Source organism: Eubalaena glacialis, chromosome 3, assembly GCF_028564815.1.
Source record: "Eubalaena glacialis isolate mEubGla1 chromosome 3, mEubGla1.1.hap2.+ XY, whole genome shotgun sequence".
Lineage (NCBI taxonomy): Eukaryota > Metazoa > Chordata > Mammalia > Artiodactyla > Balaenidae > Eubalaena > Eubalaena glacialis.
The window spans coordinates 21576520-21864877 of NC_083718.1; the positions used below are offsets into that span (position 1 = coordinate 21576520).

The following is a 288358-nucleotide window of genomic DNA, read 5'->3' on the forward strand; positions in this document are numbered from 1 at the left end:
AATCTCTATCACCTATATTGCATTTTCAATGTGCTAGGCATTGTCTTTTTCGATTCATTAACTTATTTAGAACTTATCCCAATCCTATGAGGTAGGTACTGTTATTATCCCCATTTTAAGCTGAGGAAACCAAGAACAGAGAGGTTAATCAAGTTACCTAAGGCCACACAGCTAGGATGTGACAAAGCTGAAATTCGAACTAAGTAAGGGAGCTTTGGAAAAATAACTGAGAGCAACGTGGACCGTGGTCCAGGGTTAGTGGCAAGAAGTCCAGTCTGGAGGCTATTATAATAATTCAAAAAAGAGAGTTTATACTGAGACAGTGGCTGGGATGGAAAAGTACATCAAAAGAATTCTGTGCCAAATACTGTCTCTCACATGCTAGTTATGGGATCTAAAGCACTCTGAGTTCTCTAGGATGATTTCATCGTAGATTACAACCTTGATGAAGAGTCTCATTAGAAGAATTTAACAACTATGTATTACATGCTTGCTATGTGCAAGGCCCCTGGCAACTTTGCTTTACTTTCAGGTATCATTTGCTTCATTTTTCTTACAACTAAATTTCCTTGCAGGAATATAGTCTAGCATTTAAAACGTGGCATGGTATTTCCTCAGTGCACAAGTATTCCTAGAGAGATGTTCTTTTATATTTTCGGACCAAATTAAAATAAGCTGTTCAGTGTCTTGCTATGAATTCCTGTCAGAAAGTGGCTAGGGTTTTGGCAGGGTTTTGGTGGGCAGTGGACCAAACACTAATGCTTTTGGTAAATAATTTTAACCCAAACACTCTCTTCTTGTTTCAAAATCTCCCTGGGCTAGTGGTCGCCTGCCTAAGGACTGATTGTTCCTGATTGCATTCTCCACCCATGCCCTCTTCATTCTGCACAAACTCCCTCTGTGTAGGGGATGGGAGTGGGAGGTGGGTGTTGCTGCTCGCATTACCACCCTGCAGATGGTCCACTCCGGCAAGACAGACCAAGGCAATTTTCTGAATACTTAAGGGGATAGCTGGGTTTGGGTGTCACGTGTCCAGGCATTGGTCTCAATTTACTTTGCCAGTGAGTGGATATGATATTTGTTCGTTATTCATTCAACAAACTTTGATTGAGCACTATTATATGCTAGGTTTTGTGCTAAGTGCTTGGAGTCAGAGATGAATAAAACATGGTTTGTGACTTCCGAAAAGTTACATTCCAGCTCCCTTATCAGTCAAGTTCCAGTCAGGAAAAAAAAACCACGCAAGTTATCTTAACAGAGAGAATTTAGTATTGGGAATTCATTAAATGGGTGATGGACTGCTGGAAAGGGAAAAGGGAGCATTGAAGTTATAGGGAGACAGGAGCTGCAGGAAGCAGCTCATGACTTTAGGGCTGTGGAAACAAAGGGAGAAGCAGAGTCTGCAGAAGTGAAGGCTGCACTCAGAGGTGAGGCTGCATTTCTGTAGCAGATACTCTGAGGGGCCTGATGAGGCTGGCTTTGGGAGTCGGGTTAAAGGGGGTAACTTGTCGTAACAGCCATTTCCAAGGTGAAGGGCCATCATAAATGATGCTGACAGGAAACAGGAAGTAGGAAGGAATAAGTCCCTTTCCTGCCTCCAGGCTTCCAATCTCCCTTTAATGCCCCCTACTGGCAAAACCTAACAGAGAGCAACTGCCAAAGGAGAAATGTCTGTGGGGCTGCCCTGTGGAGACAGAAATGCAAACAGATCAGTCATTCTAGCAGGGAGTCCAGGGTGAGCCTAAGCCGGAATTGAGCACGTTGGAGCATGTTGCAGGCTTGAGAGTTGGATTTCCAGAATTCGATTTGCATTCTCTGGCCTCAGGGACTTTGCCCTGGCTATTCTTTCTGTCTCGGTATACTTTTCCCCAGACATGGCTTTTTTTCGCTTTTTTCAAGCCTCTGCCCCAATGTCACTTCTTAATGATTGTAATTGCAATCCCCACCCTTTTATTGGGCCCTGTTTTTTTCCTAAAGTATTTATCACCATGTTAAATAAGCATATTAGATTACAATAAACATTTATCATCGTGTTTAATATGTTAAATTGTAACAAATTTAACATTTATTTATTGCTTTATTGTTTATTTCCTTCTCCCCGCCCCGCCAACCCCGCCACCTTCCCATGAGAATGCAAGCGCCACAAGGGTAGGAATTGGTGTCTCTTTTGTTTACCAGTGGATCTCTGGATATTTGTTGAATGAACAAATGAATGGATGTGTGCTTAGTTGAGGAAGAATAAGAAAATTGTGTGGGGCCAAAGGCTAATAAGACTGATTTAAAAAGACTAATAAGGACAGTATGGTGAATTAGATATGTTGATTTCTCTTCCATGTGGAAAGAGGAGTTGCAGGAAGAAGATGAAGATGGTGTTTGACAATCTGTATTTGCAAGATGGGTTTCAGCAGTGCTCTTTTGTGTTCAGGGGATAGAGCGAGACCTGGGTGGGGAGAGGACGTGGGCAAGTACCTCCACATTGAAGCCTCAAGGCCTGGCATCTTAGATGACACATGTGGGCAGGTTCCTTGGGCCAGGGCAGCAGCAATGTCTCAGAAACTATATGCAGTTTGTCTCTGTTGGAGTGAACGTGGAGGCAGAGAGGTCAGCAGAGTCCATATCTATTTGTTAATGGAGTCTCACTGTTCCATTTTCCAAAAGTGCTGCATCAATTTCTCCAGCGTTCTTTGGGCTATACTCCTCTAATACCAAATTTCTACTTGATTGCCAAAAGAAAAAAAAGAATAAAAATTATAGAACATGACTCAAAAACCAAACAAATAAACAACCAACCCACCCTAAAGAAAAGTACTTTAAAAGTAACTACAGTGAAAAGACTAGTCTGGTTCAATAGCACGTGTCCACTCTGTGCTCAGGTAAACTCCTAGACTCACATACTGAATAACAACCCATCCATGAGTTATTGCCTTGTAACCACATGGAGATCAGATCAGTTTCTCTGATTCAGTCTTACATACTTTCCATTTAATTTTTAACAATATCCATCACAGATCTTTGGTCTTGCTTCTCTTTTTTTATTGTAAAATATTAAGAAGGATACAAAGGTGGATAGTTGTCATGTAGTACATCAACAGTCCAATGTTCTATTCACACTTTGGTGGGAGAAAAGTAGCCTTGATGTATTTAAGAAATCTTTCCTTTAGAAATATTTAACGAATCTTGCTTGTGTGCCATAGGGTTACCAGCTTTAGCAAATAAAAATACAGAATACTCAGTTAAATTTGAATTTCAGATAAGCAATAAATAATTTCTTATTAGAAGTATGCAATATTTGGGGACATACTTATATGAAAAAATCTGAAACTCAAATTTAAGTGGGTGTCCTGTATTTTGTCTGACAACACTATGTTCAGTGTAGTTTCTTGGGCAGTAAGTATTTGCAGTGGAGAAGGTCTATCTCAGGATGAAAGACCAGAGGACTCAGAAATGACCCTCTATGATTCTGTCATGTCTACTCAAGGCAGATATATCCAACCTGTACAGTATTGTTTGATTTTTAAAGTTTTTAAGAGAATGTTAAAAATAAAGGAAGTGACTTCTTACTAATTAATCAAGATTCTTTTGTAGAGAAGGCATATTCCTCTTTAAGATATAACATCAATTGTTTTCACAGGGAAAGTTTTGCCTCAATCTTCCCAGCCTGTAGCTAATTTCTTCTTTGGAAATAGTTTGTATCATTGAAGCTCAGAGCTGAAAATTCAGTCTACCTAGTGGTGAGATTTTCAAGTTAGGAGTGGAAATGTGTGTCTATTTCAGTTACCAAACCGGGGAGTGAAATCATTATTGAAGAAGAAAGGCTTGTTTTCCTAGTCCTGTTGGAATTTAGCAGGTGAAGCTTTCTCTGGCAGGAGCATTCCTGCTTAGTTTTGATTTTGTTGGGAAGAAAACAAAGTGTGGTTTGTGCCCCAGTCAGATCCGCGGAATGCCCATTGTTTTTGCAGAAAGAAAAACAAGGATTGGAGTTTAAAATCATTAACTGTATAAAAGTCCTTCCAAACACACCCACCCAAGCTTTCTGTTAATGAGTATCATGTCAAGTTTCCCTGGTGTGTTTCTCTTTTACACATGGAATTCCCATTGGTGTGGGTTTTAAAGAGGTAGAAATATCTGATCATTATACAATGTGTCCCTGTGGAAATCACGTTTCATTTAAATTCCACAAGGGAAAAGAGGTGAATAAGATACTATTTTATTTCTGTTTATAAATATGTTTACCTCAAAAGGGTATGAATCAGTGTTGAAAATATTTTAATGGGATTATACAAACCTATAAAATTGACCAAAATTAGACTTAAGAAGGAATGGGGAGTTATTGTTTAATGGGTACAGAGTTTCATTTTGGGAAGAGGCAAAAGTTCTGGAGATGAATGGGGGTGACGGTTATTCAACATTTTGAACGCACTTAATGACGCAGAAGTGTGCACTTAAAAGTGGCTAAAATGGGACATTTTATGTTTCATATATTTTACCACAATAAAAAATTTAGACCAAAATATCAGAAGTCATGTTTTTAAATATTTCAATTGAATTGAAACATTCCTGGGGCAGCTCCCTCTTTAGGAAGAAAACACCACCCTCAATGTAATGAGTCATCTTTCACTTTAGCCTAAGCGATGTTACTGGATCACAGAAGATTGAGATCTTCATAGAAAATACCTTGCGTTTGGTACCCTGCAGTAGAGTTGGGAATTATTAACTGGAGAGCCCTGTATGACCTTAATTCTCACTGATTCATAATCTTTTACTAATATAATTTTATGCCAGACTATTTATACCCCCAGGGAACATGCTGTTGTGATTACCTCCACTTATAGACTAGTTTATTTTTCCACAAATGACTAAACTACTGCATGTGTAAAGGGAAGAGGATGTAGTTTTAGATGTAACGGCTACTGATGTTGTTGTTTATGTTGGTGGTGAAAAGAATAAATAAAGATAAGAAAAGCACTCATGTATGAAATAAAGCAAATGTAGAATGTGTAAGTAAACTTTTTAAACATCTAATCTTATTAGCTCTGTTAATTAACCCATCTATCTGTCTGAACAAGTCAGTGAGTACTGAAAAAAAAAAAGTAGGAAATTTTTCCTTAAAAATGTTCTCTCCTGGTTCAGAGGAACATGTCTGTTACCCACTGTCACTCACAAGTGTCTCCTGAATAGTTGTCATGGTTCTGCAGTCAGGCTGATATCATTATACAGATATGGGTAAACTCCAAAGACCAGGAGAGAGGTGGGGAGGATGCTGGGTAGTAGTACAATTTTAAGGATTTCACAATAGCCTCTTGGGGGTATTGGACTCTTTCCAGGTAACTGGACTGGGAGAGAGAAGATTTTGAACTAGTCCTGTCTCTGGGACCATTGAACTATTAGACCTTAGAGAAACCACTATGTCTAGCTGGACTTTAGCTCCTGCCTCTGTATGATGAATTTGAAATACTGGTTTCTAAAATCTCCCACCATATTTGTATATTGATGGTATGATTTGCCTCACCCATCAACCCCATGGTAACTCTGACAGTTTTCCTGTAGGGACCAGGTAGCAGTGGAGGTGTGAAAATCTTCCTCCTGCCATTGGCCTGGGGAGAGAAGCTGACTCCAAAGTTCTGGTGAGAAGAGAGTGATGCAGAAAAGAGTGAGCAGGCAACCTTGTGTCTTGTGAATTGATGTCTTGGTGTTTCATTGCTAGGAATAGAAGCCTACTAACACTAACCCAAGTCAAATGGGAAATTTACTGGAAGGACATAGAATTTTCATAGAATTTAAGGACAGAAAGTTTAGCTGGACCACATGAGGGATTGGAATAAAAAACTGGAAAGATGGGAACTAAGGTGACCCTCTCTGAGATAATTCTGTCTTCTCTTTCTGCTTCTTTCTCTCTTCCTTATCCTTTCTCTCTCCTCTTCCTTCTAGTTCCCCTAGCTGTTTTTTCTCTACCTGCGTGGGACACCTTGCTCATGCCTAACCCAATCCTAGGTTTACGTGACATTTCTATTTCAACATGAAAGAGAGACCAATTGGAGCGCTGTATGTCAACTCTAAAATCCATGCATGAGAGACCCACTTAGCCTATTTGGGTTGTGTCTACATCCACTTCAGTTTGCTGTGGCAATGAGTATGGATTATTTGGCTCAGGGGCTCTGGGAGCAGATTATCTTAAGCAAGATTACTTTGGTTGCAAGTAGCAGAAATCTTCTTTGGCTAGTCAGGCAAAAAAAAAAAAAAAGTTTTGGAAGTACACAGGGATATCTCCTGTAATCAAAGAAAACAGGGCAGGTCCTGGGTCCTTCATAATGGGTGTTAATAGGTCTTTTCTTTAGGGCACTGCCATTTATGTGACTCAGCTCTAATGGCCATCTTCTCTCTGTGTTTCCCTATGCAGTGTTTAAAATTCCCTGAGGGAAGAGTCTAAATGCCCTAGTTTAGGAGGTGTTCGTATCTGGATTAATCTGTTTACAGGGGACATGATAGTGTGACCAGTTTTCCCAGGACTATTCCAGTTTAAGCACCAAAAGTTCAGTGTCCTGGGATGCCCCTCAATCCTGGGCAAACCCTAGAACATGATCACTTGTGCATAAATATATGGCCCTTTAAGGGATTGGCCTATGTATTGGGGCCATTCCTACAAAAAGAGGAATTGTGGTGAGCTACAGGGAAACATCTCATGGAGTGTCTATTATATTTTATTTCTTGGTGGCCCAGCACACACACACACACACACACACACACACACACCCTCACCCACACAAACCCCACATACATCACACCACACATACATACTCTCTTCTTCCCTTTCTTTCAGAGACACACCTCTCTACTATATGATTCGGTTATTTCACGTACCATCACAAATGGACTGCTAACCTTCCCAAAGGGAGAACACTCAAAGCTGTGTCTTTCTACTCCATCCAGAGGTGATACTGTGCCCTCTAAGTACAGACTTTCTACATGATGTCCAGTCTTCCTTTTATTTTACCATAATCCTATCTCCATATATGGCAATATAGTTTGTTGCTGGCAAAAGGAAAAGAATTGGAAAAAAACTGATATGCCATTTCTTTTTAAAGAGGAAAAATGGGCTCAGTGTGCAAGAGGGTATTTATTAAACAGTAGTGGCAAGCAAGGAAATAGAGGCAACGGCTCTCATTACTGTAGCTGGTAATGAACTTTCTTCCTCCTTGGCCCATTGATTCCATGGTTCCCTAAGGCTTCAGCTGGCAACTCGGTTGGGGTGATTTGCCCAATGGGCAACCCCAGGGGTCTGAGCCCTGGTGGTCCTGCCTTTATAGAGTTGTAATCATCCATTGTTTTTAACATCTGGGTATGACAGTTTGAGAAGGCACCCTCACTGGTAAAATGTTCTCTCTGCAATTTTTCAAGTTCTTATTTTTCTTTGATGATTAGGTCAATCATCCTAGTCAACCCCATAACTCAGTATTTTGTCTATTCCCCTAGAGATATGCACTGATTCCCTGTTGCATGGAGTCTAAAGTCCAAATTTCTTAGCATAATACACAACAGTCTTCCTGATCTGGGCTTGCCTCCTCTCATTATGCTTCCTCCTGACTCTCTGATCGCAGATCTTGCTAAATTAACTGTACCCTCCTCCAGCTCCCTGATTAAACCAAGCTCTCTCTGGCATCCTTCTCCTCTGCATGCCCTTCCCCACCTTGTCTGACCTTTAACTCTTATTCATCATTCATTTCGGTGTCAACGGAGGAGCCATTATCTTTAGAGTCTTGGGTCTGTCCAGCTCCCTACACCACACGACTGCCTTCAGCACGGCCATAGTTCCTCTGATGCTCGATGGTTTCATTGCACTTGTTTGCCCATATATCTGTCCCTGTACTACCCTAAGCTTCCCGAGGAACAGGTCGCTGTTTGATTTATTCTCTGCCTAGTTCATTGCCGTTAGTGCCTCCCTCGCTCCCTAAGATAGGGGCTTTCGTCTGTTTACAGCCTACTTGTTTAATGAGTGATATATAGCAGGTGATAAAAATTTGGATTAAGGAATGAAGCAATACTGCCTTGCGGTGTGATTAACCTCTGTTTATATTTTTGTCAACTTTCAACTAGATTGTGAGGGCAGGGGTCAGTGTCTGAGTCATCTTGCTCCTCCCGGTGCGTGAACAGAGGAGACCCTTGATCAACCGACTGCAGGTCGGTCGGCTGATCCGCTGGAAAGAGAAGCAGCAGGGAGAAAGATTTTTGGCGCCTCGGCCCTTCAGGGTAAGCCCTTCTGCTCCCGGCCGAGTGCCGGCGACCCCCTCTCTCCTCCCCGAGTCCTCTCTGCGAGATAGTGAGACCCCGCTGCCGCGGCAGGCAGAAAGCTCGCGGGGCGGGACTTCCGGTCCCGCTCGCGAATGCCTTCCGGCGCGAGGCGGAAGCCCGGCTCCGGGTCCGGATCGGAGCCGGAGAGTCCCAGGCACTTGTCTCCTCAGTGGATGCCTCTCCGCCCCGCTGCCGCCCCGCGCCGCGGGACGGGGGAGACCGGGTAGGGACGGGAGAGTCGGGACACCTCGCGCGGGCAGAGGGAGAACCGGGACCCCAGGTTTGAGGGAGGGGACCAGGATTGGGGGTCGGGGGACGGGGGCAGCCCTGAGGGCAGCCGTGAGGGGCTGAGGAGGGAGGCACCGGGGACCCTGAGGCCGAAGAGGCCCTGAGAAGGGGAGGAGGGTGGCGGGTGACACTGGGCAGGAGGATTCTCGGAGGAGAGCAGTCCCACTTGGGGGAGTGTCCCGGCACTTGGCAGATTGTGAGGGTGGCACGAGTTGGCAGAGGTTGGAGAGGAGGGAGGCAGTCCTTCTCTGAGGGTCGTAGATGAGAAAGACGTCTTGACCTAACGGGTCAGAAAGATGACCAGCCACCTACTGGATGCTGAACTCGTATTGCCTCCTTTGCAATTAATGCTGGCTTTCTGGTGTGCCTTTTTTTTTTTTTTTAACCTGTGTGGATTTCGGGGAAGAATTTACATTCCCAGGGAAAACTTGAACTCTTCCTCACCAAGGTTCAACTTATGCTGCATTTCTTTGTCAAACAGATAGTGCTTTAAAGTTGTCTTCATACCAGCAAGCCAACCAAAGTTTTCCTTTTGGAATCTTCTCTACCTTGCGGAGTTTAGGTTATTTCCTTTGTCATGGAATGAACTTGTAAATGCGTTTGGAATTACAGTGATAATTACATGGAAAGCCAGTGCCGTCACGTTTGCAGTTACTATTCACTGTTTTTCTGCCTAACTTTCTAATATATTTTTACTAAAAGTTATCCTATTGTATTTAGTTTTTGAGTTTAACCGGTAAAGGCAATTTTAGATTAGGGTGCAGCCAATTACTAGCAATTCCTGTGGATTTACTGTTACTTTTTATTTCTGCTACAAAGAAAACATATATATTTGCCATTGGTAGATTGTTAAAAAATATTGATAACCCAAGTTCTGTTGTTATATACACATTAACATATTTAGTTTTCCTTATTGGCCATCGTGTACTATGTGGGCTTGCTTTTATCATTACCAGAGGTTATTATTAATTTTAGTTATTGTCTACATTTTATTCATGTTTTATTGACTTGCAGTTAATATGTACTTCCTAATCTACGTCATATAGTATCTCACTTCTGCATAATTACAAAGACTGTTTTAGCTTTAGATAGATGGCAAATTTGTATTTTTGTCACAAATGGGGTGAGGCACCTAGGGAGAGCCCTAACATTGTCATTGGTTGACGGTGATATCTGATGGTTGAATCTTTTGCTTGTTTCAAGTGTTTCATATTTCAAGTGTTAACATTTTTTACTTTTAAAACTACTGTATTGGTACCTGTACCAATACAGTAGTTTTAAATACTACTTTGGATCTGATTTGGTGGTCTGTCTTGCTCTAATTCAAGTAAACTAGAACAGTTTATGTTTCTTGATGGCTTGGTGTCTTGCTAGCTTGTAAACTCTTTTTTCCCCCAGCTTTAATGAGACATCATTGACAAATCAAAATTGCATATATTTAAGGTGTACAACGTGATGATTTGATATACACATATATTGTGAAATGATTACCACAATCAAGCTAATTAACAAACCATCACTTCACATAGTTACTAATTTCTCTCTTTTTGTGGTGAGAACACTTAAGATCTACTGTCTTAACAAATTTAAAATATACAACATAGTATTATTAACTATAGCTTATAAACTCTTGATGGCCTTGAAAATTTATGCTTGAGTAAGATAGATAATTTCCTTATGTTTAGGGGCACAGCTGATACTTAAAAGTGGAAAGCATCGCCTAAACATAAACAATGCTGTAACAGGGAAGTGAGCAAATTGAATAGTTTTTCAAATTAGAAAGTGAAAAGATGACACTGACCTTTAAAGTTATTGAATTAACTGCTATGTAGATTTCTATATGTCTTAATCTTATTTCTTTAAAGTAGACAATACTGTTTTTCTGAAAGGTTGATCTGATTTTTCTATATAATCTTGATTTAAAAATGTGTTCTTCCCCCTTTTCCCTTGGTTTTGGGAGAAAGCTTGTAGGCCATTAGATGTTAGTTCATAGGAGAGGTTGTGATCATTGTTGAAACACAAGAGCCCTGCCTTCTGTGTCAAGTTTCTAATTATATATCTGAGTAGTATGTTTGAAATTTGATTGCCTTGTGTTCTGGATAATCTTTGGAATTTTTGTTATTTGTTCTAATTGTTGAGTACATTTCTTAGCCTTCTCTAGATAAATTCTGTTTATTCTGTAGGATTACTCTGTGTTATTCTGTAGGATTTAGATGTATTTAACAGTTTAACCAATAGTGGCATTTTTTTTAATCAGGGTGCAGCAAATTACTAGTTATTCTTATGGACTTACTATTTCTTTTTATTTCTGCTGCAGTGGAATGTGTATCTGTGTATTGGAAGAACGATTAAAACAGCTGTAGTCAAAAGTGTCTTCATATACACATACTAGCACATTTTGTTTTCTTTAATAACCCATTTGTAATATGTGAAGTAACTTGCTATATTGAGTTTTTTGGTTCTGTACTCTCTGATTATCAATTTTATTGTTATCTAGTCCATTTTCAGTTATCTGCATACCCTAGTGAGAAAGGCATTCCCTGCCTTTTGATAGAATCGGGAGGATTTGTTACAGCTGAGGAATACAGCTGGACAGAGAGATACCAAGCAGAGTGTTGTTGATCTGCTGATTTACCATCCAGCTGCTGCATTGCCTTTGATGCAAGATGGCCCTCAACAAGATTGGCTGAGACATAGTCGATCCCTTCTTTTAGTATCTCTTTTTGTCCTTTTTCTTTCGCCGAGTTAGACCTTTTTTCTCATAGTGTCTAGGATGACCTGGCCCTCAAAGTGTGACGCAGGGCGATCAGAGCAGCCATAAAGGACTGCAGTTATGTTAGTAGAGCCTTGTCTATTCTGCTGAGTCTGATCCCATAAATCTTGGCAAATTTTCCAGCCTCCAGGCATTAAGTTATGACTGTGAACCATTTGTTTACATTATTGTCGTTTGAAAAATAGTTTTAATACTAAATCATAATTGATCTGGATTATATAAATGGACTCTACTTAGTTTTGGTTTGAGTGAGGCATCACATTAAATTATATATGAGCTTTTCTATTAAAGTGATAATGATATACCTCACAATTACAAATACTGTAGAAAATACACTGATTGCCTTTAGTCTGTGTTGTTATTATTAGTTTTTGTTTTGTTTTTAATTTGAGATCCTGAGGAAAAGAAAAACTATTGGAAAGAAGATTCTGGCAGAGGTTGGGAAGGCTGACCATTACTGGTGACATATGAAGGGGTGATGTTTGGAGCTGTCTGCAGTGGTTGGAAGGAGTGTCTCAACACTAAGGTTGTTTCTAATTGCCAGTGCCTGGTGGTGATAAAAGGCAGAAAGACTTTTAGTTGCTTTTGTTATTGTTTTAAAATACCCTACAGACAATGTGCTCCCTCTTTGCCTGCAGCTGGCAGGGAAAGAAATCCTTCCCACCTCTCCCACCTCCTTGAGAATGACCTGGCAGAGGCTGGGAAGTCAAAGTTTATACGGTTATTAGGAGTCTTGGCGAGGTTTGAGGGAAGGGTTGAAATGTGAATAAAAAACAAATACTGAAGTTTATTTTCGAAATTGAGAGGATGAAGGCATGGAGATTGATGAGAACATTGTAGATGTGAGAAAACCAACCACTGTATATGAGTGAACGTGTCTTAATTACAGCAGAGGAGGGAGGGCAGGCCCTAGGAAGTGATACATAATCAAGTTCTAGACTTTCCCACAAGAACTAGTAAGATGAGAAGTATCATTCAACTCCTAATATTTTAAACCTAAATGATGACTATTTCACAGTAATTGAATAAAGTTGCAAAAATCAAAATAGTACAGGGAACCACCTGTATACCCTTTATTCAGATTCACCTGTTTTTAACATTTTATCTCATTTGCTTTATCAGTTAAGAATAAGAGCACTTCTTTTTTTTTTAACATCTTTATTGGAGTATAATTGCTTTACAATGGTGTGTTAGTTTCTACTTTATAACAAAGTGAATCAGCTATACATATACATATACATATATCCCCATATCTCCTCCCTTTTGCGTCTCCCTCCCATCCTCCCTATCCCACCTCTCTAGGTGGTCACAAAGCACTGAGCTGATCTCCCTGTGCTATGCAGCTGCTTCCCACTAGCTGTCTGTTTTACATTTGGTAGTGTACATATGTCCATGCCACTCTCTCACTTCGTCCCAGCTTACCCTTCCCCCTCCCTGTGTCCTCAAGTTCATTCTCTACATCTGTGTCTTTATTCCTGTCCTGCCCCTAGGTTCTTCAGAACCTTTTTTTTTTTTTTAGATTCCGTATATATGTTAGCATATGATATTTGTTTTTCTCTTTCTGACTTACTTCACTCTGTATGACAGACTCTAGGTCCATCCACCTCACTACAAATAACTCAATTTTGTTTCTTTTTATGGCTGAGTAATATTCCATTGTATATATGTGCCACATCTTCTTTATCCATTCATCTGTCGATGGACACTTAGGTAGGTTGCTTCCATGTCCTGGCTATTATAAATAGAGCTGCAATGAACATTGTGGTACATGACTAATAAGAGCACTTTTGATTAAAGTAGAAAGCTCATATAAAATATATTCCCAAGTTCAACTGCTAACTTTATTTCTTTTCCTAATAAACAGTTATTTATTGGTTCTAATTCTCTGAGTTCTAGTGCTAGAAAGGACCTTGGGAGATAATCTGATTTGACTCCCTTAAGGCTAGTAAATGTTGACCAATCCAGGACAGGTAGGTTTTGAATTCTAAACGTCCATAGCCTCTTCCAGGGTCTTATCATCTTGACAGGTAGGATTCCTTTGTCTTTTTGTTGCTTTGTGGCTTATACATTTTCATTTGATGAAAACAAGCATGTAAAATGTTATTCCCTGGACCTAACTGAAATCTCCCTTGCATTCATTTAAATCCACCTCTTCTCGTTCTGAATCTTGTTTCTTCTTCCTGTAGAAAACAACTGAACAACATCCTTTTTAGGAACACACAACCTATTCTATAATAAATACCTTTTACCTTTCCTTGGGTAAGACTTTTTTCCTTGAGGGTTTCTACCTAAAACATGCTTTCTATCTCTTTAGTCAAGTTACAAGGCTTTATCTTGGTTGATCTATTAGGATTCTAGGTTTTTCATATCCTTTTTTTATTTTTAATTTAATTTTATTATTACTTTTTAATACAGCAGGTTCTTATTAGTTATCTGTTTTATACAAATTAGTGTGTATATGTCAATCCCAATCTCCCAATTCATACCCCCCACCACCACTTTCCCCCCTTGGTGTCCATACGTTTGTTCTCTACAGCTGTGTCTCTATTTTTGCCTTGCAAACTGCTTCATCTGTACCATTTTTCTAGATTCCACATATATGCGTTAATATATGATATTTGTTTTTCTCTTCTGACTTACTTCCCTCTGTATGACAGTCTCTAGGTCCATCCACATCTCTGCAAATGACTCAATTTAGTTCCTTTTTGTGGTGGAGTAATATTCCATTGTATATATGTACCACATCATCTTTATCCATTCATCTGTCTGTGGACATTTAGGTTGCTTCCATGACCTGGCTATTGTCAGTAGTGCCACAATGAACATTGGGGTGCATGTGTCTTTTTGAATTATGGTTTTCTCTGGGTATATGCCCAGTAGTGGGATTGTTGGGTCATATGGTAGCTCTATTTTTAGTTTTTTAAGGAAACTCTGTATTGTTCTCCATAGTGGCTGTATCAATTTACATTCCCACCAACAGTGCAAGAGGGTTCCCTTTTCTCCACATCCTCTCCAGCATTTGTTGTTTGTAGATTTTCTGATGATGCCCATTCTAACTGGTGTGAGGTGATGCCTCGTTGTAGTTTTGATTTGCATTTCTGTAATAATTAGTGATGTTGAGCAACTTTTCGTGTGCCTCTTGGCCATCTGTATGTCTTCTTTGGAGAAGTGTCTATTTAGGTCTTCTGCCCATTTTTTGATTGGGTTTTTTTTTTTATATTGAGCTGCATGAGCTGTTTATATATTTTGGAGATTAATCTTTTGTCCGTTGATTCATTTGCAAATATTTTCTCCCATTCTTAGAGTTGTCTTTTTGTCTTGTTTATAGTTTATAGAAAGTTGTTAAACTTTCTTTTAAGTTTCATGAGGCCACATTAGTTTATTTTTGTTTTTATTTCCATTACTCTAGAAGGTGGGTCAAGAAAGATCTTGCTGTGATTTATGTCAAAGAGTGTTCTTCCTATGTTTTCCTCTAAGAGTTTTATAGTGTCCAGTCTTACATTTAGGTCTTCTATTTTGGTGTATGGTGTTAGGGAGTGTTCTAATTTCATTCTTTTACATGTAGCTGTCCAGTTTTCCCAGCACCACTTATTGAAGAGGCTGTCTTTTCTCCATTATATATCTTGCCTCCTTTGTCATAGATTAGTTGACCATAGGTGCGTGGGTTTATCTCTGGGCTTTCTATCCTGTACCATTGATCTATATTTCTGTTTTTGTGCCAGAACCATGTTGTCTTGATTACTGTAGCTTTGTAGTATAGTCTGAAGTCAGGGAGTCTGATTCCTCCAGCTCCATTTTTTTCCCTCAAGATTGCTTTGGCTATTCGGGGTCTTTTGTGTCTCCATACAAATTTTAAGATTTTTTTGTTCTAGTTCTGTAAAAAATGCCATTGGTAATTTGATAGGGATTGCATTGAATCTGTAGATTGCTTTAGGTAGTATAGTCATTTTCACAAGATTGAGTCTTCCAATCCAAGAACATGGTATATCTCTCCATCCGTTTGTTTCATCTTTGATTTCTTTCATCAGTGTCTTATAGTTTTCTGAGTACAGGTCTTTTACCTCCTTAGGTAGGTTTATTCCTAGGTATTTTATTCTTTTTGTTGCAATGGTGAATGGGATTGTTTCTTTAATTTCTCTTTCTGATCTTTCGTTGTTAGTGTATAGGAATGCTAGAGATTTCTGTGCATTAATTTTGTATCCTGCAACTTTACCAAATTCATTGATTAGCTCTAGTAGTTTTCTGGTGGCGTCTTTAGGATTATCTATGTATAGTATCCTGTCATCTGCGAACAGTGAGAGTTTTACTTCTTCTTTTTCAATTTGTATTCCTTTTATTTCTTTTTCTTCTCTGATTGCCATGGCTAGGACTTTCAAAACTATGTAGAATACTAGTGGCGAGAGTGGACATCCTTGTCTTGTTCCTGATCTTAGAGGAAATGCTTTCAGTTTTTCACCATTGAGAATGATGTTTGCTGTGGGTTTGTCATATATGGCCTTTATTATGTTGAGGTAGGTTCCCTCTCTGCCCGCTTTCTGGAGAGTTTTTATCATAAATGGGTGTTGAATTTTGTCAAAAGCTGTTTCTGCATCTATTGAGATGATCATATGGTTTTTATTTTTCAATTTGTTAATATGGTGTATCACATTGATTGATTTGCGTATATTGAAGAATCCTTGCATCCCTGGGATTAATCCCACTTGATCATGGTGTATGATCCTTTTAATGTGTTGTTGGATTCTGTTTGCTAGTATTTTGTTTCATATCCTTTTTAAAGTGTGGTGAACAGAGCTTAGAAGACTCTGATCAATGTAGAAGAATAACAATGATAATTTATGTATAAATTATTTAGTCAGGGCTTTTCTTATACAGTCATCTGATCCTTAGGGCAGGACAGGTGGTATCCCTATTTCTGAGGTGGAAAAACCTGAACTACAGAAGGGTTCAGTGACTTGCCCTACATTCTACAGAGCTAGGCTGGGTTGGAACTGGGATGCAACCTCAGTCTTCTAACCCTAAATCCAGTGCCCTTTTCCACTGCATCTCACTTTGAGTTCCTTAGGTACCATGTATTTTTAAAGGTACCTTAGAATCACTTTGGCCCTCTCAATTCTTCTCCCCTTTTACCAGCATAACTTGCTATTAGGGAAATAAAGTGTTTGTTGGCTCAACTTGTACTTTTTCTTCTGCCCTTAAAATGATATCATTGCAGAATTGGAGTGAACCTGTAGCAGTTTCTTAATCCAATCTTCTACCTGATTTGGGTACCCTCATAACACTTCTTATCCCAGAGGACTTTAGGCCCTTGCCTGAATACATAGAGAAACAAGGTGTTCACTTCCTTTTTATACAACCTTGGTTTGTTGTTGGGTGGCTCAAGTTATAAGGTTATTCTTTTATTTATAACAGATCCAAATTACCTGTTGTGTTTTTTTAATCCATTGGTTTTAGTTATATCAGCCAGAGAAACATAGAAGATCTATTTTTTCTTTTCTATTTAAAATTTTGTCACGTATTTAAAAAACTGTCTCATATTATCTCTTCTTCAGGTTAAATAATGCCAATACCTATATCTCTCACTATCCTGATTGTCTTATTCTGGATGCTCTAGGTTGTCAGTATTGTGAAAATATGGCTTCTATAATTGTCTGCACTATTTTAGATGTCTGATCAAGGCAGCAAATAGTGGGACTATTACTTCCTGTAAGGTGGACACCATATCTTTCTATTACTGCATATTCAATATTATTGAAGTCCAAAATTGCATTAATATTTAAGCAGACATATCTTGCTCTTACAGTAAGCATTTGGTAAGCCAAAGCTCCCCAGATTTTTGCAGGAACTCTCTGTTAGTCTGGTCCCTGTACTTGTATGGCTGATTTTTAAATTGAAATATATGACCTTACACCTACTCTCTATTAAATTTTTCCTGCCTGTGTTTCAGCAGTCCAGCATTTTAGCCTGTAGAGATGTATTTTGGTCTTAATATTCTTATTTGCTTCTTAGCCATCCTTTTCAGCTGTGTCTTCTTCATTTATAATACTTATCCCTTAAAGCTTGTGTTGAGTTGGGGCTGGCTTTGGGCTGATTATAGCTAAATAGCTAATGTGCCTTGTAGGTTTAGAAGCAGATCATGTGTGGATAATTTTATACAAAGTTTTCTGCAGAGAATTGTGACAAGTGCTAGTTCTCTGGACCTGGTTGCCTTATTCCCGGGGAGACCCAAGAGTTACTTATAGGCCATTTCAAAGCCTTTATTTAATTTATTTATTTTTTTTGCTCCCTACCACTCACTTTTACATGCATGTCTCTGAAGAATAGAAAAAATAAATCATTAGAATTATGTTCCAATATACCTGTCTCTCTTAGCTCTTAAAACTAAATGTCACCACTTAACCTAGAATAGTTGAAAACTTGATTTAAAGAAAGTTTCTGGGACCTGACCTTGCTTATGTTTATGGTTTTGCTTTGGAGTTTAGTCTTTGAACTATATATGGACTCTTATTGACACTCTAAAGACTTAAAACTGCCATGAAGTATGAAAAGGTTTTAAAAAAAGACTTATAGAGGGAAACAATAATTAATATTCTTGGAAGCTAGGTTTACCAATGACTTTAGTCTATTATATATGTGTATGTATATATATATAACATATATATATATATATAAAATAGATAGACTTATGTGGAGATTATTTCCACTTTTAGTCAATGTCAAACCTTTAAATTTTAAACTAGTAGTCTCTTATATAGACAGTGCAGATATTGAACATTTCTGCCCTCTTGGAAAATGGACTCTCTCAGGGTAGGAGCTTTGTGTCTGTTGCTCAAGGGCAGTTGCCTCAGTGATGACTGGGTTCTTTCATTGACTCTATTAATCACTGCCAGTTCTCTTCACAATTGGGTAGAAGTAATCACAGTGACAGCTCCAGTGTGCTGGAGGACTTAGAGGTCCTAAGCACTTGGCTTTCACAGTCATTTCTTGTATATTTTATACAGAAGGGAAAAGGAGATATGGAAGCTGCACCTATATTGAGAGATCTAGTGTTTTTCTGTAAAAATGGCTTCAGATAGCCAGTTAAAGTTGTGTTTGAACCCTTGAAGCACATTAGATTTGTTTCCAAATTTTGGGCAAGATTTGTGTCTGTGTTAGCGAAATTTGGTCAAAAAGGCTTCATTAGTTTAGATCAGTGGTTCTTAACCTGTCAGAGCCAACACTCTGTTTTTATAACAAATGTTTTATAGTCCCTCCTTTACTATCCTGAAATGAATTCATAGATATACTGTAACTACTTGCAAACCTGACTGCAAAGAAATGAATATAATGTTCTAACTGTAATATAAAGGAGAAATAAAAATAAAGTCATTAAATATACTTTTTAATATGTATATGCTCTACACATACCAAGTGGTTAACTTTTCGTACCTGTGTCTGGAATTACTGTGATGGAAATCATTACAAATGCAGGCTTATTCAGATAAATTGTACTTACATACACTGAATTATATGGCTGTCATTGAGATGATTTTCCAAAATGGTGAATAACTCTTGGCAAAATTCAGAGAAAAGTTAAGTACAGTCTTACTTTGACTTTCAGAGCAGTTACATTTTGGGAGAACTTAGTGATTATTAAAAATGTGAAAAAGAGAATTCCTGTTTATGTGTTAAATGGAGTTACAGTCTAGGCTTAGATAATTTAAACAGGTTTTTCATCCACATCTATTTCTAGTGGGATATTAAAACATCATGGGGGATGCAGGATAATCCTCTGTTGTGCAGTACTGTCCCTAGTGTTGCAGGACATGTGGCATTCCTCAGTACACCAAGTGCCTTCAGTGTCCTCAGTCATTGTCACAACCAAGAAATATTTTCACAAACTTTCAAAACATGCCTTAGGGTTTAAAAGTAAACCATATTATTTTTCAGCTTTGTAAACTTAAAGGAAGCCAGTTTCTTTTCAGAGTGTGTGTGTAGAACTATCCTTTTCGATTAGGGATAACAAATATGTTTTAACATCACAATTCTGATTCATTGGAGATGGTTGTCTTGAGCGTTGTGTTAAAAATTCTGAGGCAAAGGCCAGCCTCACTAGGAAAGAGTATTGTGATTGATTAGTCATGTCTACCATAGGTAGAAGGGGGAATGGCTGCATGGGACGGTTGCCACATATCCCACCTCAGTATAGCTCAATATATCTTAACCCATTGAGTACCAGTACCCCTACCCCATGGGATTTGGGAATATGTGGGGAAAGTTTTGGTTGTCATAGTGATAGGTGTATATTTGTGTAGGTAGCATTTACTCTTCAGGAACCAGGAATGCTAAATGACCCACAGTGCTCTGGTTAGTTCCACACTGTGGGAAAATATCCCATCCTTGAAGTCCCTCATTGAGGAATAACCAATCTAGCTTGGAAAACAGTCTGTTTATGGAAACTGTTCTGAGCCAGATGGTCACTGGCACTGGATATAGAGGTGTTTTGGCATTGAATGGGAGTGTACCATATGACCTCCAGGGTCTTTTCCTGCTCCATGATTTCATGAGTCAGAGGTCAGCGAACTATGGCCCAGAGGCCAAAGCTGGTCTGTTTTAGTAAATAAAGTTTTATTGGAATATAGCCATACTCATTCATTTATGCACTGTCATTGGCTGCTTTGGGGCTACAATGGCAGAGTTGAGTAGTTGCCAAAGAGACCTTATGGCCTGCAAGGCCTAAATACTACTGACCCTTTACAGAAAAAGTTTGTAGGTACCTGGTATCAGTAATACTTTTTGAATGGAACCAGCATGTGAACTGATACTATTGAATACTAAATACGTCATTCTTATGTCCTTAATAGTTTCTGTGTATGTTGTGATTCTAGAATATTTTTCTATGTCAGTGTAGCATGGAGGACTAACTAATTGATGGGTCACCAATAAAACTTAGAGTTGGAGAATTTCCAGCTTGATTTTGCAGATGTCACTCGATAAAGTAGAGCAAAGTCTACTACTTCTCTTTGTCTGGTTCCTTAATCTTTAAAATTGGGCTGATAAGTGACTTTCTTCACAGTCATGTTATACTAACAGCTAGTTATGAAACACTTTGAAAGCCATGAAAATGAGAAAAAAAATGAATCTCAGAATCTTCTGAAATCAGTTTTGGAGTTTAAAAATTCAGTGTAGAAAACATCACTTTTCTTTTTCTCCCTACGTATTTTAATAAAGCACAGTGAGATAATAGCGTCGCTAATTTGTTGGCATTGTGTAGGAAATACTAACTTAAAAAATAACATTCCGGTTACATATTTAAAATGCTTTAATATTTTAAAGAGGTTACAAGAAACAGACATCTGTTAATCCTCACTTAAAAAAGAACAAAATACCAGGATTCTCCAGAGAAACAAAACCAATATCATTTGTATATGTGTGTGTTTTTTAAAACAGATTTGCTTTCATGAATTGGCTCACGACATTGTGAGGGGCAATTCCAAAATTTGTAGGGCAGGCTGGCAGGCTTAAGGTCAGGTTGATGCTTCAGTCTTGAGGCAGGATTCCTTCTTCTCTGGGAAACCTCAGTTTTTGCTCTTAAGCCCTTCAACTGATTAGGTGTGTCCCACCCACATTATCAAGGGTAATCTCCTTTACTTAAAGTCAGCTTACTGTAGATATTAACTATATCTACAAAATAGCTTTACAGCAACACCTAGATTAATGTTTGATTAAGTAACTGGGTACTATAACCTAGCCAAGTTGACAGGTAAAACTAATCATCACAGGTAGTATTTAGAATGCTTTTGGTATATTAAACAAATATGTGGTATTTGAAATATTGCATAGTGATTAGTTAATAGGAGAGTGTGTATATTCATAGCCTAGTAGTCTTTTAAGGGATTACCTGGGTTTTCAGTCATGTGTCAAATAAAGAATGGAAAATGGACAATTTAATCAACCTTGTCACCCTTTGAAATTTAAAAGTTTTTCTCTGTTTTTGTGGTTTTAATATGTTGTGTATTAATTTTTAAAAATCTAAGGTGCCTTAAGTAATTTTAAAAATTTATAACAATTTTTCCATTTTTATAAGTTAATGCTTTTGGTAATCTTTTTGCATAAAAAAATTTGTAGATCTGGGAATTAGTCTTGAGCTTATTTAGTCTAATTCCCCTTTTTTATGGTTGAGAAACTAGTCCTAGAAAGGTGGAGTGATTTGCCCAGCTATCATATCAAGTAAAAGAACCAAGATTAGAAGCCAGATCTGGTTTCCAATCCAGGGCCTTTCTGCTACAAGAAAGATTACAGTTAAATGATGCTAATCACGGGCAGGTTTTCTGAAGAGAGAGGGATTTTGAGTCTCTATTTAAGGGAGTGAATATGAATTAATAGTTAAGAGAATAGAGGTGAAATTCATGCCATTCAGTGACACTGTGGGGAGGGAGAGGGCAGAGAGAAGTGTGTATATAGTAAGATATATCCAAATGGACAACATATACACTTGGGCACATAGTGACATGGGATACCCCTGGGGCTTGAAGAGATTTTGCTGGTAAATACAAGTGAGCCATTGGATGATTCACAGGGGATATTCCAAAGGACCTTAAGAGTAGGGGACACATGTATCAAGAGAAGTTACTGAGAGAGCTTTCTTTGTTGAGAGGTTATGAATAGAGAAATGCGTAGCTGTTGAAACTCAGGTTCTCTCTGTAAGCAGCATAGGGCAAGAGTTTGGAAATCCTCTAGGAGGGGATTTTAAGGACATAAGGCCTAGAGAAAATGTTATCGGGTGTAAATGGATCCTTTTTAGAAGGTTGCCAGGTTTCAGGTGTAATCTGAGCTTCCTTACCTGTAAAATAAGTGTAATAATACCCAATGTACAGAGCTGTTATAGGGAGTAAAGGCGATAGTTTGTATAATGTGCTTAGCATAATGCCTGGCACACAGTACTCAATAAGCAATAGCATTTATTTTATTATTATTACATCATGGCAGCTGGCTGAGGGTCTTATAGAAGCTATCACTAGAATAAGATCCATTTTTTCCCACTTCCCTTTTCCTTATTCTTTACGTCACCTCCACAACTCTTTATCATGCTTTTTTCCCCTCTCAACTATTTTTTATTATCTCCCCAGCAAAGGAGAAAATTATATTAAAAGACAGAAATGAGACACTAGGGAACTTTTCAGCATGCTTGTTGCTTCAGGTTTCTTACTTCCAGGCAGGTGCATATCTCTGACTCTGTATAGTACTTCTCTACCTCTGTGATCCTCAAGCCAGCTCTTTTTTGAATAAACTGTGCACCTTTTGGGGGGCCATATTTCAACTGCAAAATTCCATTGCATCAAACTGAAAGGATGTACTTTACTACAGCACTATCTCCAATTAACCTTATTGCTCCTGTCCTCCCCCCCTACACACACTTTGGAATTTAACTATGAAGATATGGTTGGAAAGGAAAATGGAAAGTACAAGATTTTGAAGTAACTTCTCCCTTTCCTCTTCAGAGGTTATTCCCTTTAGGTTTAAGGAAAAAAAAAAAATTTGATGGATGTCAACTCCGAAGATAACTGGTTAAACAAAATGATGTTTTCTTTGATAATTGTATCTTAAGATACGAAAACACTTAAAAATGGAGACTCAGTGGTAATCAAGTGACAAATCTTTTTCGGTGTATGGACTCAGGGTTGTTTTTTTTTTTTTTTTTTGGCCACGCTGCGTGGCATGAGGGATCTTATTTCCCTGACCAGGGATCGAACCCATGTCCCCTGCAGTGGAAGCACAGAGTCTTAACCACTGGACCTCCAGGGAAGTCCCATGGGCTCAGGATCCAATAGTGAGATTACTAGATATGAGGCATAGAGTAGCTGTCTCAACTTCAGTGTGACTATTTCTGAACCAGACCTGGAAACCATTTCACTTGTGTTCAGAAGGCTGGTAGAGTTTGCAATTGACTCAGACTGACTTAGTGTGTTTAGTTATCATTCTAAGGAGCCTTTGCAGTGCTTGAAGATCTGTTAAAGAAGGTTCTTTCTTGAAACCTTAAAGCTGAAAGAGGGCTTCTGTGCACAATTTTGTATGCTAGGTTTTTTTTTTTTTTCAATTTTATTTATTTAGTTTTGGTTGCATTGGCTCTTCGTTGCTGTGCGCAGGCTTTCTCTAGTTGTGGCGAGCGGGGCTACTCTTCATTTCGGTGCACGGGCTTCTCATTGCGGTGGCTTCTCTTGTTGTGGAACATCGGCTCTAGGCATGCGGGCTTCAGTAGTTGTGGCTCGCGGGCTCTAGAGCGCAGGTTCAGTAGTTGTGGCACATGGGCTTAGTTGCTCTGTGACATGTGGGATCTTCCTGGATCAGGGCTTGAACCCATGTCCCCTGCATTGGCAGGCTGATTCTTAACCACTGTGCCACCAGGGAAGCCCCTGTATGCTAGGTTTTAAATTTAAATTGAGAAATTTGTGTATGTCTACATTCATAAGCAAAGGAGTTCAGAAAAGCTTGAAAGAGGCCTGTAAGGAGAAGTGAATTTGAATGTTTCTTTCTGGTGATCCTTATTTTTTTCCGAAGATGCAATTAAATAAACATTACTTTTTGAGTGATAATGATTTTTCTATAGTTTGATCAGAAGAACTTGATATTTTCAGACCCCAGTGTTTCAAAGTATGTGGTATTCTGTTTCACAGTCCTACAGTTGATGAGTATCGGTAGTCTGTAGTAGCATTTGGTCTTCAGTAAGACACGCTGGCAGTTACTGTCTTTAAGAAAAAACAAGGGACTTCCCTTGTGACTCAGTGGTTAAGAATCCGCCTGCCGATGCAGGGGACACGAGTTCGAGCCCTGCTCTGGGAAGATCCCACATGCTGCGGAGCAGCTAAGCCCGTGCATCACAACTACTGAGCCTGCGCTCTAGAGCCCACAAGCCACAACTACTGAGCTCGTGTGCCACAACTACTGAAGTCCGCGCGCCTAGAGCCCGTGCTCTGCAACAAGAGAAGCCACAGCAATGAGAAGCCCGTGCACCACAATGAAGAGTAGCCCCCTCTCACTGCAACTAGAGAAAGCCCTGTGCACAGCAATAAAGACCCAACACAGCCAAAAATAAATAAATAAATAAATAAATAAATAATTAAAAAACAAAACAAAACAAAAAAACAGGTAAGTGGTGTGTTGATCGTTAGTGTTTGTTCTCTGGTGCTTGGTGCACACTCTCCTGCAAGCTCTTCCTTTCCCGGCTGTTATTTCCTCCATTGGATAATGATGCTTTCTCATCTCACAAGTGCCCCGTGCATTAAAATCACTCATTTCTCTCTTTTGTCCCTTAATCTCTCCTCCAGATGAAGTCCATTTCTCTCATAACTGATAGCTAATCCATAATTATTTGATTAAGTTAATTCAGAGTAAGGGTGGAATGACTGATAGACCTAATCCCAAGGTACATTATGTAAGTTATATGTATTTTAAAGTGAAAAAAATTGTAAAACTAAACAAAAAAACCTGTTGACTCAAAGAATTAGCAGGTGGTTTAATATATAGAGATTGCTTGTTTGCCTTGTTACTTCAGACTTCCTTTTTTTTTTTTGGACTCCCAGTGTCTAAGAGAACATATTTCTTCCTTAGAGGAGTTGAGAAGAGGAGAAAGAATAAGGGGAAGAGACAGGACCTTTTCAATTTGACAAATAGGTATAGCTACTTCTTGACTTTTTTCCTTCTCCAGGTCTTCCCTCCATAATCTCACTATATATTTTTTGTTTGTTTGTTTAAATACTCTTCTTTTGAAATGTAACTCATCTCTTAGTTGCAGGTTCCTATCTCCCAACCTGCCAAAAGAAATTCTCCTAATTTATATGTTGTCAAATTACATGTTTTTTTATGAAACTTATGATTTTACTTTGTTTTTCAGAATGGTTATTAGTTCGACACGATGGATTTTTTCCATCAAGGAGTAAGAGTCACTACTAAATGTGTCCTGTTGTTGAAAATGTCTCTAATAATACTAGTCTATCTATTGATAATATACTATATGCCAGGCACTGTACTGGGCATTTAATATACATTATATTCAGTTCTCACAACAACCCTTATATAAGGTAAATATTTATATTTCCCTTTTAGAGATGAGGACCGTTCAGAGAGAGTAAATAATTTGTCTAGGTGTATACTACTTATAAATGGTGGAACTAATTTTAAAGCCCATCTGCTTTTGATTATACACTGTGTTCCTCTGCATTTCAAAAGCACCTTAAATATTTTGGTGCCTGTACCTACAGTGCTTTTTAGAGAGTGCGAGCAGCATGTTGAGTCTAGAATTTTTTTGTTTTGTATACGTGCGTACTCCTAAAAGTGTTTTATGATTCATTTATTCCACTTCAAACTTTTATTAATGCAGTCAGTTTATTATTCATGAATGTTTTTCTTCAAGGATGGTGCTATGTAGCATCTAGCATAAAGTAGTAGATGCCTAATATTGGCCGCATGGATAGAAACAACAACAAAAAAAGAGGTGACAGATAATGTAGGGGGTATTCACATAAAAATTCATTTCTTTGGGAATGTGAGGCAGGAATGTTCCTCATATTACAGCATGCTGCAGGGCAGGGTTAGAGTGCAAACTTTGATTAAAATCACCCAAAATCTTTTATTTCTTTGCTTTACAACCACAAGTTTTTGCCAGCTGAAAAGAATAATGGAGACTAATGATGAACGCATTTCCATCTGCTGCAAAAAAAAACCCAAAACAACATTTAGACAGTTTCATTCTTTTTAAACCTGGATAAAAAGGCTGCTTTGAAATGAAGCGTAAATTAGTGGCTACCTAGTAAGTAGTTATTAGATTCCTGGGCTAGAGGCCTGTTCAGGTGATACTGACAGCGGTAGCTGCCAGTTAACAGCTCAGTCTCAAATAGTTTCTCCCTGGGGGATAGTATAAGCATTCAGGCATTCTTGGGAGTCTTTCCTTTTCACCCCCAACTGAGAGGTTTTAGATAAAGGTGTTACTTTCCCTGAACTGCTTAGGTTTTCTTAGGCTGTCAAGGTCAAAAGCAAACCAAACTTTAGAATTATCTGCAGTAGATCCTTTTACTCATTGGGACATGAGAGAACTAAGGTGTTTTGAATAGCTAATATCTCAAGTATATTGCCCTCCCTGCCAGCTGCTAAAGCTGGAGGATGGGGGGGCAGATTGAATTGCTGTGTTTACGGAATAGTTGATGGTTTTTGATTCTTTTTGACATTGTTATGGTTTTTCATGGTTGCCCCTCAAGATTGATTTCGGGTGGCCTTGGCCTGCAGCGGCTTGAAGCAGGGTTTCGGTTCCTGGCCAGAGAATGAAGTCAGGCTGCAGCAGTGAGAGTGCTGAATCCTAGCCACTAGACCAGTGGTCAGTGACAAGGCCCTGGTCCTTCTTCGGCTTTGTAGAAATGAATTCCCACAAAGACAGAAAGAAGTGAAACAAGTAAAGTGTTTATTAGGAGGAAAAAGAGTATGTGTGAATAGGCACACACGGGCAGGCTCAGAGAGAGTCCCACCCTCATGGTAGTTTGAATCACTTGTATGGGGCATTTCTTCTAGGTTTCCTCTGGCCAGTCATCTTGCTTTGTCTGGTTCTGAGTCCATATTTGGTTTATCTCAGGGTCCTCCCACATGTGTGCACGCATCTCTTAGCCAAGATAGATTCTAGCGAAGAGGCCTATGGGTAGGTTGACATCACTCCCTTTTTGACCCAAGGAGCCTTTCTGCGCATGTATAGTCAGGAAGTTCTTCTTGACTTCGAGAATGAGAAATATGTGGTCTCTATCTGTTATCTGGGCAGGGCTCAGCTCTTCTCTCGCTCCTGCTGTTTTGGAGTATCTGTCCACAGGGGACAAACTCCAGCTGCCCAGCCTGGGGTCCATTTATCCCCTGCCTCAAGATCACTTCAGCAGCAATATAGTATAGAAGAATTTCATTAGTCCCTTAATACTGTAATCTAATTATTAGTAATTAGATCTCTGGGCTCAAGTGAGTAGATTAGTAGTAACCTATATGCCTTACTAATTTTTTTTTTTTTTTCACACACACTGTATTTTATTTTTACAAGAGATAAATAGACTGACACCAAGCATTGTACATGGATGACCACAACAAAAGCAACAATGATTGCAATTACCAAACATGAAACACACTCATACTATGTCATAATATTGACATTCAGTCCAGTAATCCTCCACTGTAACAGCTCCTTTACTTTGCAGTGAAAATTGATTTGTATATTCTTTGCCTCTGAGTCCTTGTGGGATTTTTTCTTTTTTTAAATTCAACCAGAAAGTCACAAAAATTATACTCATCCTCATCAGTTCACTCAGTCCCATGTAATTAATTTTTTTTTTTTCATCTTGATCTTTTGTTAGCACTTTTATGAGCTCATCAGTTTTTCATTAGAGTTCTGAAAATGCTTATTCATTCAGTTCAGCAGTACAGTCAGGTACCAGAAACCTGTACTTGTCAGAGTCTTTTCCATGAATTTCCTGAAGATGAAACCCTTTTATAGGAACATATTTACAAAAGCATCAGAGAACACCCAGAACTGTCTGTAAATGACAAAAGACTTAAAAATGACCACGGTTAAAGATTTGATGAAAGTTCATAATAATGCAGTTGACAAGAAAATTAGTTATTTCTGAGATATACATTTTAAAGTAATAACTAGGATTATGACTTTTAACATTATACCAGAACATATAAGATTTTTAGAAATTTCATGTAATGTCTGAAACATTTATATTAACATATTTCCATACAAATAACCCAATGAAAGTTTAGTATTAGTTGTTTTGTTTGTTTGTTTATACTGCAGGTTCTTATTAGTCATCAATTTTATACACATCAGTGTATACATGTCAATCCCAATCGCCCAATTCAGCACACCACTATCCCCACCCCACCGCTGTTTTCCCCCCTCGGTGTCCATATGTCTGTTCTTTACATCTGTGTCTCAACTTCTGCCCTGCAAACCGGCTCATCTGTACCATTTTTCTAGGTTCCACATACATGCGTTAATATACGATATTTGTTTTTCTCTTTCTGACTTACTTCACTCTGTATGACAGTCTCTAGATCCATCCACGTCTCAACAAATGACTCAATTTCGTTCCTTTTTATGGCTGAGTAATATTCCATTGTATATATGTACCACAACTTCTTTATCCATTCGTCTGTTGATGGGCATTTAGGTTGCTTCCATGACCTGGCTATTGTAAATAGTGCTGCAATGAACATTCGGGTGCATGTGTCTTTTTGAATTACGGTTTTCTCTGGGTATATGCCCAGTAGTGGGATTGCTGGGTCATATGGTAATTCTATTTTTAGTTTTTTAAGGAACCTCCATATTGTTCTCCATAGTGGCTGTATCAATTTACATTCCCACCAACAGTGCAAGAGGGTTCCCTTTTCTCCAAACCCTCTCCAGCATTTGTTGTTTGTAGCTTTTCTGATGATGCCCATTCTAACTGGTGTGAGGTGATACCTCATTGTAGTTTTGATTTGCATTTCTCTAATAATTAGTGATGTTGAGCATCTTTTCATGTGCTTCGTGGCCGTCTGTATGTCTTCTTTGGAGAAATGTCTATTTAGGTCTTCTGCCCATTTTTGGATTGGAGTGTTTGTTTCATTAATATTGAGCTGCATGAGCTGTTTATATATTTTGGAGATTAATCTTTTGTCCGTTGATTCGTTTGCAAATATTTTCTCCCATTCTGAGGGTTGTCTTTTCGTCTTGTTTATGGTTTCCTTTGCTGTGCAAAAGCTTTGAAGTTTCATTAGGTCCCATTTGTTTATTTTTGTTTTTATTTCCATTACTCTAGGAGGTGGATCAAAAAAGATCTTGCTGTGATTTATGTCAAAGAGTGTTCTTCCTATGTTTTCCTCTAAGAGTTTTATAGTGTCCAGTCTTACATTTAGGTCTGTAATCCATTTTGAGTTTATTTTTGTGTATGGTGTTAGGGAATATTCTAATTTCATTCTTTTACATGTAGCTGTCCAGTTTTCCCAGCACCACTTATTGAAGAGACTGTCTTTTCTCCATCGTATATCTTTGCCTCCTTTGTCATAGATTAGTTGCCCATAGGTGCATGGGTTTATCTCTGGTCTTTCTATCTTGTTCCATTGATCTGTGTTTCTGTTTTTGTGCCAGTACCATATTGTCTTGATTACTGTAGCTTTGTAGTATAGTCTGAAGTCAGGGAGTCTGATTCCTCCAGCTCCGTTTTTTTCCCTCAAGACTGCTTTGGCTATTCGGGGTCTTTTCTGTCTCCATACAAATTTTAAGATGATTTTTTCTAGCTCCGTAAAAAATGCCATTGGTAATTTGATAGGGATTGCATTGAATCTGTAGATTGCTTTGGGTAGTATAGTCATTTTCACAATGTTGATTCTTCCAATCCAAGAACATGGTATATCTCTCCATCTGTTGGTATCATCTTTAATTTCTTTCATCAGTGTCTTATAGTTTTCTGCATACAGGTCTTTTGTCTCCGTAGGTAGGTTTATTCCTAGGTATTTTATTCTTTTTGTTGCAATGGTAAATGGGAGTGTTTCCATAATTTCTCTTGCAGATTTTTCATCATTAGTGTATAGGAATGCAAGAGATTTCTGTGCATTAATTTTGTATCCTGCAACTTTACCATATTCATTAATTAGCTCTAGCAGTTTTCTGGTGGCAGTTTTAGGATTCTCTATGTATAGTATCATGTCATCTGCAAACAGTGACAGTTTTATTTCTTCTTTTCCAATTTGTATTCCTTTTATTTCTTTTTCTTCTCTGATTGCCGTGGCTAGGACTTCCAGAACTATGTTGAATAATAGTGGTGAGAGTGGACATCCTTGTCTCGTTCCTGATCTTAGAGGAAATGCTTTCAGTTTTTCACCGTTGAGAATGATGTTTGCTGTGGGTTTGTCATATATGGCCTTTATTATGTTGAGGTAGGTTCCCTCTATGCCCACTTTCTGGAGAGTTTTTATCATAAATGGGTGTTGAATTTTGTCAAAAGCTTTTTCTGCATCTATTGAGATGATCATATGGTTTTTATTCTTCAATTTGTTAATATGGTGTATCACATTGATTGATTTGCGTATATTGAAGAATCCTTGCATCCCTGGGATAAATCCCACTTGATCGTGGTGTATGATCCTTTTAATGTGTTGTTGGATTCTGTTTGCTAGTATTTTGTTGAGGATTTTTGCATCTATATTCATCAGTGATATTGGTCTGTAATTTTCTTTTTTTGTAGTGTCTTTGTCTGGTTTTGGTATCAGGGTGATGGTGGCCTCATAGAATGAGTTTGGGAGTGTTCCTTCCTCTGCAATTTTTTGGAAGAGTTTGAGAAGGATAGGTGTTAGCTCTTCTCTAAATGTTTGATAGAATTCACCTGTGAAGCCATCTGGTCCTGCACTTTTGTTTGTTGGAAGATTTTTAATCACAGTTTCAATTTCATTCCTTGTGATTGGTCTGTTCATATTTTCTGCTTCTTCCTGGTTCAGTCTTGGAAGGTTATACCTTTCTAAGAATTTGTCCATTTCTTCCAGGTTGTCCATTTTATTGGCATAAAGTTGCTTGTAGTAGTCTCTTAGGATGCTTTGTATTTCTGCGGTGTCTGTTGTAACTTCTCCTTTTTCATTTCTAATTTTATTGATTTGAGTCCTCTCCCTCTTTTTCTTGATGAGTCTGGCTAATGGCTTATCAATTTTGTTTATCTTCTCAAAGAACCAGCTTTTAGTTTTATTGATCTTTGCTATTGTTTTCTTTGTTTCTATTTCATTTATTTCTGCTCTGATCTTTATGATTTCTTTCCTTCTGCTAACTTTGGGTTTTGTTTGTTCTTCTTTCTCTAGTTTCTTTAGGTGTAAGGTTAGACTGTTTACTTGAGATTTTTCTTGTTTCTTTAGGTAGGCTTGTATAGCTATAAACCTCCCTCTTAGAACTGCTTTTGCAGCATCCCATAGGTTTTGGGTTGTCGTGTTTTCATTGTCATTTGTCTCTAGGTATTTTTTGATTTCCTCTTTGATTTCTTCAGTAATCTCTTGGTTATTTAGTAACGTATTGTTTAGCCTCCATGTGTTTGTGTTTTTTACGTTTTTTCCCCTGTAATTCATTTCTAATCTCATAGCGTTGTGGTCAGAAAAGATGCTTGATATGATTTCAATTTTCTTAAATTTACTGAGGCTTGATTTGTGACCCAAGATGTGATCTATCCTGGGGAATGTTCTGTGCGCACTTGAGAAGAACGTGTAATCTGCTGTTTTTGGATGGAATTTCCTATAAATATCAATTAAATCTATCTGGTCTATTGTGTCATTTAAAGCTTCTGTTTCCTTATTTATTTTCATTTTGGATGATCTGTCCATTGGTGTAAGTGAGGTGTTAAAGTCCCCCACTATTATTGTGTTACTATCAATTTCCTCTTTTATAGCTGTTAGCAATTGCCTTATGTAATGAGGTGCTCCTATGTTGGGTGCATATATATGTATAATTGTTATGTCTTCTTCTTGGATTGATCCCTTGATCATTATGTAGTGTCCTTCCTTGTCTCTTGTAACATTCTTTATTTTAAAGTCTATTTTATCTGATATGAGTATAGCTACTCCAGCTTTCTTTTGATTTCCATTTGCATGGAATATCTTTTTCCATCCCCTCACTTTCAGTCTGTATGTGTCCCTAGGTCTAAAGTGGGTCTCTTGTAGACAGCATATATATGGGTCTTGTTTTTGTATCCATTCAGCAAGCCTGTGTCTTTTGGCTGGAGCATTTAATCCATTCACATTTAAGGTAATTATCAATATGTATGTTCCTATGACCATTTTCTTAATTGTTTTGGGTTTGTTTGTTTTTTTTAATTTTTATTTATTTATGGCTCTGTTGGGTCCTCGTTTCTGTGCGAGGGCTTTCTCTAGTTGTGGCAAGTGGGGGCCACTCTTCATCACGGTGCGCGGGCCTCTCATTATCGCGGCCTCTCTTGTTGCGGAGCACAGGCTACAGACGCGCAGGCTCAGTAATTGTGGCTCACGGGCCTAGTTGCTCCGCGGCATGTGGGATCTTCCCAGACCAGGGCTCGAACCCGTGTCCCCTGCATTGGCAGGCAGACTCCCAACCACTGCGCCACCAGGGAAGCCCCTGGGTTTGTTTTTGTAGGTCCTTTTCTTCTCTTGTGTTTCCCACTTACAGAAGTTCCTTTAACATTTGTTGTAGAGCTGGTTTGGTGGTGCTGAATTCTCTTAGCTTTTGCTTGTCTGTAAAGCTTTTGATTTCTCCATCAAATCTAAATGAGATCCTTGCCGGGTAGAGTAATCTTGGTTGTAGGTTCTTCCCTTTCATCAGTTGAAGTATATCATGCTACTCCCTTCTGGCTTGTAGAGTTTCTGCTGAGAAATCAGCTGTTAACCTTATGGGAGTTCCCTTGTATGTTATTTGTCGTTTTTCCCTTGCTGCTTTCAATAATTTTTCTTTGTCTTTAATTTTTGCCACTTTGATTACTATGTGTCTCGGCGTGCTTCTCCTTGGGTTTATCATGTATGGGACTCTCTGCGCTTCCTGGACTTGGGTGGCTATTTCCTTTCCCATGTTAGGGAAGTTTTCGACTATAATCTCTTCAAATATTTTCTCTGGTCCTTTCTCTCTCTCTTCTCCTTCTGGGACCCCTATAATGCGAATGTTGTTGCGTTTAATGTTGTCCCAGAGGTCTCTTAGGCTGTCTTCATTTCTTTTCATTCTTTTTTCTTTAGTCTGTTCCGCAGCAGTGAATTCTACCATTCTGTCTTCCAGGTCACTTATCCGTTCTTCTGCCTCAGTTATTCTACTATTGATTCCTTCTAGTGTATTTTTCATTTCAGTTATTGTATTGGTCATCTCTGTTTGTTTGTTCTTTAATTCTTCTAGGTCTTTGTTAATCATTTCTTGCATCTTCTCAATCTTTGCCTCCATTCTTATTCCAAGGTCCTGGATCATCTTCACTATCATTATTCGGAATTCTTTTTCTGGAAGGTTGCCTATCTCCACTTCATTTAGTTGTTTTTCTGGGGTTTTTTCTTGTTCCTTCATCTGGTATATAGCCCTCTGCCTTTTCATCTTGTCTATCTTTCTGTAAATGTGGTTTCTGTTCCACAGGCTGCAGGACTGTAGTTTTTCTTGCTTCTGCTGTCTGCCCTCTGGTGGTTGAGGCTATCTAAGAGGCTTGATGGGAGGCTCTGGAGGTGGGTAGAGCCGACTGTTGCTGTGGCGGTCAGAGCTCTGTAAAACTTTAATCCACTTGACTGTTGCTGGGTGGGGCTGGGTTCCCTCCCTGTTCGTTGTTTTGCCTGAGGCAACCCAACACTGGAGCCTACCCCGGCTCTTTGGTGGGGCTAATGGCAGACTCTGGGAGGGCTCACGCCAAGGAGTACTTCCCAGAACCTCCGCTGCCAGTGTCCTTGTCCCCACGGTGAAACAGAGCCAGCCCCCGCCTCTGCAGGAGACCCCCCAACACCAGCAGTTATGTCTGGTCCAGTCTCCCCCAGGGTCACTGCTCCTTCCCCTGGGTCCCGATGCACACACTATTTTGTGTGCACCCTCCAAGAGTGGGTTCTCTGTTTCCCCCAGTCCTGTCGAAGTCCTGCAATCAATTCCCACTAGGCTGCAAAGTCTGATTCTCTATGAATTCCTCCTCCCGTTGCCGGACCCCCAGGTTGGGAAGCCTGACGTGGGGCTCAGAACGTTCACTCCAGTGGGTGGACTTCTGTGGTATAAGTGCTTGCCAGTCTGCGAGTCACCCACCCAGCAGTTATGGGATTTGATTTTACTCTGATTGCGCCCCTCCTACCGTCTCACTGTGGCTTCTCCTCTGTCCTTGGACGTGGGGTATCCTCCTTGGTGAAGTCCAGTGTCTTCCTGTCGATGATTGTCCAGCAGCCAGTTGTGATTCTGGTGCTCTCGCAAGAGGGAGTGAGAGCACGTCCTTCTACTCCGCCATCTTGGTTAATCCTCCTTACTAATTTTTAATGATTTAGTTTGTGGTTCTTTGGTGTTGGTGTCCAGGTTATTACATTTGTGGAATGTTGTATGATGGGCATTAGGATTATCTACTTTCATCAGGGAATGAGAACATAATTTCTTTCTTTAACTACTTAAGGTGATTTTGGACACTTCTGCTAGTGTGGTGTTATAAGACAATTTTAGAAAGAGAATAATAATTATACGAGTAGCTAATAAATACTAAGTATTTACTGTGTGCCAGTCATTGTGCTAAGTGCTTTACATCTGTTATCTAATTTAATCCTCATTGCAATCTTATTAAGGGCCATTGTTATGCCAACTTCATAGATACAGAAACCGAGATATATGGAGGCTAAATAGCTTGCCTAAGTTACACAGTAAGTAGAGCTGGGATTTGAATGGGAGCAACCTGACTTCAGGGCTATAGCCCTTAACTGCTCTGCTGTACATCAAGCTGATGCCTTCTGTTTTATACATAATATAGCTCTATTATTAAGATTTCCACTCAAAATTCTCCCATGTTGTTTCCTGTTAGAGTCTGTGTGTACAGATTTTCCATTTCTATTCTCATAAAACTTTCATCTTTAGTTTTAGTTTCTTGCCAGTTGGTTTGTTGAAAAACTTTTAAAGCTTTTACAATTTTTATTCCAGCTAAGAGGATCGTGTCACCTTGCTGACCATTTAACATATGTGCTTTAAAGTTGAGGGTAGTCAATCCTTCGTATCGGTAGACATAAGCAGTTAAAAGCATTTATACTTTATTTTGGATTATATTATAAGTTTGTGGGCAGATTTTCCACTTGAAGTTTATCTTAGACACATATAGAAATTAATTTTTATTCTGTAAATGTGCAGATGGGGAAATTCTGGAAGCATCCTGTGCAGAAGAGAAAAAAATCCACTCAGAGTTTAAGATTGGTCATGCAGAATTTACAAGGTGGGTGGGGGTATGGATAATCCATATATAGGCTGTTGAATTAAAAGTTTTTTTACATTTGTTTGTCCCTAGAGTCAACCTTTATAACACTGTTATTGGGAAATATCTGACTAACTAAGCTTTTACTGAACACTTTAATTCTGGGAGCACAATATCTAAATCCATGAAATAATCTTCATACAACAAGATGTTATTTTATTGTATTTGGGGATTACATGCTCATTCTGAATTTCGACAGATTGTGATTAACTAAAGTGAGTTACACATCTCTGAGGTGACATAATTAATAGTCATTTTTTTCCCCTAGCAAGTAGTGGATAGGAAGAGTAGATAACTATTTAATAAAGCAGCCACTGGGTTTTCTTTATCGTATATGAAGTGTTAACCTTTGTATTTTGCTATGGAAGGGACATTTGCTTCAGATCGAACTTAATCTTTCTTCTGAAAACCTAAATATGTTTAAGCATAGTTTTGGAGCAATAATAAGCTGGAGGTGCTACACATAATATAATTTTATTTGGAAGCTTTTTAGTCCTGAATAAGGAAGGAATATAATACAAAGCCAAGGAGGCAAGTATGACTGAATTCTATGTAATAGTTGTGGAACTCATGATTAAATGTCTCATTCAGCCTAAAACAATGACCTGCTTATTAGTGAATGTGCTTCAGTGTCATGAAAAGAAGGGAAAGGAGAAAGGTATTTGTGCATCTTTGTGGCAGGCACTGTGCTACTATTGTGTGTTTGCACGTTAACTCAAGTCCTAGGTTAAAAACTTTGTGTTATTATTTCTTTTTTTAAAGATGAGGAAACTGAATTTTAAAAAGCATATGACTTGTCTGTGGTTTGAACTAATACTTGCAGAGCTGGGATTTGAACCGAGGAATATCTTACTCTAAGGCCTGAATTCATATCCTATGCTTTCTGTCTTCTTTTGGATTTTCTTCTTATTCCATTTTTACCCTTTAACTTTGTTGGAAGTTTTCAGTTTTATTTCTTTTCTCTTAGTGGTTACCCTAAGAAATATTAATATGTATACTTAACAAAGTCTAAACGTAAATAGTATCTTTACCCTCTTCCTGAACAATAAGATCAACCTCCTTCTGATATAAACTATTTTTATTAGATGTTATAGTTCCAGGACTTGATCTTTTAACCCCAGAAATAAGAGAATAACAGTGTTTAGATTTACCTATATGCATTTATCGTTTCTTTTTTCCTTCTGATCATTTGCCCATTCCTTCATGCGTATCACCTGTAAAATGAATTGGTTTTTAGCCATCCCCCCTCCCTGCCTCCCCCCTTCCCCACCCCATGGGGCTTTGTGTGGGAGGGCCTCTGCTCTGGCTCTTTACCTTGCATAGGCCCTTAGTTTTGCCTCCTGTTACTGTATTTCATATGGCTTCCCTTCTCACCCCAATCAAGTTCTTACCACCAGGATTATGCAGATGCCCCTAGGGCATGCTGGCTTCAGAACTAACTCACCTCTCTAGATTTGTGCTTTCTTATCATTCCTGCCCTGGGAGCATTCCTTTTACTTTATTTATAGCTAGCGCTGCCATACATTTTAAAAAGAATTTTAAAATATTTAATGTAGCATTTTTAGGTGATCTCCACCCATCGGGTTGCCAGAAATAGAAGTTCATATTGTCACTGTGCTTGATTGGAGTGTTTTGCATTGGCCCTGGGAGGTAGGGAGAGGATTTTTGATTTATTTTAGTCTACTGTGCCCATTCCTAGTAACTGGCAAAATTCTTTCATTGCGAGCATAAGAAATAAACTGTTTGAAGGAGAATGATGGAGTTCAGGACATGTTACCCCAAAATATGGCACCTTGACCTATTGAATATTTTAAGCTGAAGGAATTTGAGAAATGGCAGGTACAGGTCCTGACCTTCCCCTAAGCAGGTCATAAGACACCTCAATGTATGAGGTGTCCTCCCAGTACACTGAGGAAAAGAGCATCTTTATTTCCTAAGACAGAGGAATGCCAGAGGAATCTGAATGAACAGTCCTTGCTAAATTTCCCCCAGTTCACTACTCTTAGCTCATACACATTTTTGTCCTATCATATTTTTCCATGACTCTACTCTTCATCAAACTTGGTATGAAAAGACTCAGGTTTAACCATTTCTTTGGTCTTTATTTCCTTATGAAGGGTCCTGTGTCACATAAAACTTATATTAAATCAATTTGTATGCTTTTCTTTTGTTAATCTGTCTTTTGTTACAGAGACCCAGCTGAGAACTTAGAAGGGTGGAGGGAAAAGGTATTTTTCCTCCCCTACAGTTTCTGGTGACCATGAAGGGATGGCTGGGACTCCCCACTCGCTCCGGAAGCTGCATTTGGGATCTTGGGAAAACTGACAAAAGTCAATGAAATATAAGAATTCTTACCAAAGTCAGCTCTCCCAGGTCTCTGTCTATAGTGCTCAGTCAAGAGAGGAAGGTAAAAATTCTTTTGTCCATTCTTTTCCAAATTCAGATTAGCAGGAGAAAAACAGTTGTAAAAATTAGCTCTTTGAAGTTTGACTCTTGTGAATTTGGTTTCTGGTAGCTATTGATTATTAATCCTTTCCCTCCCAGGGACAGCTGTTGTTCTCTTCCTTGTCCCCTTGTGTGTCCTGAGAACTTGACTTGGCTTTCCGCCTGCTGGGGCATTCAAGTTATTAAACCTGTATGTGTGGGTGGTCAGCTGTCAGATTGGAGGCACCTAGAATATGGCTGGACAGAAATGTGGGTTGCACCCCATTTGTGGCTAACGTCCCACCCACCACTGCCAGGTCTCTGGTTGGGTAGGGGGTTGTCTTAAGTCTTTCTTTCTTTCTGCTATCTTTGGGAGTGGCTCTGGATCTTGGGAGGGCTGTATCTTCTGTACCCTCTTTGGGGAAGCCTCTTGTGTCCATGATTGAGCCATAAAAGGCTCATTGGTTTTAAGTCCTAAAAGGCTTAATAGTTTTGAGTCACTTGAAATAAGCATACCTTTGGTTTAAAAAAAAAAACAACAAACTTGCGAATATTTACTGTTTGCCTTGTGTTGAAACCTGATGATAAGATATTTGAAAGGATGTATTTTTTCCAAGAGCTCTATGGTCAGAAGTTGGCATAATTGGAAGCTGATATTCAGCACTTTATAGGAGTTTTTTTGGTTAGTTTGTTTTTTAAAGTCCTCTCTGTTCTTCTTCTTTGGTCCTGCTCCTCCCATGGGAACTTCTAAATTGACTAAAACTCCCTTCTGGAACTCTTGCTGACTATATGTTCCAGCAACTCTGTCTCCTTCACTTCTATTTGGCATAATTTTGCTGAGGATAATTTGGAACTTCATTGGCTTCTTTGGGAGACTTAAGATCTCAAACTGGCTCCTCTAAGACCTCTTTCTTCCATTGCTTATGCTCCTATTTCCTCCTTTTGCCACCCTTGACCTTCCATTCAATTTCCTTGACTCCTTTGATAGGTCCCTCTTCAAGCCCCTGTCTCTTCCACCCTCTTCATCTCTGCCACACCTTTTCCACTCCAGCACCTCAGTTACTTGAACTCTAGGCTCCTGCTCTCAGGGGACCCAGGGTCCCCCCAAAATAGCTATCTGAGGTTGAAAAGGAAGAAGGCTAATTGGATGGAGTATTTTATGTACTCAGAAGAGCTTTAGAGACATCCAGGCAGCTGCTAGAGGTCTCCTCAGTCACTTGCCTAAAATGTAGTTCACAGCCTCCATAAGAGTATATATATCAAGGAAAGTGAAAATTTGAAAAGTCTTCTCCACAAATATTGGTAAAAAGCATTAGCCTCATATTGAGTAAGTTACCTCAACTGGTCCCATTTGCCAGAAACACAATTCAGATAAAGATATAAATAAAGTGGATAAAATCCAGTGATTTTGTAATACTGTGTTTTACTGACACATGGCTAAAATTTTAGAATGAAAGCTATAAAATCTTTGTTTGCATTTATCTGTATGTATGTGTATGTCTGTGTATGCATGTTACGTATATGTGCTGTTTTTCTATCTCTGGAAGGTATTACCAAATTAATTTATAAAATCCCTTAAAGAAGTTCTGTTCAAATTGGCTTGGAGATAAATGAGCATTTATATAAATTAAGTATTCCTAAAATTCTCTGGAATATAGAAATTAACCGAAACTTTTTTTAAGTTCACATTATCTGGGCTAAACTTTGGTAAATAAAGCTAGTTTTAATATTCTTGGTAAAATAAAAACAGGTGTGCCTTCAGAGTTGTCATCATTAAATATAATGCAGATGCGCCATTTTTTTTTCTACCTAGGCTTACTAGTCAAACAAGCTTATATTATCTCTAATAGATATTTAAGATTATGCAACTATAAGTCCAACCTAAGAACAAAATGTGTAATAAAAATAAATTGCTTGATGTATGTCAAGCACAACAGTAAAAAAGAAAAAACAAAAACAAACAAACAAACAAACTAACCAGGTGGGGAGAATCATGTTTAACTTTTTAGATTCTTTGCATTTGTGATATTTTTTATACTTGCCTGATTTGTCAACAAGAAAAATAACCTAAAATGATGGCTAGCTTTGTTTAATGTCTCATGAAATTTTCATGAGTAAGTCAGGCATAATTGTTAAGAATAAGTGAATTAATGTAAGTAGGATAAAAGTTTATAAGTGAACTTTTCAACAATAATTATATTTTATAATATGTCTACTTAAAAATAATTTCCAAAATCTTTCTGGTAACTTGAAATATACCAAGTTATGTTAGAATGATAGATATTCATTGACTATCTAGATCATTTCCAAATAAGATAAAATACTGAAACATTAATTTGCTGAACAAAACTTATCTTCTTTTGGCTTCCTAAATTTTGTAGAGACCAAAGATATTTGGTTCTGTTAGCAAACATGTTCTGTGCCACACCAAAAAGCTATACTAAGAGGAATCATATGCCTCTAGAAATTGTGAAATGGTGTATTTATAAATTTGCGAAGGTACGACAGAATGTTAGTATGTAGTAGGCATTCACAATTGCATGCTTTCTAGTTTTCACTGAAAATTAGGGTTACTAAGGATTAAGAATTCTTATCAATTATGTCAGTGAAACTACTAGGAATAATGAGGACAAAGGAAAAAAAAACCTCTGTATCCAAAGTATACAAGGAAAATAGGATGTGTTTCTGATAAGGAAAAGTATACACAGTATGAAGAATGTGTTTTTGTTAAGGGAAAAAGAAAGTAATTTTATCCTAGAATAGAACGACTGGCTGTTCCACAATGAGAAAGGAAAAGCGTGGGACAAAAACAGTGTATATAGAAAAAAGGGGGGGATGTAAAAGGTTTGAGGAAAAGGAATTTTATGTGTGGTCAAGCTTCTAAGATTGAATAGATTTATTTATAAGTTAAAAAAAAAAAGATGAGCCTTGATATCAAAAGTATACTGTGTGTAACTAGAATGCCAAAGTTTTCTTGGATTATTGGTTTCTCTTATTAAGAAATTGTAAAAAGGTTTTTCTTTATCTTTCAAGTAGTCTGTTTGCAGAACCAAATTTTGTGTCTTATCAGAATGATTTCCTGTACTTCACAGTTGTCTTTATCAGATCTTTGATTACTTAAGATTAAACAAGCTAAGGGTTTGTAAACACCTGTATAATCTTCTGTATCTGCTTTTAAGATTTTTTGTCACTTTGGTTAAGTAGGTAATTAAGTATTATTTTATAATCATCTGTGATCCTGTTTAATCAACTGCTCAAACCTTTTGACATTTTTGACAAACTTCCCTAAATCAAATTCTAAATAAAGTCTTTTTTTACTTAAACTAACTTCGGGGTTTCCCAAAGTGTCCTCAGAAAATCTCAAAAGATTTGTCTCCCACCTTGTAAAAGAGAAATGTTAAACTAATTAGGTTTATTTGACATATTAAACTGCATGGGAAGCATTGTCAAAGTGATGATAAATCTTCTTTAGGTTTTATTTGTATGGGGACATGTTATTAATATAAGTATTTCAGAAATGGTATGAAGTACGTAGAAATTGGTCAGTACTTGATATTCATATGTTCAGCATTATGTTATCAGTAAAAATTCTGGTTATTGTGTTAAAACATTGTATGTCACTGAAATAAACAAATTTCCTTGTCAATTACATTATAATGACCTCTCATCAGATCTTTAACCATAGCCATTTCAAAGTCTTTTGTCATTCACAGACAGGTGTGTTTTACTCCTGATTCTTCCCTGAAAGTGTTTACAGTCAGCTACAAGTGAGACAACTCCATGATGCCATCACTTGAATAACTTTGAGACCAGGCCAATGGACTGAGTAAGAATTTTCTGAAGTAATGAAGAACTTCATGGATTCATAAAACTGCTAACTCAGGATCAAACAGAACAAGTATTAATTACATCAGATTGAATGAATTGATGGGAATAATTGTAATTTTTTAAATGACTTTTGTTTGAAACATTGCTGGTTCTTTAATGTTTTGTTTTTCTCTTTTCTCTTAAGCTATCTATAAGTTACAGCAATTTGGTACAGTATACCTTTGTGAACAAAGATGAAATGATTACTTTTCTCCCTACCTGATCCTTCCAGAATTCAGAAACTCTTATTGAATACTTTTATTTTCATGGCATTATAGTTATATGTGTAAGTCCAATAAGAATATGTTTTCCTTTTAATAGGACATAATAAAAACACTGGTTGTATTACCGAGGCTTTAACTGGAATGTTATATTGGAGAATGATATATAAAATTATATATGACCAGACAGATATAAGGAACTAAGGTGGTCTTTATGGAGCTAATGCTTATAAACCCTCTTGGAAAAAAAACCAAAAACCAAAAAAAAACCTGGCCTGGTACCTGGTTTACAGGGTACTCAGCATTATAGGTAAGTGAGGAAGGTCACTTCCAGGGAGACTCAAGTACCTTAAAATATTTTGGGAACTCAGGAAGAGAGACATTCAGCCAAGTCTATATGTATTGAAGGCAAAGTCTGGTGGCAAGTTTCTGGCTTGGGTACCCGGCCTTGAGAGGCTTTTAAAAGTCTAATTTGAGTTTCCTTATTTAAAGATCCAGCCAAGCAAACTTAAAAAAGGTCTATATGGTCAATCACTATTCTTGCTGCACTTATGTAAATATCAGGCCAAATTGAACAAGACTAGGCTTCTTTTGCAAACAAATTAGTCATTTATTATCTTTGCTAGAAATGGGGGTGACTATAGAGAGAAAAATAATGTTTCAATAGGAAGCTATAGCACACCCTTATGGGTCTTAAGTTCTAGTCCTGTTCATTGTCTTTAAGGTTTTATCTACCTGTTAATGTGACTGGATCCTGAATTCTTCTACTTTCTTCCAGTATTTGGCTACAACTCTCTAAATTAACATTTCCAGTTTTTCTCCCACCCTTCTGACTTGGAATCATTGAGAACTAAAACTGTCCTTTCCTGAAGCCCGGAAGCTGAGGCTGGCTGACTTGATTTAAACTTCAGAGAAATCACTACAACAGATCATATATGGGCAGCCTTCATGCCTGTTGCTGTGTGGGCCACTCAGAAAGTTCATGGAACACCTGATGACCTCACCAGAGACATTTTAAACTGCAAGCCAGGAAAATCCATCAGATTGCTACTGCCTGTCCTCACTGTATCACCTAAAGATGCTTTAAGCCCAACATCTAGAAGTCTTAACTGACTGCCCTCTGGACTCAAAAACTGAGTTTATGTTTGTTCTAACCATCAACCTTTGTGTTTTTTTTTTGTTTCCATAGAAATGCCCCTTATTAAATGTTTGATTACTCACACCATATACTCCTACCTATACCACCACCTCCTGAAATGAGACACAACTGTTTGAATGGACTGACCAATTTCCAGGACTGAGGTTGATTCAGTGGGTTATGGGACATTCTGCCAACTCAGTTACTGGACTATGAAACTTCTTGGGGAAGTTTCATATGGAGAATGACAGGGTTTAGGACATGCTACCCCAAAATATGGCACCTTGGCATGTTGACTAATTTCAGGTGAAGGAATTTGAGAAATGGCAGGTGCAGGACTTTCTGACCCTGAAGCATGCCATAAGACCTTCATGTGAGCGATGCCTTACCTATGCCCAAAGGAAAAGGAGCATCCTTATATCTAAAGATGGATGGACATTGAGAAGAATTTGAACAAACTGGCCTTGCTAAGTTTCCCCCTGTTTACTACTCTTAGCTCATACTCCTCTTTGTCCTATCATATTTTTCCATGACTCTCTACTCTTCATCAAACCTAGTATAAAAACGCTCAGACTTAACCATTTCTTTGGTCTTTATTTCCTTATGAAGTTTGCTGTGTCACATAAAATTTATATTAAGTAAATTTGTATGCTTTTTTCTTGTTAATCTATCTTTTGTTATGGCGACCTAGCTGAGAACTTGTAGGGGTTCCTCTCCTACAAGACCAAATAGTTTCCACCAAATCACTTTCCAAAAAACTTTAAAAAACTCCCTTTACTGGAGGCTTATATTGATTGTCCTCTGGAGGAAGAAAAAAAAAATCTGAAAACAAATCTTTTAATGGGACATTAAGTATTGTTTTCTTTTGCATCTTATTCTGAGATAAACATGAACTAAGGATTACTTGATACGAGCATGGATTGCCACTTGTAAAGCTCAGGTAGGAGCAAATACTCTAAGAAGATTTATAACATTAGTCTGAAATTACAATGAACATGTAAAAACTTTTTTGTATTGGAATTTTGCAGAGTTTGTTCTGTGGACTTCTTCAAGGGCCTCAGTAATCTTCAAAGAGATGATAACCATACTTTATCAGTTCTCTTTATACATTTTAGGCTCAAAAATAGTTTTTCCTTTTTTATAAAATATTTATACAAGAGAAGTTTTTCTCATGTGTATTTTAATTGATTTTCAAGTGAGAAAATCATGCATTGTGAAAAATAGTGCCTGTACTATTTTTTACTTGTTCTCCTTATTTAGCAATAAATATTAGGAGGACATCTAGAAGTAGAAAATAACTTTAGAGCAGTGTTTTCTATATTCTTGTCTTTCGTATAAACTTGTGATATGATTATCTATTTAAGGTGTATGTGTTTTCCTTTGCTCACTAGATAAACACTGTAAAAATAATATTTTAATTGAAAAGATGCTTAACCCATTTTTTTTTAATGGGTTAAGGTTAATGTTTAAGTTATTATTTCTGTAGTGGGCGGTGTTAATTTAGTGTTTTTGGCAGTGACTTTGTTAGTGCTAATAGAAAAGATGAGCATTCAAAGGGAAACAGTTGCTTGCTTTGTGAGTGGTGATGTTGAGTAATGACTAAGTACATTCATTTGCACAGCCAGTATAAACTCCAGACATATTTCTGTGCCTTTTCCTCAAGTGGGCCATGTGATTTGGTGTTTATCACTGACTTGACTATCTTCAAGTCTTACAGATCACATAACTTGAGCATGAAGTCAAGCAGCTGTTTCAAAGGACTCTTTGCAAGTAGATTTAATTTTTTATTTTTTGGGCCATTGCCATGAAAGGAAGATTGTGCAATTTGTGTATGCATATTGGAACTTATTTCCCTCCCTCCTTTCCTTTCTTCCTTTCTTCCGCTTTCTTTAAAGCAAGTTTCAATGGAAAGATTTCTATAGTACTTTTTGGTTGGTCTTCCCCTCATGGTCCCTGCCATTAGCAGATTTAGCTTTGTTCTATGCCTATTAGGCCATTACATTTTTATAAATCTAATAGCATATATGGTAATTGGCGGCTGTCTTTTAGAGATGACAGTAAGTCAGCATCTGTGAGACTGCAACCTCTGCATTTTATTTGGATCTGCTCCCTGTCCTTTTGTTTTAGGGTTGATGGAGAAGGAACCTAATCCCTAAAGAATGGTATCTAAGTTTGTGAAGAACCTGCCAAGGTTGTTGCGGTGACATGTGACTGATGAACCTCTTGGATTTAGATACCTGCAGTGTTTTCAACATATGTTTAGTATTAAAATTGTTCGTGGGTCCTTTCCCTTGCAGGATATGTATACATACTAGTTGTATAGAATCTTTAATACGCTGACCTTTGATTGTACTAAAGTGAAATGCTTCTCTGATGATTATTCCCTTAAAAACTAGGTCATTTCTTTCTTTCTTTTTTTTTTTTTTTGTCCAAGTTGCTCAGCTTGCGGGATCTTTGTTCCCAGACCAGGGATCGAACCCATTCCCCCTGCAGTGGAAGCGCAGAATCCTAACCACTGGACTGCCAGGGAATTCCCTAGGTTATTTCAACATTGAGAATTTCAGCATTATTATCTGGTAAAAGCTACTACTCTATTTTAAGTATTACACAGTTTGTCATTTATATACACACATACATATATGGAATTGTGAATTAAAGTTAGGTAAAAAAATGGGAAGATTATATCAGAGGCAGTGGTTTTTTTTTTGATAATAAATGTATCTTAAATTTAACAGATGTATGCTAAATGCCCATATAGACTGTTTGTTGCTGGATAGAATTTATAAACAGCCATAACTTCTTCTCCCTTAGCCTTAAAGACCCCACAGCTGTACTTGATGAATGTAAGTGTTGTAGTACAGATGAGAGGGGGATTATCACAGGACAAAGAGATTAGAGAAAACTTTATGGACATAATGACCTGGGCTGGGATTTGAAGATAGGATTTGGAGAGACGTAGGTGTAGAGGAGGAAATACCCAGTAGAGGGAGCTGGGGTGAAGGTGGGACACTGCAGGTATGTTTAGTGTATGGGACACAGGGAGTAGGGAAGATAAGATTGGAGCTGGGACATGTAGGACACCGAATACCATCCTGAGGAAACTCTAAATCTTGTGAAACTGTGAGATGATTGATCATCCATTCATTAACCAACCAACAGAATAGGGTAATGGGTAAGAGCCCAGACCCTGGAGGGCCTAAACTTCCAGGTTTGAGTCCTGATTTACTCCTCGATGGCTTATTAATCTTGCACAGGTGTCTGGACCCGCTCTGACAGGGCTTGGTTGGTTTGTGATGACAAATTTGCTAAATCACTGTGTCACTGATTTTATCAAATCTTCTAATGTTTAAGGTCTTAATAGTTCTTATAAGAAAGAACCTGCATTTTGGTTACTGATCATAAAATATATAGAAAACTATCTTCTCATCACTAACAAAAATTTTATTATTTTACTTAGCAGTTTTTCAGTTAAGGATTTTTTAAATGAAGGATTGTTTTATATAATTTTGCTTTCTTTTGGATACTGTTGAATTAATTTTAAGTTAAACTTAAAGTGAAAATAAATACAAGATAAATTAGATTAAAATTTTAAGTTTAAATTTAAATAAGTTAAAGATAAAATTGAAAAGCACCCCAGAGGAATCACAGTTAATCCAAACAGTCTTGTACCCATCCAAGGAATGGAATGGAAACATCGAGGGCTCTGTGTTTGACAACCCTACCCGTACCACATGTAGTGGGGAATAATTTTCACAAAGACAAGGTGGATTGATGTCTATTTGTTTTGTCATTGCTGTTGTTTTCTTATTCATAAAAGTGAGTTTGGAAAGCGTGCTGGACAGCCAGAATCATAGCTTCCACAGCCCAATACAGACTGAGAGTGGAATAGATCCCTGTCTTTGAGAATAGACCTTTAATGAAGTGGTATGGATAGCTGAGATAAGTCACAAGTACAATCTCACAGCAGCAGATATTAGAGTGGCAAAAGTGTGGGTATTAGGTAGGTCCTTCCAGACTATCTCCTTTTTTGTTCAGGGACACTTCATGGGCTCTGATCTTGGGTTCACAGTATTTAACGTTTGGATAGCCGACAACTACCCGCTTGTACCTTGCTTATTATGACCATAATAATGGTCATACTTTTTGATCTCTAACACTGTTGTTGGACAGTTTAGTTACGTATTCAAACTGCGCGGCGAGACTTGTAACGGAGAGTGGTAACCGGGGTTTGGCCTGAGGAGAAGGGAGTAGGAAAGGCTCAGGCCTGCTGCTGTGCCTCAGTCTTTAGAATTTGTGTCCCTTTGGTTTCTGACCGCTTTCCTCATAAGACCACTGCTTTGCCATGACCGTGTGAAACTATGATATGATGTTGGGGTATGAGACATTCATTTCATGTTATGAATTGGGGTCTAAATTCACGTGACAGAAACCAGACTTCTCCTCAGAGACACTTAGTGAAGTAGAATTGGAGCCAGAGGACTTGGGCTTGATTCTTGGCTCCTCCTCTTACTATTTGTGTCACTCTGTGCAAAACATGTTGTTTTTCTTAATCTATTTTCTCTTTAATAAAGGGAAGGATAGTTATTTCTATTTCAGGTTGTTGCAATGAAACTTAAGATGCTAAGAGAGGATTTTATAAAGTTCTAAAGAGCTATTGAAATGTGAAATGTCATTGGTAGATTGGGAGTCTTTGGAGGCAGGCAGTGTGTCACACGTACCCACAATGCTAAGGCACAGGTCTTGAAGTTGTGAGCTCTGTGAGGGCAGGACCTTGTTTGTTGCAGCACTGTGTACCCAGCATTTTTATACAGTTTTGCTTATCTCATGTTCTCTATTTCTAAGTGTAAGAACTTTTACCATTTTTTTTTCTGTTTCCCTATTTCCTCAGAAGTTTGATTATTCCTTCTCCATCTTAGGAAAAAATGATAACAGAGCATAGCACCCTATTCTATGGCTGGATAGATAAGCTAACTCTTTGTGGGCTAATCCCTAAAGTAAAGAGGTTGGAAGTTAACAACAGGTTCTCTGTCTGCCTCAGATAAAAAGGAGCAAGATAGTAGATGGGAATCTGGAGGACACACATATTGAAAAGAAAAATATTAGGGTAAAAGCTAGGCAGACACAGACAGGCTTAGCACTTCAGTGGAGAATCCAGGAAAGGAGTTTGGTCTGGGTCCAGGAAAGATAATCTAGATTATAATGGGGTACACAAGGCCTTACTGTGGAGACATTCTGTGACAGCCACGTAGTGCAGACTTTGCTTACACATCTGATATGTCATCCAGGCTGCATGCTTTCAGAATGCTACCCTCTTTGTATTTTTATGTATGTATACAGTGTTTGTATACTGATAGTTAAGACTTTATATTTTTAAAAACATGCTGCTATGACTCTTTTTAGTAAGCTAAATATATCCTTCAGGTTAGTTTTCCTAAAAGTGAACTATTGACTCATATCCTGGCTCTGTTACATGTGAGCTATGTGATATTTGGCAAGTTAGTCAATTTCTTTTGAATCTTTTATCAGCTATAAAATAGAAAAATACCTTGCAAAATTGTTGGGGTGGAGAAATATTTAAAGTGCCAAATACAGTGCCAGGTGCACAGCAGGGATTCAGTTAGTGACGGGTAGTATTTTTTGATAATGTCTAACTATTTGTATATCATTTGGCAGTACATTCCATTAATATAATATGAGCGCTAACTCATATGAGTGTCACTCTTGGGAGTTTCAGTATTTATTTTTTGATTAAATATATACTGTGTTCTTTCCTAGATTTCTGAGAGAGCAAGACACCATATTAGTTGTGTTGAATTATTTTCAGTAACTCAAAAGGTATATATTAGCTGTCATAAGCAGCTTCATTGAAAAAAAGATAATTTCAAATTTTGAAAGGGTCATTTATTCTTTAATTTTACTTGGGTTATATTTGTATCCCTGACAAAGATAACTAATAGTCCTCTCCAACTAAATTGGAGTCAGGCTATAAGATATACCAGTTATATCACCTTCTCTCTGTACTGGAGTTGTCATCTACTCCCCCCACCCCCTGCCCATCTTTGGTAATACAGTTGATTTTCCAACCCTAATGATCACTACTGTGCTAGATGATATGGACAAAGTAAGTAAGTTGTTGCCTTGCAAATATTAAAAATTTTTTTTTCCCAAACTATTTAAAATATATTTTGTTTAAAAACAAAACGTCAGGTACATTTGGAAACATCTCAGCGCAGACTTTGTTACTGGGGAGAGAAGAAGATAAACTTGAAAGAAATGGTGTGCAGTGGTAAATTTTATACTTCTTTTAGGTAACTTTGGCATCTATTTAGAAATTTAGCTTAATTCAGCAGGCATTATGGATTTCTATTTTGTATTTAGGATAGTAGCAAAAAGTATCAAATACAGCAAATAGAGCTTGTAGTTAAGTATGAATAATTTTGACTCTTCAGATAGAAGGAATATGGTGTTTCATTCTCTGAGCACAAACTTGGTACTGGGAACTTTTAGTGACCATGAAGGTAAACACAACTGGGAAAAAAAAATCAGGCTTAAATTCTTCTATTCTAATGACGTAAGTGAGCACACTAGAGTTTAGAAATATTCGTACAGAGAAACTACTGTGACTGTGAAGGTTTCCTTCTTTAGCTTTATGTTGGTAAGATAACATTGCTTGATGAATTCTCAGTAAATGTAGAGAAGTAGTAATGTGTGACCAAACTTTAGGATTTACTTGGGACTAGAGCTTTATTATCACTTGAAAGAAAAAATTATCGTTTAAACCGTTTAACGTCTGGGAATGATTGTAATTGTGACAGGACAAACCTTACTTTCACTGGAGGATAGAATAAGATAGTGAAAAGAGCACTGGAATGGAAGTCAGAAGTCTAGAATCTCTACTTACCTTGTGTATCTCTACTTACCTTGACAATGGTGTGTTGCTGTGCACGCCCAACTTTAGGGCTTGATGGGTCAGATAACACTCAGTTCATGATGGGCAGCTGAGGTCTCTTGGTAACTTGGTAGCCCATGGTCAAGCATTTGGTTTCTACTAAGGCCCAGTAGCGGCCAAAAATTGTCTTGTAAAGGGAGAATGGTTATCTGAAGATGATGTAGGGTCTTGCTTCAGAATCCTAAAGGCCTGTTCCGTGATTCACTGTGGGGACCTGCAAAGGCTCACACAGCATCCCTACCTGCCAATGACCCTTCAGGCACCATGGGATCTGCTGGATCATTTTGGCCCAAGTGGCAGAGCAGTTTGCACAGCAGCCTAAACCTGTTGTAAACCTTCTCTTGTTCTGGGCGCCCCCTCAAACCAGCAGCTGTTCCAGCCGCTTGGTAAATGGGCAGGAGTAACACACGCCAGTGAGGACTGTGGTGCCTCCAGAATCCACACTGGCCCCCTAAACGTTGTGCCTCTTTCTTGGTTGTGGGAGGGGCCAGATGTTGTAACCTATCTTTCACCTCAGGAGGAATATCTTGACATGCCTCACACCACTGGCCCCTAGAAATTTCACTGAGGTAGAAGGCGCCCCCTGTATTTTAGTCGGATTTATTTCTTGCCTTCTGATATGCAAATGTCTGACCAATTAGTCTAGAGTAGTTGCTGCTTCTCTCTCACTAGTCCAGCCAGTGTCAGGTCATCAGTGTAATGGACCAGTGTAATATACTGTGGAAGGGAAAGACAGTTAAGATCCCTGTGATGTAAACTATGACCTGGAGAGTTGATATACCCTTGAGGTAAGACAGTGGAGATGTATCACTGGTCTTACCAGCTGAAAGCAAACTGCTTCTGGTGGGCCTTACGGACAGTCTGGAGAAAAAGGCATTTGCCGGATCAATAGCTGCATATCATGTACCAGGGGATGTATTAACTTACTCAAGCAATGAAACCACATCTAGTACAGCCACTGCAATTGGAGTCACCGCTTGGTTAAACTTACCATAATCCATCATTCTCCAAGATCCATCTGTCTTCTGCACAGGCCAGATAGGAGAGTTGAATAGGGAGTGGTGGGAATCCACAACCCCTGCATCTTTCAGGTCCTTGATGTTGGCCTGATCTCTGCAGTCCCACCAGGGATGTGGTATTGCTTTTGATCCACTATTTTCCTAGGTAGAGGCAGCTTTAATGGCTTCCACTCAGCCTTTCCCAACAAGATAACCTTCACTCCACAGGTCACGGAGGAGCCAATGTGGGAATTCTGCCATCTGCTAAGTATGTGTATTGCAATTACGCATTCTAGAACTGGGGAACCCACAGGATGGGTTTGGGGACCCACTAGGCCCACTGTGAGATGGACCTGAGCTAAAACTCCATTGGTAACCTGTCCTCCATAAGCCTTTACTGTTGCTGGAGGGCCGTAGTTTTGGGTCTTCCGGAATCAGTGTCAGTTCAGTGTCCATTAGTCCCTGAAAGGTCTCATTGTTTTCTTTTCCCCCGTCCATAGTTACCCTGGTAAAAGGCTGTAGGTCCCTTTGGGAGGGCTGGGAGAACGATTAACAGTATACATTTTTGTAGTGTACTGGGGTCCTTTCTCAAGGGAACCAGACTCCCTTTCATTTAAGGGGTTCTGGGTCTGTAAACTGGCTCAAGTCTAGGAATTGATTGAGGGGCCATGACTCTCTGTTTTTATGATTTGAGTTAGAATTTTGTTCTTTTGACCTAGACTTTTTTGCTTATTCAGATCAAGTAAGAAGTTGGTAAGCTTTCTGTCTATTTCACTTCTAGCAATACCATGATTAGCCAACACCGTAGGTCTGTATGAATCATACTGTTCTAATCGCTGCTTTGACTCTTGTCATTACGGTAACTATGCCCACCTTGCCTTTGGCAGCTGAGTGCTGCCACTTGGCCCCTGCCACCCTGGGACCCAATTACTCCCATTACATTTAGGTTTTCTGGTTGAATGGTTGCAGTTCCCAGTGTAAGGTCTGGCTTACAGAGAAGAGTAATCAGAAAGCTCTTCAAGGATGCTGGGGCTCCTCTCACAAATTTATTTCTCAGAGTATTGGTGAAAGGTGTGTCTTCTGGACCCTCCCATGGTGGGTGAGTAGGTCTTATTTGACAATTCACTCTAACATTCCAGTTTCCTAAGCCTTTGAATCCCTTGTGCATTAAATCAAAGGGGACCCAGGGGTCAGGTATTTTAAATTTGCTCATGGTGGGCCATCTTTTGACGTTTCAGCCAACCAACCAAACTATTAGAGCCCTTTCTAATGCCCCCAGCTGCAACATTAGATGCAGAATCTTTGCTTAGTGAGCCCATATCAAGAAATTCAGCCTGATTCAACTTTATGTTCCTTGTACTGTTCTCCCACACCCTTAAATATCCATTCCCAGACATGTTCCGTGGGTTTCTGCTTGCATACATTAGAAAACCCAAATAGTTATTTCGGAGTGCATGTAGCACACCTCCTCATGGGTCACACTTCGTACCTCACCTTTAGGGACCTGCTGGGACTTGAGTCTAGTTATAAATCTAGAAGAAAAGAGGGGTGGTGGAGGTGAGTCAGCATTGTCTTACATGGCAGCTCCCTCTGGGGAGACCATTACTGTTTCATTATGCAGAGTGGGGTTAACCCCCTCAGAGGTGGAAAGGCTGATACCAGTGTGGGTGGAGAGGCTGCTACTGCTGGACACCCAGGACTATTTGGTTAGAGCCAATCCAGTTCTGTCACATTTAGCGAGAAATTTTACAATATATATGCATTCCTTTTGTTATTTAACATGATTTAGTGGAAATAGTATAGGATCAAGATGGAGTTGAATCCTGGCTTAATTATTTTTAGCTATGTGGCCTTAGGCAAATAGTTCTGATTTTCAGTTTCTACGTTTATAAAGTAGAGATTATAATACATACCTGTGACAAAGACTGCCAACTATGCCCTAAGAGCCATTCTTTTTTTTTTTTTTTCTTATTTTGAGAAATGGAATCCCCAGTTCCACCCCAAGTTTTAGCCAGCCATGACCACCCAACTACAGCTGCATTTCTCAGCTAGATGCACCTAAAAGGGGCCCTGTGACTAAGTTTGGGACATTAGGATGTTAAAGGAAGAGATGTGGACAACTTTTTGGGTCATCTTCTTAAAGAGAAGGTCATTTGCCCTGGATGTCCTCTTTGGGAAATGACAAGAATTGAAGCAGAAGCCTTGGATCCAGGGATGGACGCCAGTTGTTGAAGATGGCACAACCGACTAGCTAGTCTGGGTTCCCTGGAGCAGAGCTGTTTACCTGCCCTAGATTGCTCACTTACCTTCGAACTGTTATGTGAGAGAGAAATAAACTTCTATCTTATTTAAAACCTTGTATTTTTGTTTTCCTTTGTTACAGCTGTTAACAGTTTGTTACAGTCTGCCTAAACACTACCTTAAAGAGCTGTGAAGACTAGAGATTATATTCCTAGTTTAGTGTGTGACACATAGTAAGTGCTCTATCAGTGTTTTCTATTGTTTGTTAAATATTTATGTTCTACCTGTTGTGGTGAGGCACAATGCTAAATATAAAGATCATGAAAATGATTTCTATTATCAGTGGGTTTAAGAAAATTAAAAACAAGGGTTCTTTCAATTAAAAAGATATAAAATAACTAGCAACAACCAGTTAGAGAACAAAATTTTTATGGTGTCATTCATAATAGTAACCAAAAATATACTTTATCTAGAATGAAATAATAAGAAATGGGCAAGAGGACCTGTATGAGAAAAATTTACAATTTAATTAAGATATAAAAGAATGTAAAAATGAATGGAGAGATTAAAATATTTAATATTAAAATATTGCCATTCTTTTATGTTACTTAATGTTATAAAATGTTGTCTCTTACGAAGGTTAGTTTGTAAGTTTAATTAATGTTAAAGACTCAAGTAATGAGGTAAAATGTGTAATGAAAAACATTGATCCTTGGCTAACTCCTTCTCAACCTTGGGTTGTTATCCCCAGAGGCAACTATTTTTAATTCTCTTTTAGCAGTTTCTTCTGGTATTTACTTCCATATTTTTCAATGTTACTTATGATCTCATTTCTTAATTTTTCAATTTTAGTCACTCTATTTTGGCTTTTTAATAAGGCAAATGAAGATTTAGCTCTTTTATACCCACCCCCCCATCAGTTCTTTCCCTCTCCCCCTCAACTTTCTTCTCCCATAATAGTTAGTACAATTTTTGGTTAGTCACTGTCTTCATTATTATAATTATGTATCATTCATAGCTGAGCCACAAAGTGATTATTATGATTACATTCACTTTTCCCCATAACTTATTTTTCTTGGAATTTATGGGAAATTTTCTTTTATTATATCTTTGATAATATCTTCTGCTCCTTTTTCTGTCTTCTAGAATTTCTATAGTCTAATATTGGATCTCCTGGATTTTGATCTAATTTTCTAGTGTCTGGGAGATTTCCTCAGCTTTATTTTCAGTCTTACTATTATATATATATTTTAAGTTTCTGCTCTCATTTAAAATTTTCAAAAGCTTTTTCTTGTTTTCTGAGTTTTTCTTTAGGTAATCCCCTGTTCTTGTTTTATGGATACAATTTCATCTCATCTCACTGAATTTTAGATTTTAAAAAACGGTTTCTTTGTGTACTGTATAATTTTCTTTGTTTTTCTATCTGATTTGGTTTCTTTTTTTTCATGATAGAATCATTTCTCAGTTGTTCCTCAAATGTTTAATTAATGCTGAAAATCTTAGTGGAAACTCTGTGTGCGTGGGTTTCACTCTAGGGCTGTTAGTTGAAGACCAGATTCATTTTATTGAGACATCTCTGACTCTTAAAACTAACAATCTTTTCTCTTGGACTGATTTTTCTTCCCAAGGAGGAATCCTTGTCTTCTCCGTAGGCAGTAAAAGGCTGGCCATCAGTTTATGGCAGTTGAGTAGGAGAAGAGAGCTGGGGAGTAGGGGTTGATCTCACTGCTTAGTATGTAAACTTGTATTTACTCTCCTTGTTTTCAGTACAGTATCTTATCCTCACACTCAGTGCCTTTAGTCCCTAAGTCAAGTCTGTCAGATTCAGTTTTTACCAGAGAGTAAGTGCTTTTCTCTTGCCAGAGTGAGAGTTAGTTGGAGAATTGGAAAGGAGTGTCTAGCTGTTCCTTATGCGAACTTTCTGTCATCCTCCTGATTTTAGCCCCACTCATAACTGCTCCATTCTATGCCTTTCTAGATTCTTTATTGTGAATTATTTTCTTGTTGACATCCTTCTCTTAACTACAGATAGTTAGGTTTCAACTTTATCTGTTCTGCTAATAAGTCAGAAAATATTCACCCCTTTGCTTTCCATCTTCCAAAATTTTATTAATTTCTTTTGTCTTTAATTTCCTCCTGTTTTTATCCTTAGTATTTAATACTTAAACGTTTTTTCCTTTACTGTCTTTTTAGTGGAGTTTTGGGAGCGAATGGAGATAAATGTATGTATTATCTTTTAACCAGAAATCTTTCAGTTTTTTTAAATAGTAAACAAAGTTTAAATAAAATAGCATGAAAACAAAAAGACTGGTAAGAGGAAGTAGTTTGATGCTCTCTGGATTTCTTCAGAGGCAAACCTCATTTAAGAATGTCTTGTTTTCTCTCTGTCTCCAGCATCTTTACCCTTTTCTACACAATTGTGTTAGCACATGCAGGGCCTCTGGTGTTTGGAATGCTCAGTTTTTCTGGCTCCTGCAAATTACATTCTTGCGACTACTAAAAATCTCCCATGTCAAGCATATTCTTATTTTTTTTTCTAAGCCATTTCTGTATGACATCTTAAATTTCTAGTCTAAAACTTGTATTGAGTCTAAATCAGTGGAAATTTTAGTGATAAATCAAATAGTGCTTTAACCCTATATCCTATATATCAGATAATGTTTCTAGTTGCAAATAACAGAAAACCTAACTAGCTAAAACAAAGGGGATTTATTTCATTTACTTAACCGGAGAGTTTAGAGATAGGTCAGTCTTCAGGTGCTATTTGATCAAGACTCTGGCTCTGTTTCTTTGTAGTTCTCTCAGCTCTGCTCTAATCTTCATGCTGATTTTGTTTTTAGGTTGGCTTTCGTCATGGTTGCAAAATGGCTGCAGCAGTTCTAGGCATCATATTTCATACCACATCATACAGAGGAGGAGAGGTGTTCTTTCCCAGAAGTTCCCAGAAAACATCTCCAGACATCGGGGTGAAGTGGGGGATATTACACTGAACACCTTGCACCTGAGTCTTATGCCTTATTGCTAGAGTGAGGGTGGTTGTATTCCCTCCAAACATACAGGTTGTGTGAGGCAGGAGTAGTACTACCAAAGCAAAGTAGGGGCCATGGTCATTGGGAAGGCAACCACAATATCCATTACTGTGTTTAGTCTTAATCTCTCTGCTTTGATCACTATATAATCATTTTTATATTTTATATCATTATGCTTTTTATAAATTAATTTCCCATAATTTTTCAAATTTCACTAGTCTTACCCATGAATAAACCATTTTGTCTTCATCCTAGAGGCTTTTCTTGAGAATTTGTTTCATACAAATTCTTCTCCCAATAATTCTTCTGTCTTTAGAGACTTTTTTATTCTACCTTTTGATAGTCTCTTCTAAAGAAAGGAAACTTTTCATCTCCCTCCCTCCCTCCTTCTTTCAGTTTTCTTTACCTCCCTTCTCTCATCTTAATGAAGCCTGAGAAGAAAAAGAATTGTATTTTTACTGCTTGACAAGCTGTCTGTCTTCCTGAGGGGAAGAAGTGTTCTGTGGTTCCTTCTTTCACATGCTGTGTCATCCTATCTCCCTTTCTTTTTTCCAGATGTGCTTATTGAATGACAGTAATATCAGCATAGAGCCTTCTTAATGTCTTACTGTGTTTAATTTTAGTTTGCAGTATACCATTTAGTTTCTTCATCTTGAGACAGTGTTTTTTGATTGCTTTTGAGATATTCTCTTTGTCTTTGGTTTTTTTATAGTTTCTTCATAATGTGTCTTAGTGGGATATGTTATGTTGGAGGTTCCTAAATCTGATGATTAATGCCTTCCATCATTTCTGGAAAATCCTCACCTATTATTTCTTCAAATATTGCTTTTCATTCTATGCTCTTCTTGATTTGCTGTAAGATGTTACTGGATCTTCTATCCTATGCTCTGTATTTCTTAATGCCATTTTTTCATTTTCCATCTGCACTCAGAGTAATTTTCTAAGCTTTTTCTTTTTTAAATTAATGATTTCTTAAGCTGTGTCTAATCTGCAGTTTAACCCAATGTATATTTTCTTTTTATTTCAGTGCTTATAAAACTCTGTGTTCCCCCCAAAATCTGTCTGGCCTTTTTGATATGTTTTATAATGTCTTTTATGTTTTTAAATAATTTTAAGCATACTTTATAAGTGCTATCTATACTATTAACTGAAGCTTTTATTGTCTAATTCTGTTGTTTTTTGTGTCTTCTGTTTCCCTCATGGTGGGTTATTTCTTCATGAGCTTTGGATTATAAGCTCATCTTTAGTGAGGCTTTATTTTTGGGAATTCTGTAGGTCCAGAGTAGTTTTATATTTGTTTTTGCTAGGTATCCAGGGGTATTACTGGCCTGCAGTCAGTCTTTTTATAAGTTTCTAAGCCTCGGATTTCTTGAACTATGCAGGTAGTATGAATTTGAACTTCAAACCTCTGTAAAGGCTGGCCCACAGTTCAAGTTCTCAGTGTAGACTTATTTTTTGTCTGTCTAGAACCCTGGCCAAGATAGTTAAACTTCTTTGCTGGGGATCTTGGTTTTATGAGGGGTTTTATTTTAACTCTCTGTCTCTCAAGGTTAAGGCCTCATCTCCAGCTGCTTGTTAGGTGTTAAAATTCAAGCCTCTTGGTTATAGAAACGAACATAACCGCAATCAATTCATGCTTACTGCTCCGGTTTTCAGTTCCTGTCTAAGTTTTGGCCTCTCAGTACTTAATTTCCTTCTATGTATTTAAGGGAATGTTTGTTCTATTTCATCCAGCATTGGGAGATGTTTAAGGTTGTTTTAGGTCTGGTTCTCCAGGGAATAGAGATTTGAGGCAGAGTTTTGCATGCCGGAGGTTTTTGAGGTGATTCTCTTGGCAGCAACACCAGTAGGGAAGTGAAGGGTTGTGAAGCAGGACTGGGCAGAGGGAGAAGCTGACTCGTAGTGCAGTTGCAGCTAAGACTTCAGTTCTGTGCGGAGCTCTGGACCTGGATCAACCTTCAGAGATATCCCCAATCCAGGCATGGGGCCAGGTCTTTGTACCTCAGGGAACCCTGCTCTCTAACAGTATTTCCTCTGGTCAGACTGGCCTAACGAGGACAGCTACCACTGAGCTGAGCAGTACTGGTGCCCTTCTCAGCAGTGCATTCCTTACCGCTTTGGGGAATGTAATGACCTCTGGACCCTCCTGTGGAGTATGGTTGGCAGGCAGCTTTTTCAGCCATACCTGGTATATGCTCTCTGGGGTCCCGGCTTCTCTGAACCTTTCATTGCTTCACTTTACTGTCTGCCGCAGTAGTTCTGGCATTTTTCCGTCACTTACTGTAGACCTTCACTTATTCCAAGCTTTTAAGAGCCATCTTAGCTGTGGGGTGGTATCATTTCCAGGGTCATTGTCAAGGTGTTAAATCCTGTATCATGGGAGGATACCTAGATAGCTCTCCTTTATCCAGCTTTATATTCCATCTCCCTTGATCCAGCGTCTTCAGGATCCAGCCCTACATGTGCTTTTCCAGCTGCTGAGGGTACATGTTGGCCAAGTCAGTCCTGCAGCTCCTTCCGCACGTAGTCCCTTTCTTCCTCAGCACATTCAGCCCTTCCCAAGCATGGTTATGTGTGATTGGTCTAGAGGCCCGGAGGGGAAGTGGAGGTTGATCCTGGAGGACATAGGTTGTCTTGTAAGGTAGAAACCTCTGCATCATCTTCAGGCAAGGGGAAGTGCTAATTCCTCAGGATCAGATAGTTCCTGGAAATCTGGAGATTCAAGATTTTCAAGCGCATCACCCGGGTGTCCTCATGCTAAGTCTTAGGGTTCCATGCCTTCCTAATCAGAACCCTGACCTTGGTGTAGCTGATTTGAGGGGATTGAAAATTCACCCTGGAGCTCAGCTACCCTTGTGTTCAGTCCTGGGCCCAAGCTTTCAGTTTTTGTTTTTGTTTTGTTTTGTTGTTGTTGTTGGAGATGAGAGGCTCTTTATATGCTGCCAAGGAGGTCCTTTGACTTTTGTACTGTATCTTCCATTGGTGATTAATCAGTCAATTGCCCATTGCACCAGTAGCCCCCAACAAGAGCCTGATCTGATTGCATAGTTCTTATAATTACTGCTTTCCCCTAACTTCTCAAAGCCTGAGATGTGATATCCATCAGTGCATTCCCCTTTTACTGGTGTCTCACCCCAGATCGCTAGTTGTGAAAGTTTTAACAACTGTACTACCACCTGCCAGGGGCTAATAGTACTCTACCTCCCCCTAGTGATGGGGGCTTTGGGTGAGGGCAATTCCTGGCGTGACTCTCGGCTGTGAGCCAACAGTAGCTAACATTCTTGGCAACTGGGGGATGGAGTCTTTAGGCACAAGACCTGAGCAGTGAACCATAGTGTCCACTGCAGAAGGGTCTCCATTATCTTAGTGTGCAGTACAGCCACAAGTAAAAGCTATCCCAAGCGTGTAGAACATACATTCTTATGTGGACTCTTTTTTTCTTAGTAGGTAATAAGTTTGGATATGATTTCTTTGAGTCATTCAGTCCTCATCTTAGCAGAAATTTCATTTTCAAAGTGTGTAACTCATTAATCATATCACTGAAATGAGAGATCATGATTTTGAGATAAACCTAGGCATTATTGATTTATTACTTTAAGGGGTAGATACTACTTTTTGGTGATGGTGATACAATTTCTTTTTTTAGGAAGTTTTGTAATAGTGTGTCATATTGCCAGCTTATTTTTTTAAAAAAAACTTTTTACAGAACCAAGTCCTGCAGCTTTAACTACTGACATTCCTGAAAAAGAAAAGTCAGAAAACATGATCATACAGTTCAGTGGTTTTTTGTTTATTCACATTTGGTTGTGCAACCATCACACCTAATTTTGGAAAAAATGTAACACTCCCAGAAGAAACCCCATATACACTAGCAGTCATACCTCATCCTGCTCCTTGCCCTTCCTTCCCCACCTCACCACCAGACAAGCACTAGTCTACTTTCTGTCTTTATGGGTTTGCCTGTTCTGGACATTTCATATAAATGGAATCATACAATATGAGACCTTTTGTGACTGGCTTTTTTCACTTAAAGCTAATATCTTTTTATTCCACTGTATATTATATATAAATCCTAGTAATAATTCTCTTTCTTATAATAAGAGAGAGTTAGAACATTGCAGAACAAAGCTGAAACTCTTCTAATACCGTCTCTACTTTATGCCACTACTGCTCCATCAGCTGTGGCTTGGTGAGGAGTTTCTAGTTATGGGTAGCAACCATAGTATGTCACCGAAGTGGCTATATTTCAGCAGTCTCAGTATTAATTAATGAATTAATCAGTATGAATTAATCAGTAATCGATGAAGTCATTTCAGTGATTTATTTATTTACTTAATTTATTCATTGATTCATTCATTCACTTATCCATTCAAATTGACTTTGTGGAAGGATAAGAATGAGATATTGTATATATTTCAGCCTGCTCTCAGAAAGAACTGCATTCCAAGTAATAATGGGTAGTGGTTCTGACTTTTTTTTTTTTAAAAAAGAAACAGTCCAGGTATTTTTTTTTTAAAGAAATAGAACAGTCTCATTCCATTTCTTCTCTTGTTATCTGATTATAAGAGAAGAAAAGTGCCTGTCATCATCATAGTTGTTATCTTAGTATCATTTATTGGTTGCTTATAATGTGCTGGACACTGTGCTAAGCATGTCACATGAATGATTCTCTATTATTCTAGCAACTTTGTCAGATAAGTGGTATTATCTTCATTTTAAGATAAGAAAAATGAAACTCAGAGGTTGAATAACATTCAGATTCACATCTGTGCCAGCTTCAGTGTTCATGCATTTCTAGATGGCTGTTGCCTGATGATTCCTTTATAGTCTGTAATATTAATGTTAACCCTTACAAAGCTTCTGTGTAATGCATTGGTCATGATTGAAATGATATCTTCATGAAAGCCAATGGGACTCCATAGTTTTGTGCCCTACAGCTCAGTAGGAGTGTCCCTACTTAACAGTGTGCTCGAAGAGCTGTATTTTCAAATTTATCGCCACCTATTAATAGTGTCTTTTTTTTAGGGTAACATTTATTGAGTGTTTATAATGTGCCAATCTCTATGCTAAAGGCATTGTATCATTTGAACTTTAAAACAACTTATGTGATAGTGACTTCTAGTATCCTCATTTTCCAGATAAAGCAGCTAAAGCTTTGAGAAGTTAAGATACCTCCCTTAGGTACCCTAAGTTTATAACTATGAAGATCCAGCACTGGGATTTGAACCCATACATTCTAGTACCAGAATTCTAGAGCTCACACCCTTAACACACTATGCTATGCTGGTTCTCTCATTGGACATTGGTAACAGTCATTTTTAGTTGTCTTTGGTGAACTTGGTCTTTCTTTCCATTCCTGTGCTGTTTCTACTTAGTGATTATCTTCTTTCAAGACCACTGGTCTTGTCTTTTCAATTTTGATAGACTGGTGAATTGATATGACTTATTTACAATTGTAGATTAATTGTGTTTTAGTAAGAAAATTTGAAAGATAATGCTTAAGCCAATTAAAAAAATTTTATTCTAAATTTTTTTCCATAGCAGAAATAACACTTTCACTATAAACAAAGGGGAAAACATTGTTAAACCTATTGATATATTTCTTCCTTTTCTTCTTTAAATTTTTAATTTTCATTTTAAATGCTTTTTTATCCATAATTATCATAGGAAAGTAATTATCTTCTTAAAGAAATTTTAAACATCAGCAGGTAAGTGGAAAGAAGTTATTTTTAAGCGGCTGTGCATTAAAAATTGCACTGTGTATATGTGAAATCCCAAAGGTAAAGCCTGATTTATTGATACCTTTAAGGATGAAGGCAGGGAAGGGCATGCTCTAATCTAGTTTCTTTCCCTTAATTCAGATAGCCTTTGGCTCCTTTGAGGAAGATTAGCCCAGAGGTGGAGGTCTGTATCTATTAGAAGCATACTTTTCAGAGGTGCTGGGTGCAGGAGAACATGGTCCTGTTTTTACTGGCTCCTCTCAGAATCTGTACCTTGCAGCCCCTTAGCGTGCATTTGCCAAGAAGGCCCTCTCCCCTTCCTCCCTTCCCTGCCGAGTACAAGTTACACAATCTCAACTTTTCCTCAATACTCCTGGATATAATCAGTCAGTTTCCTGGCACACTTGTACATGTTCTAATATTTAATAATATTTTCTTAAGGAAACCCCTTCTCTGGAATGTTGGAATGCATTCCTGTGCCTCTCCTTTTTTACTGCCTATAAAAATTTTTTGATAAGGAAGTATTTCATTAGAAAACATAAAGGCTGGTAGGGTCTTTACTTATGCTTTCTTTTAGCCTAATTTTCTAGGCTAAATGATCCCTAAATGTGCTAAAACATCAAAAAGTTGTAATGATTGACATGTTCTCCTTTTTTCCTCTCCTGGGATAATTCATACATGTTTTAGATACATTAGGTTTTAGAATAGAATCATTGATGAGTGATTTGAGAGTATTTATCCAAACTTTTAGTACCTGTTCTCTGAACCTTATTATGTGCAATTTGGAGTACCACAGTTAAAATTTTAAAGGGGCTGATTAGAGTTGAGTACATCTTTTTTGCCTGTAAGATACAGAAACAGGAAATTAATGATACAGTCTATGTGTGTGGGGAGTGATATTCATAATAATGTAAAAGAATGGTGAGTATTTTGGTGGCATTAAAATTTCATGGGTAAGCATGGTTTGGGGGAAAATGTCTAAAAAGGCATCATAGGGTGATGATAGTGAAAAAAGTGGTGAGAAACAATGGTCCAGAGTATAGATACTTCTCGTATAGTATATAGTGTATAGATAGTACTATAAAGCAGGACCCACCTGTACAGGGTAATTATTATCTCTTAGTTCATATATACTGTACATTTTTATATTCTGGATGCTAACCTACTTCAAATAGCAAAATATCTAATACTGAATAGAAAACCATGTGATTAAAATATTTAGTTCTTAGCAGTTTTAAAATTTGTTTTTCTTAGCATGCATGAACTTGTCATTTAAAACTAAACAGTATAGATTTCTTTTTTATTTAGTATACTTATTTTTTAGAGCAGTTTTTAGGTTTACAGAAAAATTGAGTGAAAGTACAGAGAATTCCCATATTCTATTCCCACCTCCACCAGTTTCTCCTATTGCTAACATGTTGTATTAGTGTATATGTTAGTTACAGTTGATGAACTAATGTTGTTACATTATTATTAACTAAAGTCCATAGTTCACATTAAGATTCATTTTTTGTGTTGTACAAGTCTATGAGTTTTGACAAATGCATAATGTCATGTATACACCATTACAGTTTCATACAGAACAGTTTTACTGCCTTAAAAATCCCCTGTGGTATGTTAAATGAAAATAAGTCCTTTTTTCTACCCACTTTCCCAGTCTGACTCCAAGAAACTACTGTTAATATTTTCTTGTGTCTTTTCAGAATTGTCTTGCAATTTGACTTTTTAATGAAACAATGAATTTTGGACCTCTTTCCATATAGTACATGTAGTTACCGCGTACTTTCCAGTGGCAGCAGAGTAAACGATCTGGAAACCTTTTAAAGGAAGGGATTTTTAGTGGCTGTGAGGACCAAGCCCACAATGTATTTGCTTTGGAGCAGTGCTCTTAGAATGAGACTGTAAGGTAGCATAGCTAATGCTACACAATAATGCCACTTTGGTATGAAAATTGAATGTTGTAACATATAATTCAAGGTTTTAGGATTATTGAACACATAATAACATATTATTAACAGGAGATGAAGAAAGTACTCTGACATATGTGCATATATGTATTATGTTCACTTCATGAGTACCTTTGTCTAAATAGAAAAGCTTTTACTTAATATTATTCAAAAGAATAATAGTTCCTCATTCTTGATATTTTAAACCTTTAGATAGCTTTCATCGATTATGTGATTAAATGCTTGTCAAAAAAAAGTGTATTATGTTTTCTCTTTGAAATATAGAGCTTGAAAAAAAAAATGTCAGTCAGTCAATGAGCTTGTAAGGATGTTTCAGGAAAAAAAATCAGGCATCATCTTAAGCTTTTCCATAAAATTATAAGAGTATTTGCCATGGAAAAATATTTCTGGAGATTCCTGCATGATAAGTTCTTGATATGTATTACTTTTAGATATCAAAATTAAGTATTGTTCAGTTGACCTAGTAGACGTTTAAAACTAGTTATGAAAGAAAGAGAACTTAGTGACAATTCAAATAAGTAAATGGACTTTTTGCTATTTTCTGTTTACCATTTCACTGAATGGAAATTAGCACCCTTTATTAGAAAACCAAGTGTTGAATTTATTTTCCTTGACTTTCTGTATTTTTCTTACCTTTCATATGCATCATTGAATAATTTGGTAATATGAACTTTTGATGAATCATTTAATTTACACTCATGTTCATAGCAACACTATTCATGATAGCAAAAAGAAGCAACCCAAGTGTCCATCAGTGGATGACTGGTTAAACAAAATGTGGTATATACATACAATGGAATATTATTCAGCCTTAAGAAGGAAGGAAATTGTGACACATGTTACAACGCAGATAAACCTTGAAGACATTATGCTAAGTGAAATAAGCCAGTCACAAAAAGGCAAATAGTATATGATTCCACTCATATGAGGTAGCTAGAATAGTCAAATTCATGGAGATAGAAAGTAGAATGGTGGTTTCAGGGGGCTGGAGGAAGGAGAAAATGGAGAGTTATTGTTTAATGAGTGTAGAGTTTCAGTTTTACAGGATGGAAAGTTCTGGACATTGTACACAGTGTGAATGTACTTAACAATACTGAACAATACACTTAAAAATGGTTAAGATGATAAATTTTATATGTATATTTTACCACAATTTAAAAAAATTTAAAAAGCAATTTAAAGATAAACACATACAACTAATTTTGTCCAATGGAATAGTCTAGCAAGAAGTAGAGAAGTCTAGAAGTTTGAGAGACTTTTCCTAAGAATGTACTGTCACATTTCCTAAATATTTGGGAATATGTTACTGATTCAAACTGCTAAGGCAGTGCAGAGGGAGAGAATTATTTTGGAAATTATTGTCTCCTCTTAAAAGGATTATAGACTTAAAGCTTTAAAAAATTTCTGTATAAAAGTTTTCTTTTAAATGCCATTTGACCATTTATTTGTATCCATTAGTTTTGTGTTCATGGTGTCTCCGATTTAAATAATCTAATCTAGAGATTATAAGGCTAAGTAGATATAAGGCCAGGTTAGAAAGAAGATACCTATATCAAAATGCTAAGATGCAGGTTGAAAAGTATAGCCTACCCACAACAAAAATTTGAAGATGTAAGAGCAACCATAAGTCCGCTTCAGAGAAAAGAGGCAAATCGCGTGCTTCAAATTACTCCTGTTCGTTTTTCTCAGAGCGATCAAAATTATTTGATAACAGAAAACAGTATTAGTTTCTTTTAAGTTTAGCCACCAGAGCTAGGCTTTCATTTCCAACATTCTTTAATCAGCTGCTGGGTTCTGAGAGAAGAGTGAGGAGAAAAATGTGTTTGGATATGCTTGTCAGTCCATATCACCAGCCTTCAGCTTTTATTTGCAGTATGTTTAGAAGGGTTCTTTAAAAAATGATGACAGCCACAAAACCACATTACTGTGCAACAAAACCACATTACTGTGCATAGTTGTACCATTTAGTTAAATACTATATGCTATATCACATTTTCTTTAAATTCTTAATAAATGCAAGAGTGAGCAGAGTACCTGATTAATCTTGGGTCACAGATTTTATCTTATTTATCTTTGTAACTCTAACACCTAGCCCAGTGCTAGGCAAATAAGAAGCTATTAATAAATGTTGGAATGAATGAATGACTAAATTAATGAATATGTACTCCTTTGTGAATTGGGATAAATATCATTTTCATCTGTAAATCTTTCTTTTATGAATATGTTTCATTTGTTTTGCCGAGATGTTTGACTCCTTCCTTTTGAGTTCTATAAATGTCAATCAAGTAAAGTTGGCGACAGTGTTGTCAGATCTTCAACATCCTTATTGATTCTATGTCTGCTTATCCTATCAATTATTGTAAAAGAAATATTGAAGTCACCAAGTAGAAATGTGAATTTGTCTATTTCTTTTTTCAGTTCTATCCAATTTTGCTTCATATATTTTGAATCTCTTTTTTTATGTGCGTACATATTTAGGATTGTTACCTCTTTTTGATGAATCAACCCCTTTATCGTTATGTAGTGTTCCACTTTACCCCTGGCAATATTCCTTATTCTGAAGTCTACTTTGTCTCATTTTAATAAAGCCATTCTAGCTTTCAATAAGGAAATAAATAAAAATGAAAGCTTACTTAGCTGTATTTAAAGTAATTTTCTTTTGTAGTAGGATTCCAACAACTAAATAAAAGTGTATTTAACAAAAATGTATATATATAGTGTTTACTTTGTGCCTTGTACGGTTCTCCATAAGTCATGTAAAATTCATAAAAACCTATGAGGTGGTTATTATTATTATTATTATTATCATCATTCCCTTTACATGGGAAAACTGAGGCACAGACAAGATAGGTAACTTGCTCAAAGTTTTCCAGCTAGTAAGTGTCTCAGCTGGGATTTGAACCCATGTCTGGATTTCAGAGTCTGTTTTTAACCACCACACTAAGCAGACTCCTATTTTTAACAGATAGCAGCTCTAAAAATTATTTCCATCTCCCCGGAAGACTGCCCATACTAGTGAGCTTATCTTATTATTTATAGTAAATTTTGTTAAAATAGAAATTTTCTAACAGTAATATTCACTGTACTTATCATCAAGCTTATTTAATGAGTATGCTGTGTTATTTTTAAAGTTATGTTTATTATAAACATTTAAAATATGCCTAGTAATATTTATATTAATAAAATATTGATAGTGGTAAATGGGCATTATTTCAAAATGTAATGGTGTGTTTATGTGTGACTGCTGGGGTGCTTTAACTTTCTGTTGTATTGGTAAAGTGTTCTTTCTGCCTGAAACATCTTTTGAAGTGTCAGAGAAGAAATGGGAGGCATGGGATCAGAAGTATTGGATTTTTAGACATCTAGCTATTATTTTTGACATCTGTGCTAGGTACCAAACAAATTTTGTACCTTGTAACGCCCTTGGTCTGCTAGTTGTCTTGGTAACTGCGGAACTGGAGTGCTTCTGTTCCTTGCCCAGTTCTATGATCTAGGAAGGAGTTCTGAAGATTCAAGCTCTAGATGAGTTTGAGTTTGATATTTCACAAATCAAGATACTAAATTCACATTTTATTTATGGTTATTGCAACCCATCTTTAAAGCCTTTTGGGATATTTCTTAGTATTTTGGTTGTTTAAAGTCCCCAAATAGCCTGCATTAAAAAAAAAAAAAAGTCTGAATTCACTGTGGTATCTATTAAACAAAACCTGTCATTTTTTTAAAAAGGAATTATCTGTTATATTCAAATATAGCTACAGCAGAAGGCTTAAATATGGACAGAGCACTATTTGTCTTTTCAGGTGTAACTGTTTTAGAGAAGAATAATAACTACATTTCTTTTTTTTAACCTTTATGCCTTCTCTCTTTCCCCAAATAACTAGTACTCTTACAAATGTAGTATCTGGCAGAAATTGCTTTATGTTAAAGATTAAAAACAACAACTAATAGTGACCATTTTCTGTATAGTATTTTCCAAAGTATGTTCTGTGGGATCTAGTCTTGGGAGATGATCTGCTAGAATATGGTTTTGTAATCATAAACTGAGGAACAATTGCATAAATACTGCTCCCAACATACACAGATCCATGTGTCACCACACAGGCGTGGAGGAGTTCCAGGATACATTAACATATTAATGATACAACGAAGTCCTATAGTAATAAAAACTTTGTTAGCTTTGTTTGTTTAGCTCAACATTTCCTGCATTTATTTTAACTCAGAACCTTTTTTCCCCTTAATATCAGTTAGATGTCTGATGCCCTTTGTGCTCCACAGACTTCTCTTTGGAAAATAATGCTATCCAGTATAAAAGTATAACAGTATATTATTTTAATGAGGTTTCAAAGTACTGACCCATCAAAAATCTACCATTATTATTTCATTTATAGTTAATAAATTGATTTATTTATAGTTAATAAATGTTAGAAATTGTTAGAAACTTAAGGTGCAGTGTGCCTTCCCTGAATTTATTACACTGTAGTAGCTTGTATTTATTGACATGTTACTTTCAAAGACTTTTAATCTCTCTACTTGATAGAATGATAAACTTCATTAATTTCAACTAATTGGGGAATCTATGTGAATCCAAAATAGTGTAAAAAAATACAGAGTGATTTTTAAAGAAATGCAATTTTATCACTGTAAACACTTCATCTAAAATTATACTAACAAAGTATTCCCAAGTGAAGATTCTGGGTGGAAGTTCTTTAAAGAATAAATGACAGTAACTTGTACTTAGTTCAGGTGCAGATATATAGGTACTTCTGAAATACTGAGATTATTTTAAAATGTTTCTTTCAAAAGTTTGAGCTTTTATTACATGAATCTTATTTGTGCTATTTGCTTGCCAAACCATTTCTTTATAGATTAATCTATTGCAAATTCTTAATATGGTATATCTTGTAAAACCTTATTTAGTGATCCATATCCCAACTGAGATTAGAATAAAACATGGAAATAAGGCAGAGGAGAGATCTTCTCTAATGATTGCAGAAGGAAAGAAAAAAATCTCTTTTGAGCACTGGTAAAAAAAAACAAGAACCAAAGACTCAACCATTACAGCTAAAAGGAGTGATTAATAATTAATAAACCAAAAGGGAAGGCATCTGCTTGTTGAGTTTTATAAAAGTCCAGACTGAAGGTCAAGAAGTGTTAAATCGGAAATAGCAATCAAAAAATGACAAAGAGAAAAATGAAAAGGTGCTGGAAAAGAAGGATGAGATTAATAGTGGTGGCTGTAGCAACTAAGATAATTAGATGTTGGGGAGGTCCAAAGCAGGTGCCACTTCACAGAAGAGCCGTCATCAAAAGGAGCCAAACCAGCAGCAAAAGCAGATAAATGGTGTCACTGTCATGGTTTCTGCTGAAACCTCTAGGTTCTTCTAGGAAAGAAGCACAGGGAATTGCAGTAGCTCTTAAAGTGCTATCTTTTTACATGCTAAGCATTCATTTCAAGAATATATCTAGAATAGCCCATTCTCTACTCTTTATTTTTGTATTTTTAAAGTAGCATTTACACATTTGTTCCCTAAAATCTTGTCAAACCAGTGTTCTTACCAGGCTTTAATAGACGTGATGTGTTGAGATTTCCTCCAAATCCTTTTTACTTCCTTTGATACTTTATATTCCTTTGTGGTATAAGAAAGTATAGTAAAGCATAGTGTAGTATCACCCATTTTGTAGAAATGGGGAAATCAAAGCTAAGGTTAACTGGCTTTTCAAGGAATGGAGGGAAGGAGGCTTTCAAATGCAGCTTAGAAACCAGGAGTTTGGTAAATGTGCTGCCGAAGGGAGCACAGGAGTTTGGTATTTTTATAGGGAAAAAATATTATGGCTAATTGAGCAGACTTTCTGAATTTAACTTTTTAATGCTTGATTCTACACTTAAGTATTAAATCTTTCAAGTATTATCTATATCAGTACTAACTAATCTGCCTTTCATTATATAATGGATAGCTGATCCAGCCTTTCCTTTTAAGAAAAGCCTTGATATATTAGATCGTTAAAACAAATTCTAACATTTGGTGTTCATTAGTGTTGTAACCGAAACAAAAACATTTTAATGGTTGATCCCAGAGTATTTTGAAGTTAGTATAACTTTGTTGGAAAGGTATTTAAGCTATATAGTATCAGTTGCAAATAGGCCATGAGCCAATTTTCAAAGCTGTTTCTAAGTAAGACATTGAGTATGTCAGAATGCAAAAAATACATAATGTGGCACCGTGCCACGTGGCAAGGAAACAGTGAAACAATTACAGTGGGATTTGTATTGATAATTGTGTTTCTAAGTGAGTAGTTTAAGATATTGTGAAGCAGAGTTTAGAATAACTACCCAGTGTGTTCAACGATCACTTTATTTTAGTTGTTTGAAAGAGGTGTTTTGAATATAAAGAAGAATGAGAATTGCTGGACAAACTTCAAGCTCAACATTTAGGGTTTATAGCTAATTGACCTGGCTAAAAGTGGGATGCTTCAACTTTCTGACTGTACATTTCAAGAAAACTGCTAATTATCATTTATCTATCAAGGTAAAATAATGACTTTCTGTAATCTAGTGATTAAAAAGGTAAAATTTTCACTGAAGATACCTTACTGCTTGTTTTTGGCTGGCCAAAGAGTTTGGCAAAAGAATACTCAAATAATTTACTTTGCTTGTGGTAAATGCCGAAGAAAGGCACAGTTAATGTTACATGGACATTCAAAATTGACTTTGTACTTCGTTTGCCATTCTAAGGCAAAGAAAAGAAATGGAAGACAGAATGATTAGATTGATACAATCTAATAGTTTATATGTGTGTTTTGACATTTAACCATAGACATTATTGCTTGCAAGAACTCTTTTTTTAAAAAAAAATATCAGGGTATTTTTTATTCAAAGTTGTTTTCATTAGTGTAATTTTTCAATGTAAGATAAAAGACTTAAAAATGACATAACTATTAGATCTGTTTCAACAAGTGTTTCTGAAACGTGTAGATTTTCAGTGTTATTCACATTACTACAATAAACATTACCTAACACAGTCCATTATGAGTTTCTGGTTATTTGAACAACATGTTTAGGTTGTTTTGAATTATTTTCATTATGACTGTGAACTGATTTGTTTTTGTGTGTGTATTTGTGTATTTTGGCTTTATCTGGACCTCAATTAGAGAGTTTAATTGCCAATTCTATCATAAGATAATTTTGAAGCCTTACTCTTTACTTTTTTTTCCCTTCTCCGATATACTTTTTGGTTGGAAATATGTTTTGGGATGTAGTATTTGGAATGTATGAATCACTTGGCATGCTTCAATATTTAGAATAATTTATGGTGAAGCTGAATTTTCAGTGACTAGTCAGTATCCTTTGATATTTTTACTTAAGTAAGCTGTAAATTTGTCAGGTTGAATTTATAGGATACTTTGAAAAAATGTTGGTTTTCTACCAGTTTAATTTTTAATTTTGAAAAAAATTCAACTCATTTAAAATAAAGTTTTAATTTTTAGTTTATTAACTTGTTTTTTGTGTTGGTTTATTATTTATTTTGTTCTCAATCCACACGGTAGACTCTTGCTCTTAGAATAAAATGTCATTAGATCCAAATAGGCTTGAGTGATTTTTAAAATCATCCTAGTGATACTTTTGTAATTTTCTGTTCTTTCTTGAGCCTGTTGTTTTGAGTGAATGTTGCCTTCTGATTGTTTCCGTCTATGCTAGCCAGTATGATTTGTATGTAGAGTAAGAGCAGTGGGTGTTCATTAGGAAGAAAAAAGATAGAAGGTGGGTCGATTTTTTTGGAAAGCATTTTCAATGATGTAAACATTGACATACTGACTAATAAAATCAGAATGTCATTTTTATGATGATGAATAAGTATAGGTAACAAATATGGGAGAGTTTAAGAACTATTATCAGAAAAAAAAAGAACAACTGTCAGTTTCTGACACTCGTCTAGTCAAAGGTTCAGCAAAGCTGGAAATCTGTAAAGCTGTAAGAGGATATGATCTCTCATTTTCTGATTATGATAAATATCACTGTGTTTTATGGGTAATGGCTTATATATATTTTATTTTTTATTTTTATTTTTAATCTTTTTTTAAAAAATTTTAATTTATTTTTGGCAGCGTTGGGTCTTTGTTGCTGCGTGCAGGCTTTCTCTAGTTTCGGCAAGCGGGGGCTACTCTTTGTTGCGGTGCGCAGGCTTCTCATTGTGGTGGCTTCTCTTGTTGTGGAGCACGGGCTCTAGGCGCGTGGGCTTCAGCAGTTGCAGCACGCAGGCTCAGTAGTTGCGGCACATTAGCTCAGTAGTTGTGGCTCGTGGGCGCTAGAGCGCAGGCACAGTAGTTGTGGCGTACGGGCTTAGCTGCTCCACGGCACATGGGATCTTCCCGGACCAGGGTTCGAACCCACGTCCCCTGCATTGGCAGGCAGATTCTTAACCACTGCGCCACCAGGGAAGTCCCTTGTATATATTTTAGATTACTTTTAAAAATAGATACCATAAGCATATGGTACAAAATTCAAAAGAAATAAAGGTAGAGTATCAGTCTCTCTAACCTTGCACTTCAGCCAACCAGTTCCTCTCCTTGGAGGCAGCAGATAATACCAGTTTCTTAAATAGCTTTCCAGAGACTTTATGCAAGTACAAGCATATATGTAATGTGTGCTTGTATTTTATTTTACAATTTATTATCCAAATTGTAGTACACTAAAAACAGTATAATATCCCCTTTTCCCCTGTTCCCTATTTAACAACATATCTTGGAGATCATTTATTTGAGAGGTGTTAATTGAGTGAGCATGAATTGGATGGAGAGTAAAGATGAGGCTAAAGCTTATGGTTCCAGGAAATAGTATGGCCTGTGACCAGGACTGGACTACAGGATAAGGAAAAGATTTATGATGAATGGACATTCATCCTGTGATAGCAGGACATTTAGTCCTTGTCCACATGCACACAAGTTGGGGCACAGCCAGATTCTTAGAACATTTCTTTCTTTAACCCACTGTAACCAGTTTTCTATGTTGTTACATAGTCTCCATTATGTTAATTTTTATGGCTTCACAGTTTTAAAGTTTTGTAGTGAAGCTACTGTATCTGCTGTATAAAAGAATGATTTGGACTTCCTGGTGGTCCAGTGGTTAGGACTCTGCACTTCCACTGCAGAGGGCGTGAGTTCGATTCCTGGTCGGGGGAGTTCCGCATGCAGCGCAGTGCGGCCAGAAATAAATAAATAAATAAATAAAATAAAACAAATAAATAAAATGCTGAGAGAAGAGGCTTAAAAAAACAAAAGAAAGCACGATTTAAAAATTGTTTCCATGTATTTCTCTCCTGTTTCCATCACAACATAGCCACTAATAAAGATATCTTTCAGTTTTTGTCTAGATAGGCAGACATATCATACTTTTCACGTAAGTAAGATTGTGTTATTTTTATTTATTTTGATGCCCAAATTATACTAGGAATGGCCAATGAAAACAGGCTACTTCAAAGCTGACTCTTGTGTCCTTTTGACATGTCCCTGTGATTGAGCCCTTTCTTATATTCTTTCATAACAAAATATTCTAGGCTCATTTTGTACTTTCCCTGCCTAAGCCCTGTACTCAGTCATTTCTCCAAGTAGCTCTGGCTCTTTTTAGTGGAGAATGGTATTTAGAAACAAAGATCTGGATACTAACATTGCTTTTAGGTCCTGTTAGCGGACAGAGGCCTCATTGCTTTTAGGTCCTGTCAGCAGACAGAACTTGGAAATTATATATAAATGTGTGTGTATATACACACAGGTATATATATAGAACATATGTATCTATACGTATTTTTATATCAATCCATCTATATAAATAACCATGAGTTTATACCTATACCTTTAATTGTAATCCAATATCATGGGTTTTTCCCCCTAGGCTTTCCTCTTTCCATGTTAGGAAACCTCTCTTCCATTGACTGCAATATATTTACTTATTTGCTCATTTCCCTTATATATCGCAAATCTTCTGGCTACAACTGGCCAAATTTTTGCTCCAGGACATGCTGACTCTTCTCTCCCCAGCAGCTGTGCCCAGCCCAGGGGAAGGGAAAAAGGATGAAAGAGAAGGGAGAGGGAGGAAGGTCCTCCTAGTGAATTTTGGCTCAATTATTCCATTGGATGAAAAGAACTAAAGGAAGAAAGGAGCCATATCGAATTTTAAACTTGAGAATAGTAAATCTCTCTTTAAAAAAAAAATTGTTTCTGGCTTTCATATCACTTTTTTTGCCTTTTATTTTAAACATTTTAATCTTTAACCTACCTAAGATTTGGGGGGGGTTATTCTAGGATCTAATTATATTTTGTTTTTCCAAATGGATAGCTAGTTATTCCAACATTAATATTGACTAATTTATCTTTTCCCCAGTGAGTTGAAATGCTGTCTCCATTGGATTCTGTTTTACGTTGTTCTTTTTCTGTACTTTTATGTTCTATTTATATGTTTGTTTCTTCCATTGCATGCCTGATAGTGGGGTAGTGTAATAGTACTTCATAGGGTGATTGTGAGCCTTAAATGAGAATTGCATATAAAATGATTAGATGCCAGCCATATAGTAGAAAGTAGCAAATACATATTAGCCATTATTATTATTATCATCTCAATGTAAAAGGAATCAATTTTTAAAATAGTAGGGGAGTCAATTGCAAAAAAAGGGAAAAAGTATAGTAAGGAATACTGGCATCTCTTTTTTTCCATAAAAACTTAGAGCTCCTCATTTTTTATACTATGCTTATAGAAATGTCAAGAGCTCATTCTTTTTATACAGATAAATTATATTAAAAAATGCAACCAAGATTACATGACGTTTATTCAGGATTATAGGTGTTCTAGATTACAAGCTCTTTGAGGGAAGAGACTATGTCTTATTTCATTTAACAAATGTTTATTGAGCACCTCAGTATGCCAGGCCCTGAGCATAAACAAGACACAACAGCAGCCTGGAGCAACTCACAGTCTAGTTGCAGAAACAGTCATATAAACAAACAAACACAAATAATGTGAAAAGTGTACACACACACACACACCCCCCCCCCGATGTTTTTAGCTACCTTCCACTGATGTGGAAATACTTATATCAGAACTGCACACATTCACTGAGACATTTTCCTACACATAGGGATGGGATGATGAGAATATTTAAATAGTGTTTTTATGCTACCTTCCCATGAACTGTTACTCAAAGTACTTATTTGTCCCCAACCCCCTACCCGCTAATCCTTGTACAGTAACAATGACAAAGAAGGTGAAAAGCCACATTTTTGGAATGCTTCTTTTGTATATTTTCTCCTTTTAAAGATATTAACTCTATGTACTCCATGTTTTATCCTGAGTAGTGAATGCATATACTATACTACATATTAACAAAATGATGGTGATTTCAGTACCTCATTCTAATATTATTTTCTCTGAATGCTTCCTCTAGTTCTGTGACTAAAATCATGTAATTAATTTATATTTTTGTAGGATCAAATTGATGCATTTTAAAATCTAAGCATCTGTTCTATATATGTTCCACACCTGTGACAAGATGATTTTCACCATTCACTTATAAAAGAGAAACACATTTTTAGGAAAGGGTACCCCAGCTTTGAAGCATACGTTCTATTTTGTGCTTGGTAATCATGTGAAAAATACCAATTACTGAAACTCTGAGATGAATGTAGTTACTTGGAATCCTAGGATTCATACCAAAAAAGCCCTCTAAATCAAAACCATACTGCGATGCAATGGACCAAATCTGTATAACATAAACCTTTCAAGACCAATGTAGCTAAAAAATATATCCGTGATTTGGGAAGGCAGCTTTAACAAAACAGTATTGTTAAAAATAACTAAAGTGAAACAGCTGGCAACCAATCTGACAAACACGGGCCATGCCAGGAAGCTGTGGAACTCAAACCCCCATAGTGAGTATTCAGAGTAAATATTAGTGGACGATTAACAGGCTGTATTTCTTTACAGTTTTGATAATCTTTTAATGCATTTGAAGTATTTTGACAAGTGGAATTATGGAATTTCCAAAGATTAAAAACCTAAATAAAAGTACCATTTCAGTTGAAATGAAAATCATGACACACATGTTATATGGCGATCGTCTCTCAATAAAGTTGGGATAAAAGAGAAACTCATGACAATTTCAGATCTTGATGAGAGTGTAATTTAGGTTTTGGTATAGTGTCTATTAAGAAAGATAACGTATCCTGGTGTCACCTTCATTATTAGAAAATTGTCTTCAGGAGGAATACAAATAGGAGAGGTCTAGGCATGCCTTTCAAGTGTCAGAAAGACAGGCTGTATAGTGGGCGTTGCTATAAAAATGTAGAGGCTGGCTTTGGGAGCAAACAACAGATCTGTTTAAATCCTAGCTGCTGTTAGTCCATTGAACGGTATAGTTAACCTTTCTGTGCCTCAGTTTCCTGAGCTGTGAAATGTATAAAATAGATCCCCTATGGTAGTTGTGAGATTTAAGTGAGTAAATACATGAAAAATGCTTACTGTGTTATTTGCACTCCAGCAAGACTTGGTAAATACTGGCCATAAAATTCAATGTAAGCAGACATCCTCCCCTCGTGCAGTTTTGCTCCAACTTTCTTCTCTCCTCTGCTTACTCTCATTTTTCCCCTTTCTCTTTAGTTTTCTAATTTTCCCACTTCTCTTTCTACTCTACTCGCTCCTATGTTGTTCACTCTTTCTCTCTCTCTTTTAACTCTCTGTTTTCTCCCATTTTACCCCAAGTTTCTATTATCTTTAGAAATTTCCCAATTCCTATTACTTTGTCTGACAGGCCCAGTGGGCTACACTTTCTACCCTTCATAGGCCTTCCTGTGTCTCTGCCTCAGGGGCTCTTAACCTTTGAATGCCCTTCAGAGATCTTTGAATGCCCTTCAGAGGGCCTAAAGAACCCCTGAAATTGTATACAAAATTTTATGAAGACTCATTCTTTAAGGGAAAGTTTCCATAGTTCTTTACCAGGGTTTCACAAATTCTCCAAGGTTGAAAACCATTGCTCCATGGGAGATAACCCTCCCTCCCAGATGATTTGTTGGGCCTTTTTGCCGTTTGCCTCACTGGTATTAGGGTACCTCTCTACGTATGGAAAGGTGCTCACTACTTTGTTCTCTATACTCAAAGAGTACATGAGATTTGTACCATAGTATTTATTATAAAGGAACTTAATTCCCAGGTCATTCATTAATTGTTGCATACTGTGTTGTGATTTCATATTTGTATGCATCCGCTTTGTTTTTAAAAATGTTAGTGGTTTTAGAAATACAACATTATGTATTCCATAAAATTATTTTCACTGTTTCAAATATTCATGGCAAAAATGGCCAGCTTAATTTAAAACAAAGTAGATATTTCTCAATTTAATTTTTTTTTTCCATTTCTGGAAACAAAGCACTCAATATTTTAGAAGCTAATTGTATATTGAAAAAACAGTTGGAATCAGTTATAAATTCACTAGGAAAAAATCCCAAATTGACAGCATTTTGGGTTTCTTTTAAGCCTTTGAAGGAAGGCATGTCAACTATGACAAAACAGTAATGTAGACTTTTAGTATTTTTTTTCTAGTTGGTCAAAGAGCCAAAGTTGTTTTCTTAACTAAAATTGTCATTCACGTGAATCATCGTGACAGCTTGAAAAATTTAGAACTCCTCTAGGAAAAGGAGATACCCAAGTATCACATTCTTCATATGTCTTATCATGTGTAAAAGTCTAGAGAAGAAAAATATTCCTTTGAAAATAGTGCTTCTTTCATCTCTGTGCTGATAATTCTGACCTCAAAAATAAAATGCCCATTTTCAAAGGCTTTGATTCTACTGGGGAGTAATCAAACCAAATTAACAAACACAAACCCCGTGACCCCATCTTTTAAAAAAAATACTGGTAATCAATCCTGGCTTAGCTAAGTGCCGTAACTGGGGGGAGTTTAGCTAACACAGTGCTATATACGTACATGACAAAAATAAATTGAGTGCCTAGGTAGGTGCTAGGATCTGGGTGTACAATACTAAACATGGCACCTAAGGTTCTTGCCCTTAAGAAGAACAAATATATATATATGTATGTGTGTGTGTATATATATATATATATATATACACACACACATATATATTTGCATATGCATATATATGCATATGCATGTATATATGTATACATACTGTATATATTCATATACAAATAGTGCAAAGTGCAGTGAAGAAATGAATAGGGCCTGAGGAGGGAGTAAATTTTGCTTTATAATGCCACCTGCCAATAGTTATTTGATAGAAAAAGTAGAGCCCTTCACTTAGTGTTGATTAATCTGTTTTCTGTGTTTTAATAATAAAGTTGATGGCAGGCCATGATTTTTGGCTGTTCCACAAAGAAGGAGCTCTAGTCATCTAAAAATTTTTTGTACCTTGAAACATAAAATTTGCTCTGGAAATGAAAACATGTAGATATATATGCAAGAGATGTTGACCACAGCCTATATGGGGCAGTAAAACTGGAAGAGCTTTATTATTTTTCATCACTGTGTTTCCCTTACTAGTAGATCCTTTAACAAGGCTGAATCATAGAAACTGATGTCCTAGAGTGCCTGTTTTTGGAGATAGCTCTGAACACTGGGCTCTAAGGAATAATTGTAATATTGCCAAAACTAATCTGACCCTTTCACTTTTCAGGTGATAAAGTGGAGTGCTTTAGTTCCCTCCTTTTAGTTGATTAGAGGAGGATCTTATTGTGGAACCTAAATATTCTGATCCAGTGTTTGTTTGTTTTTTTCATTGTAAACGGCTTCCCAGAAGACTGTGCTTTGAAACCTGAGTGTTAAGGAGATGAGTGGGGGTACCCAACTTCTTGAGATGCTCAAGATTTGGGGGACTAGGAGAGTGGCTTCTCTAGAGTGCTAGCAATTCTGTTTGTTTCCTGGGGAACTGAGGCAGTTCAGTCTAAATCATTTTCAAACTTGTCTTGGGAGCTTAAGGGTCCCTTAGAGAACCCTCAGGGTTCTCAATGGGAGTAGGTTTATCAAGAAGGGAGAGGTCTCTGCTGGTCTCCCCTTCTCCTCTCACTTCCCTTAACTAGGGGACTCCTACTAGATACAAAGCAAAACAAAGAACTTGAAAACAAAAGCAAATTCTTTGTCATAGAACCCTCCTGAGTTAGAGGGTTTGTATAGCAACTCTTGAAGATTCCATATGAAAAGGAACCTCATCAGGACCTTTCACCTGGACTCCGCTGTTCTTTTATCCTTCTGCCATTCCTCCTCTGCCCCTCTCCTCACACAGCCATTTTGTACCAAGGGAAGTAAGGAAAAGATATACAACACTTGAACTTTCCACACTGTGGAGCTGTGTAATACCGTTTAGAAATGATAGATTTAAACAATTAATATTTGAAAGCCCTGAAAGTTATGTTTTTAATTATCTAATTAAACGGGAAAATATATTATCTTCATTAAGAAGAATATATGTGGAAGTAACCAACACACTGAACTATTTAGAAAGCAACATATTTTAGCCAGTAATGAGTCTTAACCTTCACAGGATTAGCACATGGAAATCGTTATTATGTACTGGTAGATAGATCCACGTCACCATACTTCTTAAGTCAAGGACGAAGTCCTCATTATAGCAGGGCATTCTGCTTTTCACAATTAATCTTAGTTGGTTGCTAAGTGCTTTCCATGCTTAATGAAACAAAATGTAGAGAGATGACTTGCTTAATTTTGCAGTGTAAAATGCTTCCTCCTTTTTATTTCAAAACGTGTTTTTCTCCCTACCTTTTGAGGACATCTTGACTTATTCAAATTTTGCATAATATTAAGAGTACCATAATTTATAAGCTAGAATAATAGTATATGATTTGAATGCTTCCTGTCTAATGTGCCTGGAATTTTTCTCCAATTATAGGAGAGGCGAGACCATCACTCTCCAGTTTCAAAAAAAAGAATGCAGCTGCTTGCAAGGGGAAAGCTAAACTAACAGAACATTTAATATTTTGAAAAATATGTCCTGGGGGAAAAGGCTTTTCTGTTCAAAAAGATATTAAATTATTTAGCTTGGCGGCTCCAGGGTGTGAATATTTTGAGCCCCATCACTGTCATTTATTTTTTGTTGAGTTCAGTTGGAAAAATTGAAAACTATTCTGACATGCAGTCCTTTATTAGATCTCATATAAACTTTTGGCTGCAACTGCCTACACGTTACTGTGATCTGCATAGGCACATTCCATTTTTAGTGGATCAGTGTTTAATTTTCAAAATTCTCAGCAAATAGCAGAGCTGCAGCCAAAAATTCCTCCACTGAGATTCCTTCCGGCCCAGATGAAACTAATAGTTCCAGGCTGTGTTGCTGTCATTCATTACTAATCCAGGTATGGCTGCTTACTGTGTTTAATTTTCTTTTTCTGAACTTAAAGGCAGCATTTGACTTTTTCCCATGAGAAGCCAGTGATAATGTGCCTGAAATTCCAGCAACTGGAGATAGTGGGCCTTTTTCACACTGACATAACTAGGCTTTGTTTTAGGGCTAGTATAGTTATGACCTTGATGATAGACATAATACAATGGAAGACAGGCTTACAGTAGGGTATTAAGGAAAAATAAGGATGTATTAGGGATTTGCCCCAAGTTTTTGAAGTTGGTGTCATAGATAGCAGCTGTTTCCTACCACAAAATATCCTTTGATGCTGCTTGCCATTTTGGGACAGAATGTTGAATTGGATAGACAGTATGTTTCCATTTTTCTTAGAATTCTTGTTATAAAATTAGTAGAACTTTCAGAAACATTCAAAATGTTATCACCAATTATCATTTTGTTAAAGTCAGAATCATGTTGCGTTTTAACCTGTTTTAATTGATACTTAAAAACAGTGTGTATAATATAAAGATCATAGAATTTGGAATTAGATAAAGTTCTGGCTTTATCTCTGCTGGATCTGTGACCTTAGGTCAGTGATATAAGATCTCTGAGTCTCAGTTTTTTCATTTATAAAATGGGATAATAGATTATAGAGTTGGTGTGAGGATTAACAATATGGTAGATATAAAGTATCTATATAAGGCCCAGGGCATATCTGGTACTCAGCAAATGGTACATTATATATTTATTATAAAGTATCTCTGTCCAGTCTGTCCACCTGCCCACCCACGTGCCTATCTACTTATATTTATCTTCTAGTTCTTTTTTAGGCCTCCCCATTTTTTGTTAATCCAGCTCTATTCTGTTGAAATTTAAAATATGAAAATATTCATATTTTCATAAATGAAAATGAATAAATATGGAAAATGGATAAATGAATCCATTTATCCATTGAATAAAAAACAAAAGGTTTGCTGGCTATCCCCCAAAAGGCTTGTAAGGTTGTACTATTTTAGTGTGACTTTGGTCTGGTGGTGTGTCAGCATCCTAAGTGTAGATATGTCTCCTGAGGAGACTTTACCAAGGTCATAGCCCAATGTATATGGAGTTACTACCTGCTAAAAGGAATAAATAAGATGAGTTTTCTAGCTATCACTGGAGTATACCTGTGTAAGAAGCCATCATTATCAGGAGATTTCCTGAAGAGCAAGGGGATGTAAAGAAGGGGAATTGGTTGTAGGATTCAGATATTTAGCAGTAAAGGTAAATATGGTAGATTGACCACATGCTCTATTTTCTGCTCCCCACTGAAATGACTGTAGTCTAATGGAGAGGTGAAAACAGTAGACAAAAGTTGAACAGAATTTTGGAAGATAGAAATTGGATGGACTAGTACTTCCTGATTCAGTAGAGCGGAGAATACAGAATCCTAAACATTTGAAGGTTGGAAGCAAATAAGAAGCAAAGTAATTGAAGAGCGGAGCCCTGGAAAACGACAGAAATTGAGGGTACCAGATATTTCTGAAAGCAGGCATGCTGGTGGAGTTGAAAACAGGAGAATTGTTTGAAAATTATATGAGGAAAAGTAAGATTCCTGGGCTCCTGTTTCTGCCGCATGCTGCCAGGTGACTGCCCTTTCCCACTCTGATGGAAGACTAGAGGTATATTTTCTAGAACCGTTGAATTGGGCACAGTTAAGGACAGGGGCATATACCTGTTATGTGCTTGGCACTGTTATAGGTATTGGGGATATATTAGTGATAAAAAACAGACCAAACTCTGTTTTTGTGAGAGGAGATAAACAAATAGTAGACACAATAGTGATTTGTATGGTGTGTTAGAAGGTGATAAATACTTATGGAAAAAGGAAATAGAGTAGGGTAAGGGAGGTGAGTGCAGGGTGGGAGGGGTTGTAGTTTAAAACGAGGTGGCATAGTAGGAGTTATTTGAGCAATGACTTGGAAGACAGGGAATGAGCCATGGGGATCATGGGGGAGAGTGCTGCAGGCAAAAGAACGGCCAGTGCAAAGGCCCTAATGTAGAGGCAGGCCTGAAGCAACAAGGAAGTTAGTTGGTTGGAGGGAAGTGAGAGATGAGGAGCATGGGGTGGGTGGTAGAGATCATGTGGGGCCTTTCTGGCCATTGTAAGGACTTGATGTTCTCAGAATCAGTTGGGGTAACATAGTCTGATTTAGGTTTTAATGGGATCAAAACCAGAGTCTGCCTACTAGTTGTAATACTCTCTACCCACTTCTGGCTAGCACACAGAGGGCTGCCAGGCTTATTACCACCTCTCTCCCTCTACCCCACCAAACACACACAGGAGAATGGAGGATATCTCTCCAGGGAAAAAGAACAGCTAAAGAAAGAAGAGCTACATGTAAGGACATTGGGGTCCCCAGTGAAAAAACTGGTTTGTTATGGTGAAATCTACTAGTCAGTAAGTTCTACCTTCTACGTACAGCTATTGCTCATCTTTTTATTGTCTCCCGCTTAACTTGAACAGACATGTTAGAGGAAAAGTCTTTAACGTGAAAGAAACCAAAACAAATAGGAAAATTTTAAAAAAGAATGTGAAAGGAACAGAAACAATGTATGAGCAAAAGACATTTCAAAAACCTGTAATTAAAATCTCAGAGGTAAGAGAAGATATTGTATCTATAAAAAAATAGGATACTCTAGAAAGGATCCTTTAAAGAATAAACTCTTTTGAATATTTAAACGATTATTAATTCAGTAGGAGGTTTGAGAGAGAAAATTGAGACTGTCTTCCAAAAAAGTAGATTAAAAAGATGATGAGATAGAAAATAAAATGGAGGTGGAAGAAAAAAGAAAATACAGTTAGAGGAAAACCAGGCTGTCTAATTATTTGACTAATTTAGAGGAATTCCAGGAAGAGTTTGGGGTAAATTAATATTGTCCCAGTTGGTTATACATTCTAGACTCTAAATTCTGTGAGGTCAGGAATTGTATAGCATCTTGTTCATTATCACAGTATGTGTGCATAAATGATCCTCAGATACTTTGACTGAAATTACCCTCATATCATTGAGGTGTATAGAAAACTGAGCAAATTAACAAAAGCAGGGGCAGCTAATTAGAAGGAAACATTTTTTCAAGAAACAAAATCCAGTCATCATTCTTTTAGTGCTTCACTTGGGAATAATATTTAGTCATAATAATGTAAAACACCCAATGTTGATTTAACCAACAGTCGTGATAGAACTATATTGAGAAAGGGGGGAGGGGAATACTATAGACAGCTAAATCCACATCCGTCTATAGTAGGAAGTCAGTGTGTAATGCTTGAAATGTAAAATTGTAAAAAGCAGTTATGAACGTGTTATCTAGAAATACTAGTGGAAAGACTACAAAGTGATAGCTGGAGAAAGACGGGGCAGGGGACCACTTTTTCACTCCCATTATCTGCCTTGTAGAACTACTTTTAACTCTGTAAATGGATTGTTTTGATAAAAATAAAAATTTAAGATATTTAATGGCACTGGGCTACATCCTTCTCCACATTAAGGCAGTGCTTGTCACCAGAATGTGGCTGTCCTTAGGCAAAGGAACCCTCTCTCTGGACAGCCCTTCTGTTTTCTCTCCACTTCCATTGCTGATGCACCTCTCTTCTGAATTAATGTATTTCTTTAGACATGTTAGTACAGTCAATCAAATCATAGCCAAGTGGCTAGGAATATTCTCCCTATAGGTTCTCTTTATTTTGTGGTGACTCTACATTTAATTCTGAGGATACTTTTCCCCAAGACTTTTAAGTCATTGATGGTTACGTTATTGTAACTTCTAAGTACTGATAATACATTTCACTATAAAGAAAGCTACTAATTTTTTTTAATATCTTTATTGGAGTATAATTGCTTTACATTGTTGTGTTACTTTCTGCTGTATAACAGTGAATCAGCTATATGTATACGTATATCCCCATATCCCCTCCCTCTTGCGTCTCCCTCCCACCCTCCCTATCCCACCCCTCTAGGTGGTCACAAAGCACCGAGCTGATGTCCCTGTGCTATGCAGCTGCTTCCCACTAGCTATCTGTTTTACATTTGGTAGTGTATATATGTCCATGCCACTCTCCTCACTTCATCCCAGCTTAGCCTTCCCCCTCCCCGTGTCCTCAAGTCCATTTTCTACGTCTGCGTCTTCATTCCTGTCCTGCCCCTAGGTTCTTCAGAACCATTTTTTTTTTGATTCCATATATATGTGTTAGCATATGGTACTTGTTTTTCTCTTTCTGACTTCACTCTGTATGACAGTCTCTAGGTCCATCCACCTCACTACAAATAACTCAATTTTGTTTCTTTTTATGGCTGAGTAATATTCCATTGTATATATGTGCCACATCTTTATCCATTCATCTGTTGATGGACACTTAGGTTGCTTCCACATCCTGGCTATTGTAAATAGTGCTGCAATGAACATTGTGGTACTTGACTCTTTTTGAGTTATAGTTTTCTCAGGGTATATGCCCAGTAGTGGGATTGCTGGGTCATATGGTAGTTCTAATTTTAGTTTTTTAAGGAACCTCCATACTGTTCTCCATAGTGGCTGTATCAATTTACATTCCCACCAACAGTGCAAGAGGGTTCCCTTTTCTCCACACCCTCTCTAGCATTTATTGTTTGTAGATTTTTTGATGATGGCCATTCTGACTGGTGTGAGGTGATACCTCATTGTAGTTTTGATTTGCATTTTTCTAATGATTAGTGATGTTGAGCATCCTTTCATGTGTTTGTTGGCAATCTGTATATCTTCTTTGGAGAAATGTCTGTTTAAGTCTTCTGCCCATTTTTAGATTGGGTTGTTTGTTTTTTTGATACTGAGCTGCATGAGCTGCTTGTATATTTTGGAGATTAATCCTTTGTCAGTTGCTTCATTTGCAAATATTTTCTCCTATTCTGAGGGTTGTCTTTTCATCTTGTTTATGGTTTCCTTTGCTGTGCCATTTGTCCCATTTGTTTATTTTTGTTAGGTCCCATTTGTTTATTTTTATTTACATTTCTCTAGGAAGTGGATCAAAAAGGATCTTGATGTGATTTATGTCATAGAGTGTTCTGCCTATGTTTTCCTCTAAGAGTTTTATAGTGTCTGGCCTTACATTTAGGTCTTTAATCCATTTTGAGTTTATTTTTGTGTATGGTGTTAGGGAGTGTTCTAATTTCATTCTCTTACATGTAGCTGTCCAGTTTTCCCAGCACCGCTTACTGAAGAGGCTGTCTTTTCTCCATTGTATATTCTTGCCTCCTTTGTCAAAGATAAGGTGACCAGATGTGTGTGGGTTTATCTCTGGGCTTTCTATCCTGTTCTATTGATCTATATTTCTGTTTTTGTACCAGTACCATACTGTCTTGATTACTGTAGCTTTGTAGTATAGTCTGGAGTCAGGGAGCCTGATTCTTCCAGCTCTGTTTTTCTTTCTCAAGGTTGCTTTGTCTATTCGGGGTCTTTTGTGTTTCCATACAAATTGTGAACTTTTTTGTTCTAGTTCTGTGAAAAATGCCATTGGTAGTTTGATAGGGGTTGCATTCAATCTGTAGATTGCTTTAGGTAGTATAGTCATTTTCACAATGTTGATTCTTCCAATCCAAGAACATGGTATATCTCTCCATCTGTTTGTATCATCTTTAATTTGTTTCATCAGTGTCTTATAGTTTTCTGCATACAGGTGTTTTCTCTCCTTAGGTAGGTTTATTCTTAGGTATTTTATTAAAGAAGGCTACTAATTTTTCACTTTTGTTCCAGTGAGTTACGTATAGTAGACTGTAAATTCTCTGAAATCAGGGATTATGTTGTTACTTTTGTTCACTGTCTATCCAGTGTCTATCATAGTATGTGCATATAGAAGATCTTCAGATATTTTGACTGAAATCATCCTCATATCTCATTGAAAAGCAGATTATATAGTGTTTAAGTGCATGGCTTTTGAGTTAAACAAACCTGGAGTTTTGAATCCCATGTCTATCACTTACTAGCCATGTCTCTCAACTTCTCTTCCCAAACATAGTCTCCTCATCTGTATAAGGGGGGAATTGTTCCTATCTAATGGAGGTTGTTGTGAGGATTAGGTAAAATAAAGCAGATAAAGTACCCAGCACATAGTAAGTGCCCAGTAAATGTTCACTGCTGTTCTTTCTACCTTATTTTTGAGTGATGTCACTACCATTTGCTCAGTCTTTGAAAAATCCAATCTGATTGTGAAGTAAGGGTTTTTCCTATTTATAAGCGTTCAACAAGTGTCAATGACTCGAGTATATTTCTTCAGTTCTGTCCTTTTATTCTATGTCTGCACCCATGTCTTTCTTAAGTACTATCACTTTTTGTTTCCAATTAACACCTTAAGGCCTCTACTTCACAAATATGTTTTCACCTTTTCATCATTTGTTGTTTCTGATCATTGTGTTATTGTTCTTTCAAATCACAATGAATGATTAATTTGGCATTTAAACATAATGTTTGGCATTAATAAAGCAAATTATACCCCCCAATTCTTTAGTAATGTTACTGCAATGTAGATTATATCATAACTCAAATATTTTTTAAAACAAAAATTCTGTCTCGCAGGAGATAGATTTACTTATTTTTAGGAATGTTTATTATATAACTTCTAGTATAGTGGGGAAAATGTTCTAGTCCTTCACAATACATTTTCCTCATGAGGTGTTTTGGCTGCATTAAAAGAGAGTGGTAGTAAGATAATTCTACAACTTGTTTTTTTGAAAGGCTGAGCAACCCTTTTAAGACTGGGATGTCCTCCATGGTAGGAATCTTGTTTTCTACTTATTTTTGTTCACTATCTAACATATAGTAAAATCTTAACTGTTAACTGAATGACTACATTCATTAATGAATTAACTATAGTGTTTCATTTGTTTATAACTTTTTATTTTGATATCAATTCAAACTTAAAGAAGAGTTACAAAGTTAGCACAAGGATATCCCATATACTGTTTACTCAGATTTACTAATTTTTTTTTTAATAAATTTATTTATTTAGTTTTGGCTGCATTGGGTCTTCGTTGGTGCGCACAGGCTTTTCTCTGGTTGTGGCGAGTGGGGGCTACTCTTCGTTGCGGTGCGTGGGCTTCTCATTGCGGTGGCTTCCCTTGTTGTGGAGCTTGGGCTCTAGGCACGTGGGCTTCAGTAGTTGTGGCTCGTGGACTCTAGAGTGCAGGCTCAGTAGTTGTGGCGCACGGGCTTAGTTGCTCCACAACATGTGGGATCTTCCCAGACCAGGGCTCAAACCCGTGTCCCCTGCATTGACAGGCGGATTCTCAACCACTGCGCCACCAAGGAAGCCCACCAATTGTTTCCTAACTGTGAAATTTTTTATATACGCGTAATGTTTTTCTGAACCATTTGAGAAAAAGTTGCCAACATGGTGCCCTTTTACCCCTAAATACTTCAGTATGTAGTTCTTAAGAAGAACATTCCCTTATATAAAATACAGTATACTTATCAAAATGAGGAAATTTAACCTTGATATAATACTATTTTCTACTATTTTTTTGAATCTGTAGTCCATAGTCAAATTTGTCCATTGTCTCAATGGTATCTTTTATAGCTATTTTTTTCCCTCAGTCTAGTATTTAATCCAGGAACAAACATTCCATTTACAGTTGACCCTTGAATAATGTGGATTTGAACTATGCAGGTCCACTTGTACACAGATATTTTTCAATAGTAAATACTATTGGGCTGGCCAAAAAGTTGGTTTGGGATTTTCCTTAAGGTGTTATGGAAAAACCCAATGAACTTTGTGGCCAAACCCAAACTGAGCTTTCAAATGGCAAAAGTACTGGTTTTCTCATCAGTCTCCAATTACAGACTTGAATACATGGCAAAATTACCTGGAGTTTCTGACTAGCCACAAGAGACACATTGGGCACCCTGGGCCCTACATGAATAAATTTTGGATGCATGGAGTTGTGCTTTTGGTGAATTGGATACCGAGTTAATATCTGAGTTTGGTCTAGGCGACTTTGGATCTGCCAAATGCCTAGCAATGTTGAGGGAAAAACTATACTTTTTTTTCTGGCTGGACCCAAAGTCTAGTTTTCCCAGGAGGTGAGAGTCGTCTTGTATGAGATCCCAGAGGAAACTGTAGGCACAGTGTTTTGTTCAGTGCAAAGGTGTCAATGCACACCTGCATTGAAGATAAGACCAGTTAGAACTGTGTTCCTGAGGCGGTTTTGAAGCTGTGGACATCTAGCTATCCAACGAAGAAAGTAGTTTGTTCCCTCTAATTCTACATAGAAATACTTGATCCCAACGGCCTTTTACCCTTGATGTTGCTCAGAAGACACAGGAGAGACTTTTGGAGCAGTGTGTTCTTCCACGAAAAGTAATGCGGACGCCAGAGTCCTTCGGGTCCTGAATGGCATACTAGAGTTAATGCACTATATTGTCTAAGGCTTCATGAAATCTCCTGCATGCCTAACTTCGTTGTTAGGAAAAACAGGATCTTACTTTGAGGCTATCAGTCAAGTTCAGTTTGCCTCTTAGCTAAAGAGTGCTGTGGGATCAGCTCCTATCAAGGAATTGCAGGCACCCTGTTTTTTTTGGGAATACTCTTTTTCTCATGTGGCATGCCTGCAGTGAATGGAAGACGGGCAAAAACAGTGTTTTTCAGGCAGTTTTGAGGTCGCAACTATTGGCCTGGCCAAAAACTTAGTTCAGGTTTTTCTGTAAGATGTTACAGAAAAACCAAACGAACTTTGTGGCCAACCCAATACAGTACTACACAGTCTATGATCGATGCAGAGGAACTGCAGCTATGGGGTGCTGACTGTAAGTCATATGCAGAATAACACCTGCATTGTTCAAGGGTCAACTGTAATTTTCAGTCTCATTAACCTCCGTTAATCTGGAACAGTTCTTTAGCCTTTGTTTTCCTTTTTTGACCTTAACATATTCTAAAGAGTAGAGGCCAATCATGTTGTACAATATCCCTCAATTTGGATTTGTCTAATATGTCCTCATGATTAGATTGAGGTTTTGTAGTTTTGGCAGAAAAGCAATAGAAGGGAGGTTGCGCCATTCTCAGTATCAGTAAGCACATGATATCAGTTTGTACAAATATTACTGATTTTTCACTTGTTTAAATTCTGTCTACCAGGTTTCTCCACTGTAAAATTACTGTTTTTCCTTTGTAATTAATATGTAATTTGTGGGGAGGTACTTTGAAACTGTAAATATCTTGTTCTTCATCAAACTTTCACCCAATAGCTGTAAGCATCCATCATTCTATCTTTCCATATTTATTAGTTGGCATTTTGCTCTAAGGAAGAACTTCCTTTTTCCTCTTTATTTTTAATTTATATTATTCAAACTCATAGATTCTTATTTTATTCAAGGAGTTATATTGCATTACTGTCATTAATTATTTTGATGCTTGAATTATTCTGGATTTGGCCAGTGAGACACACTGCTCCTCTGTCCTTTTCATATGTCTTCATGGTTCTTTGAGAATTTCTTACTTTGGTATAACAAGATGTCCTAGGTTCTTTGTGTACTTTCCTTGCCCCAGCCCTGGACTCAGCCTTTTTCTAAGGTGCCCTGGTTCCTTTTAGTGTAGAATGGTATTTAAAAACTAAAATCTGGGTTATTGGCTCATTGCTACTAATGTGTCATCGGTTCTAGACCCTCTCAAGTCTCAGATCTCACAGACTGAGCTAGAAAATATGCGTGTGTGTGTATGTATCTATGTCTATGTCTAAATTAAAGTTCTGTATCTAATTAAGAGTTCATATTAATTTTTCCACTAAAATCCAACACCCCAGGATTTATTCTGATCTCCCCCTATATTTATACCTCCCATCTCCAACAGTGAGAAACTTAGCTCTGTGGTACTGTTTTGTATCTTGAATGTCTTGTCCAGCCTTGACATTAAGTGATGAATACTTTAAGTATTTGAGTAAATGAATGAGTACATGAAATAGTTGTGGTATTATCTCTGTACATCCTCACAGCTGTGACCAGTGCTTGGCATGAGGTAGATATTGATTAAAGCTTTGTTGAACAAATGGCTCTCTTCTTTCCAATATCTTCATTTTCCACTTTCATACAAGATGAGATATGACTCCATAAGAATATTTTTGTTTTCTACCATTTATAGCATGAAATTAGATAAATTATTCAATGAATATGAAGTCAATCCTTTTTTCATAAGAAAAAGTCATAAATAAAAATAAAATTGCTCTGTAAGAAAAATAGTTCCTTTGTTTTGTATAAAAACCCTCAAATGTGGGCAGCGCCATTGAAAAGGTTTCAGCATTTCTAGTTACAAAAATTGTAGCTTGCGGAGGCTGTCTGGCACATTTTTCACTTTTGTCAGCTCTGGCGATGTGAAATATGTTCTTCATCTGAATTCTCTTCCTATACACCCTGCCGTCAGGCAAAAAGAATTTCCATTTCACTGCTGCTTGTCATTAAGCTGCTATAAACAAGAATGCTTGAAGATAACTTATGAGCAAGGGACTAGAAATTTCTGATAACCGTAAGAATCATTGCCAAATTATATTACTAACTCTGTGAGTGATCTGGGGAAAAACAGTAGGGTTTCATTCACCTATGCCCTCAAAGGTTATAGATTTACAATTTAGGACAACCATTAATGATGGTACCTCTTGAAGTAGATTTTTTCCCCCTTAAACCTCAGGAAATGAGGTCTATTTTTCTCTCTGATGTAATTAAAACTAACAACTACTGGCACACAAACTCTTCGTTTATCCCTAGAAACTTGCTTAAGAACTATTCTATTTTTACTTTTTCTGTTTAACTAAAGTATGTTAAATATAGCATACGCATTGTAACTTCTAGTGTAGAATTCACAATGTATAATTTCTCATGTCACAGTACCAGAAAAGTAGGAAAGAAACAAGGGGGTTAGTTTTATGTTCAGTATGACGTTTCCATCAGATTGGCCGGGAATTGATTATTTTCGTTTTAAAGAAGTTTTTCTCCAACATAGCTTCTTTAACCCTTTATAGAAACATTTATTTTTAAAAATTTCCCCCATGTATACAAGGGGGAGTGTCAAGAATCTGTGTCTTTTAAAATGAATAGAAAAATCAAGATATTTAAAGCACTTCAGTCTGGAAAGCCTTCTGTAAAGAAAAACTTTATAGCAGTTTACCTAAGCAGTCTTCTTTCCCAAGATTGAATTGTTGAGGGCAAGGTTTTAAAGAATTTTAAAGGTTCTATGCATTCCTCTCTTCCTTTTTTTTTTTTTTTTAACTCATGATTATGTTTTTGTTGCAGTCTAAAGGTTATCTTATTTATTGTTGTTGTTTCAGGCTTTTTATTTTCCCCATCCAGTTTTATTGAGGTATAATTGACATACAGCACTGTATAAGTTTAAGGTGTAGAGCATAATGATTTGATGTACATACATCATGAAATGATTGCCACAGTAAGTTTAGTAAACATCCATTATCTCATATGGATACAAAAAAAGAGAAAGAAAATGAAGAAACATTTTTTCCTTCTGATGAGAACTCTTAGGATTTGCTCTCTTAACTTTCATATATAACATACAGCAATGCTAATTGTATTTATCATGTTGTGCTTTACATCCCTAGTACTTATTTGTCTTATAACTGGAAGTTTGTACCTTTTGACCATCATCACGCAATTCTCCCTCCCCCTCCTTACCTCCTGCCACTGGTAACCACAAATCTCATCTCTTTTTCTATGAGTGTCTTCATTTGTTTTGGAAGTATAATTGACCTACATCATTATGTTAGTTCCTGGTACACAACATAGTGATTCGATATTTCTGTAGATTACAGCAGGATCATCGCTAGTCTAGTTATCATTTGTCACCATACAAAGATATTACATTATTATTGACTTATATTCCCTACATTGTGCATTTCATACCCATGACTCATTTATTTTGTAACTGGAAGTTTTTACCTCTTAATCTCCCTCACCTATCTCTCTCACCCTCAGTCCCCTCTTCTCTGGCAAACATCTGTTTGTCTTCTGTATCTAGGACTGTTTCTGTTTAGTTATTTTGTTCATTTGTTTTGTTTTTTAGATTCCACATGTAAGTGAAATTATGTGGTATTTGTCTTTCTCTGACTTATTTCACGTAGTATAATCTCTAGGCTCGTCTAAGTTGTCACAAAAGGCAAGATTTCATTCTTTTTTATGGTTGAGTAATACTCCATGGTTCATGTATATACCATTTCTTCTTTATCCATTCATCTATCAATGGATACTTAGGTTGCTTCCATATCTTGGCTGTTGTAAATACTGTTGTTATGAACACAGGGGTGCGTATGTCTTTTCAAATGAGTGTTTTCATTTTCTTTAGATAAGTACCCAAGAGTGGAATTGCTGGATTGTATGGTAGTTCTATTTTTAATTTTTGAGGAATCTCCATACTGTTTTCTATAGTGACCACACAAATTTACATTCCCACCAATAGTGCATGAGGGTTTCCTTTTCTCCGCATCCTCATCAACACTGGTTATTTATTGTCTCTTTGATAATAGCCATTCTAACAGGTGTGAGGTGATTTCTCATTGTGGTTTTAATTTGCATTTCCCTGAGGACTAGTGGTGATGAACATCTTTTCATGCACCTGTTGGCCATGTTTATGTCGGATTTGAAGAAATTTCCATTAAGGTCTTCTGCACATTTTTAAATTGGATTGTTTGTGTTTTGGATGTTGAGTTGTATGAGTTCTTTGTATGTTTTGGATACTAGTCCCTTGTCAGATATATCACTTGCAAATATCTTCTCCCATTTAGTAGGTGGCCTTTTCGTTTTGTTGATAGTTTCCTTCACTTTGCAAAAGCTTTTTAGTTTGATGTAGTCCCATTTGTTTATTTTTGCTTTTGTTTCCCTTGCCTGGGGAGACATATCCAAAAAAAATTACTAAGACTTGTGTCAGAGAGCATACTGCCTATATTTTCTTCTAGAAGTTTTATGGTTTCAGGTCTTACATTTAAGTCTTTAATCCATTTTGGGTTTATTTTTGTATATGGTGTGAGAAAGTAGTCCAGTTTGATTCTTTTGCATGTAGCTGTCCAGTTTTAGTAACACCATTTATTTAAGGGGATTATCCTTTCTCCATTGTATGTTCTTGTCTCCTGTGTCACAGATTAATTGACCGTATAAGTTGGGTTCGTTTCTGGACACTCTGTTCCATTGATCTATGTGTCTGTTTTTGTATCAGTGCCATACTGTTTTGAGTACTGTAGCTTTGTAATATAGTTTGAAACCAGGGAGCCTAATACCTCCAGCTTTGTTCTTCTTTCTCACAATTGTTTTGTCTAGTCAGTATCTTCTGTAATTCCGTAAAAATTTTAGAATTATTTGTTTTGTAGTGTGAAATATGCCATTGGCATTTTCATAGGGATTGCATTGAATCTGTAGATTGCCTTGGGTGGTATGGTCATTTTAACAATGTTAATGCTTCCAATCCATGAACACAGTATATCTTTACATTTGTTAATGTCGTCTTTCATTTCTTTCATCAGTGTCTTATGGTTTTCCGAGTACAGGTCTTTTACCTTCTTAGTTAGATTTATTCCTAGGTATTTTATTCTTTTCAGTGCAATTGTAAATGGGATTGTTTTCTTAATTTCTCTTTCTGATAGTTTGTTGTTAGTGTATAGAAATGCAACAGATTTCTTTCTTTCTTTTTCTTGGGCTGTGTTGTGCGGCTTGCAGGAGTTCCCTGACTGGGGATTGAACCTGGGCCATGGCAGTGAAAGTGCCGAATCCTAACCACTAGACCACCAGGAGACTCCCTGCAACAGATTTCTGTATATTAATTTTGAATCCTGCAGCATTACTGAATTCATTGATGAGTTCTAGTAGTTTTTGATGGTGTCTTTAGGATTTTCTATGTTTAGTATCATGTTATCTGCAAACAGTGACCGTTTTACTTCTTTTCCAATTTGGATTCCTTTTATTTCTTTTTCTTGTCTGATTACTGTGGCTAGGACTTCCAATATTATGTTGAATAAAAGTGGTGAGAGTGGGTATCCTTGTTTTATTCTTGATCTTAGAGGAAATGCTTTCAGCTTTTCACCATTGAGTATGATGTTAGCTGTGGGCTTATCATATATGGTCTTTATAATGTTGAGGTGCATTCTCTCTGTACCTACTTTGTGGACTTTTTACCATAAATGGATGTTGAATTTTGTCAAAAGCTTTTTTTTTGCATCTCTTGAGATGATCATGTGATTTTTATTTTTCAATTTGTTAATGTCATGTATCACATTGATTTGCAGATATTGCACCATCTTTGCATCCCTCCTACCCATCTCGTGGTTGTTCCTTCTTTATATCTTTAGTTGTAGAAGAACTTTTCTGCTAGTCTTCTGGTTTTTCTCATCAATAGTTACTCTGTAAATAGTGGTAAATTTGGTGTGCCCATGGGAGATGGTGAGCTCACTGCTTCCTATTCTGCCATCTTGGCCACTCCTCTGGATTTATATCTTTTAAGTATAGGCATATAAAGCTAAAATCCTAAAATTGTTGTTGAAAAAGTATTTTGGGGTGGGTGGTGTTGTCATGTCATAGATTCCTTGTTGCCTGTTCTGGTTATCTCTGTAAATAGAAATAGCCACTTGATCATGGTGTATGATCCTTTTAACATAATATTGAATTCAGTTTGCATGCCACGGATGCAATGATGGTTCAGTATCTGCAAATCAATCAATATGATACATCACATTAACAAATTGAAGAATAAAAATCATATGAACATCTCAAGAGATGCAGAAAAAATTCTTGACAAAATTCAACATCCATTTATGGTCAAAACTCCACAGAGTGGGTATAGAGAGAACGTACCTCAACATTATAAACACTGTTCTTCAACAGTGCAGCAGAATGTTTACAAAAATGATACATGAATATTTTAAAATATGTATATTAAAATTTAACTAAATGAAGTTGAAGACGAGGGCCAGTTTGAATTAGAAAACAGTCTGAGGTGCAGAACCATAAACTGATACTGTCTTAGCGATGAGAATAGCCTAGGGTGGCCATGTTTCTTCTTCACAACTGTATCCCTAGTACAAAAGCACAGTGTCTGCCTGGAACATTGTAGATACTTGGTAAAGATCTGTTGAATGAAAGAGTGAATCCTAAAAGCTTTGGAGTTACTTTTTAATTTTACAGATAAAAAAACTTAATCTAGAAACTGAATGGTTGAGGCAGAAGTGGAGCTCAATCTCCTGATGGCCATTCAGCACTTGCTACATTTTTAAAAGAAATTAATTTTATTTTTAAGATCTGTAGTAATGGGAACCAAGCCAAGCATATATAATAATATAAGATTTCTAGGCATACTGTTGAATGAATTGGCCATTATAATTGTGATTAACATATTATTTGTCTGTAAATATGTGATTATGTTCTTGTGAAGGTACTTAAACTTTGCTTTCTTGTTTAGTTACAATATTTTTTCTTTTAATATAGTTTGTACTGTTAATTTGTTAGTAAACCCTTTTTTGAGGTTATACAGAGGTTCTTTCAGTAAACTTCTCTCTCTGGGCTATCATAAAGTCTGTATTCGTTGAACAATATAGTTATCATTGACTTTAGTGTGAAGAGACTTTGGAAATTACGTAGTTCAAGCAATTCATTATTTAGAGAAGCAGATGGACCTCCAAGTAGTTAAATGACTTGTCAGTGTCACATTACTCACTCACAGCAAAGCTAGAAATAGAGCTTGGTTTTATGGTTCCCTTTCCAGTATATCTTTATTGTAAATAATAGATTTCTAACTACCGTATAATATAGAATTCAATGTCTTTTGGTACAGATTTGTCTAGGCAGTGATATATGTTAAAATATAGGACACCGAGGGGTAGCCTTACATGTAAAATTGATTTTGCAAAAGAAGCTTTTCTCTCCTCCATGGTGCTCAGGCTGGTGTGTTGATTGCAGGGGGAGTTAATGAGAGGGAGATCTAAAGGGAAAGGAGACTCGTTTGATATTAAGTTTGGGACAGACACGTGAAAAGAGTCTGTACATTTATTATATCTATCAAGAGGAGGGAGAATGAGAGGGCAGACAGCAGAAGCAAAAAGCACTACAGTTCTGAAGCCTGTGGAAGGAAAACCCCATTCCCATAAAGATTGACAAAATGAAAAGGCAGAGGACTTCCTACCAGATGAAGGAACAAGATAAAACCCCAGAAAAACAACTAAATGAAGTGGAGACAGGCAACCTTCCAGAAAAAGAATTCAGAATAATGATAGTGAAGATGATCCAGGACCTGGAAAAAGAATGGAGGCAAAGATCAAGAAGATGCAAGAAATGTTTAACAAAGACCTAGAAGAATTAAAGAACAAATACCTAGAAGAATTAAAGAACAAACAAACAGAGACGAACAATACAGTAACTGAAATGAAAAATACACTGGAAGGAATCAATAGCAGAATAACTGAGGCAGAGTAACAGAAAAGTGACCTGGAAGACAGAATGGTGGAATTCACTGCCGCAGAACAGAATAAAGAAAAAAGAATGAAAAGAAATGAAGACAGCCTATGAGACCTCTGGGACAACATTAAATGCAACAACGTTCACATTATAGGGGTCCCAGAAGGAGAAGAGAGAGAGAAAGGACCTGAGAAAATATTTGAAGAGATTATAGTCAAAAACTTCCCTAACATGAGAAAGGAAATAGCCACCCAAGACCAGGAAGCACAGAGAGTCCCAGGCACGATGAACCCAAGGAGAAACACACCGAGACACATAGTAATCAAATTGACAAAAATTAAAGACAAAGAAAAATTATTGAAAGCAACAAGGGAAAAACGACAAATAACGTACAAGGGAATGCCCATAAGGTTAACAGCTGATTTCTCAGGAGAAACTCTACAAGCCAGAAGGGAGTGGCACGATATATTTAAAGTGATGAAAGGGTTGTAGGTACACCAAGATTTCTCTATCGGGCAAGGAACTCATTCAGATTTGATGGAGAAATCAAAAGCTTTACAGACAAGCAAAAGCTAAGAGAATTCAGCACCACTAAACCAGCTCTACAACAAATGCTAAAGGAACTTCTGTAAGTGGGAAACACAAGAGAAGAAAAGGACCTACAAAAGCAAACCCATAACAATTAAGAAAATGGTCATAGGAAAATACATATTGATAATTACCTTAAACGTGAACGGATTAAATGCTCCAACCAAAAGACACAGGCTCGCTAAATGGATACAGAAACAAGACCCATATATATGCTGTCTACAAGAGACCCACTTCAGACCTAGGGACACATACAGACTGAAAGTGAGGGGATGACAAAAGATATTCCATGCAAATGGAAATCAAAAGAGCTGGACTAGCAATACTCATATCAGTTAAAATACACTTTAAAATAAAGAATGTTACAAGAGACAAGGAAGGACACTACATAACGATCAAGGGATCAATCCAAGAAGAAGATGTAACAATTATAAATATACACCCAACATAGGAGCACCTCAGTACATAAGGCAACTGCTAACAGCTCTAAAAGAGGAAATCGACAGTAACACAATAATAGTGGGGGACTTGAACACCTCACTTACACCAATGGACAGATCATCCAGACAGAAAATTAATAAGGAAACACAAGCTTTAATGACACAATATACCAGATAGATTTAATTGATATTTATAGGACATTCCATCCAAAAACAGCAGATTACACTTTCAAGTGCACACGGAACATTCTCCAGGATAGATCACATCTTGGGTCACAAATAAAGCGTCAGTAAATTTAAGAAAATTGAAATTATATCAGGGGGTGGTGGTGGTGGTGTGATGAATTGGGAGATTAGGATTGACATGTATACACTGATGTGCGTAAAATGGATGACTAATAAGAACCTGCTGTATAAATAAATAAGTAAAACAAAATTCAAAAATTAAAAAAAAAAAGAAATCAGACATCTTTTCTGACCACAAAGCTATGAGATTAGAAATCAATTACAGGGGAAAAAAATGTAAATAACACAAACACATGGACGCTAAACAGTATGTTACTGAATAACCAAGAGATCACTGAAGAAATCAAAGAGAAAATCAAAAAATACCTAAAGACAAATTACAATGGAAACATGACGATCCAAAACCTATGGGATGCAGCAAAACCAGTTCTAAGAGGGAAGTATATAGCAATAAAAGCCTACCTCAAGAAACAAGAAAAATCTAAAATAGGCAATCTAACCTTATACCTAAAGGAACTAGAGAAAGAAGAACAAACAAAACCCAAAGTTCATAGAAGGAAAGAAATCATAGAGATCAGAGCAGAAATAAATGAAATAGAAATAGAGAAAACAATAGCAAAGATCAATAAAACTAAAAGCTGGTTCTTTGAGAAGATAAACAAAATTGAAAAACCTTTAGCCAGACTCATCAAGAAGAAGAGGGAGAGGACTCAAATCAGTAAAATTAGAAATGAAAAAGGAGAAGTTACAGCGGACACTGCAGAAATACAAAACATCATAAGAGACTACTATAAGCAACTCTATGCCAATAAAATGGACAACCTGGAAGAAATGGACAAATTTTAGAAAGGTATAACCTTCCAAGACTGAACCAGGAAGAAATAGAGAATATGAACAGACCAATCACAAGTAATGAAATTGAAACTGTGATGAAAAATCTTCCAAGAAACAAAAGTCCAGGACCAGATGGCTTCACAGGTGAATTCTATCAAACATTTAGAGAACAGCTAACACCCATCCTTCTCAAACTCTTCCAAAAAATGGCAGAGGAAGGAACACTCCCAAACTCATTCTATGAGGCCACCATCACCATGATACCAAAACCAGACAAAGATATTACAATAAAAGAAAATTACAGACCAGTATCACTGATGAATATACATGCAAAAATCCTCAACAAAATACTAGCAAACAGAATCCAACAACACATTAAAAGGATCATACACCCTGATCAAGTGGGATTTTTCCCAGTTATGCAAGGATTCTTCAGTATATGCAAATCAATCAATGTGATACACCATATTAACAAGTTGAAGAATAAAAACCATATGATCATCTCAATAGATGCAGACAAAGCTTTTGACAAATTCAACACCCATTTCTGATTAAAAAACTCCAGAAAGTGGGCATACAGGGAAACTACTTCAACATAATAAAGGCCATATACGGGAAACCCACAGCAAACATCATTCTCAATGGTGAAAAACTGAAAACATTTCCTCTAAGATCAGGAACAAGACAAGGATGTCCACTCTAGCCACCATTATTCAACATAGTTTTGGAAGTCCTAGCCATGGCAATCAGAGAAGAAAAAGAAATAAAAGGAATACAAATTGGAAAAAAAGAAGTAAAAGTGTCACTGTTTGCAGATGACATGATACTATACATAGAGAATCCTAAAGATGCCACCAGAAAAGTACTAGAGCTAATCAATGAATTTGGTAAAGTTTCAGGATACAAAATCAATGCACAGAAATCTCTTGCATTCCTATACACTAACAATGAAAATCAGAAAGAGAAATTAAGGAAACAATCTCATTTATCATTGCAACAAAAAGAATAAAATACCTAGGTATAAACCTACGTAGGGAGGTAAAAGACCTGTACTCAGAAAACTATGAGACACTGATGAAATAAATCAAAGATGACACAAACAGATTGGAAGAATCTTGGATTGGAAGAATCAACATTGTGAAAATGACTATACTACCCAAAGCAATCTACAGATTCAATGCAATCCCTATCAAACTACCAGTGGCATTTCTCACAGAACTAGAACAAAAAATTGCACAATTTGTATGGAAACACAAAAGACCCCGAATAGCCAAAGCAATCTTGAGAAAGAAAAACGGAGCTGGAGGAATCAGGCTCCCTGACTTCAGACTATACTACAAAGCTACAGTAATGAAGACAATATGGTACTGGCACAAAAACAGAAATATAGATCAATGGAACAGGATAGAAAGCTCAGAGATAAACCCATACACCTATGGTCAACTAATCTATGACAAAGGAGGGAAGGATATACAGTGGAGAAAAGACAGTCTCTTCCATAAGTGGTGCTGGGAAAACTGGACAGCTACATGTAAAAGAATGAAATTAGAAAACTCCCTAACACCATACACAAAAATAAACTCAAAATGGATTAGAGCCCTAAATGTAAGACTGGACACTATAAAATGGTTAGAAGAAAGCATAGGAAGAACACTGTTTGGCATAAATCACAGCAAGATCTTTTTTGATCCACCTCCTAGAGTAATGGAAATAAAAACAAAAATAAACAAATGGGACCTAATGAAACTTAAAAGCTTTTGCAAAGCAAAGGAAACTACAATCAAGATGAAAAGACAACCCTCAGAATGGGAGAAAATATTTGCAAATGAATCAATGGACAAAGGATTAATCTCCAGAGTATATAAACAGCTTATGCAGCTCAATATTAAAAAAACAAACAACCCAATTCAAAAATGGGCAGAAGACCTAAATAGACATTTCTCTGAAGAAGACATACAGGTGGCTAAGAAGCACATGAAAAGCTTCTCAACATCACTAATTATTAGAGAAATGCAAATCAAAACTACAGTGAGGTATCACCTCACACCAGTTAGAATGGGCATCATCAGAAAATCTACAAACAACAAATGCTGGAGAAGGTGTGGAGAAAAGGGAACCCTCTTGCACTGTTGGTGGGAATGTAAATTGATACAGCCACTATGAAGAACAGTATGGAGGTTCCTTAAAAAACTAAAAATAGAACTATCATATGATGCAGCAATCCTACTACTGGGCATATACCCAGAGAAAACCGTAATTCAAAAAGAGTCATGCACCTCAGTGTTCATTGCAACACTATTTACAATAGCCAGGTCATGGAAGCAACCTAAATGCCCATCGATAGATGAATGGATAAAGAAGATGTGGTACATATATACAATGGAATATTACTCAGCCATAAAAAGGAATGAAATTGGGTCATTTGTAGAGACATGGATGGATCTAGAGACTGTCATACAGAGTGAAGTAAGTCAGAAAGAGAAAAACAAATATCGTATATTAAGGTATATATGTGGAACCTAGAAAAATGGTACAGGTGAACCGGTTTTCAGGGCAGAGATAGAGACACAGATGTAGGGAACAAACATATGGACACCAAGGGGGGGGAAAGTGGTGGGGGGGGGTGGTGGTGGGATGAACTGGGAGATTGGGATTGACATATATATACTAATATGTATAAAATAGGTAACTAATAAGAACCTGCTGTATAAAAAATAAAATAAAATTCAAAAATTCAAAAGAAAAAAATAATAAAATAAAATGCATATATTGTGGGAAAAAAAGGGGAGGGAGAATGATTATGAGGAGCATAAATTATGGTACGTCCGTAGTGTGCAGTGTTTTTATAGGTATTAAAAGGACTGGGTTAACTGTGTGTCTTCTGATGGAAGACAAAGCCATGATAGCAGTGCAAAAGGCAAGTTGCAGTGTAATACATTTCATTAAAACTAAAGCAAAACCATATATATATGTGTGTGTGTATATATATATATACATATATACATATATGAGATGTTTATATATTATTGCGTTGACCAAAAAGTTTGTTTGGGTTTTTCCGTACAATGTATAACAGAAAAACCCGAACGAACTTTTTGGCCACCCCAATTATTTGAATGAACATGGAAGAATAACCAGGCTATTAGCATTTCTTCATTTATTGTTATACTGTTTAACTTGCTACAGGAAGCATCTATTACTTTTGCTATTAAAGAGATCTAACAAACAAAATTTAAAATCAATCTATAGCTTTTTGTATTTATGATTTTTTAAATGAACTTGTAGTTGTGAAGTTAGTTAAGAGAATTTCCCACAGAAGAAAACAGATTATCTGGCCACTAAATTGCTGAACTCTGGTAGTTTCTAGTTCACTGAAATTCTTCAGTAATAACATATATACAGAAAGAAATATCTTGAAGATAATTTTTAGATGTGCTTTCCCTAAGATCAAACGTTTTTAATGCTCATATTCTTGATTTACATAATGTTAAGTATTTTTTCTTATTTTATTTTAGAAATCTTTTGTATTTAGCAGTGAACTGATTAGATTAGTATATTCACCAATGAAAGGTGAATATTGTTTCCATGTGAAAGAAACCAATGCTAAAAAATAAAGCCCTTCCTACTAGAGAATGGACTTGAGGATATGGGGAGGGGGAGGGGTGAGATGTGACAGGGTGAGAGAGTGGCATGGACATATATACACTACCAAATGTAAAATAGATAGCTAGTGGGAAGCAGCCGCATAGCACAGGGAGATCAGCTCGGTGCTTTGTGACCACCTAGAGGGGTGGGATAGGGAGGGTGGGAGGGAGGGAGATGCAAGAGGGAAGAGATATGCGAACATATGTATATGTATAACTGATTCACTTTGTTATAAAGCAGAAACTAACACACCATTGTAAAGCAATTATACTTCAATAAAGATGTTTAAAAAAAAATAAGATAAAATCATCATTAACAAAAAAAAAAAAAAATAAAGCCCTTGATTCAGTTAAGACTCAAACCTTCCTTTTGCCAAGAAATGTATATGTAGTTTAATTAAAGTTTTTATTTAAAAAGGGACAAAATAAACTCTTTGCATCTTGTGAATTTTCATAAGTTCTAAGGCTCTGAGCCTTCAATAACTCTAAATAAGTGTAAAAGCCCTTGTACTTTTCCAGCATTAGAGATGCTTCAGGTCCTAAGAGGTTGTTTGTTTGTTTTAAATCAGAGGTACTAATAAAAGAAAAATATTTTTGAATGTAAATATTTACCAGGAGTCTGTTAGTCATAGGTTTCATTTAACATTAACAAAGCTGTTCTTCACATAAAATTTAAAAACTAGTCAATTTAAAAACTATGAAGAAAAATACCAGTAACAATTTGAGTGTATTTGGGCTGGAGAAAACAAAATACTAACCCTTTTCTTGAGTAAGGTGTGTTATGAGTTGATCTTGTAGAAAGCTTTTATTTTTTCACCAGAATAGCTCCAAATTAATATCTTTAAGAGACCATAAGATTGCAACCTAGACCTGATTCAAGCACTACATTTTAACAAGCGAATTCTTTCTCTCTGAGGAGCCAGTAAAGCTTGCAGAAACCATGGGCATCTGATCGAAAAGCTCATGATAACTTTAAGGATTAGTTGATTCAGGCTACAAAGGAACAAAATAAATTACACATGATGAAACAATTATAAAGAAAAATAGAGGGATCTTATCTTCTCCTTGATTTTTTCCACATTTTGAGATGTAACTTATAGGCATCTAAATTTGCATAGTTTAGTTTTATAAATTATAAGTTTGCGTAGTTTCCTTTTCAAGTGAAACATTAAAGTTAACCCTTCATGAATTCTGACCATCTCTTATACCTACTATTATTATAACTCCAAGTGAAAATTAGATATTTATCAGGTCAAAGGAAACCATTACTTTAGTTTACTAATTTTGTGGAGGGGTTAAGGTGAAGATAGAAAATGAGAGAGAATTCTAGGCTTGTAATGGGGTTGGACTGGTGGGTCATTGAGGTTGGGCCTTACATTCTTGGAGGGCCTTAGATTTAAATTTTTAATATTATCCTCAAATAAGGTCATGATATATGATTGTATGTGTTTTGTCTTTGTGTTAAAGACATTAAACTATAAAATATACTATAAATTATTTAAACTCTATTTTGGCTTTATTTTCCTTTTCTGTGTACTAGGAGCCTAAAAAGAGGGGAAATGGCCAGAGCCTCTCTTGATCTCTTAGAGGGGCAAAGAGTATTTTGGATAGGGAATAACATCAGAAAACATTTATTAGATGTTTTTATTATGAATTTAAATTTAAACATTCTTGATCTTACTATTGCATTTTAAGATACGTACATGATTCTAAAGCTAACCTGGAAGAAAAAAATATGAAAATAGCCAGGAAAATTTTGAAAAGGAGAGTTATGAAGGGAAGTTTGATCTGTCAGATAACAAAATGCGATAATAGCAATATTTACCTCTTAGGGTTTTCATGAAGATTAGATGGTATTATTTATTTAAAATTCTCAAAATAGCATCTGACACAGAACAAATGTTTAATAAATTTTTAACTGCTATTCTTACTTCCCTGATTTGGATATTCATTTTATTTCATAAGCATTCATTGCTTGCTATGTGTGTATGGGGAGAGGTATGACTGATTAGTCATGGTGGGGGAAGAAAATAATAAGATTAAACTTCTGGAGTATATAATGTGATATGTCTTTATTTTTTAATAAATTTATTTATTCTATTTATTTCTGGCTGTGTTGGGTCTTTGTTGCTGCACATGGGCTTTCTCTAGTTGTGGTGACAGGGGGCTACTCTTTGTTGCAGTGCATGGGCTTCTTGTTGTGGTGGCTTCTCTTGTTTTGGAGCTCGGGCTCTAGGCGCGCAGACTTCAGTAGTTGTGGCATGCGGGCTCAGTAGTTGTGGCTCACGGGCTCTAGAGCGCAGGCTCAGTAGTTGTGGCGCACGGGCTTAGTTGCTCCGCGGCATGTGGGATCTTCCCGGACCAGGGCTCGAACCTGTGTCCCCTGCATTGGCAGGCGGATTCTTAAACACTGCGCCACCAGGGAAGTCCCTGTGATATGTCTTTAATCTTTAGTAAGTAGATTAAAAATGAAAGTAGAGTACCAACACTTTGGTGAGCAGTTTTGCATTTTCTATTCACAAATCCTTCTTACTAGCAATTTCATTTCTTAAATACACTGGAGTAATTCCTACATATATACAGGAGACATACATAAATAGGTTCTTTACATCACTGTCTATAATTGTAACATATCAGAACTACCTACGTGTTCATCAGAAAAGAATAGGTTAATAAATTTTGATGTCTTTATACTGTTAAGCAGTTAAAAAGAATGAAGTAGAGCTGTGTATGAACATAAATCTCAAAACCAGCATTGAGAAATAAAGTTGCAGAATGATAGGTACGGTATGATAGTATTTGTATAAAGTTTGAAAACATGCAAAGCAGTACATATATTATTTATAGATACATATGTAGTAGTATAAGATAGGCATGGAATGAAAACTCCGAATTTAGGAGAGTGGTTACCTCTTTGGAGGGAAGAAAGGGAATAGGATTCCAGAATGATCCACAGGGCCTCCATTTTGCTTGTAATGTTTTATTTAAACCAAAAAAAAGGCAAATAAGTCAAAATTTTAAGATTTTTATAAACCTTGGAAACAAGTACATGGATATTCATTATATTAGTCTTTATATTTCTCTTATGTTTGAATTATTTCACATGCATGCAAATTAAGATAGATATGTGAAGATGTTCTAAAAGCAGCAAGAAGAGAGAGAAAGAACATGGCCACTGGAGTAAGAGAGGCATGGGTTTGTCCTCTCTCTGCTTCTTCTTGCCTCTGTAGCCTTGGGCAAGTTGCTGTATCTCTCTGAGATTGTTACCTCATCTGTAAAATGAGGATAATAATATCTCCTTCCCAGTTTATTGTGAGGAATAGATAACATACCTAAAGTACTTTTAGTTCTTGAGATGCAGAAGTGCCAAGCACCGGGAATAAAATATGAACAACAACAGGCACTGTCCCCACCCTTACATAACGTCAGTGTAGTTGGGGAAATAAATGATCAATTAATCACCCAAACAAAAGTAAACAGTACCTGTGATCTGTGTCTTAAAGGACAGGTGCAAGGCACTATGAGTCCTTCTAATAGGGAGTATTATGGACCATGTGTATTTGTGCCCGCCCATCCCCTCCAAATTCATGTGTTGAAACTCTTAATTCCCAATGTGATGGTATTTGGAGATGGGGCCTTTGGGAAATACTTAGGTCTGAGAGTGGAGCCAACATGATGGGATTAACGCTCTTAGAAGAGACCTGAGAGACCTCGCTTCCTGTCTCCTAGCTGCCATGCAAGGAAACCAGGAAGGGGGCTCTCAGCTGAGCCCAGCCATGCTGGCCCCCTCATCTCAGACTTCAGCCTCCAGATCTGTGAGGAAGCAATGTGTGTTGTTTAAGGCACCCAGTCCACAGTACTCTTGTTATAGCAGCTCAAACTGACTAGGACAAGGGGAAGTCATGAACGGCTTCCCTGAGAAGTGCCTTAGAGCTGGGCTTTGAAGAAAAAGAGCAGGAACTTCAGTGAAGAGGGGAGGGTAGAGTGGTCCAACCTGAGGGAGCAGCCTGAAATGTTGTAGGAGGGAGCGCAGCCATTAGAAGGAGCTGAAAGGAGGCTGGCCGGTGGGATGGAGTGGAGAGTTCCAGGGGGAGAGTCGAGGTGCCGCATAGTGCTGAAGAAGTAGGAAGGCCAGGTCTGCAGAACTCTGTAGGCCCTGTTGGGTAATTTGGGGTGTGAGAAGAGCAATTGGAAGATGCTGACCACTAAGCTAGAATTTCATAAATCAGGGTGGACAGAAGAAATGCTTGAAGGACAGTTTGGAAACAACTTTAAACAATGTGGCATTGTTAGGGAGTCCTAGAAAATGGTCTGCCTAACTGGCCCAGAACAATCAGAGCTAGTGGTGATGGCCTTTTAGAAGACAAGAATTAAGAAGCTGAAGTTGCATCCACAAACCAATGGGTAGTTTGTTTTAACTTTTATGCAATCGGAAGAGAGTGTTGGTCACCCAATAATCCTTTTTTACCAATAATTGCTCACCTTAATGGTCATCTTCTTTAAATATCAATATAATAGAGTCCTTAGTTGTACAGATTCTAAGTTTATGCTGTATTATACAAAGTTAGAGCCTAAAATAAATAGTGAACCAATACCAAGGAATTTAACAGTATTCTAAATAGATTCCATTGTGTGTAAGCACTGTTACCAAAATGACCACTGATATGCTTACCCCTCCTTCAACTGAAGTGCTTAACACATTAATGTTTAAAATGTTTTCCGTACCTTAATGAATTAAACAAATACTTGTTGAGGGTTTACTATGTTCAAGGCACCATGCTCTGTGTCACATGGCAGGTGATCGTTAAATGAGTTTGTTGGTGTCTTGCTTCTCACGCTGAAAGATCACTCCCTTCCCTTCCCCTGCTATGGAGCTGCTCCCCTTGGTTTCTGAAGCATTTCTATGTTGCCTCCAGCAACAAAGAGGTGACCAGAAATTGGATGAGAGGCGAGAAGGTGTGGGCTGGTTTTTAAAAATAGGTTGAAAAAAGAAAAACATCTCTTTCCTTATTGGTCACATTTAGAGGATGCTAAGGAACCAATTTGTTATTCTGCAAACTGGTAAGTAAAGGGAAAGAAAGAATCAAGGACTGAAAGTGTAAGTTTAAAAGTAGAGAATTATGAAGGTAAACATTTTTTTAATGGCTGCATACAATTCTGTTACAGGAAAGACCTTTATTTAACTAGTTCCCCATTGATGGATAATTTGTTTCTTTTCCCTTCTCTCTCCTCTTCCTTTTTTTTTTCTTCTTTTTCCCCTTCACTAAATAAAGAATGGTACAACAAACATGCTTGTATATGTTATTTTCATGAACTTTTAGGTTAGTCATAGGGAAAACTCCTGTGGTAATTAGGGATTTCTGGGTTAAAGGTATTTTTTTTTTTTTTTATGGCTGTGTTGGGTCTTCGTTTCTGTGCGAGGGCTTTCTCTAGTTGTGGCAAGCGGGGGCCACTCTTCATCGCGGTGCGCGGGCCTCTCACCGTCGCGGCCTCTCTTGTTGCGGAGCACAGGCTCCAGACGCGCAGGCTCAGTAATTGTGGCTCACGGGCCCAGCTGCTCCGCGGCATGTGGGATCTTCCCAGACCAGGGCTCGAACCCGTGTGCCCTGCATTGGCAGGCAGATTCTCAACCACTGCGCCACCAGGGAAGCCCTAAAGGCATTTTTAAAGATGTATTTTTAAACTATTAATAATAATTACTGTGTTGTCCTCTAGAAAGGTTGCACTAGTTTACATTACCTCCCACAGGTATAACAGTGTACATTTCCCCGCACCTTTGCCAGCATGAGGTATCAGCAAACTTAAATTTAGCCTATGTGATAAGTTAAAATAGCATCTGAATGTTTTGAGTGTAATTTAGTTATGAGTAAGTTAATTTTAATTTATTATTATTATTAATTTCTGGCCAATTGTTCACATTTTTTAGGTAGTGCTTTTTATTACTCATTTCTAACCAGGAGTCCTTAGGTTTAATGCTTAGGTTGGCTCCAAGGTGCTCAGTGACTTTCATTATGCTCACAGACATTTGACTTTATAAGGAGGCACAGTGGGTGTTACAGAAAGGTCTTGAGGGAAGGAGGTCTGCTCTGTGATTCGCTTTATGGGGAATCATGTCCTATTGTCAGCATAGATGCCCTATGTGAAAGATAGGGGTTATAATGATCAGCTACAACACTTTATGGATAACGCATTTTTGTAAACCCTAAAGTAGCGTGGAAGTATAACATGTTATATTTTTTCTAAGTTTATTTACTTTGAAAGCAAAATCTTCAAATGTTCTGTTTAATTCTTAAAAGATCTTTAAGGGAACTTCTGTAATCTTAAAAAATTAATTACAGGAAAGCTGAGATCTGCCCTTTGATACACTAGCAGTACGATTTTATGTGTAAGGAGATGAAATGTAAATACCTGCTTTGGGGGATATAAATAAAAGCAGCATTTTAATTAGCGTTTGTTTATGTGGCGGCTTGTTTTTTTGTTTTTTCTTCTCTTCTTTTGAGCAGTTAAAGACTGCCCTATAAGAGAGGAGGGGCTCTAGTAGTTTTACTTTATCCTGAAATTGACTCTCTCAAGGAAGGACTCTTGAAGACTTAGTTTTTTAATTGCACTTGTTAGTGTAACATTTGTTTTAAAAACAGAATTATTTAATATCTTAAGGGACTGTCTACCCTCTGGTGATAAGACACCAGGCTTTGTTGTTTAAGACCTCAGTGAAATATTTTTACTTTTCCATTTCCTTTGCCATATAAAATATGTTGAAGTGCTTTAGACCCAAACAAGCAAGTTTGATGCCTATTTATCACACGTGAGTATGTTTAGCAATAGTTGTTTAAAAATGTGGAGTAACAGTGTTGGTGAAGGAGGTGGTAATGATGAAATGAGTGAACTATGTCCTGTTTATTTATTTTTTAGTAACCTCATGTGATATCATGTGATGAGTTGAAGGACTGAAGAAATTTTTGAAATTATATAAGGAATATCCATATATTATAGAATTTGCAGTTTCTGTAAAATGCAGCTGTCTACATTTTTACCTATAGATTATGAAGAATGTATTTTAAACTTAAAGTCACTTTTTTAGGACATAAAAGTTATAAACAAAAGGAGAAGACAGAAAACAAGCTAGTCATGCTGTGGTTGCATCAAAAGTGACAAGATTGATATCTATGAAATATAAATTGTTAAAAATACAGATTGATAAGAAGACTAAAATCTTAATAGACAAAAAGGCAATTCACGAAAGAGAACATATATATTACTACTATATAACAGAAAAGATTTAGTTTCCCTAGTGATCAAAGAAGTGTACATTTAAAATAAGATACTGTTTTCACCTATTAGATTAACAAAATAAATACTCCATGTTGTTGAAGATCTGTTGAAATGAACATTCATGCGTTACTTATGGAATATAAATGGGCAGAACATTCAAGAGAGCAACTTTATAATATGTATCAAGACTCTACTTCTAGGAGTTTCAGGGAAATAATAATAAATTTACAAAACGGTCATGTATAAAGGTATTCATTGAGGTATTTTTTTAATTGTAACAAAAATCAGAAGCGATCTAAATGTTCAATCATGGGGGAATGTTTGAATAAATTATAAGGTATCTATATGTGAAATATGCAACTGGTACAGTTTATATTTATAAAATTTAAATTAACTTGAGAAAGTGATTGTTGTGATATTAAGTGGGGAGAAAGCAGAGAGCACAATCTGAGTTATATTTCAAAAAGAGAAACAGACATAGGCCTATAAAAAAGAAAAGGCTAAAAATACCTGTGCCAAGATGTTCAGAGGGTATTCAGGCATGGGATCATGGGCGATTATTTCACTGTTCATGCTTTTCTGTGTGGTCCAGTTTTTCTTCAGTTTGCACGTACTACTTTTGTAATCATAGAGAGAATGAACATTATTTACTCAAAATCATTTATTTGCATGATGACATTCCATGCCAGGGAATGCAGTCTTCCCAGGCTTTTGTAGCAGATTCCTTTTCCATGGTGTAGGCTATTCATCACAAGGGAGAACTTAGTTCTTTTAAAAAGAGGGCAACATTATCCTCATTGATTGAACCACTCAAGAATAAAGATGGTTCTGTGGAAAGTGTGACTTTCCTGAGTGTGGAGAGAGAAGACCACATGTAACTTGGTGGATAGTCATCCTAAAATGTAATGTCTAGAAGAGTTCTAGAAAAGTGTTACATATAGGAAAATTGGTTTTAACTTGTTTGAGAAAACCGAGAGGTCTCCTATATCTTACTAAAGCAGAACTTGTCAATGTCCTTTAGCGTTGTTGATAAAGAAACATTTCAGTTCACATTAATGGATTTTAATAAAGGAAAAAGATGTTCACACAAGGGCTTTTATTTTTTTCTTCCTTCTTGCAGTTCTCTTTACAATGTTGAAGAGCTGTGTTTGCAACTCCGTAATGGATTTATTGACAAAAGCCTGCTGGCATTAGGGATAGTTCAAACTTGTAAAATTAGCAACATCATATTTTCAGTTGTTTTGCTTGAAGGTTTTTACAGGTCATTTATACCTTTGGTTTAAAGGAAAAATACTACTTTGACCATCTTTAATTCTAGATTTTGGAAGATATTCCTATTTTAAAAAGAGTGGACTGGAATAATTTTTTGAGTATTATGTGTCTTTGTGTATCCAACATGTACGCATAAACTAAGACTATTGTACCAAATTAAAACATTTATGAAGGCAGTTAACAAGAATGGACCAACAAAAGGGAAATTTTAAGGTGGGGAAGGTTCTGGATTTTATTTTAACAATTAACATTTAATTAATGTTAATTAATTAATTATTGATTAAAAGCAGATATTTTCATTTCTATAGAATTGGAATTTTGACAGATCTTTAAAGGAAATGCTGTATGAACATACAAGGAATTATCTAATTTCTATCTGAAATTGACATGAAGAAGTTTCAGATTTTCTTAATTTTTTTCATTATGGTTTATTTACCATATGTATTCATGTTGTGAGGTAATCAAGAATAAAATACTGTACATTGCAAATAATTTTAAATAAAATGTACATTGCAAATAAAAATAATAATTTAATTTTTGATGATTTTGTCTCATCTTTTAAGATTTAACCTTTAAATTTAATTCCTCACTTGAAGGCATGTGAGTTTTTCTTTACTTCTAGAGGGCTGTTCTGTCATCTGCACTACAAAGGAGCGGTTTCTCATTCTATTTTAGTAATCTGGGAATGGCAAATATTTAGAAGAACTCCAGTACAATGGCAGAAAGAGAGGGAAATTGAAGTTTGGTGGGATCTTCTCTTGTCTGCACTATATTTAAAAGTATCTTTGTCTAGGGAGGGAAGAAGAAATATTGCAAATTTGCAGGTTAATGTGAAAGAACTAAGTTTTTGTCTTTGTAATTTATGAATGAATGGAGAAAAATATTTTATGTATGTTTCCTTTGTTCCAGTTTTAAAACTTCCTGTATTGTATGTTTTACTTTTAGGCCATTTGTCATTTCTCTGACTTGGTTTTCTATGGAATTTGACAGAACAGAGAAAAGAATTTTATGATGGAATTATATGAATTCCTTGTCTTCTTATGACATGCTAAACCTACTGGAAATAAATGATGATGATGACAATATATTAAATATTGGAATAGCATATCTGTGTAAATATTTAGAAATTAATATAGGGAAAAAATTTTAAATATCGTATAAGCTAAAAAGATAAATTTTTGCAAAGAAAGTTTTCGGAAAGAATGCTGGTCTGTCACATGTAAAACTTTAGTGAAATGTGTAAGATTATGATTGGACCAGGCTTTAGAACATGTATATATAAATATAGAAAAATATATATAGAATATATATAAATATAGAAAAAGTGTATATCTCCATATACCAAAAAAACTTATGGGATAGTACCATTACTTAAAGAAATGCCAGTTCAAATAAGGTAGGAGAATAATTTCATGTCTTTTAAACTAAAATTTTTTTGTTTTTTAAAGAAGATGATAACGCCCGGTATTTGTCAGGTTGTAGGGTGTAGAGTGCAATTTGACAGTGCAATTTAAACTCTATAAATATGTTCATATCCTCTGACCCAGTGATTCCAAGCATGAAAATTTATGCTAAGAAAATAATTTAAAAGATGACAAAGAGGAAAGCAGCAACAACAACCAAGGATGTACATATGTACAAAGTTCTTTACAGAAACATTACTTTTTTCGGTTTCCACATTTTCCGTGATAAAGATCATACATTGTTTAGAGACAGACTATGCAAGAGTTACAAGAAATAGTTGCATAGGCATAAGCATACATGGGTTTGTAATTATACACATATGATTATAAATGTGCTTGCAAAAGGTTTATTGGATATATACATAAGACTCTGGAAATATACAATGTTTAGTGTTACAATTATATACTTAAACAAGGAAACTTGACAGTATGCTAAATTTGCTTACAAGTAGACAAAATGCAAAATACATCTTCTGTACTAAAATGGAGGGCAATCATACTATAATCTGAGTGAGACTCTGACTCTAAGAAAAACTACCAGACTGACAGCTCTTTGATGACAAGAACCCATCTTGTCTTATTCATCTGCCAACTGGAGAGTAGTTGGCTCTCACCAAATGATTACTGATTGGATCTGTCATTTTTTTTTTCTCAAAATCCTGGTTGCTAATTAGGTTCCCAGACTCCTGCCAGGTGACTACATCACAATCACTTGGGCTATTTAAAGATGCAAATTCCTAGGTCACTTTCCTCTGGAATTCTTACTCATTCACCTAGGCTCAGGGACTTTCTCTTTTTTTTTTACTTTTAATTTTGAAATAATTTAAAACCTTCAGAAAATTTACAGAGAGTTCCCACTTAACCTTCACTTAGGATCATTTGTTACTGTTTGTATTCAGTTTAGGGTTTTATTTATTTGTTTATTTGTATTGTGATTATGTGAAACATCATGATTCTAAGAGTCAGAGCAGTACAAAAAGGTGTCCTCAGAGAAGTGTGAATCTATTTTTTAAAAGTCCCCCAGTTGATTCTGATATTCAGCTGTTTCAGAACCACTGGTCTAGCCTATCGGGTTTGAAGTCAGACCTGAATTTAAATCCATTTTCTCTCAAGTATGTAATGGGGGTAAGTTACTTTCCCTCTCTGAGCTTCCAGTTCCTACTTCTAAGGATTGTTGTAAGGATATAAAAATATATATAAAATGTTTATGACAACGCCTGCAAAGAGTGAGAGCCCACGTAATAGCTGTATTTATTCTCTCATACATCCATTTAGCAAATATTAATTACATTGCTACTAAGTACTGAGGCACTATACTGTTTCTCAGTGATACAAAATACCTAATACTTGGTTCATGCCCTTGAGTAGTGCACATTTTATGAGGCTCATAGCAGTTTTTCAGAAAATATAATGATCGTTTCTTAAACTGGTGTGCCATCTATAAGGCTAAGATAATAATTAAGTCATGATTTTATGGAAGCTTTTCTCTAGAAAGGCTAACTATCATGGTTAAAAAAAGTCTAGAGAAGCACATAGTTATGTATCTCTGACTCAAATATAAGTCATTTCAGGGTTTTTAAAATGTATAGATATCAGACCATTTGAAGTTGAATTTTCTAGTGAGTGCCTGTAGACAGGTGATGTGTTCTTAGGTACTAGACATTCAAGTGATATATATGTCACATGTTTTAGAACAGTGTTTTTTATTTTGGCCTTTATAATGTTTAGGTATGTTCCCTGTATACCCACTTTGTGAAGTTTTTACCATAAATGGATGTTGAATTTGTCAGGAACTTTTTCTGCATCTCTTGAGATGTTCATATGATTTTTTATTCTTCAGTTTGTTAATGTGATGTATGATTTGCAGATATTGAACCATCCTTGCATCCCTGGGCTAAATCCTACTTGATCATAGTGTATGATTCTTTTAACATAGTGTTGAATTCAGTTTGCTAATATTTTGTTGAGAATTTTTGCATCTGTGTTCATCAGTGATATTGGCCTGTAATTTTCTTTTTGTATGATATCTTTGTCTGGTTTTGGTATCAGGGTGATGCTGGCCTTGGGGAATGAGTTCAGAAGCGTTCCTTGAACCTATGAAGCCATCTGGTCCTGTACTTTTGTTTGTTGAGAGTTTTTTTATATTACTGATTCAATTTCATTACTGGTAATTGGTCTGTTCATATTTTCTATTTCTTCCTGATTCAGTCTTGAGAGATTGTACACTTCTCAGAATTTGTTCAGTTCTTGTAGGTTATCCATTATTGGTGTATAATTGTTTGTAGTCATCTCTTGTGATCTTTTGTATTTCTGTGGTATCAGTTGTAACTTCTCCATTTTCATTTCTGATTTTATTCATTTGAATCCTTTCTCTTTTTTTCTTGTTGAGTATGGCTAAAGGTTTGTCAATTTGTTTATCTTTTTAAAGAACCAGCTCTTAGGTTCATCGATCTTTTCTATTGTTTTAGTCTCTATTTTATTTATTTTCACTCTGATCTTTATTACTTCTTTCCTTTTCCTAACTTTTGGTTTTGTTTGTTCTTCTTTTACTAGTTCCTCTAGGTGTAAAGTTAGGTAGTTTATTTGGGAATTTTCTTGTTTCCTGAGGTAAGCTTGTATCTCTATGAACTTCTCTCTTAGAATTGCTTTTGCTGTGTCCCATAGATTTTGGATCATTGTGTTTATGTTTTCATTTGTCTCCTGGTATTTTTAAATTTTCTCTTTGATTTCTTTAGTGAACCATTGGTTGTTCAATGGTATATAGGTTAGCTTCCACGAGTTTGTGTTTGTGGTTTTTTTTCATTTATTTGATTTCTAATCTCATTTCATTGTGGTTGGAAAAGATGCTTGATATGATTTCAGTTTTCTTAAATTTACCAAAGCTTGCTTTGCGGCCTAGGATGTGATCTATCCTGGAAAATGTTTCGTGTGCCCTTGAAAACAATGTGTATTCTGCTGCTATATGTCTTGGTGTGGACCTCTTTGGATTGATCTTGTGTATCACTCTCTTTGCTTCCTGGACTTGGATATCTGTTTTCTTTCCCAGGTTAGGGAAGTTTTCAGCTATTATGTCAGCTATTATGTCTTCTCTGTCCTTCTCTCTCTCTCTCTCTCTCTCTCTCTCTCTCCCCCCCCCTCCTTCTGGGACCCCTGTAATGCGAATGTTAGTATGCTTTATGTTGTCCCAGAGGTCTCTTAAACTGTCCTCATGTTTTTTCATTCTTTTTTCTTTTCTCTGTTCAGCTTGCGTGATTTTCACTGCTATATCTTCCAGTTTACTGATCTGTTCCTCTGTATCATCTAATCTGTTGATTTCTTTTACTGTATTTTAAATTTCAGTTAATGTATTCTTTAGTTCTGTTAGGTTATTCTTTGTATTTTCTAACTCTTTGTTAAAGTTCTCACTGTATTCTTCCATTCTTCTCCCAAGTTCATTGAACATCTTTATGATCATTACCTTGAACTCTTTATCAGGTAGATTGCTTATCTCAACTTTCCTCAGTTTTTCTTCTGAGGTTTTATCTTGTTCCTTCATTTCAAAAATATTCCTCTGTTGCCTCATTTTTTCTGATTCTCTATTTTTATTTGTATATCGAGAAGGTTGGTTATGTTTCCCCATCCTGGAGAAGTGGCCTTATGTAGGTGATATCCTATGGCATCTAACAGCACACTCCCTTCTGTTCACCAGAGCTATATTCTCTAGGGGGGGCCCCCAATGTGGCTGTATTGGCCCTTCTGTCATGGTAGGGTTGACTACTGTGGGCATGCTGGTAGGTGTGACTGGCTCCCAGCCCATTTGTTTGCCAGGCCCTGCCTAGTGCAGAGGCTGCTGGCTGCTGGTGGGCAGAGCTGGGCCCTGGGGCTGGCCTGCTTGTGGGTGGAGCCAGTCCCAGGGTGGCTGGCTGTGGGTTCTGGGGTCCCAGTGCTGGTGTTGGCCAGCTGGTGGGTGGGTCTGGAGTTGGGGTTGTCCCAGGGCTGGTGCCACCCACTGGTGGACAGGGCTGGGGTCTGGGGAGTACTGATCCTGGTGCATGCTGTTGGTAGGCGGAGCCTTGTCCCAGTGTGCCTGGCTGCACAGCCTGGGGAGTTCTGGTCCTGGTACCAACCCACTAGTAGACAGAGCTGTGTCCCAGGGTCTCTGGCTGCAGGCCCGGGGGTCCCAGAGATGGTGTCAGCCTGTAAGTGGGCAAGGCTAGATCCCAACTGCTAGGGGACTCAGGAGTGCCTACTCATCCTGCTGGCCTGCTAGTGGTTAAAGCTGTGTCCCTGTGCAGGCAGCTGCTTGGCCTAGGGGGCTCCAGGACTGGCGCTGACCAGCTGGTGGGTGAGTTTGGGTCTTGGCACTAATAAGCTAGAGGGCATACTCCAAAATGGCTCTTGCCAGCACCAGTGTCCTCCTGGTAGACTGAGCTCCCCAAAATGGCTGCTGCCAGCATCTGTGTCATTAGGGTGAGTCCTAGTTGCCTGCTGCTTCTCTGAGAGGCTCTCCAAGATCAGAAAGTAGGTCTGATCCAGGCTTCTTTCAAATTATTGCTTCTGCCCTGGGTGTCAGAGCATGTGAGATTTTGTGTGCGCTCTTTAAGAGTGGAGTCCCTGTTTCCCACACCCTCTGCCTTTCCTGAAAGCGAGCCCTTCTGCCTTCAAAGCCAAATAGTCTGCGGGCTCATCTTCCAGGTTCAGGACCCCAGGGCTGGGTAGCCTGAACTTGATGTGAGGCATGGGCTCCTTGCTTCATGGGGAAAACCTCTGCAGTTGTGATTATCTGCCCACTTGGGGTCACCTCCCTGGGGGTGTGGGTCTTGACTGTATGTCTCTGCCCCTCTTACCTCTCTTGTTGTGTTCCTTCCTTTATATCTTTAGTTGCAGAAGATCTTTTCTGCTGGTCTTCAGGTTCTCATTGCTAGTTTCTCTGTAAATAGTTGTAAGTTTGATGTGCCCGTGGGAGGAGGTGTGTTCAGGGTCTTTCTACTCTACCATCTTGGCCACACACCCAGTGCTTCTCAATTTTAATATGATTCTCAGATCATATGAGGATCTAATTAAAAAGATTTGAAGTCAGTAGATCTGGCATAGGGCCTGAGAATCTGCATTTATAACAAGCTGCAGCTGCAATGGTGTGAATTACACTTTGAGTAACAAGAGTGTACACTTATGTATAGCTGATTCACTTTGTTATAAACCAGAAACTAACACACCATTGTAAAGCAATTATACTCCAATAAAGATGTTTTAAAAAAAAAGTTTATTGCACTGACTTTGAAACTCAGTTCTTCAACTTCTTAGATACGTGCATGCTATTAATGATTAATTTCACTCTATGTGCCTGTTGTACCTTGAGGTATTAGCTATTGAAGTCACCACTTACGGCATTTTAAGTTTTTAAATTAACACTCAGTACATGAAGACAAACCTCTAACAACTAATGGGTAGAATTGAAAAATAAATGTCATGATTTGATAATGCAGCTAAAGATATGCTTCTTCCATTTGGATCTGTATATAATTTGTGAGATTTTACCCCCACTGTGACAGCCACTATACATACCTAAATAAACTGAAATTGGAACCTGACTTGCAAATACCTTTATCACAAAGGGTTAAATCAAGATTTTCTTTAAAAAAGTGTATATAACACTGTTCTCACTGTATCAATATAGAAACAATAAAACAATGTTTCATGAAACAGTTTTGGAACCATTAATAAATAAAATAGAAGGCTTACTTTATTATTTCCTTCATCTGTCCTTTTAAAATTTCTAATTTGTATGTGTTTGAATTTACCTAATTTCTTGGTACAGAAGTACATTTCTATAATTTATATTCTAAATTAGGGATATGTGCTCAAGAATACTTTTCTAATGGGGGGTAGAAGAAAAAAGTTTAGATTCTACTGCTACGTAGCACAGAAAAGATGGCTTTCTTTTGAAAAAAATAAACTGAGGGCAGATGTTTATAATTTGCCATCTCTACTGAATAAAAATCTCCTCAGGGCGTTTCCAGGGTATCTGATATTCAGAAGCTCTTTATGACCACCCCATGTGGTTTAGGTTGACTTTGGCACTCTTCATTCAGAACTAAATATTTATGGCAATACAAGATCCCTTCTTTCCCCCCCACAGCAGAGGATAATGGATCTTTAAGTGACTAATTAGTGTATTACATTAATTAAATTAAGTTGCTCTAGTCCCAATTAATGAGAGTTCTGGGATCTTCAAAACACAAAATAATTAATACAGGGACAGGGCTATAAATATAAATATAAATGAATTAACTCACCCAGGCCCTGTGAAAATGCAGGTTGCTTCGGTTTTATTTATTCTGAGCCCACATCTAAGTTTCTTTTCCTTAGCACTGTCCTTTCGATCTTTGCCTAGTCATTTCCTACTCTCTAAACCAGAGGCTGTCAAACTTTTTGATCTGTAGAACCCTTTATACTCTTAAAATTGGTTGAGGACCTCAAGGAGCTTTGTTTATGTGAGTCATGTCTATCAATCTTTACCATGGTAGAAATTAAAACAATTTTAAAACATTCATTGTCATTAAAAAAAAAAAAACCTATTGCATGTTAACATAAATAACATATTTCATGTAAAATAACTGTATTTCCCAAAATAAAAAATTAGAGTAGTGGCATCATTTTACATTGTTTACAAATATCTTTAAGGTCTGGCTTAATAGAAGACCGCTGGGTTTTCCTGGCTACTTTTACACACCATCTGTTGCAATATTGCACATCATGTAGCCTCTAGAAAACTCCATTGGACACTTGTGAGAGAATGAGTGAAAAAGGCACCTAATGACTTAATATTGTTTCATGGAAATAGTTTTGATCTCGTAGATCCCCTGAAAGTGTCTCTGGGCCCCCAGGTGCTACCCTTCTTCCTAAGCTAAGGAGGGAGTTGCCATGGCTGTCTAGGACCTCCGAAAGGCTCAGTCTACTTCTCTGAAGAGGTTTGGCAGGGGCATAATTAGGGGCTGCTTCGGAGGTGCAGTCATCCCCTCTATTTTACTCTCCCTGATTATGTCATAGTTTCATTCTCAAGCATTCATATCTCACAAGCTCCTAGCTTGTGTCTTTGCTAGGTATAGTAAAGGTGGTCTTTTCCAAGTTGGCTGAAAATGACAAATGGATAGAATTTGCTCAGTTTCGAATTTTTCTCTTATAAGTTTTCATATGTTATTACTTTCTGTTAGTAAACATTAGATGGGAAGACAAAAGAACAATTAAATCATATTATCACTGATGATCATATAAAATTCATAAACTTGTTTTGTATTGTGATATATGGACCCTTGGTTGAGTTTTGTTAAAAAATATATACACAGTAATACTGTCTGCTATGAAATTATTCCTAGTTCGTATGACAGAATTAAACATATCCCGTTTTATAGCATCTCACCAAGAGTCAGCATGGTGTTTCCTAAAGAGCATCACGATTTTCTGGTGCTCTGCCATATGAGTAAGTTTGAAAACCCTTGTAGAGGGCAACTTGGAAGGAAATGTATAGGCTTAAACCAATCTATTTAATATAGCATATAGAGTCCCGCCATCTCTGGTATGAGGAGATAACGGGCTGAAGGAAAAGATTTTTCAGTGATGCCTCTCCAAATTGGGTAATGGCGCTGATCCACAAATTCCTTTTACGTTTCTCCTCTACGTTTTTCTGATTCAGACGACAAAGAGAGCTAGCTAGGCAGTGGCAGATCTGAATAGTGAGTGCTGAGAGATCATCTGAGGCAGGAAGCAGAGAACATCCTGAGGTTTATTAGGTAACACTCCAGATGATGGGAGCGGCTGCCACACCCGTTAGTTTGCCCTTGTTTTGTATGCTATCAGATTCCGGCATTCATGCATTCACAAAATGTTTATTGAGTACTTACTATGTGCTTTAAATTACATTGAAAAAGTCAACAAAGCTCCCAAACTTATTTTCAGACAAAGCTCCGCTGACTCTAAGAAGACACAGTTTAGATCTCTCTGGTAAATAATACCTGCATGTCTTACTTAAGGAGGATTAACTTAGTATCAGAGGCAACTGAGCACAAATGTGGTTGGCTGGGGGCCAGCTCTTTGAAGTTCCTTAACTTGCATAGACTAACCTTGTCAATTCCAAAGGTATAGGAAGCTGGAGTGTACTTTGATGTCAGAACTGTTTTGAGAGACCATCTTCTGTTGCGTTTCGTTTGAAGCAGAGTGACTCAAGGCAATCTTTGCTTACACAGGGCCAATCATTTGACCTAGAAAGCTTAGAAAGAAAAATCCTTTGCCAAAAGGGAGTTGAAGATAGCTACAAGTGATTTGAAACATCATGTTTACTTAAAGAGTTTCCAGAGAGATCATTTGGAATTAATCTGGTTTACCTGAAGGCAGAGGATTAGTGTTCAAAATTATTCCTTATGGGAACTTACAGTTCGGTGTAATGCATCTCTCAGAATTCTCAGGCACCAGCATGTTTTAACTGCAGACATTTCTGAGAAGGACCAGTTTATTGATAAATGCACAACTATCCATAAACACAAAGTGTGTAGTTGAAATATTTTTAAAAACCAGCTAAAAAGGACTTTTGAGTGGGAAAAAAAAATCACAGAAGCTGAAGGTCCAGTTTCAGAGATACCAAGTTATCAGGTTTCTCCCCTGATGTCAGGTTAATGGGAAATTGGAAACTGAAAGCTGGTGTGTGTTACCCTCTTACACCTTAAAATGTTGCTTGTTAAGACAGGCACATTTTTAAAATACTTGTTTGAATACCTGAAGTACAAGCCCTTATTTTCCTGCCTGCTTGTCATCCTTCTGATTGGCTGTTCTTCTGATCATAACCAGAGCATCTGGATATTTTTCAGGCAGTTGAGATTAAAAGAAACTTGTCAAAGTATTTTCTTCTATATTACGCTGAAATTCATGGTTTAAAATACTTGTTAGTTTCAGGCATAATAGTTTCCTGAACTATTGAATAGATAATTATTTATAAATATCACATTGGTTTTGTTTTTAATATTTTCATTTTCAAAATATTGATGTCTTTGAGAATGGAAACAGAGCATTCGTCCTAATTTAGCAGGTTGGAATGGGGTTTGGAGGTCATAATAGCAGAGAAGTGACATTGCTGACCCGTTATCATTTGATTGTTTCAGTCACTAATCTGAGTTACTGATCTTGGGTTCAGATTGGGACCCTTCTGTGTCCTTGGCTACAAATCCCTAAAATATTGACTATGGGACTTTTAGGAGTTCACAGTTTTGGGTGGGTTTGCAAAGTGGATCTGCCTGAATGTTAGGAACAAGTTGGCATTTCATACCACTTGTTTCATTTAAGATCATTTCTAGATGGTTTGGCTTTATAGAGTTACTGAAAATAGTCACACCATGGCCCTACTTCAGTTTCCCCCATTCACTTCTAAGTGATGGGTATGCAATGGAGAGAAAGGCCCACTAGTAATTTTTAATTTTATACTAGCCAATGAGACTAGCCAATCATGATAAGCATCACATGTGAAATACAGGCTGACTACTACATGGATGTGAATGAGATGAAGCAAATCTCTACATGCAAATATATAAAATACATATTGAACAAACCATCTTTTACAAAGTAAACATTTCAAGCTATTACATGTGTTGGACACGCCAATCTTAAAAAGGAAAGAATTTTTAAAGCAAAATTTTCATTTTTTTATTGAATGAAAAGAATTGAAAGTTCTACTTTTAGTCAATTTTTTCTGGAGCAAGGGAATGCTGAGGGTGGGGCAGTATAAAAATGATGAAATTAGAATGTACACAATAATGGGAGAGTCTATTTTATTTTTATTTTTTTTAAAGAATTAATTTTATTTATTTATTTATTTTTGGTTGCGTTGGTTCTTTGTTGCTGCGCGCGGGCTTTCTCTAGTTGCGGTGAGCCGGGTCTACTCTTCGTTGCGGTGCGCGGGCTTCTCATTGCTGTAGCTTCTCTTGTTGCCGAGCACGGGCTCTAGGCTCACGGACTTCAGTAGTTGCGGCGCATGGGCTTAATTGCTCCGCGGCATGTGGGATCTTCTCGGACCAGGGATCGAACCCCTATCCCCTGCATTGGTAGGTGGATTCTTAACCACTGTGCCACCAGGGAAGTCCTGGAGGGTCTATTTTAAATTTTGAGTTTTTCAGTGTTTTTATCAGAATGTATTCTGATAACAAATTCTGCTGCACATTGAAGATAGCAGATAAACCAGAAAGTGTTCAAATAGTCCGTATTTTCTCTCACAAACTGGGTGAGAGTAACTAAATCTTTCTAAACCTCAACAATGTTAACTTTTTTCAGAACTATGAAAATCTTAAGATTTCTTTTTATGTCATTTTATTAACTACCTTATCTTGAGTGACTGGTTATGTTCAGTTTTTTGTGGGTTTTTTTCTATTTGAAAGACTTTTAAGAAATTTCTTAGTTTATTTGGTTGTTTACTTCTTTTTAATCTTGAAACATTTAAGATAAATATTTTTTTCTAAGATTCTAATTATTTTAAAAATACATTTTATACTTTGAGTAGCATATGTATTATATTTCTGATTATGGTGATTTTGGCAAAGGGTGTTGAGATCCTTTGTGAGGTCAAGAATTTTTCAGGTTAAGAGTGAGAGAAGGAAAAACCCTCAAAATCTAAGGAAGCTAGTATTAAATAAATTGATGTTTAATCCCTTGAAAGCCAGGGTTTTGTTTGGTGTCCAGTTACCTTGTGTGCCTTGTCTGTTGAACTGATTGATGATAGGTGAATCTGTTTTCCCCCTAATAAGTGCTTTTCTGCAATTCCTAAAGATTCCTGTTTAAAAGGCACTCTTTCAAGAGATTTTCAGATTAGAGGTGACAGAAAACAAACAGTAGCACTTGGGATACTATCTCTTGGCTTTTGTATACTGTTTTTGTTCCAAAATGTAGTTTTTAGTTGGTTTATCATTTTCCCCATGTGACTATTTTTCTTATAGTCATAGCCGCATGTTATTCAGCTACATAAAATATATATGCTTTGGATCAAAGGCTACAAGAAACGTAGAAAAAGCAAAATACCTATTATATTAGAGACGTGGGATAACGGGTGAAAGTAATTTTTTAAAATGTCTTAATGGGGGCTTCCCTGGTAGTGCAGTGGTAAAGAATCCACCTGCCAATGCAGGGGACACGGGTTCAAACCATGGTCTGGGAAGATCCCACATGCCACGGAGCAACTAAGCCCGTGTGCCGCAACTACTGAGCCCGCGCTCCTAGAGCCCATGCGCCGCAACAAGAGAAGCCACCGCAATGAGAAGCCCGCGCACCGCAACAAAGAGTAGCCTCTGCTTGCTGCAGCTAGAGAAAGCCCACGCACAGCAACGAAGACACAACCCAGCCAAAAATAAATAAATAAATTTATTTTTAAAAATGTCTTAATGTTGCTGGCATTACTTCAGCAATACATAGCATTCAAAGGAAGACAATTTTCATTTTTGACAATCTTGAAAAAACTTTTTAAAAGCCTTTTCCATTTTGCTGTTTTAGAAAAGAAACCTTAATGAAGAAAGTGATAAAAAGTTTTGTATCTTCAATCCATGAATTTAAAACATTTTGAGATCAGTCATAGCTGAGCCTTTTGAGAGCTTAGCCTTTTGAGTTCTTTTGTTGGCATATTCTTAAATATCAAATATCAACTGAAAAGCAGAGGTAGATTGATGAATAACATATCCTTACTGAAAAAGATTTCCTTTAGTATATGGAAGATTACAATCTCCAAACTTTTAATATTTTTAAGCTTCCTGATAATAAAATGCCTATTGTTAATAAATAGGCTCATTCATTCATTCAACATACTATGTAATTATTGAGTGCTTTCTATATGACCAACTTTCTATATGTTGAACACTGGAGATACAATCAATAGTGAGCAAAACCGTCATGGGTTCTCCTCTGGAGTTTATTTATGCCTTAGTTCATTTAATAGATAGTTACTGAGCACCAGCCATGTACCCAGCACTGTTCTACAAACTGGGGTTTTGCTCTGCAGAGGGAGAAACAAGCCATAAATAAGAACATAAATAGATGATTATGATCATTTCAGGTGGGGATCAGTGCTTCCAATACAGTAATGCAGGGAGAACTAATCATGTACCTGTGCTGATCTATCTTATAGACTAGAAGAGGAGATAAATATTAGTACAATTAACCACGCAGACAAATCTGATAAGTGCCATAAAGGAAAAGTAAAGAGTGCTGTGAGACCATGTAAGTGAGGGAGGGGGGACTAGTCCATTTTGAGGGAGTCAGGGAAGACTTCCTGGAGGAAGTGACATTTGAGCTAAGACCTGAACAATGACTAGGTGTGTTAGTTTCCAAGGGCTGTCATAACAAGTGCCACAGACTAGGTGGCTTAAACAACAGAAACTTATTGTTTCACAGTTATGGAGACTAGAAGTCTGAGATCAAGGTGTCCATGGTTGGTTGCATCTGAGGGCTTTGAGGGCGAATCTGTCCCATGCCTCTGTCCTAGCTTCTGGTGATTTGCTGGCAGTCTTTAGTGTTCCTTGCTTCGTAGACACATCACCCTGATCTTTGCCTTCATCTTCACATGGCATTCTCCCTGTGTGCATGTCTGTGTCCTTTTTCTATAAGGACACCAGTCATATTGGAGGGTCCCACCCTACTCCAGTATGCCCTCATCTTAACAAATTACTCTGCATCATTTAGCAATGAGGTCCCATGCTGAGGTACTGGGGGTTAGGACCTCAACATATGAATTCTGGGGGGACACAATTCAACCCTTAACACTAGGAATTAGCAAAGTGAGGAAGAGAGGAGGGGAAAACAATTTTTTTTCAGGAAGAGAGAACAGCATCTGTGAAGGTCTTGTGTTAGAAAGAAGCATGGCTCATTCAAGGAATGAAGTGTAGCTGAGGCATAGAAACTTGAGAGCGAGAGTGGAGTGAGATGATTCCAGAAACATTTTGAAGGTAGAATAGATAGACAGGACCTCACGGCCAGCCAATTGTGGTGTGAAGGAAAGAATAATCAAAGATATCTTCCTACATCTCTAGTCGTGTTGTTGAGTTAAAGTGCTTTTGCCATTTCCAGGTAAAGATACCAAGTAGACAGAAATTTGTATCTGCAGGTCAAGAGAGAGGCTGAGGCTGCAGATAAGCATTTGGGAGTCAACTGCATTTAGGTCAAAGCTGGCTAAAATGACTCAGGAAGACTGTTTCTAGATGAGGGGGCTGGGACTTAGAACCTTGAAGAGCACCTATATTTAAAGAGGAGGCCAGAACAAAAAGCCAACAAAAAGGCAAAAAGCAATATACAATAATATTAATTAAAAAAACCTGGATCGAATACTACTTAGGAAACCAAGATAGGAGAGAGTTTTGAGAAAGAGGGACTAGTTATTAACATCAAATACTACACAGAGGTCAATTAGAGTGAGGCCTGAAAAGAGATCTCATTTGTCAATTTGAGGTCATTAGCAACCTGGTAAGACCAGACTCTGCAGACTGGTGAAAGTAGAAACCAGGTTTTCATGTGTTGAGGGGTGAAAAGCAAATGAGAAAGCGGAAGGAGTAAATATAGAAAATGTATTTATACACTATATATTTATATACTTATAAATAGTCAAATATGTTAAGAATTGGCAATGAAGGGAATGGGATAAGTAGGGGGGCACAAAGTTATAGACGATGATATGATCAAAAGCCAAGAGCAGAAAATCAAAGGGGGGTGGGAGGGGCTGGGGGGATAGGTAGGGAGATAAAGATACCTAAGAGAAATATTTCCATGTGGGATTTGCTTCCTTTTCCCAGATTCCAAATGGTGGAGAAATCAGGAAAATGGGGAAAGTATAATGATGCTCCTGTAAGAATTAAAGTTTAGCTATCAAGGCAGAGATAGTGGATTCAAAGGAATCCATTGATATCAAGTCCAAAGCAAGAGCGGAAAAGACTGACACAGAGAGTCACGGGTTAAGATGAACATTTCTGAGACCCTGGATAGGAGCACGTAGGAGAAGAGGATTCACAATCAGTCTTGCCTGTGGCCATTTCCATGTATCAGTGTGCATTCCTTGCCCTGTCTACTGCTAATTGTTAGTCATTCTTGCAGACAAAATAAGTTTTAATAAGTATTAATTAATTAATTATTTATTTAAGTATTAATTAAGTATTTAATAAGTATTAATAAGTTTTCTCACATAGTCCACTTTGTATGATTCCAGTGAGTGACGTCCCAAGAAGTAACAAGTTTTGACAGCAAATAAGTTCTTAAATTGGTAATTTGGACATGTGCTTCTGTGTTATATTATTAACCTGCTAGGAGACCCAAACCTTATGTAATTCCCATACTACCTAATACTGTTCAGAGGTTTCCAGTGTTTGGTGTTTGCCACAGGCTATGATTATTTGTAAATACTTTAATAGAACAAATGCAAAGAGATGTGAATGTGGCCACGTAATACTCCAATGTGAAATCAGAAACTGATCTATCATCTGAACTAGCAAAGCAATATTGACTTTAATGGCAAAACCAAAAACAGGGCAAGCAGACAAAATAATTTCATTGTTCAAAAAAGAAATGAGCTTAAATGAAGCAAAATGTACCTGAATGCCCAACTTGGAGATCACACCATCTATGTAAAATGAAAGAAAAATTTCTATGCCTGGAGTGTTTGTCATGAAACAAAGATCAAGACTCTGTTTTGTGCGTTTTAAAATTTTCATTTAAAAAATGGTGACTTTTATATATCAAATATTTGTGGTATTACCTTTGTGGTATTTCAATTTTCAAGTGATTTCTATTGGCCATTTGTGTTACTGTTCACTTCATTTAATGTTTTCTATTATTAGATGTCTATATCAGGTACAGATCATTTTTATATGTTGTTGAAATATATAATCTTGTCACAATATATTTTGGTTGATAATAATAATAAACCGCACCTTTATTATTAAATCTCTTGTGTTATATAGAAAACCTCTGAAACTTGTAGTATAACCCTATCATAGAAAAATTATTCACTGTATATATAATTACTGTCACTTGTTATTTACAAACATAAATAAGGGTTTGAAAAGCACAGAATAACTTATGATATTGAAAATTCCTGGGGATTTCAATTTCTTGTTTTCTGAATCTCAGGAATGCCACCTAAGACGCCGATTTGACCCAAAGGATAAAATTAAGGATATAGGTAGAAAAATAAGCATCTGAGTAGGACCTTTTCTTTTTTCTTCTCCTTCCTTCTTGGGGTGGAACTAAGGATGTGTGGAAATATAGATGAATTTCAAAATCTAAAGGGTGGTCAGTTTTCTCTCTTAAGAAGGAGTGAACTCACACCTCTTGATTGTGATGGGCAAATAGGCCGACCTAGGATGCCAGGGCTGGGTGATTATGGTTAGGAACAGCTGACCAGGGATGAGGCTAACGAAGCATGATCCAGTTGAAGGCCAACTGAAGCATAATGGGGAAATCCTGAAAGGCCTATTGGTGACCTTTTCTATAGCAACCCCTCACCCCCTGCTGTATTAAATCCAAGTAGTTAACTGAATAACAATCAACTCAAAACTAATTCAACACATTTTAGTATTACCTTGGCTTATACTTATTGTCTTAAGAATAACCGATCATTTTAAAGAATACTGAAAATCAAACTTTTGCCATTTTTTTCCATTTGTGAGTTACTATTTCTTTATGAAGCGTTGCTGGGAATGCATCAGCAGTTACCCTGGTTCTAGACTCCTTATTTCAAGGTAGAGGATATAATGTACAATTTACTTCTTTAAAAGAACATTATTGATAGACAAATGGATCAGTGGGACAGAAAGGAGTCTAGGTATAGACCCACGCATATTTGGCCAATTGATTCTTCAGCAAAGGTGCTAAGGTAATTCAGTGGAGGAAAATCAGGCTTTTCAATATAAGATGCTTGGTTATCAAAAAATTACCAAAAAATAAATCATAGACCTAAATGTTGTAAAACCTAAAACCAAAAATTTTACAAGAAAACAGAAAATCTTTGTGGCCTTAGGGTAGGCAAAGATTTGTCTTAGTTCATTCAGGCTGCTGTAAAGAAACAAAACAAAACAAACAAAAAAACCCATAGATTGGGTAGCTTATAAACAACAGAAATGTAGTTCTCACAGTTCTGGTGGCTATAAGTCTGAGATGAGTGTGCCAGCATGGTCACGTGAGGGCCCTCTTCCAGGTTATAGCCTTCTCCTGTATCCTCATATGGTGGGAAGGGCTTGGAATATCTCTGGAGCCCCTTTTATAAGGGCACTAATCCCATTCATGAGAGCTCTGGCCATATGACCTAATCACCTCCTAAGGGTCCCACCTCCTAATACCCTTACATTGGGCATTAGGATTTAACATACAAATTTTGGGGGGATACATTCAGACCACAGCAATTTCTTAGGACCAAAAAAAGGCACTTTTCATAAGATTAAAAAAATTTTTGATAAATTGGATTTCAAGATAATTACAAATGTTTGCTCTTCAAAAGAAACCATTTTAAAAATGAATAAGCAAGATACAAAGTAGGACAAAACATTTGTAACACAGTGCCTGAAAAAGGATGTGTATCTAGAATACTTTAAAGAACTCTTACAACACAATAATAAGGCAGACAATTTTTTAAATGGACAAAGATTGGAAAAAACACTTAAATTATTTAAAACCCACAGTGAGATACTACTTACAACCACCAGAGTGGCTTAAATTAAAAAGACTTAGAATAACAAGTATTGGCGAGAAAGCAGAACAAATAGAACATTTCTCATGGGAGTGTAAAATGGCCTAACCACTTGCAAAACAGTTAGGCAGTTTTTTAGTAAACATACATGTACCTTACGACCCAGCAATTCCATACCTTCATATTTACCCTAAAGAAATGATGAACACATATGCCCACAAAAAGACTTATTTGTGAATGTTCATATCAGCTTTATTCATGATAGACAAAAACTGGAAACAACGTAGATGTCTATCAGTAAGGGAATGGATAAATAAATTGCAGTATAGTTATTCAGTGGAATACTCCTCGCCAATAAAAATGAACAGAAGACTGATTCATGCAACATTATGGATGAATCTCACAGACATATGTTGAGTAAAAGAGACTTGGCAGAAAAGAGTACATAACATATGGTTCCATTTACAACGTTCTAGAACAGGCAAAAGTAATGTATGAGTACAGAAATTAGGTCATTGGTAGCCTAGTGTGGGACACGCTGGGGAGATGGGCTATAATATGGTACAAGAAAACTTTCTGTGGTGGTGGAAATATGCTGTAGCTTGACTGGGTTTGTTGTTACATGGATGTATCTGTCCATTTGTCAAAACTCGTTGAACTGTATACTTAAAATCTGTACATTTTGTTGTGTGTAAATTATATTTCAATAAAGTTTAAAAATAACAAAATTGTTTTTAAAATAATTAAAATATTGTTAGCATCTAGTTTTGTGTATTTTTGAAAAAGCATTTGTCACTTAAATTTATGGGGAGTTGGTCTGTATTTCTAGGATGCTTTATTAAACTTTCTAGGAGGCAATTCAGTGATCCTGTCATGAATAATTTAACTTTGCACCTAGTAGTTTTAGTTAAATCCAGAAATAATGAGGTAGGCCCCATTCCCTTAAGGAAACATTTCTTAACATCTGTAGCTTTCACTTTCTTTTGAATGGTTTATATTTTTAAAATACATACCAGTTTTATTATATTTACTCTGCTGTATTTTCAGAGGCTAAAGTATTTGAGGGTTTTAGTTAAACTACACATGCCTTAAAAACAAGAGTATGCCATTTTGGACTTACTTTCAAAAAAATTCTATATCTAATCTGAATCATAAGAATATATCTTTTTCAATCCAAGTCTTAAATCTTCAGAGTCAGTAGTGCATTTTTGCTGTCATTTTTTTTCTGCTTTGTGTCTTGATGTCCTGCAGATGAATTGTTGACATCTGATTTTCACTAGCCATGTTCTTTGAGAAAAAAACATAAGCTTTCTTATTAAATCCTCTTATTTGTAAAGTTCTGGTCACTTTTTCAGGGATTGTAGCTTATAGTATATGGAAGAAATTTAACTGCAGGGACATAAACATTGTTTTGAATGGAAAAAGTCCACACTAGCTGATGTATTATAAAAGTTTAGGCCAGTATCAAAATTTCTTTTTCAGAGGTGGTAAAGAGAATTGTTTTTTTAAAGACTGAGGTCATACAGCAGGGGAAGAAACACAGTTCTTGAAGTTTCAACTTTGTTTTTAAAAATGTGGCATAGAGTGTTCTTTAAAGTGTAAAAGTGATTCTGTTGAAAAACAAATGGAAAATTCTTAGGTAATTTATAACTCTTGAAACTCTTCCTGCTGAATTTTTAGTTTAATGATAGCAATAATAATCTTTTTCAATTAAAAAATGCCTAATGGTTTAAAACATTTCCAAATGCATCATAGCAATAATAATCTTTTTCAGTTAAAAATGCCTCACGGTTTAAAACATTTTCAAATGCATCATCTCATATGACCCACACAGCAGAACAACAGCTCACTGCGGAAGGTACGGTTTCCATTTTTAATAGATAATGTGTGAGGTTGCATCAGGGTTTGGTTGTATTACATTACTTTCATTCCCTTACATCTATCTCTTATATATCTGAGCTCAACTTTTGACTAGTTTAAATTAAATATCTAGTTAGTGTACCTGGGCCCGGATCTGGTTTTTCTAAGCACGGACCTAATATTGAGTTAGTTTCACTTTTGTGTTGTTCAATCTTTAATGTTTCTGGAGAAAAGATTTAAATGTCTTTTTAGAAAATAAATTGTAAATATCTTTTTAAGCAGCTTCTGTATAAAGTAACACTTTGTATGAATATAGCCTTTTTCAGTTCATTCCTACAATAAAGCCATGAGAAAACCAAAGTTCACAAAAATTATGTTTAAAAACAAAATCTTTCCATGTCATTGTGCTGTCTCCCAAAATTTTCAACCTGCTGATTTTAGGGGAGAAATCAACAAAATAGAGTCTGAGATTCTAATGCTAAGAGGAAATTTAAAACAGTTTTAAGGTTCTTTGCTTTCAGTATCTGCCTGAGAAAGTTAGAACGTCTTCTAAACTGATGAATTATCATGTGTGATTTCCAAGTTGGTGAAATGGTTAATAGTAATTAAATAAATGGTTGAGAGTAATTATGAGCATTGAATGCCAACTTTTATGTGGACCGAGTATGCAAAATAAAATCTCCATTTTAATTATGTGTTCATTGCAAAGGGTGAGGGCCTTATTTTATATTGTCTGGCTTGAAGGAATGAGATTATTTAACTAAAGCAAGAGGAAACTTAATGTTAAGTACTATATATAGCTGTCTGTTGCCTTAATAAAAATTTTCAAAAAACAGTGGTTTGTTTTTAACACCCTCAAAGGTTTCTGATTTCAAGAGTTCAAATAATTTTATTATAAAGTTTAATTAAAAAGTATAATATGTGCTGTGTAATTAGGTAAATTAGTAAGATTAATTAAAATAAGTAAAATTCAATGTAGTTTAGTTCCTAAAATCCGCATAGGATTCATGCATTGGATAGTGTACATTTCCTTATTAACATTAATCCTGAGAATTGAGACTGATAGTACAATGTTTAAGAGTTTAGGCTCTGGATTCAAACTGCCTAGGTTTGGTGAACAGTTCTGCCACTTTTTCATCAAACAACTTGGGACAATTTTTGTAAGCCTTAGTTTTCTCATTGATAAAATGAGGTTAATCATAGTACTTGCCTCTACAGGTAAGAATGAGGATTAAATGAGATAGTATATGTGAAACATTTATGTCATACATACAAATTTACATGATACAGTTAATTTGGATTATTATCTATATCAGTAGATGAGATACATAAAAAAGAAAATCCAGTTGATGAGTGGTTTTGACTTTACTACACACTTAATTTGTTGATTTTCAGTACTTCTGTTTTCTTTGTTCTGTTGGAGATCCTATGGAGTAATGGATTAGTCAGAATATGGGAAAGTAGTGACCCTCAACAAATTTGCAAACTGGGTGATATATAACTGGATAGTCTGAAAGACTGAACCTTGCTTGTAGTTAAGCTTTAAATGAAAATAGCAACAACCAAAATAACCCAGAACCTACTTTTTAAAAAAACAGACTTTTTTCTAGAGCAATTTTAATTAACAGCAAAGTTGAGAGGAAGGCACAGGGATTTACCATATACCCCCTTCCCCCCCACACATGCTTAGCTTCCTCCACTATCAGTGTCCCCCCTACCAGCGTGGTACATTTGTTACAATTGATGGACCTACACTGACACATCATAATCACCTTAAGTCCAGAGTTTACGTTACAATTCACTCTTGGTGTTGTACATTCTGTGGGTTTGGACAAATGTATAATGACATGTATTCATCATTATAGTATTATACAGAGTATTTTCCCTGCCCTAAAAACCTCTGTGCTCTGCCTATTCAGAGAATTGCTTGACAGTGTTCTTTAGTAGGTGAAAGGGAATGGAATCTAATACATAAGTGTAGGGGTTAGCCTTAGAAATGAGAACAGTTTATCTCAAGAAACAGGCAAGATGGCAGAAAACGAATTTGTGTACAGGTGCTGGTAGGTGAATAGCTGTGATGGTTTGCAATTGTGGAAGATATCTTCTGATTGCTTGTGTAGTGAAATGGATACCCAGGTCACGAGCCCAATGTGAAGATAGAGAAGGATTTGTCAGAGGGTTGAAGCGCCAAGAAAAAGTATGAAATAGTCATCTATAAGAAAAAGAGAAAGGATTAACAGTGACTAGAGACAAATAGGTTTCGTACCAAGAATGAAAATTAAGATTGACCCCAGACTTCTTAACAGATGCCAGAAGGCTGTGGAAAAATATCTTCAAAGTACTGAGGGAAATAACTTAAGAGTGAAAGTGAAAAGAAGGTATTTTGGAACCTGCAGAGACTGAGGATGTATACTATTAATAGATTTTTGCCAAAAGAGCTGCAAAAGCATATGCTTCAGCTAGAAAGAAAGTGAACCCTGATGGAAAGTATGACATGCAAGAATCAATATGAGCAAAGAAATGGGTGAATATTTTGGTATGTCTAAGTAAGCATTAATTGTAAAAAGTAAGTTTTAAAATGTAAAGTTGTATATTTAAATATATCTACTCATATAATAATGTGAAGAATTTGGAACATAGGTTTTCTCATATCAAGTTGCGTAAGCTGTGTTCTTCCCTTTAGAATGAGTGAGAAAACAAAAAACTCTGTAAGCTGGTTTTGAAGAGCTCGTGTTATTTAGACTGCCTTTGTGATCACTGTTTAGAAACCTGAGGTGTAGTGTGACCTTAATCTACACTATGTAAAATCAGAAGGTACCAGGCATATTTGACATTACCTTCTAAGTATACCGAACGTTAGTACTCTAAATCCTTGATTTATCAGATACCAAAGACATCCCCAGGCTCTGAGAAGGTTGCTCAGACGCTAGGGAAGAGATCTATCCTTGTGTTTTTGTTTTACTTTTCGTTTTAGATAGACTTTATCGAAGCATAGTTGATTTACAATGTTGTGTTAATTTCTGCTGTACACAAAAGTGATTCAGTTTCATACGCACACACACACACACACACATTCCTTTTTGTATTCTTTTCCACTATGGTTTATCACAGGATTTTGAATATAGTTCCCTGTGCTATACAGTATACAGTAGGACCTTGTTGTTTATCCATTCTATGTATAATAGTTTGCATCTACTAATCCCATACCCCAAGTCCATCCCTCCCTTACCCTCCAACCCCCTTGGCAACCACAAGTCTGTTCTTTATGTCTGTGAGTCTGTTTCTGTTTCGTAGATAAGTTCATTTGTGTCATATTTTAGATTCTACATATAAGTGATATCATATGATATTTGTCTTTAGAAGACTTACTTTGGGATAGTCTCTCAGAAGGAGACAGAGTGAATAAATATCAAATTAGTGCTTAAATATATTTTTAAATTTCCTAGTTTGCTTCAGAATTTGTGTTCAGATCAAATAAAACCTAGCGTATATGCTGTGTACTCCTGCAATTCAGATTCCTTTTATGGAAAAGAAATGTAGCCTGCTTATTCCTTTCCCTAATCAGGGAGGATGAAGCGAATAGTTGTTCGACCACAGCTGAAAAATATTCTCATGTCCTTTATGTAAAGGCTTAGACACCTTTAGAAATCACTTGAAACATGGAAGGTGTTTGATTACCTGCCAGTGTGAGGTTTTTCATCTATTTTATTTTTCCAAAACTAAAAAGTAATCTCCAAAATGTATTTATGAGAGCTTCCTAAGCCTCTGCTCTTAAGTGATCATTCAGCCTTTGGTCTATTACATCGTGATGTCATTACTGAGCCATTTGTTCTCACCTATACCAAAGATGTTATTTATATACTAACATATTTCTAGACTTTTTCATTATCAATTAACACTAGCATTCTTGATGTTCAAAAGAGGCTAAAAGTTCATTTCTGACATCTTTTCTCTTAATATGATACTTTATATTAAATTTAGAAAGGGTAATTTATCTTTAGTTTATTCAGAGGCTCATGTCCTAATAAAGTGATTTCTACTTATTTGATTATATTATTGGAATATTTTATTTACCTTATTAAACTATATTTTATTATGTTACTAGAAAAATATAAAGTATACTCATGCTGCAAGTGATGTTTGCCGGTAAATGCAAATCCTAATTTATTTTGAGGATTTTATTGACTTTTCAATGAGGATTGAAAAGTCTTATTGACTTTTCAGATGAGGATTTTATTGTTAATAGCTATAAAATAAAAAAGAAATTAAATAGCTGCCATAAACCCTTTTAGGAGCAAGTTGGAGCACAAAAAATGCAAAAATAAGATGGATTGTGACATATTAAGTGTTCTGTTGGGTTAACATTTTATTTTACTGGTAGTTAAATAATTTAAGAAAAATTTCTTCCCTTCAGTGTTAATTCCAAATCAGGCTAGTATGAAATACATATTAGTAATGCTCAGAATGGAAAATATACACCTGTGGTAGAAGAATATGTCATGGTAAATATGTTTATACAGCTGTGTGGTAATGTTAGTTATTACAGAGTACATTTACAGAGTCATGTAATGAAACTCATTTTCAAACATTAACTTTTGCATAGAAATAGCTAATTAAAGAATAACTTCATTTTTCAAATGCAGACTGTACAAGCAGTATATAGCATCACTGTAGCTATCTGAAAACTGAATGCATAAATTTGATTATAAGTATATGTTGGCTAATTTCTGAGGAATTACAGACTTCTTGTAAGACTATTTCTTATTTATAATTTATGCTTTCATAGACTATAACTTATTCTTAGTATCAGACTGAATTTCCATTAAACTTTATTGCACTTACGTGGACTCTTCTGTCATGCTTTAATAGAATTATAACATTGATTTAATTGGGTCTCTGTGAAAGCTTCTTTTAGCATTAATAATTCCATTTATTCCATAGGGTTATTAGTTTTGGATAACTTGTATGGCTTCATTCAGATTTGAACTAGAATATGAATAAATATTATTTAAAAATTAAGTAAGCATGAGTAAAAGCAAATTTTAAAGTGTACTCATAGGATTTTGAGGATTTTAAAAATATTTGATTCAAAAGAGTGAGTAAAATGTTACCATTTAATATGTATTGCTATAGCGTTATCTATAAAAATATTTTACCTGAGAAATTTAACACGTGTTGCATGGTTTTGTCCTTTTGTCTAACTTCTGAGCCTCTGTTATGTGCTCTGTGAAACTCCAGAGATACTAAGATTTAAGTTTTATTTCCTGCCCTCAAATATTTCAGTTTCCTTCTATCTGGAAAGAATACCAAGCATCCACTTATAATTACTAGCAATTACTTTTTTAAAACCTACTACATGAGAGGAAGATATTGCAAATCTATTCAGCTTATACATAATGGCATCTTTTATTAAACCTTAACTCTTTTTAGAACTTTCTAAAATGTATTCCAGCTTATAAGAGGACCAGGAAAGAGAATATAATAGGTTCACTGTATATCCATTTCCACTCCTAGAAAAACCAGTTTGAAATGTTTGGGGGGAGGGGGTGTTCGGTAGTTCTTGATTGTTTAAACAATTTAATCTCTAAGATAGATATAGAGTCATGGGGTGTTTGGAGTTGATTCAAGGTTAATTATGGAAGGTTTTGACCTCAGTATTTTTCACAGCACCAAGCATGTAACTAACGTATTGCAGGTACTTCATAAATGCTTATTGAATCAGTGACTGAATAAATAAGGATTGATTCAGAAAATAGTGAAAATTTATTGGCCGAAAAGGAGAGCCTTCTAGCAGAGGGAGAACAGAAGCGGCAAGAATTGTGAAAGGGTTTGCTAGGTTGGACAAGAGATGAGGTCAGAATAAATGAGGAATCTAATTTATAGAGGGGCTAACATTAAACTGAGTAGCTTTAATAAGAGAGCTCTAGGTATTACATGAATGTCTGCTATGAGGAGAATTCGTTTGATTAACTCTGTAGGATATAGTAAAAAGGGAAACAAGCTAGAACAGTGATTCTCAAAGTTGGTTCCTCAACTAGCAGCTTCAGCCTCATCTGGGAGCTTGTTAGAAATGAAAATTCCAGGGCCCTAACATGGAAGCAATCTAAGTGTCCATCATCAGATGAATGGATAAAGAAGATGTGGCATATATATAAAATGGAATATTACTCAGCCATAAAAAGAAACAAAATGGAGTTATTTGTAGTGAGGTGGATGGAGTTAGAGTCTGTCATACAGAGTGAAGTAAGTCAGAAAGAGAAAAACAAATACAGTATGCTAACACATATATATGGAATCTAAGGGGAAAAAAAAAAAAGGTCATGAAGAACCTAGTGGTAAGACAGGAATAAAGACACAGACCTACTAGAGAATGGACTTGAGGATATGGGGAGGGGGAAGGGTAAGCTGTGACAAAGTGAGAGAGTGGCATGGACATATATACACTACCAAACGTAAAATAGATAGCTAGTGGGAAGCAACCGCATAGCACAGGGAGATCAGCTCGGTGCTTTGTGACCACCTAGAGGGGTGGGATAGGGAGGGTGGGAGGGAGGGAGATGCAAGAGGGAAGAGATATGGGAACATATGTATATGTATAACTGATTCACTTTGTTATAAAGTAGAAACTAACAGACCATTGTAAAGCAATTATACTCCAATAAAGATGTTAAAAAAAAAAAAAAAATTCCAGGGCCCTAGCGCGAAACTACTAAATTGGGATCTGGTGAGGAGTTGGGAAGGGGAAGACCCAGCAACCTGTGTTTTAATGGGCCTTCCAGGAAATTCTGGCATCAGCAGGCTCATCAGGTAACAGGTAACAGCCACGAGATTAGGGATTCTATAAAAGAGATGATCACTAAGGTAACTTCCAACTGTAAACTGAACGATATAAAGATTTGATGATTTAGTGTAGTTGTGCAGAAATTATTAATCATTGAGTGTACAGAGTTTTAAACAAAATAGAGATGTTTGTACTTTGGTGCCGTAACCTCAGGCTTTCAGCTTTGCTGGTGGAAGGACACTTACCAGTTTAGCCAGAAGTAACTGGAGACTTATTTGTAAAGTATAATGTCAATTTTTTATGTTATGGTGGGAACAAAACTAGCTCAAAACAGAACAATACACTTCCATTTGCTGTGTTTATTCTCCTGGAAGGTAAAATTATAAATCAAAGAGGTTCTATGATGGACAGAGAATTAAATCAAAAGTAATTGGCTATTCTTAAGCATTATTTCTTTTGAAATCAATAACCTAATGAATTTACTTTCTCCATTCCAAGAATATTTCAGTGTAAAATAAATGGAAGCCTTTTCCAAAATCAAAGACCATTTACTCTTGGCCAGTGCTAAAGACCCTTGATGGATTTTTTTATTCTTTGATCTTTTCTTTTTCTTTCTTTCTTCCCCTCTTTTTTTTCTTTTTGAGAATTTCTGGGGATTATAACTCTCTTTCTTGTGATTATTATAGTACACTTTGTAAATATGTTGTATCCTGTTGCTTCATGATGTGCTTTGGAATACCCTCTATTCTTCCTTGCAGTATATACCTCCTACAAAAATGCTTCTTGGGATAGGTTACTTCTGAGAATGATGTGCTAAATTAAAAAGGGATTTGGATTGATTCATGTTAATTTCAGTTTCTGATTCAAGATACATTTTTCTTAAAATTATATCACCAGTAATACATTGTATGTAGAGAACAAAGGGGTTCAGGAAGAGATAGATCAGGCACTGTGGTGAGTGTTTTATACCAATGAACTCACTCACTGTCTTAAAATTATAACCCTTTCAAGCTCGTTATGAATTACACAAGCAGTTATCACATTCATGTGGTTGACATGCACAGTATGGTTATTTTTAATCAGGGCAAAGAAAACATATATGCCACTGTGATTGTTTATGAATGTGTTAATGCTCTTTTATTGTGATTCAAGATTCCATCGACATGTTTTCGTATATGCACATTTACATGCACTTTTTGTGTGCAAGTTATTTATCTAGAATTACTCTGTATTTGGCACCACACTGGGCACTCAGGTTCAGACAAGAGATACAGGAGAGTTCTGGTCAGGATTGCTCCAAAGGTCTTGTTTCAGCACCATCCTCCGCATGGCAATGAAAGAAAATAAAAGAGAAAGCGAAAATGACATAGCTGACTCAAAATCAAAGCAAACATCTCAGACGACCAGAAAGTGATCAGAAATAGAAAGTTGTAGGTAGGACTGGAATTGTGAGCCTGCCAAGCTCCTGGCCAGAAGCAGAAAGTTGCTCCACTGCTCCTTGGGAGGTGGGGAATGGAGCCAGGCTCATTGCTTAAAGAAAGGAATGGAGTGAGGAGAACCCTTCCTCCAGCCTGATTCCCATTATTGTGACTGGAGGCTAAAAAGTTGCCAGCTCTGCCAACTTTGGGGGGACCATAGTGTTACTGAAAGCTGTGAGCCAAAGAGAGAAAGTAGGATAAAAACCCAGTTTAGGGACCAGAAACGGAGTCATTTTGTCTGCTGGCTCTGTAATATTCCTAATATCACCATAGAGCTGAAGTTCTACAATATTATTATCTAGACTGTTATAGAGCTAAGAATTTGTACAAAATCCAGCTGGGAGAGGGAGCAAGTGCGAGCAACTACAAAAACAATTGTCAGAAGACGGGAAGAAAGAAAAACCAGGTTAAAACAAAATAAAAAATACTCCCATTAAAAAATGAGCCTGCAAACCTAATTGCCAAAAGAACATGTTAAAAAAAACTCCCCTACCTGCCAAAAAAAAAAAAAAAAAAAATTAGAACATGAATTCACTACTATGCAACTTTGACCAAGGTTGTAAAATAAGTATATTTGGGATGCTCAAAGAGCAGAGGAGATAATATCTTAAATTTTCCAGAATTGATGAAAGCCATGAGTCATCACATCAAAAGTGCGCCCAGGTACTTAACAGGATAAATAAAGGTAAATCCACACCTAGAAACAATGTAGTAGAACTACATCAAACAAAAGATAAAATATGAAAACAATTGGGAGAAAAAGGCTTTACTTAAAGGAATTACAGTTAAACCTATACTAGACTTCTCATTGGCAACATAGATGCCAGAAGACAGTGAACTAATAACTTCAAAGTTCTGAGAAAAAAATAATGGTATATAGAATTTTGTACTCTGCTAAACTATTATTCCAGGATGAGAGTAAAATTAAGAAAATTTCAAATATACGAGTGTTTACCATACACCTAACCTCCCCAGAAGAAATACTAACTAAAAGGTACACTCAACAAGAAGAAAAGCTATCCCAGAGGGGAGGTGTGGGCAAAAATACAAAATAATACTGAAATTGACTAAATTTCAGAGGTGTAAGAATCTTTTCTTGTCTTTTGAGAATGTGTGAACATGATATGTTAAACAAGAACATTAATTACTCCAACTACAAAAATATATGCTCTTCAGACACTAAATATTCAATACATGGTATAGAAACTAGTTGTTTGGTAATCAAGAGAGAGAATGATCTCTGTGAGGCAGAGCAGTCTAAAAAGAGAAAAGGAAATTTACCTGTACCTTGAAGAAATAGGTAGGATTCTGCTTTGTCCATCTCGTGGAGACTGAGTAGTGAGAGAGAAGGAACAATGTGAGCAAATTGTATGTAGGTGATGAAGTTCAAGACTCATTTTGAGGATAGTTTGGCTGGGCTTGAGGATTTATGTAAGAGAGTGATTGGGAGGGTTCTTCTGAACCTTTTGGAACCCTTCTGGTAGGCATGGGGGTGTCTCTGTATTGAGAGAAATGGGATGGCATCGTTTTTAAAAAGTTGACTTTTTCTAGGTAAAATCTAGTATTTGTTTTCTATAAATGAGCAATATACATTTCTTTAAGATTTAGGAGTATTTGATTTAGGGGCTTCCTTTTTTTTTTTTTTTTTTTTGGTAAATTCTATTTTCTCAAGTTGTGTTTTCTTTTTTCCTGATGATTAGTTTAGAGCATTTGAAAGCCTCCATCTCTTTATGTTATTTTAACTTACAGTTAAACCTGTTTTTCACTTTGTTCATAGTTGATCTTTAGACTGAATAAATGCTGATTAGGTATTAGTATAAAGTAAGGATATCATAGAATTGGAGAATATCTTCTCTAAACCAAAGCCTCTTGCTGTTTGCAATTTGAATTGTCTAGGAGACAAAGGTATCTTTGCAACAAGGGGACTGGGAGAATGGATTTACTTTGTTTCAAGCGTTAAGTGTGTAGAGCAAAGTTAAGGAACTCTTAAAAGGAAGGGTGCCAATATCCCGTGCCTTTATTTCTTTTGCAGATGGAAGAGATCATTTTACTGAGGGAGTGAGGTGGTGGGGGCCATCTCAAGAAGTAGCAAGGAGTGGGTGCATGCTGGCAGGCAGCAACCAGCGCTCGTATGACCCTTGTCCGTAGGCCAGAGGAGGCTGACTCCTGTTTCTGGAAGTCCAGTGGTCAGCTATTTTTCATAAACTCTTACTAATGTGCTTTAATCAAGTACCTGTGTGTACAGCATTATAATGAATGATATGGGGTTCTAAGAAAAAAATCAGTTGGAATTTCAAGAAGAACCACAGTGTGCAAGAGTGCTTAGTCATACCTTTGCAGTAATTGTAGATACGTGTAATGTTGCAGTTTTCTTCATTTGTGTTTCTTTTCTCCTACTAAATTGTTTTAAAAGCCCAGATTACTAATCTGTAATCTGTGTTAGATTACAGCATAAAACACCTAATTTTTCTTCCGCCTTATCTATTTTCAGTGTTATATTTTGTCCTCTCCCCTCAGTTTCCTGCTTCCCCCTCAGACTGCCTCAGTTTCTGCCTTGCTTCTTTTCTTCCCCATTATTTGATGTGTGTGTCTTAAATTTATCACACTGATACTCCGGCTGTTTTCCATTTCCCATGTTCCTTTTACCATCTGCCTTCTGTGGCTCCTCTCCTTACTCTCTCCTCTTCTATCCCTATTGGCTTTAGTTTCCTTATATGTTGAACTCTTTTTCTACAAGCGATTTCTCAGTTATAGGGGGTTGACTGATGTATTCATCAAATTGTTCCTTTTAACTTTAATTTATTCTCAGAGCTTATTAGGCAGCAGAAAATAAAAGGTAACCACACTCTATTCATAAGCTTCAGTAAACTTTTGTTGAACTTATTTGGTTATTTGAGGTTTCACTAAAGAATGTGAGCTAGAAAAATAGCAGCGTGATAGGGAAGTGCTTTCAAGTCTGAGTATTGACATATGACGTAGTGGGAGCAAGAATGAAGTATAGCTGCCATATGCAGTGATGTGATCTTGGGATATGAGGCAATGTGCAGGACTCTCAACCCACAGGACCAGATTTTTATAGCAGGAATGCGAAAAGCAAAAACAAAACTGTACTTTAAAAAACTTCAAACTATACTTCAGAGTTTTAGAATAAAATAAAAAATAGTGACTGGAACGTAGTACATTAAGATTTATTCCGACGTTGTAAAAAGTATTGGCCCCCCCCTTTCTCCTTGGTTCTTGGTCACTTGTATTCTCCTAAAAAGTTTAGCTGTGAAATGGCTAGAAGTGAAATATAAAATTAAGACTGAATCATTTTATAAAATATGAAAGAATTAAGCAAATAAATTAATGGATTAAATTTATTTTTCATGGATCAGATAATTTGCTTTCACATATTAAAATATTAGCTTGTATGTTTCAAAAAAAGGTGGAGATGTTAAGTTAGACCCATATTATCCAAAATATGAACTTCCACGTTAGAGAGTTTATTTGAAAAAGAAGTTGGTTTACAGCATATTAAAATTACTTGAACTATATTCCTTTATGTGCTTAGCACAAGATTTTACCCGAGATAGTCTTCCTTTTCCTATTTTCCTCTCCTTTTATTAAAAAATCTTTTGTCTTAAAAAAAGTCGCAAGATGTTAGCATTAAACATTTAGTAAAAGAGTAGATAGGAATATAAAAATGAAATAGGAATCTCTTCTTAGCATTCATCTTTGTGATAACTTTTATGAAATATGGGATTCAAACACTCCTTGTTTCTGTATAATTGGTACGCTCCAGAGTCAAGTAGGGATAACTTATTTTATTCTATTCCCCGATTTGTACTTAAAAGTGAGAGTATTTTATTTAAAAAAAAAAAAAAAAAGATTCTAAACAAAAAATAGGTATGGTCTGCTTGTATAACTAATACTGTTATATGTTTCTCTTACCCATGCCAGTATACTCTGATGCCAGGTGATCCAAAGGAAATCATTAAAATCTTCAGGCTGTTATAAAATTCCTTGCTCCTCTATTTGAAGTTAGTTTTGATCAAAGGGACAGGAATTTAATTTTTTAAAAGGAACTTTTTAAAAATTAAAAACTCTTTTAGGGAGACTTGTGCAAGCCCACAATTGAACCTTCCACGTATACTAGTACCAGAATCCAGAAATAAATGTGTTACTGTATACATACTTAATTGCCTTTCAAAATATATTATACCAATGGGATATTAGTTTTATGCTTTGAAGTTGGGATCAGAAAAAAAATTTTTTTCTTGTGACATGGTGAGTGAGGCCTGTACATTATTACTAATTTGGATTCAAATTTTCTTTGGACCAGTTCAAGGGGCTTTGCCCTCAGAGACAAGATGACATGGACACCAGGACCTTAACTCCTTTTTTCAATCTTCTCACCTCCTTTTTCAGTCTTCTCACCTCCCATTTTTTTCACTTACCCTCTTGAAAAGGATACAGAGTTATTTATCACTGTGAGAATAAGCACCGTCAATACTGTCCCCCTCTTAGGAGATATAATGAGAGATCTTGTAAAATTTAGTCTTCGACGGTGTCAAAAAGGGTAATGAAGTTAAGATCACAGTAGCAAAGACTGAGTATCTCTCATATACTCCTGGCTTTATAAAATCTGAGTTCAGCTGTAGCTGTCCTGGACACTGTGTTTGAGTACCAGTTGTCAGTGTGTATCAACAGTAGCCATCATTGCAAATATAATCCGAGACTAAGAAAAGCAGTTATTTCCAAAAGTTAGGTTTCTTTGATCTAAGTAAATGGTGCATTTTAGCTTTATGCAAGATTAGGGATCATTTTAGAGATTTGTGACAGTTCTACTTGTTTCTATATAGGGCATCTGAGCTGGATCCTTCATGCTGGGTTTGACTTCTTGCAAAGCCAGCAGGGTGTGGATGCATATTACTAAGGCATTCCACTTGGCAGAGAAAGGAATGAACACTGCATTGTCTAATATCCCATAGGGATGGCAAGGGGGAGTGCATAATGTTTCTTCGCTGTGACTGAGGGCTGTGTTGATGGTGTACTATGTAAGGGAATGTGGCTTGAAGATATTAAGTAGAGCACATACTTAGGAATTCTTCGTCGTTGACTGAGATATCCAGGAAAGCAAAGACTATTGGGTGACCAAACAAGGCAGACGCCTTAATTTAGGAATAAAACAAAGAACTAACTAGTTCTAATTCTTCAACCCCTCAATTTTTTCATCCTTCATTCTCCTTTAGTATAAGGCACTTTCAGTGATAGACCTTTGTGAAGTCTAAATACTGGATAATAACATTGTGATAAGTATCTCTTCTCTGTTTCTTTTTAAGGCAGAGGTTGTGTGTATGTATGATACAATGACCTGCTTAATAAATAAGTACCTTCTTGATGCCAGTAATCGTGTAAGCTTATTTTGTTGTTGTTGCTTTGTATTCAGAGTAACGGAATTCCCATCTCCTTTGGTGTTTCTTTGCAAAGGCAGTGCTTGAACCAGTGCTTGTTACATATTTATTGTGGTAATTTTCAATATACAACTGGGCTGTGAGTTTTGCTATAAAGGAATAAAAATATTTGAATTCACTTTAAGTATTTTCTCCCTACATTTTTGTCAAAAGTCTTGTGATCTTAGGTTATTTTAGTGCCTGGAACAGGTTAACAAAGAAAGTTGTGGAATTTTCTTCTCTAAAGATGTTTAAGGTTAAGGACGCCTCAACTGGCTGCTGCAGGTTTTATCTAGCCCCAGTTATAGTATCTTGAGCCTTTTGGGGATGCCAGAATCTAGTAGTACAGGGGTCCCCAAGCCCCGGGCATGGACCGGTACCGGTCTGTGGTCTGATAGGAACTGGGCCGCACAGCAGGAGGTGAGTGGCAGGCCAGCAAGCGAAGCTTCATCTGTATTTACAGCCGCTCCCTATTGCTTGCATTACCGCCTGAGCTCCACCTCCTGTCAGATCGGTGGCGGCATTAGATTCTGATAGGAGCACGAACCCTACAGAGAACTGTACATGTGAGAGATCTAGGTTGCATGCTCCTTATGAGAATCTAATGCCTGATGATCTGAGGTGGAGCTGAGGTGGTGATGCTAGCACTGGGGAGCGGCTGCAAATACAGATTATCATTAGCAGAGAGGTTTGACTGCACAGAGACCATAATAAATCAGTTGCTTGCAGACTGATATCAAAACCCTATCAATGAGTGGCAAGTGACAATTAAGCTGCATCTGGTGGCAGGCTTTATAGTGGCAAGTGAGTTGATGTACTTCAATTGTACAGCTGCATCTGGTGGCAGGCTTAAAGTCAGAATCTGACACTTATTTTAGTCCGTGCGTGGCCCGCCCATTATTTGATTTATCACTTCTGTCCGTGCCTCTTTCCTGCACTGCACACTTGTCTCAGTCACAGTTTTGGTAAGCCCACAAGCTTACCCTAGCCAAAATGAGCAAAAAACACATGTCGCTGGAGAGCTTCTTTGCAAACGCAGAAAGACCCAATGATGAGACAGCAGAAGGCTCTGAGACTGCCAACCAAAAGAAAGCTGTATGTAAAAGAAAATACCAAAAGTCCTACTTAAATTGCAGGTTCATTGCAACAGGTGATTCACATTCTCCAAGCCCGCTTTGTATAATATGTGGCAACTGGCTATCCAACGAAGCCATGAAAGCTTCAAAACTGCTTTGCCACATGGAGACCAATCACCCTGCATTAAAAGACAAGCTTTTGGAGTTTTTCAAAAGAAAAAATCGTGAACACGAAGACAGAAGCAATTACTGAACGCCACCACTTCATCAAATGTGTCTGCACTGAGAGCATCATTCTTAGTGGCTAACCGCATTGCTAAAGCTAAGAAGCCCTTTACTATGGGTGAAGAGTTGATCCTGCCTGCTGCTAGGGACTTCTGTTGTGAACTTTTAGGAGAGGCTGCAGTTCAAAAGGTGGCACGTGTTCCTCTTTTGGCTAGCACCATAACTAGACGACTTGATGAAATAGCAAAGGATACTGAGGCACAATTGTTAGAGAGGATTAATGAGTCACCGTAGTATGCAATCCAGGTTGATGAGTCTACCGATGTTGACAACAAGGCAACAATGCTTGTTTTTTTTTTTTTTTTACTCATATTTTTTCTTTTTTTTTTTTTTTCACACACACTGTATTTTATTTTTACACAACGCTTGTTTTTGTGTGATATATTTTTCAGGAGGATGTGCATGTGGATATGTTATGTGCACTTTTGTTGCCAGCCAATACCACAGCTGCAGAACTATTCAAGTCTTTGAATGATTACATATCAGGAAAACTGAATTGGTCGTTTTGTGTCGGTATATGCACGGACGGAGCGGCTGCCATGACTGGACGGCTTTCTGGTTTCACTACTCGGGTCAAAGAGGTCGCTTCTGAATGTGAGTCTATGCACTGTGTCATCCCTAGAGAAGTGCTGGCTAGCTGAAAAATGTCACCTGAACTTAACAACGTTTTGCAGGATGTGATTAAAATTATCATCCACTTTAAAGTATACGCCCTTAACTCACGTCTGTTCACACAGCTCTGTGAGGAGATGGACGCAGAGCACTCACGTCTTCTCTTATACACAGAAGTGAGATGGCTTTCTAAAGGTAGACCACTGGCCAGAGCTTTTGAGTTACGAGAGACACTCTAGAGATTTCTTTTAGCAAAACAGTCACCACTGGCAGCACAATTCAGTGACACAATGGATCGCAAAACTTGCTTACTTGTGTGACATATTCAACCTGCTCAAGGAACTCAATCTGTCACTTCAGGGGAGAACAACTGTGTTCAAGTCAGCAGATAAAGTGGCTGCATTCGAAGCCGAACTGGAATTATGGGGGCGATGAGTGAACACTGGGATTTTTGACATGTTTCAATCATTAGCAGAGATTTTGAAAGAGACTGAGCCAGGGCCTTCTTTCTCCCAGCTGGTGCATGGTCACCTATCTCAGCTTTCAGAAGAGTTTGAGCATTACTTCCCAACCACAAAAGACCCCGAACTGGGAAGGAAATGATCCGCGACCCATTTGTGAATAAGCCAGGTGAATCGACTTTGTCCGCGCTAGAAGAGGATCAACTGCTTGAGATCGCAAATGACGGTGGCCTTAAAAGTATGTTTGAGACAACTTCAAATCTCCATACGTTCTGGGTTAAAGTCAAGGCGGGATATCCTGAGATTGACACAAAAGCACTGAAAAGCCTGCTTCCATTTCCAACATCCTATCTTTGTGAAGCAGGGTTTTCTGCAGTGACAGCAACCAAAACGAGATTACGGAGTAGACTGGACATAAGGTATCACTGTCTCCATCACTCAGGTATCACTGTCTCCCATCACCCCCAGACGGGACCATCTAGTTGCAGGAAAACAAGCTCAGGGCTCCCACTAATTCTGCATTATGGTGAGTTGTATAATTATTTCATCACATATTACAGTGTAATAATAATAGAAATAAAGTGCACAATAAATGTAAGGCACTTGAATCATCCCGAAACCATCCCCCCCCAACCCTGCGTCTGTGGAAAAATTGTCTTCCACGAAACCAGTGCCTGGTGCCAAAAAGGTTGGGAACAGCTGTAGTAGTACATGTCACAGCCCACCCATGGTGGCTTGGTATGGGCATCGGACATCTTCCCTGTTGTGTCCACACTTCCCAACACTGGAGCTGGAGCATTTACCAGTACATACCCAGGAGGTCTATTCTGGCTGGCAGCCCAGAAAGGTATGGTAATGACCACCCAGAGCTTGCTTAGACTTTCATCATTGGGGGTTTGCAATGAATGTGCCAAAGATGCCTTGTTCCTGAGGACCACCAATCGTTGTGATGATTTTTGTTTCAATGGTTTTGAAGTGGCATTTGTCATGCTATTAAGTTAATATGTTAAATATGTTAAGATAACCTTTTACTAGAATAGAAACAGAGGGAATATTTCCTAACCCATTCTATGAGGCAAGCAGTATTCTAATACCAAAACCAGACAAAGAATTACAAAAAGAAAACTACAGACCAATATCTTTTGTTAACATAGGTGAAAAAAAAAACTCAACAAATTATTAGCGAATTAAATCCAATAATGTATGAAGAGAATTACAGTTGACCCTTGAACAACATGGGGATTAAGACCCCCAACTCCCTGTGCAGTTGAGAATCCATGTCTGACTTTTGACTTCCTCCAAACTTAACTACCGTTAAGCCTACTGTTTACCAGAAGCCTTACTGATAACATAAAAAGTCAATTAACACTTATTTTGTATGTTGTTTGTGCTATATACATATTCTTACAATAAAGTAAGCTAGAGAAAAGAAAATGTTATTAAGAAAAATCATAAGAAAGAGAAAATACATTTTAAGTACGGTACTGTATTTATTGATACTGAGAGTTTGCATTGTCTGTTTACAGGATGAATTATCTGCCAGTACTTACATCAATATTTTCTTATATGATACAAAACACTGTAGATGTTATACATGTTACTAACACTAGACATCAAAAATAAAAGATAATGTGGAAAAAAAGATAACCTTTACTGTCCATAGTAACTAATCCTAGTTTCTGATGCACCCCATTTATAAATGTATTCTTTCAGCCAGGCCTATATTTTGAGTCTGACAACACTGCCATGTTGGGATACTTTAGTCTTCTAGTATATATCTCATATTCTTATATTCTGATAGAAATAAATATCCTTACTCCCTTCCCATTTGTTACTGCATTATTTCTTATCTATTTACAGCCATCTCACAAAATTTTATTTCATATAAACATATGAAATATGTAGCCAGACATAGCATGAGTTTCATAATTTTGAACTGCTTGAACTTTTGAATAACTAATGAGTGTGTTTTCAACATATAAAGCAACTCCTGCCACTTTTATGAAATATCTAACCCTAATAAACGTCTTCAGTCTTAGAGTTCGGGTAGTTTAAGGTTCTTTCCTTGCCAAACATAATATTACCACATGTTATAAAAAGTATAAATAAATAAAATAGGATTAGAATTTTCATTTACTTTCATCCATACAACTTCATTTTATATCAGAGAATGTGATGTGTCATAGTGTTACTTAACCTAAGCCTTTAGCAGTGACGACAGGTGTTTGTACGCAAGTGACACATATGTTTTCCTATAAAGTCTGACTTTTGGAAAATTAACTTGCATGTATTTTTATTTCATGACATAAGTAAAGTAAGTGTAACTTTCTCCATAAATATTAGAAGTCTAACTTACAGAAAATTTCAATTTATTGGTCATAATCCTTCTTAACATATGCTGTAATACCACATTCATTTAGATTCATTTAAGGTTTGGTAACAATGCAGCTGAAACCATTAAAATAATGTTCTAATTAGATGAGAGTTAAGACACACTAATCTTCATTCTAGGAGTATATTTCATGCTAGGAGCATCTATTGTAAAAGTAAAATATCTTACTTTGAAATCCTATACTGCAAACCAAAAATATTTTGGAACCTCTCCAGAGCCCATGGCTGCACTGTGCTTTGCTTTTAAATCATCATGTGTCACGAGATTATATTCTTAGATGATCTATAGTCTAGTTATTTTGTTATGGCTGAAATGATCCAGCTTGTTTTTGATATAAAACTATCAAATCTGAGCCTCCTCTCCTCCTCTAAAATATAAAACATTCTTCATACTTGCTGTGGGAGAAAGGCTCTCTCACAGAGTGCTGTAGCTGCTCATGTCAAGACAAGATGTTCACCAGAATACCAACGTGAAACCTATAATAAACTAACTTGCTTGAGTTATTTTTCACATTTAAAAAGTTCTTTTTAGTAGCAATTTTTTTGTTAGGTCAGGAGAGCTGAAATTTTTGCCTGTTGCTTTGTATTGCACAGTAAGATTTTTTTCCTTCACAGAAAAAAAGACTACTTTTTCTCTGAAAGTTACTAACCTCTGTGCTTTTTGCTTAACATATATATCCCAACTTCTGATCTTCATTAAAATTTTTGGTAGTGATAAGTGAATTTCATTCTGGATGACCAAAATGCTTTCGGGATTATTGAAAAAATGCATATGGTTACCTAGTTTTTAATCAGACCAGGCAAAGGATGTAATGAATAAAAATTAAGATTTCCCAGATTCACTTGTTTACAAGGCATTTTATCACAGAAATCATATTTGCTACAATAAGATCAATTGGCAATTAAACAGAAAGTCTATTGTCTATTAAATTGAATGGCTCACTGTGGGGAAAAACTCATTTAATTTCGTTGCTTAAAAATATTTTTGCTCATGCCAAGGAAAATCCTACCTTAGAAACAAAACAAAAAGAAATTTAAAAAACTGCCCAGGAAGAAGCTGGCATATTAGTTTCTGGAGTGACCTCTACTGGTTTGGAGAAAAGGGTGAAAAGCCAATTACTGACATCTCTTAGTATTCTGCAGAAATTTAATATTCAGAATTTAAAAGCGGAGAAAAGGGACTTCCCTGGTGGTCCAGTGGTAAAGAATCCACCTTCCAGTGCAGGGGATGTGGGTTCCATCCCTGGTCAGGGATCTAAGATCCCACATGCCGTGGGGCAACTAAGCCCACGTGCCACAGCTACTGAGCTCGCGCGCCTCAACTGGAGCCTGCACGCCACAAACTACAGATCCCACGCGCCCTGGAGCCGTCGCGCCACAACTAGAGAGAGAAAGCCCATGTACCACAACTAGAGGGCCTGCAATGAAGATCCTGTGTGCTGCAGCTAAGACCCGACACAGCCAAAAATAAACAAATAAATAAATAATAAATTTTAAAAAATAAAAGCAGAGAAAAGTACAACATATTGCAGTCATACTTAAAATATATTGAATCTTGGCTGTTGTTTCTTTCCTACAACCATAGTGGAAATGGTCCTTAGGGCCCATTTAAATCAGCAGGAAAATAGGATTTTGTGTATTGAATTTTATTTTGCAGACTACATTCCAAAACTACATTTATTCTGTTTAATAAAGGGTATAGGTAATAGTAACAAATTGTAAAAAATCATTTTTTCAATAAGTATTTGTCAAGTACCTACCAGGTGCTAGATCTTCCTAAGGGATATAAAAATGATAATAAAAGAGCTTGTGCTGTTAGGTGTAGATTAAGAGGGTAAGAGAGGCATACAAATGACCATGATAAAAAAAATTAACACGTACTAAGTGCCATAAGAGAGCTCTCAGGGTCAATAACTTAGGAGAGGATGAAAGAATTCCTGGCTTAGGCAATCAGAGAAGGCTTCATGGAAGATATGCTGTTTGTCATGTGTTGTAAAGAATGGATGGGATGATGGCAGCTGGAAATGTGAGCAAAGACCATTGCAAGTGGAAGGAAGAGCATAAGCCCTGAGGGGTTGTGTGCAAGCTTGTTTGGAGTAAAGCAAATTCTGTTTGGCAAGGGGACTGAGTAGGAAGGGAAAGGGCCCAGATATTGGAGGATCTTGCGTGCTGGCTAAGTAAGATGTTTAAACTTTACTTAGTGGCATGGAGGAACCATTAGTGTTTTCTGGACTGAGGAGCAGCTTGGTCAGATCTATCTGTTATGATGATGAATCTGGAAGCTCTGTGTTGCTTAGATTGGAATTTTAGGGGACCATAGATTAGGTCACATCTAGTAGGCTGTTGCAGTAATTCCAGGGAATAGTACATAGAAAGTGGGATAGGGAATGGAAAGGAAGGGAGGGTTTATGTGACAATGGCTAGGTCTTGAGAACAAATAAATAAGGGTACATGGTGGTGTAAAGGTCAAATGTGCAGATCAGGTGTTCAATAAATAAATATTTTAAGTTAAAATTTGGGGGCTTAAGTGACTGTGTAAATAGAAATAGGAAAATCAAGAAGTTGTTTGAACATGATAAGATAGTTTGTATTGTACTTGATTGAGTTTGAGCTGCTGGCAGGACATATATATTGAAATGTCCTTAGAAGGCAAAAGTGGAACTTAGAAAAAAGTTGAATGTGATGACATAGGCAGCAAGTATAGAGCAGAAAGGACAAAGGACAGAGCCTTGGACGTTGCCTAAGATTTAGAATAAGAGAATTCAGAGGATCTGCCAAGAAAATGGGATAGAGGTTAAAGAGGTAGAGAGTGTTAGAATAACGGAAACTGGGCAAGGAGAAAAGAGATTGCCAGTGGGGATGGGAAATGAAGAAATGTAAAGAAAATGAATATTGGGACTTCCCTGGTGGTCCAGTGGGTAAGACTCTGTGCTCCCAGTGCAGGGGGCCCAGGTTCGATCCCTGGCAAGGGAACTAGATCCCGCATGCCACAACTAAGAAGCCCACATGCTGCAACTAAAAGATCCCACATGCCACAATGAAGATCCCATGTGCCACGACTAAGAATTCCGCATGCCGAAACTAAAGATCCTGCATGCCACAACGAAGATCCCGTGTGCTGCAACTAAAACCTGGTGCAGCCAAAATAAATAAATAAAATAAATAATAAATAAATATTTAAAAAAAAAAAGAAAATGAGTATTGAGAAAGGACCACTGAATTTTGTTTTTGAAGGAACAGTTGTATTAGATGGTGAGTAAGATTGTTAGAAGTTAAGGAATGAGAGGAGGTGAGGCTTGAGTATTGCCTGGCAGTGAAAGGAAAGGAAAAAGTAGACCTGAACACTAGCAGGCCAAGAGAAGGATTACTTGTTTAGGCTGGGGGAAAAGGAAACATTTTTTCTAAGGAAATAATGAAGGAGCTAGCAAAGAGGAAGAGTTGTAGACGGACTTGGGGAGGGCAAGTGAGACAGGCTAAAGAGACATGGCAGTGATCTGGAGCATGTAGATCTCGGGGAGCACTGTCCGATGAAACTTTGCAGTGATGGGCAAAGTTTTCTCTTTGCTCTGTCCAGTGCAGTAGCCACGAGCCACATGTAGCCGTTGAGCACTTGAAACACGGCTAGTGCAACCTGAGTGCAAAAATTTTAACTGCATTGAATTTTAATTACTTTAAATATAAGTGGTCGCATGTGGCTAGTGGCTACCTTATTGGGTAGCACAGACCTAGTGTGTAAGTAGTTAATTTAGGAAAGAGGCATGGACATTGTGAGAGATAAGGGATGAGTTCCAGAAAAAGTTTGGGGTAGAGATGGTAATATTTGCAGGCACTCGTGGTCAAAGAGTTTCATTCTTTTTTCATAAAATAGATAGCATTTTTCACAGAGAAGGTTGAGGTGGGGAGCATGGGAAAGATTTCCAACAGTCCCTGTGGGGATTTCAGTGAAGAATCTGTGATAGAGGAGACGAACCTCAGTAGCTCGGAGAACCCTCCAGAGGTGAGAGTCTGCATTTGGTTTAAGTCTCCGCTTCCCTCTCTGGTGACTTTTTTCAGTAACATTCGCAAACCTTGGAGGAAAAAAAAAAGAGTGGGAGAGCAAGTTTAGGGGAGACCTTTGAAAGGCTGGCACAGTAAAAGGCTTGTAAAGTAAATAAATGCTGACTATCAGATCTGTATGAAGAAAGTGCAAAGCAAGGAAAACTAGAAGAGGACACGGTTAAGGACTCCAGGGCTGGAGGTTACTACGAGGGTGAAGAGCAGATTCTTTAGATGTCAGACTGTGGAAGATAAGCAAGGTGATAACATTTTCATTTGTAAGAATTGTAGCTTTTGGAGGTAGAGTTTTCAACAGGAAATGAGATTTTAAAAGAAGTGATAAGATTTTAATATGTAAATTCAGGTGAGAGGAATATGTAAGACTGACGCACATATTTCCACCTTGATGGAAAGGAATTTTAGCATCACAGTTATTTTGTTTCTGCTCCAATTTGCTTGCATTATGGTCTTTGCTCCAAACTCGCTGACTCAACTTTGAGTGTATAGTTTTTTTCTTAATCCAAATTTGAATAGTAAAACTGGGATTCGTTTTATCCATTTGAGTGGTATCCAAATTCATAAAAACTGAAATCAGAGTCGAGAGGGACCTGTGAGATTATTTCATCTAATGTATGGACTTTGTAAGTAGGAGGCCCTAACCTCTGGATTAAGTGACTAGTTCAAGGTTACAGAGCTAGGGAGTGGCAGAGCTGAGACAGCACTTTAGGACTCCACTGATTTCCCAGTTCTGGCTCTGACCTGAGCAACATAGTAATGTTCTGGGCTGAAGTCTTTGGCGTACCTAACAATCTGTACTCTAGAAACACTAAAACACAGTGTAGAATATTATCTGAAGAACTTTCCTGTCATTACTTTTCTGAACTTGTACTTTCCAATGACAAAGCTATTGACTTGACCCTACTGAAGTAAAAATCTTGCTGAAGCAGAACTCTACCATCTACCTTAGACCGCGGTTTATTCATTCGTAACTGTTTTGACATTTAACGCACACACACACAAAGATTAATAGATGGGACTTCTAAATGTCAATAAATGTAACAACATCTAGAATCACATTTTGGACTGAGTTCAGATGTGAAAGAGTTTAATGAACCAGCAGGTGTTTTTTTCACTTTTTAAAAAGTACTAACTCTTGTGCCTCTCTGGCCAGCTCTTGTCTCTCTGTCCCTCTCCTGTAACCTTTCCGTGTTCCTAGTAATGAAGAAAGATACCTAAGTAATGTAATCCAAGAAAAAAAGGGATACTGTTTTCAGAGAACCTTAGAACTTTGTAAGGTTATTAGCATTTTCTTTTTCACTTTAATATGTTGAGAAACGTACAAAGAGATTGGAAATAATCCTGATTATTATCTACAGAATAATAATGGATTCCATGTGACAATACCAGAAGTGTACTTTAAATTGCATTGTAATTGTATTTTAACATAGACCCATTTTTTAAAAAATTTTATTTATTTATTTATTTATGGCCGTGATGGGTCTTCGTTTCTGTGCTAGGGCTTTCTCTAGTTGCGGCAAGTGGGGGCCACTCTTCATCGCCGTGCGCGGGCCTCTCACTATCGCGGCCTCTCTTGTTGTGGAGCACAGACTCCAGACGCGCAGGCTCAGCAATTGTGGCTCACGGGCCCAGTCACTCCGCGGCATGTGGGATCTTCCCAGACCAGGGCTCGAACCCGTGTCCCCTGCATTGGCAGGCAGATTCTCAACCACTGCGCCACCAGGGAAGCCCCGACCCATTTTTAAATAAGTGATTAAATGTAAAAATCAGTACCTTTGCTAAAAATGGAAATAAGAATTTACATGTTTATGAGTTGAGTTCAGGTCTTTGGTTTCTGTGACATCTTAACTAATTTAAGAGATTTTTTGAAGTAATTTATGGGATCCACAACTCTAGAACCTTTGTTTGCATCTCTTGCAGTAACACGCACAATGAAATGGGATTAGCTGTTTTAATAAACTAAACCAAAGTACTATTCAGATGATCAAAGAATGGTAAAAATACCTTCATTTTCATTTAAGTTTTGTAATTCCTTTTGGGGGATTTTTAGGTACTACAGCATTTGGCATACATATGGCATGAAACCAGCATACCCTAAGATTTCAGGGACTGACTCTTTCAATATATTTACTTGAGTAAATACTTCTCCTTTTCCCTCCCTCCCTCCCTGTCTTTTTCATCCCCAAGACTGGCTCTTTTCTAGGTAAATTTAGAAGATACAGAGATGAAAGTTACCTTTCCTACCCTCTAGAAGTCCATACACTGTCTTTAATACACTGGTTCTCAAAATGTGGGTTTCAGACCAGCAGAGTCAGCATCACCTGGGGACATGCAGAAAAGCAAATTCTCCGGCCCCATCCCAGACCTCAGAATCAGAATCTTTGGGAATGAGACACAGCAATCTGCCTCCTCCCAAACCTTCTAGGAGATTCTGATGCACACTCAAATTTGAGAACCATTGGGCTAATGGCTAGAATATTATACCTTCCTTATTTTCCTATCAAGATAGAATCCACATACCATAAAATTCACCATTTTAAAGTGTACAGTTCAGTGGGTTTTACTGTATTCACAAAGCTATGCAACCATGATCACTATCTAATTCTAGAACATTTTTATCACCCCAAAAGAAACTCCAAATCTATTAGCAGTCACTCCCTGTACTCTGTCTCCATCCCCCAACCCCTGGCATCCACTAATCTACTTTCCATCTCTATGGATTTGGCTATTCTGGATATTTCATGTAAATGGAATCATACAGTATGTGACCTTTTGTGTCTGGCTTTCACTTAGCATAGTGTTTTCAAGGTCCATCCATGTTGTAACATGTATCAGTGCTTTATTCCTTCTTATGGCTGGATAATATTCCATTGTATGTGTGTACCACATTTTGCTCATCCATGCATCATTTGATGAACATTTGAGTTGATTCCTTGGTTGTGAATAATGCTGCTATGAACATTCGTTACAAGATTTTTATGAACATACGTTTTCAATTCTCTTGGGTATATATACAGTTGATTCTCCTCATTTGCAGTAGTTACATTCTTTAAAGTCTCTGCAAACACTGAACTAGTGAATACTGAGTCATTGCTCTGCAGGGAAATACAGGGTTAAGTTCCTTCAAGACTTTGGTCACATTTTTGACATACAGTCAATACATGACCTTGCTTTGTGTGTGTTTCTGTTTAAAGATACCTTATCTAATATATGCTGTTGATTCATTAACATTGAACTCACATCCAACAGCACCATTAACTCATGCCTAAGTAAACTTATCTAACACATGTATTTTCTCTGTAAGGAACATCACAGCCTTCTTGAGCTTAGGAACACTAGACAGCACTGCACATGACACTTTAGGGCCATTCTAAACAGTGAAATTGCCAACAAAGGCACAAAAATGTGAAAAACATGGCACCAAAATAGACTGCAAAGGGAACACTTGTTTTCAGTGTGAGAACTGAAACAAGAAGGCAGTGTGTCACCTTGTTCAACCTCACCTGGGAACATGTTTGTTGGAAGACTCAAATTTTCCCCTATTCTGTGTATGTACATGTCTGAAGGACTGAGAAACACCGTGAGGATTATTTTGGGATCACAAATTTTAACATGTAGGCAAATATGCAAATACGGAATCCACAAATAATGAGGATCAAGTGTACCTGGAGTGAAATTGCTGTGTCATATGGTAACTCTATGTTTAATTTTCTGAGGAACCGCTGGACCATTTTCCACAGTGGCTATACCATTTTACGTTCCCACCAGCAGTGTATGATGTTCCAGTTCTTCCATATCCTTGCCAACATTTGTTCCCTCCCTCCGTTCCTTCCTCTTTCTTCTTTTGATTATAGCTATCCTAGTGGATGTCAAGTAGTCTTTCATTGTGGTTTTAATTTGCACTCCTTAATAACTAGTGATATTGAACATCTTTTTTATGTGCATATTAGCCATTTGGATATTTTCTTTAGAAAAATCTCTATTCCAAAACTTTGCCTATTTTTAAATTAGATTGTCTTTTTATTGCTGATTTGTAAGTTTTTTATATTTTATGGTTACTAGCCTTTTAGTTATGTGGTTTGCAAATATTTTCTCCCATTCTGTAGGTTTTCTTTTCACTTTCTTGATGATGTTTTTTGATGTACATAAGTTTTTTATTTTGATGAAGCCCAATTTTACCTATTTTTTCTTTGATCACTCGTGTTATCTTCTTTAATTTTGAAATTACTATCAGTACAGCCTGTTAAAAGAGTTGTTTATACGTTTTTATTAGAGAAGTCATGAAAAGTTAGATTTCATGGATGCAGTAAATTATCACTTATTTGCCAATGGATGTCATGTGTAAATTTACAGCATTTGTTTGCAGGTTTTTGTAAGGTTTTTATGTAGTTGTGGCTGTGAAATTTTAAATACTGGCATCAATAGGACCACAAATTTATAAAAAAGCAGTGTCAAATTCACATAACAAGCTGTTTTTGTTTAGGAAAATTGAAGAGAAACACTTACAACTGCTTTAAATAATACTTTCCTTTTTAATAGAGAAGACTCTGCCTCTTTTAAAAATTATGAACTTTCTGCCTTAAAAGCAGACTCTCAAGAGCCATTTGTGAAAGAACACAAGAATCCCCGGAACTTGGAAATAAACACGGATTGGTGTTTATTTGTGTTAGTTTAAATGCAGTAGCCCTATGTGTCAGAAAACTGAATCTGTAACACTTAAGTTAGCCTAAGCAGCAAATAATATCAGCTAGCATGGCTTTAATCTACTAAGTAACTTCAAATCCAAAAGATCAAAGGAAGTTATAACTAAAAATAGTCCTTCGTGCAATTTCCCTGTAGAAGCAGGAAAAGGCTAGAAATTACATGTCACCTTCATATCCTGGCTTGCTGACCTTGTGCTCAGATCAAGCCCCTCTGTATGCCAGCTGTTACCATTATTGAGACCTTGCCCCCAGGGGTTAAGTAGGAGAAAAACTCTCCTGTCCTATAGGAGAGCAAACACGGAAAGTTCCAGCCCCGAACGAACATGCTTAATTCAAAGCAATCTGCATGTGCTTGTCATTCCGTCTGTCCCGCCGCTCCGAGGAACTACTCCTGAGACTCCCTGGTCGCTCCCTGTGTGCTCTGTTCCTGAGGCCAGTTTCGGCTGTGGCTACTGCAATCATTTGCAGACCAAACTGAACCAGGGACGTTTCTTCTTTTAACATAAAGGTAATACATTTACTCATGCTTCTGTGAATGTGTTATTTGGGGAGAATTTATTTAAAAACTGAACTTTGCTGTGTGCTTCTTGGATTGAATTTAAAATTCCAGCTCACAATTTTTTTTCAGTGTAAGCTTTGAACGGCATCTGAATGCATTAAAATCTTACGAAGTTTTTTTGAATGATAGTCTAGCACAGTAAGGTAAGTTGTTTCTTAAGGTTTATTCAAATGTGCTATTTTTATGAAGTTGGGAAGAAACCTTAGATTTCAAGTTGTTTAGCTGTTTCATGATTTGAGATTCTTCTTTAACCACTATGTAGATCAGAAGTTGGGAAATATGTGCTTCTCTCATTGCCAGTTGGTAGAAAAATAGATGTAGAATTGTAGCAATCACTTTCACCGCTTTTGTGAATTAAATATTGTAAGAAAATAGTAAAATATTAACATCTTCCAACTTATAAAAAGAGAAGTTGCATGAAGATATACACTTGCGAGCCAAACTTCCACAGCAAGTTTAATTTTTATCAATGTTCATTTTAAATACACATCTCGCTATACACCCTCAAGTTGTTTTTGAGGTGATTAAACGTTTTGTGCATTGTATTCATTTTAATGGTGGCAATGATAACTACATTATAATTGGATTTACTACATAAAGTAGAAATCAGAATGTATTTGCCATATCTACTTTTGCTTAAAATTAGAATGGATAATTTATATGTGACTAGTAGAAAATTTCAAACTAGTTTAACTTGTGAAATATTTGTATGTTTTGTAGTAAAATGTAAAATTTTTTAAAACCAAGTGGATAAAAATTCGGCAAAAACTGAGGTATTTCATGCAAATCATTGACTGACCATAAATGACTTTCTTCAGGGATAATGCAAGAAATAGAGAGCATACTTTACAATTTGCTAAAATTTTCTTTAACAGGTATTCCTGTTGAAAGGAAAAGAATGAATATGTCCTTTTTACCCACAAGAGGGTTATTTTAGATGATAATTTATAATTTAAGAAAACTCCAATTCCCTTTGATGGCTGGGAAGTCACTAAACTATGTAAATAAACTCTAGAGTGTTCCACTGGTAGTGGCTTTACTACTTCCCATGGTTTTAATGTCTGCTGGCACATTTCTACTTTTTAAAATGTTAAATAGTCTTGGCATTATTTTTTAAAAATTATATCTCTTACTAAACTATCTTAGGATGCTTTCTTTGCCAAATCTTAAATATTGGAATATTTTATTGGATGATTATACTTCATTTGTCAGTTTTTGTTTTAGTATACAAAGGTAAGGCAGAGTAATTTTTATGTATCTTCCATGCTTCATATAGCTTACATCTTAGACGTGAAATATAGAGTTGTGAGCATGAACTATTTGCATTGATTATGAAAAAATATGTAATGTTTAAGTGTCTGAAATGAATGACCTACAAAGCAGTTTAGTAAATACATGTAACCTTGCCTCAGTCTGGGAAATGATATATATTATAAAATGGTTTCATTCAACATTTTAATCTAATCCCAGTTGTCTTTTTAGTTTGTATTGAACCACTCAATGCTTTTTTGGCAACTGGGGAAATCTGCTTTTCAGTGTCTGCTGTGTACCAATTCTTTACCTTTCATTCTAACTACTTTCATTTCTGGGATTGGATCAGAGCACCCTCAACAGTTCAACTCTTATAACTCTCTTATAGCTCAGTATGGGTGATTGACAGCCTTGACACACTGACTGTGTGAACATTTCCGATTTTTCAAAAATTACAATTCCTGATCACATCCTAACGGGAAATAAAACGGTTTTCAGGATCAAGACAAATGAACTGCTTAACTTCTCAGCCTTTTGGAAAAAATATAAAACAAAGCAACTAAATATATGAGAAAAGCAAGACTTGGGGAAGAGGGTGGCTCTTTGGTCTCTCTCTCTTAATTTCTATTCTTTTATCATTTTAATCACTATTCAACCAGGCTCACTTATTTCAGGCTCGCATATTAGATTCGAAGAAAACTATTCACAAGGAACACAGTAGGTGCTTATTATATGCTATCTAAATAAGGACATTCACCTATTTAACTGAAAAATACAACTTAATTACCTTTGTGAGCAAACAAGAATCCCACTTGAACAATGTAGATGGAATTTCAGTTCACCTAATGTATGCAAGAAAGCAAACAGCAGAATGCACAAGCATTTATAATGATAATTTAAGTAAGGAATAGAAAAAGATTTACGAAAGGTGTACCCAGACTCTTGCTGAGTTACTTTGCTGATCCAATTCAAATATTTGATGTTTTTCTAAGCTGAAAGTAAATCTCAGCGTCCTTTAAGTAAAAGGATGTCTTCAATTGTCTCATACAAATACCTTGAGATATGTTTCCCAAGTTGCTCAGAAGACTGAAGGATACCCCTGAGACTTGATTTGCTGGACTCTGCAGGGAAGAACGCATTTGGGGAGCTGTTCTAGGAAATTTGATTTGCTACTTCTCAAACTTCACAAAACAGCAGGGAGTGGAGCCTGGTGTCTTAGCTTAGCCTTAGCATTGGTGGGAAAAGCTTAGAAAATTCTAAGTGTAATATGAAGAAACAACAGGTTACCATCTAAATCAAACAACTTTCAAGTGCTTTATGGTGATTGATCTCAGTTTTTGTCTTTATGGAAGACGTTTTTTAAAAATCCCTTCACATTCTTCTGCCTCACAATATGTGCATGTAGAATTTTCTTATTTTGATTTATCTCAGTGATGGTTTTTTCCTTTGAGCTGCTAAATTTTGAGGTTTTTGAGATGTGTAAAATATTAAACATTCATGGTGTCTTTAGACAGCTTGTGATCTGTTCAACAACATGAGTTAAACTCAGTCATATGATCCTGTTTCTACTGGGGAAGAGCTATAGTGATACAGATAGATTGCTCAATGTTTTGTGATTTTAGTTGAGGCAAAATAATTTCAGATGAAATCTTATGGCCTAAAGATAAACCTGTCACATCTTGGGGGTCCTGTTTATTACCAAAGCATCTTGTGATTAATTCTTTTTTTACTAGGATGTGAGGCTAGATAGGAGGCCTGGTGTCTGGAGGTTGTCTGACTCTAGAATTGAAACGTTTAAAATGCTTAAAGTGCAATCAGAAGTATTTTTTATTTTCTTTTTCTCTTTTTTTTCCTTCCTTCCTTCCTTCCTTCTTTCCTTCCTTCTCGCTCTCTCTCTCTCTCTCTTTCTTTCTTTTTCTTTCTTTTTTTGGCACAAAACTTTAGGGAACATGCTCCTTTAATAGAGAGGCTTGGGACTTCATATTGGAGAGTGACCAGGGGTTGGGGAGATATTTTTTCTTGAGGTTTAAATAAACTTGTTAGTCCAATTGGCTATACCCTAAACTCTATCCAAATGATCTGTAAGTACTTGAGACTGTGTGACGAGTTGTTTTGTGTTTCCACAACATTGTTCCACATGAATTCCACACTGTTGTCTCCCAAACTAATGTCTTATTAAGGATTTCTCTTCCCTGCACCCTTGTCCCCACCCTTATAACGTCAAGTGTAACCCCAAAAGAAGTAAAGATAATCCAAATACTATAATACATGTCTAACATGGAGTACCAGGTCCAAATGTTTTCGAATATACAGCAGTATTCTGCATTTTAAGCAATATTTTCTGAACCAATATTGAATATTTTGAGTGGCAGTTGCTTGCTCTTATAAATTGATCAGCATTAATTAAATAAAGTATAAATCCGTCGTTCTGAACCCTAGCTGCACATTAGAATCATCTGGGGAGCATTTAAAACTGCTAATGTCCACACCCCATTACAATATGAATTAAATCATAACGTCTGGGGCCAGGGCCCTGTGTCTGTAATTTTTTTTTCATATTACTGAAGTGATTCTAGTGTGCAGAATGGGTTGAAACCACTGTAATAGACTTGTAACTTTGTGAATATTTGTTATATTTATTGTGTTCCCTTCAAGACTTGCAGCAGAGTCCAAATGGATGTCTCAGCTGATTCTTGAGTTAAATAACAACTTTTTAGTGGGCTTTCTAGAATTTTTTTTGAAAGACCAGAGATCGACATTTCTGACTATAGAGACTTCTCTAGTTTTATTTCGTATATTCTTAGTTATGCAAATGAACATAAATCTTCAGACTACGGGTTAAAAGAAATTATTGCAGCTTTATAGAATTGAAACTCATCTGAAATAGGAACTCAAAGATAAAAGAATACTTTCTCTTTCTCTTTTTTAAGGGTATTGATGCTTATGGATATAACACATGTAAGTGTGGGGAGAAGTGGTGAATATTTTGTGGAATGATAATTTTGGTGGATGAACTTGGAAAAGAGATCTCTGAAAACTGCTTTAATAACTGCAATATAGTAATAGTGTTCTTGAAATATATATTTAGGTAGATAAGTGTTTATGCTAAAAAGATAATGTTCTCGACTATCATTTATCCCAGACTGTAAAAGATAAACTTTATTTTACACCCACAGTTGTCTTCCCACATAGACCTTCCACCAAAGGTACATTAAACATAAAACATGAGAAAAATGAGACTGATGTTTCCACAGCCCTGAAATTCCTATCATTCACCCCGTAAGTACAAATCTCAGCCTTGACAACCTAATTCATATCTAGGAATAAGACTGCTTTCCAAATTCAGGGTCTTCAGATTTGCTATGACACATACGCTATAATATCTTCCTAATGTTTTTTAACTCTTATCTATCAATATAGTTCTGTAAATCTGGGCAAGGGGAAAACTGTGTCTGTCAATTTTAATTTTTCTTCTGTATCATTAAGCTGTTTGTAAATATTATGAATGGTTTTTGTAAAAATGAAACATGTAACATTTATAGTTTATCTTTATTGGTGCCTTTACCTATCCATCTTGTGTATAATCATATTTAAAAGAGGTTATATAAAAATGTTAGGTATATTTCATTTTCAAAGATGATGTTTGTTAGCATAAGTTGAAACTACCTTCTTGATAATATAAATTTAATAGGCAACAGTGAGTTTTCATGGTAAAAGAATAGTGATCCCTTACTTTCAGATTTCCTAGAACGCAACAGTTTGCTTTCTCGTAGTGTGATGCAAAGCATAGTAATACCTAGTGGGTTCTTATTAAATGTTTGTGTAGTGGTATAGATTCTCAAATGTATAACATTGTTTCTTTGAGAAAATGGCTTCTAATTTATTGCAGTTTATGATTAAGGGGAATGATAGCAGTAGTACCTAATTTCTGTAGAATTCTTTACAACATATAAAATGCTTATAGGTGATTAAATGAAGATACTTAAAGTGTTCTTATTGAAGGAGAGTTTAATCGTAGAAAGTTCATGAACTCAAAGAAAAATAAGAAAATTTAATTCATCTCAGAAGGGGAGAAGATTATATTTCTTTATTTAAGACTATACTTTTTAGTTCCTTAAGAGGGCCTGATTCTTTGATTAAAGATACAGATTTTGCTGTCAGGTCGCAATTACATTATTTTGAAATAGTCCAGATACTACATGACAACAAAGATTAATCCATCGCCTTGCTTTTCAGGTTTGGATAATATGATACATGGGTAGATAGCACTTCTTTTAATTCAGTGAAATATGTCTCTGATACTCTTGAATGCTGAATTGTACCTTTTAAAACTGTCTTGGGAAATATTGAATTCAGAGGATATTTTTCACATGGACCTTCAGACTGAATTTTATAGCAGTAGCCTCTAGTGGTCCTATAAAAGCTAGTTGAACTTGGCCTTGCCCTAGAAGCATCTTGAGGTTGGTTGAAAAGCCTTACTTTCGGAGACATGCTGGTCTAAGATTGAATCCCAATCATGTGATTTGCATTAGTTACACTGTAATATTTTTGACCCTCAGTTTTCTCTATAATGGGTTTAATAAAATCTTCATAGAGGTATTGTGAGGAAAGTGTCTGACACAGTGAGATGACAAAAAAAAAACATTTTAATAGCCCTTTGAAGGGAAATATATTCCTAGAGAAAAAACCTGGCTGATGTCCTTCTACCATCCAGCTTTAACAGTCCCACTATAGAAGATGCCACAAATATACTTCTTTGTCCATTTCTCTGGTGCATTTAGAGAAGCTGTTTTTTCTCTTGCCATAGCACTAAATATTAATAGGGCATCTTGGTAACAGTGATAAGAAATGAGACCATCATTTTAGGATAAGCATCAAGCAATTTTAGGGGACCAATTTCATATTAAAACAGGTTTGGTGCATAATGAATACAGGTACTCCCAAACTGCCTTTATACCTGATATGAAAAAAAGACTTCAGTTATCTCCAATATCTAGTACCACTTGAGAGAAAAAGATTGTCTCCCCCAGTTAACTGGGCAAGGTGCTTCAATCCATATACATTACACGAAAAAGATTAAAATCTGATTGGTTTTTATTTCTATGTATACAACAGTTTAGGAGTCCTGAAATAAGCCATAATTAAACTTTGTTATCAATTAGAACCTCTACTATTAAAATTTGTTACTTTTCTGTCTTAATTAGAAAAACAGGACTTTATTTCTCTGTTAACTTGTATCATTTCCCTACTTGTTGCATCCATTCTGCTGAATTGGGCATCATTTTGCCATTACTTAGGCCTGATTCTCTTGTAGCCTCCCCACCTAGTTTGTGTTTTTGCCTTGCTACAGAAAGTGTGTTCCAGGGACCAACGGTATGGGCTTGTTGTTGGAAGATTCTTGTCCCACTCCAGATGGACTGTATCAGGATCTACGTTTTAGCAACATCCCCAAGTGATCCCTATGTTTGAGAAACACTGTTATCAGTGTTTTGTATTTTGTCTAGTGAAACTGTGTTATAGGGAACATCACTTCTGAAAAAGATGATTGGCTACAATATGGGATCTTGTTTTTGATTCAGTCTTGCCATTTATTGTTAAGTTTGATGTTATGAATCTGATGAAGCAAAGGGTTATTCTGGAATACATTATCTAAGCTTATGGAATGTAGTTTAGCAGAAAGCCCTCAAAACCTCGGCATCAGACTTCCTGGCCTTACCATCTGAGACTCTGTGTCTCAAGTTTTCTTTTGCAAAGTAGAGCGGTAATGCCTGCCACACCTGTTTTTCTGAGGGCTATTAGGAGGATAAACTCAAGTGAGGTCATGTGTGTGAAAGTGTTTGGCAATACCGCCGAGGTGTACCAGGGTAGCTGCCGACGCGAATGAAGATGTTCCTTCAGGCTATCTGAGCCCTGTGTTTGTCAAGGATGGTGATGGCTTTGCTGAGTGGTTACTGTGGTAATCGGAACATGTCTGTGTATTCTCTTCAACATTACATTTAGATTTTAACTTGACAGTTTTCTGGCCACAAAAACAGTTATGGCTTCCAGTTGCAAGGAGCTACTAAGAGCCTTTCATAACGCTTTTTGGATGTTGAGCCACCTAAATAGTTTGATGGCATCTTTTGGGTAAATTGTGTGTCCTTAGCGTATTTTCACATGTAATATGTTGATGAATAAAATTTCCATAATTCCAGCAGTTCCTACTATGATTATATGATAGCATTTTCAATGAGATACTACTTTTAGTCTTTGAAGCAGGGTTATTTCCTTTGATCTTATAGGTGTAAGTGTCCTGAGCCCAGAGTAGGATGTAATTGTTTGAACCTTCTAATCACATAAGCTCTGATGACTTTTCTCTTTACATTTGATTGAAATGACTCTATATTTCTTCTCTGTATTCTCTGTTTAATGCTTATAAAACTAGTCATGATACTTTTGGTTCATAGATAGCTTTGGTCCAACAAATAATAATTTATGTTTCCCAAAATTTGGAAGCTGGGAGATAAGATATGTTGCAAACCTTTTTCCGAATAGTTTGTGTTCATCTGTTCTTGCTCCTTAAATCCTTTTTGATTTCCTGCTTTATCCAATTATTTGATATATTGTGTAGGGTGCTATTGTAAGAAAGCAGACATATACTGGAAGACAAACAATTAAAAATGCATCCAGTGAAGAGATGACTGTTTATCCTTTAAGGTGAAATAAGTTTGCTTCTGTTTTTGCATTTTAATAATAATTATCTTCTGTTCATTATTAGTCACTGTGCTAGAAACTTTATATGTTGTTTCATTAATATTTTATTACTATGAAGGTGGCACATTTGTAGTAAAAGTTGCAAGCAGTACAGAAAGTAAAATGTGAAAGTCTTCTCTACCCTTCCAAATGGCCCAGTCCAACTCTCCAGCAGGAAACAATGTTAGCATTTTCTTATGTCCTTCTAGAAATTATCTGTGTATATACTAACCATACATGTGTGTTTTCGCCGCTTTTTTAATGAAATGGATTCATACCACATAGGCTCTTCTGCAGCTAGGTTTTATTCACACATGAAGATGTACTTTGGACTTCTTTCCCTAGCAATAATCCTGATTTAACTCATTCTTTTTTGTTGTGCAGAATACCCAAGGTATGGATATGACAGAATTTAAGTCCCCTATTGATAATTTAGGTGGTTTCCAGTTTTCATTGTTACAAGCAGTGGTGCAGTCAGCATCTTTATCCGGACATTTATCTTTACACATTGTTCAAGTATATCCAGAGGGTAAACTCCCAGTAGAATTGTGAGTCAAAGGATGAGGGTATTTCAAATTTTGATTAGTAGTGCCATGTTGCTCTTTTAGAAGGTTGCACCAATTTGCATTTCAAACAAATTTAACTCTAAGAAGAATCAAGACTTAGAGACTCTAAGAGTGTAAGTACCTTGACCTAGATTCTCAAAGTTAGTAACCCGTAGAGTCAACTTTCAAATTCAGACCCACCCAGGCCATTTCTTCTAAGCCACAGATATCTCTGATGCCATTTTAAAACATAATTTCAGCTTTGGAACTAGGAAGCATCATTCCATATTTTTTTATATTCTCATTCCATTGTAAATACATAGCCCTTTATGGTTTTCAAAATATTTTTACATTCTCATAGTAATCCTATGAGGTGGACATTGATTCCCATCCTGATTTATACATGTGAAGAACTGAGGCTCAAATAAAAATATCTTAAATTTTAAAATGTAATCAAAAGATGGTCTTTGGCTAAAGGCCTTATAGTCAGTCCCCAAACAGCTAAAGCACTCAGGACATAAAAATGCTAGTATAGAAAAGGTGAAATAGGAAGTGTGAGATTAGTGGCTTCGGATGTATTGATATTGGCATGCTATATTCATGAACAACAGGAAATACACTAAAATATCTGGCCATGGGGCTCCATCACACCTCAAGCCAGTGTCTCAAGAATAGCTTTCTTTTGGCAGTCCCTGTGTGTTATGGCCCTGGGGAAAACGGGTGATTTCAACAAAGCTCTTTTAAAATTGTTCATTATATTTTATCCAAAACTTATTTTAAACTTCCCGCATAAATACTATTATCACTGCATTTATAATCACATAGCATTACATTTATCACAATAATTCATTTTTATGATGTTGAATCTTCCACTCTCTCATCTCTTTTCCTGTTTTCTCTGGCTCAGACTAAATTTTTTTCTCATTTGTCTCATTTCTAAAGAAATAAAGTCTTTCTCTGTGTGGCCTTAAGGTCAACTCTTGACTTTAGATGGAAACTTTGCTGTTCTCCTGGTCACCTGAATTCTTACACAAATACATCCACTGAACTTAATCTGTAAACATTTCTTAGAATAATTTTTGTCTGCTTTTGCTTTTTTATTGTTTTTTACTTATAATCCACAACTTATTTATGCAATTTGATTGTTCCCATTTTATGATTGAAGAAAGTGAATCATAGAAAGCTTATATGATTTACTTCAAATACAAGCCAAAGTCAGAGTTCAAATTATTCTTTACTCTCCACTTGTACCTACTTCATTACAAGAAATCTCCAAGTTACAAAACAAGTTGTGCTCCAAAAATCATTCGTAAGTCAGTTATTTGGCACTTGAACTGCATTTTACCACACTGGGGAAAAAATGTTATAAATGGTGATTAGGTCCCTTGGCTGGCCTGCAAAAATCTATTTAACTCTTATGTAACTACAATATGGTGCATTTGCAATAAAAATAAGAGAGAATGATAGTTGTAATTCTTGTTACAAAGAAAAAGAAAAATTATTTTTCCTGACGAAAAGCAGATTTAATTAGATAGGGAAACAGATGAAGTTGCAGAGAGTCTACAGAGGATTTCCGGGTACTTTGATGAGTGTCCCAGGTTGATGGCATTCTGTCTTAAGCCCAGTTTCACTTGAAAACTTTGAGGATTTTTGTTAGATACTTCTCACTAGCATAACCCACCTGACAGCTGTGATTATAGTCAATAGGGCTGATTGAATTAAATACCAAAAATAGACCCTCTGAAATGATATTAACCAACCTAGGATGGTCAGAACAAATCGACAGACTAGAAAAAGTCTTCCTTCTATCCTGATGGAAGGGCCAAGAGGAGGTCTTGATTTTCCCATTCAGCCTGGAAGATTGCATCAGCTCCGGTAGCTTGGCTGAGGTCTGAAGAGAAGGCTTGGGAACATGAGTCATGGGTAGAGGCAAGAGAAAGCTTATGCCCTCTGTGATTTCTGTGGAGTATTTGTACAATGAGAGTTTCTAATTCCGAGAAATGACAATTTATCTCATCAAGCAATTGCTTCTTACATTTTCTAGACTATCTTTCACTTAACCATACAAATAAACATCTTAAATTTCAATTAACTTTTTAAAAACTCTAGTGCCTTTTTAGATGGCCTTTGATTAATACGTTTTATTGTTTTCAGAACATTTGCATACAGCTTTTTCTTTTGTTAACAACAAAAGGGAGGATATATCCTTCAGTAAAAAGAAGCTTAAGGGAGCAGATCTTGCTGAGATGGCACGTTCAGAAAGTGATGGAAAAAAATTACAGTTTGTGCCTCCTGGGTCACTTTAGGGCTCTTACCAGTTTATCTACCTTATCTTCCCACTAGTTGGATAATACTTTTAACTACCAATGCTTTGTGTTGGGGATATCATTTGAGTGTTTTGTAAGAGGTGTTTATACCCAGGAGTGATTTACTGAAGAAGAGAGCAACTGTGTTGACTACAATTCAAAATCCTTCTCAGGGACTTCCCTGGCAGTCCAGTGGTTAAGACTTCGTGCTTCCACTGCAGGGGCCGTGGATTCAATCCCTGGTCGGGGAACTAAGATTCCGCATGCCGTGTGGGTTGGCCAAAAAAAAAAAAAATCCTTCTCAATGGTCATTATAAAAGGAAGTCGGGATTGGCAGACTACTTTCCAAAGTGACGGTAAGGCTGATGAGAGAAGTAGCATCTGCTTGATTTACATATATGTTTTGATATTTATAAATGCTTTGTCTTTTCCACTAAAATAATTTATGAAGAAATTTTTTAATGTCTATATTAATTCTTCCATTTCTTACAGTGTTGATGTTTATATAGCTGAATGGGTGTGTGTGTGTGTTTGAGTGTTTGATGAGCTCTATCTGAAAGGAAAATAAGTCAATAATGCTAAATTTGCATCCTAGTACAGTGAGTATCTTCTGGGTATTAGTGTTCACATTGAAACGTTATGTATCGTTCTGGCATTCCCTGTTCAGAAATACCCCTGTTGAGCAGTTTATAAATTGGGTGAAAATATGCACAGGACTCTTCCTCGTGGGTGACCCAGGTTTGTCATTACCGTGTACTCAGACTGAAAAGAGACGATTTCTTCTAGTACCTGTGTGTCTGACAGAGATGGGGAGAGACTGGAGAGAGATTTCTCCAGAAGCTGTTTTGTCCACTCAGAAAAATGCCATGCCAGAAGGGTTAGTGAGCCAAACAATGGTTTTCTTTTTTTTCTTGTTGGCTTTCATGTGTAGGTTAAATAGACCACTAGCATTTGATGACCTATTTTTCTTACTGCACATTTCCATATTTTGTGTGTATGTTGGTCAGAGGGTGATAAGTGGGCAAGGGGAGAGGAAGAAGGCTGTCTGTTTTTGCCTTTGTTTGTTGACTGGACAGAAAAATATTACTGGTAATTTGAACACTAATTTTTCCTTTACACTGAAGGCCTGGACCATTTGGTGGAGGGGAAAAAATTAATAACAAAAATCTCACTTGAAGCAAATCCCAGCCATAGTATTCTTTTTCTTATGTGCAAGCATTGCTACCTGTAGGACATAGAATAGAAAACAAATTATTAAGTTCATGGCAACTTATGTGGCATATTTTATTATTTTTTTAGCATTACATTCATTGGTTTAGGGGATAAACCTTTTGCATCTGATATTTTGGTTGCCACAGTTCTTAGCTTAGCTACTTAGCTTTTATTTTCTTTTGTTTAATCTTATTCTAGGACCTGAGTGACTTAGAGGAAAAATCATACTTTCTTGACATTTTTCAAAGATGTAAGACATTCTTAAGATTATTCACATTATCTGAACCTACACAACTAATTGCTTCAGAGTAGCCCTTCATTTTGCCCATTATTCCTATATCAGAACACCCCAAGCATGATATTATTGGAAAGCTAAAGAATGATATTGGTATCTTCTGTCTCTTCTACCCCGTTCCCACCCCCATCCTAAAATGTTCTAATTCTTAACTGATACTTGCCCATCTAGGATGAGGAGAGAAGACAGGCACTGAAAATAGAGATGGGGCAGGGAGGAAGTGGTCAGTGGGATAGGAGAGGGTTCTCAAGGTGCATGGTGTAGCTGGGAGGAAAGAAGAGGAGGCCTAACCCATGGCTGGTTCTGTTGCAGGTGCGCTGGGCTTCCCCCAGTGCTTTCACAACTCCTGCAAGAACCCTTGTTTTCAAAGAGCTGTTTTAAAATAGTTTTCCTATCTTTTTTACATAATTGCCTGCCTGACTGTAACTGGATGATTTTATATCATTTTCTTTCTTAGGGTCAAGAAATTGGAGCATGGCTATGAACAACGGAAGCAACGATTTCGTGGTTCTGAGCAATGGCAGCATCGCGACCAGTGCTACCAGCCCTAGTGCCCTCACCCCCTGTGACGGAGACCCTGCAGCCCAGCAACTCACCCCCAAAGAAGCGCCCAGAACAAAAGTGAGTCCAAATGGATGCCTGCAAGCTAATGGCACAGTTAAATCATCCTTTCTGCCTTTAGACAACCAAAGAACGCCTCAGATGTTATCCCAGTGCTGTCATCCTTGCCCATACCATCACCCTTTGACTACCCATGACAGTCACCAAGAGTGCCATCCCGAGGCTGGCCCTGCAGCACCTCCTGCTTTGGCCTCGTGTTGCATGCAGCCACACTCAGAGTATTCCGCATCTCTCTGTCCCAACCATTCACCTGTGTATCAGACAACGTGCTGTCTTCAGCCCTCTCCATCCTTCTGCCTGCATCACCCGTGGCCTGACCATTTTCAGCATCAGCCTGTGCGGCAGCATAGAGCCAACATAAGGTGAGTGGTCCCGAAGTTTTGCTGAACTTTCTCATTCAGTTAATTCCACATGAATGTGTTTGTTTGTGTTGATTTCTCCAAAAGGAGGAGAGAAAAATGTATCAGGGAAAGGAAGCCAGTAAAAGTGCATATTTCAGGAATTCCCTGGCGGTCCAGTGTTTAGGACTCCACACTTTCACTGCCGAGGGCCCAGGTTCAATCCCTGATCGGGGAACTAGGATCCCAAAAGCCACGTGGCGTGGCCAAAAAAAACCAAAAACCAAAACAAAACAAAATGCATATTTTGTGGATTGTGTGAAGCCTACTAAAATGCAAATGAAGTAATATTATATCTGTTTTATCCATTAACTTCTTAGTCAATGAAACCCTTCCTTCCGTTTTCTCCTTCTGCAAGCTGGTTAGATGTCCCTGCTAGGCCTTGAATTATAAAGTTCAGTAAAAGGTTTTATTGTTAGTAATTTCTATTATTAAACATGGGGGATAGATATATTTGTGATGAGGCTGCCTAAACAGGAGTCTTGTATTTGCTATTATTGATAGTGATCAACATTTACAAAAATGAAGTACAAAACCAGTTGCCTTCGTATGGGTGTACTCACAGTTTCTATTCATGTGGTTTGGGTGACTGTGTAATATGTTGAGATCGTATGAAGGCAACAATTCCTTTTAGCAGATGAAACCTATAAATCTGTAGCATAGGACTTTAAAAAACATTTTTTGTAAAACGTTTTCAGATCTGGTAGATTGAAAAGTACTAGAAAAATCTCTATCATTGCCAGTTCTCCTTCCCATTTCAGGCCATAGTTTCTCTGATATGTGCTTTCCAGCTATTTCTTCCATGGGTAAGTTAAATCACATGTACTGCAGGTGAGCAATGGTAATATATTTTTAAAAATACTGAGTCCTTTATAGAGACCAAGAATTAGTTCACATTTTTGGTAATAAAAAGTCTTAAAAGAGCTAGAAGACAACTTTCTCATTTAAAATTAGAGTATACTTTATATACAGGGAAATGCACATATCTTAAGTGTATAGTTTGATCAGTTTTGACAAATGTATACACTAGTATAATGCACACCTTGGTCGGATGTAGAACATTTCTGTCATCCCAGGAAGTTCCTTTATGCCACTTCTTAGTCATTCCTTCTCTCTTCCCCAGAAGCACTGTTCTGAGTTCTGTTACCATAAATTATTTTGTTTGCTCTGAAACTTCATATGAATGGAATCATACAGTAGGTACTCTTTTGTGTCTGGCAATTTTGACTCATAACATTTTTGAGACTGTCTAACTGCTATGTGTATTAGTTTCCCTTTTTATTGCTGAGTAGTAATCCATTGTATGCATATAGCATATTCACTTTTAATTAAAGAGTGAGTACAGACTTCCAGTTCTAAAATAAATAAGTCATGGGGATGTAATATACAGCATGGTGACCATAGCTAATAATACTGTATTGTATAGCTGAAAGTTGCTAAGAGAGTAGATCTTAAAAGTTCTCATCACAAGAAAAAAAAAATTTCGTACATGTGTGTGGTAATGGATGTTAACCAGACTTATTGTGGTGATCATTTTGCAATATATACAAATATCGAACCATTACGTTGTACACCTGAAACTAATATAATGTTATATGGCAATTATATATCAAGTTTTTAAAAAGTCACATCCAGGCAGGGATTAAGTAATAAATACTTTTCACCTTCATCAGATTTTAGATGCTGCTGAGATTATCTGGTTTCACTCTTTTGAAAAGAGAGGAAGAGAAAGATGGGGAAAATGACAAGGGGTGGGGGGCAGGGGGAGTCTTCTCTAGCGTGTTTCTACAGTTTCTGAATACATTTTTCCATATTAGATGTGAGAGTCTTTTAGTTTATAGAACTATAATAAAAACACTCACCAAAGCCATTTCTTAGAAGATTGGTCCTGACAGCATTGTGCTGCATGGCCAGTTTTAGACTCTTTCCACTTTGAATGAAACAGTGTAAGTGGTTAGTTTTGAAATTTTATGGTCATAAATATTGATATTTCAGAATCATAAATTATATGGTTGCAGGATGTGAGATGAGATAGAGAGTCCTACATTTTGAAGCTGATCCCTCCTTTAAAAAACTTCACAAAGTAGTAAAACAACGGATAAGTAACCAATTGTTTCAATATGATAGGCATTGTCCATATTTTCAGGACTTTGGCTTACCATTTCTGAATGACCTAATTTTAGAGGAATGAGAGTCCTATATACATACAACTTTAAATAGAATGGCATTAAAAAACAAACTGATAAAAAGTGCCATATTTGTCCATCAGGAAGAGTTGTAGAGGAAACTGGAATTTTATGTGAGAAATCTTTCATATTAGAATTTTATCTCAAGAATTTGAGCCTTTTGATAAACTGCAACAGACATAGAATCTTTTTAAAGATGCCTGCGAAGGAATGGTATGTGTCCAGTTGTGTATATTACATACTTTATTGTCAAATGTCTGCTTCCAGACACTCTTCCCTATCTGCTACATTTATGAATTTACATAATCAACAATATTTACTGAATATTTGTATGTGCCAGGCACCAAAGATGTAGTTCTAAATGAGATGAGACTTTATTTTTTCCTTCATAGAGCTATAAGCTAGTAGGAAGGGAGACAGAAAAGCAAACAGGCAGCTACAATATTGTGATAAGAGATACCAAGAAGGGACATACAGGGATGAAAATGAAAAACATTACAAATGGAGAAGAGGTTGTCTTGTAGACAGTGGGAATAGTTTGTATAAAGATGTATAAAGTAGTGTGAGCGCAGCTCCAGCATAGCTGAGTATGACTAGGCCCTGAAGGAACAAAGAGTAATAGCAAGGGGAGAGGTATATTGGGACTAAATCCTGAGGGACATTGTGAATCACATTAGGAGATCTCAGGACTGTATCCTGAGGCCAGTGGAGAGGCAGTATAGATTTTTGTGTGTGCACGACTTTTTTATTATGAAAAAATATATAGAACATAAAATTTATCATTTGAACCATTTGTATGTGTACAATTCAGTAGCATTAAGTACATTCACATTGTCGTGCAACCATCACCACCATTCTTTCTCCAGAACATTCTTCATCTTCCCAAACTGAAACTCCATACCCATTAAACAATAATTTCCCATTCTTCCCTCCCCCAGCCCCTGTCAACCACCGTTCTATTTTCTATCTCCATGAATTTGGCTATTCTAGGTACCTCATATAAGTGGAATCATACAGTATTTGTTCTTTTATGACTGTCTGATTTCACTTAGCATACTGTCTTCAAGGCTCATCCAAGTCATAGCATGTATCAAAATTTTCTTCCTTTGTAAGGCTGAATAATATCCCATTGTATGTATATACCACATTACGTTTATCCATTTATCTGTTGATGGACACTTGGGTTGCTCCACCTTTCAGCTATTGTGAATAATGTTGCATGAACCTGTGTATACAATATCTGTTTGAGTTCCTGCTTTCACTTCTTTTGGTTATATACCCAGAAGTGCAATTACTGGATCATATGGTAATTCTATGTTTAACTTCTTGAGGAACCACCAGACTGTTTCCACAGCTGCTGTGCACATCCTTGCTGACACTTTTTCTTTTCTGTTTGATTTTTTTTTAAATTGTTTTATAATAGCCATCCTAATGGGTGTGGCATTACAGATTTTTGAGCAGAAAAGAAACACTATCAGATTCACATTTTAGAGAGGTCCATAAACTGCATGGTGGAGAGTAGATTGAACTGGAGGAAGACGGTTAGAAGGCTTGTTATAGTAATTCAGTTGAGAGCTGGCGGTGACTTGATCCAGGATTTAGAAGTAATTTCAGCTAGAGAGATTTATGAGGTAGAATCTACTAGATCTGGTGAACAGTTGGATATGGGGGAGGAAGGGAAGAAGAATCACAACTGATTTTCAGTTTCCTGGCTTGAGCAACTAGATGGGTAGATGGTAATGCTGATCACTAAAATGGAGAGGATAGGAGAAGAACTCCAAGCAAGCAGAGCTTCTGGGGACGGAGGGTGGGGCAGTAACAGTGGAAGAGTGTGATCCTTTGAGCTTTCTTGAAAGAATGAGGATGTTGAGTAATACGTAACAATTACATTGAGGGTAACAATACTGTTGGAGATTATCCTAGGATGAAAACTGCAGCTTTTAGGTTCAGCCCAGCATGTATTTATTTGCATAATTGTGCTATGGGCAAGGCACTAAGCCGGGTGCTGTGTCTGTCTTTCCCAAACCGGTAATATACCCACCGAAGCAAATGTGGACATGGATATAGCTACTGTGTAAGGGAGAGCAGGGCAGTTTGGGATAGGTTTTGCGGGATGTCCTCGCTGAGAAATTCTGTAAATGAGGATGTCATGTGATACTTTGCTGCCTTTTATTAGTTACTCTACCCAACACTTTTAGGAAACTTAGAACGAAGGTTCTAGAGGCTGATCTCTATCAGGAATGTTAACTCTCTAAATCTATTTTCCTTTTGTGATTTCTTGCTGTTGCTTTTTTTTTTTTTTTAAGTATTTGTTTATTTATTTATTTATGACTGCGTTGGGTCTTCGTTTCTGTGCAAGGGCTTTCTCTAGTTGTGGCAAGCGGGGGGCCACTCTTCATCGCGGTGCGCAGGCCTCTCACTGTCGCGGCCTCTCTTGTTGCGGAGCACAGGCTCCAGACGCGCAGGCTCAGTAATTGTGGCTCACGGGCCCAGTTGCTCCGCGGCATTGTGGGATCTTCCCAGACCAGGGCTCGAACCCGTGTGCCCTGCAATGGCAGGCAGATTCTCAACCACTGCGCCACCAGGGAAGCCCTTGCATGTTGCTTTTTAAAAAATTGATCATCTCAAATACTTAATGAAGCGTTATTCAATTAATGTTTAAGATGTATTCATGACTTGATAAAAGTATAGAGTATTCACATCGCTTAAAAAGTATCTTAAAGGTTGATGGCCTTGGAGTAAAATTGTGTACAGATGGAAGATCCTAGGCACTTTCAATTGCTATTGCTCTTTGCACCTACACCACAAATGCGCCCACCTGGTTGGTATTTTGTTTTATTTTTAAAGTTGTTATTTGTTGTAAAGTACTTAAACCATAGAGAATGTTTTAAAGAGTCAATCAAATAGAAAATATAATTTTATCCCAGCTCCTTTGCCGCCTCCTTTCTGTCATTCATATTCCCATTTCTCTTTTCCCCACCTTCTGTACTACGGTAAGTTCTGTTTCATCCCTTCTTGACTCTTTAAGCTGTAATAAATCTATCTAAAAGATTCATTATAATCAACCACTTGTATATGTCTTTTGCTTTTTAAAACCCTCTGTTAAGCTTCTGGTTGATTAAATTAAGATCATTGCAAGGATCACATTTAGGATATTCTCTTTTGATTCCATTTATCACCAAATATTAAGTAGTTCAAATAGATCTCTTTTTTTTTTTTAATTTATTTTATTTATTTATTTATTTTTAGCTACATTGGGTCTTTGTTGCTGCATGCGGGCTTTCTCTAGTTGCGGTGAGCAGGGGCTACTCTTCCTTGTGGTGCGCAGGCTTCTCATTGTGGCTTCTCTTGTGGAGCACGGGCTCTAGGCACGTGGGCTTCAGTAGTTGTGGCACACAGGCTCAGTAGTTGTGGCTTGCGGGCTCTAGAGCTCAGGCTCAGTAGTTGTGGCGCATGGGCTTAGTTGCTCCTCGGCATGTGGGATCTTCCTGGACCAGGGCTCGAACCCATGTCCCCTGCATTGGCAGGCAGATTCTTAACCACGGCGCCACCAGGGAAGTCCCCAAATAGATATCATTTTAAAGCTTCTGGCTTTTTCATTTGTAGATTCCTATGGCAGAAAGTAGTCTCTCCTTACCATGAGACAGAGCCCATACCCATAAGTCCTAAACCTAGCTGATCATCAGGATCACCAGGGGAGTTAAAGAATAAAATAAGTATGATAATAATAAGGAGAAGTTCCTTTTGCAATAGAAACAATAAAGCACTCAGGAGTTCAGAGGTGAGAAGGATCCCTGGAGGTTAGTAAGGTTAGGGGCAGGCTGAGTGAGAAGAGAGAATTTGAGTGACCCTTGAAAGATGACCAGGACATGATAAAGGGACTGCCTGCAGGACGCAGAACGTAGAAGGTGGGGGGAAGTTGGAAGGGGAAAGCGTACAAAAATAAAAGTCTACTTAAGGAAGTGTAAAGAGAAGAGGATGGCCAGAGTGAAGGGGTCATTTGGATGGTCAGGAGAGACAGCTTTTCCTAATTTTACATCCTGAATACAGTCAAGTTATCTAAAAGGCTGAATGGTAATTCAAGTTATCTAAAAGGCTGATTTGCTCTTTATCCTACAAAGATCTGGAAAATGCTTCTCAGGAGCCAGTCACCTTCCATGTGTGCTGGTTGAAGCAAAGTTTTGAATGATTCATTTGGAAACCTTCTTACTGCCATATTAAAGTGAAAGGGTAATGGTATTATGACACAATTAATAGGGAGTTCTGCATCCAAAAATAGCATACAAGATTTCTAATCCAAACTGTACTTACATTTTAATTTGGTGTTGCAAAAAATGTTCTTGATTGTAATAAGGGACTCCATAAATGATACTTGGCAATGGCCATAGACTCATTATCATGGTAGGGAACCTGTGATAGTTTTGGGTGCCTGCCAAATGCATTTTTATTTCTCTGAGGGTGATTCTGTAGACAGATGGTCATGTTGAATGTTCCCCATGGCACCCTGGAGGAATTAGAGCTATACTGAGTTAAGAAGGCTTGGCACAGAGGGGACCATGGAACTTTAGCATTAGCTCAGCCCCTGAAAGCTTAAATAAACATGGTCCCTGCCTCCCCATACATTGTGACTATATAATTTTTGTAACCTATATTTCCTTTCTCCTCGGGTTCTTTACTAGTTTTCCAATTTCACACTCACTTTTCTCAGAGGTTTTCTTTTTGTTTCCCCTTAGGACACTAGTTACTTTCTATGAAGGGAACTCTTTTTCCTAAAAAGTAAGAAATGAGAATTCTTGTATTATGTTAAAAGAGATAGACTCTACCACTTGAAATCTGGTTCTTCTGTATATGTTGTATCATAACATCCAGGGGTAAATTATAGACCTGAGCATCATTTTCCAAAGGGTCTTACTTTGCTACACCTGGCCTGCAATGCTCCACCCTTCTCCCTTCCCTGAGCCCCGGCAGTTGTGTTATTTTAGTTAGTTAGGAAATTTGAACCAAAAATCACTCTGAACACTTCATCAGCAGTGTAGCGTGAACATTGGCATTAACACTGGTCCCAGAGTCTCTGATTTGCCCAAAACGCCAGACTCAACTCAAATGGCTCTTCTAAGATGTTGGAGCAATGAACGGAGAAATTCAAGATTGCTCACTTACTTAGCAAGAATTTAATGAATACTTAGTATGTGTTAAGTGCTGGAGACAGAGGTAAAAACTGCAAGCATGGTCCCCAATTTCAAAGATGTAGAGGTAATGTGGACAGGGTAAGATACTTAGATTTCAGCATGGGCTGACCTCAGATAGATAGCCTTCTTTTATCTACAAATATTGACTGCTGTATTCTCTGGAGCACAAAAGTTAAATTTCAGAGCTTTTGCAGGGGCACAAGTCAAAAAGAAGAACCAGACTATGTATCGTTTTCTAAATTCATTTTCTCCGCTTTTCCTCTCTTACCATTGGAAGGTTACTAATAGCTAAATAATCATTTGTCTTTATATACAATTGCCATAAATAGTAACCTGGCCAGGACTGCTTGGCAGGTGTCTTTGGCAGGAAGGAATGGTTAAACTGCTTTCTTTAGACCTGTGATGTTCAGGAGGGTCCAATAAGATTAAAAATTCAGTTCTTCAGTCACGCTAGGCACATTTCAAGTGCTCAATAGCCAGATGTGACGAGTGGCTACCATATTGGACAGCACAGATACAGAACATTTCCATCACTGCAGAAACTTTTATTGGACAGGACTATCTTTCTTGCCTCTGTTAAAGCAACTGAGATCCCTTTTTAACCTCTGTGGCAGCAAATGGAGCATGTATGATGTAGAGTAACAGCAGTATTTGGCAGTAAATACCCTTTTTGATCAACATAATTTTAATTAATTGGAGTATGATTGCTTGTATTTTGTTTGAAATATAACACTAAGAAATGACAAAAGATAAAATCCCTTTTCTTCAAAAATCTGAAGGACTAAAGCCCCATATTATAAAAAATCATAGCCAGTAGGCAATATCCTTCGACATCTTCTAGAAGCCACAGTTATATCTTACAAAAACTTCTGCAGATCAAGCCAAAGGCAAAAGTATCAATTTATTGAATTTTTAGTTGCCTGGGCTTTTTGTTTTTTGTGTTTGTTTTTTATTGAAGTATAGTTGATTTACGGCCTGAGCTTTTTGTAAGTAGATCTAAAGTACAAATGTCAAAACAAATTTTTTCTGAAAGGTAGATAAATAAGTACAGCTAGCCTCTAGAAGTAATTGCTAGTGCTGTATTACAGCTCTCACTTTTCTTTCCTCAATCCTTCCTCCTTTCCTCACTACACAACATGAGGTGGGAAGAGCATGGGCTTTAGGAGGGAATCCCTGTGTTTGAATGAATCCTGGCCCTGCCATTGAATAGCTTTGTGATCTTGGGTAAATATTGCATCTCTCTCAGCCTTAATTTCTGTCTCTGTAAAAATGGAATAACAGTGGTTATTTTTTTCACATAGCATAGTGCCTAGAACCAAATTATTAGTCTCCTTTCCCTTCTCCTTCTACGTTTGTTCCTTTCATTTTCTTCTCTTAAATTTTTGTTGTTGTTGTTGTTCTTTGCTGTGTGCACTTAATTCTGTTAGTATTGTGGCAGAAATCAAGCTGTTACTGAATCCTGATTTAAATGAATACACGATGTATTGCTCTTCATTCTTATTTATAAATTGCGTACTTTTTACCCCATCGACCTACAGGAAAGAGCAAGTGGGAAAGACGGTCACTAATTTGCCTTCTAGAAGAGGAAAAGTGGGGTTGTTGAGAATAAATGGGCCTCTACAGCCCCAAAGACTCAGAGCCTTTATACTTTATATTAATTGTAACATCTGATTATGACAGTTAACTTTAGACGTCTGGTAAGATTTAATCTTGATTTCACTGAAACCAAGGTTTATTTTTACATTCCTTAAAGTAGTCAAAATTAACTTTTTTAAAACAGGATAATGTTTGTAAAATTTAAAATGTTCCAAGCTTGCTTGCCAAAGTAAGTCAGTTTGGCAGTCAGATTGAGTGAAAGCCTATTTTATTAGTAGGACTTCTTTTAGAGACTTCTTTATACTATAAATGAACCAATTTCAGAGTGTGCTACGCCTCATGGAATGCATTGCACAGTCTGTAATACATTTCAGACTGTGAGCCTTGGTCATCTCTTTCTTTAATAATAAATGTCAGGAAACAATACCCTCTTTATTTCTTGAAATTAATATACCATTTTGGAATAAAGCAAATATATTCTTTAATTACCCCCTTTCTATAGTACTCCTACTTGTTTAGCAGGTTCTAGAGAGTGAAGAAAAAAAGAGGAATGGTTCAAATTTTTCTCTTCGGTTAAAAAAAGTTTAAAAAGGTAAAATATTTAGCAAACAGTAAAACATAAAAGACATTGTTATGGATCAGTTACATCACTGATTCCAGGAAAAAAACCAATTGTACTACTGCGTCTTCTTTCCAAACTTAAGTGGATTGTTAGGTGTAATTTAAAAGACTTTATAGAACTTCACATTTATAGGAGAATTTTCATTGCTTTACTATGTTGTATTCTTTTCAGCAAAATTGATTTTACAAAATTGTGTCTGTTTTGGAAAAAAACACAAACGGGAGAGTCAACTGCTTGGTATTTTGGAGTTTAGTGCCTGGGGCATCACTGGAACTCAAATATTTGTTGAATGAATAATTATCACTCCCCCTCCCCAATTCTCAGGACATCTTTTTTTACGTGAAAAATTGACAAAGCTTAAATTTTTTAAAAACCTCACAAAGTCAGATTGGTCCCTGCCATCAAGCCATTTATTGTCTAATAGGAGAGAGATGATTGGGGCAAAAATAACCACAGTCTCTGAGAACCAAAATCAGAGTTCAGAGGGTTATGTGAGTCCCAAAGAGGGAGATGGAGTCATAGGATAGCTTAGAGAAAGCGCCATGGGAGATGAAATGGGTCTTTCAAAAACAGACAGGAGACCAACTGCCTGAAATATGGGAGAGGAGGCCGGCAGCACATGGGAGTGGGAGCAAGTGTGAGGCAGCCTGGCAGGCAGTGTCCTTTGTCTGGAGAAGAGCTCAGAGGAGGCGGCCCAGGGCATTGTGCCTATTGGATTCATCTCATTCGACCTTTGGAGAACAATATGCTATAGTTAGTCAAAGAAGACTGCTCCCCCAAAACAGTGGATTCCAAATGTTGTGGAATCATCATAAAAAGCGCTTATTAAGTATCTAAGTACTTTATATGCAGTAATTACATAGTTCTAATACCTTTGATTCATTGATATTTCCCTAGGCTTGTTTGTTGAACCATTTCTTTTGTACTGCTTTTTGTGTATCTCCAGGGCCTACCAAGGTGCCTGGCATTTAGTAAACACTCAGAAATTGTTGAATGAAATGAATAAATAATTGAACATCAGTCAAGTCCTTTTTATGCAGAACTCAATTTTGTGATGTCTTGATAGTGAAAATCAGGCACATTGGTCTCCTGGAGTAAGATATTTCCCAAACAGTGAGAGAAGGTTTAAAAGGCTTTGTTCCCTTAAAAACCCTGTTTTATTAATTGTTGTTTGAGTCTGTTTGAGGGGATAGCTCCTCCTGTCCTTTAAATCACCCTCCCCAATGCCTTGATTTCTAACTTTAAAAAAAAATTACAGCCTCATTCATGAAGACGTAAGAAAGGAAAGGTAAAGACCCTGTTCACTCCCACAGCTCCTAAGCTACTTTCATAAATGATTCTGGAGCCCTTATGAGGAAGACAGGGAGGGGCCAGGAGACTCTGTGCACTGGGGAGAGTCAGCCCAGAATAACCTTTCTGTTTGCTCAGCTCTGGCCACCTCCAGGATATTTGCAAATCTAGTATAAGAGACTTTATAAGCAGTCAGCAGATTATAGAACTGGTGGACGAAACATAAATTCCTAAATAAGAGTTGGGGTTTTTCTTTGTCCACATGTATTTTATGACTTAGAATAAAATGAGAGGGTCCAGGGCCAGATTTGATGCCATATTCTATGTGAATTTGCTGAGTTGTTGGTTTAGGTAAATTAATTACTTCTCCCCATTTGAATGGTACAGGGAGGGCTCTGATAGTTATCAAATAGCTTGAGATTCAAGCATGGTGATTTCTACAAGACTGTGAGCAGTTTACTCTTTCTAAACACTATTTTGTGTGTCTAGTAAGAAACAAGGATGGACAGCTAATACATTCATTCCTTCAGACCCTCTTTGTGCATCTGTGGTCACTTGGGCCTGCCCGCCTCCCCCTTCCTAAAACACTGCTTTCATTATGTCACTCCTCTGCTCAGAAATCTTCCATAGTTTCCCCAGACTCCTTGACCTGACAGTGAAGGTCCCTTTAAAGGGATTGGAGTGTGTTTTGTGGGGGAAGGAAAGGTAGTTCAGGGAGGAGGAATCTTCTAGCCCTGGTGAGGAACGAGGTGACAGATATCAGGGAATAAGATTACTGTATCAGACTTTTTCCCCCTACACTTTAGAAGTTTACACAGAAATCTGATTAATGATTGTATCTTCGTTTCCACTTATATATATAATCGAGAACTAGACTCAGATAATTTTTTTGGTCCTGGCCAACACTAAATATTCTGGGTCTTTGTTTTCTAGGTATTATTCTGAGACTTTGTTTTTTAGCTGTCAGCCATTGACCTACCTTATTGGCTACCAGAAACTAAAACTACTTCATTGTAAAGCAATCGCCAGGAGAGATTTATTTAAATGTATTATTTGATTGTTAAAAGGTCTCAGTCTAATGCAGAATTAAACCCTACATTGAGCTCCAAATTGTATTAATTTTTTTTAACCTCCTTACCCCTGACCTCCATCTCCCAAAGCTTAAAATTCTAAGGGAGCAGCATTAGTTATCTGGTGAGTATTTTGGCTTGAGGATTTTAAACTTCATTCCAGCATTCCAGCCTCTTAAGTTTAATAAGATTTTTCTGGCTTTCTTATGAGCTTTTCTTGGATCTCCCATTAGTGATGATTATTCACATCTTATTAAGAAAAGTATATATTACACTCTCATTTAGCATGTTTTGTGTGGGGCTCACAGCAACAGTCTGGCATGGGAAGGTTTGAGTTTAAGGGCAAGTGCTTTATAATTTAGTATAACTTTAAAATGTAACACATGGGGCTGTTTGGCTTATAACCTCCAGCTTAACTATGCAAATTTAACTCCATGGGCTGAGGAAGAATGGTTTCTTTCAAGCAAAGCTACTTTTCAGTCATTTAAAAATATTTTTAATTAACCAGTTGTCCTTTTCAGAATGCTAATTGCTTTAAACTGCTTCTTTAAAAAAAAAAGAAAAAGTCATTCTTAGATTCCTCTTTTGGGGTGTGCATTGCACAGGACCAGACCATGTGAAATTCTGACCTCCGGTACGGCCCCTCCCTCCTCCCCCTTATAAGTGGCAGAGGCAAAATGTATTTGAAAATGAATTTCCCATGCCTTGCTTCCCTCACCTTTCAGTGAACAGCAGAATAGCTGCCCTTTGACTACTGATCTGCTAGGCCTGGAACTCTATCTTCTTAAGAAGAAATAATTATTTAATTATATAAGAGGAAATTACATCCCTTCCTGTTCTCACCCAGTTTTGTATAACACAGTTCTTTTCTTGTTTACTGCAATAACTAGGGGAAAAAATAACATAATTTCTTGCTTGCTTCTTAGGGCCAGGCTCTACTAATAAGAGAATAATTTCTTATTAACTTAAATTGGAACTCTAGCTGTTACATGAAAGCCTGATTTGTTCCAGCTTTACAGAGTTTTGAGTCTGAGTGGGACAGACAGGGAATATTGTACATTATGCACAAAGCATATTTTTCTTATGGAACATCACACAGAAATGCCTTCGTGGGTTACCAGGCTCTGTCACTAATTGATGTAACGCTTAGTAGATCCGATGAGTGTGCAGTTTTGCCTTTCAGCATTCCCATTGGATAGATGTCCTTGAATGTCAGGTATTTTTCTTTTGCCAGCAAGTTTGGTGAAATTGGCGTGGGGATTTATAAATATGTGAAAATGCACATTTTTATCATTCTTCACAGCAGTCTTTTATCACATCTCTGCAGTATTAATGTCTCCAGGGGGAAAATTGTAAATTATATAACAGCTAAGTTGGAGGTGTGTTTTTCTTAGCTAATCAGTAGCCACTGGTTGCTTAAGCGATAAAGTAGACAAAAGTGAAAGACAGCAAAGGTAATTCAGCAGTAGGATTGCCCATAATCCATGGACATTTCAGCAGTTTTCTGCCTTAGACTGGAATATTCCTGTCAGTTATAAAGAGAACATAAATTTTTATATTTAATGTGTAGACATTAATTATTGAAGGTAGGAATGGTCATAATCAGGGGTCTAGATATATCTTGAGAGGTAAATTCAACATGGGTTTAAATATGATTTTAGTATCACATAGTTTAGAAATTAAGTATTTTATTTTTCTTTAGTTAAAAGAACTAATCTCAGATAGTCTGTTTAAAAGTCATGATTTAAAAGAAAAACAGTTCATCACTGTGAATTAAGTCTATAAAATTTAAACTTAGAGTACACTTAAATGGAACATTATACATGTTTCATCAAGATTTCAAAATGGGAAGAGATGAAGAACATTTTGTAGAGGTATATCTCCTCTTCTCACCTACAGATATAGGCTTTGCATGGAAATATAATCACCTATAAAGCATTTCTATGTTAATAATGTACTTGACTATATCTGGTCATGTAAGCAATTAAGAATATCTAGTTCTCCATCAACATTGCAATTTAGATCATATTTAAATTATTTCTTATTCTGCTATCACATGAGTATCTCTTTTGTGTAATTTTATAACAAAATAACCTTTCTAAGAATTTTAATAGTAAGTTTTATCATTATTACAAATATTCTAAAATATTCCAAAATAATGAATGATAGTCTCTGAGTATAAAGAATTTTTCTAAATTGTGAAGTAGAACTTGGTCATGCATTGTACCTGTATTTGGTGAAGAAAATGGACTTTAATGGCATAAGGTCTCAAGTTTATAATAAGAGTATTAATGATTTTATTGAACCCTTACTATATACCAGACATTGTACTATATTTTACGGGCACTCTCTGATTTAATCCTGAAAACAGCCCAAGGAATTCAGAGCTATTACTGTCATTTCCATTTTATAGATGAAGAAACTATGGTTTGGAAAAATTAAATAGTGTTTAAAAGATTAATTAAATGGCTAATAATAAGCAGTAGAGCCTGGAAATGAGTCCTGGTCTGTCTGATTGTGAAGCCTTTCCTCTTAGTCACATCTCTGTTCTGCTCAAATGTAAGAGAATGAATTTTTTTTTTTTTTTTGCTAAATTTTTTTAGTTTTAGCAGTAGTTCAGGAAACAATTACTGAGTGCTAGCTATGTAGTAAGCATTTGTGCGGATTCATTCTTGAAAGCACAGAGCTGAGAGCCCACTGATCACAGATCACACTCATCACAGATCACACAAATAATCATGAGAAGCACAGATAACGTGCCCCAGGCTGCCCAAGTCCTTTTTAGATCACAGAAAGGGTATATTCACAGCGCTTCCATGCACAGATCCCAAGGAAGAATCCTGCCTGATTTCTCCCATCTGTTTCTACCATGTCCATAGTGTACTTAAACACTAGTCGGGGGACACACACAGTAGATTCTTGGACATGCTAGTAGTAAGAAATAGATTTTCCACGCTTTAGATGTAACATTTCCTTTGTGTCTAAACTGAATTCTCTATCTAAATGTCACACTCCATGCTGTCATCTTCAGGGTTTTGGGTGCCTTTGCTCCAGCTCCAAGACTACCAAACAGTGCTCGCTGTAAGAAGACGGAAACTGTAGACCTTTCTTATTATGACTTCATGCAGTCTGGCGTAGCTCAGTCCTCACTGCTAACTCCTAAATATACTTCCTCCAGCAGCTTTTTCCACGTACGCCTCTGTCTCTAGTTTAGTCAAAGCACAGTTTACTCTCTCAACCCCTGAACCATGGGCAGCATCACCTACTACTATATTATGAAAACAACTGAAACTTTGGTGGAGTGTAGCATAGAGGTTAAGAGGGTGTGCTCTGCAGTAGATTGCCTGGGTTTGAATCCTGCCCCTAACACTAACTGTGTGAGCTTGGGCAACTTATTTGACCTCTCTGTGCTTCAGTTCCTTATCTATAAAATCTATACCTACCGCATAGGATTGTTTTAAGAATTAAAAAATAGTTTAATATATGTCAAGTGTTTAGGACAGTGTTTGGCACATAGTGAAGTTCTGTAAATGTTGACTATTATTATTTTTAATATATCAGTACACTTAATGCTTTTACTTTGTATGACCTCTTTCCTTTTTAATGCCTTGCAGTCTGACTTTTACCATCACTCCTTTCCTGGCGATACTGGGGTCAGTGATCTCTTTGAGAAACTCATCTCATTTCTTCTCCTCCTTAGTTCGATAGCATGTAATCCCCGTTTACCATCCCTGCATAAGCTGTCTTCTTTTTTGCATTTCATGACTCTATGCTTTTCATCACCCTATGCCTTTCCTTCTTATCCTATGTGCTGTGACCATTTCTGACCTCTCTCACTGTTGACGGAGCCTCCTTTTCCACCCTTCCCACGACTGTCATTTCCATAATACCTTGCTTATTGTTTTTTTCTTACCCCTTCTCAACTGTTAAAAATTTCAGATCCCCATTTCCTGTCTGTAGTTCTCATGGTGATGGAATCCCTATAATTCACAATAGGCTGTAGGACATCTTTATTTAAATATCCTGCCAAACAAAGCATCAGAGGAAGAACACTTTGTAATCCTTCAACTGAAGCTCTTGCACCCTAAGTAAGCATAGCCACGTACTGTAACTAGTTATTGTTGACTCAGGAAAGATCTTGAACTTTGGAAGAAACTAAAATTTAAGGAAGCAGAACAATATGGATTTTAAAAAATAATCTATTCAAAAATAACATAATGACAGGGGCTTCCCTGGTGGCGCAGTGGTTAAGAATCCACCTGCCAATGCAGGGGACACGGGTTCGAGCCCTGGTCCGGGAAGATCCCACATGCCACGGAGCAACTCAGCCCATGCGCCACAACTACTGAGCCTGCACTCGAGAGCCCGCAAGCCACAACTACTGAGCCCGCGTGCCACAACTACTGAAGCCCGCGCGCTTAGAGCCCGTGCTCCACAACAAGAGAAGCCACCGCAATGAGAAGCCTGTGCGCTCTCCGCAACTAGAGAAAGCCCGTGAGCAGCAGCGAAGACCCAACACAGCCAAAAATAAATAGATTAAAAAAAATAATAATTTAAATAAATAAATAAAGTTAAAAAAAATTTAAAAAAAAATAAAAATAACATAATGACAGACAACGATACCAGGACTAGTTTTACTGTAGATCAACAAAGTTCTGTTGCTCATCAAAGGCCTTTTATAGGTAATCTAAGATCTCTACCTTATAAGTCATTTGGACAGGTATTTCTAAAACTTCAAGAGAAAAGATCAACCAAGACTCACTAGGAGTTACCAATTTAAAATGTTACTGGGGGACTTCCTTTTTATCTATATCCCTAAACTTGAGCTAACCTGAATTTTAGCTATCTAAGGTACTTAAACTTTTATCTTTGGCTGTCTTAAAAAGGGTGATCCTTTAGGCAAAACTAATCTATGGTGATAGAAGCCTGAATATTGGTTACTCCTGATTATGTTTATTGATTAGAAGGGGCATGTGCGAGCCTTTGGGGTTTCTGGGAAATGTTCTATATCTTGATCTGAGTGGTGGTTACATGGATGTAAAACCCATCAAGCTGAACACTTAAACTTTGTGCCTCTTATGGAGGAGTTGGTGAAATAGGAATGGTTTAAAAGAATGACATAAGGGATTTAAGGATCTCTCCCCTTTAATTCTAAAATATCCTTTCATCTTCTTGGCCAGTCTGTATATACTTGGAAGGCAGGGATAATGTTCTCTTAATTTTTATATTCCTGATTGTGCAGTGGGAGGGAGGTTGGAGGCAGGAGGAAGGCTTAAGGGCTGGCATACTCACCTCCTCCCAGGAGAGTTTCTTAGTAAACCAAGCTCCACTCTGAGCTACCACCTTGCTGTTTAAATATGTGTATATTTTTTTCCTTGATTTGAAGATGGCAAACTTAAGCTACATTTTTTAAAATAAATTTATTTATTTTATTTATTTATTTTTGGCTGCATCGGGTCTTCGTTGCTGTGCACGGGCTTTCTCTAGTTGCGGCGAGCAGGGGGGCTACTCTTAGTTGCGGTGCGCGGGCTTCTCATTGCGGTGGCTTCTCTTGTTGCGGAGCACAGGCTCTAGGCACGTGGGCTGCAGTAGATGTGGCAGGCAGGCTTCAGTAGTTGTGGCTTGCAGGCTCTAGAGCACAGGCTCAGTAGTTGTGGCGCACAGGCTTAGTTGCTCCTCGGCATGTGGGATCTTCCCGGACCAGGGCTCGAACCCGTGTCCCCTGCATTGGCAGATTCTTAACCACTACGCCACCAGGGAAGCCCCTAAGCTACATTTTTATGAGCTTTTATTTTATTTTTAAATTTTTATTTTATATTGGAGTAAAGTTAATTAACAATGTTGTATTAGTTTCAGGTGTACAGCAAAGTGATTGAGTTATACATATACATGTATCTATTCTTTTTAAAATTCTTTTCCTATTTAAGTTATTACAGAATATTGAGCAGAGTTACCTGTGCCACACAGTAGGTCCTTGTTGGTTATCTATTTTGCATATATGAGCTGCATTTTTATTTCGGAATCTGAAAAGTATTCTGTGACATAATCACATTCTCGCATTTATCTTGCCTTAGTTGCTTTCCCACTTGCATCTTCTATTAGCCTCTCATCTTCCTATTTTGGTACTTGAGAGTAGAAATTGTATTTTTACTTTTTACTGCTCAAAAGTGCTTAGTGAACTGGAATTTCTAGGGTGGAGAAGAGATGACAAAATGAATGATTTAATAATGCTAAGAAAATAAAGGGCTGTCCTTAGGCAGCTTTCCTTAGGGAAGGTAGTAACGCATCTTTCCCATCCTTCTGCCAAAGATTTTATGATAGAGGTAAGCCAAGATTATAAAAAGATTTAAGTTTTCCATATGGAAGAGCCAGATGTAGGGCCAGGAAGATGGAAAAGAAAGGGTGTTTTTAACATTTATGACAAGAGAGAGCCCTTGGATTCTGCATATGTAAGCCTTTTCCTCCAAAATACTTCAACCTTTGACATAAGTCAGGTTCTGGGAAAACTTACTGCGCTCAGTTGACTTAAAATTGAATGTGAGTTTACTTTGTAAGAAATATCTGTTCACAAGGAAAGCATATGGGAAACTTGCTGTAATACTGCCCTTGAGGTTCATGCAGTTAGTTGTCTTGTTATGAAGTTGTTCTGAATGAGCTGAAAAACTTTTGAAATTTCCTTTACAATCTTTGTTCTAGGCTGTAATTTAGCATGTGCATGTCATTGGAGAGTTAAGGTTCTTGTATTTGGTTGGGGGCCCATTTAATAACCTCTTTTGATCTTTCACTAACTGAAATTGTTTTCAAGTTACAAATGCAAGAATAATACTGTAAACCTGAAATTGTTTTCAAGTTACAAATGCAAGACTAATACTGTAAACCTGTTAGTTCTTTAAAGGGAATTAGGATTTCCTAAATATATTCCATCCTGAGACTTGGCTATCTTGACTCCAGAGTAACTAAAACAGTGTGATTCTGTGAAAAGAATTGGATCAATGGATCCACTAGGACAGGTGAAACAGACCCTAGCGTGTTTAAAACTTTAATAAAGTAAAACTCCTCAAAAACTCAGTGGGCTCTCGACTTCCACCTAACCCCCATTCTCAAACAGGGCCAGACTTACCTTATCTTCTGATCATAGGCAACCCTCTTTCAGGAAGTGGGGAGACAGAAAGTGGATCTCCATATTTCCGTTACTCTCTCAGCCCAGTTTCCCCAAATCTGGCTAACAAAATGGGCACCGACTAACTGAGAGATTTCTGTTACCACTATTGTAGTCCTGGAAGGACCAGTCAACCTCCAAATCCACATTTGTCCCCAGTGATAATTAAACCCAATTGAACAACTGTTACTAGATGGCGCCAAACTGTGTACTAGGACGGATTTGGATGGTTCAGCCAGACCATGGAAATTCAGTCTCCTAGCTGAACAGGTGCACCACGATCGGCTCGTTATTCTCACAATATCAAATGCCATATATTTTATAAAAATGAATTTTTGGACTCTACTTTTCCCCTTACAGTGAGGCCTTACAGAAAATAATAATCGAAGCATCACAAAGTAATAGATTATTACTGGCCTAGATTATTAGTAAGTGGAATTGGGAAAAACTGACATCTGGATCAAGGATATCTCTTTAACTATAAAAGTAGTCATCAAATTACAAAGGAAAATTCCAGCTATTGAAAATTTTAAAATGCATGTCAAAAAATCATGTTAAAAAACATATCACAAACTAGGGAAATTTTGATGTTTCAGAGCTTTAATACTCTTATAAGTAAAGAGGAAAAAAATATATGTATAAGCAAAAGAGACATAAAGTAATATATTAATGTGATTACAGTCGTATATATATGTTAAATAAATTTGGTAAATATAATGGAACATTATACAGCTACTAAAAATCCTGTTTTCAGAAGCTTTTAATTACATGGGAAAAACTCATAATCAGAAGTGGTAACACTTTATGCATCCAGTATGGTCCTAATTGTGTGCATACTTATGGCGTATATTTAGGCACAAAGGAAAAAATACTGAAATGAAATAGATCAAACAAAAAGAATTACAGACGTTAGATCAGTATAGTAAGAGTATGGCTGATTTTTTTCTTCATAATTTTCTGCATTTTTCAGGCTTTAAGAAAAGTGTATGTTAGTTTTATAATCAGAAAACCAAACTAACATCAAAACAGAAAATACATCTCCTCAGAATAACCCTTTTAACTTGAGCACTTCTTCATGTTTTCTCTTCTGGTAAAACTCACTAGGTTGGTGAACTAGATGATTCCTCACCACTTCTTATCCCACCAGCGTCTTTGATAACTTGGCATGATTTCCTACAGCGTTTTTTCCTCCTTTGATACATGCTACCAAAAATGTGTTACTACATCACAGTTCATCCATCTTCATATTTATCTAACATTAGCCTGGGGAACTCTGCCCCATCCTCCTACTTAGCCCTTTTTTCATAAACCATTTATCTAGCCATTTAGAAAGCCAATCTCTCTAGCTGTTCACATAAGGAGACAGCATTCTCTTTCAAAGCATTTTAAAACACTAGTTCTCACCTACCTTATGGGGGGGGAGGGTTTATTGATTATTCATATGAAGTATTTCAACATGGAATTTTGATGAGAGGGACCTGGCTTCCCAGCTTTTTCCATGGCAGAGTGTTGAAATACTTATGTGATGACTTGAACTCTCTGAAATTCCACACGAGAATACAGTAGAATTTCACAGCAGGAAAGGACCTTAGAAATAATTTAATTCAACTCTCTTTATATTGCAGATGAGGAAATTGAAGCCAGAGAGGTTAAAACCCAAGATTAATCCCCAGTTAATAGCAGGTCTTCTTACTTCTCACTGTGGTCTTTTTAATACGTTATTCTTAGAATAAGTTCCTCAGCTTGGTTTCATGGTGTTTGGTATGATAACTTTTGGGGTTGCAGACAGAATCTATGCCGTTATGAATTGAATGCAGTGAACTTAAAGTTTTAGCCTAGTTGCCCTAGCACCAGAATGTAACGAGGACCTCACCACAGCTTGAGAACACATGGTCCCACCATGTTGGGGTGTTCCTCATTGTTCTTCAGAAAATTCTCGTTTATTCTCAGTCTAATTCTTTTAAGCATAGTTGATTTTTTTTTTTAACCTCAGACTTTGACTGAGAAGAAAACCCTTTTCTATCAGTATTATTTTTATAAAAACTGTGCTAGAGTTTTGCTTTGATCTTTTTTATTAAAGCTTCTGACCATTGAGTTATATAAATTTAACTTTTTAGTTAAAGGATAAATATGAGAAAATTTAGTTAAGGAAGAAAAATCAATTTCCCTATATGTTGTTGTTCTTAAAAGCATAACTAAAGAATTTCTGTAGAAGTTGAGGGAATAATCTATCCTCATGGCCAGTAAAATGAAGATATCACAACAGCTGCAAGATATTGGTTACACTGTTGGAATTCATTTTGATACAGTGGATTTTTATTATTTTTTTAACTTCCCCACCCCCCCAAAGTTTTTTGGTAGCAGGTGTGACTTTTAACCTTCCAAACTCAAACTTGTATGATACGGAATAACTTGGTGGGGGCCAAAATATGTGGGAAATGAATTTTAAAAAGATTAATAATCTTGTAACGTGGAGCTCAAATAATAGTTCTTACATTGAACAAAATGCAGACATGTTATACTAAAAATTGAAGACCAGCAATGTTGGAGAAAATAATTGGCAGGTTTGTGAATTATGATTATGTTTATAATTTTGATCTCTAGTCTAATTGATGAAGGCCTTGTCCTATTAATAAAATAGATAACTTATTTTCAGGAATGCAGATAGACCTTCACTGAGGTGTTTTTTTTAAATATAAATTTATTTATTTATTTATTTTTGGCTGCGTTGGGTCTTCGTTGCTGCGCGCGGCCTTTTTTTTTTTTTTTTTAACATCTTTATTGGAGTATAATTGCTTTACAATGGTGTGTTAGTTTCTGCTTTATAACAAAGTGAATCAGTTATACATATACATATGTTCCCATATCTCTTCCCTCTTGCGTCTCCCTCCCTCCCACCCTCCCTATCCCACCCCTCTAGGTGGTCACAAAGCACTGAGCTGATCTCCCTGTGCCATGCGGCTGTTTCCCACTAGCTATCTATTTTACATTTCGTAGTGTATATATGTCCATGCCACTCTCTCACCCTGTCACATCTTACCCCTCCCCCTCCCCATATCCTCAAGTCCATTCTCTAGTAGGTCTGTGTCTTTATTCCTGTCTTGCCACTAGGTTCTTCATGACCTTTTTAAATTTTTTTTTCCTTAGATTCCATATATATGTGTTAGCATACTGTATTTGTTTTTCTCTTTCTGACTTACTTCACTCTGTATGACAGACTCTAACTCCATCCACCTCACTACAAATACCTCCATTTTGTTTCTTTTTATGGCTGAGTAATATTCCATTGTGTATATGTGCCACATCTTCTTTATCCATTCATCCGATGATGGACACTTAGGTTGCTTCCATGTCCTGGCTATTGTAAATAGAGCTGCAATGAACATTTTGGTACATGACTCTTTTGGCTTTCTCTACTTGCGGCGAGTGGGGGCTACTCTTCGTTGCAGGCGCGGGCTTCTCATTGCGGTGGCTTCTCTTGTTGTGGAGCACGGGCTCTAGGCACACGGGCTTCAGCAGTTGTGGCACGTGGGGTCAGTAGTTGTGGCTCGCGGGCTCTAGAGCACAAGCTCAGTAGTTGTGGCGCACGGGCTTAGTTGCCCCACAGCACATGGGATCTTCCCGGACCAGGGCTTGAACCCGTGACCCCTGCATTGGCAGGTGGATTCTCAACCACTGTGCCACCAGGGAAGCCCTTTTACCGAGGTTTTACTTAACATACAAACTCTTAGCTGTATACTTTGTAATGAAAATACAAAACATTTTTACTTTTTTACAGGTAAGATCCATAAAATTTTGAAAGTGGAGAAATGTTGGTGTATCTTTCTTATCTTAATGAAAGTAATAAAATATATTTGTTGAATCAGGCTTAATGTAAACCCCCAAAATATACTTGTAAAACTATGCCCTCAACTTCCAGATTAACCTTCTGGACAACCCCTTTGCTCTGTAATTCAAAGTATCACTAGCTTCATTTCAGTAAGCACCACAACTATTTTCAATTCATTATATAGAGATAAGTTAAATGTAGTTTTAGGCATTTCTAATTGTACTTAAAGTACATCATTATATATAAATATTAAACAACCGAGAGTATGGAAGTGTGTTATACATAGAATATATAAACCTTGGTTTATCCAAAATTTCACCAGAGTTTTTCTTGTAATATATATATTTATTTTAATATTATTGATTATATAATTATATATAGTACATTAATTGTATTAATATATTTTATAATTATATAATTAATAACATTGATTATATAATTAATTAATGATACTATATATTATTATATAATACTATACTTATGACAATAGATACTCATATTTTGATTCACATATGTATGTATAAGATTCTCAGAGGTCCTCTGAATCATTAAAGGAAGTTTAAAGTCTTTGCCATTTCTTTTCCTCTCAGCACTGTACACCTAGAACTCTACACTAGCTCCCAACCTGATCTTCTTATCTTTAGCGTTTCCTGCACCTTGCCACCAGCTCATTCATCCTAAAATAGTCTTTTCATCGTATCCATTCTTGCTCAAGAAACTTTAGCAGCTTCCTATTTCTATTGCTTGCTTCCCGCCTACTCCAATAAGCTGCCCTCCGCACTGTTCCCTCCTAAGTCCTCCTGACATTGCTCATGCTGCTACGGGAAGGTGTCTGGCATAGGTCTTGGCACAGTGTTTGTTTCCGTTCCCTCTGCTTCCTGTTTATCTATCTGAAATCTATCTGTCCTTCAAGACCTAGTTCAAATTCTACTTAGGTCAAGTTCAGGGGCTACTCTTTGGAGTACTCTGTTCCAATATTATCTCCCTGTTCCCCATTCACTTAGTATTTTGTACTATACCTTTAAGTTTCAATTATTTTCTTGTATTATTCTCTAATTGTTTCTTGTCTGGAAGTCACATTTTCCTGGCAAATTGTCCAAAGCGGTGGTTCAAGCTCTGACTGTGTAAGCTCTATTCCAAAACCTACTGAACCAGATCCCTGGGAAGGACCCTGGAAATCCCTTTCTTTATTTAAGCTAACCAGGTGATTCCAATGAAGATCAAATTACTTGGTGTCATTTGAACTGTGCAGTAAATATTTGAATTGAACAAAATTAACTCTAGATTTTGTATTCAGTGTATTTTGTTTTAAGTTCTTTGAAAATTTATGATCTGTGTATAGTGTTACCTGTTTTCTTCTACTATATAGTTAGCTGGGATGCCTCCATTCTCCCCAAATTCTGTATCAGTGAGAGAAATTTTCGAAGAAAATATTTCAATCACATGTACCTAAATGAATGCATATACAATTTCCCTTTATAAAGTTCTTTTTCACTTCTTTTTAACTTTACAACTAATTCATGAATACATTCTCATGAAGAATTCAAAAATACAAAGTAAAACTCACTTTTGATTCCTTCTCTCATGGTAAACAATTTGCCATGTTCCCTTCTGAATTTTTAGCGTACATTTACATATTTTGTATATCATTTTTCCCATAAATGCTGGATGAATTATTTTGAAACTTCTCACTTTGTCTTGGTGCTCTTTCCATATCAGTATGTGTATGTGTATGTGTATGTTTCTGTCTTCATGCTGTACAGTGTTCCATAGTATGGGTGTACCACCATTTATTTAAGCATCCATAAAAGATGGACCTTTAGGTTGCTCTCACTTTTTTCCTTACTGTAAACCACACCTCAGTGAACATCCTTGCATGTGCACTTTCGTGAACACAAACCATTTGCTCTTAAATAAGATCTTCCTGTTCTGCCCTCCTTTTCATTTTTGGTTCACAAGCAGTTTCTCATAATCTGCATCAGGGTACTGTCTTCCAGGTTGTGGCCAAAAAGTACAGGATCAAGTCAGAAAGTTTGCATTCCAGACCTGGCTCTTCATTGACTTGCTCTGTGATCTTGGACCTTTTTCTTCTTTGTTATGTGAAAACAAAGATTAGAGGGATGACTTTTAGGGTTTCTTACAGTTCTAACGACTTCTTGTTCTAATTAGGCTTGTGGGTGTGATACCATTTATTTTTATTATATTCAGCTAGTAGCAAGCACCATTTGAATCTTGTAAAGTAAATCATAAAGGTTCACAGTGCTTATGAATAAAAGGGCATTACACTTTATTCCTCATTAGTCTTCCCCATTACTGCTTAACTGATGCTCGAATGCCATTTCCAGATGAACTACTCGTAATGGTGGTGGTGGTGGTAGCAGAGGATGAGGGGGAGGGGGAGGAGGGGGAGTTAGACCTTTTTTTCTTTGGATAATGCTCAACAGTTTACAGAAAACTGTTGCTCATACAGCTCATTTTCAGGTATTATCCATTTCTCACAAATCCTGAGAAATTAAAGGACTTGTTCAGATCATTCAGCTAATGAGTTTCAGGGTCCAGACTTGAGCTCACATCTTTTTTCTTCCATATATATATATATATTCTTTTTCAGATTCTTTTCCATAATAGGTTATTACAAGACATTGAATATAGTTCCCTGTGCTATACAGTAGGTCCTTGTTGTTTATTTTAACTCACATCTTTTGATTACTTAGTTCACTACTTTCTTAAAGACAATTTCCTCATGCTCAAATATTTAATTTATGCTGAATTTCTTTTTTAACATTTATAAAGAGATTGGTATTTATTACATGCTCTTTAAATATTAGTCCTCCACTCCCAACCTTATCCTTGGTCTCCTAGTTTATTTTATATTTTGTGTAGTAGTGGGACTCTGGTCGGTTACAACAGTTTGAGACAGCAGGATGACCAGTACTTTTGAGTCAACATCTCTTGAGCACTCAGGACATGCATTACGCAAGTAGTTGTGGTTATTGTTATCCTTCAAATCACTTGACACAGACCATAAACATTTAGCTCTGGTGCATGAAGATAAATTAGAGGCCGAGCTTAGCTTGTCTACAGGGTATCTGTTTCATCTTCACGATAGACCCCAAGTGTGCCAGTGATGATTCATGGAAATACTTAGTGAAGAAGATTGGTTTTGTTTTTGTTGGAAATCTTTTAAAGAATGCTCATCAAAGTGTGGATTCTTTATTTTCAGATACTTTCTTCCTAACATACCAGCAATGAGCTAAAGATATTGCTTGCACAATACCCTTTTACAAAAAGGCAATGTGGCACAATCCAATGGGACTAAAGTATGGGACTATCGAGACTAAAATGTGCTACTTTAAGCACTTTCTTATTTAAACTTGGTTACTACCATGAAGTAGAAAAAATTATGTCCTTCATAGCATTTTAGTTGTTCAGAAATATACAAAGCTCTTTTTTTCCGTAGCTTTGATTTTCCTGAATGCTAGGAAGAGCTATTTGGAATTTGTGAAACTTGATACTGCTCCTTTCTAAGTCGTGATATTAATTCTGCAGCTATGTCAACAATTGAGTTCTCTAGACCGGTAGCATGTTTTCATGTTTTAGTGGTCCCGTTTCCCTCACCTTACAATCTCCCACTGTCTTCCCAAAAATTAACAAAAGAGAGAGAAAAGGTGAGGGAAACCAAAAAAACAAGCCATTTGTAGCTTTTCTACGTTTTTTTCTGTTTCTTGTTAACTTTTTCCCTCACATACAAATTACCTTTAAAAAAAATCTTCCTTGCCTCTGTGTATCCCCCAGCCCCCATTGTCATGATTACCCCACTCTGCACCCCGCACCTTCCCTCCTTCTGAGAACTTTACAGTGTCGTTAGTTGGTCCCTTGACCGATATATGTGCACATACCACAGTTCACTGGTCATCGGAGCTGGAGCCAAGGTTCTCAACTGCTGTTACAGTTCTCAAGTGTGAAGTGCCAGGGGCAATTAATTACTTATTATGAGTACTGAGTTATAAGTGCCTTATTTATTTTTTTGAAAGCAGAGTTGAGCTTAGCCCTACAATCATGTCAGTGTCATCCACTCGCATACAGAAATGCTCTCTTGAATGGGAGAGAGACACTCCAGCTAGGCATCTGGGGATTGTGCATAACCCAAGCTTATTTACGCTACAGCCTGTGGGAGTGTGTCATGGAGCATGCAAATATCATCTGCCTTGGGGCTTTTTCTCAGCAGAAAAAAAGGCTACAACCCTAACCAAAGAACAAGCAGATGTTCCCACCTAAGATTATTCTTTTTTATTTGTTTTTTTCTTTTTTTGGCATGAGTTTTGACCAGACAGTATTAAAAGGTGAATGAACCTTCGAAAAACATGGTTTCTCTCTTGTTTGCTTTTACCAGTTGTTATTTAGCAACACAAGACTGAGGTTAGGGGGAAAAAAATCATTCTGCAGATTTTATTAGAAAGCTATTAAACGTAGCAAATCGGAAAGAGGGTACAGATGAAGGGAGACTATTTTTGATCATGAAATTATGTGGTGGATTCCCTTGCTTGCCTCCTTAAACAGCTATGTTCTGGTAAGAGATTGTAGGGCAGAATTCAAGATGGCAACACCATAAACCATAAATCAAACAGGTTTCATGTTTTACCTGCAGTTGTGGTTTTGGTGTTTCAAACATCTGTTTGTCATGTCCATTAGTATAAAAACTTCAAAGGGAACTTATGTTTTCCCAGGAGGTATCTTTGTGGTAACCTTAGTTTTTCTTTTTCAACTGATGTCAACAATCTCTACTTACTGTCTCAAATTTAACATAAAATGAGGTCTTTACTCAAGCAGAAAGAATGTGATGGATATGTACTTGTTTCTGTCTCTTGGGAGCAAACTAGTCATAGATCCATGAATTTCTCGGTTACAAAAAAAAGTTAATGGGGGTGAGTAGAAGGAAAAAGAATATTTACATTTGTTACAACCCAAAATGTATATAATAAAATATTTTTTTGCAACTGCTTGGTATGATTTAGCCCAGAGCTATGGCGCTGGGGATCACCTTGGGTCTAAACACAGCAAAGTCTGTTAACTTCTTGTGGAAATTCAAGAGGTAGTTTTGAGGATGTGTAACTTGAAAACTGAGAGTGAAAAATTAAGGCTTTGTGTACAAGTTAAGTGATTGGCTTCTTTGGTCAGTGTCTTACTCTCCCTTTCTGTAAAAAATAATTTTTCTCACAAAGCTCATTAATAGCTTCATCGTTGGTGTTCAGATAGCATGTTCTTTAAAAAGCAGTGTGTGGTTGTGGTGATGGACACACAACTCTGTGGAAGTACTAAAACCCATTAACTTGTACAGTTTAAATGGATTAATTATATGGTATGTGAATCATATCTCAATAAAACGTATATTTAAAGAATCAATATATAATTATATTTGAGAAGATAGTGGGGTTTTTCCCTTGGTAGATTTACCCCCCAAAACGAGTGTTCTTCATGAGTTCTTCAGTAGCAGACATTTTTATTGAAAGCCGCATTTGTGTAGAGCAAGTTTTCAAGTCCTTCACCAGCTCCTGGGGTTGTAGGTGTGGTCTTTCCCTCTGCGCTCAGATGGCCTGGCTCGACCACATCCACAAAATTGATATTGAATTAGGCATGAGAGAAACAACTGTAAAAGATTTGGGGGGAAATCACCAAAACTTAGATTATATATTGTAATTAGTGAACTCAGGCTATTCACAAGTATCTGAAGTCCTCCAAAACTGGAAATCATAGACAGTGCAGTATGGTAAGTAAGAAAAGATTGGCGGCTGAGTATACATTTAAATTTAAGTTACAATTAGATATTTAAGGAATGTATATGGCACTTTTTTTAGAATTTTTTACTTTAACCTTTCTGATTAGCCATCAAATTAATGATTCCTGCAGCACTGAGGAATAAGAGGGCCTCTATTATAGGATTCAGAGGCACAAACGAAAACTTAGAAAATGTAGTAAAGTGGTAAAGGAGCTTAGGATTGGCAGATAGGAATGGGCTGAAGTTACAAAGTGTGTGTGTGTGTGTGTGTGTGTGTGTGTGTGTGTTTAACAGAAAGAGAGATAAACAAATAGAAAATAAAACTAAATTTTCCTATGTTGATATTTATGTCCTCATTTTCTTGCTATCCATTGACTACTGACTTCAAAGCTGTTGAACCTGAGAAAAGTAATAAAAGATGCTCATTCATTAATCCAGCAAACTCTGATCTGACATCCACAAAGGACCATACATTCTACTAGGTTATGGAAATGTGAACACAAATAAGATGTGGTCCCTGGGTATGCTTTTAATGTCAGTTTTTAGCTTTTAAAAGTGAATTCTCTTTATTGTACATATATAAGAAGAATGCACTTTGGGGGAGTTTCTTTAGTAATGCTGTGAATATTCGGTCTCCTACTTGCTCGTAAAGCAACAAGCTCTCTTATGCTCTTCTTACTGGAAACTCTGACTTTAAATTCTACATCTCCCAAAAGAAATAATACTTCTTTTCCTGTATGACAGATGAATACTTTATGATCATCCCTATGTCGTTTTCCCCCCGGTATTACAGACCGACACACACAGGACTAAGAACAGCAAATTAGGAATCAAGAAACATGAGTTCTCTCTACAGCTCTGCTCCTACGACCCTGAATGAGCAAAGGCAAACTGAGGCCCATCTCTACAAATAGGACTGGGATGAAATTGGAATGTGTCTCTTCTCTAACATTGTTCCCAGTGCTTGCAATCTCTGGAATTGTTCCATCTCCTTGAGTTTAGTATTTTTAAGGGGCTTAGACTCATTAACAAGGACATGTACATAAAGCATGAAATTTAGAACATATGCATCTTTCATGTAAACAGATGAATGCAAAGTGCGTTCTAGAATGTAAGTTCCATGAAGTTTGGGACCCTGTTGGTCTCATTCATGGCTATAACAGGAGTTAAATAAATATTTTTTTAAGAATGAATACATGTATATTAGTGAGACATGTAATGGAGAGGGAAAATATGAAAGGAAACTTTAGATCTCAAAGAAATTCTAAAATAGGGCTCTAACTACTGGAAGAGTAATAGCTTGAAGTAGAAAGACTAGAAGATAGATTTTTCATTTTGTTTTATTTCCTCAAAGTATGGGACAGCCTGGTGGAAGATTTCAGGTTAGGAGAGAGTACACAGGTAGGAAATTTATTCAGCCAATATTTAAGTATACTCTCAGTATTAGTGTAATGGTGATCAAACTTTTTGATCTCACGACCCCTTTACACTTTCAAAAATTATTAAGGATCCAAAGGTATTTTGTTTATGTGGGTTGTATCTGATATGTGCCATATTGGAATTGAAACCAAAATTAAAAATTTTTAATTTAACTTATTTGAAATAATGACAGTAAGCCCTTTACATGTTAACATAAATAATATTTTTCATGAAAAACAATATCATTTCCAAAACAAAATAAAAGTTTAGTGAGATGATTAGTATCATTTCACATTTTTGCAAGTCTCTTTGATGTGTGGCTTCAGAGAAGACAGCAGGATTCTCATACCTGCTTCTGCAATCTACTGCAGTCTGCTGTTCGATTGAAATATACAAAATTATGGAGAAAACCCAGCTTTAAACAGGTATGGGGGTTGGAAAAGGGAGGTCCTCACAAACTCTGTGAAGGATCTCAGGAACTCCCAGGGATCTTCATCCCACACTGTGAGAACCACTGTATTCCAGAATGGTGAAACATGAGTAGTGACTTGTAGCTGAAGAAGGAATACAATATTTCTAGTTGAAGAAGGTATTGATGTCCTATTTAAAATAATAAAAAAAAAGATGTTGGGGGATCCTTGATAAGTAAGAAGCAGCCTGGATTGGAGACTTGTATGTGGCTTCTTGTTGTGAGAGAGATGAGGGAGTCTGTAGCTGTAGGTTTGGGGAATGTTACATGGTATGACTATGATTCCCTTAAGAGGGTGTGATAAGAGTCTGGGAAGATGCCACCTGCTGGTGTACAAGATGGTCAACATTCATGGTTAAATCCAAAATCTCTCAAATAGAATCCTTTTTAAGCCTTCCAGGATTTTTTTGTAAAGAGAGATAACAAGTAAAATGTTAAATACATATATAAAGCATTTGTTTATATTACAATGCCTTGTTTCTGATTGTTTTTCCTTTGCTTTTTTTCCAGCCCATCCAGACCTTTCAAGTTACCAAAAAGGTAAAGTAGTCTGGATTATCTTATTAAATAAGTATATGCTTTTCCCCTTTTAGTATTTTCTATACATTTTGCTGCTGTTTTCGCCTTCCTCGTTCATATTTTTGTGAAGGAAAACTAAATTTCCTCTGAGTTGGCTGCTTGAGGAATCCCATACCTCCAAAAGTGGTTTTAATCCCAAGGTAGACGTTTAGCCTTTAAATGCTATTTGGGTTTAATCATTTATATTTGCATAATTATTTTGAATTCTTTCCTGTAATGGATTGGCTTCTCAGTATCCTACTTATTAAGAGAGAAACTGTTCAGCCAACTACCATGACTTAAATTCATGGCAATTTATTTCAGCCGGGTTGTCTGTGTTTCTAAAAATTTTGCTATCATGTTAAGATGGAGGTATTCTTTTATGTGGAAAATTTTAATTTTAGTTTTATAGTAGAAAAGCAAAATTTTAGATGGACAAGAGGTTCTGAAAAAAGCATTGTCTCATCAGCTGTCCTTGTACATTGTGGTTCCAGATATAATATTATTTAAGAAATTCTTAGTGATCTTTGAAATTCATTTGCTAAAGAAGCTCAGATGCTAATAACTCTGAAGCCTACCTCAGGAGAGTCATCCTTTCTTTGGAGTAAAATTACTACATAAATTTTAATTAGTAAACTCCTTTCACATTTAAAAAATATTTTTAAAATTGTAATAAAATAGACATAGCATAAAATTTACCATTTTAACCATTTTAAAGTGTACGATTCTGTGGCATTAAGTACATTCACATTATTATACAGCCATCACACCATTCACCTCCAGAACATTTTTCCACTTTTCAAACTGAACCTCTATACCCATTAAATAGTACCTCCTCATTTCTTTCTCCCCCCAGCTTCTGGCAACCACTATTCTACCCTGTCTCTATGAATTTCATTACTCTAATACCTCATATGAGTGGAAGACTACAGTATTTGTCCTTTTGTGACTGGCTGATTTCACTTAGCATAATGTCCTCAAGCTTCATCCATGTTGTAGCATGTGTCAGAATTTCCTTCCTATGTAAGACTGAACGATATTCCATTGTATGCATATACTACATTTTATTTACCCAATTTTGCAAAAAAAATTATGGAAAAAAGATGAAGGAAAGAGGTTTTACAAGTAAATATGGCATATGAAGAAAATGAATTTCCATTTTTCTAGAAATAATAGGGTCTTCTTAAGTGACCAGAAGTTTTATATTTTGAAAGATTCGTATATATTTGTCTCTGTTAATAGACTGGTATTTTTAAAAACCTGAATTTATTCTTTTCAGTATATACACATATAAATACAACTTCTTCCTAAAATTAGCCTTTTCTGATTCCCCTTTCCTACCCCAGCTGGAAGTACTCGCTTCCTTCATTGAATTCACAAAACATTTTATCTGTATCCTTCTGCTGACCTGGTTTTGTAGGTATTTGTGCACCTGTCTGATTTTCTGAATTAGGCTCTATGTTCCTTGAGGATAATATCCATGTCTGCTATTATTTTATTCCCAGAATGCCTGCCTTCTTACTATGTAATGTTAATTGTTGGATGAGTTTATTACTTCACAAGAAAGAAAGAGTTCTGTACCGTTTTCCTCTGTGAAATTCCATAAGCTTCAATCATTCCTCCCACTAAATTGATAGTTGATGCCACTATAAATATTATGATTAATAACATTTAGAAATGGGTACCCTTAAAGGCCAAGAGGAAAAAGGGAGAGATATTAAAGGAAACAGAAAGAAAGAAACCGAGGAAGAAGAGATTTTTTAGGAAGCAAGCAGTAGCTAAAGTGTTAAATATTTCTCAGGTCAAAGAAGATGAAAACCAAGAGAGTTAGTTGACTTTGGCAGTTTCAGAAGAGTCATGAGAGCAAAAGCCAAGCTATCAGGGGTTAAGGATTGGGTAGTTGGTCAGGAAAAGGAGGCTTCAAGTCCAAGGTACTCATACTCTCTAAAGCCTGGCTCTCTGCTCAGAAAGGAAGGGGTGAAAGAGAAGAGTGTTTCCAGAAAAGCAGCAAAGGGCAAAAGAAAAAAGTCGTTGTAAGCTGAGAGGAAAATTTACTCTGGAGGGTCTTATTGTAATACAAATGGCCCATTTGAAACAGGCCCCCATATAATGTCACTACAGCATAAGTTAGCCCTGTAAGACACTTCATTTGTTTTAACAGTTATTTCTGATCTTTTCCCAGAATAAACCCAATAATAAGGTGGCTGAGAATCTATGAGGATATTTGAGGGACTTCCCGTTGGATCCTCATGAAAATCCATCATGGCAGGAACAGCCCGGACCAGGGTGCCAGGCAGCCTGCCCACTTACTCAGATCCACAGTTTACCCACAAACGCAATCCATTCATTCTGCTCTTCTGAGTCCTTCATATCTGTACTATTTGAGACTTAACCTACTGAGAAGTGCCATGGATACACTTTTTTATAGAGCAGTGCCGTGGATAGCAAACTGCGGGCCTAACCTAAGCAGCTGATACAGCAGTAGGGCCTTGAGGAAAACTGTTACCTGGTCAGTCACTGGAAAATGACTGCCTGCTGTCACCCAGGAGTTACAGAAGTGGATTGCGTTTACAATTATGTTGTGTGGTCTAAAGATTTACAAAATTAAGATCAGGCAGATGAAAGACAAGTGCTACATGGTACGCAGAGGAACATACTATAGTAAAAAGAGTGGTCCTTTGGAAAATTCTTCCAAAGCACAGAAAAGAATGTGCAGGTTCTTTATTCAAATTTAAACTTAGTTAGAATATAGCTGGAACCCAGACTCACCATGAAGGGAATTAGCCAAAAAATATAGCGATAAAATTTATAGGTCATTTTTAATTTCCTTTACTTCTCCAGTTTTCCTGCTTTATTAGATTTTTGCCTTAATATTACAACCATTGTCTGGGTTTCATATTATACATGAAACTTTTGTTTCCCACGTGGTGCCCATAGTTACACAACATCTTAGAATAGACAGCAGGAAGCAGAAATAACCTCAACAGTTTTGTGGTATTTAGGAGAAACCCTTGTCTGAATGACATTTACTCAAAATAGATGGGGCTTTCCCCCGTGGTGCTTTATGCCCTCAGGATGGTGATTCCATTTCTTAAGTGCGAACAGTTGTCTCTAGGAAAGGTTAGCATGTGAAACATCTGCTTTGTGAGGAAGTGGACTTGTAATATAGTAAGGTTAAACGTGTTTGGAAGAAATGTGCTGAAATCACTAATGCCGTAAAGTTTCCATATGTAGTCAATGCATGGATATGGTATAGAGCAGTGCTGTAAAATCAAAACCAAATGTTTTCAAAGGCAAGAAAAAGCAATTATTGAATGAGGTTTTTAAGGTTGCTATGTATGTGTGCAGATTTTTCAAGAACACAAACAAAAAGTCATTATATGGGTAAATTAAACCACGGTATGAAAACTAAGCAATTTGGGGCCCACTGCCCTCTATTGATAACATGTTTGTAAGTAAAAATGCATAACTTCTGGTTCATTTGAAAGAAGATTGATCCATTTAACATAAAGTATAATGAGTAATTGTGTAAGCCTGGGGCCATTTTCATTTCATAGGGCTGATATTTTAAAGGTCTAAAATGTAAAGGACTCTAAGTCTGAAGCAATGAACAGAAAGTCTCAAATGTGCTATTGACAAAGGACTTTATTGCTTCAGACCGGTTACTTTCATCTTAGTTTGCATTTGGTAGAAGAGGAAATAAAGTATAGAGAATATAAGCTTTGGGTGTGTTCTAGAAATACGAACACTTCTGACCACTTGGTGTTTACATTTGAACAACTACAATCAGCGTATTGTGATTTATTTGTTTTCATTACGTTCAGAATTGTTCTTAAAAAGTTATTCCATCTTATCTAGCATAATGAGTTTTTAAATGCTGAATTTACAGTCTAGTGAATAATGTTCATACTTTAAGTCCTTTGGGTCTAGGTGATTTTGCATAGAGACATTAACTATTAGTGTGGCTTAGGAATTTAATTTTCAAATGACAGTTGGGGGAAGCATCTGTTTGTGGCAAGTTGACTTATTCCTGATGTCTTCTGTTTCTCTTGTGTTTGAAGCAAGAGATGATATCATAGTGGTTAAGAGGCCAGACTCTAGAACCAGACTACCCAGGTTCCTAGCTTTATGACCTTTTTTTTTTTTTGAGATATTATTGACATGTAACATTATATTAGTTTCAGGTGTATAACATAATAATTTGATATTCGTATGTATTGCAAAATAATCACCACAATAAGTTTCGTTAACATTCATCACCACACAGTTACAAATTTCTTGTCTTTCTTGTAATGAGAACTTTCAAGATCTACTCTCTAAGCAACTTTCAAGTATGTAATACAGTATTATTAACTATAGTCACCATGCTGTACGTTACACCCCCAGGACGTGCTTGTTTTATGAGCTGGGCCAGCTTGTGACTTTGAACAAGTTATTTAACCTGCCTGTGCCTCAGTTTCATTTCATAAAGTTGTTGTGAGAATTATATGAGATGATAATCTATGCAAAGCATGAGAGCAACTCGAACTCCTAGTGGGTGCAGGCTATTATTCTTTATTTTCCTAAGGTTGCTTTTAAAAGAACAATAATGAAAAATGCCTGTGCGAGTGCTCCCTTAAAGCATAATTATGTTATACTTTAACTTCCTTATTAAAATTTAATTTGAATATCTCCACAAAGCCAGATCTATGAATTTGAGAGATCAGAATATAAAAATCAGCCGTCTATTCTTAGAGACATATAATAGTTTTTTTCAGAATGATGGTTAGAGCCACTAGCTTTCTTTAAACTGCTAGCATGATTTTGAAGAAAAACTCAAAGTATATGAGCAAGAAGCCTATTTCAAATGAGCCAGAAATAGCCATCAGAGCAGCCCAGTGAGCTAAATAACAGTGTTGAGAATTTGAGAATAATTGTCCACAAGTTAAATGTTTCATTTTTTCTCTAATAAAAATTCAAGAAATCTGAAGTTGGCAGGATACATTTTGAATTTTAGAAAAGTTCAGTTTAGTCAACTTCTATGGAGCACTCAGTTCTTATTGAGATCTGGAAGCATCAGGTTAGGAAGACATGGTCCGGGATTTTATGGAAGGGCCCAGAAACAGATATTTCAATGGAAGGTGGTGAATGAGGGTGTGGGAAGGGTGTTGGAAGAAATGGCTTAATGGTGGGATTTGGTAACAGAGAGGAGTTTCTGAGGTGTAGTAAGAAACTAAAGCCAGGCTGTGGTGATTAGAGAGTGAAGGGAGGATAGGTACATACACGGGTGTTTGTTCATCTAATCAATAGATAGTTACCAAGCACCTTTTAAAAGGCACTGTTCCAGGCACTGATACTACACTAAATCAACCAGTCAATCAATCAATAGTCTCTGCCCTCATGGAGCTCACAATCTAGTGGATAAGTTCATTATAGTTTTAGCTAAATGGAAGGTTAATAGGTTTATGGGGAGGTTTCAGTTTGGTTTGGTTATTCTTATGACTTACACTACCTGAACCTGTTTATGGGCTGAGCTCTTTTTCAAGAACTGATGGAGTAAAAGTAGGGAGAAAGGAATAACTGGAGAAACAAAAGTTCTGAAAGAGACTGCAAGGAGGATGGAGCCTCTGTTAAAATATATTTCTTTCCACTTAGAAAGTGTAGATTTAAGAGCTTCTTTTTCCCAGGCACAGATGTAGCAGTGAAATGTTATTTGTCAGGAATGGACATTATTCTTGCTCTCAATAGCCTGTAGCATCTGACCACTGCTACTTTATCACAAAAAATGAGAGGTGATCGTCCCATTTTCTACTACAATTATGTATAAACACTTATAATCTCATGAGATCTTTTACTGATAAATACCTGTGCTAGGTCTGAAATAGGAAGATTTAACAAATTGCTCTCTTAGGTAGCAAAAAAACTTTACTCTGCTTCTAAGAGGCTTTCTTTGTGATCTCTCTCTGCTTTTGTAGTTATGCAGCCCTGATAGCAGACTGGCCTGTGGTTGTCTTGGGCATGTGCACTGTGTTCATCGTGGTCTGTGCCTTGGTTGGAGTATTAGTGCCAGAGCTTCCTGATTTCTCTGATCCATTGCTGGTAAGGAGAATTGAGCCAGTAGAATCTGTTTATTTTCTTTAGCCCTCAATCATCTCAAAAGGTTAAGTATTTTAAGACATGTTGCATTATGTTATTTAGTATCCCATCTCTTTTAAAAACCTTCTCAAGCCATCAGTAAGTATACACTTCTCTTTCTGAAAAGTAGAGACATGTCTGTATTCTCAGGTTCCTAAAAGGGGTCAGGTAACTTGCTCACCATCAAAAATCTGGAAATTTGCTTCTTGGTCTCCATGTTTAAACTAAAAAGCAGAAAATTGGAGAATCTGCGGACTGTAAAAACGTCTTCAAACAATCTTGAAGACTGAATGTCACCTTTTTTCCCAAAGACGTTAAAGGAATTTCAGTATTACTGAGAGATAGCAGGGTCTGTTTTTAAGTAAATGTCCCTCGGGAGTGGAATAGTGAGGAAAGTATGAGCAAGGATAATGATAAACTCTTTGTAAAACACTGTTGCATGCATAACACAATTTAATTTGACCATGATTTTTTTATAACATAAAAATAAATGTCAGGTATGAATTTGGAAGAGAAGCTTCAGATAAGTTTTTTTTTTCCTCTTTCCTGAGACATGTAACATACCAAAGAATCAAACTGTTTGTCACAGTAAATAGGTGATCATTATTATGTCAAGTCATCTTGTCTTAATGCAGTTCGCCTCTGGAGTAGCTGTGAGGAACATGTATATTTTCTGTTGAAAGCTATACATCACCTTGACATTGCCTTCCCGAGCTGTTATAACTATACTTAGCCTGAAATGAAGTACACTAATGGGACTTTGTAATATTTTGCCTTAGGGTTTTGAACCAAGAGGGACTGCAATAGGCCAGAGACTGGTCACATGGAATAACATGGTGAAAAATACAGGATACAAAGCAACATTAGCAAATTACCCCTTTAAATATGCAGATGAACAAGCCAAAAGGTAATCATTTATTAACTTTTAGACAAACCACTGCTAACGAATTCCACTTTTAAACATTGCCTGAGCAAAAAGATTACATCTAAAATGTGTGGCTCAAAATCTTTGCCACTGAATTTGTTGAAATTGTCACTGTCTTTTAAGATTTTGTTGTATATTAGTGAGGGTTTGGGGTTTTCTTTCCTTTTTCAGAAGTGAGAAAATTAATGTTGGTTGCTTATGTTCATCCTTCCGACTTAATATCAAGCGCTTAATAGGTCATGACTTTGAGGTTGTATTGTTACCAGTAGGCTTCTCAGCCTTGAAATAGTGAGGACTTGATTGAAGATCAAACTGTGTTCCATTTCAGCCATCGGGATGATAGATGGTCAGATGATCATTATGAAAGAGAGAAAAGAGAAGTTGACTGGAACTTCCACAAGGACAGCTTTTTCTGTGACGTTCCAAGTGAGTGGCATCGTAGATGACAAACCTTTCAGAGTTTCCTGGGGTTGAACATGATTGATATCCTAGACTGTCAGGAGTAGGTGGCTGGTCACACAGCTTCACTGCTTCTATCATGCTTAAAGGGGTTTTAGCTTGATTAACTTGTAATTTTACTTCTCTAGGTCAGTCAACCACTAATCTGAATTTATTTACCTAAAATTAAAAATTAATGAGATGATTGAGTTATATTCGGTTTTAAGAAAGATATGTCTAATAAAATTCTTGACCTTGCCCCAAATCTCAAGGCATTTAAAAAATTCCTTGTACATTTTTTTGGATTGAACCCTGAAATAATCTACAGTATTATCAAAAATTTATATCTAAATTTTTGATTCATTCAAAAAACCTATATTAATAGCCTTCTTGTGCCAGCCTTGTCATTAGACATTACAGGTAGCGAGATGAACAAAATAAAGTCCAGAGGTCCAAAGCTTGAATGCCTCAGGGACCTAGCTCATATATGAATGAGAAAAGTGAGCTGGGTTAAGAATGCAGGAAGTGATGGTGATTGAGGAGAATGCAGCAGAATGTGGCCTTGAAAAAACGAGGGCCCAAAGATTGTAAGAAATTCCCGGAGGCCAGGAATCCAGATTTCAATGTGGAATCACCAGATCTCTAAATGTTGGCAGCAAATTCACTAAATAAAATTCACTGTAGCCTAGAGTCAGCCTGGTCTCTGTGCGGCTGCCAGGAAGGAGGAGTTCACGGCCTCAAGGAAACATGCGTCAGTTTGAAAGTCATTGATTAGCCCTCATGGTTACGGATGAGGAATTGCAATAACTCCAGTTTCTGATTAAGTGAATATTAACATTGAAGCTCTTCTGGTTTCAGCTTTTTGTTGTTGTTGTTGAAAATCCTTCTAAAATATGTATTTTCCCTATCTTCTTAGATCACTAGAGAACCTGATTGGGTCTTTGATGTTTCTAGATCTTGTCAAACCTCAGGGTCTTTATTTGTCTTGAAGACGAGAGTTTACTAAAGAAAACTTCAGGACCATGAAGTTTTTCATGTAATAAAGCTTTATTCATAAATTTGCAAATTGATTTTCTTTGTCAGCACCATTAGGCATTTTAGATCATATAAAACGAATCTACTTTGTTTCAGTTGGTTCCTATTAATTTTTTTAATGGCTGAGGAAGCAGGAACCGTACTTACTGAGCACTCATTTTTCAGTACCACATTTAATTCTCACACCTATTTGGGAAAGTGTTGCTGTCTTTATTTTACAGATGAGGAACCAAACCGAGGCTCAGAGAAGTTGTTAGTTGCCTAAGATCATCCAGCTAGTAGATGACAGAACCTGGCTACACCCAGTTCTAACTCTAAAGACCATGCTCTTTCCAGGATATCACACAACCTCCCTTATTCAGAAATATATTTTGTATTAGTATAATTTGCAAAATGTGTTTTCTAGAACTCTGAACACTCAACCAGAATGAGTAGTATGTCTGTGATCCTGGCCAGTGTTCTGTGTTTAGTTGACTGTTTTTAGTGCTTTTAAGCTGATCACTTGCCGTCTTTGCTCTCTAGGTAGCTGCCAAAGAGAACATCCTTATAATCCATTCTTGATATTCCCTGGTGCGTCGTTCTTTGATTTTATATACCATTGGGGTGATGTGTTGTGAAATTAAGAGGGAGGCGTTCAGCTGATTTTCTGCTGAAAGTTCTTACGGATTGCTCTTCCTAATTACAGTCTGATCAGAACTAGATATGTTACATAACTACTACTATTTTTAAGATATAGTGAGTAGACAAAGGCTTTGAGCTAAAGCAATATTATAGCGTTACTCTTTAAAATTTTTTTACATTTTTCTCCTGGAGTTTAATGAAAGACAGGATTCCCTACTGCTAATGAATTGCCCAGGTGGTTCCCCAGTTTGAATTATTTCTGAACGCTGAGTCTTCTGAAATAAATGAATAATTTATAAACCTTTTTCTTTTTTTTTTTTCTCCTATCACCAGGTGACCGATATTCCAGAGTAGTATTTACTTCAGCTGGAGGGGAGACATTGTGGAATTTACCTGCAATTAAATCAATGTGCAATGTAGATAATTCAAGGGTATGTAAAGTAAAACTGAAATATGTTTAGCACAAATAAGGTTATACTTTTGAAACTCCTTTTACTGCTGACCCTGGTGCCTGATCAGATGAAAGCATTCAAGTGGCTTACCTACCGAGGAGTAAACACCAGCAGAGTGGCTTCGCATTCTTTCGGATCCCAGGATCAAAGTGTCTCTGCTTCCCCACCTTTAAAACAAACCATCTTCCTTAATAAAGAACTCTTTTTCTTTCCCACTCATGTTCTTTGTCCGTGATAGTCTTTTGTATTATTTCACAGCTTATTTCCTTTCAGGATAATAGTTAAGCCTTTTTTTTTTCTTCTTTTGTTGTATTTTCTCTTCCTAATCTAGTTTCATTGTTCACTCCATTTTCCCCGAGGCGACTGTCAGCATCTTAATTATGCAATGAAATGCTCACCTTTCTGGCAATCAATGGGTCATTTGGGCCGATGACCTCAAAGGAAAATTTAGGGCACAGGCTAGGAAAGGGGACATCAAAGGGCATAAATACAGTATCTATGGAAATGGCCAAAGTAATCCAATCCAGATTGTTCTGAACTCTAAACACCTTGCTGCTTTACAAGACAGAAAGATGCAAAAAGACAGCACCAGAAAGTGTAAAGTCACCTACGGAGCTTGGAAGAGCTGTCAATTTCATGTGTTCAGAGGTAGTTTCTCCAAGTAGAAACTGCTGTCTGATGTCACTAATGGCCTTGCCCAAGCACAGTAACCAGGTAGAAAAGGAAGTCGTGTTCTTAGCATAATTCTAAAATGTAAAGTCACTGGTCAGTTGAAAATCTAATCACATGCCCTGCTAAGAGCTAGACTGACAATCCAGTGCAATGACCTGTTCTATCAACAAGGTTTCTTAATGGAACAGGAGGTAGAAAGGACTCTTTGAGATAACCCACAGACCAGCATCTCATTGTGCTGATATAAGTACCTTCTGAGAACTGAGTGGCTTACCCAGGTCACCTAGTTGGTTGGTCCCAGATCTCCTGACTTTATTCTTCATTCTGAAAGGCTCTTTATATATTTTGAAAATAACTTTTGCATTGATTAGGATGTCGGGATTTTCTGTGAGTGACATCTTGTCTCTGTGCAGCTCCAAATAGACCAAAGTCACAAACTATCTATAAACAACCCAAAGTTTCTTCATCAGTGGTCAATTTTTATTTGTCATATTTTCTTCTGTTCTATAGCTATCAGTAGGTTATTTAGAGGCTATGGACATACTTCTCCTTGTTGTGGGTTACAACCCTTCTCATATAGAAGGTTAACTCTAAAGTAGTGTATATGTAGAGCACTTGCTATGTGCGAGGCTTTATGCTGGGTACTTACTTCTCTCACAATGGACCTGTGACCTTGGAATAACACCATTTTTTTTTTATTGGAGTAAAATTGCTTTACAATGTTGTGTTAGTTTCTGCTGTACAATGAAGTGAATCAGCTATATGTATACCTATATCCCTTCCCTCCTGGACCTCCCTCCCCCTCTCCCCTGCCATCTAGGTCATCAAGGAGCACCAAGCTGAGCTCCCGGTGCTATACAGCAGGTTCCCACTAGTTATCTATTTTACACATGGTAGTGTATTTATGTCAAACCTAATCTCCCAATTCATCCCACCCTCCCCTTCCCCCTCTGTGTCCACATGTCCATTCTCTACATCTACATCTCTATTCCTGCCCTACAAAAGGTTCATCTGTACCATTTTTCTAGATTCCACATATATGTGTTAATATACATTTTAACAGATGAGCAGTTAAGTTTAGAGAAGTTAAGCCAGTCTGGTTACTTTATAATCACCCCTTGGATGAGAACAGTTCATTAACTTCTATACCTCTTAGATCTCATTATTCTACCCTTGCAGTTAATCTTGAGACCTTCCCTCCCTGGAAGACACTAGAGTGATTGAATTCACTCAGTTGATTAAAGCTGCTGTTTATTGAGTGTTGTTAATATTTGTCAGGAAGTGTTCCAAACACTTTAATGAATTATTTCATTTAATCCTCATGACAGTGTTTGTTAGGAATGAAGCACTATTATTTTGCCTATTTTATAGATGAGAAAAGTTCACACAGGTGGCAAGTGGCAGATGCAGGATTTCAACCCAGCCAAGTCTAATTCCAGAGTCTGTGCCTTTACCCACCATTCTTTATGCTTCCGTAATGCAGATTACCACTCCCCCTATTTGTGTTTTGCCTTGTTTGACTGTATATACCATTTCCCACTCAACTGATCCTCAAAGAATCATCATGGCCTAGAATAAGTATACTTTTTAAAAAGATCCAGCAATTTATTCTATGAATACATGTTAGACTCTTATGGACTCAAAAGCCAGTAAGCAGTACTGTGCCATTATAGCTTTCATAAGTGAAAACAGTATATTATTTTATATATATTTCAGATGATAAAAATCAGCATCAATAGGTAGCTTACAAAAAGTTATACAGAAAGGATAAGATAAAAAAGTTGAATGAATTACATGAAGGGACAATAATGGGAGGAAAATAATAAAGCTAAGGATGAGATTGAACACCGAATAATGCATACCCCACAATTCTGTATATTTGAGCGATGGTGAGCTTCAAACTTGTCTCTAACCTCCCTGGCAGCCAGAGCAAAAAGGAATTCATGATCAGAGACAAAAGTCACTTAAATAGAGTAACAAATGTGTTTTTTAGAAGAAGCCCATCTTTTCCTCACACTAAGACAGGAAAGGATTTTTCCCATAGGCTTCATAAAAGAAGTGTGATGTTGTGAAGAAAGTTCTTAGCAGGTTTACGAGAGGTACAGTATTGATTCTTAGTTGGTTTGTAAACCATATCTCAAGTAGGTTGGTAGCAGGAAAACATTATAGCAGAAGCATTTCTACAGGGATAAAGCAATGAAAGCTAAATACGGAGTTTCTAATGGTTTGGCTTGATGCATTTGCAAAATTTAGACTATCGAAAAGAATAGATGTCTGTTTGTCTGAGTTTTTTTTCCTACTGGGCTCATAATAAGGATTGGATGGCTGTGAGTTCAAGTCTGTAATCCCTGGCAAGAACATAACAATTTGTGATCCTCTTGTGAAAATTTGAGGAACAGACCCAAGACACGTACATCTGAATGAATGGTCAAGCCAATTGTAGATCCACACCAATAAATGAATAAACAGAATCAAGGCCCCCCAAATACTACCTCAAGGAGCATGGTTGTAATTTTAACTTTTTAAATTAAATACTTTTTTGCCAGTTGCAAATGCCCTTGTATTCTAGTCTCAAACTCTGCTCTGAACCCAGAATGACATATGTTTCTCATAGAGATAATGTATTCAGTGATATCTTAAATAATAACTATTGGTCAACAGTTCAGATTTCACATTATTACTGTACTTTTTTGAGTCTCCCAGCTCAAGACCCTTTGAAGATTTTTATTTGTTATGGCGGTTTGAGCAAAATGTGTCCTGAGGCTCCTTGGCAGTCTTTCCCTTTTTCCCCCCCCTCAAATCCTAGCTATTGTACCTAACCACTTGGTTATTAGCAACTATCAAGTTGAATGGGACACACACCAAATGGTACAGAGCAGAAGAGCTAATTGTTGGTGGGTTGACTCCAGAAAGCATCTGGTAATCAGTGTAATGTCACGAGACCAGGTCTTCCAGTGGTCGCCTGCCTGTGTTGACAATACATTGAGTTCAAATTCCAGATCCCATTTAAATTACATGCCACTTATACTCATAGTTCAGATGGGCACTGGTTTCCAGAGTGAAGAGCTTCTGTTTCTGATGCTGCGCCTACCTCCTCACAGAAATGCTTGTTTTCTTCCACTCTTTCAAAAGGAGCCTCAGTTGACTCCCCTGATCTTCTTCATTACTTTGTCCTGCACTTTGACATTCCTACGGGACACACTGGCAGAGAGTCATTAGTAACAAAGAAGTGTGTGTGTCTCTAATCTTGACTCTGCTGGAAGCCCTTTATCCTATTTCTTAGTGTTTGCATAGTGTAGATGTTGGAGCTCAGAGGAATCAGCTTATAGAAGGGATTTGAAATTTGGTGCCTAAGACCCTTTTTACTCGGGTAGCTTTTGTGGACAGCTGGAATGCCCCCCTCACACGCTTAGAGGACCCCAGAAATGTGTTTCCTGACGTTTGTTTTAAAGAGAGCTGTGGAGCCCTTGCTTTCTTCTTCCTCTCTAGGCTCCCTTCAACTTTCAATACATGAGGAACTTGGTCACGTGGGGAAGGAGTGTCTAGCAGTTGATTGAACCTGGTATTAAGGGCTTAATTTTCTTCCCTTTATTCTTTCCTTAGCTTCTTAACATATCTCCAACTTGGCCATTAGTCTTGAAAGTTAAGGTATGATTTAAAACTCTGCTGGTTTCTTCTTTTTCTCTCCTCTTCCTTTACTCTTATTTGAAGCCAACTCCACCCCTGCTACTATCTAACTAGGGAAGTGTGCAAAGATGTGTTATCACCACATAAGCAAAATGATCCCTAAAAATCCTGTTTGTGAATACCTAGAATGAAAAGGGCATTACTCATAAGAGTTGCAAGAAATTACTCTCATTAACTCCATCCTTATTTTTATAAACTTCAAAGATTTCAAAATCATTCCTATCAATCCCTTTCCCAAGAATATGGCAAAGATGCAGCTGCCTTCTGCATAAAGATACACCTGCTTGCCAAGCTCTTTAAGCCCCACAATATAAAATATGACTCTGTGTTGTTACCTCAGTCCCAGATGACTAAGTTGTGCCGTTATCCCATCGCACTTACAGACTTTGGCACTCTGTCCACAGGTTCACATAGACCCTTACACATAATATGCTGCTTCTCATGTTGAATTGTAACTGTTTGTTTTCTTGTCTGATTTCCCTGCCTCACTGTGAGCCACTTGAGGGCAGGACCACTTTGCCTTATTTGTCTTGATAGGTGCTCAATAAATATTTTTCCTTTTAGATGGATGGATGGATGGGGACATACTCCCTGAAAGCCTAGACAATCCTTGAGCTCCATTCCTTTAGATTCAGGGCACTGGCATCCAACTCAGGATAAATGTCTTCTCTCTGTCCTTATTTCTTACCCCATAAAAGAGTCCTCAAAAACTGTTTTCCAAAGGTTGTACATCAGCCATCACCTTTGAATGTGAGGACTGGCCCTCCAGAGGCTCATTAGCATTTATTTTTGATAGCAGCCATCAAAGTAGTATTTAGTCTGTGTTTGTCATGTCCAACTTTTTAATCTTTGGTCAGATACACACATAAAAAACCCCTGCAATTCTTTGAAAGGGTTATTCAAGGACAGAATTCTGTGCTTTCTTTTCCAGTTTTAGCTGGCAACCCTATTTCCTTTATCTTTGGCTTTTGGTTATTTGAGCAAGTACAAATATGTTCCTTCTAGCTGATAGTGGGTTTCGTAATGGATACAGTTCATTTTCTTCCATCTGAAAGCTGTCAGACATTGGGGTTGCGTTACCTTTCTTTCAGTTCACCAGGCTGACCCCAGGGACTTGCCTGTTATTTCTTTGTGGGGTAAACCTGGTTATCTGAGAGATGCTATTCCAGGGTTTCCTGTTATTTATTGGGTGGTTCAGTTTCCCCTGAGTTAGCACATGTGAATATTTTTACCTAGAAACAATTAAATATTAATTATCCTATTTTATGAAATGTCAAGTAATTATCGCTCTTTAAAACTGAGCTTAAAAATTAAACCTTTGTTAAAATCAACATTATTTTAGTACACTTGTATAATAACCCTTTGACTCATTTTTCTTTACCCCCAATAGAGTATCTTAAAAAACAAAAACAAAAAAACCCCCAACTTTTTATTATGGAAATCTTCAAACAGAGGCAAAAGTAGAATAGTAGAATGAATCCCTACGTGCAGGTCACCCAACTTCAGCAATTCCCAATACGTGGCCAGTCTCCTTTCATCTACACCTTGCCCCTGCAGAATAAGTCCCAGTAAAGTGTCTTCATAGCCAAGTTACCAGTAACTTGGTTCTTGGATAAGTCTAAGTTCTAAAGAGGTGAATTGTGCCAACTTCTCTTCTACTTTGAGAAAATATTTCAATGCATGATTGATAAAGCCTACTTTAATAAAAGGGAAAGGGTGGTTTTAATCTTATTAGAAAAAAAAGATACTCATGCCCTTCTTGAACTTTGGAGTTTCTTCCCTGGAACAACCTTTGGTAAATAGAGATGAGGGAAAGTGATAGGAGTGGGTCGTCTTTAGCCCTGGCACTTCCAGAGAAGTCTCTGGACAGGCTCAAGAGCAGGGGGATATTTCTTATTCTCACCCTCAGGGAAGAGGGGCCATTTGTAATTTATAGATTTTTAAGATGATGGGATTGTGCAGGCTTCACTCTAATCTTAGCAATGCCAGCTTTGACATTGGAACAAATTTCAATTTTCTATAACAAGAACAGCCATAAGAAGGAAAGCCTTCTCCAGGAATAGTGTTCTAAATGAAATACTCTCCACGTTAAATCCAGAATTGTTATACTTACTAATATGCAGCAGACCCCTGTTTACCAAAATAGAAAGTTCCCCAAAAGGGGGGAGTTAGCCAACTTGAATAAACTTTGAAAGATGTGGAAGAAATAATTAAATTCCTACTGAAGTATTTTATTACTTTTATATGTTTATTTAAAATCATATATATATGTATATATATATATATATATATATACACACATATAATTTTAATTTAGAAACATTTTCCCCCTCTACTCATATATCAGGAAACAATTTTATTCCAGGTTTTTCATGCGTCTTTGGCATCACTCCTCTGATATTACCAGAATCACTTTTTTGAGTCTGACAGTTATCTAGAGAATATCATCTTTGCCTCCAAGTTGATTGAAATATAGTACCTTTGTCACCAAAAATTTCATGCTGATTACCAGAAATTTTAGGCAAAGCCACAAATTTGTTTTATATATCAATTGGGCAATTGTTCTCTTAATTAATCCCATAGGTATACATACATAAGCTTCACAGCCTATCCATTTTATTGCTTTTTAAAGTGACTTTGAAAAGGCTTGTTTACTAAAGAGGTGTTAATTTTACCTCCTTTTTGAAACCAAACTGGCATTGATTGAAATTGTTTCACACTTGTATGTCATCCCCAAATAGGAGTTTGTTGTTCAAAATGAAGTAACAGTAGTGAGCCTTCTGCAGCAGAAGAGAGCAGATTTGGGGGGAAATCTCACCTTGTGTTCAAACTGATACCTAATTCAGAGGATGATTCTGTAACTTCTGTAACTTTCCTGTCCCGCAAGGCCACCGTCACTCAGACCTTTCTGTGAACTGATTTTAAACGTCAGTTCTTCCGCGTGTCTCTGTCTCTGCAGATCAGAGCTCATCCCCAGTTTGGTGATCTCTGCCAGAGGACCACGGCTGCTTCCTGCTGCCCCAGCTGGACGCTGGGGAACTACATCGCTATTCTGAACAACAGATCATCCTGCCAGAAAATCGTTGAGCGAGACGTTTCTCATACCTTGAAGCTACTTCGGACCTGCGCCAAACACTACCAGAACGGCACCCTGGAGCCAGACTGCTGGGACATGGCGGCCCGGAGGAAGGACCAGCTCAAGTGCACCAACGTGCCACGGAAATGTACCAAGTACAACGCTGTGTACCAGATCCTCCACTACTTGGTGGACAAAGACTTTCTGGCCCCAAAGACAGCCGACTACACACCCGCTTTAAAGTACAGCATGCTTTTCTCGCCCACAGAGAAAGGGGAGAGCATGATGAACATTTACTTGGACAACTTCGAAAACTGGAACGCTTCCGACGGCGTCACCACCATCACCGGGATTGAGTTTGGGATCAAACACAGTTTGTTTCAGGATTATCTTCTGATGGATACTGTATATCCTGCCATCGCCATCGTGATCGTCCTTTCAGTCATGTGTGTCTACACCAAGTCCATGTTTATCACTCTGATGACCATGTTTGCCGTCATCAGTTCCTTGATCGTGTCCTATTTTCTCTACCGCGTGGTGTTTAACTTTGAATTTTTCCCTTTTATGAACCTCACCGCACTCATTATTTTGGTGGGCATTGGAGCGGATGATGCCTTTGTCCTGTGTGATGTCTGGAACTACACCAAATTTGACAAGCCTCACGCGGAAACCTCAGAGACAGTGAGCGTCACGCTGCAACACGCCGCCCTCTCCATGTTCGTCACCAGTTTTACCACGGCGGCTGCCTTTTACGCTAACTACGTGAGCAATATCACAGCCATCAGATGCTTTGGGGTATACGCGGGGACAGCTATACTGGTGAATTACGTTTTGATGGTCACATGGCTTCCGGCCGTGGTTGTCCTGCACGAGCGGTATCTTCTCAATATCTTCAGCTGCTTCAAGAAGCCCCAGCAGCAAATATACGATAACAAAAGCTGCTGGACAGCGGCCTGTCAGAAGTGCCACAAAGTCCTTTTTGCCATTTCGGAAGCGTCTCGAATTTTTTTTGAAAAAGTATTGCCGTGCATCGTCATTAAGTTTCGCTACCTATGGCTGGTCTGGTTCCTGGCCTTAACTGTGGGCGGGGCCTACATCGTCTGCATAAACCCAAAGATGAAGCTGCCCTCTTTGGAGCTGTCCGAGTTCCAGGTGTTCAGGTCGTCCCACCCTTTTGAACGTTACGACGCCGAGTACAAAAAGCTTTTCATGTTCGAGCGCGTCCACCACGGAGAGGAGCTCCACATGCCCATCACGGTCATCTGGGGTGTGTCCCCAGAAGACAATGGCAACCCCCTAAACCCTAAGAGCAAAGGGAAGCTGACCTTAGACAGCGGCTTTAACATCGCCAGCCCAGCTTCCCAGGTCTGGATTTTGCAGTTCTGTCAAAAACTGAGAAATCAGACATTCTTTCACCAGACTGACGAACAGGACTTCACCAGCTGCTTCATTGAGACCTTCAAGCAATGGATGGAAAACCAGGACTGCGACGAGCCTACCCTGTACCCGTGCTGCAGCCACTGGAGCTTCCCCTATAAGCAAGAGATTTTCGAACTGTGCATCAAGAGAGCCATCATGGAGCTGGAGAGGAGTACGGGCTACCATTTGGATAGCAAAACCCCAGGGCCGAGGTTTGATATCAATGATACCATCAGGGCAGTCGTGCTAGAGTTCCAAAGCACCTACCTCTTCACACTGGCTTACGAAAAGATGCATCAGTTTTATAAAGAGGTGGACTCGTGGATTTCCAACGAACTGAGTTCTGCACCCGAGGGCCTCAGCCACGGCTGGTTTGTCAGCAATCTGGAGTTCTATGACCTCCAAGACAGCCTTTCCGACGGCACCCTCATCGCCATGGGGCTCTCCGTGGCCGTGGCCTTTAGTGTGATGCTGCTTACAACCTGGAACATCATCATAAGCCTTTATGCCATCATTTCGATCGCCGGAACTATATTTGTCACCGTTGGTTCTCTCGTCCTGCTGGGCTGGGAGCTAAACGTTTTGGAGTCGGTCACTATTTCGGTTGCGGTCGGCCTGTCTGTAGACTTTGCCGTCCATTACGGGGTTGCTTACCGCTTGGCCCCGGATGCCGACCGAGAAGGGAAGGTGATCTTCTCTCTGAGTCGCATGGGCTCTGCCATTGCCATGGCCGCACTCACCACCTTCGTGGCTGGGGCCATGATGATGCCCTCCACGGTTCTGGCTTACACCCAGCTGGGCACCTTCATGATGCTCATCATGTGTATCAGCTGGGCTTTCGCCACCTTCTTTTTTCAGTGCATGTGCCGGTGCCTTGGGCCGCAGGGTACCTGTGGTCAGATTCCTTTACCTAAAAAACTCCAGTGCAGTGCCTTCTCCCACACCTTGTCGACAAGTCCTGGTGACAAGGGACAAAGCAAGACACACACCGTGAATGCTTATCATTTAGATCCCAGGGGCCAAAAAGCTGAAATGGAGCATGAGTTTTACGAATTAGAACCTCTGGCAGCCCACAGCTGTATGGCCTCCGAGAAGACCACTTACGAAGAGACCCACATCTGCTCTGAATTTTTCAACAGCCAGGCAAAGAATTTAGGGATGCCTGTACACACAGCTTACAACAGCGAACTCAACAAAAGCACCAAAAATGAAACCAGCTCTGCCTTGTTGCAGCCCTCTCTTGAACAGCACACCATGTGTCACTTCTTCTCTCTGAATCAGAGATGTAGCTGCCCAAATGCCTACAAACCTTTGAAATATGGCCTGCCGTCTTGCCAGCAGATGGGTGACTGCTTGTGCCACCATTGCGCTCCAACTGCCAGCAGCTTCATGCATGTCCAGAACGGCCTGGCCCCTCTGAAGGCTGCACACCAAGCCCCCGAGGGCTTCGTGCATCCCATCCCACACATCCACCACTGTCCCTGCCTACAGGGCAGAGTGAAACCTCCTGGAATGCAGAATTCTCTGCCCAGGAGTTTTTTCCACCACCCAGGTCAGCACATTCAGGCCCAAGAAAAACTCGGTAAGACCAGCGTACACAGTCTTCAGAGCCTAGAAGAGCATCTTCCAAAGATGGCAGAGCCGTCGTCATTGGTCTGCAGAAGCGCTGGAGCTTTACACAAAGCATGCTGTGCTCCTGAGACTCACCAAAGGGGACTCTGTAAAGACAGAGACATCGGGAACGTGGAGGGCAGTGGAGGGGCTGCAAACAAGGACTCCAGTTCAGTGAGTCCGACTGACAAGGCAGAAAGGCAAGTGGAGCCAAGCCTGTCACAGACTGATGTCATCGTAAACTCACACTTAAATCAGAATGAACCCCAATTCATCTTTAACCATTTAATGGGGGAGGCTGGTTATAGGTCCTGCCCAAACAATCCACAAAGTCGTGGCAGAATTGTGAGAGTTAAGTGCAGTTCTGTGGACTGTCAAATACCAAACATTGAAGCCAACGTGCCTGCTGTATTAACACACTCAGAACTTTCTGGCGAAAGTTTGTTAATAAAAACACTTTAATAAATATTGTATTAAACCAGTGCCTCAATTGTTCCTTTGAAATGGAAGTCAAATCCAGAAGTTTAGAAAGGTAGTCCAAAAATACAGGAACAAGCATGTTTAACTTTGTCAAAAACCATGAGATATTTTTAGATTCCATATGAACAATCAACAAACTCACTTATCTAATAAGTGTTAGCCATTTGGGATTTTATATTTTCAAAAAGTACAGTTGTTTTTTGACATTTATACCCAGCTTGAAAAGCTATTGTCTCTCTCTCTCTACCCTCTCATAGCAGTGAGTCAGAGATTTAGAGTTTGAATTATCTAGAACTTTCATTTCTCCCTGGCAGTTGTATTTACCTGATACCCTTATTCTGGTGCCTTTGGTTGTCAGTAATAAGGACTTTTGATGGCTCAAAACAAACACTGATTTTAAGAGAGCTACTTCAGTTGGGCTCCAGTAACTAAACAACATTAAAATTTCTATTTTTGGTGAGGCTTCATTCAGAAATGAATCGCCAAGCATTTAAATAGTGCATTCTACCTGTCTGCACGGGTAGACTTTACATGAAGCCAATGACCCATTTATATCCAAATTGGTGTCTTTTGTCCACATTAGCCAAAATGTACAGTTGTTCCATGGTTACATCTATTCACTCAGGAATCATGGGCACCATGTTGTGTCAGGCGACAGTGATGTTAGTGTCACAGAAGGGAAAGCACAGATGAAGAGAGGTGATTACCTGAAATTGTGCTACATGTCTTTTTTTTTTTTTTTTTAATTCTTTATTTATTTATTTATTTTTTATTTTTGGCTGTATTGGGTCTTCATTTCTTTTACGAGGGCTTTCTCCAGTTGCAGCAAGTGGGGGCCACTCTTCATCGCGGTGCGCGGACCTCTCACTATCGCGGCCTCTCCTGTTGCGGAGCACAGGCTCCAGATGCGCAGGTTCAGGAGTTGTGGCTCACTGGCCCAGTTGCTCCACGGCATGCGGTATCTTCCCAGACCAGGGCTCAAACCCGTGTCCCCTGCATTGGCAGGCAGATTCTCAACCACTGCGCCACCAGGGAAGCCCTGTGCTACATTTCTTAAGATAAGTTGCATCTTGACCAAGAGAGGCCCAGGTCAGATGAGCCCCAGCCCCTTGAAGCAGTCAGAATAGAGGAACTTGTTCTATGCAGGTTTGTTTCCATCTCTGCCCCTCAGGGGATGTGTCCGGACGGCTGCTTTCTCCTGGGTTCAAGTGTCTCAGGATGTGCACGGATGATTTTACTGGGCAACTAACACCTGGAAATGCTGAGCCTGCAGTCCGCATCTTAAATGACACTCATGCGTCTTGTATTAGCTCAAGCTCCAGTCCTTGAGCTGTTGGAGCACACTTTCTGGGTAATTCTTCAGATGACATAGCCTCCTTACAGGCTGTCATCTGATACTGTGTGCATTCCTGCCCCGGACAGGGAGAGTTCCACTTCATTCTTCTTCCTTCTGGGAAGTTTGGTCCTCTGAAGAATATTGGAGGGAATATTTCTAAATACAACGTTCTTTCCAAAAGTTATTTTCAAAGAATGGTTTTCCAACTTAGATCTGCGTGTTATTCAGGACCTGAAAAAAGCTGTCAAGTGTTGGAAGGGCGGGCTTCCCTGGTGGCGCAGTGGTTGAGAATCCGCCTGCCAATGCAGGGGACACGGGTTCAAGCCCTGGTCCGGGAAGATCCCACATGCCGCGGAGCAACTAAGCCCGTGCGCAACAACTACTGAGCCTGCGCTCTAGAGCCTGCGAGCCACAACTACTGAAGCCCACGCGCCTAGAGCCCGAGCTCCGCAACAAGAGAAGCCACCGCAATGAGAAGCCCGCGCACCGCAACGGAGAATAGCCCCCGCTCGCCGCAACTAGAGAAAGCCGTGCGCAGTAACAAACACCCAACACAGCCAAAAAGAAATAATAATAAATAAAATAAATATTTAAAAAAAAAAGAGTTGGAAGGGGTCTTGTGATTCATTGACTCCAACCCACCTGCACCAAACCACATTTCCGTTAAGTAGCTTTCCAGCTTTTGCTTGAATACTTCAGTGACAAGAAACTTACTACCTGACTACCTTGGTTGAACCCAACTCTCTTGTCCTGTAGTTTTTCTACACTGTTTGGTCCTCATTCTGTTCTCTGAAGTGAAAACACACATCTTTCATCTCTCTGCCAGATGGCATCCCTAAAGAGATTTGAAAACAGTAACCATGTCCTCCCACTAACATCCCCAGTTCACTCAACTGTTCTTCGCATGACCAGGTTTTAAGCATTTCAAACACTGATTGAGCAATTATGGTCTCTGGATAAGTAAGGTTATCAAACTCCCTGCCCAAGTGTGGTACCCAAAACAGACTCCAATACAGCACAGGAAGGAGGACCAGCCCCAGGGAGACAGGATGGTGCTTCTGGCAGTTCACTTAGAGATGGAAATAACTTCTGGCTCAAGCCTTACAGCTGCCTCTCATGCAGCTTCAAGGAAACTCAACCCACTAGGTCTCTCCCACACTTACTGCTGCTAAGCTGCCTCTTCGGACCATTTCCTTTGTAACCCTGACGTTCGGGATCATATGTGCATCCCTAGTGCACTTAATTCTTTTTTTTTTTAAAACATATTTATTGGAGTCTAATTGCTTTACAGTGGTGTGTTAGTTTCTGCTGTATAACAAAGTGAATCAGCTATACGTATACATATATCCCCATATACCCTCCCTCTTGCGTCTCCCTCCCACCCTCCCTATCCCACCCCTCTAGATGGACACAAAGCACCGAGCTGATCTTCTTGTAGTGCACTTAATTCTGTTAGAAAAATCCAAGGAAGAGAAGGGAACACTTGAAAATAGGACTCACAATCCCCAACACTAGATTCTTTGTTTTTCTTCTGAAATGTGTAAACATAAAGTTGGCCAGTGAAAATGTAGTGACCCAAAAGTTTGTTTTTTGTTTTGCTTTTTTTTTTTTTTTTAACTGAGCATGGACACAGATTGAATTGAAGGGCAAAGGAGAAGCAAACTTCTTTCCAGAGAGTCCAACCTGAAAGACTTTCAGGTGAGCTGTCATTTCATTTAGAAAATAAAAACTGGAGTGAAAGGGCCCTAGGAGGAGGAGAGGAGAAGTCCTTTGTCTTCTCCCTCGGGCCTCAGTCCTGGGCTGCTCTGCACCTGCTCTGGTTCCAGGATGCCAGAGGGGCCTGTCTTCCCTCCCACCCCCACCCCTTCTGCTTAATTACCCTCAACCTTGACTGTGGCCGGAACCTTGCCACCTTGATTTCATCTACAGACTTTGGACTTTGATTTGACTGTATTTTTCATGCAGGAATTTTCTAGAGAATTTGTTACCTGGGACTAGAAAGCTTTTTAAAAAAAATTATTCTTCATTGCTGGGCAGCAAAGGATCACTATTTCTAGCTCCGTTTCACAAAGACATTTCATCCATTGTCCTAGAGGGACTGCAAAGCAGAGAAGAGGCTAAATTGTACGTAGGGGAAAAGAATCCTTTCACTGTGAAATATTTGTAACTTGAAGGGTATTTGCTCATGAAAAGGATGTCCTTACTCTCTGTTACTGCAACAGAACACACCTCTGAGGTTCGATTCCGTGTTACCAAGTTTGTTCCTGACTTCTTCCTTGCAAGGTCACTTTTTAAATCCCTACTTGATTGAAAAGTGTAATAGGCCAAGAGCACAAAGTTTTTCACAGAGAAGAGCTGTATTGTTTGAAATAAACTATTCAAACAATTTGAAATAGTTTATTCAAAACTATTTTTTTCCCTTTATTTTTCTTGCAAGATAATATACAGAGCCTCATCTGTGTATATTCACTTCTTGTGTATAATTGCTATAAAATGCACATCCTCCTAAAACAACGTCCTTTAAAGTTTGCTATGCTGTTATTATATTAAATTTCATTACGATAATCTTTGCCCCAGCCTTAATCATTCCCAATTTTAAAACTTTTGCAACGGGTGATTTGAAGAGTAGTTTTACAAATGTGGTCTTACAGGAGATTAGGAAGTGTTCCTCGTTCACATAGTCTCACATGGAAACCATCTTTCTGCCAGGGGTTAGGACAGATTCTGAAGGAAATATGAGGAAACAATGAGTTTGAAAACAGCTGTGTCTTTTCTCTTTAATGAGAAGAGTCATTTTAGAAGAAAATGTTAAGCCTATGTTAAAAAAAATCCAAAGACTCCATTGGGTTTTCTTCATAATATTCAGACATAGTCATGAAAATAGAAATTTGTTGAATCTCAAGAGGGGATTTTTTTTTTTTAATGCAGAAAGAACTATCGTGTTCAAATACCCTTTATACCCTAGTGGGTATTTCCAAAATGTTTGCTGGCATTTAGTTTATCTCTAGTTGTTATGTTAATCTACAGTGTTTTTTATAAAACAACCACTTTCATTAATGTTTAATTTTGTACACTAAGAAGTTTCCTATCTTTGCTTTAAATGTATAGGAAAAAAAAGATAAGTAATGTATATCCATGGTTGATTAGTGGAATCTTGTGCCTTTTGTTCTTAACAATATTTTAACTGCCCTAATTTTGGATTTTTCATGGGAAAAAAGTGTCATTTCTCTTTTCATCGGCTTTTGAAAACATAGCATGCACACATAAAAACAACTCATTAAGTAACCAAAATCAACACAGTTTCTTTCAGCTCCCCTAATCCATCAGTTAGAACATGAACTTGACAACACAAGTGCCAACTAGGACATGGTTTCCTAACTCAGCAGAGCCTGATGGATGTTTGCAGCCCATAAGTCTGACTTCCTGAGATTGGGGGCACGAGAGTGCTGTATGAAGTTGGGAGTGGGGCAGGAAATAAAGCAATGATGTTCTGAGTTCAGAAGTCATAGTATAAGAAATGACTCTTCCAAGCCTTAGGGAACCTTGGGAACCATATACTTTTAATTTTCAGTAAGAAGATAAGTCAGTGGCCCAACTTATTAATAGGAGCTCTGTAGAGCACCTGCCCTCTTCTTAGGGGATTTAAGCCAGCGTTTGAAATGCTGGTCAACACCTCCACCATTCTCACCTGACACCTAAAATTGGATACATTTCATGATTTTGTGCTTATTATTAATGACTCTGTGGTATCCCTGACCCTGTGACTATCACGGTAAAGCTGGAGTTGCACTTGATGTCCTCAAATCCACTGGAATAGCTATACTATGACATTTACCCTGCTAATCATATTTTTTTCCACGTAATTTTCTGAAATGTAATCTATAGCTTCCAAAAAGTGAAGAGTAGATTCTTTGCAGCAAGAGATATTTTTCTGTGGAACCCGGTAAGGTTCTTATAAGAGCCTGGTTTTAATTTGCAACAAAGTAACAATCAGGGTAAAATTTGCTCAACCTCTATCCACTAATTGGACATTTTTGATCAATGAAATGGAATTGAGCTTTCCACTATTTAAAGGGGAAAGGATTTGCTACATAAATCAATAATCTAAACACGATTACAAAGAGCCCTTTCAGCCTGCTTAAGAAAACCAACCTCTAAGAATTTAAAAAACTACTGTAGTGTTACTGCCTTTGCAACATCACATGATCATTTACAAATATCATTGATTAAAAAAAAAACAGGTCCAGTAGGAGTACCTCTAAGCAAAACTTTACCAGATGTTTTCAATACTAGTTGAGAATATCAAATAGCATCTGTTTTAAAATAGTCTTAAATGTGATCTTTGTTGGATGCTCCCCACTCCCGTGAGAACCATTGTTCTACCTTGGGAAGCTCTCTGGTCTGCGGGGTGACCTAGTTCTCTGCATTCTGGCAGCAAGCAAGTGCTTAATTCAATGTAGCCTTAAAGGACGAGAAGTGTAAAGCCACAAGCTTTATCCTCCCTCCCGCACAATTTCCTTTCCTGCAGAGATCTGAGGAAAGGCTTTGAGAAACATGCAAATCTCTGGCAATGTCCTCACTCAGACTGAAGTTCACTCATGTTTGTTCTTTTCTACAGTTTGATCCCTTTACCTTCAGTTTTCTGAAGAGTGTATGTGTTATTAGTCACATATATCAGGTAGGACAGATAGATACTGAATAATCTTGAATTGCTGAATAATTCTTTCACAGATCCCAACTTGAATTTCTTTGCCCTGCCCTGAAAAGGACCCTAGGCTGTGATTGGTAGGTACAGTAAATTTCCTTTGCTGAATGACTTCCCGGCCAATCATGACAAATTATATAGCACTTTGGTAAATATCTACATGTTGCCATCAGAGAGTAAGCAGAGGTTAGAAAAGCCCATTTTGAGACAAAATTCAATCCTTCCTCTGAATCACTATGATTCAGAAAACTAATTTAGGCACAAATCCTGCCTTGGTAACAAAAACTGCGATTTTTTTCATCTGTGGGTTGATTCTTTAAAACCACCCTGGGCCGGGAGAACTCATCTTGAGCCCCGTCAGAGATGGACGGAAGGTTTTATATTCTGTGTTTTGATGTCATATTTGGGTCTTGGGAGAATCCGACTAATCGATCTTTTTAAGCAGTTTGGGCCATTCTGAAGGGAGCTGCAGGTAATTAGAGTAGGGAGTCTCTCTGATACCAAGGTTTGCCATCTGCATCCATCACCTGCTATTATAATTGTCTGATTATCTGTCTCTCTCACTAGACTAAACTCTTGAGATCAGGCACTCTTCAGCACCTTGCTGTGCTGAAGTAACAAAACTTTACCCAAAGTCCATTGCATTCAGGGCACAGCGGAGGGCCTCTGATGATGTAGAACCTCTGCTTTCAAGAAAGCTTAAAAAGTCCTTAAAAAGCAAAATTGATGCCCTCCAAGAAAAAGGAATTTGCAAAGCAAGTAATTGCACAAGTAAGACTTTTTTTTTAGTGGGAGATATGAAACATATTGAAACTAGGATTCAAATAGACTCAAACATTTTTAGAATCATCCTGATATGAAGCAGCAAGGCCTTAAAACATATCAAGGGATTTGGAGTTTAAAGACCAAAGACTTAGGTTGAAGAGCAAGACCAGCCACTTTTGAATACCTCAGCTTCCCCATCTATAAAGCTGATAATACCTACCTCACAGGGTTGCAAGGATGAAATGAGAGGAGACCTGGTAAAGCTACCACTTCTTATAGACATCACTGTCCCGGGAGTTGTTATGCCCCTCATGTCATTCTGGTCTCATTGGAGCACAACCTGTAAAGACTGAGCAGCCATCCTTGGTGAGCTGATTCTGTGTCACACAGATGCCATCTGTATACCTGCCTGCATTGCAACTATTGTGTATATTGTAGAGTATATAAATGTGTGTACATACCTGTTTTCAGTATATATATTTGTGCAAATACTTCAGTATAATAAAAACTTTATCCCACTCCAGTCTGTCTCACTATGACTGACCATCATCATGTTTTAAATAAGCTGTATTTACTTACGTTCCAAAAGTTGTATCAATGTTTTCATCCACTATATTCTTGGGGTACCACAGAGATATTTTCTACCCCAACTTTATAACCTATGTTGTTTAAAGTTATCTTTCGTATTATGGTTGTAGAATATTTGTTTATAGTTTGTAACTTACCTTTACATGATCCTCATTTAAATTAATTCAACCTACACTGTGAGGTGTCCGCTAAGTTTTGAATGAATGAATAAGTAAACTGATGGATGGTTGGGTGGATGGATGGATGGATGTGTTACCAAGCCCAAGCTCGTATTGCTCGCCACACCAGAGGCCAATAAATTGCAAGACGAGTTGTTGGGACAAGGAATAGTCACTTTATTTGGAAAGTCAGCAGACCAAGAAGATGGTGGACTAGTGTCCCAAAGAACCATCTTACGCAAGTTAGAATTCAGGCTTCTTTTGTACTAAAAGGAGAGGGGGTGTGCTTTGTTGCTGCAAACTTCTTGGTGCGAGAATCCTTTGTTCTTACATCTGTCCACTTGAGTCAGGTCATGATGTTCCTGTAAACCTCCAACAAGAAAATATTATTCCCTTTTCTGCAACTTTTTATCTCTATATGAATGGAAAAGTGTTACACCGTTAGAGGTCAGAGCCTTGAGAATGGGCTATCCTGTACATTTCAGACTATAGGCAACACTCTTAACTTGTAGCAAAAGCAATAGAATACAAAGGTTAAAGTAAAAGAAACAGAGCCAATATGGAGTCAGATTTGTTCTTCCCTATTACAGATGGATGGTTGAAGTAGTCTAGACAGATATTTTTGCCCTATTTAATGATGAAATTGAGGTTAAGGGACTTTTAACTTCATCACTCAACTGACAAGTGCCAAGCTAGGAGTCCAGGGTTTTTTCCAGGATATGAACATACCATGATTAAGTCATTTTTTAAAATAATTAATCATTCCTTGATATTATCTTAATTTTAACAGTCTGTATGACCACTCTTACGATGCAATTATTCATTAGCCTGTTAATCTTTATTTAGTTCTTATTCAAGGTAGATACATATTTTTCTAGGTTTTTTTTTTTACTATTTATACATGTGAATACTGCCACATAAAATTCGTTTCATATTTATTTTGAGGAGTTGAAAAACAAAACTCAAGATCCACAGTGGTTTTTACTGCAATGAACTGAACTGAAAATGAAAACTTCAGAAAAAGGACAAACACTATTCACAGTTTTCAGAAGATACATTTTATTTTAAAATCTCCTAACGTGGAATTTTTACTAATACAGACTGACTTTTCCTTGACTTGCCTGCCATCCATTGTACAATAGATTCACTCATTTATGCAACAGATCTTGCTGAGATCCTGCACTGAGCCAACTGCTGTCCCAGGAGCGGTACCTGCAGACAATAAGGTCCATGCTTTCCAAGAGCCCAGAGGAGTAACCAGATCTTTACAAAAGACAAATGACTGCCTGGAGGAAAAAGCAGTTTTATAACACCTGTAACAGACGAAGGATGAATATCTCTATCATACAAATCGAAAAGAAAAGGACCCCCAGTTGAAAAATTGGCAAATGGTATAAACAAGCACTTTACAGAAGGAGGAATATAAATGGACAATCTGCTCACTAGATGACTTACCATTTTAACCAATCAGGTTGGCCAGAATTTTAAAGATGGATAAGGTCCAGTGTTGGAGAGAATGTGGGGAAAGAGACACTGTTTGGATGAGTGAAAATCAACACAATATTTTGAAAGGGCAGATTCTGACAATGATTGTGAATGTTTATAGTCTGTGATACAAGAGTCCCATTCTAGGAATCTTTCCTTCAGAAAGGACGGCATGAGTATGATGCAGATGTTCGTGACAAGAATCTGAAACAAACAATGTCCACCAATAGACCCCTGGTTAAACAATACTATGCAATTCTTTGTATTGCCCTTAAGAGATGATGCAGATATTTATAAGCTAACTATGGTATATTGTTAAGTGGGGAAAAAATAAAGCGTTGCGAATCAAGTGTTTAGAATGATATACACAGACCTTTTAGCAGAGGGTCCCTTTGGGGAGTAGAGTCCAATGTGGGACTAACTATTAACGAAGGAGTAATTTCATGTTATTTATATACTTTTTCAATGTGCTTATAATATAAGTGATTTTAACTTTGTTTTAAATATTTTTAAAATAAGACAATTGGGAAATTCCCTGGCGGTCCGGTGGTTAGGACTGCACGCTTTCACTGCCGTAGCCCGTGTTCAATCCCTGGTCGGGGAACTAAGATCCCACAAGCCACGAGGCACGGCCAAAAAAAAAAAAAAAAGAAAAGAAAAACATTAAATGTCCAAATGGCATCATTCAGCATAAGTGCTGTAATCGAGGTGTGTACAAAATGTCATGGGAAACAGAAGGGAAAGGGGGAAGGAATCCTGAAGGTTTACTCTCTATCTATGTAGCCCCTTTGCATCCATTAACCATTTAATCCCTCAATAACCTTTTGAAGTCAGCAATATTATCCCTATTTTATAGATGTGCAAACTGAGAAGAAAAATCAGGAAACTTTTGTAAGATCACATAGCTATGTAGTGGCAGAACTAGATTTTTAACCCAGGTCTGTCTGTCAGGCTCCCAGACCCACATGCGAACACTTGGTCCAGGTATTGTGGGTGGTGACCAGAGGAGAGAGCTACAGCCCAGATGGAAGAAACTGCACAGGCAAGAGTTGACTTAAAAGAATGTAGCCTGGTTAAGGGACCATCTCTAACAACTGAGGATAGTTGTTAAAATTTCTCACACATGATACAGGAAGACTATAAAAGAATGACAGAATCTATAAGTCACAGCAAAATCAAAATCTTTTTTTCTACGGACTTCCTTGAAAATTAAAGTCTGAACAAGGGGCTTCTGGAATGAAGGCAGATCTGAATCTACACTTCCTGTCTCCCCCAGTGATTAGTGGAAAGGGGATTCTGCATGTGTAGTGGACTTTGGCCATCCATGGGTACCCCAAATTTTAACAGCATCTCCATATTTTGAAAGCTTTCCCCGTATTGTGAGTCTACCTTCCCATTATAGCATACAAAACACTGCTTTCCAGCCTCCCTAGGAGTGCCACAAGGCGGCAGACACGTGACAGGTTCTACTAATCCAATGTAATCACGTCAGATCTGGGGTTGAAACTGATGCCACAAGCAGGGATCGGGACATTTATTTGCAAATGCAGGTGCTTCTGGGTTGGTAGATGACAGTAGCTCCCTTACCAGGACCATTCTTCAGTGAGGGGCCAGAAGTTGTTCCTGGGATCTTGGAACAAGTGCCTTCAGCCTTTGCGACATTTCAGTGAGTTTTCTAATATCCCTCAGTAAATTCTCACCCGCTGAAAATCAGCTAGAAGAGATTCTGTCGTCTGCAATTCAGAAACGACACCGATCAACATAACATGGGAACTCTAAGGGGAGAGGAAGAGGCTTTTTACAATCTCATCAGTCTCCCCTTCATAAAAGGAATGAGCAAGAAGTGAAACAAACATAAGGTGCACTGGCCACTCTGCCAATACCTGTCTTCAAGTCCCTGAGGTCCGTGAGTTCCAATCATGTTTAGGATTTACCCTGGTTGTTTTAAGCTCTACCCAGAAGCCATTGAGTCTTCATATATTTACAAGTATTCTAAATATTCCAGTAATAATGTTTGGACCTCATAGCTTCTGAAACATCCACTTCCTCAGCAAATGCTAACAGTGGAAACAGCTCCACCCAAATGCATAACTGCTGGGATGGAGGCAAGGCTGTGCCTAATCCCCCAGCACCTTCCCTGTGAGACCTGCCCATCTGAAACAGAAGAGGAGCAGGGAGGCAGAGGGATGAAAGACACCATTAAAGTCCTTTGATTTCCTTTGGAGAAGATGATTTGTTAATGCAAGAAGCTGGGAAAAAACATCATGGAGACAGTTCTGCTGGAGCTCACACCGCCTGCTGGGCTTGTCCTGGGCTCTTCGTCCACATTAATAACAGGAGGTGGATTCAGAGCCCTGACACACAAAGAAGATTCTAGTCACTGCAGGTTGCCGTGCCCTAGGGGAGTCGTATCTTAAGGAAAAAACCCTGAGATAGATTTTCCGCGCCCAGAACACTTTAGGAGAGCCGGGCCTCTCTGCTGGGATTAGTGTTGGGCCTGGAGGGGGGATTAAACCACGGAGGCCACGTGAGGCCAGTCTTGTGGGTAAATGATGCTCTAGATCTCTGTCCTCTTTGGAGTTAGAGGCAGAATTATTTTTGTTTATTTAATGAGCAAAGTTTTGTTAAAACAAAAACAAAGACTGAGACCAGCAAGTGAATATTGAAGGGGACAGTTTTATTGTCCAGTAGGGAACCCAGCTCATCAGCTGAGGCTCAGGACAAGAAACGGGATAGATCTTTTAAGCCAACAGCCTGTGACCTGTCTCTGCCACATTCGGAAAGCAAAGACTGGCGTCACCAGCTTGCCTAAGGGTGAGCTGGACAGAGGAGACAGAGCCTGCAGTGTCCACCTGGGTCACAGGAAGCTGTCTCTGCTGGATCCAGGAGGTGCCAGCCTGGCAGGCCACCTGCTGTTGCCCGGCTCTGCCTGGTGCTGTAACCGAGTCCAAGCTGGTACTGATCGCCACAGCACAGGCCAATACATTGAGAGACGAGTTGTTGGGACAAGGAATAGTAACTTTATTCAGAAAGGCAGCAGATCAAGAAGATGGTGGACTAGTGTCCCAAAGAACCATCTTACGCGTTAGAATTCAGGCTTCTTTTGTACTAAAAGGCGAGGGGGTGTGCTTGGTCGTTACAGACTTCTTCGTGCTGGAATGTGCTGGAATCATTTGCTCTTGCAGCTGTTAGTGCCGAGATCTGGTCACAATGTTCCCATAAAGCTTCAACAAGACGATTGTTATTCTCTGTTCTGCAACTTTTTATCTCTATGTGAATGAAAAGTGCTATGCCTTTAAAGGTCAGAGCCCTGAGAATGGGTTCTCCTGTGTATTTCAGGCGATCGGCAACATTCTTTTACAAAAGGTGCAGAGCCAGCATGACTAAGCGCAGGTCACAGAGCACAAGGGTCAGAGCTAAGGGAATAGATCCAATATGGAGTCAGGTTTGTTCTTCTCTGTTACGGTGTCAGCTGGCTGGGTGGCCAGTGGGGTTGGTCAGCTTCTTATCTGGGCTGCCATCAGGTGCAGAGGTAAGGCGGCCCTGGAGGGGGAGAAGGGGCCTGTCTTCTGCAGAAAGTGACGTGGTTTACTGTGGGTTCATTCTTACAGGGTGCCCGGGGCCATGCTGGCCTGGGCCCTTTCTCGCCACCGTCCTGCTTGCTGCTACTTGCCTTGGACCCCCCGTCCCCTGCTTTCTCACGCTGAAGGCCCTGTGGCGCCCACCTCATCCCCTGGGAAAAAGCCCACTGGGAAGCGGCTGCCTGGAGTCGGGCAGGAAACATGCAGGGCGCAGGGAGAGAATAGGCTGCTCTTCCTTATCTATGGGCCGGAGCAGGTTGAGAGGAGTAAACAGGAGGCCGCCCCAGCCCTGGAAATTCCTGAGCGTGCTATTTCTTTTTAACTGGAAAGAAGGGATATCCTGACATTGATCAGCGAGATGGGCCCTGCTCGGCATCTTTTCCAGACCCACAAGAGGAAGGGCCGGGACACGGGCTTTGTCCTGTGAACCGAAGGCCAGGACGCTCCCAGGCCAGGCTTGGAGGGACAGCGCAGAGGGAGACCAAGGGCCTGGGAGCCCTGGCAGCGGGGATGCAAGTCCGGCTCCACCCCCCTCACCACTGACAATTGAAGCCCATCCCTTCCCCTGCCTGGGTCTGGGCTGTGAGTGGGAACAGTGCTGCTTGCCTCCCCAGGCTGTGTGTGACCTTGGTCCCAGGTGGGCATCCTCTAGGACACCCACAGGCTTGTTCCCCTGTCATTCAGAAGCAACGTCTTGGCTGTGAGGGCGGGAACATGAATGGGGGCCACCTGTCCCAAGGCACTTGGTCTCTCCACACTGGTCCCTCTTCTGCAGAGACCCTGGAGGACAGAACCTAAGGGGACATAGTGGCCACCTGGTGACCAGGAACTGCAGGTCTGGGTTGGAGCCTGGGTGGAGCTGGGGACACCAGCTGGGAGCTGGCCCACATTGCTGGTCCCTGTTAGACACATGCAGACCCCCGCCAAATCTGCAATGGGGACCCTCTGAGGACGCAGGGAGGACCCCCGAGGAGGGGGCACGAACCTCTACTGTGTCTGGGCAACAGGGCAGAGCTGGAAATGGACAGTGAGGCCCGATAGCCGCCAGCCTCAGGTGCCTATTGAGTGCTTAACATGTGGCTCGGGTGACTGAGGAACTGAATTTTGAATTTTAATTTATTGCCTCTTAAATGGCTACACATGGCTAGCGGCTGCCGCAGTGGACAGTCCAACCCAGGCCTCAGTGGTTCTCAAACTTTCATAAACATGAGCATCACCCAAGCAGCTCGGTGAAAATTGGACTCACAGTGGACGCTCAGACACTGGGTTTCCACAGGTCGGGAGAGAGGCCCTGAGGGGTTGGTGACGAGCCGTCCAGCTGACTCGGTCACCATCCATATGCCCCTTCCCCTCCTTCGTTCCTCCCAGGCCCCGGCCTTCTCCGTCACTGTCTTCTTTCTTCTTTCCCTCCACCACTTAATTTCCATTCTTCTCTGCAAATCTAACTGAACAGGCCAATGAGTGCTGAAGGGCTGTGATGCAGGCTTGATGGTGGAGGACCGGGGTGCCGGGGCCAGACTGTGCCCGCTCAGCCCGGGCCGGTGGAGTCAGACGGACTTGTGAGCGTGGACACTAATTCTCTGAATCTCGGTTTCCTCATCTGAAGAGGAGGGTTGTAACACTTACGGTCCAAGACGTCTGAAGGGCTCAGTGGCACATGGTGGAATCCAACCGTGGCAGGTTCCTCTCTGCATCCCTCAATCCCTCGCCCTCCTCAGGTCCCTTTCAGTGAAGAGGCACCCCAGCAAATCCAGCATCTCACCTCGTGCTTCTCGTTAGATCACAGACCCACCACTCAGCATCCTCTTTTGGCCCATTGTAAACACTGTCTCTACTTGCCCCTCAACATGTTTGAATTCTGAACTTTCGGGGTTTTCATAAGAAAGGGCTTAGCAGGTAAACTGAGGGTTTGGGCTGGGAAAAGTCCTGGGCTTTCTCCAGGAGGCTGGAGAGCATGCCCCCATCATGGTAGATCAAGGGCGTCTGAAATATCCCAAAGGCCTTGGGGAGGCCCCGGGCATTTGACGAGGGTATCTGGGTGAAGTCAGGAATGACAAGCATTCTCAGAAACCAGTAGCAACTGACTGGGGCCTCAGGACCTCAGAAACTGGCCACCGCGTCTCAGCAGTTTATGGGGTGAGTCTGGGTCCCGTCGTGAAGTCTGGCAACCATCCGGCCCCTGCTCTGGGGTCCCCAGGTCCCTGCTTCCCGACTGAGAGAGAATCACTTTGCAGTGAGGAGATGACCCTTTAATCCCAGCGCTGCCCCCTCCCCAGGGTCACTGTGGAGGCTGGTGGTTTCTGTCTGCCAAGCTCTTCTCAATAAATTATAGGCTTCTCAGCTTTCTCAGAGTGATCTTATTACCCCTGGTGTGTTTCAGGTTCAAATAATGCAGTCCACCTTCCTGGAAACTGGATATTGGGCTATCCCAGGGCCAGAGCACAATTGTTGCCTGATGTGGGGAAGGAGCCGGGGCTGGGAGGCGGCGGGCGGCCTCACCTCAGGTCAGAGGGCCAGAGGAAGCCTCGGATTCCTGAGGAAGGAGGGCAGCCGGCAGACCTCATGGGATCCAGACGCCCCCCTGGAGCTAGGACCAAAGTCAGGGCCGCCTGTGATCCTTGCACTCCTCTCGGCTCCCAGGACCCCCTTGGAGAGAGGTGAGAGGTCGCCCTCCAGGCGAGGAAGGCTGGGCATCCCCGGAGCCGGCCTGGCCTCTAGGCCCAGGGCTGTCAAGCTACGCAGCCTGGGGATCTTACAAGAATGATGCGCCTGCACAGACCAGAATTTCCATCTCTTTCAAATTCAGTGGGAAGATTTTTGTGAGAGGAATCGGGGTGCCTCACGGAACCCTAGGGGAGGCTTCCCCGGGGGGTGGCACCCAGATAACTACCCGCTGCCAGGCTCCATCTCTATCTCTGGGGTGACACGATCGCCTGTCTCTCTGTCGGCCTCTCTCCATCTCCTCTTGCTTGGTGTGAATCCGCTTCCTCTGCCCTTCGCACAGGCTGATCGGGGCCGCTCCGAATGGGTCTTCTGCCCTGAGGTCACAGCCCCAGATGCTCCGCGCCCCGGGCTCCCGGAGTCCCAGCGGCAAGCTGCACACCTGACAGCTGGGTGGGCCAGCCCGGCCCCCGGGGTAGGTGGGCCCTCCTGTTCAATCAGCCCCATGGCGGGGAGCAGTCACCAGGATGTGGCCTTGGCCTCTCCCCGGGCCGCATGGGGGAGCACGGCAGAGGAAGGAGGGCTGTGAAGGCGGCAACAACACCGAAGGGGCCTGTTGCCAGAAGCTTCCTACACCCTTTCAGCTCTAAAAGCACAGAGCGCTTACCTACATTTACCTGTCAGCACGCCAGCTAGGCCCTGACAGGGCAGGGAGAACAGCAGAGCGGGGGGCAGACGGCCCTGCCTGGCCTCTCCTTATGGGCGGCAGGAAGCGCCCTGCCCTGGCCCATTGCTCCCTTACTCTCCCAGCCCCGTTCAAGGACTGAATTCCACCCCAGGTCATCGGTCTCCAGCTCTCCCGGCACCGGGTTCTGACCCAGGGCCAGCAGGTGCTTCCCCAGGCACTTCCTCCCGGAGGGCCGCTTGGGCTGGGTTCAGGGACCAGCCCATCTGTGTGCTTGAGGATCGCCTGGAAGCTGCCTTGGTCGTTGCCTCTCCCTAATCCAGCCCCAGCAGTTGAGCTGCCCCCAGGGGATTCCCTGGCCTGTTGCCTGGCGCGGCTGGCAGTCTCCCCAGGGTCCCAGCTTCCCGGGGAGGCAGCTGCCCCTGTCCATCCCCCGCTGCGTGGTTTGCATCCCAGAGGCCCCGGGAAACTCACAAGGGTAGGAAGGCAGAACTGGGGGCCCCCAGGGGCAGGAGGAGGCACGCGTGTGTTTCCAAGCTCCCCAGGCAGGGGCAGGATGTAGAACCCACGAATGAGGCCCGTACTCCTCAAATGTTCCGGGGTGTGTGTGCATACCCTGGGGATCTTGTTAAAAAGAAGATTCTGAGTCAGTAAGGAGGAAACGGGGCCTGAGATTCTACGCTTCCAACAGGCGCCAAAGGGGTACTGCTCCTGCCGGGTCCTCGGGCTCGCTGGGGAGAGAGACGGACCGCAACAGGGGGCCCAACCAGAGCCTCAGTGGCTGCTGGGCAACAGAGACGAGGATGGGGTCCCCACGGTGTACCCAGCCTGGGGCGTCCCTCCTCTTCTTCTGCAGGGATTGGGCCACAGCCCTGCAGCATCTCACTGCTGCGTCCTCAGAGCCGGGGCTTCTTGCTGGACAGGCTGGGATTGGGGCTTGACATGAAAAACAGCTGGAGCCCAAGGCGTTCACACTTGCTCAGATTTCACACTGTTGTGATTTAGGATTAGCAGGAAGGAGAGGCAGATCAGATGCTGCCATCATTAGAGGCTTATCTCCCCCGGGGCCAGCCCTCAGCCCTGCCCTTTCCTCCTTCCGGCTCCTCTCCTCGCTCTCTTAGCTGCGCTGGGCCCACCCTTCCTTAGGGAGCACCAGGCGGCCGCAGCTGGTGTGGGTTTCAGCTGCAGGATGTGCCTTTCTGAGTCTAGTAGCCTCGAAGCTCTGGCCGCACACGGCCAGCGGTTCAGGCAGCCAGGTGGGCTCTGGGCCGCCCACAGAGAGGATGTTGGGTGCTGCCAACAAGCAGGAGGCCCCTGGGTCTGTTTGGGGTGGGAGCACCCACAGGACTATGGATTTGGGCACTTTGAAATTCATTCTGTTCAGTTAATTACTTGATGCATGCATGCACGCGGCGATTGAACTCTACCTTGTGCTATCGGTGGGGGGCTCAGTGGTGAGCAAGGCTGTGACCTTGCCCGCAGTCTGATGAGAAGGAAACCAGCAATCAGAGTGTGAGAGGGCCCAGCTGGGGCTGTACACAGGGTAGTTCCCCAAAATTCCAAGTATAATCTAGTGCCTTAAGTGAGCCTGTGGACCGGGCAGGAGCAGTACCCCTTTGGCGCCTGTTTGAAGTATAGAATCTCAGGCCCCGTTTCCTCCTTACTGATTCAGAACCTTCCTTTTAACAAGATCCACATGGGATTCTCACACACCCCATAACGTTTGAGAAGTACGGGCCTGGTAGGTGGGTTCTTCATCCTGCCCGGGAGGTTGGAAACGCACACATGGCCGGTTCCCTCCCCATAGATTCTGATCGAATTGGTCAGGATGCAGCCCTGGCATCAGGGTGTTTGAAAGACCCCAGGGTGATTCTAATATGCAGCCAAGGCGAGAACCACTGGTCTAGAGGGAAATCCTTCTGGAGGAAACGACATGCAAGCTCACTGACTCACTCGTACACTTTCTCACTCTTTCGTTTGAACAGTCCCATTGATTCAGCATCGAGAGGGTGGAGAGAGATCGGAACACTCCAACCCTTCACGAATCACGAGCAGAACACAAGCATCACCAGAATCAACTAGAGAACAGAAGCAAGGGACAGATTTTTTTTTTTAATTTATTTATTTATATTTATTTTTGGCTGCGTTGGGTCTTTGTTGCTGTGCAGGGGCTTTTCTCTAGTTGGTGGTGAGCGAGGGCTACTCTTCGTTGTGGTGCGCGGGCTTCTCATTGGGTGGCTTCTTTTGTTGCAGAGCACAGGCTCTAGGCTGTGGGCTTCAGTAGTTGTGGCACTCGGGCTCAGTAGTTGTGGCACACGGGCTTAGTTGATCCGCGGCATGTGGGATCTTCCTGGACCAGGGCTTGAACCCGTGTCCCCTGCATTGGCAGGCAGATTCTTAACCACTGTGCCACCAGGGAAGCCTAAGGGACAGATTTTAGGGCACAATTCACAGAAAGTTTAAAGCCCCCAAAGCAATGCAGTGAGTCCCACGGGTGGGAGTGGTCAGGAGGGAGGTCAGGGCGCACTGGGTCTCCTGGCCAGGGTCATGGGCACAGAGAGAGTTGGGGCAGCATAAGCACAGTCGTGGGTGTGGGATCTGGGAGGCTCGGGGCCGGGTTGGGGAACGGGATCCACTTATTCCGGGCTGCGGTGGATGGGAAATGGGCACCAGAGTGAAACTGCCCAGTGGGAAAAGCCTCGAGACCCGGTCTGGACTAAATGGGGGGGTGGGGGTGGGAATTGTGGGCTGGGAGCCACGGGCTCACTTGTCTGGCAGAACGGATCAGGAAGTTTCCCTTCCACACCCAGGATGTTCTGTCTCCTTGGCAATGAGCCGCAGAGAAGGGCTCAGGATCCCCTCAGACTCATCAGCCTCCTCCTGCGGACTCAGCATCCGGGGGGTCTGGTGTGTCCTTAGTCAGTGATGTGGGCACTGGGGCCTCCCGTCACTGACGTGGCTGCTCCAGAGCACGGCCTCTCTTTGCGCTTCCTTGCAGAGCCCCTTGTGCTCTGGACACAGCGAATCCACTGCTGACTCTAGGGCCTGGACCAGGCCCGTCACCGACAGTTGTTGGAAAAATCCAAGTGGCCAAGAGTCTGATCACGTTCTTTCCTGTAACTTCCTTGGATTTTTCTTCCTCCTTGGGGATGGGAGGAAAGATGTGTTTTTAAACCTCACATCCCAGTAGCCCTTCCTTCCTGGGGGGGTAGTGCAGGGAGAGCAAGCCGCCTGCGCTGGTGGCCAGGGAACAAGGGGTGCCCAGGGACAAACACATTCCGGTGCCTCGTAGACCCGAGCCACGTCGTCCACCATGTCCGTCTGTCCTCTGCTTCTTAGCCGGGGCCCAGCTCTCCCAGGTGGAGTCCTGGGCTGCACACACCCAGGCCCCTCGCAGACTTTCTGGGATCCCAGTTCATGGCACTAATTGCTGGTCTGTCCTATCTTCCTCCAAGGAACTTCAGATGGCTGGGAAGGTTTTCCTCCCCATTTCGAAAGAACATAATAACTAAGCATTTGGAGGTGAAGATGTTTGTCTATGTTCAAATTGGCTGCTCTGTCGGGAAATGACAGCAGCGCTGCCAAGAAGAGCCGCAGGCAGTGCTGGTGGCGAGAGAGGTCGTGTTCAACAGAAACATGAGCAAAAGCAATGTGGACCCACCAGGGCAGGCGCGCAGCCCCTTCTCAGCACCGTTGCAAATTCCACATCTGGTCCTGGGGGAATCAGATGCAAGGGCAACTGGCACCTCATCTCTGCCACCCCTTGGGAGTCCCAGGCATGGGGGGCAGGCAGGCTGGCCTGACCTTTCACTCCAGGGCCAGCCCTCCCCGCAAGCGGAGCCAGGACCCCGAAAGGACACCCCACTGAGAGGTGTTCGCCAGCACAAATGTTTCCTCTCATTCTCCCTAAGCTCCTAGGCTGTGGAATTGCCTTCCCCAAGGCCTCTGACCTGGGAGACACACTTGGGTCGGCTGTGGCCCAAACAGCCACTATCTGTGAGCCCGGGGCTGGCTTCCCAGGCCTTCTAGGAGCAACTGCGTGTCTGGGATCCTCTGGTGACCAGACCGACACTCGGGTCAGGGGAGATGGGGTGTGAGGGTGTTGGGGGTGGCGTCTGCCACATGGATGGCCTGAAAGCGCCACGCCCACACCTGCCAGGGTCGCCCGGGCAATCACCATGGCTCTGGGTCGCTTCCCCACCCCTGTCCAGCTCCGGAGCAAGGCCTGGTCACCCTCCATCCCCAGGGCCAGGCTCCAGGCCTGCTAGCCCAGCAAGGGCCTTTATAGAATGGTACTTGCTTGGTGCCTCAGCTGCCCATCAAGTTCTCGAGAGAAGGGACAGTGCTGGGTCTTAGACACCTCGTTCATCACAAGGCGGCACTAACCTGACAACAGCCAGCATGACAGTAGCTACTGTTTTTCAATGTCTCTGTGTACCTGGCACTTTATATCCATTGCTTCTAATTATTCAACTAGGCACTAGAATTTCCATCTCCAGATGAGGAAGTTGGGGTTCTGAGAGGGAAAATGACTTCCCTAAAGACAGAAGCAATGAGAGCCAGAACTGGGTTTCGCACCTGGATTTGTCTTCATGGCCCGTCTTGTTTCCACCCAGTCTCTCCCATACTGCAGCCATTAGGTGCTCCTGTACCCGCTCCCACCCTCTTCCTCTCCCCATCTTACTGCCGTTTCCCATGCTCACTCATCTCTGGAAAGAGCACCGTGAGAACGAGCTGCCTCGGAAGGGCCATGATCCAGCCTCCGTCACCAGGTACCTGGCTGAGAAGGGCAGAGGGGCTGGGGGCCCTGGGGCTCCCCACGGGCAGCCTCGCAGGCCCTCAGCTTAGCAAATACAATATGGGCCATATCTGTACCAAAAAAAAAAAAATCGGTTTTTTATTTGATATTCAGATTTGACTGGGAGTCCTGCCTTTTACCTGGCAACCTGGCCCTGGACCCCTACTCCCCTGGAGTCCTGTGGGGAGGTGAACCCCAGGGACAGACAGGGAAGGAGCAAAGGAGAGCAGGGAAGGAGAGGTGGGGGCGTGGAGGGCAGGAGGAAAGAGAGGCTGAGAGAGGAGGGTGAGATGGCTCCCCGTGTCCAGCCCGGTCCCAGTCTCTCCGCAGGCAAGGAGGGCTGGGGGCTGAGATCCCACGGCAGGCGGGGGGTGGGGGTGGGGCTGGAAAGACAGTGCCTCCTCCGCCCCCCGCGGGACCTTCTCAGGGAGACAATGGAGGTGGGGCATCCAGCTGGCGACCTCTGGGGTGTACACTCCAGGTGCGCCAGGGAGTTAGTGCCACCCAACGAGGAGGGCCCAGGAGCTGTGCTTGCTTCCCTCCTCCTGCCAGGGAAGCAGTTCCAGGGACAGAGCAGGGCCAGTGAAGGAGGGCTGAGCGTCCGGACTGGAGATGTCGGCCCCGGTGCTTTCACCCCTCGTCTGAGCTGGGACAGCCTCCGGTGGGCCCTGGAAGAGGGCCCTGCGGGGCTGGCTCAGGGTGTTTCCAGCCTCTACCCTCGAATCCTCCGGAAGTTCCCTTTGCTCCTCCTTCTCCTGGAAACATAGTCTCTGCAGCTTTTTAAGGAGTGATTACAGGTTTTGCCCTGTGGCTTTTTTGGCTGGGTGTTTCTGCTTTCAGACACAATTGGGAGGCTTCTGAGCCTCTGGTCCCGCCTCCCTCTGCGTTGCTGTGTTTGTGGGATTCCTGTAACCAGGCAGACCTATTTCCAGATTCAGGAAAGGATGGCAGCCCGCCTGTGTAAATGCCTCTGCCACGTGACGGGACTGGCCCCAGGGCCCAGCTCTGTGTCGGCTGCCCCCCCCCCCCCGCCCCCAGCATTTCCTGTGAGGCTCACAGGCGTCCTCTGTATGGCTGGCAGCCTCCACGGGCCTCCAGTCGTTGGCAGGGGCCCCGGAGCAGCAGCAAGGCCGGGTCCATGGGGCCCAGAGGGGTGTGTGGCGTCCGGTAGAGACCTGTAATGTCCAGGTTGCTTAGTAAGGACCAGGCAGGTGGACACAGGAATCCGCAAGATGTCAGAGGTGGATGAAATAGGGCACTGGCGATGGCAGTGGTGGGGACCGGGGAGGCCGGGTCAGTGTCCAACCATCCCACCAGACAGGGGGTCCTGTGGAGGCTGAGTCTGACACTGGCAGGTAAAAAATGATGCTCACAGGGCCCTGGGAAGAGTGTCTCAGGCCCATCGTGCTCTGGTTGTCAGGATCGAGATTAGGGTGAGGCGAGTGAGGTGCAAGGGTGCAAAATGTAAGGAGGCATCACGCTCAGGGCCAACCCCACACTCGCGTGACCCTGAGACCTAGGAGTGAGCACCTCCTTAAAGTGTGTACCTCACTCACCTCAACCCAATCCTGGCCCTGCTGGCTGTGTCTTGGGCGACCCAGCCAGTGGCTCCTTTGGCTCCACATGACAGCGCAAGTGGGGTGTGTCATGGTCTCTGGGGTTGGGTGGGGTCTTCGCCCTGTCTTTATGCACCTGTCCTGATGGGACCCCTCAACGGGCCCATGGCGGTTACTTCCCATGTCCCCATCTCAGGGAAGGGCAATATCCATTCACCCAGCTGACCGAAACAGATCCCTGGAGACCTTTTCCTTCCTTCCCACCTGGACAGCTGTGTCGGTTCCTAACTGGTCTCCCAGTCTCCAGTCCCGCCCACACCCACCCATTCCTTCCAGTCAGCAGGGAGGACTTTCTAAATCCCAGACCTGGCATTTCCTCACCACAGCTCTTCTGTTTGAAAACTAAAGGAAAGGATGAAGTGTGGTCTTTGTGGGGGAGGAGTTGCCACAATTCTTTACCCAATAGAGCTTTGTTTTCTGACTATAAACGTAGTAAATAGGGAACACAGTGAAGTACCAAAAAATAAAAAGAGGATTAGTCCTTTTGGTCCCGGGAAGCTCAGATCACATGACTTACTTTGGCCAATGAACTGTCAGTAGAGGTGACTTGTGTCACGCCAGACAGAAGCTTCCAGAGCCAGTGTGTGATTTTCCCTGCTCTCTTTGCCCCACTCCGAGGGTATGTATGTGTCTGACATAGATAAGACCTATCATCACTGGTAAAACTGACCCGGATGGAGGGTAATGAGGCCGCATCTCCTGCTTAGTCTCCTGCCTTAGCTGGTCAGCTTTGTACAAGAGGCCATCCCATCCCAGTGCAGCCACCAATCCTGACCCAGCAGAGAGAGAACGTGGATGGCTCCATCCATGCCATCTCCCCTTCTGGAAAGATAATCCATTCATTGAATAAATTCTTATGGTGTGACCAGGCACTAGCCAGCTTTCCAGGACACAAAGGTGAACAAGCAGACAAGGGCAGGTTCCTGCTGTCAGGGAGCTTACCTCTGTGGGCACCTGGACACACAGGTAAGTAAAATAATGCATTAATTGCAGACACTGCTAAGTGCTTCGAGGAAGAGAAAACCAGGCAATGGGTGTGTAGGGGCAACAGGAGACCAGAAAGAGTGGCCAAGGAGGGCCTTTCTTGAGAAGGTGACCTGAGCTGAGGAACCAGGACAAGGAGCCAGCCATGACAAGAGGCTGGAAAGAGCACCCCAGGCTCTGGGACACATTTATCATGCCCAAGGAACAGAAAGGGTCCAGCGTGTTGCTCGGGAGTCATAGGAAGGGCTGGGATGGGAGGGGGACAAGGCTGGAGAGAGGCAGCGAGGGTGGATCATGGGGGCCATGTGCCCAGTGGAGATGTGACTCTAAGCGTCCTTGGGAAACTCTTAGGAGGGCTGATACCCTGAGTGTGACCTGCTCTAATGTACCTTGACTTACCTGTTTGAAAGCTTACTTTGGCTGTTGGTAGGAGACTTGATTGTAGGGGGGAGAGAGAGACATTGATGACTTCGACTCAGGTGGTGGCAGTGAGATGGGGAGAAGCACACACACTTGGGAAATCCTTTGAACACAGAGCTGATGAGATTGCAAATGAATTGGTTGTGGGAGGTAAGACACAAAGACATCAAAGGTGACTCCTGAGCTTCTACCTTGAGAAGGTCCAAATGCCACTAAAACCTGGACAGTAATATCTCCTAATGGAAATAACAAGAGATTTTTAATTTCCTCAGCTGTTTTCCTAAGAGGTTATTTTTAATGAAGCAGGGTAAGGGCTGAGGTTTGTGTCCCCCTCACACTCTTTTGTCTTCGCCTGGGGGAGGGAACATATGGCCCGTGGTGAAGCCTGAGGAGGAGGATGGCGTGTAGAGGGTTCATCTGTCTGCTTCCTGCCACGTGCCCAGAGGCTGTGGTTTATTACTGCTGATTTTGACATGAGTCTTTACTGGCATCTGATCAAGCTTGAGAAGGTCAGGGGGTTAATTTTGTCCTGAAGGCAGGCATTATGCCTGGCATCTACGCAAGAATTTAGAGTATGTTGAGATCTCTCTGATGTCCAGCTTTGAGTGGAAGGGTGCTTAAGGCTACACTGGAAATAGGACTTGCTCTGCCCTCAAAGATGTGGGACATGAGATGACTGACACAAGAACTCCTGCTCCAAGAAGTTCTTAAAGCGCCAAGTGAGATATTTGTCTAGGTGGAGCTGCAGAGAAGCACAGTGTATGTGCCTGGTTGGCTCCCTAAGGATTTAGGGCTTGCCCTGGACTCAGCTTCCCCTCCCCCCTAAGAGGGAGCATACGTGTTCTTATTCCTGTTCTCAGCATCTTGTGGGGAGAATGATTAGAGAAGTAATAAAACTATTGGTAAAGATGCTGAGGTGGGGCAGGGCTGGTGTGAGGGTACAGGTAACAGGTGTTCTGTCGAGATGCGTTACGATTGTTCCTTTGGTACCAGTTCCTATACTTCATTGCTGGCTTTGAATGTGGGACTGAAGCAACCACATGATATAGCTGTGAAATGGGTCTATTTTCTCTTTTGACATTTCTCCTCTCATCCTTTCATCTTTAAACAAACAAATAAACAAGAACAAATGAACAAAAATCCCTAGTTTAAAAAAATATATTCTCATTTTTAAAAAAAGTCAGTTCAAATGTCCCACACCTATTCAGTCTCATTACCCAGTTAACTACCAGTAACAAAAGCATTCTTCTAGAAATTTTTCATGCATAAACAGTATATATACATACACATATATGGAACATTTGTATAATATAATATATAACATTGTAATATAATATAATTTTGAAATGTAAATGTCAGCAAACTATAAGGCTCTTCTGCATCTTGTTTTTTTTTTCACATAACTTTTTAGAGTGTTCTATTTCAGCATATATAGATCCATCTCACTTTTTCAGCGACTGAATAACACTCCACCAAATTGATATACCACAATTCACTTAACTAAAATGTTAAGTAAATTGTTAATTGTCTCCAACAGTGGATAGTTAGGTTATTTCCAGCTATTTGATGCTGTAAGAATCAAATCAATGAACACATACAAAAACACACATAGTTAAAGTTAAAAAGTGAAATAAACAAAGACTTCACTCATTAAGAAATGAGAGAAACAGGAAGATGTGGTCTGGTAATCTCTAAGAACTAAAACTAAAAATGATTAGTGGTCGCTAATGCTCTTGGGATGCCTGATAGAAACAAACACATATCCCTTCTGAAGGATGAGGCTTTCAACCTCAGGCCAACAGTCCACTGGAGAAAGCCTAAAAATATGAGCTCAAAAATTTCAAACTACAAAAATAAGCTAGCAAAAACAACAAACAGAAGAATCAAATCCCCAAGAAAATCAGATTTAGAATTATCAAATGTAGGCTATAAAATATATATGCTTAAAATTATTATAGGAACTTAAAAGTAAAATTGAAAATATGAGAAAAGAATAAAGTTACTATATTGAAAAAAATATCAGGTCAATTGAGAAAAAAAATACTTCTAGAAATAAAAATAAGATAGCCAGGGGAATTTAAAAACACAACCAAAAAAATTAATTATTTATAAATAGAAGAAACAATTAGTTACCTGGAAGATATATCTGAATAAATTACTCAAAACTTGGTGCAAAGGGGTTCCCTGGTGGCACATTGGTTAAGAATCCACCTGCCAATGCAGGGGACACGGGTTCGAGCCCTGGCCCGGGAAGATCCCACATGCCACAGAGCAACTAAGCCCGTGCACCACAACTACTGATCCTGCCCTCTAGAGCCTGCGTGCCACAACTACTGAAGCCCACATGCCTAGAGCCCAAGTTCTGCAATAAGAGAAGCCACTGCAATGAGAAGCCTGTGCACCACAATGAAGAGTAGCCCTCTCTCGCTGCAACCAGAGAAAGCCCGTGCACAGCAATGAAGACCCAACACAGCCAAAAATAAAAATAAATAAAATAAATAAATTTATTTTTTAAAAAAACTTGGTGCAAAGAAGAAAGGAGATGGAAAATATGAAAAAGAAATGAATGACATGGAGGAGGTTATGAGATGATCTAACATACGTACAATTGAAGTTCTTGAAAGACAATAGAAATTGGGAGAGAGGCAATATTCAAAGAGATTTTTTTTTCTGAGAATGTTCCCAAATTGATGAAAGATATGAATACTTAGATTCAGGAAATAATGAATCACAAGCAAGATAAATAAAGATAAATTTACATTGAGATACACTGTAGTGGAATTCTCTGGGGGAGACCCTTAGTCTAACTCATGTCCTTTTTTATTCTTGTGCTAAATGCAGTAACGGTTGCAACAGTAAAGATACATAATTTTCATTTTCTACTTTTCAAAGTATTTAATAGATATGGTCTCTAAAGATGTCATAGGTAAGGCCTTTAACAGATGAGAAGATGCATGTCAAAGATGAAGGGACTAGTTCAGGGCCAGCTTTCTTGGCAGCAGATGAAAGACTAAACACCTGGTCTCCTAACTGCAACCCTGTCCACTTTGTGCTCCTAAGAGAAAGTGATTTGGAAGCCTACTCCATCTCTAGAGGCACTTGCACTTTAGAGGCTATTAAGTGGGGGCTGGAAGGAGAAGATTCCTTGATGTGGGGAAGGTCCCAGGCTGCAAGGTCAACTGCATCCAAACTTACCCTTCAGTCCCAGGATAACTGAGATGCCTCCTGCCTCAGCTGGAAGTTGCTGCCTGTTGGGGTGGGGGGATGGGGCCCAGGGGCTGTGGGAGATAGATTCCTTTCAGCTACTTTGGCTGTGGGCCTGGTTATTCCTGTTCAGCCTTTGATGTTCAAGTGGGTTTGACAGTCTGTGGAGAAAGCCACTGCTAGTGCATCAGTGCATGCTAAGTGCCTCTCCTAAGTCCCTGACACCTTCACTGCCTCCCTAGGGCTGTCTTCCCACTGATGCAGGGAACTGACAAGCAGGAGGCACTTCTGCTTGAGGAAGAACTAAGCCCATCGATGAGTCAGTCTTGCAGCTCTTTCTCACTTTCTGTCTCTAAGAGATTTTGGTGTGGCAGTGGTTTTCCCATAGGCTGTGTGATGTAGTGAAAAGACAGTGGTTAATAAGAGTCAGAAGTTATGGGTCAGGTCCTGGTTCTGCCACTTGTTTACTGGGCTTTGGTTTTATAATTAAGAGTTTGTTTCTAACCAGGAGAAGAGTGTGTGTACATGAAGGAGGTGGGGATGTTTGTAGTTTGCAAAAGGGATCTAGGATAAGACTTCAACTTGCTATTGAGGTTGTCACTGAATAGCTTAAAGTTTCTCAAATAAACAAATACAGGAAGGGACGAGCTTTTAATGTTTGTCAAAATGTGACATGGGTGGAAAAGATTGAAAAACACATAACAGGAAAATCTTGTTGGTGGTATTACGGGATGAATTTTGTCCCCTCAAAGAAGAAATGCTGAAGTCCTAACTCCAATCCCGCAGAATATGACCTTATTTAGAAACAGAGTCATTACAGATGTATTGTAATAATTAGTTATGTTGAGATGAAGTCATACTGGAGTAGGGTGAGCCCTAATCCAACATGACTGGTGTCCTAATAAGAAGACGGTCATGTGAAGAGGGAGACACAAGGAGAACCATGGGAAGACAGAGGATTGGCGTGATGCATCTATAAGCCAAGGAATGCCAAAGATTGCTGGTAAACCACCAGAAACTAGGAAAAGGCTGACCGTAGAGATGTCTCTTAAGCACAACCAATCATATGCTCCTGCTGCTCTTTCTGAATTTTGAAGAAGTAAATAAAGATTCTGGATCAGTTAGAAACTTCTTTTTTTTTTTTAATTTTTATTTATTTATAGCTGTGTTGGGTCTTTGTTTCTGTGTGAGGGCTTTCTCTAGTTGCGGCAAGTGGGGGCCACTCTTCATCGCGGTGCGCGGGCCTCTCACTATCGCGGCCTCTCTTGTTGCGGAGCACAGGCTCCAGACGCGCAGCCTCTAGCTTCCACTGCTTGGGTCGGCAAGATTTACTAGGCAAGATTTACTGCTAGGCAGATTTACTCTTACATTTGTGAGACCCAGGGCAAGAGTCCCATCACTGAGGCCCACATACCATAGGTCTAAATATCTTCAAGTTATAAGAAGCCAACAAACCATAAACTATAATGTGTTCTAGTCTCCAACCTTGACAAATATGCCTTCGTAACAATTGGATGGCCAGAATTTCGAATTTTAAATTCTTTGGTGTCTGTGCCAGAAGGGAGTGGTGCTTAGAGAGCTGGCCAAGCTCACGCCCTTCCCTCCCCAACCTCTTTCTTTTGAGGTTGTGGAGACCTTGCTGGCACACATGTGCCTCCCTGCTCCAGCCCAGGGTCTTACCTTGTTTCCATCTCCCACAAATAACTGCCTTTTAACCATCTCTTGGGAGAGATAAGCCAGGGGAAGAGTCCTGTGCAGGTCTTAGAAGCAGCTCTGGACCGTGTGGGTTGGCAATGTAGGGGTCCTGGGTTCACCAAACATGATCTAAATTCCAAAGGCAGGTCATGGGCTCTGGGCAGGACCATCCCGCTGGTCGTATTGACTCTGCCCTGCGGGGAGGGCTGCAGCCAAAGGAAGCCCAGGGGAGGGTCTTCTACAGCACAGGTATCAGGGCAGGAAGCCCTCTTGTCTAAGGTGGCAGGGACACTAGGCCTTATTTGGCAAAAGAGAAAGGGGCTGTGACGTGGGCAGGGGCTGATGCCCCCTGCAGAGGGTTTCCACCGGGGACAGGACGGAGGCCCTGGCTGGGGACCCAGGTCGCTCGTAAAACTCCTCCACTTCAGCCTCTAGCTCCCACCGCTTGGCTCGGCTCCTGTGCTTGGTGCCCTCTGGGTCTCGAGGGAGGAGGGGCAGGAGGAGGAGGGCTCTCCCCACAGCCCGGCACAGCCCATCTCTTCTCCCTCAGGTTTCCTTAAATCTGTTTACATGCATTTCTCCTGTTTGTCCTTTTCCTTCCACGAGTCTGGCAGTCCTATTTTTGAAGGTCTGGGCAGGGACCAGGGCTGAGCAAGTCCAGCCAAATCACACAGAGGTTTATCTGCCTTTCTCAGCCACCATCACTGCTTATCTTCCTGCTCCAACTCCTCTCTCTCCCAGAAGAATGGGTCCTGTCTTCACACTCTGGGCATTGCAGCGGAGAGAGAGAGAGAGAGAGAGAGAGAGAGACGGAGGGTGGGTGGGTGAGGTGGAGCCTGAGAGGGAAGAGAGCTCGGCTGGGCCTTGGAAACCAAGAGGAGGTTTATTCCATCGCCTAAAATTGAAATATTCATCCTGGATTCTCTTTTTGGGAACACTGACGTGTAGGATTAATTTATGACTAGATCCCAAACAAAACAGTCTCTAAGCCCAACACCCAGTAACGTCCCCATTTAGCTCCTCCACACTTTTCTTCCCCACCTGGCAGGCCTGGGCACACTGGCTCTCAGCGTGTTTACCTGAGCGCAGGCCGGCCTTCTCTGGGCCTCCACTCTGCCCTGTGTCTGCTCTCTCCACAGCTTAGGCCCCCGACACCTTAGTCAGCATTCAGCCAGTGTCCTGCCTTGTTCACAAACACTCGGGAGTCCCCTGCTTTTAATCTATCAACTAGTTATTACGCTTGGTAGATGGTGGGCTCTGATTCTGCACCTGGGAAGCCCTGAGGAGGCCTCTGAGAAGCACGGGCTGGCCTTCCTTGTGTGGCAAGCCCCACACAGAAAAGAGACCCAGAGAGGCAAGGAAAATAGCGCTAGCTGGCTGACTCAGGCTGTCTCCTCTATGGCACCCAAACACATCTTTTCCTAGCCTCACCAAGTCAGAATGTGAGAACTGAAAGGACCTTGGAAACCCACTGATCTTACAGAAAGGGAAACTGAGAGGGAAGTGAGTTGCCCAAGGTCATACTTCAAACAAGGATTTAATACCAGTTTTCTGCTGTTTTTATGCCAAACAACCTCAGAGGCCCTGGGTGACGGAATCTGCTTCCCTGGTGGGCCTTTCAAGAGACATTCACCTTTGGCCTCTATCCTAGGGTGAGGGAGGGGCTGATAAGAGTAGATAATGTCTATGTCAGGCTCCTGACCTTCAACCCCAGGAAAAGCAGGGAAGACAGCATGGCATTCTCCCAGAGCTGCAGGAATGGGGGGCAGAGTCTACAGTGATGACCTGGTGGGGTGGGGATGTTCCAGGCAGGGGCGGGGGTTTGGTGGGCTTCCTAGGCCAGACCCTGGGAGTGGAGCTTATCTGTACTAGATTCCCTGCTCAGCAACTGAGCACATTCTATTCTTCATCATTAGCATCCCCTCCCTCCTAGATCCTTACAACTGCATAGCAACATGCCATAATATCTTCCATTTTAAGCAACTTTCCTGTAACCCTGTCCACACCTGCCTCCAGCCACTGACCCATTTCTTTGCTTCCTGTTATAGCAAAACTTTTCACAAGGGAGTCTTTCCTTGCCATCTCCCATTCATCTCCCCCCATTCTCTTTCTTTTTTCTTTTCTGACTTTTTTGTTTTTTTGAGATAGTCACATACCTTGAGTGCATGAATCTTAAGTGTACAGCCCAGTGACATTGTACAGATATAATCACTACCCAGATCAAGACATCTAACACTGCCAGCTCCCAAAAGGCTTCCTCATGCCCCTTCCCAGTCGTACCTGCTCAGCCCCCTCCCTACCCCAAGAGGAAACGACTCCTCTGGACTCCAGACTAACACTTCAGTGGCGGTGGCATCATCTTGGATGGTCAGCTGGTGTCCTGCATATGCAAAAGATGACCACCTGTCCACAGAGAAGAAATCGTATCGCCTGGGAACATTTCCACATAGAAGAGGAAGTCCCCTGGGAGAGGGGGTGTCCCAGAGTGCTTGGATGTGTGTATGGGTGGACCCCAAGGGAAAGACATCCACATGAGAACAGTGAAGAGTATTTGTAGGTGGTGGAACCCTTGGGGACTTTACTTGGAGCCTTTCAGCTGTGGATATGTTTTCCTGTTGCCAGCAAAGGAACTCTTGCAGTTTATTGTGTTTTCCTTATTATTCAGTTTTTCCAAAATGTGCATTTGGAAGCCCAACTTGGATTAATTCTTTTTTTTTTAATATCTTTATTGGAGTATAATTGCTTTACAATGTTGTGTTAGTTTCTGCTGTACAACAAAGTGAATCAACTATACATATACATATATCCCCATATCCCCTCCCTCTTGAGGGATTAATTCTTAAAATCTAATAAACAAACCATATTATTTGGGGGCTACATTAGGAAATCTGGTGTTGAAACAGAAATCAGATGTTCTTTGATTCATGGTTCATTACTTCCACATGTAAACGAATACATTTTCCTAAAAATTTCACACCCTTACCTCTGTAATTAAGTTCCATTCAGCACACCAAGTTGCCATTCCAAATGCTCTATTTATTTGTCAAGTATTCATTTGTTTCCCTATTTTTGTATCATTCTTTTTATTTAATGCATTTTTAATAGGATTCTTTTCTATCAGTTACATTAGTCATCATAATCTCATGTACCCAGGACTCAGTCCACATATAATATAGCTGTTATTCTGAGGAACAATGGTTTGGGGACATAAGAGAAGGTGGAAAGGGAACAATATTCCTGGAGAAAGAGAAAGATTTCATTAGATAGAGGATGGAACGCATGGGTGGGAGGGTTGGACTCCAGATGTTTTCTTTCAGAAGCTGGAAGCAGTGAGTGGTCATGTGTGAATATGTAGTGGAGACTCTGGAGGGGCTGGAGAACCCATGAGGCTCCCATGGACTTATTAACCCCCAGCTGTGATGTCAGGAAGCCACTGTTGGCCCCAGACCCTATGTGGCCAGTAGCCCTGTCCTTTAAGTCCTCTTTGTAAGGCTTTGTATTTGCAGGAGTGCTTGAAAGTGCTAAAGGATCAGTGGGAAGGATTTTCCAAATTGATGTCAAGGACTGCATTTACAGGATATACCCTAGCTGATAGCAAGGCAGTCCTTCATTCAATTTAATATGGTTCTTGGCAAGATGGATTTGAAAGCTGAAAACAACTTCTATAGGAAACCACCAAATAATGCCTTGCTCCAATGTCTCCTCCTGTATCGTTATATTTTCACTGTCCCTTCTAAAAGGCTCATGTCACTTTCTTCTTAGAATTTAGTAGTAGGAAATTTCATCTTTCCTAAAGACTTTGTAGGTTTCCTGTGAGAACCATGGAAATATGCCACTTGGATCTCCCTCTAAAAAAGGACTTGCCAATCAGCTCTGAGGTGTGCAGTCAGCTGTGAGCCTCCAGCTGCAATGTTTGAGCTAATGCCACACTCTTCCCAGGCAGCCCCCAGCCAATGACAGAGCAAGGCAGGGGCCCCAGGGAATGGCTCTTTCTGTCCAACTTGGGACTCTACTAAAGGCACTTTTTCACCAGAGCTCCCCTTTGGGCTGGCCAAGACTTTGTTGGAGCTGCACAACAGTCAGGGGTTTTTCCTATCCCATCCTTTTTCCTCCCCCTCTCCTCTGCCTATCACAGCCCTCACAATGGGAAGGCTTACTCCTGCTCCTTCCTCCCTTTATCTTTCACACGCATCACCCCCAATAAACCTCTTGCACTTCTAACTCCATCTTTGAGTCTGCGTCTCAGAATGACCCAACTGACACACTATCAAAATCATGACTCCCTTGATTTCCTGGAATCGAGTTATACTCTTAATCACATTATCCCAAGTCAGCAACTCTGAAACTGTTTTGCAGAACAACTGTGTTACACACACACTAAAGATAAGATACATTTTCCCAAAACTTTAATGTAAAAAAGCTCTGAGAAGTCTTGCAATAAGTATTTCTTTTGGGGTTATTTTTGCTTAACACAAGTTTTCACATATTTGAACATGGAATCCGTTTTATACGATATACTTATTAACATCCCGTGCAACATTAGTGTGCCTTAAAACACTGTTTGGGAAATGCTAATCTAGGTGGTAGGCATTTAAAAAATATGTATTCTTGTAATCTTCTTCTGGTCTGTGGTTTGTCTTTTCATGCTCTGATGGTGTCTTTTGATGAGCAGTAGCTCTTAATTTCAATGAATTCCATTTTATCAAACTTTCTTTTGTGGTTAATTTTTTGCATCTAATTTAAGAAATCTTTGCTTACTTCAAGGTCATGGAAATGTTCTTTCATATTTTATTGTAGCAGTTTTATCATTTTTTGACATTAGGTCTATGATTAATCTTGAATTAATTTTTATATATAGTGTGAGGTGGAGGTCGAGATTCATGTTTTTTTCTTGTAAAACTCTAATTGTTCTGGCACTATTTATTGAAAAGACCCTTCTTGGGACTTCCCTGGTGGCACAGTGGTTAATAATCTGCCTGTCAATGCAGGGAACATAGGTTCGATCCCTAGCCCAGGAAGATCCCATATGACGCGGAGCAACTAAGCCCATGCACCACAAGTACTGAGCCTGCGCTCTAGAGCCTGTGTGCCACAACTACTGAAGCCCACGTGCCTAGAGCCCGTGCTCTGCAACAAGAGAAGCCACCACAATGAGAAGCCCGCGCACCACAACGAAGAGTAGCCCTGCTCGCCACGGTTAGAGAAAGCCCATGCACAGCAACAAAGACCCAATGCAGTCAAAAATAGATAAATAAATTTATTAAAAAAAAAACAAGAAAAGACCCTTCTTTTTCCCTATTGAATAGCAATCATAAACCAAGTGACCATATATATATATATATTTGAACTCTGCATCCTGTTCCATTGGTCTATGTCTATCTTTTCACCACACTCTTTTAATTACTGCAGCTTTGAAATTAATTACTGCACTTTGAAATGTGCTTACCAACTTTGTTCTTCTTCTCCTGAACATTCTTTTTTTTTTTTTTTTTTTTTTTTGGCTGCACCGCACGGCATGTGAGATCTTTGTTCTCTGACCAGGGATCGAACCCACCCCCCCTTGCATTGGAAGCATGGAGTCTTAACCACTGGACCATCAGGGAAGTCCTGACATTCCTGATTAATCTGGATCCTTTGAGCTTGTATATAAATTTTTAAATCAGTTTCTCCATGTTCTTAAAAAAACTTGCTGGGATTTTGATTGTGATTGCATTGGCTCTATAGATCTAGTTAGGGAGCATTAGCATCTTTAAAATATTGAGTCTTTCAATTCACAGACATGGTGTACATCTCTATTTATTTAGATCTTTAATTTCTTTCCACAATATTTTGCAGATTTTTAGTATAGGGATCTTGCACATCTTTTGTTAGGTTTATTCCTAGATAGCTGATGTGTTTTTGATGTTAATGTAAATAACATTTTAAAAATGTTCCAATAAAAAGACATAGAGGGGCTGAATGGATATAAAAACAAGACCCATATATATGCTGCCTACAAGAGATTTCAGATCTAAAGACACACATGGACTGAAAGTGAGGGGGTGGAAAATGATACTCCATGCAAATGGAAATCAAAAGAAAGCCAGTGTAGCAATACTTATATCAGACAAAATAGACTTTAAAACAAAGACTGTTGGATAAACAACAAGGTCCTACTGAACAACACAGAGAACTATATTCAATATCTTATGATAAACCATAATTGAAAAGATATGAAAAAGAATACATGTATATATAAGAAAAAATATATATATTTACTATGTCATGTTAATTTTGCTGTCCAGCAAAAGAATATATATATATAACTGAATCAGTTTGCTGTACAGTAAATATATATATATATATATATAACTGAATCACTTTGCTATACAGCAAATTAACACAACATTGTAAATCAACTAAGCTTCAGTTAAAAATATTGATTAAAACAAAGACTGTAACAAGAGACAAAGAAGAACATTACATAATTATCAAGGGATCATTTCAAGAAGAAGATATAACAATTGTAAATATATATGCAGCCAACATAGGAGCACCTAAATACATAAAGCAAATGTTAACATACATAAAGGGAGAAATTGACAGTAACACAATAATAGTAGGGAACTTTAACATCCCACTTATATCAATGGACAGATCATCAAGATAGAAAACCAATAAGGAAACACTGGCCTTAAATGACACACTAGACAAAATGAACTTAATAAATATATATAGAACATTCTATCCAAAAGCTACAGAATACACATCGTTTTCAAGTGCATATGGAACATTCTCCAGGATAGACCACATGCTAGGCCACAAAACAAGCCTCAGTAAATTTAAGAAAATTGAATTATATCAAGCATCTTTTCTGACCATGACACTGTGAGGCTAGAAATCAGCTACAAGAAAAAATTGCAAAGAAACACAAACATGCAGAGGCTAAACAATATGCTACTAAACAACCAATGGATCACTGAAGAAATAAAAAAATACGTGGAGATAAATGAAAATGAAAACACAAAATCTATGGGACACAGCAAAAGCAGTTCTAAGAAGGAAATTTATAGCAAAGTTTAAGCCTACTTAAGGCTTAAACTAATAATAGAAAGATCAATGACACTAAGAGGTGGTTCTTTGAAAAGACAAACAAAATTGATAAACTTTTAGCCAGACTCATTGAGAAAAAAAGAAAGAGGGCCCAAATCAATAAAATCAGAAATGAAAAAGGAGAACTTACAACTAACATCCCCAAAATACAAAAGGGTCATAAGAGATTACTATGAACAATGATATGCCAATAAAATGGACAACCTGGAAGAAATGGACAAATTCCTAGAAATGTACAATCTTCCAAGACTGAACCAGGAAGAAATGGAAAATATGAACAGACCAATTACCAGTAATGAAATTGAATCAGTAATAAACTCCCAAAAAACAAAAGTCCAGGACCAGATGGCTTCACAGGTGAATTCTACCAAATATTTAGAGAAGAGTTAACACATATTCAAACTATTTTTAAAAAATTACAGAAGAGGGAATGTTTTCAAGCTCATTCTATGAGGCCAGAATCACCCTAATACCAAAACCAGACAAAGATATCACACACAAAAAGAAAATTACAGGCCAAAATCACTGATGCAAAAATCCTCAACAAAATATTAGCAAACCAAATTCAACAATACATTAAAAGGGTCATACATCTTGATCAAGTGGGATTTATCCCAGGGATGCAAGGCTTGTTCAATATCTGCAAATTGATGTAATACACCACATAAACAAATTGAAGGAAAATATCATATGATCATCCCAATAGATGCAGAAAAAGCTTTTGACGTCCATTTCTGATAAAAACTCTCCACAAAATGGGTATAGAGGGAACATACCTCAACATTATAAAGGCCATATATGATAAACCCACAGCTAACATCATACTCAACTATGAAAAGTTGAAAGTGTTTCCTCTAAGATCAGGAAGAAGACAAGGATGCCCACTCTCACCACTTTTATTCAGCATAGTATTGGAAGTTCTAGCCACAGCAATCAAACAAGAAAAAGAAATAAAAGGAATCCAAATTGGAAAGGAAGAAGTAAAACTGTTGCTATTTGCAGATGACATGATACTCTACATAGAAAATCCTAAAGACATGACCACAAATCTACTAGAGCTCACCAATGTTTTTGGTAAAGGATATGAAATTAATATACAGAAATCTGTTGCATTTCTGTACACTAACAGTGAACTATCAGAAAGAAAAATTATGGAAACAATCTCATTTACCATCACATCAAAAATAATAAAATACCTAGGAATAAATCTAACTAAGGAGGTAAAAGACCTGTACTCAGAAAACTATAAGACACTGATGAAAGAAATTAAAGATGACACTAAAAAATGGAAAGATATACTGTGCTTATAGATTGGAAACAGTAATATTTTTAAATGACCATACTACCTAAGGCAATCTACAGATTCAGTGCAATCCCTATCAAACTACCAATGGCATTTTTCACAGAAGTAGAACAAATAATTTTAAAATTTGTATGGAAACACAAAAGGCCCTGCAGAGCCAAAACAATTTTGAGAAAGAGCTGAAGGTATCACACTCCCTGACTTCAGACTATACTACAGAGCTACAGTAATCAAAGCAGTATGGCACTGGCACAAAAACAGACATATAGATAAGTGGAATGGGATAGAAAGCCTGGAAATAAACCCATGCACTTATGGTCAAGTAATCTACAACAAAGGAGACAAAAATATACAATGGGGAAAAAGCAGTCTCTTCAATAAGTATACAGGGAAAACTGGACATCTACATGTAAAAGAATGAAATTAGAACATCTTCACACACCATATACAAAAGTAAACTCAAAATGGATTAAAGACCTAAATGTAAGACAAAAACCATAAAACCCCTAGAAGAAAACATAGGTAGAACACTGACACAAATTGTACCAATGTTTTTTTGGGTCTGTCTCCTAAGGCAAAGGAAACAAACTCAAAAATAAGCAAATAGAACCTAATTAAACTGAAAAGCTTTGGCACGGCAATGGAAACCATTGACAAAATGGAGAGACAACCTACTGAATGGGAGAAAATCTTTGTAAATGATATGACTGATAAGGGGTTAATATCTGAAATATATAAACGGCTCATTCAACTCAATATCAAAAAAAAAAAACAACCAAAAAACCAAAAAACAACCTGATTAAAAAACAGCAGAAGGCCTGAATAGATATTTTTCCAAAGAAGACATGCAGATAGCCAACAGGCACATGAAAAGATGCTCAACATCACTAAATCTTCAGAGGAATGCCAATCAAAGCCACAATGAGATATCACCTCACACCTGTCAAAATGGCTATCATCAGAAAGGCCACAAATAACAAATGTTGGTGAGGATGTGGAGAAAAGGGAACCCTCATACACTGTTGATGGGAATGGAAATTGGTGCAGCCACTGTGAAAAACAGTATGGAGGTTCCTCAAAAAACTAAAAATAGAACTACCATATGATTTAGCAATTCCACTACTGGGTGTATACCCGAAGAAAACAAAAAGACTAATTTGAAAAGACACATGCTCCCCAATGTTCATAGCACTATTATTTACAATTGCCAAGATATGGAAGTAACCTAAGGGTCCATCAACAGATGAATGGATAAAGAAGATGCGGTATATACATACAGTGGAATAGTACTTAGTCATAAAAGAAGAATGAAATCTTGCCATTTGCAGCAACATGGATGGACTTGGAGGGCATTATGCTAAGTGAAATAAGTCAGATAAAGAAAGACAAATACTGCATGATATCGCTTATATGTGGAATCTAAAAAAAATAAGTGAATGAATATAACAAAACAGAAAAAGACTCACAGATATAGAGAAAAAACTAGTAGTTACCGGGGGGAGGAGCAAGATAGGGGTAAAGGATTAAAAGTTACAAACCACTATGTATAAAATAAATAAGCTACAAGGATGTATTGTACAACACAGGGAATATAGCCAATATTTTGTAATAACTTTAAATGGAGTATGACCTATAAAAATTTTGAATCAGTATTTTTGTACACCTGAAACTATATAATATTATAAATCAACTATACCTCCATGAATAATTTCCTTTTCCAATTCTTCATTGCTAGTATATAGAAATACAAGTAATTTTTTATATTGACCTTCTATCCTGTGACATTGTTAAATCCACTTATTAATTCTAATAGTTTGTGTATTGTTTTGGACTTTCAACATACACAATCACGTCATCTGCTAATAGAGACAGTTTTACTTCTTTTCAGAACAACTGCTATATTTTTCTTTTTTTGCCTTATGGTACAGTGTTAAATGGAAGTGGTGACATTGGATATCCTTGTCTTTCTCTCCATAATAATGGTAGAAAGCGCTTTGATGACAAAAGCACTTCTCTGGTGCAAGGTAAAGTAATTGCATTTGACCCTACACAATCCTGTCTTTCCTGCACTGAGACAGCAATCCAATCAGCACTGTTAGCTCTTGCCAAACACCGCATTAGTGTCTTGGATATAGCTAGGGCCTTCGTCTCCCAGCAAGGAAGGAAAAGGGAGATATTGTTACCACTGTATAAATGGAGAAACTGGGTCACAGCATTAAATCAAAGCAGAACTAGGGCCAGAATCTATGCTGCCTACTGACCCACTGCCCAGTCCCTTGGGCCAGGCTGTCCAGAGACCATATATTGGTAGAACTGGGCTGGGCTGGTGCTTGACCTCAGGCCTAACCATTCAGTTTCGTGATCAGAAACTGAGTTGAAATGGTTTTGTTTTCTGTGACAGTCACCATTTCAGAGACTCTCAAAACACAGCACTCTCTCCAGTGGCACTAGTAAGAATATAGACATGGCTCTGCCCCTCTGACCCCATTTGTAAGATGGGCACATCAGTCCTGGTCTGGGTCCTTCATAGTAATTTTGGCTGTCAGATCCAAAAAAGGGTTGGTCCTTGGCTGAACTCAGAGTAAATTCATTTGCACTGTGATGGTGCCCATACCTTTGTTTCTGTGTGATTTAATCATTTGCTTATGATATTTAATAAAAATCAGACATCACATCATTGGTGTCTTTCTAAAGCATCACCATTGGCCCCATTCGTGATGCTGGTTGTTGATTTTGGACTAGCAAGTTGAACTGAGAGAGGCTGACCCTGTTTTTATGTCTTCTGTCCATTTCTAGACTAAATTGGGGGCAAGTCTGAATCATTTGTCTTATCTTTTGGCTCTACCTTTGATCTAATCACTTCTCACCACCCCCAGTGCTAGGACACCATCTTCTCTCCCTGGATTCTTATACAGTTGCCCAATGTTTGCTGTCATTTCCCCTCCAAACAGCCAGTGTGAGCAATCACACTCAAAATCCTGTGATGGGGACTTCCCTGGTGGCACAGTGGTTACGAATCCACCTGCCAATGCAGGAGACACGGGTTCGAGCCCTGGTCCGGGAAGATCCCACATGCCGTGGAGCAACTAAGCCTGTGAGCCACAACTAATGAGCCAGCGCTCTAGAGGCCGTGAGCCACACCACAACTACTGAAGTCCACGTGCCTAGAGCCCGTGCTCTGCAACAAGAGAAGTCACCACAATGAGAAACCCGTGCACAGCAACGAAGAGTAGCCCCCGCTTGCCACAACTAGAGAAAGCCTGCGAGCAGCAACGAAGACCCAACACAGCCAAAAATAAATAAATAAATAAAATTTTAAAAATCCTGTGGTGATCTCTTATCACACACAGAGTAAGCAGAGCACAATTTCTGACCAGAGCCCACCAGGTCCTGCAGGAGAGTGCCTCCTCTGTTCTGTGCCAGATCACATCTTCCCACACAGCGATAGCCAGGCTGGCTTCTTTGTTCTCCCCCAAATAGTCCATGCTCCCACCTTGAGCACTCATTGTTTTATCTGCCCGATTCGATGCTCTTTGCAGACACTCACCAGAAGGACTCACTCTCCCAGGTCCTCAGGTCTCTCTGCTCAAAATTCACCTCATCAGATTGGTGACCACTTTATTTAAAATAGCCCCTCTAATCACTCTGTATCCTCTTGCATGACTTTATTTTCAACACAGCGATTATACTTATTTGTTTTGTTGATCACTCTATGTTGCCCCATTTTAGAATATAAACTCCTTGAGGTCAGGGACATGTCTGCCTGTTTACAACTCTGAGCATCCAGAACAGGGCTTATCATAAGTGCTTAATAGATGAGTCTTGAATGAATGGATGATGAATCACGGATGATGTCCAGGGGTGCTGGCAATTTCTGGTCCTTGTTCAGGCAAGGAGTCTGCATTAGAGAGAGAGTTCAAGTGGCAGGTGTCCCAGCAGGGAAGCAGAGCTGAGCCTAGGAGGCTCCATGGTGGCTGGTGGCTTGGAAAAAAGATCAGCAGACAGCTGGTGGCTGGGCTCAAGAAGGCAGATCTGTGTTTTATTGAGTTAGTTGTGCACTAACTTGAGGTGCAAGCCTGTGTTTCATTCATCTTTGTATCCTCAGTGCTAAATACAGTGCCTGCCACAGAGGTGATGCTCCATAAATATTTCTTGAGTGAACAAATGATTGACTGAATGAGCAACTGGTGTTTCCCAGGCAATACCAGTTTTGTGGGCTGAGTTGTGTACACTTCCCCCAAGCTCTTGGTTGAACTCCTAACCCCCAGTTCCTCAGAATGTGAGTGTGTTTGGAGATAGGGCATTTAAAGAGATGATTAAATTAAAATGAGGCCATTAGGGTGGACCCTATTCCAATATGACTGGTGTCCTTATAAGAAAATGAGGTAAGGACACAGACATGTACAAAGGGAAGACCACATGAAGACAGAGGAGAAGACAGCCATCTACAAACCAAGGAGGTCTCAGAAGAAACCAACCCTGCTGACACCTTGATCTTGGACTTCTGGCCTCTGGAACCATGAGAAAATAAATTTCTATTGTTTAAGGCAGGGGTCCCCAACCCCCAGGTCATGGACCAGTACCGGTCCGTGGTCTGTTAGGAACTGGGCCACACAGCAGGAGGTGAGTGGCGGGCGAGCAGGCGAAGCTTCATCTGTATTTACAGCCGCTCCCCATCACTTGCATTACTGCCTGAGCTCCACCTCCTGTCAGACCAGCAGCGGCATTAGATTCTCATAGGAGTGCGAACCCTACTGTGAATTGTGCATAAAAGGGATCTAGGTTGTGCTCTCCTTATGAGAATCTAATGCCTGATGATCTGAGGTGGAGCTGAGGCAGTGATGCTAGCATTGGGGAGTGGCTGCAAATGCAGATTATCATTAGCAGAGAGGTTTGACTGCACAGAGACCATAATAAATCAATTGCTTGCAGACTCATATCAAAACCATATCAGTGAGTGGCAAGTGACAATTAAGCTGCATCTGCTGGCAGGCTTTATAGTGGCAAGTGAATTGATGTACTTCAACTGTACAGCTGCATCTGGTGGCAGGCTTTAAGTCAGAATCTGACACTTATTTTAGTCCATGCGTGGCCCACCCATTATTTGATTTACCACTTCTGTCCGTGTCTCTTTCCTGCACTGCACACTTGTCTCAGTCACAGCGTTGGTAAGCCCACAAGCTAATCCTAGCCAAAATGAGTAAAAAACACATGTCGCTGGAGAGCATCTTTGAAAAGAGGGAAAGAACCAATGGTGAGACAGCAGAAGACTGTAAGACTGCCAACAAAAAGAAAGCTGCATTTGAAAGAAAATACCAAGTGTCCTACTTAAATTGCAGGTTCATTGCAACAGGTGATTCACATTCTCCAAGCCCACTTTGTATAATATGTGGCGACTGGCTATCCAACGAAACCATGAAAGCTTCAAAACTGCTTTGCCACATGGAGAACAATCACCCTGCATTAAAAGACAAGCCTTTGGAGTTTTTCAAAAGAAAAAAATGTGAACACGAAGAACAGAAGCAATTACTGAAGGCCACCACTTCATCAAATGTGTCTGCACTGAGAGCATCATTCTTAGCAGCTAACTGCATTGTTAAAGCTAAGAAGCCCTTTACTATGGGTGAAGAGTTGATCCTGCCTGCTGCTAAGGACATTTGTTGTGAACTTTTAAGAGAGGCTGCAGTTCAAAAGGTGGCACATGTTCCTCTTTCGGCTAGCACCATAACTAGACAACTTGATGAAATAGCAAAGGATACTGAGGCACAATTGTTAGAGAGGATTAATGAGTCACCGTGGTACGCAACCCAGGTTGACGAGTCTACCGATGTTGACAACAAGGCAACAATGCTTGTTTTTGTGCGATATATTTTTCAGGAGGATGTGCATGCGGATATGTTATGTGCACTTTTGTTGCCAACCAGCACCATAGCTGCAGAACTATTCAATTCTTTGAATGAGTACATATCAGGAAAACTGAATTGGTCGTTTTGTGTCGGTATATGCACGGACGGAGCGGCTGCCATGACTGGACGGCTTTCTGGTTTCACTACTCGGGTCAAAGAGGTCGCTTCTGAATGTGAGTCTATGCACTGTGTCATCCCTAGAGAAATGCTGGCTAGCTGAAAAATGTCACCTGAACTTAACAACGTTTCGCAGGATGTGATTAAAATGATCATCCACGTTAAAGTACATGCCTTAACTCACGTCTGTTCACGCTGCTCTGTGAGGAGATGGACGCAGAGCACACACGTCTTCTCTTATACACAGAAGTGAGATGGCTTTCTAAAGGTAGACCACTGGCCAGAGTTTCTGAGTTATGAGAGACACTCTAGAGATTTCTCTTAGAAAAACAGTCACCACTGGCAGCACAATTCAGTGACACAGAATGGATCGCAAAACTTGCTTACTTGTGTGACATATTCAACCTGCTCAAGGAACTCAATCTGTCACTTCGGGGGAGAACGACAACTGTGTTCAAGTCGGCAGATAAAGTGGCTGCATTCAAAGCCAAACTGGAATTATGGGGGTGACCAGTGAACACTGGGATTTTTGACATGTTTCAATCATTAGCAGAGATTTTGAAAGAGACTGAGCCAGGGCCTTCTTTCTCCCAGCTGGTGTATGGTCACCTATCTCAGCTTTCAGAAGAGTTTGAGCATTACTTCCCAACCACAAAAGACCCCGAACTGGGAAGGAATGGATCCGCGACCCATTTGTGAATAAGCCAGGTGAATCGATTTTGTCCATGCTAGAAGAGGATCAACTGCTTGAGATCGCAAATGACGGTGGCCTTAAAAGTATGTTTGAGACAACTTCAAATCTCCATACGTTCTGGATTAAAGTCAAGGCGGAATATCCTGAGATTGCCACAAAAGCACTGAAAAGCCTGCTTCCATTTCCAACATCCTATCTTTGTGAAGCAGGGTTTTCTGCAGTGACAGCAACCAAAACGAGATTACGGAGTAGAGTGAACATAAGGTACCACTGTCTCCATCACTCAGGTGTCACTGTCTCCCATCACCCCCAGATGGGACCATCTAGTTGCAGGAAAACAAGCTCAGGGCTCCCACTGATTCTGCATTATGGTGAGTTGTATAATCATTTCATCACATATTACAATGTAATAATGATAGAAATAAAGTGCACAATAAATGTAATGCACTTGAATCATCCCAAAACCATCCCTGCCCACCCACCTCCCCCCACACCCCGCCAGTCCGTGGAAGCATTGTCTTTCACAAAACTGGTCCCTGGTGCCAAAAATTTGGGGGACCGCTGGTTTAAGGTACCCAGTCTGTTCTGGTTTCTTATGGCAGCCCGAGCAGATTGATCCACCCGTCTAGGAATAAAAGGGTTCACAGTCATGAAGCATAATTACTCCAAATCCATCCCCACCTCAAACTGTCCTCCAGTTCCCCAGAATCTCTTGGGAGTCTGAACAGATGTCTGCCCCTGCTCTTGAGCTGACGGCCATCTGCCCTCCTCCCTGTGGTGATGTCTAACACTGTGGCCAACCTTGAAGCCCCGTGGATTGGGGGGACTGGCCAGGGGGCTGCTGCCACCCCACTGCTCACCAGCTCTCACCGGGGGACACAGGTGCCAATGGGGAGGGCCCTGAAATCTCAGGACTGCTGGCCTTTGCTGCTGTCATGTTGATGGTGGGCTGGTGACTGCCAAGGCCACTGGTGACAGCACTGTGCACAGGGGTGCTTTCACTTAGATACCCAGTATTTAGGGGACCTGGCCTAGACCCCAGTGTGATTCACTAGGGCCAGGACAGAGCCCAGTGAGTGTCAGATTCTGTGCTAATGACAGATCCAGCCCTCTCCGCCAATCCTGGGTCATCGATATTCTTTATTGAACAACTTACATAAATATGCAATTTTGTTTTATGAGTTTTTATACAAATGGGATAATACTGTTATTACTATTATTTTGTAATTGGCTTTTTGTTGCCTAACACTATATTTCTTTTTTTTTTTTTCTTTATTTTTCGTTCTTTTTGGCCGCATCACACGGCATGTGGGATCTTAGTTCCCTGACCAAGGACTGAACCTGCACACCCTGCAGTGGAAGCGCAGAGTCTTAACCACTGGACCACCAGGGAATTCCCTGCCTAACACTGTATTCGAGAGATCTTTATTCTCGTAAAATGGAAAACTACTAAGGATAGTATGAATGGACCATGATTTAACCATTCCCTTTTTAGTAGTCCTGGTTTCCAGTTTTTCTAGTTTCTCTTGTTGCAAACAATGTTTCAGGAAACACCCTTGTGCATGTGGGTTCACGTGTTATTATTTCTTAAAGATTTCACATCTTCAAGTGAAATTTCTGCATCTAAGGTAGTGCTGGCCAATAGAACTTTCTGCAATGATGAAACTATTCTATTCCACACTATCCAAGATGGTAGACACTTGCCAACATCTAACTTTTGAGCACTTGACATGTAGCTACTGCAACTGAGGAAGTGAAATTGTAATTGTGTTTAATTTTAATTAATTAACATTTAAACTTAAACAAGCACACGTAGCTGGTGACTATTATATATTGGATAGTGCAGGTCTAAGCCAACACATATTTTAAATTTTAATAAATCCAGCTAAAATGTACTTCAAGAGGTCTGTATGAGCATGCATTCTCGCAGGCAGTGCCCATTTTCCCACATCCTCACCAACACATTAATTTTTGCCAACTGATGAGTAATAGCATCTAATTGTGAGATTAAATTTGTTTTGTGTTGTGCATTTTTTTGTGTATTAGTTAACCATTTTTATTGCCTCTTCCGTGACTTGCCTATTCATACCCTTTGTTTTTATGCCACTGGATTGGCTTTCTCTTGTTATTTCTTGGAGCACTTCCTGTCTTCTGGGTATTCATACAATCCTTTTATACATGTAGCAGATATTTTCCATCTATAGTAGGAGCAGGCCTGCCCCTCACTGCTCACTGCCTCAAAGGGGCCATGCAATGGAGATTCTGGGTTTGGAAGCAAACCAGTGAGCCTGCCCTCAGCATGAGACTAGCGTGGGTGTCGATGTGGCCTATTTGCCAGAATGCTGGATGGCCCGTCCTCTCGTTCTCCCAGAGCTTTGCAGTCCAGCCTGAGCTCTGAGTGACTCGATCAGCTGAGCCTCAAGTGGAGCCCAGCTCCAAATGAATAAATGGGGATGAACGTTGTGACAATGGGTGCCATCCACAATGGTGTGGGTTGTCCTGCTGGATGCTGACTATACAGGCCTAGCGCCCTTGAGCGAGGGGAGCTGGGCGATGCCTCTCGGCCCAAAGCCCAGGAGACTCTTGCACGGGTGAGGGTGGATTAGACGGCCTCAGAGGACCTTTCTAATTCCAACACCGAGTCACACCCTTCCTTGCTTTGTCCCAGCAGAGTGCTGGGGTAACTGGTGGACTCGGACTTGTGTCCAGATATCAGCTGTGTGACCTTGGGAGGGTCTCTGAGTCTGATTTCCCTCATCTGTAACATGAGGATACAATTCCATGTGTGATCTGAACTTGTAGGGCGGTTGTGCATTGTGTGTGAAATACTGGAAAGGCAACCCTAGAGCCCTGTCACAAGCTGTAAGAGTGTCTGTCCCTGGGCCTAGCCCACGTGCCGGGAGTCTAGCTGGGTTTCCGTGTAGAATTAAAGCAAGCTGGAGGTTTACCTTGCACGTGAGCCATTCTCTTCTTATTTTCACAAGGGGTTCCCGAGAACTAAAGGGCCCCTCTTTTTGAGTTCCTCAGCTGCTTAGCAGAGATGGTTGACCCCCTTTCACAAGGCTGGGGCCGACTGCAGTGTGCGGCCTGGAGCATCTCTACCCCTCCTGCTTCCCAGGTATGTAGGTTTCTTCTATGAAGGTAAAGGGCAATTTCCTGGCTTCCAAGAGGATCATGAGGGACCCACAGCAGGGAGTTCTGGCGGGGTCTAGAGACAAGATGAGGTTTGTCATCTTGCTGATGAATGCTGTATCTGGATATTTCTCAGAGCAGGGGAATGTCTGTATTCTTACTTCCTCTGACTCTCCCCGAAACACTCATAGTCTTTTAACTTCCCGTCACACCTCCCCAGATAGTCTGGTTCTCATCCTTTTGCCCAGAGTTGGATATACAGTTCCTTTGTGGAGTCAGCCCTGCTTCCAGTGTGGAACGTATTTGGTTTGAAGCCAGGGTCTGCCACTTACCAGATGGAGGAGTTGGTTACCTGGCTCAACCTCTTTGACCCTCAGTTTTCTCATCTTTGAAATGGACATGTTGATTCTTATGTCCCAGGATTGTTCTGAGAAGTCAATGCGAGCCTTAACATAAACACCTAGCCAAGTGCCTGGCACTCGGGGAGCTGTTCATCTTTTTCTTATTATTAATGTAATTATTAATGCACGACAAATGTTAATATTGAGAGGTTGATGTGGAGATGAATAAAACATGTTCTCTGCTGTTGAGAGGCTGAATCTGGTTGGAGAAGAAACACACGCATCTACAATTTGAATGTGAACAGGAGGGAAATAGAGAATCATGTTGGCTTTCCAGAGAGCAGGGCGGCTGTGTACAAAGGTGCACATCTGGGCAGCTGTAGATGTAGAATAAAGCTCTGGCTTATGTCATAATAGGCCCAGGTCCAGGGCTACCTCCGACCTGGGTAATAAAACAGTAGGACCGGGCTGCATGGCCATCCTGCTCCTCTTCCTGTGATGTACCCCAGAGCTCCTGGGGGTTCTCCTGTTCCCACTCCCTCTCCTGACACTGCCTTCAGCTCGTCTCCAGAGCTGCCTTGTAGAATTTAGACCTTAACTCTGGATCTGGTGTCACCCCTTGGCTTGAACTCTTGAAACTGAAACTTGAACTGTAGCTGGTTCTCGAGCCCTTCACCCGTAGCTCCACGAGCCACCACTAAAGGTCAGCTCCGCCCCACGCGAACCTCAGTTCATGCAGGAGCAGCAGGCCCTGCTCATCTGGGATGGGAGTTCAGATAGGAACGCCCACTCCTGGGGCACGCTGCTGTGCTCTCGTGGGGTGGGATGAATCTTCTGGGTTTCCTTGATATCTCCTTGGAGGCCTATGAGACTGGGGACAGGGTGTGGATGGAAGAGTCCCTCAGCCTTGTCCTAGTCATACAAACAGAGGTTGTTCAGTCCTGCTGCTATAAAACATATCATTAAGAAAATAAGCAGTCAATGGACATTTAGGTTGTTTCCATGTGTTGGCTATCGTGACTAATGCTGCTATGAATGTAAGGGTGCATGTATCTTTTTGAATTATAGCTTTGTCCGGATATATGCCCAGGATGTCTGTCAACAAATGAATGGATAAAGAAGATATGGTACATGTATACAATGGAATACTACTCAGCCATAAAAAAGGAGGAAATCATGCCATTTGCAGCAACATGGCTGCAACTAGAGATTATGATACTAAGTGAAGTAAGTCTGAAAAAGAAAGACAAATACCATATGATATCACTTATATGTGGAATCTATAATATGACACAAATGAACCTATCTATGAAACAGAAAAAGAATCACAGACATAGAAAGCAGACTTGTGGTTGCCAAGGGGGAGGGAGAGTAGGGGAGGGATGGACTGGGAGTTTGGGATTAGCAGATGCAAACTATTACTTACAGGATGGATAAACAACAAGGTCCTACTATATAGCACAGGGAACTATATTCAATATCCTGGGGCAAACCATAATGGAAAAGAATATGAAAAAGAATGTATATATGTGTATAACTGAGTCAATTTGCTGTACAGCAGAAATTAACACAACATTGTAAATCAACTATACTTCAATTAAAAAATAAATTTAAAAAATAAGAGAAAGAGAGAAAGAAAATAAGCAGTGCCTACAAGTGGCCGAATGGCGCAAAGATCTAGCCCTGCCCCCTCTTCTGGTATCATTTATTCAATACTTCGTACTGGAGGAGAATCTGTGATGTAGACATGAGTCTGACCTGGACTAAGTGAGGGAGATGGAATTCCAAAGTGGTGGAGAAGGGGACAGTACTCAATGTTAGAGGAAGCACTGAAGATTTTGTATAAAAAATAGAATTTCCATAAATGATGATTTTTAAAAATCATTTACTCCTAGAGATTATGGCTAAGATCCAAGCATTGGCTAAAATCAACATCAGTCAGTTAATGAACAGACTTGCAGGAACAAGTGGAAAATTATGACACCGTTATCACCATATTAGCATCACTGAGTTTTAGCACGTTGAGGGGAGGGGACCAGCTTTAAGCTCGGCCAACACAGAGACTCTCTGTACATCCTCCCTCAGATTTAACTTGTTTCGGCTCAGGCTGTGGCTGAAATTTTATTTTTTAGAACAAGTTAATTATTGTAAAACTCTCCTTCTATTGAGCTAATAGACAGAGAATTAGAAGTAATTGAATTAAAAACACTTTTGAGTACAAAAACAGTGTGACTGATTAACTTAATTGCCTTGTGCTCACAGTTTTCAAGTCATTGAAAGCACGCTCTCCTTTTAATTAACCTTCTGGGTTTTTTAAGCTCTAAATCAGGCATTTATCAGCTCTTTGCTCAGGAACAGACACCTATGGAGGTCCTGCAGGGCAGAAGCCAGACGATACCCGAGCAGGTCCAATCCATCAGAGCGTGAATGCTCTGGGGTCTGTCTGTGCACATGAATGAGGATGCCCCATGGTGATCTGTGTGTGCTCTGTATTTCCACACAGTCATGAGACGACTTTGATCAGTTTGTGGAGGTACAAAGTGACAAGACGGGATGAACTCAGGAAAGCCCGCAGGGGCTTCCTCTTCAAGAATTCGATAATCCCTCTGTCTGGCTCTCAGCCCCATATGCCCAGAAACTTTGATGTCAGCACACCAAGAATGGCTCTGTCTCTTGAGTCAAACTTGCATTAACCAAACTCACAGAGGCTGATGTATAGACCAGAATGAAATCCTTAACCATTTAAGGGTTTGCTGAGTTCTCTCTCTATAGCTAGGCTGCTTGGAAAGCTAAGTGACAATTAGAAGATAGACTTTAAGCTTGGCAGGTCCCCAAGAAGGTAGGGCCATTTGATTTATCCGTCCTCTCTAGCACCTAGCACATAGTAGGTGCTCAATAAATATTTGTTAAATCAATGAATAAGTCCCAAAAGGGTAATTCAGATTTGAACAGCTAAGAAGGGAAGGATCATGGTGGTCTGAGAGTGATTAGGAACTATTGTGTTGAGAAGGTGGGTGAAGGATGGGCAGAGGCTGGGTAGGAAAAGGGGAAGAGGGGCATTCTTAGCATGGGAACTTGTAAGGTGACTCGTGGTGAGAGGTCTCAAGATGTCACAAAAAATCAGTCTGGACAGATTGGGACCAGATGTGTGGGTTGGCAAGTCTCTTAAGTGGTCCTACGTGTAGCCCCAAGAAAGACAGTAAAATTGTGAGGAGTTGGTGCTTAAGTTACAGAAGACTGGTTATCCCAATCCTATTTATAACACCAGTGTCATTGGTCTGAAATGAGGTGGTGTGGCCAAGGGGGGAGGGTGTCACTCAGTACCAAGTGACAAACACTGAACCAGCAGATAGTGAGAGCCAGGCAGTGTGCAGGGTACAGAGGACAGAGTGTCCACTCTCAGGAACCCCACAATTCACGAGTTACTGGTCTACCTGCACTGAGGAGTAATCTCCAAAAACCAAATTGTGTGGTGCTCAAAAGATCAGAAACCAGGACTTCTTGGCTTGCCAACCGGGGCTGCCCAGACTTCATTCACCAGAAGTCAATTTTTCACAACAGTTTGCGAATGGAGCTTCCTGTCTGGCAAATGACAATTTCAAGGATGATCTTTCCTGATCATTAACAGATTTTCTTTATCATGTAGCTGGGTGCTCTGAAACTGAGCCTCAATCCTTCTGAGCCCATGCAAGCAGAGGCGAAGGATTGTTCTAAAAGTCATCAAAATTGTCTTTATTTGGCTCTAAAAGGAGAAGCAGGCTGCACCTCTGCGCTGATTTGTCCCTCACTCTGGGAGGATGACTTCGGTGAGTCCTCTTGTCACACCAGTGTATGCTGGGCTCCTATTCATTGTTCTCGGGACCAACACTGGAGAAATGAACAAAGACAAGACGTGCAGACGGGGTTGTTATGTTTCCATTTAGGAACATAAAGGCTATACAGGAGAGTGTTTTTTTACCATGAAGAAACTGGCCAAGTGGCAAGCTTTTGGGGGTCTCTGGAATAGAGAAGGGAAATTTACAGAAGGGACTCTATGCTGAGGATAAGATTGTTAGGGTTGGGGTTATAATTCCCCAAAACAAGGGCATCCGCTAAGGGGCTCATTCACAAGCCTCCTTGCTCAGTATCATAAGTTCAGAAACGGACATGGTGCTCGCCTCTGGACAATACAGTTTTGCTGCTGAAAATCACAAAGTTTTAGACTTTCCCCGCATTGGGGGCCTTCTGCAAAGTTGAAGGCGGCCCAGGTCCTCCCCACCAGGCTTTGGCCCCTGCTTCTCCCAGCTACCCCCCTCCACAACTGCAGGCCAGCGTGGGGAGCTGGCTTTCCCGCATCTGCCTGGGACTGCACGGGATATCGGGCATCTGTCATCCTGAGGACGCAGAGGACAGGGCATTGTGGGGAGGAGAGGCAGGGACAAAGGAAAGTGCCAAGGCCCCACCAATTCCTCCGAGGCTTGTAAAATTCCAGGGCCAAGTCCAAGCTCCCAAAATAGAAGCCGACGGAGAGCAAACTTCCTGGCTTCAGAGGGTCCCTGGTATGTGGAACGAAGCTGTCGGTCTGCAGGGTCTGGGAGGGTATGTGGGTGGAGGCAGGTGGAGAGGAGCCTGAGTGACCAGGGGTGGCCACGACCCTGGGGGAAGGACACCACCTGGAGCGGTGACCTCAGCCACAGGAGCGGCAAGTTCTGTGCACCCCATCTCGGTGGTCACTTCTTTCTTTAGAAAGAGATAGTTTGCTTTTCGTGGTCTTGGGAAGACAGCAGATGACAAAGCGGTCATAGGCTGTGCATGGCCCGGGTGACACGTCTTTGGCTCGGTGGCAGCGTATCTGGGGACACGGGCGGGGTGTGGTTGCTCTGTGTCCACTGGCAGCTGGCAAATGAGAAGCGTGTACCTTGGTTACTGCCTCTGTTCTAAAGGCCACGGCTTATTTATTCAACTGTCGTTAAAAGGTTCTGAGTTCATCAGCAGCATGTTAAAAATTTATAGCTCAACAATTAGCCTTTAATGTATATTTTTTTGCTCACAATTTGTTAGGTTTAGGGAACACTATTTTTGATGTCTTCATGGTCTCTCACGAAGACATCAGACACAGTTAAATAAAAACAAGCATCAGATTAAAAAATCCAGACAGCCCTGCAGAACCAACTTGCTTACTGTGATCAGACGGGAGACGACATTAACTTGAATCAATTGGGCATCACCCAGCTCTCCAGATGTGCTCCCGGATTTTGCAAATCGCTTGTGTGAGCAGGGGGCACAGGCTTCTTCCTAAGGTGCCTCGGTTTCCTTCTTTGTTAGTTCTTCCCCTAAACATGGCCGGAGCTGAAACATCCTAAAATAAACAAAGCAATGAAAGAAACAAAATCTCCACGTGCAATCCTCACGCTCAGAAAGTGTCTTCAAGTATTTAATCAGAATTCCCTCTAGGACTCCATTCATTTAAATGCTATTGAAGAGTCCACGCTCAGTAGCTAAGGAATAGCCAAGAGATGGTTCCCCCAGGTGGTGTTGGATTCCAAGGAACCATTGCCATTTTCTTCCTGTTTCCCTTTCTGCGTACAGACACGTGGGGTCAGCTGTCAACAAATGCGTCTGGGGTTGAATTGCATTGAGCACACATGGTGGGACTGCGTGTGGAGAGTCACTGCACCGGGCAGAGCCTAGCTTATTAGCACCCACTAAGGGGATGAGGGTTTCACTGGGTGAAGCCAATCAGCTCCCAAGGAGAGCTGGATCAGGCCTACGACATATGGCTCCATGGGAGATGGCTTCTCCCACTGGAAACCAAGTCCCTTTGCCCCTTTTTGATCCAACCATTCTCCTCTCAAGATTAAATAAAGCTTGCACCGTTAGCCTCTGCATTTCTTCCAGTTGGCTCAAGGTGGCTCATAAGCATTCAAGGGTATGGGCAATACGGGCCATGCACACAGAGAAATTGGGTGTTTTCTCCAGTTCAGAGTCCAGAGAAGCTGAGCAGCCAGGTATGTTCACCAGCTGGAACGGTCTGGGCTGGGATTTGAACCTGGGCTGAGAGGAAGCCCACACCCCTTCGCTACCCCTCCTCGGTCCTGAAGGGTCCCTCGGGCATCCAGGGGTGTCCCTAAGGGATCTCCTTCCTGGTCAAGTCTTCCAAACGCCACAGCTAATCATCTGACCACAGCAGCCCACGGCAGACCTGTGCCCCACAGGGCTTGGCCGGTCCTACCCAAACAGAGCCATTTTCGTCAACGAGTGATGTTAACATATCAGGGGTTTATGTAATTATTATTGTTACTTCGGTCTTGACTTCCTCTTGCCAGACGTGATGTCTAAACAGGAAAGACCAGCCTTCCTGTTTGGAGATCAGTGACTTCCAGAAGCAGTTGGCCTGTGGAGTTCCTCTCGTCCCTCCTCCCCTTCATGTGGTTTCCAAAGATTCCTTTTAGGTCTTGCAGATGAGTGGGAAATGCCAATAATAGCCCCCGTGAAAGGAAGGGAAGCCACAGTAGGCGAAGTGAGTGGACACCATTGCGGCCCAAGAGATGGGCTCTGTTCCAGAAATCTCTCCCTTCCATTCTGCATCCACAGGGAGCAGTGGTGGCCAGCCTGACCCCGGGCACACGGCACAACCAGAGGGTGGGTGGGGACAAGTGTCCTGGCACCCTTGTGACCTTCCATGGGCACTTGTGCCTCATGCAGTGTCTGCTGGTCATAGTTATGGACAGGGGGGCTGGGTGTGGACGAGACACCTGGCCTGAAGTCCATCTTCTGGGTTTCAGGGAAGGTCAAGGTCCTTCCCCATTATCTCCACTCCACAAAACTCTAATTTATTTCATTTCATTTAACTTCTGACTTACTGAGCAACTATGATATGAAAGACATTGCCTGCAGAAGGGTCTCTGAGAGACCGAAATGGATATAGGAGCCCTTGTCCTGAGAAGGCCATAGACTCAGTGTGGAGAGGACCACGCAGACACACAGCTAAGCTGGACACAAAGGCCAGGGTGCAGGGACAAAGAGAAGTGGGACCACCAAATCTTGGGGCCCGAGGTGGTGCCAGGCAGCCAGCCCAGCCCAGAGGGTCTAGCTCTGGCTCATGGGGACCCTTTCTCTGGGGCTGAGGGGAAGGGGTCCGGGCAGATTCTTCTCTTTCCCAGGAGCACCCTCGGGCCACCCACTCTGCCCTTCCAGGCCTTCCCAGCCTCCCTGGGTCCGCATGGGGGTAGGTGCTGTGAGCAGGGCAGGGAGGGAGGAAAGGAGAGTCACTTTCCCCTCGAATCCTGGAGATCCGGAGACCGGTCCCAGAGAGATGAGGTAATGTCTGTAACTGCTCCGTGGAGGAGATGGAACGCGCAGAGCCACGGACCCTTCAGACTCTCCCTCCCACCCTCCCATGCTCGTTTCTCCCTCTGGCAGCCCCCCAAATGCTGATCCTGCAGTGAAGCTGTGAGAGACAGAGAGGGAACAGGATCAATATTTAGGAGGCCTTCAGGAAACCTGGGCCTCCATCCATCAAATCCATGACCTTGTCTGGACATCTCCCTGCTCTGGCTGCCAGCACTGTCTCTCCATCAGGGCCTGGGCCATGTGAAGCCGGGGAGGGGGGGCCCAGGAGGGAAGGAGGGAGGCCTCAGACGGGCACGGGCCCAGCACGCTGCAGGCAGAAGGGTTACAGAGCTGCCACAGAGGAGGGCAGGGGCCTGAGCAGACGGGCGAGGGCTACAGGGCTGGGCTGAACTAGGACGTGGGCATGACTGCAGGTGGGCCAGAGAGAGGGGAGTGGAAGCTTCTGCCCCACGGGGGTCTCATCACTGAGCAGACTCGTCAGAGCTGCTTTACTGCAGGGTGGCTGGAGTTCCCCAGAGAGACAGTGGAAACCGGCAGGCCTTCTAAAGGTTGGGCCTAGAACTAGCGTGGTCACTTCTGCTGCCTTCTATTGGTCCAGGCAGGCTACAGAACCAGCCCAGGGTCAGGGGGCAGGGAGCAAGCCTCCACCTCTTGACAGTGGACAGCACGTGTAGACGGGTAGGGAGGCGGCTGCCGGAAGCCCTCTTTGGAGACTGTCTACACATGGCATGAGGGTCACCAGGTCTCAGAAACGTCAATGCCTCTGCCCTTCCACATGGGAGGGTTCAGCCCCGAGAGCCATGAACCTCTCCTCTGAGGCTGCCAGCTTTTGGATCCTTTCAACCCCCAGAATCTGAGATCCTTAAAGGTCTACCCTCCACCCCAGCCGCTGGCTCTGGGCCGCCCCCCTTGCAGACAGTGATCAGTGACCAAGTTCCGGGTCATCCTGCCTCGTGGGAAGAGAAGACCCTTCTGCGGAGCTTCAGAGGTGGAATTTGGACCAGTGGGTCAAAATTCTGGAAAGCAGATTTTGCATCAACATAAGAATGAAGAATGAACTCTCAACAACAGAGCAGGCTGATTTAGAAAACGGGGAGCCTTCTGTTCCTAGAAGTATTCAAGCAGAAGCTGGATCACCCCTGCCGGAAGGACCAGAACGAGTCCCTAGATTAAAGGAGGCTCAACTCTCAAGATTCCTCGCACCTTTAATCACCCTTCATGCTAACTGTCTGGAACCTACTGGGCGACGGTTATCATCTTGCAAGTCCTGGCAATTCTCATTTTGGGGGACAACACCCTGTCACTGTTGAGAAACAGGGGCTGGCAGGTTGAACCCTACCTTCCCAGGCACTAAGGTAATGACCAACTCGTCAGGTGGGTCTAAGTGGCTTTGAGTGTTTCTACTTCAAGATGCCTGGATGGAACTTGGGCTTCAAGGAATGACTTTGTGCACAGCCTTGGCCCCTCTCTCTGCTTGGCCTTCGGGCTGAGATGCAGCTGGAGGGGACTCGCAGCTTCGTTCCCTACAAGGTGCCTGGCGCCTGTTGCTTCTCACGTCTGTATTGACCACGGCCCTGAGCACTGTCCTTAGGCCTCCAAGATCCGTAGGGAGCCCAGTCCTGGGGGGTGAGGGCCTCCGCAGGTGCGTTTTCTCTCCGGCTCACACACCACCTTGACTGTTGTGAGCAGCGGACGGGCCTGGAGGGAAGGTGGCCTGACCCTGACCCTCACACAGCGCTGGCCTGGCCGACCCTCTGGGGTCTCTGGCCTTAGGGGTTCCAGTGGTCTCACTGGCCTCCGCTCTTGGCTTAATGACAAGCGGTGACCTGCCCTTGAGCTCTGGGAGGGAAGGAACACTGTTCCTGAGTCGCACAGGCCCTTCTTCTGCAAGAAAAGGGAAGAAAATTCTCCCTCATTAGTAGCCAAGGGTTAGGGCCGAAGAGGTTACCTAAAATGTAAAAGATGTGATTTGGGGTCTATCAGCTTTAATCCCCTCCTTTCCATTACCTCATTGATGGTTCTTTCCTTTCAATAGCCTAGAACTCTTGACAAAAATAGCAAAGGTCCGAGGAAACATGTATTGATCAGATTTTCTAGAATATTCCCAAGTCCTTCTCTGCCTGCACTTGTGCTGCCCACTGCAAGCTCTGCAGGTGAATGCAGCAGGGGGGTTGGCCAGCTCTTCTCGTGACCTGGCATTTCACGTGGAAGGATGATCACTCAGCTGTTTCCAAATCAGCGTGAATGTCACACAGGGGCCGATTCTGGGATCACCCTTCAAAGCTGCTGTGTGTGGTGTATGTGGTGAGTGTGTGCATGTGTGTGTGGTGTATGTGTGTGTGTGTGTGTATGTGGGGTGTGTGTGTGTACGGCATGTGTGTGCGTAGTGTGTACACGTGGTGTATGTGTTTACATGGTATGTGTATGTGTGTATGTGTGTGTGTGGGGTGTGGTGTGTGTGTGTGTGTGGTGTGTGTGTGTACGGCATGTGTGTGCGTAGTGTGTACACGTGGTGTATGTGTTTACATGGTATGTGTATGTGTGTGTGTGGGGTGTGGTGTGTGTGTGTCTGTGTGTGGTGTGTGTGTGTATGGCATGTGTGTGCGTAGTGTGTACACGTGGTGTATGTGTTTACATGGTATGTGTATGTGTGTGTGTGGGGTGTGGTGTGTGTGTGTGTGTGTACGGCATGTGTGTGCGTAGTGTGTACACGTGGTGTATGTGTTTACATGGTATGTGTATGTGTGTATGTGTGTATGTGGTGTGTGTATGTGTGTATGTGGGGGGTGTGTGTGTGTGTGTGTGGCGGGGGTCCCCCCTTGAGCGTGGAGGAGCTCCCGGAGGGACGCGTCTGGAGGAGGTGAAGCTGATTTCCCAGCCAGAAGACTCCATCTGTGAAGACTGGTGTTTGTTTTTTGTCTGTCTTCGTTTGTTTTTTGTGACCTTGAGTCTCACGGAGGTTTTCCTCCCTGAAGCGAGCGTCTGTGGATGCTGTGTGGGTCTGGTTTCTGGAGCAGAGGGAGGCGAAGCGGAAGGCAGTCCTCCTCAGCGGGAGGACAGATGGCAGGACGGTGGGCTCAGACCCTTGGGTGCTGGCCCTTGTGGATTCCAGCAGCTGGGCTTTCAGCACTTTGCCACTTCTGACGTCAGGTGGCAGGGACAGGCTAGATGCCTTTGAGTCAACTGCTTGAAAGGCTCTAGAAGGCACTGGAGCGTTAGAAGAAGGCCAGGCCTCGAGTTTAAGCTTTAGCCTCTTGGTTTCTTCTCTCCAAGGAAGGTCTCTGGGGGAGCCTTGGGCTGAGGACCGCTCAGGGTTATGGTCCTGCAGCGCCACCTGGGGGCGACGAGGAGAATGACCACCGGAGGATGAGCCAGAGGGACCCTCCGCGGTGGGTGGCCAGGGGCTCCTCTCTCTGGCACTGACCCCAGAGGAGACTCCCCAGTCTCTTGGGAGACCCTGGGGATTTGCTTCCTGTTTCCATCAGTAGACAGAAAAAAACTTGCCCCGCAAGCCCTGGCTTCTGTGGGATTGCCTTGCTGGGGAATCTCAGAGCGACCAGAAGACCCCATTTCCCACCCTTCCTGCCCCACTTTTTGTCAGAATACCTGTTCTATTAAGAGGTAACAATTATTTAAAGATCCTTAGAAGATTCCAACTGGGGAGACAGTGGAGTCCGCCAGGCCATTTTACAGATGAGGAAACTGAAGCTCAGAAAGGCTGTCTCCTGAGTCCCAGCCCCGAGCTCCCCCCATTCCCTGTCCTGCTGCGTGTGGCCCACCCGCCGTGCGGGGCGGGCCGTCGGACCCCAGCAGAGGGGCTCAGGGGACACACGGAACAGAACAGAGAGGACCTATGACAATCTGAAGGGAGGGAGGCTGACCAGAGAATAAGGCCAAGGTAAGCATGGAGCTGAATGTCTCAGACCGAGAGCTGCGGGCACGAGGTGGACAGAGTGACCCTGGGGGGCGGCACAGAGGTGGCACACTTACCGTGAAGATATCCAGAGCGAACCCTGGGTTCGAGAGAGCTGCGGCTCTGGAGAACCTGGACGCAGCTGCATGCAACCTCTGTGGAACAAAGAAGGAATGAATATTGCAATAAATTTCACATCTGAGTTCCACAGCCCAGCCCCCTTCTCCTTTGGCCTGGCCTGGCCGCCTTGTTCTCTGATGCTACTCATCACCAACCCTCCCCCAGAGCCAGGCCACTGGCCTCCCTGGATGCTCTGTCCCCAGACATTGGCTTTTGCTAGGTCCCCTTGCTGGGATGCCTGCCTTGCCCCTCTCCTCTGCAGCAGGATGAGCTAAAGTCCCACACAGCCAGGGGCTCCTGGAGAGGTGGATTAATTCGCCAGGGTTGCTGTAACAAAGTATGGCAGGCGGCGTGGGTGGGGAGGGGCTTAAACAACAGGAATGTATCATCTCAGGGTTCTGGAAGCTGGAAGGCCAAGATCAAGGTGTCAGCAGGGTTGGTTCCTTCTGAGGGCTGGGACGGAGCATCTGTTGCAGGCCTCTCCCCTTGGCTTGCAGATGCCGTATTCTCCCTGTGTCTCTCCACATGGCGTTTTTCCCGTATTCCTGCCTGTCTCCAAATTTCCCCTTTTTATAACGACACCAGTCATATTGGATTAGGACCCACCCTAATGACCTTGTTTTAACTTGACTACCTTTCTAAAGACCCTCTCTCCAAATAAGGTCACATCCTGAGGAACGGGGCGTGAGGACCTCAACATATGAATTTTGCAGGGGACACAGTTCAGCCCGTAACAGTATATAGTTCTGGTCAGACAGTCACTGGGCTCTTCCTCCTGCTAAATCATCTGAAAGCTGAAGGGAATGGATTTCTGAATGGAAATTCTGAGATGGAAGATGGCTTGGAAGCTCGGAGAGCAGCGACAGGAGATTTGGGGGGATGTAAAGGATGGATGAGGCAACTCCAGTAGCAGCAGAAACCCTGACAAAGATCAGAGCCCTGTGGAAAGAAACAGTTTGGGGGAAGGTTTTGCTCTTTGAGTGTGAGGTAAATTTCTCTTCCATCTCCTTTGGAAAACTTTAGCAAGTGTTACCTTATTTATCCCTAGATTGGAGTTAGATTTGTGTTGGGGATGCAATGTGAGGACACCCAGATTGGCTCAAGGGCAAGGGCAAGCACTGCTGAGGAGCCCAGGGAGAGCCCCAATAAATCTAGACCCTACTCATCCTCGGACCGGCTCACAGCCCTCTTTCCTGCACAGCTGAGCTGCCTTTGTCGCAGCAAAAACACCCACGTTACAGTAAACAGATCATCCACACCGTTTCCACCACGACCATCCCACTGGCTGTTAGCCTTACTTCCTGGCTGGTTCTTGTGCACATGTCCAGATGCAAACACGAGTCAGTTCTGTTTCTCCCTCAGCCCCACCCCAGGGTGCTTAATATATGCCCTGCACACAGCAGGTGCTCAAAGCATGCTTCTATAAACTGTAGACCTCTGGAAGGCCGACCCACCTCATGCTCCTTTATACCAGCATTAATGCAGCTCCAGGTGCGTGCACACCCCCGGCTCCCCAGATGCAGGCCCAGTGCCTAGAATGTTGGTGGGAAGAGTGACCCTCACTTTGTACCCCTTCAGTTTGGGAGCGGCTCCCCCCAAGGTCTTCTTCAGATTTCTCCCTTCTCACCAATGTTGGCAGGGTTTGGAAGTTACTAGAAGGGCCCTGTGTTTAAGAGGGTCTGTGGCTGCCGCTCCCTTTGATCTCAGGCCCGCCCTCAGGCAAAGGAGCCAGGGAAGCGTTTGGCACCCCAGGCAGATCTAAACCAGGCTCCGAGGGGCCGTTTGCTTCAGGCGCCAAAGCGATGGAATTTGCCTGATAGTCTCGGAGAATCTCTTCCCACTTAATAAATTCTGTTTGAAAGGAATGATAATGGTTTCAGGGACAACGTGTTGGAGATGGATTGGAACAGTCAGGAGAACAACGGGTTCAAGGCTGCCAGACCCGCTGACGCAGGCTTTGCTTCAGGCCGCGCGGGAGGACATATGGGCTGTCTAGACTCTGGGCAGGTACAAATCTGGAGCTGGAGCGGGGCCGCGTTGTGAGAGGAGGGATGTGCAAGGACAGCTGGAGCCAGAGGACAGCATGAGGGCAGGAAGGGCAGTGGGGGAAGGGTGGGGGGCCCTCTTTGATGCTGTTCCAGCAAATCAAGTCTTTTTTTAAAAATATATTTTATTTTTTTATTTGGCCACGCTGGGTCTTAGTTGCGGCATGTGGGATCTTTGTTGCAGCATGTGGGATCTTTAGTTGTGGCATGCGGGATCTTTAGTTGTGGCATGCGGGATATTTAGTTGAGGCATGCGAACTCTTAGTTGCGGCATGAGGGATCTAGTTTCCTGACCAGTGATCGAACCCTGACCCCCTGCATGGGGAGTGCAGAGTCATAGCCACTGGACAACCAGGGAAGTCCCTGCAAATCAAGTTTTGAGAGCCCCTGGTTGCCGGTCAGCGGTGCTGCCAGTGGGCCAATCATGGGCCAGTGACAGTGATTGCCGCCTCTGCAGCTTGGGGGACTTGGCACTGCTGAGGGCTCTGGGCTGCCCCTATTCAAACCAGGAGGCAGAGAGCCCTGCTATGGGCTTGCTGGGAGAGGGAGACTGCTCTCAGCACATTCCCATCATTGGGAAGGTATAAATACCCATGCAGTGTGTTTTACACATTGTTTGCATGTAACGTGGAGTGATAATAAAAATAAACTAACATTTTGATAGTACTTTTCAGCTTACAAATTCTTTTGTGTATTTATTCGTTGATCCCTAAGTCTGGGAGAGGGAGCTGCCCCAGGAACCATCGGGAAACGTATGGGAGCCAAGGAGTATATTTTAGAGAAAGCAGGCATCATCATCATCATTGTCACTTCCATTTCACAGATGAGAACACTGAGGCTCAAAGAATCTGGGGCTCCCTGAAGAGCAAGAAGTAAATAGCAGAGGCAGAACGTGTAGCTCTGGGGCTTCTGCTCCTGTTACTCCTACATTCAGCTGTTTATTGAACACGTACTATGTACCAGCCCTCACAACAGCCCTGCAAAGAAAAAACTGAGTCTTGGAGAGTCCAAGTCATTATTAGAGCTGGGCTTTGAACCTCAGTCCTCTGATCCCAAACCCCACGTTCCATGTGCTTCCTGGCCTTTCCTCTCCTCGGGGTGTAGCTCATTCCAACCCTACACATAAGGGGAGAGAGGAAGCTCCTCCAGCCCCAGGTTGGGTAGGACTAGGGCATCCCTTACAGACTGACCCAGTCAAGTCTGACTTTTCCTTGTTAGTGTGTTGTCCTCACAGTTTGTCCTTGGATGTAGCCGAGCCATTTTTTAATAGGAGATCCATTGTGTTTGAATTTTTAGGCACACTTTGGGGGAATCAAATCTACTGGCCTCCTTACTCTTTTCATGAGCTCAACTGTCAGCGTCCCAGTGCCTGGGGTTTACTGTTTGTGCCTTCAAATGCAGGTTTCAAATATCCACATCGGTCCAGAAAAACTCTTGCCATTGTCTCCAGAGTCAGCTAAGGTGTCTGCAGGAGCTTAGGTCTTTGAAGACAGGCTTCGGAGTTTGTCACTTTCCCATGGTGCTGGGTGATAAATGTTGCTTTGCTTTCTGCTCTTTCTTCTTTTTTTCAGGCTTGTTCTTAATGAAAAGAAATAGCAGTTGGCATCGTCCCTGAAGCTTTTTAGTGGGGCTCCTGTAATGAGGTTTGCTGAAATTCTGGGTAGAAAATGTTTCCTCTGTAGGCTCAGATGCAGGATTTAAAATTTTGTGATGTCTGTGGCCTTTTTCCTTTGAGCCAGCTGGGTTTGCCTCTTCAAAGATGTCATCCCCAGCCTTGCCAAGCTTGGAGTTTACTGCTCCACTGTTAGTGAGGTACGTGAGGGTAAAAATAGGTCAGTGCTTTTTCTTCCCTCTCTTTTAAAGAAGAAAGTGTGTGTGTGTGTGTATGTGTGCATGTGTGTGTATTTTCCAACATCCCATCTGTCAAAAACAGTTGAAGAAATTTTAGCTCACTTTCTCCCCTAAAAGTTTCACTCCAGGACTGACTCAGATTGTGGAACACTTCAAGGAAAAAAATTTCCGTGAAAGTTAGCTGCAATTAACTAAGAGGGAGGTGCGGCGGGGGGAAAGAATTCCTCAGTGTTGGCTGTAATGTCAATTTTGCTGCTGTCTGACAAACACATATAAAACACGTAACAGATCCATGGCCTGTTCCCCTCCACATCCAGATTATTATAAGTGAACACTTCTTTCCATTACGAATTTGCATGGCTTCATTTTCCCAGCTGAAACTTTCAACAAGATGAAATTATACACACAGGCGCACATTATAGTCTTTGAAAATACTGATGAAGAACGTTTCCTAAAAATACATAAATCAAGGAGTCAGTTCATCCATGAATAAATTTGCTGTGTGCTAAAAGGGATGGGTTAGAAGCTTAAATGCAAAACTGCTTAAATGCTTTTTACTGACACAGGGAAGGAGTCAGCTCTGTGGAGACTGTGAGTTTTAACCTATTTGTATCTGACTTCTGTTTCTTCCAAGTTCAAAAGTATCCTTATGGCCTTATCTGTAAGTACAGCCACGGGTATTTGCATAGAGCTTTATTAGTTTGCCTGGTCCTTCCCCTCCTCCCCCCCCCATTTACTATCCCCCCACCCGGTCCCCCTCCCTCTCCCTCCCCTCCGCCTACCTCCCCCCTGCCCATTTTCTTCCCCACTTCCAACCACGGACCTCCTATTTCTCCTGGGTCCTCAGCGCTCCCCTCCCTACTGGGTCTTCTTTCCATGAGCATGTCAACACCCTCAAGGCTCTTCCATCTGAAAACTGAACAAAAGCCTTCTCTTTGCCACATCTCCCTCCAAAACACCCTACATATTTTCTGCCCTTCACAGCCAAGTTGCTTGCTAGAGCGATCTACACTCTCTCACCCACTAGTCATTCCCCAAACAACTGCTGTGTGGTTTCCTGACCCTGCTCTGGGTTCATCAGTGACCTCTACATAGCCACAGCCAGGCCTCCTCTTATGGGATTTTTAAAAAATTGAAGTATAGTTGATTTACAGTCTTTTAGGTGTACAGCAAAGTCATTCTCATATATATATACATATATATGTATATATATATGAACTTTTTATATATTCTTTTTCAGATTCTTTCCATTATAAGTTATTATAAGATATTGACTATAGTTCCCTGTGCTATACAGTAGGTCCTTGTTGTTTATTTATTTTATTATGGGATTTTCATGTAGCATTTGACAATGACCATCCAACCATCCATCTGCCCATCCACTCATCCGTCCATCCACCCACCTACCTACACATCCACTGAACTACCTAGCCAGCCAGCCAGCCACCCAATCACCTATTCATCCATCCATCCACCCACTTACACATCCATTCATCCATCCATTCATCCTTCCATCCACCCACTTACACATCCATTCATCCATCCGTTCATCCTTCCATCCATCCACCCACCTACCTACACATCCACTCATCCATGCATCCATACATCCATCCACCTACCTACACATCCATCCATCCATTCATCCTTCCATCCACCTACCTACACATCCATCCATCCACCACACAGTTGCCTGATGTGTCTCCACTTTTAGAACCAGACCCCTGGCTTCCATGCTACTGCTCTTCCCTGGTCTACTCCCACCTCTCCGGCTACCTCTCCTTAGTCCCCTCTCCCAGCATCTCTTCTTCTACTTGCCCCTTAAATATCAGTGTTATCCACGGCCCTGTCCTTGACCCTGGGGTTGCTCAGCGTCCACATTCTTCCACTCTCTGCTTCAACTTCTCCTTTGGTACTGATGATGCCTAAAGTTGTATCTGCACCTTAGGTCTCTTCCTTAAGCTCCAGAAACCCCCTGGATCCCTCCAGTATCAGGTCCTCTGATTCTAAGTTATCTTATCCACAGCCC

General features: G+C 39.3%; 1 protein-coding gene and 1 pseudogene across 9 annotated transcripts; one reads left to right on the plus strand and one right to left on the minus strand.

Annotated features, from left to right (window-relative positions):
• Positions 1–8076: 8076 nt before the first annotated feature.
• On the minus strand, positions 8077–52280 carry LOC133086917 (uncharacterized; annotated as a pseudogene).
• Positions 8150–223787, plus strand: DISP1 (dispatched RND transporter family member 1). Of its 9 annotated transcripts, XM_061187321.1 has the most exons (10): positions 8401–8509; positions 146366–147572; positions 171551–171714; positions 171976–172076; positions 203228–203257; positions 209230–209353; positions 210169–210296; positions 210643–210740; positions 212742–212839; positions 220179–223787. In XM_061187321.1, exons 2-10 carry the CDS (start codon positions 147185–147187, stop codon positions 223785–223787), a joined length of 4740 nt encoding a protein of 1579 aa, XP_061043304.1. In that variant the 5' UTR covers positions 8401–8509; positions 146366–147184. The 9 variants fall into 9 exon arrangements, with proteins under 9 accessions (XP_061043310.1, XP_061043307.1, XP_061043304.1 ...); XM_061187327.1 differs by lacking the exons at positions 8401–8509; positions 146366–147572 and adding an exon at positions 8150–8244 and having other exon boundaries at positions 171855–172076; XM_061187326.1 differs by lacking the exon at positions 146366–147572 and having other exon boundaries at positions 8401–8566; positions 171855–172076.
• Positions 223788–288358: the final 64571 nt, after the last annotated feature.

Coding starts and splice junctions, on each gene's coding strand:
- DISP1 (XM_061187320.1), top strand. CDS start 147,185: ATGATCCGCGACCCATTTGTGAATAAGCCAGGTGAATCGACTTTGTCC. Junction 209,354..210,168: donor ATTTCTCTGATCCATTGCTG/GTAAGGAGAATT, acceptor ATTTTGCCTTAG/GGTTTTGAACCAAGAGGGAC. Junction 210,297..210,642: donor GCAGATGAACAAGCCAAAAG/GTAATCATTTAT, acceptor GTTCCATTTCAG/CCATCGGGATGATAGATGGT.